Below are 288,358 nucleotides of genomic sequence, written 5' to 3'. Positions count from 1 at the left end.
CTAAAGATGGATGGATGGAAAGGATGTCTCTGATGGACGGGAGTATCTAGTAGATACAACTCAGTGGAGAGAAAACTGGGGAGTACAGCCTATGCTATCTACTATTTTATGCATATGAAAATAAACAGGGGTCATCAATAACTTGGTGTATTTGTCACCCCAACATAAATTTCAGAAATGTTTCTTGGATTTCTAGGCACAAGCATTTAGCACCAGTGTGTTAGGCACTAATAAAAATGCCATGATTTGAGGTATTTTAAGGAATTTTTTTCTACTTCCACTAATATATCCCTCTTCATGAAAGATGTAAGATAAGGGAAAATTAAAATATAAATGGGAATTTCTTGAACTGTTGTTAAAATTGTGTTACATGTGTGAATTTGAGGAGTTCATTTATGTGGATTCCAGAGGCCAAAACAATCTGGAGGCGGGAACCAGCTGGTACCATGGTGGTAAACTGGCCCTGCTGGGGTATATCGTGGCTATGAGGACACTCAGTGCCCAAGGGAACAGCAAGCCAAGACAGAGGCACAAGTCCCTTTTCCTCAAATCTTGCTTCCGAATTTCCCTCTATTTTCTCCTGCTGGAATCTAATGGGAAGCCCCTGACAAAGTAAGGGAAATGCAGGTTGTAGTATCCTAGCTTGAGTAGATCCTGACAGATTTCAAAAGAATTTCTGCAGCCAAGGGGTGAGAGTTAAATAAATAGCACATTCAGCACCCATAAGTATCTGTTAAATGTATTGATATTTTTTACAAAAGTACCATGCTTTTTTCAATAAGATCCAAATATTCCTCACATAAGCAAAGGCACTTTCATCCTTAAGGACTAAAATATAGAGTCAACCACACACAAATTATTATCTGGAAAAAATAAATGGAAAGAGGGAGGGAAGTGGAAAAGTAGAAATTAGCTAATATCAATTACTAGGAATAAAACAGGCAAGGAAGAAAGTGGACAGTTAATACAATCCTCATTTTTATATATGGGTTCAATAGTTGATATTTCTTTGACAGCTATTTTATATTCTTTTTGCCACCACATTACCTGGTCAGTGTTTCATAACATGAAAGGATGATGCAAACTTTCATTCTTGAAGGGACTGAATCCTCAAGGGTCCTACCTATTATGTCCTATAGTAGTTCATTAACATTTAAAAGTGATCTCACAAAAAATCCAAGGTCCCCAAAATATTCTCCTCCTTCTCTCAAGTAATAGTAACAATCCCTCTGATAACTGGAATCAATAACTTTAAGTATTACTGTTATCTTCTTCTTTGCCTATGGGTTCATGGAAATGAGAAGAACAAAACACCCAGGTATTTCATGTAACAATCATTCAATTACACCACTTGGTCCTTAAGTCCAAGCATTCTTTTTGCACCATAAAATACTAGAAACATCCATCCAGTATACAGTGCTTCCACCTTTCAGGAGAACATTCGACCTTACTATTAGATTAGTTGCCTCTAGATGAGCTATGAGGTGAGATCGGTGTGATCCATGGGTATGAACTCATTGCTGCACATCCTTTGTTGTGAAATACATTCCTTCAAGAGCAATATTGAGTTGTGTAACATGACTCTGGATAAGGCATTCTGCAAGTCTATAGATGATGATGTTAACAGAACCCATATCCAGAATAAGGGTCCATTACAGTGAGGGCAGGGGATTGCCTACTCACAAAAGGGCTCCAATATCATTTTCTGCTATAAGGAGACTGGTTGCAATCTCTAGAGCAAAGAGACTACATCAGGTACTCAAGAAGGGGCCTCAGTTTTGGTAGGTTTGTTCATCAGCAATTGCAATAGTCAGATCATGCTTAGCAAGGAAAAGTTCACATTGCTGAGCTCATGCCTAGCTTACAAGGGTCTAGTGTCATGTCCACGTTGTACATGGGCACATTGTCCATACAGAAAATCAAAGCGAAGGACTAGTTTCCATAGGTCATATGATCTTGTCCATCTGATTATTAAGAGCTGACTCAGCAGAAGACAGATACCTTCACACTTTCTCCACCTTTTGAGAAGTCCATCCACATACCACTTTTCTGGATCTCAAAGTCAATAATCTTCCAAAATCAGTCTTTCTAAAATCTTAACCATCTGGCCAAAGTTTTGAGTACTGGCCTTACATCACTGTGATTTTTGTGGTATTTTCAGTTAAAACAGAGACAGTCAGACAGCGTAGTCAAAGTTCTGCGTAACCAGAATTTTTTCTCACTGCTGTTTTAACAGGAATAATTTCAGTTAGAAAGAATGTTAATCCTGCACCACATGTTAATCAAAACAATCTGTAACTAAACAATTTGTTTTCTTACTATATCCAATGGTTTTGAGAAATTGTTTATGGACCCACTGCTGTAGAAAGAGTTAAAGAAGATATGTAGCAAGATCAGGTGCACTGGGAACTTGAGCCATATGCATTTGGAATTTATTTTTATCATCAAGTCCTATTGCGAATCTGGTCATGTACATGCTATATTAATAATCGAGGATGGGTACGCTTGTGCATGAATGGTTTTATAACCCACTGGGTCAGATAGAATCCAAATTATAATGAAAAGTTTTTTTGGTTCTGTGATCAATATTCACTTTCCACTGGATTCCAACAATAAGGACCTGTTCCTAAAAACTGAAGGAAAAGAGCATGGCCTTTCTCCAAAACGCTGGAAATCTATTCAGTGATTTTTTTTTTAGGAAGGTTTTACAATGGCTCTATACAACATTCTATTTGTAAAGGATATATAGGTTATATTTGAATATGTTTCATCATGAAGCAAAAATAGCAGAAGAGCTCTCATCGCAGCCTTAAATTGCTGCAGAGCTCTTTCTTGTTCTGAGCCTGACTCAAAATGGCAGCTATATTATCTCATTCACAAACCATAGAAACACACTCATATATGATTTTCATTGCCTTTAAAATTGAAAAAGCCTCATTAAGAATTGTCTCTCTCTTTTAAATGTATTATATATATATATAAAACACAAACTGTCTTTTATTTTAGAGGATCTATCCTGTCCAAGTCAAGACCTCTGGATAGAAATTATAGCAATGTTGTAGATCCATGACCTATATTACCCATTGGTTTTTTTCTCCCATTATCTGAGATGCATATGATTGGTGAGGCACATGCATCTTATGATTTGTTAGTTTATTTTTCTTTTAGAGTAAGTTCAACCAGCATGATATCATAAATTTAATTGACCACTGTGATTGTCCACAAGTTATAATTAAGATCTTAATGAACTTGATCAATGGTTCTGAAAATAAGATCCAAGGTCTAGTGTTGATTTGAAAACTGTTAGTGGCCCACAAGATAAATACATAAATTGAAATGAAATTTTTACTTCTGTTATTACAGACCTAAATCCACAGATTAGACACCAAATAGCATGAGAGAGATTATGGATGAGAATTGGGGAGCTGGCATGGCCCTGAGGCAAGACCATGAAATTGTACTGTCATCCTAGCCAGATGATAACGAATAACTTAATGGTGATACATGTAAATTAGCCTAGAGGATAGGAGGCATTTGCCAGATCAATAGCTGCAAACCAAGTGCTGGGTAAAATTTGTTCCAGGTGATGTAACATATCTGGAAAAGCATTTGCAATTGGATCTGCCATCTGATTAAGATTATTATAATCCACAATTCATTGTTAGCATTCATTCACCTTTTACAAAAGCAATACAAAAGTAAATGGGGTGTGTAGGAATCTTCATTTCTCCATCCTCTAAGTCTTTAATCATGGCACCAATTTCTTCAATTCCCTAAAATATATTGCTATTCAGTTGGTTCATTATCCTTATGAGTAATTGATAGTACTGTTCATACTACAATAGCTAGAAATAATATTTTAATTCATTGTACATACCTGGACACTTTTAAGTGAGAGGTAAGCAATAATTATATCTGGACAAAAAGTATAAACTGAGTTTGGCCATAGTGTATGGTAAACAAAAGTGCTTGTCAATCCATGGGAAGCTAATGCTAGCATTCTGGATTATGCCTATTATGATAATGCAAAAGAAAATAGAAGACATCTGCCAGAATTGAAGTCATGTCTTGAGCCCCTTATATAGCATAGACTATGCTTTTTCCAAATGTGCATTTAAGAATTGATAAAATAATTACAGGTGGGTCCACAAGCCCACCATCCCACTGTGAAATAGCCTTGTGACAAAACCCCTTTTATCTCCTGCCTACCATTGGCAGAGGCTTGTTTCTGTCCTCAGAAAATTGCATTACACTAAAGTTAATATCCATATATCCTCAAAAGTTCAAATAATTACTGTTTTCTAGTTTCTGTCACCTTTAAAAATGATCTTCATTCTTTTAGAGATAACCTTGGAATCATAACTGCAGTTGTATTTGTCAATGTTGTATGGTCTTTCTATAAAGAAATACAGCTTCTCACTGAATCAACGAGGTACAGAAATTAAATAAAATCTAGAAATTTCTTAAGAGTTTATTGCTTCCCACTGTGACAAAACAAATATCTCCATGTCAAGCTTTATATGTGTGTATATATATACATTTATGTATGTATGTACATATATATATGTAATATTTTAAGCATATTGACCTCATATTTTATTACTAGTAATCCATTGCTAATTTGCCACTACAAAGATAATTTTAAATTATTTTGACTATTTAATTCTTGCTGCCTGTTGCAGTATTTATGCTCACTTTGTCTCTGATTATTAAGTACTATTATTTGGTGTCTGTTGCTCTGGATGCCATTATGCTCACGGCAATCATTTATCCATTTCATTGATGCCATTTCTTGTCATCACTTACAGTCTACTTACAAGCTACAAGAGTTTATGAGGATAATGTTGCAGCCTTCATTAATGCATCTTACACTTCAACTTAGTGAATATACTCTTGACCTGCTTCAGGATGTATCAGTCACTGGGGGTTACCAGTAACACATGATGATTACACTCCAGTATTCCTATCTCCCTAAACCTTTGGTATTTTTCTCTTTGTTTTCCTAGGACATTTTTAGTATCCCAACTTTTGAGGATATATGGATATTAACTTTAGTGTAATGCAATTTTCTGAGGACAGAAACAAGCCTCTGCCAATGGTAGGCAGGAGATAAAAGGGGTTTTGTCACAAGGCTATTTCACAGTGGGATGGTGGACTTGTGGACCCACCTGTAATTATTTTATCAATTCTTAAAGGCAACACAATTTCAGACCAAGTTTCTGTAAATGTTTCAAATTGAGTAATGTCCAGCTATGCAAACTAGCCTTTTTGTATCCAAATCAATAAATTCAAACTATCCTATCCTAATATTATATAACATTATACTTGGACTGACATTCTCAGAATTCAATCATGAAATATTCACCAGGTTTCTGCTGATATAAATTAACTAAATGTTCTAATTATTTGCAGCTTAAGCCCTGAGCTCCCTCCACTGGTTCATAAATTGGAGCTTGTTTCCCTGGACCACACTGACACTCACATCTAGTTTGATGTCTAGTGGCAACAAGAGGACGTGGATGTGTGTCTTACAAAAACAGGCATCCCTTCTTTAAAAAAAAAAAAATTCAAATTTGGGACGTTTTCAGCCATTATGTTCAGTTATTCTTTTGCTCTTCTCTCTTCTCTCTTTCTACTTCTTCCACAGGTCTCTGAGGCAATGTTCATTTTTTTCATCCTCTTTTTCTCTCTGTCCTGCAGATCGGATATTTCTATTACTACACAATCAAGTCAACAGATTATTTCTTCTGTAATTTCAAATCTTCTGTTGAGCTCCTTTAGTGATTTTTTTCATCTCTGTTACTGTAATTTCAATACCATAATTTCTATTTGGCGCTTTTTAAAACTTCTATCTCCGTATTGATATTCTATAGTTGTTGAGTCTCTGCTGTTATTTAAATTTCATTTCCTAAGCATGGTTTTGTTGAGCTCAATGAACATACTTGTTATAGCTTCTTTGAAGTCTTTACTTGCTAAGTTCAACCCCTGGGCTTCCACAGTGGGAGTTTTTCTGTTGCTGTTATCCCCTCTCTGGGGGTCATTTTCCGGCCTGTTTGCCAGTCTTATGGTTCTGCTGTTGGTGATAGTGATGAAAACTGGATACGATGGGTAGTATGTTTAAATGGTTCTGAATAGTGATGCCACTAGGGGGTGCTGGTGGTGGTATTTATCTGTGTTAATTTGTTCCGTGACTTGTGTGACAAATTCAATAACATCTTTCTCCCACCGTGTGAGGACAAGGATGTTGCTGCTCCTTCTTTTTTGTTTTTAATTATTGTTTTTCTTTTTAAGTCCCCCCTGGGGCAGCCTAACTTAGTGACCGGCAAATGACTGGTCAAAGATTATGCTAAGGTCACTGGGCCAGTAAGACTTCCATCCTTTGGGACAGCCCTGTGCATGGTCTGAGAAACACATTTAGAGTTCAGGCAGTTTAGAGGTCTGCCCACCCTTTCACTTCCGGCTCTTGCAAGGCTTCAGGTTCATCCACTGCTTTACAGGTAGTTGGTGCCCTTCCCAGTCTCTTCTGAGCAGGAGAGGGATGTGCACATCCGAGGCAGCGTCCCAGGGCACTAGGGACGTCGTGAAGCTTATCAAGTCCACTGCATCTGTCTGATAATCCAGATTTCCTAGTACAGGTTTGTCTTGTCTAAGTGTGTGCTTTTCCATTTATAAATTCTTGACCTAATTTGTATCCCAATTTCAGACAGCTGGAGTGTTGGCATTCCCTGGCTGTTTGCACTGGGATTGCCACTGTTTTTCACAGTTGACCCAGGCGTGGTGATTTTCCTGTTTTTCTCTCAATGGGACCAGCCTCTCAAGCAGCAGAACTGCAGGTGCTCACGGCCTGCACAGCTCTGGTGTCTTTACTGTGCCATATGCTCTGTGGGTGGATGGCCGCAGACCTGACTGACATATCATGGAATCCCATTGTCCTCACCGGGGTTGAGTAAGATTCCTTTTCCCACCACCTTTCCCAAAACATGAGGGGATTTTTCTCTGATATTCTGTGGGACCTTGGCCATGCTCCTGGAGGTATATCTCATAATATTGTGAGGGAGGGACTAGGTGCCTCTGGAGATTTTACCTCTCAGGCTTGTCCAGGCTGAGCCTCGAGCAATTTCTGAGTTACAGTTCGATTTCCCTACCCAGCACTTGTTCCCGAGGTAATCTCATCTCTGAAGAGCCATGACTCCCTGTATTCGCCTACCTCTCCATCTTAGTGGCAGCAGTTTGCCCTGAAGCCTCCTCTCCCTTATGGATCCAAGACAAGTTGGTGATTTTTCAGTCTGTTTTGCTTTTTACTTGTTAGGATAGAGTGATGACTTCTGAGATCCTTACATATGAAACAGGAAGCTGGAAGCTTCCGGTAATCCTTGAATATCTACCTTTCAGTGTATTGTATGTTGCATGATTTTGTTTAATTTCTAGGTTCCAGGAAATGTTGTTTTGAAAATTTTCTCCAGTGTGCTGTTTTGTTTTGTTTTGGAAAAGATATGCTAACATTCTGGAAGTCCCACTCATCTAGTGAATGTTCTACTTTAATTTACATGTGAATTTAAACACATTTGTCAACTTAAACACCCTAGAAAAATCCTTGGCCTCATGACAACTCTGCTTTCTGTTATCCATTTTTCCCCTTTTTCAGTAAGCTTCATGTAGGTGGAATCTATAATTTGCCTTCAAATTTCTTGCTTATCAGTTATTTCTCATCATATTGCAGTCTAGTTTCTATGTCCACGACTTCGCTGAAACTAGTCTTGACATAATTACCAAAGAACTTAAAAATTCTAACCCAATGGATAACTTGCATCCCTTTTCTTATTTTATTGTCTGTGTTGATATTGCTGATACACACAATATTCTTTCTCTTTGGAGCACTTGTGTTGATTTTCTTTTTTTAGTCTTAACCTCCCTTCTCTGAGCATCATTCCTAGGTAACAGTCATATGCATTTCTTCAGTTACACTCTGTAGGTTGATTTTTCTCATATCTTTACCTGTAGTCAATACTTACTTTCCTTACCCTAAAACAATACATTAATCTGTCTACTCAAGGAATTCATCTGGGAAGTTCCTGAGAAACTCCAACTTAACAAGCCCGAAACTGATCTTATCCTCTCTCCATATCTTTTTATTTTCATGTGTATCGTTGCTCAGAGAATGCCTGCTCCATCCACGGTTACACAGAGTGGAAACTTAAGCCATTCACAACTCCATCATAACATAGATAGCCCACTGATTATCGAATCCCATTGATTCAGTCTCCTAATTATTGGTGAAATGCATTCACTTTTCTACATAGAACTTGCCAGTGATGCCCATTGTCCTTTTCTCTTGGATTCCTACAACCATTTCAAACTCTTCTTACTGCTGCTTTTCTTTTGTTCCACAATATATACACTGCTTAGTGAAGACATAAAAATGATTCTAAAATGCAAATATCTCCATTCCACTTGTCTACCTAATAGTATTTAAGAGCTACCATTACCGTCAGGAAAAGGCCCAAACATTTTAGTGTGCCATAGATATATAAGCATTCCTTTATAAACTCACCTCTGTTTATCTTTCTAGTCATTTATAGACCCCTATTACTTTGTGTTAAATTTATACTGACTTTCTTACTACTCTCCAAATGTGTCATTATTTATCTTCCTGTCTGGTGACTACATATGCTACTGTTGCTACCAGTAATTCTCCTTCACTCTTCTATTTCTAGCCCAAATTCCTCTCACCCTCACGAGCCTCCAACATACCAATGCACAGGTTGTGCCGACTCTTCCTCCTGTTTCCCCGTATCCCCGAGAGCACGCCTGCTACAGCACGTTTTACATGATGATACTGTTGCATTGTACTCTAATTGTAAATTTTTTGAAAACAGGGAATATTAATATCATTCTAACAACAATAGCTTGCATAAAGCTAAACCCATAGTGAACCTGAGTTAAATGCCTTTTATAAAGACAAGATGAAGAAAGGAAAGTTCTTCAGCAAAATATGATCTCCAATGAATACTTAAGTGGCTCTATAACATCCACTGTGCATACAGCTAACTAGAAAATGTTTAGCTAGGGTACCTAAGTAAGGATCAATATGGGTCAAACCTAGAACACTTTAAGCCTCCTTTATCTTTTGGCGTGTTTTTCTTGCCAAAAATGACATCAGCTTATGTGAGGTACTTATAAGACATCAACCATATTCCCCAAGAAACTATATTTATAAGTACATTTTTTAGGTTGGTGTGTCATCATCAGTATAAAGATGAATACACTTTTAGATGAACCAGAGCTTTATAAAAATACCTAAACTGTATGATCCTTTTTAGACATATCTTCAATTAAAATACAAAATAATCTACATTGACAATAACTTCATGATGAAGCAAACTTAAGTGTTTGTCAATATTACACTTAGGTATTTCTCTAGAAGCTCCAACTTAGCTTTCTAAAATTAAATTAGGCTTCTCCTTAACTTCATTTTCTAATCCTTTTTTCTTCCTGGGTTTACTATTTCAGTGAAACCATCTACAATTTATACAAACCAGAAACCTAACCTTCAGAGACAATTCCTACTTTTTACCTTTACATTGTCAACTTCATAATTAGCAAGACATTTTGTTTCTATTTCCTGAATATCTCCTTAATGGATCTACAATATGGAATGTTCTTTGACATTACTCTATCACTACCTACCTTGTATATCTTACTTGCATGTATTTTAAAATAAGTGTGATAGACCCCCTTAAGGCCTGTTTCAGGTATGACGTCAAAGGATAAAGCATAATACAGAAGTTTGGAGTATGTTCCACTAGGCCAGTAGCATGTAAACTGCTTGATGTGGACCCTCCAGAGGTCTGCTGGTGACAGTGTAGTCTGCCAGTTCATATGAACTTCTCTGTGCATTTCTCCATACATTCACCTGAACGGACCAAAAAACTTTGAGGCCTTTCTTTCTGAGCAGCTAAGTGGTATTAAAGAGCTGTACCCACTCACCTGTATGTAAATCTGGTATTTGTGTTGCTTGTTTGCTGTTCAGTGGGACATTTAGGGGAATTAGTCTCCACTCTAGTCGCTGTTTTGTCCAACCTTACATATGGATGATGGGTGATGCCTTTGTAGACTTTCCAGTTCACCAAGTCAGTACTGGAATACAAAAATCCAAATTATCACTTAAAGCTCTGAATTGACTCCTTCTATTACACCTACATCATTCCTATACATTCAGCAAAAATTGGATTGGGGGGTTCTTAAAATAATAGTCTAGAATTTGGATTAAAAAAATATTCATTTTGGGGAAAGCATAACTAGGAAATGGAGCTCTGGGGCACAGGGCGTGGTGTGTTCAATCTTGGTAAGTAATACCACAGCATTAGGTAAGGAGGTGTACGCTCACATCCACGGTCTACAGAGTCGTTGTTGCTTCCTTCTAACTATGCTTGATGCCGTTTTTTTTTAATTTTATTTTGGTATTATTAATCTACAGTTATATAAAGGACATTAAGTTTACTAGGCACCCCCCTTCACCAAGTCCCACCCACATCCCTGTTCACAGTCACTGTCCATCAACATAGTAAGATGCTGTAAAATCACTACTTGTCTTCTCTGTGTTGCACAGCCCTCCCCATGCCCCCGCCCACACTATACATGCTAATCATAATCCCCCTTTCTTTTTTGCCCACCCTTATCCCTCTCTTCCCACCCATCCTCCCCAGTCCCTTTCCCTTTGGTAACTATTAGTCCATTCTTAGGTTCTGTGCTTCTGCTGCTGTTTTGTTCCTTCAGTTTTCTTTTGTTCTTATACTCCACATATGAGTGAAATCATTTGGTACTTGTCTTTCTCCACCTGGCTTATTTCACTGAGCATAATACCCTCTAGCTCCATCCATGTTGTTGCGAATGGTAGGATTTGTTTTTTTCTTATGGCTGAGTAATATTCCACTGTGTATATGTACCACATCTTCTTTATCCATTCATCTACTGATGGACATTTAGGTTGCTTCCATATCTTGGCTATTGTAAATAGTGCACCAATAAACATAGGGGTGCATCTGTCTTTTTCAAACTGGGCTGCTGCATTCTTAGGGTAAATTCCTTGAGGTGGAATTCCTGGGTGAAATGGTATTTCTATTTTGAGCATTTTGAGGAACCTCCATACTGCTTTCCACAATGGTTGAACTAATTTACATTCCCACCAGCAGTATAGGAGGGTTCCCCTTTCTCCACAACCTTGCCAACATTTGTTGTTGTTTGTCTTTTGGATGGTGACCATCCTTACTGGTGTGAGATGATATCTCATTGTGGTTTTAATTTGCATTTCTCTGATGACAAGCGATGTGGAGCATCTTTTCATGGGTCTGTTGGCCATCTGAATTTCTTCTTTAGAGAACTGTCTATTCAGCTCCTCAGCCCATTTTTTTTAACATGTATATTCATATTTTATTAGAATAGAATGTGGACTGAGGATTAGAAAAAAACTGACACTTCAAAGGTGTTCATATTCACATAGTCATATAGTAATAAGTTCTACATTCATGTTAAATACAAAAACCAGTTGCTAGATATTTTCTTTTTTTAGAGGGCATCTCTCATATTTATTTATCAAATGGTTGTTAACAACAGTAAAATTCTGTGTAGGGGAGTCAATGCTCAATGCACAATCATTAATCCACCCCAAGACTAATTCTAGTCAGTCTCCAATCTTCTGAAGCATAACGAACAAGTACTTACATGGAGAACAAATTCTTACAATGTGAATAAGTTACATGGTGAACAGTACAAGGGCAGTCATCACAGAAACTTTTGGTTTTGATCATGCATTATAACTATAAACAATCAGTTCAAATATGAATATTTGTTTGATTTTTATACTTGATTTATATGTGGATACCACATTTCTCTCTTTATTATTATTATTTTTAATAAAATGCTGAAGTGGTAGGTAGGTGCAAGATAAAGGTAGAAAACATAATTTAGTGTTGTAAGAGAGCAAATGTAGATGATCAGGTGTGTGCCTGTAGACTATGTGTTAATCCAAGCTAGACAAGGGCAATAAAACATCCACAAATGCAGAAGATTTCTCACAGAACAGGGGGCGTGAGGTTCTAAGCCTCACCTCTGTTGATCCCCAATTTCTCACATGATGCCCCCCTGTGAATGTGCCTGTCTTAGGTTGTTCCTCCCTTGACGAATCTTACCCGTCTCTGGCTAACCAGTCATCTTCCAGGGCCATACAGGAAAATGTAAAGTTGGTAAGTGAGAGAGAAGCCTTATTGTTTGAAAAGGTTAGTTTTTTACCTCTTTGCATATTTATGCCCTGTGGCTTCTATGCCCAGCATTTGTCTTGAGGTATCTTTTCCACTTGGAAGAATTGTGATACACGGTAAATTCAATATGAGGCACGAATTCTATTTAGGGGTTGTAATTAGGAAGGAAGAAGAAAAGCTATAGAAGTAGCAGGCGGAAGAAAACATGGAAAGATTGATTATTTCTTTGACATATCTTCTTGTAGAGTAACTTCAGCATGTATGGTTTTAAACTACTAATTAAACTGCACACACACATTAACATAATAGGAGTACAGTTACATACCAAAGCAGACCTATAATTACCAGCCATCTCCAGTGAAACCAAGAAAACCAGTTAGGCACCTTAGGCATTTGTGAAAACTTATCTATGATATGGTGGATATTGTCCAACTGAACTTGAACAGTCTGAGAGAAATCAGACAAGTTAAAACAACCCATTCCTGGGAACTGTTCACATCCCATCTGTTCTTTTAACAGTAGGTAGTCTGTAGTTGTAAGATTTTGGAGCGCTACAACTTGCACTTCTCCTAATTCTTGGTTGAGTTCCAACAGTATAGATCCAGTCAAATTTGTTGTTTTACTGTATGCACAGGCCAGCTAGATATCTCCTTCTTCATTCCCATGGGAAGTCCAGGAACCGGTCGGATGAATGCAGCTACAGCTGTAGCAGCGCCTGGATCTTTGTTGAGGTTTTTTGATGATCATCTTCTGGCATGAGTCTTCCAGAGAGTGCTGATGTTGGACGTTCTTTTTCACATCGTATGTTAGTTCATTTTCGGGGTAGCCAAATTAAGCTTTGATCCTCCGTATAAGCACAAACAAACCCTTTGCCTACAGTTTTTATTTTATTTTATTTTTTTTTTTGAGAGGGCATCTCTCATATTTATTGATCAAATGGTTGTTAACAACAATAAAATTCAGTATAGGGGGGTCAACGCTCAATGTACAATCATTAATCCATCTCAAGCCTAATTCTCATCAGTCTCCAATCTTCTGAAGCATAACGAACAAGTTCTTACATGGTGAACGAATTCTTACATAGTGAATAAATTCTTACATGGTGAACAGTACAACGGCATTCATCACAGAAACTTTCAGTTTTGATCATGCATTATGACCTATAAACAAACAGGTCAAATATGAATATTCGTTTGATTTTTGTACTTGATTTATATGTTGATCCCACATTTCTCCTATTATTATTATTATTTTTATTTTTAATAAAATGCTGAAGTGGTAGGTAGATGCAAGATAAAGGTAGAAAACATAGTTTAGTGCTGTAAGAGGGCAAATGTAGATGATCAGATGATCAGGTGTGTGCCTATGGACTAAGTATTAATCCAGGCTAGACAAGGGCAGCAAGACATCCACGGATACAGAGGATTTCTCTCAAAGCAGGGGGGGTGAGGTTCTGAGCCTCACCTCTGTTGATCCCCAAATTCTCACCTGATGGCCCCCCTGCGACTGTGCCTGTCTTAGGTTGTTCCTCCCTTGAGGAATCTTACCCGTCTCTGGCTAACCAGTCATCTTCCGGGACCATACAGGGAAATGTAAAGTTGGTAAGTGAGAGAGAAGCCATATTGTTTGCAAAGGTTAGCTTTTTACTTCTTTGCAGATTTATGCCCTGTGGCTTCTATGCCCAGCACTTGTCTCGAGGTATCTTTACCACCTGGAGGAATTATGATACTCGGTAAATTCGATATGAGGCACGAATTCTATTTAAGGGTTATAATTAGGAAGGAAGAAGAAAAGCTATAGATGTAGCATATGGAAGAAAACATGGGAGGATTGATTATTTCTTTGACATATCTTCTTGTATAGTACCAGTGAAGCCAAGAAAACCATTTAGGCACCCTAGGCATTTGTGAAAATTTATCTATGATATAATGGATATTGTCCAATTGTACTTGAACAGTCTGAGAAAAATCAGACAAATTAAAGCAGCCCATTTCTGGGATCTGTTCACATCCCTTATGTTCTTTTAACCGTAGATAGTCTATAGTCATGAGGTTTTGGAGTGCTACAACTTGCACCCCTCCCAACCCCTGGTTGAGTTCCAACAGTACAGATCCGGTCAAATTCGTTGTCTCACTGTATGCACATGCCAGCCTAGACATCTCCCTCCTCATTCCTATGGCAAGTCCAGGAGATGGTGGGCTGGATGCAGCCACACCCACGGCATCATCCGGATCCCTGTGGAGGCTTTTTGATGATCATCCCCCAGCACAAGTCCTCCAGAGAGTGCTGATGCCGGAAGCTCCTCCTCATATCGTATCTTAGTTCATTTTCTGGGTATCCAAGCTAGGCCTTGATCTTCTGCATAGAAACAAACAGACCCTTTGCCCACACTTTGACATGCCCTCTATACCACTGTGCAGAACTCATTGGAGGTCAGCACACAGTAACTGCTTTTTTTTTTTTTTTTAATTAAGAGAAAGGAATATTATCAGAAAAGAGTACCTCCATAGCTGATCATCTGACACCCTTTAAGTGATCAACATTAAGGATATTTAAAGCATGCGTTGATCTTTGATTTACCAATAGTTTTATCCTGTCAAGGAGTAATCCCCCTTTTCTTTCTTTCTTTCTTTTTTTTTTTAATTTTTAATCTACACTTACATGAAGAATACTATGTTTACTATGCTCTCCCCTATATCAGGTCCCCCCTAACAACCACATTACAGTTACTGTCCATCAGCTTAGCAAAATGTTGTAGAGTCACTACTTGTCCTCTCTGTGTTGTGCATCCCACCCTCCCCTTTCTCCCTACCCCCCATGCATGCTAATCTTAATACTCCCCTTCTTCTCCTCCCCCCTATCCCTCCCTGCCCACCCGTCCTCCCCAGTTCCTTTCCCTTTGGTACCTGTTAGTCCATTTTTGGGTTCTGTAATTCTGCTGCTGTTTTGTTCCTTCAGTTTTTCCTTTGTTCCTATACTCCTCAGATGAGTGAAATCATTTGGTCTTTCTCTTTCTCCGCTTGGCTTATTTCACTGAGCATAATACTCTCCAGCTCCATCCATGTTGCTTCAAATGGTTGGATTTTTCCCTTCTTATGGCTGAGTAGTATTCCATTGTGTATATGTACCACATCTTCTTTATCCATTCATCTGCCGATGAACATTTAGGTTGCTTCCAATTCTTGGCTATTGTAAATAGTGCTGCGATAAACTTAGGGGTGCATCTGTCTTTCTCAAACTTGATTGCTGCATTCTTAGGGTAAATTCCTAGGAGTGGAATTCCTGGGTCACATGGTAAGTCTGTTTTGAGCATTTTGATATACCTCCATACTGCTTTCCACAATGGTTGAACTAATTTACATTCCCACCGGCAGTGTAGGAGGGTTCCCCTTTCTCCACAGCCTCGCCAACATTGTTGTTGTTTGTCTTTTGGTTGGCAGCCATCCTTACTGGTGTGAGGTGATACCTCATTGTAGTTTTAATTTGCATTTCTCTGATAATTAGCGATGTGGAGCATCTTTTCATGTGTCTCTTGGCCATCTGTATTTCTTTTTTGGAGAACTGTCTGTTCAGTGCCTCTGCCCATTTTTTAATTGGATTATTTGATTTTTGTTTGTTGAGGTGTGTGAGCTCTTTATATATTTTGGATGTCAAGCCTTTATCGGATCTGTCATTTACAAATATATTCTCCCATACTGTAGGGTTCCTTTTTGTTCTATTGATGGTGTCTTTTGCTGGACAGAAGCTTTTCAGCTTAATACAGTCCCACTTGTTCATTTTTGCTGTTGTTTTCCTTGCCCAGGGAGATATGTTCAAGAAGAGGTCACTCATGTTTATGTCTAAGAGGTTTTTGCCTATGTTTTTTTCCAGGAGTTTAATGGTTTCATGACTTGAATTCAGGTCTTTTATCCATTTTGAGTTTACTTCTGTATATGGGGTTAGACAATGGTCCAGTTTCATTCTCCTACATGTAGCTGTCCAGTTTTGCCAGCACCATCTGTTAAAGAGACTGTCATTTTGCCATTGTATGTCCATGGCTCCTTTATCAAATATTAATTGACCATATATGTTTGGGTTAATTTCTGGGGTCTCTAATCAGTTCCACTGGTCTGTGGCTCTGTTCTTGTGCCAGTACCAAATTGTCTTGATTACTATGGCTTTGTAGTAGAGCTTGAAGTTGGGGAGTGAGATCCCCCCCACTTTATTCTTCTTTCTCAGCATTGCTTTGGCTATTTGGTATCTTTGGTGTTTCCATATGAATTTTTGAATTATTTGTTCCAGTTCATTGAAGAATGTTGCTGGTAGTTTCATAGGGATTGCATAAAATCTGTATATTGCTTTAGGCAGGATGGCCATTTTGACGATATTAATTCTTTCTAGCCACGAGCATGGGATGAGTTTCCATTTGTTATTGTCCCCTTTAATTTCTCTTAAGAGTGACTTGTAGTTTTCAGAGTATAAGTCTTTCACTTCTTTGGTTAGGTTTATTCCTAGGTATATTATTTTTCTTGATGCAATTGTGAATGGAGTTGTTTTCCTGATTTCTCTTTCTGTTGGTTCATTATTAGTGTATAGAAAAGCCACAGATTTCTGTGTGTTAATTTTGTATCCTGCAACTTTGCTGTATTCCGGTATCAGTTCTAGTAGTTTTAGGGTAGAGTCTTTAGGGTTTTTTATGTACAATATCATGTCATCTGCACATAGTGACAGTTTAACTTCTTCTTTACCAATCTGGATTCGTTGTATTTTTTTATTTTGTCTGATTTCTGTAGCTAGGACCTCCAGTACTATGTTAAATAACAGTGGGGAGAGTGGGCATCCCTGTCTAGTTACCGATCTCAGAGGAAAAGCTTTCCACTTCTCTCTGTTCAATACAATGTTGGCTGTGGGTTTATCATAAATGGCCTCCCAGAATGAATGCATTGTATTCTATTTCCTCCTTTAGTTCTGTTAGTATTTGTCTCACATATGTTGGTGCTCCTGTATTGGATGCATATATATTTATAATGGTTATATCCTCTTGTTGGACTGAGCCCTTTGTCATTATGTAATGTCCTTCTTTATCTTTTGTTACTTTCTCTATTTTGAATTCTGTTTTGTCTGATACCAGATTTGCAACACCTGCTTTCTTCTCTCTGTTGTTGCATGAAATATCTTTTTCCATCCCTTGACTTTAAGTCTGTGCATGTCTTTGGGTTTGAGGTGAGTCTCTTGTAAGCACCATATGGATGGGTCTTGCTTATTTATCCATTCTATTACTCTGTGTCTTTTTATTGGTGCATTCAGTCCATTTACATTTAGGGTGATTATTGAAAGGAATGTACTTATTGTCATTGCATTCTTTAAGTTTGTGGTTACCAAAGGTTCAAGGTTAGCTTCTTTACTATCTTACTGTCTAACTTAACTCGCTTATTGCACTATAAACACGATCTGATGATTCTTTATTTCTCTATCTTCTTATTCCTCTCCCTCTCTTCTTCATATGTTGGGTGTTCTGTTCTGTGCTCTTTCTAGGAGTGCTCCCATCTAGAGCAGTCCCTGTGGGATGCCCTGTAGAGGTGGTTTGTGGGAGGCAAATTCCCTCAACTTTTGTTTGTCTTGGAATTGTTTAATCCCTCCTTCATATTTAAATGATAATCGTGCTGTATACAGTATTCTTGGTTCAGGGCCCTTCTGTTTCATTGCATTAAGTATATCATGCCATTCTCTTCTGGCCTGTAAGGTTTCTGTTGAGAAGTCTGATGATTACCTGATGGGTTTTCCTTTGTAGGTGACCTTTTTTTTCTCACTGGCTGCCTTTAATACTTTGTCCTTGTCTTTGATCTTTGCCATTTTAATTATTATGTGTCTTGGTGTTGCCCTCCTTGGATCCTTTGTCATGGGAGTTCTGTGTACCTCTGTGGTCTAAGAGGCCATTTCCTGCCCTAGTTTGGGGAAGTTTTCAGCAATTATTTCTTTAAAGACTCTTTCTATCCCTTTTTCTCCCTCTTCTTCTTCTGGTACCCCTATAATGCTGATATTGTTCTGTTTCGATTGGTCACTCAGCTCTCTTAGAATTCTCTCATTCCTGGAGATCCTTTTATCTCTCTCTGCATCAGCTTCTTTGCATTCCTGTTCTCTGTTTTCTAGTCCATTAATGGTCTCTTGCATCTTGTCCATTCTGTTTTGAAGTCCTTCCGGAGCTTTTTATTTCTGTATTATCCCTCCTTAGTTCTTGCATATTTCTCTGCAAGTCCATCAGCATGGTTATGACTTTTGTTTTGAATTCTTTTTCAGGAGGACTGGTTAAATCTATCTCCCCAGGTTTCTTCTCAGGGGAAGATGTTGAAGATGTCGAAGCTGTCTGCGTTAGTCTTATCTGGATCCAATTTTTTTGCCTTTTCGTATTGATAGGTGCAGTGGAGTGCTATTGACACGTCTATCATCTGGGAGAGTCAAGACTCTTTCCACTTGGCTCCTGTCCTTTCTTTACTGGGACAACTGCGACCCCTAGTGGCTTGTGTTGGGCAATTGCTTGTAGACTGGGTCTCTGTATCTTGCCCCGCTGGTATGGAGGAAGCTCCCTTGCTGTGGGCATTGCCAGCCTCAGGCTGCTGCTCTGCCATGGAGGTCCCTGTCCCTTTAAGACTTTCAAAAAGCACTTGCTTTTCTTTGTCACAAGGGTGCCGGCTTCGGGACCCGCTCAAATATCTTGCTGCCCTTTTTCCCTCGTTTCCAGCACCCCATGTATGCACTGTGTCTGTGCTCCAGTGTGGATGGCTAGGGCTGGGTGATTAGCAGTCCTGGGCTCCCTCTCTCTCCCTGCTCTGGGTCCTCTCCCTCTGCCAAGAGGTGAGGGGCCTCGGGTCCTGCCGGACTGCAGCTTGTATCTTACCCCTTTCACCAGGTGCTGGGTTCTCGCAGGTGTGGATATAGTCTGGCTGCTGTCCTGTGTCTTCTGGTCTCTCTTTTAGGATTAGTTATATTTGTTGTATTTTCAAAAATATATATGTTTTTGGGAGGAGATTCCCACTGCTACTCATGCCGCCATCTTGGCTCCACCCTCCTATGCTTGATGATTTTAATCTTTTGAATTTTAACCATCTGCTGAGCATGTAGTGGTATCAGTTGTAAGTTTAAATATATTTCCCTGATTATTAATTGAATTGATCATACTTTCATATGCCTATTAGTTATTTGCATAACCTCTTTTGTCAGTACTATACAAGTCTAAATTATCTATGAATGTTCTGTATTTTCTGTACTGAGTTTTAGGAGATCTTTATGTATTAACTTTTGGTTAGTCATATACATTATATACATTTTCCCCCTAAATCCCTGACAGTCACTGATTCTTTTTGCCATCACCATGGTTTTGCTTTTCTAAATGCCATATAATTACAATCATACAATATGCATTCTTTTCAGACTGACATTTTTCATTATTATGCATTTAAGATTCATCCATGTCTTTTCATAATTGACAGCTTCTTTTTATCTCACTGAGTAACAGTCCATAATATGAATCTTCCACCTATTGAAGGGCATCTTGGTTGCTTCCGGTTTTTGGTGATTATAAATGAAACTGTTATTACCATTCACATGCAAGTTTTCTGAAGGCATAATTTATTAAGTGATTTGGGCAAATATCAAGTAGTGTGATTACTGAGTTGTACTGTAAGACTATGTTTACATTGTAGTAATAGTATAATGATCTTGATTCATTGTTGTGCAAAGATCTATCCTTTACAAACTTAAAAATTTTTTAATTATTTTTATTATTTTTTATTTTGTTATCATTAATCTACATGAAGAACATTATGTTTACTAGGTTCTCCCCCTTCACCAAGTCCCCCCCACACACCCCATTACAGTCACTGTAAGTCTTGTAAGAAACTGCCTTTTCTTCCAAAGTGTTTTTAAATGAAAAAAATATATATTAATTTATTAAGGTCATAGAATTTAAAACTCTATGAAATTAAGCTTTCTATTTTTTCTAATATTTTCACATTTTACATGATATTAAATAATGGAGTTTCTAATATCTTATTTCTTTTCTGGTAATATCACCTGTCTAGCTTTTAAATACATTTCATTATTAAACACAAGTATATGTGAATATAAATTATGATTACATTTGATAGTAAAATTTAATTTTACCATATTAACACTTATTACTGAAATCATTTGTTAGCACATTTTGGCTTCTTCCAATACAGTTGTCAACACTACTTCCCTTTTTAACATAATTTGAAATGATTAAAAATGTAACTTTAGAAAAAGTAGTAATAGTATAATGATCTTGATTTCATTGTTGTGCAAAGATCTATCCTTTACAAATTTTTTAAATTTTTAATTATTTTTATTATTTTTAGTTTGTTAACCTTAATCTACAATTACATGAAGAACATTATGTTTATTAGGCTCCCCCCTACCCCAAGTCCCCCCCCACAGCCCATTACAGTCACTGTCCATCGGCGTAGTAAGATGCTGTAGAATCACTACTTGTCTTCTCTGTGTTGCACAGCCCTCCCCGTGCCCCCCCCGACACTATACGTGATAATTGTAATTCCCCCTTTCTTTTTCCCCCTCCTTATCCCTCCCTTCCCACCCATCCTCCCCAATCCCTTTCCCTTTGGTAACTGTTAGTCCATTCTTGGGTTCTGTGATTCTGCTGGTGTTTTGCTCCTTGAGTTTTTCTATGTTCTTATACTCCAAATATGAGTGAAATGATTTGATACTTGTTTTTCTCTGCCTGGATTATTTCACTGAGCATAATAACCTCTAGCTCCATCCATGTTGTTGCAAATAGTATCCTTTACTAATTTTATATGTAGCATATAAAGTCGTATTTGTGCAACACATAAAATAGATTTTGCATTTAGAGATCTTGAACTAAGTAAGTTAACAGGCACTCTAAACTCATTCACAGCAAATCTAAAACCAATAAAATAGATCTGCATCCCATTCCAGGTAAAGTCCTGTTGGCAGCCACTTATTGACTTGTGAATAAAGCTGAACAAATATCTCTCATTAAAGACCTATGTAAGCAGTGACTTAAACAATCCTATGACATGTAAACCCCTACTGAAGGACATGAAAGAGTTGGACGTACTGAATGTTAGTTGACTAGGGATTAGGTATGTTCTTAAGGACTTAGGCCTTTAAGTCTCCAGTTGCAGAGTTACCCAAGTCCATGTATGCTGTTTTCTATTTTACTAAAGAATTGATCTTTCACAATTTCTGTTCCTTCAGGGACAAAAATTATATATTTTTGATAACATTTTGATTATCTTCTAATCATTTTGTGTTACTTTCCTACAGATGCAAATATACCTGTTTTGACTGACTTCTGTCAGTGCTCTATAGTCAGAAAAATAACTTTACAACATTTAAGATAATTGTGCCAGTCATAATATAACAATGTGATTTAGTTTCAAGAAATATATTTTAAATATCCATGATGTAATTATTTTCTTCTTATGTATAATTTTAATACAAATAATTATATTAAGAAATAAATAAATGCAATGGTCTATTGTGTAGACATCAGTAGAATGAGAATAAACCAATTGCCCAGAAAGAGCAGTCACAGTACTATAAATGCTAAGAGCTTTGATTTCCAATTCCTGGGAAGTGGCATGTGATACTGGTCCAAGTTTCGTTTTAGGTATCCTGAATTGCAACATCTTCAAATGGTGATAAGCAGATGTATGCCTATTAGAATACACAAAAATTGAATTATCCTTGTTCCTAAAAAAAGGCATTATTGTTCTAAAGAGAAATATTTTAATCCCTATTCCTGTGCTGTTGTTAACAAAAAGACTCATAATTTTTACTCAGTTTCAGAGTTAAGAATACTTCTCAGTTCTTGGTATAGTGTCTCTGGCAGGCTATCACATATTTTACTTAGTTCTTTGATGGTGACACCCAGGTTGGGTAAACTTCTCCCCTCATTAAGAACAAATACAACATAATGAACATCTTTGAATATGTAATCCTACAACTACCTGTGGAAAATTTCTTTGAGATGCATACTTAGAACTGAGCCGCTTTATTTATGGGTCCTACACATATTTATTTCCACTAAATCCTGCCTTTTGTTCAGAAAATACATAGTTCACACTACTACCTACAGTGCACACAAATTCTTATTTTCTCAAACTCTTAATAAAAGTTTTTAATATATAATTTTTCTAGTTATTTTGTGGGCATAATTCTATTCTAAAATTTTTTAGTATCTAGCAGGCACATTTGCCACCTGCACATTTCAGAGATTAATTTGTGTGTGTGTTTGTGTGTGTATATATATATATATATATGTATACATATATATATATATACATATATATATATATATGCAGTCCAATGTGAATTTTAGAGTGAATTTGAAGAATTCCTTAAAAAATAAAACAAACTGAGAATTTTGATTAGGATTTTATTGAATTGGTAGATATTGGGGTAGAATTTAAATCTTTTTTATGTTATATCTATTAAATAATTATTTTTTCCATGTGTCTCATATTTAAATTACAATTTAAATATAAATATGCTATTTTAAGATTATATATTAATAAACAGGTATCTCGCTCTTCAAATCTTATTTATGTCAGTATATGCATTGTGAATTTTTCTACATAAAAACTGGATACATTGTTTTAGTTTCTTGTATATTTTATAGTTTAATCCACTGCATTGAATAGTTTAGTCTAAGTTTGCTTAGGTATTTTTAAATGTATTTTTGTAAGGGGATCATCATGTTGAATTAATTTTTGACTCTTATTCTTTCAGTTCCTTCATCTTTTAGTTACCTTAAGGAATTACCTGGGGTGTGCAATCATATTCCCCAGGTCTGTTCTCTTAGAATGATAAGTTTTTGCAGAGAAAGAGTATGCAGTCCCCTGCCTAGAAAAGCAAACACACAAACATGCACACACTAGCTGGCATTATCAATTTTCAGTATATGCAATTTCAGATAATTCCTTTAGTTTCACTAAGTGATTGCACCTCATTCATTATTGTTTATCTTTCTCTGTCTGCCTACCATTCCCACTTCAGAGGTATCTGTTATCATTCAATCTCTGTGACATTTTGAGGTTCTTCCAAATGGATCAATTTACTCCTGGGCTTTCCCCATCGATAGTTAAGATTTTAGATCTAATTGAAACACTTAGATATTTTCCACTTTCCTTTCTGCTTGTAACATCAAAATAAATTTATTATCTTCTATCTTATTATTTTTGACTTTGAAGATAAAAACAAATAAGGGATTTGATTGTCATTTAATGATTCATAATAGAATAGATGTAACTTTTCAATCCACCATTTAGAATAGAAATATGTTAGACTTCTTGACCTGAGTTTTCTCTTACATGACCAACATCATTAATAAAGCAAGGAAATGATTACAGAGACCCCACATATCACCTATCAAAATCATGAGATGGTGCTTAAAATGGGAATTACATTCAATACAGGGTAGTTATTTTAAATATATATAAAAAAACATGTCAGGAAGGGGTTCATACAATTGCTTTACTCCTGAACTAATCAAACTTCTATACTTCTAGCCTAGAACTTTAGAGAGAAGTTCAGAATATCCCCCAATTTATAATTAAGATGTTCAGAAATTATTAATTTTGTAAAGAAAGTCAGATGTAGGAAAATAACCTTACTAACCATAGTACCTCAGACTCTGATAGTTGATGCACTAAAATGTGATACTTGATAGAGTGTGTACTCTTGAAACTTGAATATTTTATGATGCATGATCAAAAGTGAAAGCTTCTGTGATATGACTGCCCTTGCACTGTTCACCGTGTAAGAACTTATTCACTATGTAAGAACTTATTCACCATGTAAGAACTTGTTTGTTATACTTCAGAAGATTGGAGACTGTTGAGAGTTAGGCTTGGGGTTGATTAATGATTGTGCATTGAGTCCCCTATACAGAATTTTATTGTTGTAAACAACCATTTGATCAATAAATATGAAAGGTGCCATCTCAAAAAAAAATGTAACATGTTGACACTTTAACAAATCAAGAAATATAGAAATGTACGTTAAAAAAATTCATCATTTGTCACCCACTCCTGATTATCTGATGGTTAGAATTTTCTGTGCACTTTCCACACCCTTACATATGCAAATATATGCAAATATATGAGAAATACATAAATATAAAGAAGCATATAAAATATAATGCAAACATATAGTTCTTCATACATGCTAGATATGTGTGCATGTGTGTACTTTACTTACAAACACATTTAAAAATAAATGAGAAGGATGCCTGATCATGTGATAAAGCTTGGATCAAAGAGAAACATATAATTTAGGTGGTCCGTTTGTTTTATCTAATAGTATATGATATTATTTGATATATAAATGCCTTTCTTCATGCCTTTAAAATAACCAGTGCTTCAATTCTGAGTTTAATTTAATGTGATATTCTTATGCAATAAATACATTCTCTTATAGACCACTATTTTGAAAAAGACTAGGAACTGAATACATTTCATAAGCTTCTCTAAATTTTCATTTCTTTGATAACTCTTTAAATCTTAATCCCCCACCTAGTATGTCCAAACTGAGATATCATTTTATTGCCTTTTGTTTTCATCTAGTAGTGCCTCTCTACCACATCTTGCAATTCAGTAATTCATTGTTTAGCTCATATATTTGGGATTGAATCATGTGCTATAGTTGCATATTAGAAATGCCAGTCTCGCCTGAAATTTATTTCAATTGGAATTATCTAATCTTTGGTGGAATAGCCATGGTGTTTAGTAGTTCCTGTTCTGTTTGGAAAATTTGATTTATGTCTTTTTTCCCTGTGACTTTCCTGGAAAAATATATACTTTACTGGAAAAAAAATGCACAAAAAGAGAAGGAGGAAGTTCTCTGTGATTTACTTAGACTCTGAAGCAATTTATAATACTAATACCAGTAATATGAACATTAAAAAAAAGTAGCAGTCCTATTGCATATTTTGAAAACAGCATGCAGCTCTTTAACATGGAGCACATAACTCTTTTATCCTCCAGAAAAAATACGGTATGTTTTTTAGCTAAGGGAACATAATATATCACTGGCCATGCCTGGCATTAGTAGGTATATTGGTCTCTGAAGCAAACAATTCAGCTTTTGTATTGTCGTCAATGTAGAGCATCATAGTTAAGTGCTATCATTAATAGGAATTTGGACATTAAAAGTATCTATCATAAAGAACAGCTCTCTCAATTATATTTCTATTATGTTTCTAATGGAAATCTACTTCCTAAAATGGAAGTAGGTACCTAGATTTATTTAATTCATTTTCTACATACAACAAGATAGTTCTCTTACAAAATCAGATTAAAATTTGTTCCCAGAACGCAGCTGTCATGGTTAAGATTTATTGTTAAAGCGACTGAATCAAAGTTGACTTTATAAGGAAACTATAATGATTTTATTCTTTTGGAAGCAAACTTAGTGTTTGGATGTCACTAATACTTCCTGTAATATACTAAGTTATATTATAGAATAAAATGCTTACATGAAGTAATTTCTACATGGGAGGCTTTTGGAAAAGCTGTCTTCCCTCTTAAAACTTAATAGTAAAAATTAACAGTAATAAAAATGATACAGAACAATATATTCACTAGAAAAACAAAAGGAATTTGCTATTTCTGTTCTATATCCTGCTTTTTTTTATTTGTACTGTTTTAGAGACATACTTTGCCTATAGTACAATAAAAATTTATTAATAATGTAAGAATACTTTATTTTGATTCAATAGTAAAATTTTCTGATGTGCTCAGATACATCTTAAGGCATTTTACAACAGTCCACCTATCCAGAACTAATGGGTACATTTCTACAAAATAAATGATCCTAGCAATTTATTTATGAGAGCAGGTATAAGTAATAATGAACATTATTTTCTTCTTTAAACCTTCCCAAGGTAGGGAATGTTGATGAGAATGCATGCAAGCAGAAATAATTATAAGCTTATCTATCTACATAGAGATGGTTAGAAAAATGTGATTAAGGCAATATGTAAACAAATGCTCAAGAATACAGGACCCACTTAACTCATGATAAAATTACTTTCCTTTTAGACTAACTGCGTTTGGTCACACTTCTAGCCATTCAGTTCTTCATGCCAACATTTGTTGAGTCTCGTTAGTTGAGTACTGACATCTTCTGTAATTCCTCAAATTCAAGACACAGGATACCCCATGGAATCCAAAACTAAAGAAAAATACTTGGTAGTATCTACTGAAGCAACATTTGGTTGCTAAAAAGTCTCTTCATCTGAGGAGTTGCAAGGCTTGCATCATTATGACTATCTAACATTACACCCTCACAGTACACAACACAATACACTTAAAATTGCTGCTCAAAAGATGTCAAAAGTTCCTCTCTGATTCTATTCAGTCCTTCCCAAGCTTGTCATTTGACATTTGAACATTCTGCTATAATGTTAACAAACTTAACTACATACACATTTGCATTCACATATTAACTGAAACTCTTTTCTACTCTTGAGAGGCCACTTCCTCTGAAGTCTTAGTGTTTAAAATTTTTTATATTGATGGTTTAATTTTGGGATGGGCTCGTCCCACTGCACTTCTAAACCACTACTCTTTCACATTCATATGAAAAACCATTATTCTTTTGGGTCACATGTAATTCCACTTTATCACCCTCTGAACATGTTATATTTAAAAACCACTTCCATCAAAATCTTGAGTAACCAACCAAAAGGTGTCATTTTCTAATTCAAAATCATGTTTTTAACATAAAAAATTTGACATCAAAGATGATATAGCCGAAGACTTCAACCTTTAATCTCTTAATTACTTAGCAGTAAGATCATTTTCTACATTATTTCATGAACCACTCCAGAGTCTTATTAGCAGCAAGCAACTGTTGTGTTTCTGAGATCACTTAGTCATCCTGCTCTTTGACCACAGCTTTCTATATACTTCAGCTCATTCCAAGTTCTCTCAAAAACCATGCACAACACACATATACTGTTTTCTTAAGTCCTCGCCACTGTTGGAAGAGCTTTACAGTACTATTCTCAAAACCATCATGACGTAGGTACTATTACCATGGCCATTTTAAACTTGAGAAAACTGAGGCACAGAAAAATCAATCATTTGTCCAAGGCTACTTACTATATGTAAGGCACAGAGCTGAATTTCAAACCAATGCCACAGGATTTAGTGTCTGTGACTTCAAAAGAGCAATTACTCTTATATATCAAAAATTCAAGTCTTGAAGTCTTTTTATATTTTTGGTCATCATCCCCCTCAATTCTCTGTCTAATATCTTTACACTTGTACCAATATGTTTCTATCACAAAGCCTAGCAAAACTTGAACCTAAATTTTGACTCTGCTTTCATTTCTGGATTTATTAATAATGTAGTTTAAATCTTCTGATAAATAATACCATTGTCTTCATTGTTTTTTTAACAATATTAGTAGCATATCTTTCACTTAGCTACTTAAAAGCACTTGTTCTATACATTTTTGTTAGCAGCTTCCCCAGTTTAGCTAATACTGAGTAGATTTATTTTAGCTATTTTAAAATAAATTTTACCTTAGTCTTCCAGTGATTAAGGATATTTACATGAGGGAGACTAGCAAATTTGCTCACATGTATATTTTAATCATATATTTTTTTCTTGATTATAATTATTTTTATTTATCTAATAGAGTAGTGATGTCACAAGTGGTGTGATTATTCCCTACCATTGTTGTATAATCTTCTGTGGACAAATTTCTAGCCTGGTAGTTGGTTTTCTTCTTGAACTGAATTTCTCTGCTTGTGATGAAGTTGAAAGTGAAAATGTATAAGATAGGTTATTAATCACTATCTGTCTGTCTACCTGTCATCTGTCTATCTAGTACTCCACTTTACAAACATACAGAATTTTCACCAGAATCTTAGCTTTTCTTTCTTTCTGAACTGCTTCATGGAAATCTGACACTGATTTTGACTTTGTGTAATAACTTGCCTGTGCAGTCAAGTTCCTGCTCAATTACAAACTAGACTGCACCTTCCACTTGGTATAGCTGTGCAGCTAAAACACCAGGGAGCATCATCCTTAAAATCAGAGAGTTGACTTCTTGTTACTTGTAATATCCGTTCATACAAGTAATTATTTGTTCCACTGGGGCTAAGGCAAAACATTGCAAAAATGAAGCTTGCAGCTGACCCTAAACCTAACTTTAGGAAATAGAGCTTTTCCTCTGTCAAAACTCTATTCAACATTAAAGCAAAATTCCCTGGTTTCAGAAGTCATTTTCTCCTTCAATGTGAAAATACTAATGAAGATGAAGTGTTTTAATAATAAATAAATGATTGTACCACCAAAAAAGACACAAACACAGAGTTTTCTGCCTCTGGGAAGAAAAATAATGAAGCAGAGTATTTGAATAACTATTTCTCTTTAGTATATGTATATACTGCAAAGTACTTTCCCAATAAGAATTTGGAGAAAAATCCTGTGATACTTTAACTGCCACTTCTTTCTTGATACTGGCCTTAGAACAAATATAAATATATTAGGGACCGAACATATCAACTATTTTGTGACACTAAGCTACATTGTGAAAGATGTTTATAATTAAAGGCACCAAGTAGAACTATAAAATAGGTTACTTAAATTTTGTTTATAAAATAATAGTTGTTTCATGTGTCATGATTCAAACTAATAATTACCCAGATTAAGTCCAGATTTATGCTGATTAAGTCTACTGAAATGGAAATTCTACAAGGAACCCTATTGTGGGATTTTCATTGTTTGATTTTCAAAAAGTGGCATTAGTCACTCAGGAAGGCTAGGTTTTTATCAAAATGTATATGTTTGGGGAAATCATACTTTATTTTAAAACATACTTAGAATAATCATGCTAATAATAGAAGTAAAATTGACAGTCCAGTATACAACATGAATTATTGTAAATGTGTCACTGTAGTGAGGAGCTATTGTAAGTCCATTTCACCTGAGGAAACTGGAAGATGGGACATCTAAGTGATAATGCTGTTAACCTGGCATTGCCACATTTAAACCCACATTTTACTAATTTAAGAACCTGGAAACACAAACATTGATTAGCAGCACATATTAATATTCTACAAAAAGTAACTAACATTGTTGAACATATTTACCATTTTAAAATATTTGATTTATTTTAATCAAACTATTTTAGAGTTTGAATTCATTTAGCTTGAAATTCATTCTTTTGTAAAAAAAACACAATAAACTTTATGTATGTATATATGTACTAGTAAATGCAAATTTTAATTAAGACCCTTGTTATAAAACTTTGAAATACCTTGTTTATGCATCATATCAGATATTTAACCTAAAATACCTCTGGAACAAGGGAAGTTTAAAAGAACAAGTTTTTATTATGCCTTCCTCTAAGAACTTGAAAGAAAATTATTTTGCAAAATGTTTAAAGTCTATTGATGAAACAAATATGTCTGTAGGTAAACAAAATAGTAGAAAGTATTTTCTAGATTTTCTTAAGATGTAATTTTTTTTAGTAGCAGCTAGATTGAAGTGTAATTCACATGTGCAATTCACCCATTTAAAGTATACAATACAAGCCTTTTTGTATATTACAGATTTGTACAGCCATCATCACAATCAATTTCCATTACCTCAAAAAGAAACCCTTGACTCTATCACCTCCTAACTGAAATCCCCCATCCCCGCGCTAAGACATCAGTAGCCAACTTTGTCTCTATACGTTTGCCTATTTCATACCTTTCATGTAAGTGGGATTATGTAATGTCTGGTCTTTTGCGACTGTTCTCTTTCACTTAGAATAATGTTACCACGATTTATACATTTTTCAGTATATATCCATACTTCATTTTTATGGATGAATAATATTCCATTGTATAGATTCCAGTGTATCTTCCATCATATAATATATACTATACGTTGTTTATCAGTGTATCAGTTGACAGGCATTGGTTTTTTCTTTTCAAATTGTTGGCTATCATGAATTATGCAGCTATATGATCATTTGTGTACAAGTTTTTGTGTGGAAATGCTTTCATTTCTTTTGAGTATATCTTGAGTACAGGAGTAGAACTGCTGAGTCAAAAGTTAATTACATGTTTAACATTTTGAGGACCTGCCAGACTGTATTTAAAAGTTGCTGTTCCATTTTACATTCATTCCCACCGTGTGTACGAAGCTTCTGATTTCCCCACATCGTAACCACCACTATCTTCTATATGATGGCCGTTCTACTAGGTGTGAAGTAGTATCCCGTTGTGGTTTTCAGTTGTGTTACTCTGATGACTAATGATGTTGAACATCTTTTCATGAGCTTGTTAGCCATTTTTATATCTTCTTTAAAGAAAAGTCTATTCATACATTTGGATTATTTGTCATTTTAAGATTCAGTTGTAAGAGTTCTTTATACATTGTAGATGCAATTCCCTTGTCAGATACATGTTAGGCAAGTATTTTATCTCATTCTGTAGGTTGTTTACTTTCTTGATAGAGCCTTTGAAAGACAAAGTTTTGATTTTGATGAAAGACCACTTTATCTGTCTTTTCATCAATACATAAAGATAAAATTTATTTCTGTATAGTAGACACAAACTGCTGAAAACTGAAATATTAAACATACCATTTAAATAGGATCAAAATATGAAATATTTAGGAATACATGTGGCAAAATATGCACAATACCTGTACAAATCTATACAACATTGTCGTTAAAAGTTTTAAAGGACCAAATAAATGAATTTTCCTCTTCATGGATTGAAAAAATCCATGCTGTTAAAATGACAATTCTCTTCGATATTCTTTTAGAGAGTCAGAGATATAACTGGCAAAATTTTCACAGGGTTTGTGTAGAAACTGACAAAATTTCTAAAACTTTGGGACAATTCAAAGAAACAAGCATAGCCAAAGCATCATTAAGAAAAGGACATAAAGTGACTTACCTTCAAGACATAACACAAAACTACAGTAATCAATAAAGAGTACTGATGTAAATTATGGTTAATAGATCAATGGAACAGAAGAAGGATTAACTGATTTTCAATGAATGAAAGGAATTTAATGGAGAAAGATTAAGCTTTCATTATTGTGCTGGAATCATTGACTAGCCAAATGCAAAGAAGTAAACCTTGATTCATACTATGAGCTATACACAAAATTAAATCAAATACACCATGGATATAAGTGTTAAACTTGAAATTTCTTCAAGAAAACATAGGATGCAATTTCATGTTTTAGGATTAGGCAAAGATTCTCTTCCAAATATGGCAGCAGAGTGATTATGTTGGATCATATAGTATGTACATGTGTGTGTGGGTGTGTGTATTTATCTTTATTAGGAAGTTTCACCTTCAGCAGATTTTAGTTGTGTTATAGATCCTAAAAAACCAGTTTTACAACATGAGTCTTTCCAGCAAAAAATTTAGTTAAAAAATCCATGCTATGTTTGTCTCATGGTTACACCTTTGAAAGGGCTTTTCCCTCATTTGAGTTCCCTATTCAAAGTCAAGCAATTGTTGCTACTCTGGGTTCCGGAGCCCAAGTTTAACACAAGTGTAGCCTTTATATTTTGAGCATGGCTGGACAGCCCTTCTAAGTAGACTCTTAGCTTATCTTTCTGTCTATTGATGCTAGGAGACCACATAAGTGCAACATCACCAAGGTAACCAAACATTCTCAAGCAAAAGTAACTTTATTACTCATTTTATCAATATATGTTCACATCTTCAGTAAGGATTTGTTCACCAAAGTTTTCAGGCTTTTAGAAATATATTTTTTCATATTTCCCCAGCAATTTTGTATGCTCCCCCGACAGATACTTAGCATGTCATATTGCAAGAAGTGGTGAACACATGTGTATTTTATCATTCCTTCTTTGGGGGGCTAATTCACTTTGGCAGGTACTTTATGAATATATGTAACTTTTAGTCTTATTTTACATGGTTATGTTATTTAGTCTAACTTTTTTCAAATATACATGCCAAGCTAATACTTGGGTTGCAGTGATCTTAATATTAAAGCATATCCAAAATTATGATAAGATTGGGAGAAATATTTAAGAGAAAATTTCTGATTTACCTATTCCAAAGCAATGGTAATGCTCACTTTCCAAGAAGAAATAAATTATTTCACACTTGAACAGCTAACCTATGATCTGCCTATGTAGGTTGCAATATTTCTTTTTTGCATTAATTTTTGTGTTTATAAATGTGGCCCTTAGTTTCCAGAATTCTAGAATTAAAAAAAGAATTCCCATCCCCTCAAAAAAATATTCAATTTCAAAGTTTATGGTAGGCAGACAGGATTTGCAGGAAACATCAGAAAGTCAAATAGTTTTGAAAGCTTATTGGCAGGGGCTGGAGACAAATTAAATTTTCAAGTGACTTGTGGGAAAACAAATGATGGAAAAAGAAAATTGTTACCTTCCGAGTGCTACTGTGTTTACTAGAATATTAATCCCATGTTTTATTCTTTTATTCTTTTTGAGCACATACTTTTTTTTTTGTATCTAGTTAGCCTATAAAATAAGAAAGGTAGAGTCAAAGTAAAAATGGTTTAAAGAATAGATGAAGCGTTATCACTTTTTTTATTTCAGATCTTAAACAGGGCAGACTCAGAGGATATATCTTTGCTTATAATAAAGAGAAGTAGCTACTATATCTTAATTGACTTGCCCTTCTCACCAGCAGCCTTAATTAGCACACTGCTAATTAATGTAGTATTCTTCCAGAGAGCTAAATAGAATTAACTTCTTTGAATTTGAACTGAAAGAGTATGCAATGAACTCTACACTTCTGAGAACTTAAGAGGTTCAGATTTTAAAATTCAACATCTCTTACACATTCTGAAAAAAATATAAATGCAAATTGCCCAGTTTACAAAACAGGGGGCTTTTCCTTACTAACTGTCTTCTTCTTTAATAAATAAAATATATTCTCATTAATTGTAACTTTTTTTACTGTTTAGTATATGTAAATATATTGAAATAAACTAATATAGATTGTAACATGTTTGCTTTTAATTTTACAAATCTTAAATAAACAAATTCCCATATATCAAGTTAAATCCTACCTAAAATTAAAGAGAGAAAATTCTAAGTTACTTAAATACTTAAATAATACTTAAAATTTTAAGTATTATTTCTTAAGTAGAAACCACATTTTGATATACTATAATTAAACATCAAGGGAAATGAAATAATTTAAGATCTATTACATCAACTATGCATCAGATATTACAATTCCTGACATCCCTTTTCCTGTCTTATTACATGTGGTGGTTGTAGTTAGCAGAAGAAGATAAACTTTACACGTTCATAGGTGATATCTAGTCTTAATCAGCCATGTATGTTTTAAAAATTATTCAAGGCTATAAAATACCTGACACACAGGACTAATCTCATTCATGTATTTTTGAATTAATAAATATCATAAATACCTTTCAAAGTAGCCCCCCTAGGAATATGTTCATATATATATATATATATATATATATATATATATGTGTGTGTGTGTGTGTGTGTGTGTGTGTGTGTGTGTGTGTGTGATCATATATATATATATTATATATGACTGCGTTCCTAATGAAGCCATATTGCCTCACCATCATTTTCTGTTGGTATTTCTTTATGTCTGAACCCATTTGAAAGCCAAAGAGCAAGGCAGGCATTTTATGTAATCCCTACAGGTCTTGAAGAAAGGTGTATAGTGGAGAAGGATAGAGTAGAGAGAGAATCTGGGGCAAATGGAGATCGGTCCAATACAACCTGGCATAACTTGATTATTTTCAAAATGTTTACATTTTTTCTCTTTTCAAATCTAAAAATCAAACATAGGTATAAATTAGTCATTATGCTATGGCTCTTGCTGTTTCACACAAGATAGAGATCCACTTTTACACACGTCTACTCTACCTTTATGTCACCTAGACTTGTACTGTCTACTATGATTCCCATTCATTATTTTCAAGAAATTCAATTGATAAGACTCTTTGGAAAAAAAAAACTTGGACTTTCTGGTTCTATCTCTATGATTGCTTAGGACAAATTACAGAAGGACATTTCCAAAAGAGTAAATGCCAGATTTAGAAAACAAGAAAAAATAAATAAAAACAAATCAAATGATTTACAACTTTGTTGGGTATAAGAATACAATATGATGATATATGACAAGCTTGAAAAATATTTCCCACTATTGACTGAAAAGTTGTACTTCAGAGGAATCCTGATTGAATTTGGCAAAATAATTTCTGCTTCTTATGCCTTTCTATCTTCAGCTAAGAATGATGAAAAACAATTAATAAATAAAAGATTTTACATTGTGCTCAGAGACATCTCACATTGCACAGCATATAATTCAAATAGTTTTCATTCCATAAAATCTTAGCTACAGTAATTTTTACAAAAAAAAATAAAAGAAAGGTATAATTCATGACATTCTTCTAATCAATCTAACAGAGAAGTCTGGAATCATAGCAGCTCATGAGCAAATTCTTGAATCCCAATCAATACAGAGTGGCAACACGGTAAAGAGAAAAAGTAATTTGCATCATCTTTGCAGTAAGATGGTTGCCTGTATATTTGGACCAATAAGCTGGTCAGTATATGATCGGTAGCTCTTCTTAAACAAAAGAAGGGGATGCTTATAACAGAGGACACAGCAGATCTGAGGGAAAATATTCTCATCATTAGATCTGATGAGAAAGCAGCACAGACCAGAAACTATAGCTTGTCCAGCTTTCCGCTGTAGCTGCAGACCCCTCTCTACGAGGCAACACTGCTTAGAGCTGTATCATTCAAAAACAAGTAAGTCAAAAAAAGGACTAATACAGGAATCATATTTCAATGAAGAAAAAGCACAAAAGAAAATTTAGTTCTGGTTATATGAGAGAAGAACATTGCCAAAATATACAAAATTCCAATAAACATTTCTCATGTGTTCAACTCATGCAAGAACCATGTGCTTTCCTTCAAATGAAAACTCAAAGCTCAAGTACAACTAGGATAACATTTGAGGAAATGTATGAGCTGGTAGAGTTCAGGGGAAAATAAGAAACATAAAACATTAGAGAAGCAATATACTTAAGATGTGGACTTACTGGATTGTATGGTAGTTCTACTTTTAGTTTTTTGAGGAACCACCGAACTTTTCAACAGTGGCTGCACCAGCTTACATCCCCACTGGTAGCGCCCAAGGGCTCCCTTGTTTCCACAGCCTTGCCAACTTTTATTATTTCTCATCTTTTTGATAATAGCCATCTAACAGGTATGAGGTAAAAATTTCATTATGGTTTTAATTTGCATAACCCTAATGATTAATTATGTTGAGCATCGTTTCATGTGTCTATTGGCCATCTGTAAGTCTTCTTTGGAAAAATGTTTATTCAGAACCTGTACCCATTTATAAATCATCTTGTTTTTGTTTTTGCTGTTGAGTTGTATGAACTCTTTATAAATTTGGGATATTAATCAAATATATGACTTGCAAATATTTTCTCTCATTCAGTGGGTTGACTTTATTTTGTTGGTGGTTTCCTCTGCTGTGAAGAAGTGTTTTAGTTTGATGTGGGCCCACTTGTTTATTTTTGCTTTTTCACTTTTACTTTTCATGTCAGATTCAAAAAAGGATTGCCAAAACCTACATCACAGAGCTTACTACCTATTTTATTCTAGGAGTTTTATGGTTTCAACTCTTACATTCAAATCCATTCTGAGTTAAATTTTGTGCATGGTGTAAGACAGTGATCCAGTTTTATTATTTAGCACATGGCTGTCCAGTTTTCCAACAGTATTTGTTGAAGAAACTCTTTCCCTATTGTATATTCTCAGCTCCTTTGTTGTAAATTATTGACCATATACTCATAGATTTATTTCTGGGTTCTCTACTCTGTTTTATTGGTCTATGTGTCTGTTGTATGTTTATACCATACAATTTTAATTACTATGCTTTGTAATTGCATTTAAAATCAGGGAGCATGATACCTTCAGCTTTGTTTTCTTTCTCTAAATTGCTTTACTATGTGGGGTCGTGCATGGTTCATACAAATTTTAGGATTGTTTGTTCTATTTCTGTGAAAAATTCCACTGGAATTTTTATATGGATTGCCTTGAGTCTGTAGATTGCTTTGTGTATTACGGACATTTTAAAAGTAATAGCTATTCCAAACCATAAGCATGGACTACTTTTCCACTTATTTGTGTCTTTAATTTCTTCCCCTAAAGTCTTATAGTTTTTCACTTCCCTGTTTAAGTTTATTCCTAGGTATTTTATTCTTTTTAAAGCAATTATAAATGAGATTGTTTTCTTAATTTATCTTTGTGGTAGTTTGTTATTAGTGTATGGAAACACAGCCAACTTGTATGTATTGATTTTACATCCTGAGTATTACTGAATTTGTTTACTACTTCTCAGTTTTATGATGGGGTTTTTAGGGTTTTCTGTATGTAGTATTATGTTTTCTCCAAATAGTGACAGTTTTACTTCTTCCTTTCCAATTTTGGTGTTCTTAATTTCTTTTTCTTGCTTAATTGCTCTGTCTAGGACTTCCGATACTAAGTTGAGTAAAAAATGGTGTCTTGTTTCTGATCTTAGAGAGATTTCAGCTTTTCACCAATGAGTATGATATTAGCTATGGGCTTATCATATATAGCCTTTATTATGTTGAGGTGTGTTCCCTCTATACCCATTTCTAAAAAATTTTTATCATAAGTGGATGTTGAACTTTGTCAGATACTTTTACTGCATCTGTAGAGATGATCATATGATTTTTATACTTCATTTTGTTAATATGGTGTATCACATTGATTTGTGTATGTTGAACCATCTTTGCATCCCTGGAATAAATCTCACTTGATCATGTTGTATGTTCCTTTTAATGTATTATTGAATTTGGTTTGCTAATATTTTGTTGAGGATTTTTGCATCTATGTTTATTCGGGATATTGGTCATAATTTTCTTTTCTTGTGGCATCCTTGTCTGTTTTTGTTAACAGGTAACACTGGCTTCATAAAATCCCTCTTCTATTTTTTTTTTGGAAAAGTTTGAGAAGGATTGGTATTAATTTTAATGTTGGATATAATTTACCAGTGAAGCCATCCAATCGTAGAATTTTATTTATTGAAAAGTTTTTGATTACTAATTCAATCTTTTTACCAGTTAATCTGTTCAGATTTTCTGTTTCTTCATAATTCAGTTTTAGTAGATTGTATGTTTCTAGGAATCTATTCATTTCTTCCAGGTTGTCAATTTTGTTGGCACATAATTATTCATAATATCTCTTGTCTTTTTAATGCATATTAAAGCAGTAATCAGACACAATTATTATCCTATAATATATCCCAAAATATACAGTAATACATATGTTATTTTAAGGCTGAGACAAATAGACACTGTGGATGAATGTGAATTGGCAGAGCTTTTTTTGAAGAATTTTCCCAACATTTGTCAAAATTTTCAATTCTCTTTAAATAATGGCTGAAATTCAAGTTGAAGCCAAAATAAGTTACAGTTTGATTCCTTTTGTATTTCCAAAAATAATAAAATCTAACATGATCAAATTATTGCACATACATGACACAATAGGACTGTTTTTATATTGCTATGAAAGTGTAAAGGGTATAATCAATCATTTTGGCTAACAGTTTGTCATTGTATAATGTATTTAAGATACTAATATGCTAAGCCCAAGAACCTCTACTTTGTAGGCTATATCTTAAATTATGCACTAGGATGTATCTAAGAATGTTTAGAGCAACATTATTTAGAAAAGACTAAAGGATTGTCTTTAAAACTGATTTGTGGTAGCACCATGCAATGAATTACTACAAAGTAATGGAAATAAATTAACTATAATCAAACACAATCAGATACCTAATTCTTAGAAATAAAATCTTGAGTTAAAGATGTGTGGTACAATTTGATTCTATGAATGTAAATTTTAGAAACTGGCCAAAGTGAACAATATTAATATATTGATCAGGCATGTATATATTGAGTGGTAAGCTCTAAAAAAAAAGAGTGGAGGTATAATTCCCATTAACATTAGTATGGTGGTAAACTGGGGAGGAGAAAAGTATATCCTGACAGAAAGGTTACATAGAGTTTCTATGAGGTACTTTTTAGAAAAGGCACTCATTTTATACCCTCTTAAATGTGATCAAGGTATTACTTGAAAATAAGATTAAAAGTTGAAAAAAATGTGGGAAAAGTGTTATTGTCAAGTAGAAGAAGATAGGGATTTATTTTATACTGCTCCAGGTGGCGGATATGATCATTGGGTGAAATCCATAGTCAGTTTTCTTTCTTACAAGTAAGGATGTTGTAGCAATCAGGTGTCTTTGTTTGCTGAGAGCATTTTACAGTAGCTTCATGGTATTGCTTTCTTAAAAAAATTGGAATTTACAAACTCATTCATACATACCATGGTTTCTGACATGCACTATTTCAAAAGCCTTCAAACTGATTCCTCTGCCCTTCTCCTTGTACTTCTGATAGTCTTTTAGTTACTTTTCTGTTTGAAGTATCTTTGAAATAATACATTAGGTCCTATAACCACTGCTAGCAAATGGTACCTATTGCCAAAATAATTTTTGAAAATTCTCAACTATTACCTAAAAAGATCACACATGAGGTCTTGCTCCTCTGACAAGGGGACTGGGAGAGGCAAGAGGGAGAAAGAGAAAAAGGAAGGAAGGAAGAAGAAAACAAGAATAAGAGGGAAAGTGGAAAGAACAGGAAGGCTTGGGAAGAAGGGAGGACTCAGAAGATGAATATTTTTATAAGATTTTTCACACATTGTTCTGAATCTTACGTTTATAAACAGAGAAATAGGGTGCCATTTAAACAAACAAAAACAGCTTGTGATTCATGGGAATTTGACGAAGCAATCTGAATGGAGAAAAACAGGAGTATTTTGTAAACATTCTTAACTTTGATTTATACATAAATGTCTATTTTTTAGATAAACTGAAAATACCCCTTTTTCTGTGAGAAGCCACACAGTGAGCATGGTTTAGTCTCCCCATGCTGGCGATATAGTCTTTGTCTCATCATAAATGCTGGTATCTCAACAATGGAGCATGCTGTCCAGTTGCTGTTAGAATGAACAGCTTAGTAACAACTAATTCAAAATCAGAAGTGTTGATATTGGCAGTCTTTTTTGCATCCAGATGGGTAATACTAAACCAATCTATCTGTCAGATTGATTCATTTCGTGATTTGAGGCAACATTTTATAATTTTTCTTATCCTGACAAACACATTATAATGTAATTTGAAAAATAAATAATTTTCAAAAGTCATTCTTCATTTATTGTGTATTTTTATATGTTTTTGTTCTTAGGTTTACTAATGCCTGATTTCTGCTACCTTTAGGCCTTTTCATTGGAATGTGATTTTCATAGATTATGATGCTGGATTCTGAAGTTTGGATTCGGAACTGGTGTCAACATTTTAGCAGCAAGCCAGAATATTCCTGGCCTTGCCTGGCTTCATGTGGCATCTGCAGATTAATTCTGCACACAGGGATGATCTAAGCCTCGGTTTCTATTTTACCTGACTGTGTATTATTATAACATATTTTGCCTGGAGACTGTGTATTATTATAACATATTTTGCCTGGATAATAACATTTCCAACATCCATAATTTATCACTCAACTTTTATTCCTATTTCTCTAATAATTATATTGTATCTGTATTTATTATTAGAAATTCACTAAAACTTATTTGGATGTGGCTTGGCATTTATTGATGTTCACATTTCAAATAATCTCATAAACGAAGGGCACAGATAAGTAGTAGTAGAAACCTGGGATGCAAAGAAACGTATGGGGCATTTTTCCCTGAGAAATGAAACTGTTATTAGTATATAACAGTTTGTCAACATGAAGAGTTAAATAGATTTGCTACAGAACAATCTTAGGTAAGCTAAATCAACCAACATGTTCAGCCCACTATGGGTACACTAACTGAAATACTGACACATTAGCAAATGTACCAAAAATTTCAAAATAACTTGACTAAATTTTTTTTCCATTGTCCAAGCCATTTGTATGGGAATATTTGTTCTCAGAGCATATTATAACCTTCTTTAAGGTGGAAGCACATTCTAATTCATCTCCTTATCTATTCTAACCTAGCACATTAACCTATATACCACTTAAATCATTACTCTAAAAACTATCATTATTAGCAGTAATGCAAATGAATGAGATTTATTTAGCTCTACAATGTGCCAGACACATATTTTTTATACTTTACTTAATTTAAAATTCATAGCAACTATTAAGTGGGGGATACTGTTATCAATCTTATGCTAACAATGTTATATAACATGCTGATGTCATACAGTTAACAAAATCTCCGTAAATTGCATGCTTATGCATTAAAATGTAAAAGGAAAAAAGAGAACTCTTTGTAATATGAATTTCCAAAAGAGAGTTACAGGCATTTTTGAACAACACTGAGTTGACTGGGCAAGAAACGGGAAAGGATGAGCTCCTCATTATCCCTTCATCAGACTAGGTCTGTGGGACCTCGGCCAAAGTCAGCATAATGAGGTAGTAATAAAAAAGGTAGACCTTTTTCCTGGTTGTACTTTATTCTGAAAATTTGATATTATCCTTCCTTGTACAAATCTGTTTATAATCAGATAGTATTTTTTTTCAAAGCCAATGCAAGTCATTCTTTTTTGTTGTTTCTGCATGTCTGATGAAATATAATTTTACCCATCTTAAATGGTTAGGTGCTTCATCAGGTGTTTCAATTTCTTCAGTGTATAAAGAAACACAGAAAATGATGAGATTTCCAAGGAAGGATGCCAGTTTCAAAATGAGATACCGTTAATGCTCAGCCAGAAACTCTCTACTATCTTGAAAAGATTAGGAATTAAGGTACAATTTTGAATATTGTCAATGCTGAAAAAAAGGAGATATTGTCTTTAACATTATTTCATATGTTGGCTACCATCAATAGTTTAGGTAAATGCTAAAATGTATATTAATTACCTGAATTTCCTATTTGGTAATGGATGACATAATCTAAAACAGGTGTATTTTTTTCATGTTTTTGTATCATGTTTTTGTTCTTATATAATTGAAGAGAAATATATTTATTCTTAGCTATTATATCAATTATGCATTTTTATTCAGCTTTTTACAAATGACCACTTAACAAAACTTATCCCAAATCACCCTTATTCAGGAATGATAGCCTACTGAGCTAGAAAGCACATAATACCTGCTAATATTTACTGAGATGCTAGACCATATTTGTTGGTAATCATTTGCTCTTTGCTAAGTTATATACCATATTTGAATCCTGCTTTCTTCACACATACAATTCAGGGATAAGATTGAATAAAATGTTTATCACTCCCACAAATTATTGAAAGTACCTATTTTTCCTCTGAATTAGCATTCACACATACCATGAGCATCTTCCCCTAGGTAGATCATGATTTCATAATGCACTGAAGATAGACAGCTCTGATATTATTGACAAAGGCCTTAATAAGTCTTGTGATTTTATTATGTTCTCAAGTAGCCTCCGTTATGTTATGCCATTGTTTGATTTTTAAGGTGCAGATCCATTTTTCAGCTGTTTGATCAGACCAGGTTGATTATAGGATTGTTTTCTTTGTAAACAATCAGACAACTATTCAAGTGACCAATATTTGCTCCTATCCCTTTAATTAAATATTGACATTTGTTGAACTTGTTCTGAGTTAAGTGTCATTATTAATATACTTTGATACTTACGTGTGAGGTAAGGCCTCTCCAGCTCTACAATTCCAATACAAATTAGCATTTAGCGATTCCTCTGAGAACTCTACGAAATTTGAAATGAGTTTGAGCCTTTAACTCAAATACATTACTGACAGTTTTTTTAGTTTTTTAAATTCTTACTCTTGCCTGAAATGTCCACACATGATTTCTTACTCCACTGAGAGGTGGGCAGGGAGGAGAAAGGGAGAAAGAGAGAGAAAGGAAACAGAAAAAATTTACATGCAAATCCCTGTAATTTTATCTTTGTTATTTATTTATTTTGGATATAACCATATATACAGACATTACTAAGTATCATTCTTTTATTAAGGTATTATTGATATACACTCTTATGAAGGTTTCACATGAAAAAACAATGTGGTTACTACATATACCCATATTATCAAGTCCCCACCCACACCTCATCACAGTCACTGTCTATCAGTGTAGTAAGATGCCACTATGTGTCTTCTCTGTGCTACACTGTTTTTCCCGTGATCCCCCACACCTGTGTACTAAACATAATACCCCTCAGTCCCTTCTCCCTCCCTCCTCACCCGCCCTCCCACACCCCTCCCCTTTGGTAACCACTAGTTCCTTCTTGGAGTCTCTGAGTCTGCTGCTATTTTGTTCCTTCAGTTTTGCTTAATTGTTAGACTCCACAAATGAGGGAAATCATTTGGCACTCATCTTTCTCTGCCTGGCTTATTTCACCAAGCATAATATCCTCCACCTCCATCCATGTTGTTGCAAATGGTAAGATTTGTTTCTTATGGCTGAATAGTATTCCCTTGTGTATATGGAATATACACAATATTCCATTGTGCATATGGAGTATACCTTTTCTTTATCCATTCATCTACTGATGGACATTTAGGTTGCTTCCATATCTTGGCTATTGTAAATAGTGCTGTGATAAACATAGGGGTGCATATGTCTTTTTGAATCTGAGAAGTTGTATTCTTTGGATAAATTCCAAAGAGTGGGATTCCCGGGTCAAATGGTATTTCTATTTTTAGTTTTTTGAGGAACCTGCATATTGCTTTCCACAATGGTTGAACTAGCTTACATTCCCACCAGCAGTGTAGGAGGGTTCCCCATTGCTCTGCATTCTCACCAGCATTTGTTGTTCTTAGCCTTTGGATGCTGGCCATCCTTACTGGTGTGAGGTGATATCTCATTGTGGTTTTAATTTGCATTTCCCTGATAATTAGTGATGTGGAGCATCTTTTCATGTGTCTGTTGACCATCTGAATTTCTTCTTTGGAGAACTGTCTCTTCATATCCTCTGCCCCTTTGTTAATTGGGTTATTTGCTTTTGGTGTTGAGGTGTGTAAGGTCTTTATATATTTTGGAGGTCAACCCCTTGTTGGATCTGTCATTTACAAATATATTCTCCCATACTGTAGGATGCCTTTTTGTTCTTTTGATGGTGTCTTTTGCTGTACAGAAACTTTTTAGTTTGATGTAGTCCCATGAGTCCATCTTTGCTTTTGTTTCCCTTGCTCTAGGAGATGCGTTCAGAAAGAAGTTGCTCATGCTTATATTCAGGAGATGTTTGTCTATGTTGTCTTCTAAGAGTTTTATGGTTTCATGACTTACACTCAGGTCTTTGATCCATTTCGAGTTTTCTTTTGTCTGTGTATAGGGTTAAACAGTAATCCTACTAAGTATCATTTAATGGTCAGCCTGCTTCTTAACAGTTTTCTTGACATCCTGGCGATTTGAAGTTCCATGCAGTTTTGAATCAATTCTGTAGGTCTCACTCTGTAACAGTTGTGTGAATATAACTGTTAGAAATATAAAAGGAAGAAACACACTGCATAAAACCATCACAAGTGGACGTCTGTCAAAGTTCTGATAATCAAATGAAAATTTCAAGGGTTCAAATTAGTTTACAGGTCAACCGTCATCATGCTTTCTGATATACTTTCTAAATATAAGAAAAACATGTAAATGTGAACTGTTATTGTTGATATCTCTGCCTAACATTGCTTCATTTTAGTCCCTTTTGAACAGAGGGACTACAGTGTTCTTTAGTCATCCTAAGTGTTCTTATATTAAGACTTTAATCCAAATCCTGTTTCTCTTCTATATTAAATCCCACCGGCCCCTCCCATGTCGTTTCTTTTCATGAAGGTCTATAAGGTGTTACATAATTTGGCTTCCCACACCTCCTTGAACCCACTTACTATTTTGTTCCAGCCACTCTTTGTACCTTATAATTTCCCATTAAAAATGCCTAGCAAACTCCCCACTTGGGACATTTGCACATTTTCTTCTCTCTGTCTGGAATACTCTTCCCTTAAACTTCTTCCTGGTTCACTCCTTCGTGGACTTCCAGTTTTTGCTCCAGCATCAGCTTCTCAGTGATCATTTCCTGCAATATTAAGTGATTTCCTAATGATACTCAAACACCTCCTATCCTCTTTCCTACCTTATTTTCACCATAGAAATTACCATCTTCTAAAGTACCATACATCAGGTTTTGGGGAGACAACTCTTCTGGGGTTTGTTAGTTTGTTCCTTGATTTCTAATTATGGAAACTTATTTTGGGATCTGAAAAACATAAAGCAAAATCAAACCACTTTACTTATCACCAGTTACAGAAACCAAGATATGTGAAAATAAGTTTTCATTTTTTGTTATAGATTTGGATGGGACAGTCTTTCATAGGACACAGATTTTTTTCCTTGAACATTCATTCATTCATTCTTTCTTTGGAGTCATGAGCACAAATTTGACCATGTTAGAGCATCCCTTCTAAATATTTCTCAAATGGAGAAAATGTTAGTATTCATTGAGACAAAACGATCATGTAAATATTTTTTCAGTGTTTACTGGGCCAGGTTGCTTTATTATTTTAAAATGAGATAGAGTGACTGAATAAGATATTGAAAATATTTCCACTTTTAAGAACCGTTATTATTGAGAATTTTGCTAAAAACCTAGAGGTCTTTAGTAGAACATTTAATTCAACTAAAAAAAAGATATGTCTGAAAGGACCTATATATTTTCCATAAAAGCAAGAAGGCCATACTCATTTTTCATATCAATAATTATTTCAACTCAGAATTACATTCTGATCCTGGGCAGAAAATTGTGAGAAGGCATGGGTATTTTCATATGAAAAACTGGCTTCAAAGCACTCCTTCTGCACACTAGGGAAACTTTCAAATTTAATTAAAGAGCTGAGTATCCCCTTGGGTATCCTTAATGGTTCAAAACAATGGAGGGAGAAAATACACACTTTGCTTTCAGTGGGCCCTCTAACTAAAAATTAATACAGCTGTGTTTTTCACAGTTTTGTCATTGTGCTGATTATAATTAAGTTGCATACTTAAGCAATTATTAAACAATATCTTTAAAAACTTTCCTAAATTTTTCAAGAACTTACTTTATTGAATAGATATTGAAAATCAGTGTGCCAAATTTTGTCACCTAATTTATTAAATAAAACTAATTACTCATTTAAAAAAATAAGTTATAACAATAAAAGGTTATTTAAAAATAAGAAATACTATAGTTAGACAGTATCTATGTGTATACATATGTATATAGTTTATTTTTATTTATGCAACTAATATATATGTAAATGATTACATTTTCTTGCCTTACAGACAAATCATAAGCTTCAAAGCTCAGATAATTAAAAAATATGTATTGTTATAGAATTGTAATTTGATGAGTTCCAGTCAGCTCTTACATGAAAAAAATCAGCAATTTTTTTCCATTTAATTTAAATGAAGACCATTATCCTGCTATCATTAAACCATAATTAAATTATAATTATAAATTATAATTGAAGTGATTAAATGAGGCCAATTTTAATTTTTCACTGCTTTGTTTCAAGTTATTTCTCTTTGTAACTGAATTGCCTTCTCAATTACTTTTAAATTTCCATCAAGTGAAAAATTAAGAAGTGAATTCACTGTGGTATTTGGTCTGATGAAACATACATTTTACAGACTTGTCACATGAGTAAGTTTTGAGCTTGGTTAATTATACTATAATATTGATTTGTTTTTTAAAAATAAATACTGGGGTATGGCATTGATGACAATAAGTCAGGATTTTCCAAAAATATCGAGAACCTAAAAAAAGTAACATCTAGATTAGTGTCCTCATTGATTTTCTTTTTATATGTGTGTGTGTGTGCACATGGATCACTGTGGTCCTGGCATTCTGCTGTACACAAAAATGAAAGTAGAGCCCATGATTCCAAGGACCCACAGTAAGTGGCAGATAGAAAAAATATTCTCCATTACACTCTTGTGTGATTACATTGTAATGCTCTGTGGTAAAATATGGAATGAAAGAGCACAGAAACCAGACTGCACTGAAAATATAAGGGAGATAAGTGGGAGAAACCTGAAGAAGTATATTGCATCTTAACAGGAGGAGATAAACTGTCCACTTACTTGCTGTACTGTCTCTAGAGGATTGGGAAAAGTTGTGTGCTAAGAGCTAAGTAAAGCTAAAATCCTGAACTATCTTTAAAATCATGAAAGATGTATAAAATGCTTAAGTCAACTGGGTAATGATGGCAAATGCATTTGCATTTTAGGAAATTGATGAAAAATTGAAAGGAGTTTTATAGGGAGAGAAAGGGGAGTTAGTGATATTAAATTAATTGAGAATATCTATTTTTTTTCCTATCTAAGTACCCAGTCCCACGAGGTTACTTAAATCCTTTACTCCCTTTCACTTACACTACATCAGGATATCAGTTTAATTTTTTTTTTTTTTAGTTAGAATAAGTCATATAAGGTACCTGCACTTGCTTAAACCTTATAAGCATTTAGACATGGTTTAAGGTGGCCCAGTGCTGAGAGACTCAAAGATCCATCCATAGTTGCCACAGAGATGAACTCTATGCCCATGCAGATCCCACTCGAATAATAATCATTCTGTATTTTGCCTCATTTCCATATGAGACCTTACCAGTTTGATTCCCTGTCTTGCAGGGTCCATGGTATAGGTATGAATACAATCATTCATGTATTTAAAAGAAAAATTATAGTGTAACATATGCCAGACTACATGGTAGCTGTAAGGATGCAAGTATTTGCTGTACATTGGCAGATTCTAGGAATGCTAGTGATACACAGATAGCTCCCAAATATTCCAGCTCCACTCAAATCAACTATCTTGCAAAGGCTAATTACTTAGATGTAATACTAACAACTATTTTTGAAATTCACACTATGTTACCCCTTCAAAAGAGCACTTTTACAAACATCTTATTTGCACTTGAATCAGATAGTAAGGACAAAACTTCTTTTCAGCTGTATTCTGCCTGTCCTCAGTCTCTTTTCTTTGATGGTCCAAAAGAGTTCCAAAGAACTCTCACAAGAAAGTGTGGAAATTCTGGTTTACATTAAGTTCTTATTGACTATACATGCCACTTTTATTATACTTGTGAGTAAAGTTAAAGTTGCACAAGTTCGAGTTGTGTAAATTTGGGAAAAAAACAAGTTAACCAGATAGAAAAAGCATAGCTTGTTCAAGGTTAAAATGAGACAATAAAGATAAAGAGATTGAAAACTAAAATGTATTGTACATATAATAGGTTATGAGCACCTAGATGTGAATTCATTGTGAAGGAAGATAAAAATCATCCATTCATTCAATAAATATTTATCACATACTCACCGTGTGCTAGGTATTCATTTTGGGCCTGAGATACATTATTGAAAATATAAAGACCAAAAATAGTGACTCACGCACATGCAAAGCATGGCAAGCAAAAAAGATAAACAGGGAACATTAACCTCTGGAAATAAGGGAATTATGTAGTATGTGAGGAAGTGATTAGTTCTATGGAAAAGCAGCACAACAGTAGATAGGGTAAATATGGTCAGAAGCATTAAAATGTAGGGGAGGGAAATGGCATGAGTTGCCTTATTGAATTGTGTTCAGTCTTCATTGAAAAGATGAGATTTGAGCATATTCCTGAAGAAGGTGAAGGATTTAGCCAAGCATATATCTAGGAAAAGAACCTTGCAATAAGATCAGAACCCACAGTGAGAGTATGCTTGAATTCAGGATCAACAACATAAGAAGAGCCAAGGAAGCAAAATAAAAACAGCAAGAGAGGATACAAAAATGTTAGCAGTTAATCATACAGGGTTTTATAGGCCATTGTAAAGACATGGGGAGGAATTGTAAAGTGAAATTGGGAAGTATTAGAGTGTTTGGGATAAAGGACTTGTGTGATTTGACATATTTTAAAATAGCAATTTATGACAGAGAATCTAGGAGTACTGTTGGAGATGAGTGTAGGCAAGAGAGGATACAAGCTGGCCCACCCTGATAGCAGGGGAGCCGCAGTGGACTTCTAGAATCCTCACGTTTTGAGTGAACAGACAATGGGACATGCTCATAGCTGGAATATGAGAAGTGAGCAAAACCAGGAGTCAAGGAAGAGCCCTCGCTTTGCGGCCTTAGCAGCAGGAGGAGCCATCCACTAAGTGAAGCCTGCTGATGAAGCACATTTGGTGAAACTGAAGATTCGCAGAATAAATTTAACTCCTTGTCTTAACACTACCAATCTTTCAACATCTGACCTTGGCTTCAGTGAGGCTCTTGATCCTCCCCTCACTTTAAAAAAAGGTATTCCATATCTTAATTTTGCTGAGAAGATTAAAATAACTTGCAATATAATGGCATCAAAGACTATAAAAAATGCAATATGCCACTTCACACATGGATCGTGATTTTTTAACAAATTTTTTTTTTTAGATATTCATATTTTTCACATTGCTATCAAAGATAGCCTTTGTCCACAATAAACACCTTTGTTCACAAATATTTAAATCATCTTATTTCAAACTGTTAAGATCCAGTTTTAAGTACTGGTCAAAAGCGTTTACTATCTTAAAGAATTTTAATATATATTTCCAAAACTTTCTACAGAGAAGATTTAAAATATAATGTACCTAATAACATTGAATATGAAAGTATATATTTCCAAAGCCATTTACAAACATTGGTACTTCTTTATCAATATAGATAGTGGACTGAATCTCACTATTTTGTTTTACTTGCTTTTATTAAGAATCAGACTGACACTGTATAATATTTTATAAAGCAAACTGTATTTATTATTTGAAGAATTGCCTCTGATATTTTATAATCTTATATTTTAGTGTTAATTTTTTCTTCTTTTATTAGGCATATTTATATAGTTGATGGTATTAAAGTTTGGAAGGATGGGAGATTTCACATTTTCTTTTTTTATGATCTATGGCATTTTAAATTATGCATTTTAAACAAAATTTTTTTATTCAAGTAGCCCATTCCCTTATATTAAACACACTCGTCTTATGATTGGGAGAAAGGCAAGGATGTCTATCTTTAATAATTTTACTGATCATTATTCTGAGCAATAAGAATAATGAAGGTTCATTTAAAGCATATTTAGAAAGAAAGAATAAAAACTATCTCAACTTGAAGATGGCATAATTAAATAGAATATCCTGAAAATCAACAAACTATGAAAATGAAGAGTTTAGCAAGTCTTGGGATACATCAGTAGACAAAAATAAAATATATATCTCTATAAAAAACAACTAATTGAAATACATGAAATTCCATTTTCAATATGGTGTCAAAGTATATAAAATACCTAGGGGTAATTTGAACCAAATATATGTGAGACCTGTACTTTAAAAACTATAAAACAATTCTGAGAGAAACTAAGCAAAATTTAGATAAATGGAGAGGTACACTCTGTTCCTGGCTTGGCAGATTCCATCATTTTAAGTTATTACTTCTCACATCAATTCATTAATTCAACATACTATTAATTATAATCAAAGGAGACTTTTTGCTAGCAATTAACATACACTTTTATCATTTCAATGGAAATACAAAGGACTCAGTAGTCAAAACAATCTTCCAAGTAAAGTGAATACTTGAAAGACACACTAACTGATGCTGACATTTACCTTAACAGTATAGTAGTAAAGGCAATGTGGTAATGACAAATGGATAAATCTGGGTGAAACAAAATGGAGAATAAAGAAACACATCAACCCTTATATGATAATTGATTGGAGGCAAAGGCAAAAAATAAATTCAATGGCAAAAAGAAAATTTTTTAAACAAATGATATTAGAACAACAGGATACTTGTTCATTTCCTTTTCTTTTTGTTTCATCTTTGCCTTATCTCTCTAGATGCTTTCTGTGCCTTTTAACTTTTACTGATTTATGTCTTCTTTCCCCACAGTTTGTCACATTCACATCAGTACTTAACAATTTTGTTATTCTTGGTAACCACAAGTGATATAAAATCCAAACAAAATAACAAATGAACATAGCATAATGTTTAATAACAATGGAATTATTTCAGAGAGTATGGTTGGGATTAAAAGGTCTACAAAAAAGCAAGACTTTTAAATGCAGTCACGCAGTGTGAATGACAAGAGGGAAACTTGGAAACACTTGAAAAAAATACACGGTTAATTATTTTCGTTTCTAATGTCATTGCTCTTATTTTGTTTTGCTTTGGGACCTATTGTTTTCTGAAATTTTAAATACAAAACATAACAACGAGGTGTTCAATGTCGAGGAGCTAGTGAGCAGAGAGCCACAGAGGCTGCTCAGTGGCCCTCTGAAACACATCCTGAGAATAACACCTCCTTTCGTTTATACCCTCAGGCAGTGCAAGGCAAAGTCCAAGGCAGCAGGCAGAAATAAGAAGCTTCTCTATCTTCTAGGAAGTCACCCCGTAGAGGTATACTCAGGAAAGTAAGCCCACACTTTGACTCTTCTCATTGAGAGGAATGGTATGATTGATGAGGGCTCAGACACTGGCAGCCCACAGAACCAGTAAGTCCTGGGAGGCCAGGAAGTGACTTGTAAGAAACATTACCCACGATGCTAAAAGGCCTGGAGTAAAAGTAAGGCTTCTAAATGTAAGTGCCCCTGATCTGATCCTTTGAGAAAAGTGGCCTGTGGCAGGGTTGACAGGATTAAGGAGTGCCACTGTTTTTTAGGCGGTGGGCAGGTTTATATATATGTATATTGTATATTATTCTTTAACCTTTGGAGCAAATGTGAGCGTTATCAGCTGAAGCCTAGAGAGGTTAATTTGCCCGTGATGTATCCATAACAGAAGAGGGATTTAGTCCAGTTTTAACTTATACCAAGTGCTGACTTCTTTCCACTATACCAGTGATTCTTAACTGGATGATTTTGTCACCCAGCGTGCACTCAGCCTTATCTGGAGGTCACGACTGGGTGGGGTGTGGGAGGCCGCTACTGGTATCGAGGGAAGAGAGGCTAGGAATGCTACTAAAATAAACATTCCACAAGGTATATACCAGCAAATAGACCGCACAACAAAGATTGTCCACCCCAAAATGCCGAAGTTGAGAAACTTAGCATAATACCATGACTATTAGAACCCAAAGCACTTGCTTCAGGCAGAGGGGTGGTATTTCTAACGAGATGCGAGAGAACATTCGTTGGAATAGATGCAGTTGAGCATCACGATAAAGAACCTGAAATGCCTGCTAAACCAATATGCTGCTGGAGAAAATGCCAACAAAACATGGTATTTTTGTTCTAAACTTTGTTCTACAAACCGAAAAGGTATGTCCATACTATACTGCTGCTGTTCAGTTGTTCTTGTGTTCTTTTCAAGGAAAAAATCAGAAATCACATGTACACATAGAGAGGCACACGTGTATCTCACCAACATAAAAATAAATGTCAGAATAATCCAGAACTGCATTTTGATCCTGAGATTGTATATAATCCCCAACAATTAATAGTGTTACATATGTTTTGTAAAAATTTTTTAAATAGTTGGTATTATTCATTCTCAGAACACACTATGTCAAGTCCTGTTGATCTAATGCAAAATCCTGGAAGCAGTTCCATTTAGAGAAAATGTTCTGGGTCTCCATACCAGGTAGAATTTACAGAAGGAGCAGTGATGTGTGAAAAAAAAGCTTACCAATTCATTTCATTTCATCAGTACACACACAGGAGATGGGGAAAAGGGAAAAAAAGAAACAAGAAACAAGGAAAATGAAGATGGTAAAAAGCTCTTTATTGACTGACTCTAGAAAGCCAGCCAAATAGGTAGCTTTCATTGCACATAGACTGACCTCTAAAAGGCCACATGTAGAAAGCTTAAAGTTTGGGTTTTTGTGAGCAAAAAAAAGTGGGTAAATGTGACACATTCTTATAATTAGCAGTTGTCATTTTCCAAAGACAACTATTAATGGCCCCACTAAGAATATTACCCTTCTGATTCTTATATTACTCTTCTTGATTCTTATATCATGTGATAACAATGGATAGTATGATGTTATATAGGTATCCATGTAATCGTCCTTCCTAATATTTCCCTGAAGAATATGGTGCTTGACTTAAAGCAAACATTTGAAATACCAAAGTTTCCAATCTTTAGAGATCTTAAGTTAAAAATGGGTTGCTCAGGTATCCAGCTCATTAAATTAATTTCTTCTCTCTTTACCATTCCTTTTTGTCTTCATCAGTATAGATAAACACAAGTTTGGAAATTGAGATATTATCCATTAACAATTTCATTCATTATAATTATGACATATATGTTCATATGTCAGGAAAAATGGTTATCTTTATTTCTATTTAGGATTTTAACTAATCCATCTCAAAAAAAGTATAAATTCTTCAGCGTAGTTGACTTTTATTCAGTCTGGGAAAAGTTAATCTAAGAAATTTTTAAATGAGAAAAATTATATCTATATACTCTGCAATTTTTCCCAGTGTGGATATTTCCTTTAGTCAACTATGTCATGTATGTAAGTTAAGCACTTTTCTATTCATTTTTTATCTTTGTCTATTTAAGGATCTCAGTAAACTCTGACCTATAGAGACAAAAATTATTAGATCATTATTTTTTAGAATAGATTGTCTCTCAGGAAAATAACATTAATAATCACATAGAAAACAATTAGGGATTTTTCATCCTAACAATAGCCTTATGATTCTTTATCATACTACATTCTAATTTCAAAAATAATAAAATGCATCTAAAACATTAATACAATATAAAATGCATCTAAAACATTAATACAAAACTCTGAAATAACAAAATCCTCTAAAACAGTAACAAAAGCCTGAATTTAAACTAGGTGTAAATGTGTGTTTTTAACCTTAACATTATAATAAAATGCAACTTCAGGACTAAATAGAAAGATAAGGAGTGTTGTAACCAACTTTAATGTTTATGTGGACATACGAGAGAAAGAAAAGTGTTTAAAATATTCATTTACTTTGTGCATTAATAGGATGAGATTTTTTAACACTTGTGAAAACACATTACAGCTGGAAAAGGGAGCTGGAGAAAACAAATTTCTGTTCCTGAAGAGAGGGCAGGCCACCTTCAGAGCCCAGAATGACAACTGGGGGAAATGTAGGAGCATGAGAAGACCACCCCCACCAAAATCCAGGGATAAGCGTGAACCTAAGAAAGAGGCTTAGTCAGAGGGTGAGCTCTACCAGCACCCATCATAAAGGAAACCATTGTGAGCGATACAAAAGCATAGGAGACTCACTGAGACAGGTAAGGGAAGGCCAAAGGAGAGCAGACAGTGAGGAAACCAGCCCTACTCTAAACACCAGGTAACGTAGAGGAATTTGATGCTGCTTGTGCACTGAGGGCAAAATATAGCAAAAGGAAATGCTACACAGAGTTTAAAGATATAAACTATAAACGGTATATCTGTGATTTTTTTTTGTAGCAATCTGATTAATTCCTTGGAACGCATCACATATTTAGTTTCTTTTTCCTTACCAAATCCCAAACTACCTTAGCTTTCTTTGTGGTAAAGTCCTACAGTTGACAACCTGTTAGACATCAGTGCATATGCATGAGAAGCCTTTTCAATTCAAACTTAATCATCAGAAGAATGCTTGGCTGTCTTCATTTTTCTTCTTTTTCCCTCCTTGCCTCAATGTGTACCGGTAGCACAGAGAGGAACTGATATTCTTGGATCACTCACTGCTCCTGTAAATTACACCTGGGGTGAAAGTTCAGGAATTTTTTTGTACATGGGGTACAATTACTGCCAGGATTTTGTAGTCATAGCAAAATGGAGTTTGTCCAAATTAAATACTCTTTCTTTAAAAAAACATTAAGTGAATATAAAGAAATGTAAAAAACTCAGAGAATGTATTTGAAAATAACATATATGAAAAAGTCTTATGTCCACAATGCATTTTTATTTTGTTCTTATTTTTCTAGGTTTTTGAGGTAGAAATTTAGATTATTAACTTGAGGCTTTTTCTTAATGCATGCATTCAGTGTTGCAAATTTCTCCTTCAGTTCTGCATTAGCTATGTCCCACAAATTTCTAAATGTTATATGCTGTTTACTTTCAGTTCAGTGTATTTGTTTTTAAATTTCTCTTAAAACTTCTTCTTTTTTACCTCGATTAGAAATGTGTTGTTCCAAGTATCTGGAGATTTTCCTGTTATCTTATTATTTATTTCTAGTTTGATTCCTTGGAGAACACATTTTGTATAATTTCAATTCTTGTAAATGTATAGATATTTTATTTATGGCCCAGTATTTGGTCTGTTCTGGTAAAAGTTCCTTGAACATCATAAAATACAAAGCTTATTCTGCTCTTATTACATAGAATATTCTATAAATGTCAACTAAATTGTGCTGGTTAATATTGTTAACTTTTTCTACATTATTTCTAATATTCTTGGTAGTTATTCCAACAATTGTTGAGGAAGAGTAGTTGAAGTCTTCAACTATAATTGTGGATTTGTCTGTTTCTCTTTTGTTCTATGGTTTTTCTTTCACATAATTTGAAGTTCTGTTTTTTGGTGCATGTATATTTAGAATTGCTCTCCTTGTCATGGATTGATCTCATATGACAGAAAAGTTAAGAGAGCTCTCTGGGGTCTCTATCATAAGGCACTAATCCTATTAAAGGATCTACCCTTATGACCTAATTAGCTATCAAAATCCACACCTCCTAAAACCATCACACTGGGAATCAGGTTTCAACATATGAGATTTTGAGGGACAAAAACTTTTCAGTCTGTTGCACAGCCCCATTCTTCAAATTGCAATAGAAACTTCACTTCTTCACAGGAGACTCACAAAGGATGTTTCTGACCTATATAGAAAATACTCTCCATTATTTTCCCTTACAAATGATTGTTCATTTCCTTCATAGGCTTTGTCCTAATCTGTAGTCATTTACACGTGTCTGTTAAGGATGTATTGTTTCTCTTTTCCATTTTAAAGTAAACTCCATGTGGTCAGGAACCGTGCTTGTGTTCTTTGTGTCTGTAATCTCAGCACTGAGCACAATGCCTGGTACCCAACAAATATCCAGTGACTAAATTAACATTTACTTCCAAAAGAGCATTAAGGTATATACACAGTTTGCCTTGTAAGAGATAGTTTCTTTGATACCCTATAAACTTTTAAAAGTAAAACTTAATTAAAAAATCATGCAAGTGTTGGATATGAAAGGCAGAGTTTGTTGATTTTGCGTGCACGTGCCAGTAACAGGATCATTTAGTCACACACAGATTCTCAAACAATGTTTATAATTTATTAACATGGATACCATTGCAAGATGCTCCTGTGAACTTATGTTAATCAGTTAATAAAGTACAATACCACTTATTTGCTAGTACCAAATGAATCACAATCCATTTAGGGAATCATAGTATTAAGCTAATTGTCAAGAAGATAACAGCATTTATTCTATGTAATATTAAACACATTCTGTCTTTCTGGTGTGCTAGAAAGAAACAAATGTAATATAAACCTATTTCATTTTTAACTCTTAGTTTTGTTGGTCTCCCATTGTGAGCACATTTATGGACTATATAGTAACAACACTAGCAATGGACTAAAGGAGAAAGGAGGATGAAGAGGATATGAAAGTGGGGAGGAAGGGGTGTCTTGTAAAGGTCTCTAAAGACCAGTTGACCTTCCTAGCTTAGATCCTGCAGAACCAGTGTTGTTAAATATTTGTTATATTTGACTGAGGTCACAAAAATTAAGAAGGGAAGGATACAGAAAATGTGGTATGAGAGAGGACATTGGTGAGGTAGATGCAGGAGCAATGAAAAATGAAAATAGTTATGAATGGAAGAAAGAATGGAAAATACAATAACTTAATGGAGGAGTGTATTAGATTTATTCTTTACATTGTAAATTTATCACAGAAATCCATATTATTTCCAGTTTATATTAGCACAATAAATGTACATTCTAAGAACAATTTACTCAATGTCTTCAAGCAACAATGTTTCCATAATTTTTAATTAATATATGAGGTAGCTATAGGAAGTACCTTCCTTCATTCCTTTATTAGAATGGGAGGTGCATAATTTATCAGTCATCACACCTTTTTATAATTTTGCTATCAATTACTGTAAAACACCTTAAACACTGTTTACCATTATCCTACAGAGTTTATTTTCAGTAAGTGCAATAAGTGTTTTAAACCTACATTAGCTGAAAGATTTCTGAGTTTGAACATATCTTTCATCTTCCCTTTCTTGTAAGGATGAATCAATAAAATAGCTTTTGTCTCTGCACAAGTTGGAATGATTACAGAAAAAGGGATTCCCTGCCTCCCCCCACCCCTCACTCCCCACATAGTTCCTGCTGTCACTCTGATAGAAACTACTGGTAACAGTGGATAGACCACATTTTCAGAAAGGTGACAAGTAGAGAAACCATATTTTCAGCATCTCACGATGAAGCTGTGAGAGAAAAATGTATCAAGATCCCTTCTCTGTCACAACTCCAAACAAACAGGTGCAACAGTTATTCCTTCTTATAAATAAAGATGCTAGCAGCCCTCCCACTATGAATGCAATTATAAAATTCATTCCTTTCCAAAATGCCTAAATTTACTTGAATCCCTGTGGAGCCTCCCAGAGGGACTTGGGAGAACCATTTGAAGTGGTTTATTATTTGTTTAAACACTTCTGCTTTAATGCTAGTATTTCTTACATCTGCAGTTATAAAATTCTGCATGTACACACAAACACACACACAGTGATCTTTTCTAAACTTCGCTCAACTTAGAAATTAGCTTAAATATAATTAGCAGTAGCCTTAAGATAAATTAATAGGGAAGTCTGTATCTTTAAACGATATACCAGTAACAGCACAGTTTGAACTTGTCACTGGCTTTAAGGATTTTACAGGTAAAGCATCTTCCCAAATCAAAAGAAATGATTGGAAATTACTCTACCAGTAATTAGAGATGACTTAAGAACTTAATTCAGACATGAAATATTGAATATGTATAGATAGGCATAGAGAAGTATTATGCAGAGTCAGAAGAGAATAGAATTGTGAACATTCATTGTGTTATATAATATCTATTATCATAGATATCAAGACTGAAATCTGGTTTCTTCATATAAATTAATATATTATAAAATTGCATTATATAATGTACCTGAAACCATCCATACCTCATGGAAAAAGTTCATAAACCTTGAAAAATGTCTGAAATTTTGTGCAAACCCTGTTCTGAGGGAAATATGTGTAATAGAGCATTTATAATCTTACTTTCTCCCAGTGTCCCAAAAGCCCCCAATTCCATTGTTAAAGAACCCCAGGACTAATATTTAAGATTCAGAAACACCATCCTTAATGAAAAATTAAAGGGAAGAGACTGTAGATTAACAAGAAGTTTAGTAAATTAAAATCGTGACTACCCAAAAGGAAGACAGCATTTATAAACTGGAATGTCACTCAGTTAACCAATGCACAAGGAAAAGGGAAAAACAAAGCCTAACAAAACTGACTAAACCTTAGCTATTCATTAGCAATTGCTCCTTTTGTTCAACTGTTTGAAATTCCTAACATTATAAAGCCATGTGATAAATACATTTATAAACAAATCTTGACGTAATTATGAGAAGAGACTTACGAAGCCTAGATTTTCCTCAGTGAGCATGACTGCCCACTGCGTAGTCTGTACTTGAAGAGTTAGAGTTTGTGCAGCATCCCCCAGCATAGACATGCTCATGACGCACTCATATAAACGCTCTCACGTCTACATTATGCACCTGCGCATATGCACATTTGGCATTCAACAGGTCACATATTAGTCATTCATTAAATTCTGATGAATTCAATTCATAAGTTAAACTCTGTGTGTAGTTCACAGACACATATGGTTATCCCAGACACAGACAGACATTGATCCCTTGGAAATGTTACCACAAATAGGACACTCCAGACTCCTGTTGAAGTTTAGAGTGGTTGCTTCTAGTAGCAATAATGCTGTGAGTGTCTTTCAAACAGATGCATAAAATACATCTGATTATATCTTCAGATGCATTTTCTATGAAGAAAAGCATGCTGAAGTATTTTATGGAGCAGTAATCTCTCTGTTTTTGTTTATAAATTAAATGGTACTGCTCTCCAAGTGCCACAACATTTGCCAACACTGAAGCTTTCTGAACCTCTTGCTTTTGGGATTTTTATGAGGCTTCCTCACATAGCATGATCAATCATCAACCCATTTTCAGCTCTTCTCCCTTCTCAAGAGAGCGGGGGCAACGCTGAAAATTCCAAGCTTCTAATCGAGGCCTGCTCTTTCTGGTGCCCATTGCCCACCCATGGCCGCCTGATTAGAACAAAAGAAACTCCTATGGCCCAGGAAATTACAAGGGTTTCAGCAGCTCCCTGCCAGGATCCGGGGGCAGAGACCAGTATATATATCTTCTATTATCTCACAAATACTCACTGTTCTTTTAACTAAAATAAAAAATGTTCTCTTAAAGGGAATTCAGGAGGAAAATAGTTCATGACTCAGTAGAAGAAATTGCAGGCCCTCGGTAATTAATTCATTTTTATCTCATATACACTGTAATTTCTGTAAACTATTTTGGATTTTGTTTTAACTATTTCATTCTTTTTGATGACTAATAAAAAATTTAAAAAATAAAATAAACGAACAAAGGAAGCCTCAGGGCCAAAAATGTGGCTGTTTCCCATCAGTAGTCCAATATCTCAACATAAATATTTGTAGCAATAGCAACTTAGGCTTTATTGTGTGTGTGTGTGTGTGATCTTTGTATTTTTTCCAGGTGATTTGATAATAATGTATTCTGAAATATTCTAGTATGCATATTTGTAAGTAGCTGAAAATACTTTTCAGAAATGAAGTGTTTTTAGGGGGAAAGAAAAGGTAAAATTCACTTCCACATTTAGTGAATTAGAATATCTGTCTTATGTGGTATAGACATACAATATGTGTATAATATATACACTAGCTAAAATAGTTCACATATGGGAAAGTTTTTAAAATATCAGGAGGTGTCATTCATTTTTTTCTATTGCACTTATTTTCATTTCCTTTGTAGCAGAGACAATGAAATGACTTTAAAATAATTAAGCAGTAATATTTAAGTTATTAACTTCTCAGTGTTTTCTTACCAAATGAAAGCTTGTATACATATTATTCTAAGTACTTGCAAGTATTGGAAATGCTTCTTACTTACAGGTACAGAGAGCTAACCTTGCTGACTTTTCTGAAGTAAACATTCATTGTTACTGTTTGGTTCTATTTCATTTTTTTATGCTTATAAATATGCAGTTATGATCATTTCCCTCTAAAATATGGTTTCTAAATATTGTTTCTCTCTAGTTACAATGTTCTTTATTGGCTAGGATTTACGAGTGTAGAAGTGACTGGGTATTTTAATGTATGAAAAAATAACTAGTCATACATGTTCTGGCAAGACATCCGTTAGTTAGTATTTGTCACTTCCTTTTGCTGATACTGCAGAAGTTCATTGTTTGAACCTGTGTTCCCATCAAGCATGAAAGCATTTGATCTCCTTGTTTGCAATTACACATTACACTTGATTATATTTGATGTATGGAAAATAAGTTATTTTTGCAGTCTTATGTTTATGTAAGTTTCAGGTCAACTTTCCTAAAGTTAAGTAAGTGAAAATGAAAAATATCTTTTTTTTTCTGTTTTTATAAACACAGAGATAAGATAGAAATCTAATGGTAGGTATAGATATATCAGAATTTAAATGTCAATTTAAATAATTTTCCCAGTGGCAGCATAAGCTAAGGAGCTAGGACTTAAACAGGACATTTGATTCATTTGTTTATGAAACCCATATTACTTATAAGTTTGGCACTGTGCTAAGTGGTACAGATAGTGAATAAAACAAATATATTGGCTGGATTTATTATAGTTTGCTATTGCATATTCCTTGTGCTTTTGATGGCAACATGTAGCTTCTAAACACAGAGAAATTTAAAACTGTAAGATAATATAGTCATATATACAATGCTATGCCATGCCAGAAGACATAGCTTAGCAGAGTTAGCAGAGAGCAAGACACAATACAAAGTATTGGGAAACTGCCAGTAATTCTATATGGCTAGAGTAAGAAACAAGTTACATCCCCCTATCTAGAAGTTAATACAGGTAAAATCATGACATGAATTTTGGGCTACAGGGAAGTTTGGACATGATTCTCTATACAGTTTATTGCTACCAAATAATTTTTAAAGGCACAGTATACAAATAATTGTATTTCAGAATAAAAAAGAGAAAGAGCTGTTTGAGAGAGTTTGGTACCAGCCAGAGAAATATTTAAGACAGTATTGCCATCGTAGGAGTAAGAACAGTAGAGTCTGGTGTGTTGAATCTAGAGAAAAATATATGGTTACTGTTGGCTGAGGAGAATAGGACTGTGGGAGAAATGGTATCTGGCTTTAGAGACTGGGAGGATGGCCTAATTATAACTACTCTATAACTTAATGAGACACGGTAGCTTTGAGCATGGAGATGAAGAATTTAATGTTGAGTTGTATTTTCATAGTGTGTGGTTCCATGAATGTACAGGTAGTCAGCTCAGCTAGCTAGTTTGGAAATACAGATTTGGATTATGTCTTTATATAGAGAGAAATATACTCCATGTAAATGGATTGGCACATCGACTATGAGTAGTCTGAGAAGTACAGGGGGTCAGGGAGAACCAGCTTTTAGGCCATAAACAGTAGAAGTGGAAGAAAAGACAGCAAATGACAAGTCAATCCCACCCAGGGCCTCAGCAGGGAATTGCAATAAGGGATGAGGAACTTTTGACCATGAGTACCAGGTAACAAGATTAGAAAGGGAAGGTGGCACTGAAATATCCCACTGCAATTATCAATTAGATTATTGGTGACCAAACTGGAGAAGTTTTGGTATAGTTAATAATGGCAATCTTAATGAAGGAGATCGAGGAGCGATTAGGTAGCCTTAAGTATGTGGAGATTGATTTCGCAACTTACTCTTGAGGATCTTGATTATAAGGACACTTTTATTGGAGAGAAGAAAGCTAGTGTCAGTGAGCGACCAAGAGGAAAGCGAAGGGAGTCAGAGATGGAGAGTAGAGGCGCTGGAGAGAGGGAGACTGGAACCAGATGAGAGGGCTTGGGTGTGAGTGCGTGAGTGTGTGAGAGAGCAGAGGGAGTGAGCCGTGGTGCATAAACACGGATGCCTGCATCCCCACGACTGTGCAAGGTGTGTGAGGTCTGAGAGGTCCTGTGTTTGAACACAGGGTGACTGATAGAGCGTCAGGGTCTGAGGGATTGTGAATTTCTGTAAGTCAGTGTGTGCCTGCAGTGAGGGAGTGACTGAGCGGAAGGCAGAGCTTTAGAGGTAGCGGCCAGCCAGGGGGCTTCCCTAATGACTGTATCCAGGATTACAATGAAATACTCTGTCAGATTATAGCTCCATTTAGAGATTAAAATAAAGTATTTTCTAGTTATGAATTTTGAAATGACTTCTCTGAAATAGTTTGAGAAAAGAGGAAAAATGAATGTGAAATATTTTTTAAAAAAGGATACCTATACACAGAAATCACCCATGTGGACATTATCTTCCTCTTTTCTATTCTTCTTAAAGCAGAGAAACTCAATAACTATTACTGGAGGCTTACTCAGTGTTGAGGAACTAGGTTGACATGATGCCTGCCCTCATGAAGTGTATATTCTACTTGGGGAGAAATAAATAAATAGAACATACAAATAAGCTCTTCTGATTTTTGAGAAGGTTAATGAAAAAGATGTTAAAAAAGTATAGGGAACAGAAAACAAGGATCTATTTGCCTCTTGGACCTAGAAAGCCTCTTTGAGCTGGCAGTACTTAGGCTGAGACCAAAAAGACCTGTGTTTCTTTATTGTCATCTGATGATTTTTTCATAGTGCCTTGCCTCCTGGAGTTGCTCAGAAAATACATTACTTATTTTAAACAAACATATTCTTGCTGTTCCTTATTTTACAGCAAAAACCTTAAATTTGCCCATATGAAAGTTCTCCAAATCATTACAAACTCCTTACTTTCAGGCATCTCCTTTATTCAAGGTTGTACTGAAGAGTATGATTCCCCTTCCACTGGGACTTTGTTAAAAACGGAGGCTCTCAAGCCCTTCCCTAGACCTATGGAATCAAGAAACTGCACTTTAACAAAGTTCACTCTGAGATTTGCAAGCCCATTGAAGTTTGAGAAGTACCGTTAGGGAACATGGGAGACATCACAATTTGCTTCTTGCTTCTAAAACCATTTAATACACTTAGAATAATGGTGTTCAATAGAAATGCAATTTGAGACATACATAAATTTATATTGTCTGGCAGTGACATTAAACAAATGGTAAAACTGTAAAATTTGTGTTAATAGTATATTGTATTTAACCCATTTAAAAATTATTATATTAACATATCAATATAAAAATTAACTAATAAAATGTTTTACATTCTGTGCATTGTCTTTGAAGTCCAATGTGTATTTTATACTTATAGAATATCTCAAATTGAGGGCTCAATTTTCATGGACAATACTTGATCTGTAATTTATATTGCTTCAGTTTTCTTAATTTAAAATATTTACTATTAAAGAAAATGAAAAACATAGTTCCTGTTTCATTGGCACCATTTCAAGTCCTCAGTTGCCACATGTGGCTGGTGTCCATATGGAATGACAAAGTCCTAGAATATTTCTCTACAAGCCTCTTAGAGCATTCTGCTTGGTCGGTCCACAAGATAACTTCTTTTTATTTCTTTCAATTATGACCCAAAGTGTGAGTTTTATATATGTCCTGTATTAGTTGTATTTTAAGGTATTGAAATATACTTTTCAAAATTATTTTAAAATATCTCTGGCTATTTATATGAGGTAGACTGACAAACTGACAGAAACTTCATATGGATTTTTTCAGAAACAGGTATTTCCACTGTGTGAAATGCAGTTTAGAAAGTATGTTAAAATTATTATATTTCAGTAAAGTTCAGGCAACAAAAACAGTTTTTGTCAGTTAATATGAAATTAATTTAAAAGAGTGAAAGGACCCATTTATTTAAACATATGTACATATACACAGAGTGTGTGTGTGCATTAGTATGTGCCTTGTCTTATTAAACATTTACGCTCTCTGTAAAGTCTCTTCACTAGTGTTTCGTACAGCCATTTTGATTCAGTTATGCTACCTTTCCTTGAGTTTCCTTGTCATTGCAAATATTTAACCTTATAAAGTAACTGATGATCAATTAAGTATTAGTTCTCAACCAATCTTGATGGATAAATTGTGTCCTCACATCCTCACTTGCATTTTCATTGTATCTACCACGTTCAATAGCAGTTATGATCTTATGTGGTAGGAAAATAAACTATGATCTAATAAGAGAGATAACCTCAGTCTCAAAACATCTATGACATTCAAAGACAACAAGTTAAATACACATTAGTGTTAGTTCTACAGAGGAAGATATGTGGGCATACATGAAACAGTCAAACTTTTATAAGGTCTATATTGTTTGTTGTGCAAATACATTGTTTTAAAACTTCCATACTAGGAATGAAAGTGCCACCATTTCTACTACCACTTTAAATAGTAAAAGTTAGCTAAAGTGTAATTGAGAAACACATGAAGACAAAAATTATCTGCTGTTTTGTTCATTTAATTTAGTGAAAATATAATTTAGACTCAGTATGCAGGAACATTTATTTCAATTTTTTAAAATATTTATTCTGGCAGGAAGAAATATTGTAGCTTGATTTATACATTCTTACAAATTATTTGTACTCTGGTCTCAATAAAATAATTTATATTGTGCCAGAATTACATTTGCTAATTTCAGAAAGGGAAGTTTTGGTTAAGCATGGCAGTATAAAAATAAAAAGAATCATAAAAATTTCAGTTGTTGAACTTTTCCAGATAAATTTGTGAAACCATTTCTAAGAATGAAAAATAAAGAAATTTTTAAGGGAGAATAGTCTTTACCATTGAATTAGAACAGTTTCCAGGAATATAAACTAGAAGTGCTTTTCTTTTTTCTTCCATCTAATAAAAAAATTAAAACCTCTTGACATTATATATGAAATAAACAGTAAAAAATACTAAAAATAAAATAAAATACTCTTTGAAGGTTGAAGAGCAAAAACCTTACGAGCTAGGGACTTCATCAGCAAGAGACCTCGGGATCCCCACAACTGACTGGGTGGTGAGTTTCCCCCGTTTGCTTCTGCCTTGTTTATCAGGGGTTGAAGCTGAAGAAACCAGCAGTTGGAAACGAAAATGGGTGCAGACTAATGTCACCCAAGCTAGTCAGAAAAGCAACCTGACCTAACCTAGGGGTAACCTAACAAGACAGAAAAACTTTAGACAACAAGTGCTCTACTCCAAACAGTCATTAAAAAACTGTAACTGTACCACCTGTCCCACGAACAAGAGTGGAGTGGATAGACTGAATCGCAACTACAGGCAGAGCTACACGCCTTCAGCAGACTGGTTGATTTCTGCTCCTTCTGAACATGGTGGCGGCCTTATCAGGAATGATCGTCTGCACTGGAATCTACCACCAGGCAGGATGCCCTTTCTTCTTCAAAAATGATAATCTTATTAAAGTTGGATTACCATTTATTTTCTCTCTATAATTAGATGTGTGGTAATGCCTTGGTTTATTTTCTCTCTTTGAAGATATGTATGTTCTTCAGTGAATTTAAATGTAATTTATTTGTCTTTAGGAGTTTATATATAGACATAAAAATCTTTCATAGAATTTGAGAAAGTGTAAGCAAATTTAGCCATTCATCTGTCCTTTCAGCTATTCCTTCAAAAATATTTTTATTATATGTCAGTCCCTGTTGTAGGCTCTTGGACTTGAGCACAAAAGGCAAGAAATATCTGCTTTTCTGGCATCAAGAATAAAAATTATTGTAAATAAATTACACAGGCTAATAGACAGTGATAAATGCTACATGAAAAATAACAGCCTTGTGTAAGGGTATGGAGGGTAATTTTAAAAAGAGAAGTCAAAGTAAATCTCATTGAGTATATGCCATTTGAGCAAAGATATTCAAGTTATGTGAGAAATCATGAAATGCAGAAAACTTACGAGTAGAATTTCTGATGCAAATTGACACTACTTTGTAGAAACATCTTATCACCAAACATGTAAATTAAACCTTGGAGTTGTATAAGTATTATTTTTCTCAAGAAGTAGAAAAGTTACCTTGTCTACATACATACACACACAGTATATACTCTTTATATACATACATATATATGTACTATGTATTTTTATTTTTTGGATATACTTCAAATAGATTTTAAGGGGGAAATTTTAGCAAATTACTAACACAGTGATCATAAGTGTGTAGATGCAGTTTGAATTCACCTAACTTGTACTGGTGTTGAATATTCATCTTGGGATTTATGATGTACAAATTACAACTGCCAAATGGAAACCAAAGCACACAGACAAAGCCTTGCAACTCTAAGATCTTTGTAGTGACTGATATGTTAATTAATGTGATGTAGATTTTTAAATTCTCCACTTTAAAAAATTAATATTAAAGTATCTAAAGAATTAAGGAAAACATGTCATAGTTAAACAATCTCTTCCATTATTTTATGAAATATTAAGGAATTCAAATTTTAAAGAGGTAATGGACTTGGAAAGCTGGTCAACTAGAGAGAACATTTTATACCAATTTGGAAAAGATATAAAAGATTTTAAGATATAAAAGATTTTCTTTAAATCAAAAATACGAAAAATTTTAAGCAAACTTAAAAGAAAAAGTGTGATGTTTTTAATAGAATTTTTTGTCAGACGAATAATAACTTGAAGCCATGAGTTGCAGGCTGAATCTCACAAACACACAAACTAATTTTCAATTGCAATTCTGATCATACTGTTTCTAGCATATTATATTATCGATATAACAACACCCATTCATGAAACCCGTTATATACAAAGGGTATAGTAAAACATACTAAGTAGATTTAAGATTAAAAAAAAAAAGAACTAGCTATTCATTCGTTATTAAGCCCCACAGACTAACTGCATTTTGCAGAGCCATTTCACTCTTTTTGGCTCAGGGCTTCAGGTGCACCTCGCCAAGCTGACAGAGCAGCATCAGCTCCCTTCGTATAGCCAAGCCAGGGAAACGTCCACATTCTTACTCTCACTCTTTCAGCACTTAGCTATTGTTTAATTCAGTTTAATCTCTGGGGATCTCATTCATTCAAATATAACACTTGTTTGTATATCTTCCAAATTTTATCAGCAATCTGATGATTCTTTTGATTGTTAGAATCCACAGACTACTGGGCATTTCTACTTTGCCCTCCTGCAATCTTCTCAAATGGGATTTGGTAAAACAGAACAATCAGATTGCTATTAACCCTTATTTGCAAGACCCAAGCTACCAACCCCCCTCAAATGGCAATGTCTTACTTATTTTCATGGCCACCGCACCTTGTCTGTACATACTCCTTATTTTTGCTTCAACACGGGAAAGATAACAGCGTTGCCGAATTTGAATTTTGCATTTTTAAAGAATCCTTAGTTTCCTTTTACATTTAGTTGTTCCCCAATCTAAATAACTCACCATTCTGCAGTGACCAATCTTTATCCTTCTGCAGCATAATTTTCCAGTATTGCCTTTGCTTTGCCTTCACCAAACCCCTTGCATCTGCTATGACTTATGTGCTCCTTTTTTTCCTATTTTACAAATGATCTTATTTAAGACTCACTTTAAATTAAACTTTATATTATACTTTTTTATTGACCCCCAAATGTGAAAGCAATTTCCTTTACTCCAGAATCATACAGAATGAAAAATAGATAGTTCATTTTATTCGCACCTTTTGCAACATTGAAATTGGCAAGATTTAAACAGAACATATGGAACAAAGACTGCTCATCACTGTTCAATCTACTCTCTTGTCATGGAATATGAAAAATCTGGTATATTTTGTATGTCTCTGAATTTTAAAAGAATCTGCATGTCCAGTTACAGAGTGAATTAGACTTGGCCATATAGACCCCTGGGGAGACTAAAAGATGGCAAACAGTTAAACTGATAGTCCTCCAATAATTATTTTAATGAGGGCAGTGAAAAATGGTTTTCAATTAATAAGGTTTCTTTTTTTTCCCTGTTATCTCTAAATGAGCCATTTTTAGACATGTTGATTATGTGATTCTCCAAAGCAGGCATTTTGTTGGATGAAAGGCATAATAAGCAATTCTAACCTTTATATAATAAATTTAAAAAAACTCTGCATGTGAATAGAATACTAATTTGTAATATTTATATTCAGAAATTCAACTTTGGATTGTGACTGGGGTGTGATAGGATTTTTTTGTTAATAGACTATTTGGGGAGGGGGGTAGTTTTAGGTTTAGAGAAAAGTTGAGCAGAAAGTACAGTTTCCACATACCTCCTCTCCCGCCTCAGTTTCCCATATTAACATCCTGCATTATTAGTGTGGTATCAATCATGGGTTTGACAAATGAATTATGTCATGAATGCACCTTTACAGTATCATACAGAATATTCTGAAAAACCCTCTGTGCTCCATCTTTTATTCCCTCCCTCCCTCACCTTGAGTCCCTGGCCACCACTAATATTGTTACTCTCTCTATAGTTTTGCCTTTCCCAGAATGTCTACAGTTAGAATCATATAATACATAGACTTTTCAGACTGACTTCCTTAGTTAAGAATCCATTCAAGATTCCTACATGTCCTTTCCTAGGTTGATAACTCCTTTCTTGTTATAGATAACTCATTGTGTGGGATGTACCACAATTTGACCATTCACTTACTGAAGAAACACTTAGTTGCTTCCAGCGTGTGGTAATTATGAATAAAGCTTCTGTAAACATTCATGTTCAAACCTTTTAGTATACAGAAATTTTCAACTCATTTAGATAGATAGCTAGGAGCACAATTTCTGAATCCTATTGTATGACAATGTTTATTTTATTTTTAGCTTTGTAAGAAGCTGCCAAACTGCATATAAAAGTGGCTCTATCATTTTGCATTCCCACCACCCATGAATCAGCGTCCCTGCAGCTCCACAACCTCACTAGCATTTGGTGGTGTCTCTGGTTTGGATTTTTGCCAGTCTACTAGTGTGAGGTAGTACCTTATTTTAGTGCCATTCCCTGATTGCATATGTTTTGAGACCCTTTTTATGTGCTATTTTCCATCTGTATATCTTCTTTGGTGAGATACCTCTTCAGATCTTTTTTTGTTCTGGTTTGGTTTCATATTATTGACTTTAAGGAATATTTACTTTGGATACAACTCCTTTATCTGGTAAGTGTTTTGTAAATATTTTTTCCTTCTAATGTCTCACATTTAAATGTAATGTGAGTTGTAGGGTTTTTGTAGACATTCTTAAAATGGGGGAATGTCCCTCTATTCCCAGTTTGCTGAGAGTTTTTATCGTAAATGCATGTAGGGTTTTGTAAAAAAACTTTTTTGCATCAACTAACATGATCATATGACTTCTCTAGCCTGCTGATGGGAAGGATTATATTAATTGATTTTGAATGTCGAATGAATTTGCCTACCTAGAATAAATCTCGTGTGGTTGTGGCATATAATTCTTTTTATATGTTGTTGGTTCAGCTTGTAAACATTTTGTTGAGAATTATTGCATGTGTATTCATGATAGATACTGTTCTGTAATTTTCTTCCTTGTGACGTCTTTCCTGATTCTGATTTATCGTATTGGCAGTCTCATAGAACTAGCTAAGAAGTGTTCCTTCTGCTTCTATGTTCTGGACAATAGTGCCAAGAAGTAGTATCATTTCATTATTAAACATTTCATAGAATTTACCAGTGAAACCTGGTTTTCCTTATTTCTGTTTAGGAAAGTTATTAATTATTGACTAACTGTCTTTACTAGATATAGGCCTATTTACATAATCTATTTCCTCTTGTGTGAGCTTGGTAGAATGTGTTTTTCAAGAAGTTGGCACCTTCATCTAGGTGATCAAGTTTGTAGAGTTTTTCATAATCCTATATTGTTTTTTGAAGTCCTTGAGATCAGTAGTGATGTTGCATCATTCATGTCTGGTACTAGCAAGTTGAGTCTTCTCTCTTTATTTTACTTAGTTTGCCCACAGGTTTATCAATTGTATTGATCTTTCCAAAGAATTAGATTTTAGTTTATTTGTTTTCTTTATTGTTTTTTGTTTCATTTCTTTTAAATTTAGTTGAATCACACTTTGTAATTTCTTCTTTTCTTTAGATTACTTTGGATTTAAATTGTAACTGTTTTCCTACTGTCCTCAGGTGAAAGCTTAGATTGTTGACTTTAGAGTTTTCTTTTTGTATACTCTGTATATGCCCTCAAAGCACATTTTTGTAAGTTGTATTTCCATTTTCATTCATTTCAAAATACTTGAAAGATTTCTCTTGAGCCTTAGATTTCTCTAGCAAAGTAATTAATTACTTTGCTAAATTTTTTTTTGATGATTGCCCTATAGTTTGTTCTATTCATTTATTACTAAACTGTGTCCACTTTCAAATAATTTCATGTGTAGTACTGGCATCTTATAACAGAGTACCTTAATTCAAATGGAATGAAGATTGTAATCAGCTGACTGTTAGTGAGAAAATCATCCTTGATTGTCCAGGTTAGCCCAGTGTAATCACCCAGGTCCTAATAATTTAAAAAGTAAGACAGGAAAGAGAAAAACAGTGAGATGGCAATGTGGGAAAGACTTAACTAATCATTTTTTTGGCTATGATCAAGAGATAGCACAAGAAATGTGGGCAGCATCTAGAAGCTGGAAAAGCCAGGAAAACAGATTCCCTAGAACTTCCAGGAAAGAATACAAATGTTCTAGATACCTTGAGTTCAGTCCAGAGAGACCCCTCTTGAACATCTGACTACCCAACTACAAGATAATAAATGTATGTTACCTTAAGATATTGTTTGTTATAATTTTTCATTCAACAGCAATAAGAAACTAGTAAGTGCGCATATCATTTATTTGGCAGTTTCTCCTCTTATTTTGTGGACTTCCACATATATGACAATATTTTATACATTTAAGCAGAATTATTCATGACTAGTTTAAACTTTTGGTGTATTTAACATTTTCAAGAGCAAATATTACTCTTTCTTACTGATTTTGCCCTTAGGTTGTTTGGTATTAATTATATTAACATTACTAATATTGTTATAGTACCTTAGTTTTGTGGATTTCAGCATATATATGTCTTATTTATAATTATATGTCATTCTTTTTCTAATCTGTAGGTGATTTATTTTAACATTACCTTTTTCACATCACGTAACTTCTAATAATGTGAACATTCAGCTCACATATTTTTGTTATGGTAAATATATTTGTTTTTATTTCTTGACAGCTCATTTTACATATGTATCAAAATTTTCTATTTTGTATAAATGTGTCACTCATGTGGATGTTAACATAACTTATTGGGTCTTTGAAGTGAAAATTAAATATTATATTCTAGAGTCCATGTTGATTAGTACTTAAATTAGATATTTTGAAAATATTAACACCAAATATGAAACAAAAAATAGGGAAGACCCTCTGCAAGTATATTTTCTGCCCTATTAATCTCCATTTGGCAATAGCATTTAAAACATTTATTCAATCCCCTGAGCTACAGCATAAGCAACCTGAGAGTAGAGATGCAGAAGGGACTATCAAGCAATCACCCTTTTTACAAACCTTGTACTTAGGACAACAATAAACCAGACCTTTCCCTGGGTCAATTAAATGTAGAGTAATTTACTTAAAAGTTGTACACAGTGTCCTTTTCACATTTATTTTATTTACTATTTCTTCAGAATAGGAACACTTTTTCTTCTTGTCCCTTTCACTTGATTTAACTGTCATATATGATAGCCTACTTTTGGCCAAAATGACATGAAAATATGCATAAGGAATTTTAGATTAGTGTACTGGAAAACTCATAATAATCTGACAGAAGTTTATGTCCATTGCATCTAATAATACATTTCTAAATGTATTTTGATTCATATATCACTCTTATTTTTATTTTATTTTTAGGAAAATTCATTTTTATGATTGTAGGCATGTATTGACTTTGGAAAACAAGGACATGTTATTTTACAGATAGTTTAAAAAGCAATGTTCTGGACTTACGTAACTGAAAACATGTTTCTGGGTCTCATACATATTTACCCAATCCACAAATATTTATAATCATTTTCTATCTTATATACAGCCCTACCCTATATACAGTTTTCATATGAAAACCACAACACTAAGCTAGAAAAATTCATATTTGCATCTTTACAGCAAATATTAACTTGGGTTACTTTTAGCCATGCAGTGTTATGAAAAGCCAGAAAAATTAAGTGAGCATAGTTCTTACATCATTCTGCCTTTATCTGAAAGCTGTTCTTGTGTGAATGTGGACATTAAGGCAATAGTAGGAGATGGCAGAAAGCATATATGATGCATATACAGTACAAAGGTGACAGTAGTAGCCAAGAGGAAAAAAAAGGCAAAATGAACAAACAACAATATAGTTTTGGCCTTTAGGACACACCAGTTCACCCTCATTTGCTGGTTATTCTCTCTCTAGCCACAAAAGCCATCTCTGAGTGTCTCTGAATCACACTCACTGGCATGTGGAAACTCTCCCTTTTTGATTTCTGATGCATTGTTTAATTATTTTTATAAGGCTACATTTTTGGCTACAATGAATCCCTGGAGTTTTCGGATATTTTGTTTTCTCTGTATAGTCTATTTGGTATATAAGTATGCATATAACATGAAAATTTGCCACAATAGGCCAGGCTCTTAGCTCTTAGCATCCATGGATTACTTCAAACCAATGATCTACAGCAGCATCTGGCCAAGACTCAGCTGTCATTCAAAAGATACCATGTTCTAATAAGGGATTCATGACCTGTTTTGCATCCTAAGGACACACTTACTGGTTAAAGTTGTAGTTTCTTCATAAAACTGAAATCAAATGGACTATTTCATTTATTACCATTTCAATACATTCATAATTTAGACTATTTCTTATACGAGTCAGTCATGTATGAGCTTTTGATTCACTACCACAATGAAATCTTTTTTGCTTTTTTTCTCAAAAAAAGCATTTGAAAAAGTCATTTGAGTTCTTTCTTAAAACACTTTGTACTAATAAATGCTCAAGTTATATCTTTCTTATTTATTTCTCTATCCTCCTCTAGCCTCATGAACAGGGCCTACATCTTATCTTTAAAGAAGTTTCAAGATACATTTTACAAATCGGTTGTTTATACAAACTTAGGTGAAATCTTGAAGGTAATATCTCTTGATCCATGGTTGTTTATGTAAATGGCTATAAAAAACAGTCTATATACTTCTAAAAATTAACCTTGACATACTTTTTTCTTACAAAATGCTGAGTATTAGAATCAATTTTGCAGAAGAAGAACCACTCAGCTTTTAGCTATTTAGAGTGAACCAATCACACAGAAATGCAATGGAAACATGATTTCATAGTATAAAAAAAAAAGTATCCTGCTATAGGCATCTATTTATGACAATTGCTCTGCATATGATCCATAGATGCTGTTTTTCTTGTCCTTGTATGTATATTTGAAAAGCTTTTATTGGATGATGAAAAATACACTCTAAAATTTCAGGTTAAGAGGAAAAAATACTTTACTTCTGGAAAGGCAAACTTATTTTTAAATGAACATGAGTAAATAATATTGAAAACACAATTATATTAAAGTTAATGTTTATTTGTGAGTATATTCATCATATGTTAATGGAGTATCAAGTCTAAGCTAGGGTTAAAAGTGTAGGTCTGAAAATGAAAAAGATGTGTATGTGCTGTTAGCCACAAATTCACAGAATCTAGTGGTGGAGATATAAAAAAAATACCATGTAATTTAAAAAATGTGTGGAAAATGTAAGTATAGATCATTTTATTATCCCCTACGGTTTCTGTGGATCAGGAAATCATGAAGGACTTAGCAGGGCCAATCTAGCTCAGGGTCTCTTAACAGAAAGAACTTCAGACAATGGCTATTGCTGAAGCAGTTCAGGGCAGGCCATGGCCTCTTTCTTCACACAGCCTCAGGGATTCCCATGTGCTCTCTCTGCCTGGGCTAGGTTAGACTTCCTTAGTGCATCATGGCTTCAGGGCAGTAGACTTAATGTCAGTCCAAGATTCCAAATGAACGTGTTCCATTTTCTCTGATTTAACCTTGTACATATACACATATGTGTGTATTTGTATGTATGTAAACATGTGTCTGTGTATATACATACACACAAAGAGAGAAAACATTGAGCATTCACACAGGGAACCTAATTTATTCAGTTGAGGGAAAACATTTCAAGAAATAAAGCCTAGTCAAATCTTAAAGAATTATTGTATTCATTTTCTTTTTGAAGTTTATTTTGATTTTTAAAAGATGATTATAAATTCACATGCAGTTGTAAGAAACAATAGTGATCCTATGTACCTTTTACCTGGCTATTCCCAATGGTAACTTCTTGAAGAACTTTAGCACACTATCACATCCATGATACTTGCACTAGTCTAGTCACGACAGAGCATTTCCATAGTACGAGGATTCCTCAGGACACCTTGATAGTCACCATTGTTCCTGCCCTCAACCCCTTCCAAACTCCTCGAAACCACTAAGCAGTTCTCCATTTCTGTAACTGTTATTTGAAAAATGCCCAGGTAACGGAATCATATGTTTTGTACTTAGTACTGGATTTTTTTACTTAGAATAATTCCCTGGCAATTTGTCCGTGTTGTTACATGTATCACTAATTTATTTATTTTAAATGCTAAGTAATATCCTTGGTATAGATGTACTACAATTTGTTTAACCATTCAGTCATTAAAAGTAATTTGGGTTGTTCCTAGTTTTTGCATATAACAAATAAAGCTGCTCTAAACATTCAGTAGAGGTTTTGTGTAAAAATGTCTTAATTTCTATGGGATTAATGCCCAGGACTACATTTCCTGTCCATGTTTTATTAGATTTACACCTAGCATTTTATCTGCTTTAATTGATTGAAAATTGTAGTGTATTTGTAATTTCATTGTCCAAATATTCCTTGCTAGTATATAGAAATACAAGTGATTTTGTATATTATCTTGCAAATTCCTACATTATAAAACTCACTTACTAGTTTTAAAAGTTGTTTTTGTGGAGTCCTTGGTGTTTTCCATGTAGATAAACATTTCATCTGACTTTCTCTCCCTCTCTGACATCTACACATTTCATTTTTTATCTTGCTGTGTTTCACTAGCTAGAACTCCTAGCACTGTGTTAAGCATGAATAGTGAGGTCGAATAATTTTGCTTTGTTCTTGAACTTAGCAGGCATATATACAGTTTATTATCATTAAATATTATATAAGCTAAGGGTTTTTCAAAGATGCCTTTTATGAAGATGAAGATATTCCCATTTTCTATTTTTTAAGAGATTTTTTATCTCTTTAAATTTTTTGTCATTAATTGATAATTGAGTTTTAACTATTATTTTTTCAGCATCAAATGATATGAAAATGTGAATTTTCTTCTGTATTTAGCCTGTTAGTAAGGTGGATTACATTGACTGATTTTAGACTATTGAACACACTCTTTATCCCCTACATAAACCTCTCTGGTCATGATGGATGTTTTTATATTTATACTGCGATTATATATATTGCTCCCAGTTTTTAACAAAGCAATACTTTGGTTTAGAGCAGTGATATTCTGAGTATGGGGGCAGTTTCTTTAGATTCGAAAGAGTTACCACATTTAGCTAGAAATCATGTGTTTTACATGTGGTACAGCATGTCCCAAAAAAGAAAGCCAAAAATGTAATAGGCTCCATACATTCTTGAAAGTCTGAGCTGGTTTGCTTAGCTAGGGACTATTTTTATTTAATTTATTTAAATTCAAAGATGGTTTTCAAACTTGCAAAAATGGCCCACTCTCATGATCTGACACTATTATCCACATTAAACATCTTTTCCCATTTCTGCAATGATGACATTTCCTTAAAATCATTAGAAAAGAATAAAGCTATTTAGAAAAGAGCTCCAAATTTGCTGGTTCCTCAGTTTACTTCATTTAAAAAAGCATGAGTGATCAGACTCAAATTTGTTATTCCTTGTAGGTACTATGCAATTTTCATTTCCCTACAAATCCATAATTTTAGTGCAATAAAATCAATGGCAGAATTTAACAGTGTGATTTTGGTAAGGTCATCCTTGGAATTTTTAAATAAATTATGCTGGTTAATTAGTGTGCAATTTTTATTTATTCACCAGATATTGATTAATCATCTCCACTTTGCTATGTTCTTTTTATGGATTTTACTAGTGATATATTTTTAATATGTATGTTCAATTTTTAAAATAACCAATACATTTAATGTTTAATTTAAAGCTATTAAATAAGTTATAGTTAACTCTCCCACATTTACCCAGGTAGACTTCTATATTGGGCACTAAGCAATAGGTTAATGTGTTCACACATTCATGTATACACAGAAAACAGATAAAATTACTAACTGTGCTTTTATAATAATATACTACCACAAAGGGAAGGATAATGTTATGAGGATCTCAAAATTAATTACTTATATACAATTTTATCAATTTGATAATTGTCAGTGGCCCTAGATCAATCTCTTTTCCACAGACTTTTTTATATATCCCAAAATATCAGTGAAATTGTACACATTTTGTTTTGAATTTTCAGTTTTGATTCCAAAAAAATATGACAATGTTTAAAATGGAAAGAAATGAGATGTTTAAAACATTCAGATTTCATGCATCTTCTGTTTGCCAAAAGAAAGGCTGCAAATCACTGGGATATGAGAAACCCATTTAAATAAACTAAATGCCAAAAATGTGTGGAACAAAATTGTTCCCATTGGACTTTCTACACAGAGGAACATTTTAGCTGCCATATCTGAGTTCTGCTCATACCCCACCTAGAAAAATCCTACAAGGATCAAAACACCATAGTCACATATTCTTTCCAAATACAATGTATACCACAGAAATCCCAGGAAATAAGAAAGAGAGCAGTTTGAAACAAGATGAAAGTTATAAATTCTATAAATGCCTTAACCTGTTTCTGTGTGATTTCTTTTCTCCCTCTAAATTTGCTACCCATAATTGATGATAACAAAGTCTTCCTATGCTTTGCTGCTTAATACATATGCACCCTAAATCATCTGTTTCTCATTTGGAACATAGCATTTTCAATTTAAGTTTGAAATGTAATTCTAAGCTTCTTATTTAATTGCCCTGGTAAAAAGTAATAATAAAAGCGATGTGTGAGGGAAAACACCTAACACCATTTTATTTCAATATTTATAATGTATTACCTGGGTTTTTATTGTTTGTTTTGTTTTTGATGTGCTAACTCCAATTTTTAAAATATTTCCTCTATTAAGTTGTATGATATTTAAGTATATTTATGACAAAGGTGATGGGGCTTGATTTTTTTCTTTTTACATTTTTGGCATTTTCCCTAAAAATTGCCAGCTTAATAGAATGTGCTAATCCACTAATTAGTCTTCCTCCCTCATACAGTGATGCTAAATTGATGACTGAAGTAATTTGAGCTTCTTATAATAATGATTTTGAGGCTTTTTGAAACATCTTCTTTTGTATATGAAATACATCTTATTTTATATGGATAAATTCAAAGACAATGTAATTAATGTGGTTAAACTTTGTTTCTAATATCTTCTGGAATGGAAAATAAAAATACCATGTAATTTTTACTCATAAATTATCAATCATTGCATTAGCCTACTAGTATTACAGTTAGCATGAGCAATGGCCTATGTTATTTTTAAATTTCCCACTTATCCTATCTTCTCCATGGCAGTTCTATAGCAGCGTCTTCAGAGCATGGCACTAAGCAGGTGTTCCTTTTGTGTTTGTGTATGTGTATGTGTTTGATGGAAATGAACTCTGAGATGCACAAGTGATGTTTGTTGAAGGTTTGGGGGAAGATATTATGAAGTCCCTGCAATTTATAGCTATACAAATTACATTAATTCATTCAATAAATATTTACTTCACACAGTGCCAGACATAAGTGTTCCATGTTATATAGTAATGGTGACCAAAATTGTGTAATCTACTAGAACTGACAAAATATTATTCAGATAATTCAGTAAATAAAGTAAATTTGGAGGTAATGATAAGCTGTCCATAGAACACAGCACTCTACCAGCAAATACCACTTGAAATTTGAAGTATAAAATGTTTGTAGGTAAACAGGTAGTGTGATTCAGGTAGTGTCCGTAGAATGTGCAAAGTCCTTGCTGTTGGAAAGAAAAGTGCATTCAAATTGCTGAAAGGTTGTGTTACTGGAGCCTCGCAAGTGAAGGTGAAGGTGATGGAGGTTTGAGATGAAGATGTGCAGAAGTCAGGGGTTATGTCACAATGGTCTCTAATAGTCACAATGGTCTCTAAACTTAGAGAAAATGATAGGTAACATTAAGAGATTTTTACTTGAAAATAAATTACCCTTATTGACCAAAAAGGATTAGGATGGATGTTAAGAACCCAGTCAAGAGCTACTGAAGTAGTCCTGACATTGGTGGTATTATACAGGACAAGATAAATGGGCAGTGGAAATGGAGAAACCGCAGGGGTAGACATGGACCGGACTTCACGTAAGCAGGGAGTGGTGAGGGAGAGGAAGCAGAGAGGGTGGCTGCTGTTTCTCTGACTTGCTCACTTGCATGAATGGTGTTGCATTGAATTGGAAGACTTCCAACTAGATAAAGTAGGAGGAACTGGGAGACCATAATTTTGTTCTTGATGCATTTTGTTTAAGGCACCTTCAGTGTAAAGAGAAGAGTGTCCAAATAGATTTTTGTTGTATGAATCTGGAGAATACAGCCAAAGTCTGAGCAGCAGATACAAGATCAAGAATCTCTGTAAGTAAATAACATTCAGTGACATATTTATGGATGAGATTCCTTAGGGGAAAATACTGAAGGTAAAGTAGTAAGTGGGTACAAATGTAGGCTTAAAGAAATTCAAAATTCATGAAAGAAAAAAAAGGCCAATGAGCCTGAGAAAGAGTAAAGGACATCCAGTGAGAAAGGAAGAAAACCTGGGGAGTGGGGTTCACCGAAATCAGTGTATGAAAGTATTTCAAGAGAATAGTTGGCAACAGTGATGGAAGCTGTTGGAGGGTAACATGAATAAGAAAGTAATAAATGCCTTTGAATTTTGTCACATGGAGGTCATAGGTGATACTAGGAAAGCATGTACATTGGAGGGTTGAATTCAAGTTACTTTTTTCTTAGAACTCATGTAATTCAGCAAAACTTTCTGTTAACCCTACTTTCAAAATTCATCTAAAATCTGACCACATCTCATTTCTCTTTTGCTGCTATCCACTGCTATTCCCCATCATCTGCGGCCTGGACAACTCCTTTCTCCACATCTTCTCCTACAGCCTGTCCCTGATACAGTAGTATAAATAGTTCTTCAAAAATATAAATGAGAATATGTTGCTCTTCTCTTCAAAATGACTTCCCATTTCAGTCTAAGTAAAAGGCAAATGATTACAATTTACAAAGCTCTGCCTGAATTGGCCTTTGTTAACGGCTAGTACAGCCTCCTTGTCCTCCTGCTTCCGTTATCTCCACTCCTGCCCCTCTGGCCTGCTATTCCTTGCTTGTGTAACATGGTCACGGGGGTTCCGCTGGCTCTTAATTGATGGGCCCAGCCTGGTAGAGCAGCTCCTCCCTGGAACCTTGCTGGAGTTAAGGAAGTTGGAAGCAAATAATGCCCAATCAGACTATCATATGACCAATGAAAATAACAGAAGACCAGGGGACAGGACCATCTTCACAGACAGGGACATCTAATGTGGTGAAAATGATAACCTGGTGTCTTAATATGTCAATATTCTCCTAGCAATTCTGATTATAAAACACTTAAACATATTTATTGCTATTTAAATGATGTTCAGGTTTTTTACATTACATGCTTTTTATTTTTAATTCATTAGCTATTTTCCTGAATATTTTTCCCTTTTACATTTCTAGGAAGAGATTCTTAAATAATAAAAAAAAAATTGGCTTTTCCTACACTCATCAGTGTCATTTGTATTTGTACATTCTTATGCCAAGACCAGAGTTTAATTTTTAAAATCCCATAAATATTCCTGTTTTTGCTTTAGATAGCAAAACATCAGTGGATAAAATGATGCAAATTCATAAACTTCAACTTGTTAACAAAAACTGTAGTCTTATCAGTGATACTGAGCTCTCCTTTCTGGAATGGCAGAGAGCTGGGGTAAGATTCAAGTCCTCTTTAAGGCCCAAAGAGCCCATCCCGAGCAGGCTGAAGAAAGGAGGTGACATGTTAGCTGTCCAAAAAACTTCTCCCTATAGAAAGTAGAAGAAATAGAAAAATAATTCTCTCAAAAATAGAAAAAATATATATACATTAATTTGTCAAGTTAGCAGTAGTTCATGCTTAAAGTCTTACTTATTTTTGAACTCCCAGGAGTAAAGGATACATTTTATGAAAACTGAGAAACAAAAGGCATAGTTGGTATTTAATACAAGAGGAATGTTTCTACAAGCCAGAAATGGAACAGAAATGCTTAACAATAAGCTGGACTGAAGCCACGAGCTTTCTGTTTCCCAAGTTCACAGCAACCAATAAGAGTTGGGAGTATGTTTCCTGAGGTATGAAATGAATGAAAGAAAAGTTTTTACTTCAAGCCTTCAGAATGGCCATCATCAAAAAGACAAGAGATAAATGTTGCCGTGGATGTGGAGAAAAGGGAACCTTTGCACACTGTTGATACTGATGTAAATTGGTGCAGCCACTATGGAGAACACATTAGAGGATCCACAAAAAATTAAAAATAGAACTACCAGACAATCCAACAATTCTACTTCTGGGAATATATCTAAAGATGACAAAAACACTAGCTTGAAAAGACATCTGCTCCCCATGCTCATAGCAGCATTACTTGAAAGAGCCAAGACTTGGAAACAACCTAAGTGTCCATCAGTGGATGAATAATGAAGTTCTGTGTGTGTATATATATATATATATATATATATATGTACAGATAGATATATACTCATATATATGGAGATACAGTGATAGATACATATTACTGTATTTTCCATAAAAATCAAGAAAATCTACCATTTTTAACAACATGGATAGACCTCAAAGGCATTATGCCAAGTGAAAAAAGTCAGAGAAAGACAAACAGTGTAAGATCTCTCTTATGTGTGGAATAAAACAAAGCAACACCAACATACAAAACTCATAACAAACAAAACAAATATAACTCATAGAAAAAGAGATCAGACTTGTAGTTACTAGATATGTTGGGTTGGGGAGGGGAATTGGAAGAACATGGTCAAAAGATACAAACTTCCACTGATAAGATTAACAAGCATGTACAACACAATAACTAGCTAACATGGCAATCTGATTTATAGGACAGTTGTTAGGAGTGTAAATCCTAGGAGTTCTTGTCACAAGGAGAATTTTTTTCCCTTTATTCTTTTCTTCTTTCTTTTCTTTTTATTATATCTATATGAGAAGATGGATGTTAGCTGAACTATTATATAATCATTTCACAGTATATGTGAACATGCATCATGCCTTGAAGTTACACAGTGATGTATACCAGGTATTTCTCAGTAAAACTGGAAAAAATTAAATAAAAGTAAAATGGAAATGGTAAGTTTTTAACACAGATGGTTACATGGTGTCAGGTAAACTAATTTAAGGTAAACATCTGGAAAGCTTGTGAAAAGAGATACAAGAAAATATATCTATCTGTGCACATCCCAAATGGGAGCTGGCTCTATCTAAAGTTTAGTCAAAGGATAGCAGGAGATGAAATGCAATATGGCTTCCAGGAACTAGTCACAAACCCACTGAATCATAATGAGATCTGACACATCCTATTTGATTCCTTTTTAAAATATTTTATCCTTTCTTATTATCACTTAACTGTATCATCGACTGAGAATTCTCTCCCTAATCCAGATGCATATTTGCAGTGTCCTACACAACACGTTCATGTGGATTCTAACTCATTAAATTTGCCCAAACTTGAATGCATGATCTCACCTGCCTATTCTTTTTCCTGTGTACTCTTTGCATCTCAGTTAATGGTAACTCCATCTTGCCAGTAACTCAGGCCAAAGCTTGACTTTACATTTTCTGACACACTCTACTTGCAATATCTCAGACCCCATCTTTGAGCTTAACTTTTCAAATGCATATATAGAATCTGGCCATATTTTGCCACCTGCATTGCCACCTTTTTGTTCTATTTTTTAATCTGGGTTACTGCAGCAGCCTCCTAAATGGTCTCCTAATTTCAGTTTTGCTGTCCATTAAATTTTATTTTGAGTCAAACAAACAGAATGATCCTTGAAGAAAATAAATCAGATTGGTAGCCTATCTGTTGGTGACTATTCAGCTACTCCCCATTTGAAAATGATTGTCAAATTAACCCCGAACTCTGCATGATCTGAATCCTACTTCCTCCCTGATATTGATCTCATCTCATTCTACTCTTTGAACACGTCCCGCCCCTCCCCCTCTCTCTCCCTCATGTTTCTGAGGCAATGCATGTATATGCAGAGCTTCTTTGTGGCTCCACCCTCAGGATACTCTTCTCCAAATAACCACTTGACTTATTCTCTGACAACCTCTAAATCTGTTAAAATATATTTGCAGAGTGGGGACTATCTTGACCACTCTAATGAACCTCATACTCCTCTGTCAAACACAACTCCCTCATTCCCCATTACCCTGCTTTACGTATTTTTTCATGTCACTTACCATGCACTAGTGTTCTAAAAAGGAATTCTAGTTTAGCATGCTTATTATTTCACTTTTATCTCTAAAATATGGGTTACTGAAGTGCATGGTTAATTTGTTTTGGCTCACATATGGCATTATAAATTTTAGAACCAAGTGTACTGTATAGGAATAGTACCTATAAATATTAATAAATACCAAGCAAGAACAATTAATGAGTTGTTATATTAATAATGAATTAAAATGTTGATAATAATAAGAAATATTGATTTACTAAATTGAATCTATATATGAAACCAGAAAGATTATGTGATTTACCCAATGATGGGTAAATGGTAGCATATGAACTTGGATCTGAATCTTCCCTATTTCCAGATTAACTCTGGTCAGTGAACTTTAGGATGTATAAGCATCATTTAGGTACCATTTAAATGGAAATCCACAGACACAATTCTCAGAGATAATGATTTTGTATATCAAATTTTGTCTTGGCTATCTGCACTCACACTCCCTATGTACTTTTAATGCAGCTAAATTCTATTTTGAAAAACACTGTATTTGTGGAATTGCAACAATGCCTAATCTACCATTCTTCCTTCCATACTCCACTTTTTGTGTAAGTTTTGGTGCTCTAGAACTGTATTTCTCAATCACGCTTGCATATTGAAATGCAAAGAATACCACTTGGGGTTATGGTTATGGCTAAGATGGAGTAAGTGAACTCCACCCTACCTCACCTACAAAATGCAGCTATTAAATCTCAACATAGTAATTTTTGAAGCTACTGGAAATGTCTGAAAAATGAACAGTAACAAGCTGATTAGGGAAGGAAGCCAGACTGTGAAAATGAGAATAAGTTTACCATGTTTTTCTTTTATCTTATGACAGAAGTTTACTTCATAGGTCACATACTGCCTGATTCCATTTATGCGGCATTCTTGAGAAGACAGAACTGTAGTGAGAAAGAACAGACCAGTGGTTGCCAGGAATTAAGGGCGGGAAGGATGTTACTAGAGGGATAGCACCATGTAGTAGGTTTGGGGGATGACTGAACTGTTTTTTACGCTGACTTTGTTATGGTTTTACAATTATATGCATATGTTACAAGTCAGAAATGTACACATAAAAAGTTATTTTCACTATATTAAGTAACAATTAATATAAAACAAAATAATACTGATGTTCCATCTACAGCCCAAAACAATGTATATTAGATTTGATGTAGACATCAGTTAATTTTTGAAAGTGCCACATGCAATTTCAGTTCAGAGCCAAGGAAGGAAACCACTTTAGACCCTATTGTAATCACTAGAGGTATCTCCCTATATTTTTTTTTTTTCTGTTAATTTTACATTCGTCAGTCCTTTCTTTAAAAGGAGGCTGAACATTTCAGGAAAGCAGGTACCTCTTCAGTCTTTATTTAATCTAGAGAGCTACATGCTACAGTACAAATTTGAAGATTTGTTCAGTTGAAAATAACTCAAAGGCTAAAATGTAATAAGGCTTTTCCTGTTCTCCCAACTTGACCCCCGTATCCTTGTCATTTTACTGACTGCCATGCTTATTACTCATGGCAAGAATTACAGACCTCAATTCAGCCCTCAGACTCCCTGCCATAAAATGCCTAGTTCACGCAATTAGAACACCCTGCATTTGTGTTTCCCCCTTTGTTACTTTGATATACTTTTCACTTTGTGATACTTACACTTTTTACTTTGTTAAACCTGAGCTAAGTATAAACCTCAGTGTAAATAGTTAAGTGTAAGCCTTTTCTTTTTATAAGGAAAAGTGCAACAATTCATTCTCGATTTTCCAGAATAAATAACACAAGGTCAAGGTCATTGAGAAATGTTAATAGGAAGTCCAAATAAGATCATTGCAACAAATACATTTTTAATGAGCCTCCACTTCGAAAGTCCCAAATATATTTTTCCTTGTCAATCCTTTCTCTACAAGTAGCCTAAACTTTTCTGGAAGTCAACTGGAGAGCTTTTTAAAATTGTAGATTTCAGGATTATGCACTTAAATTCTCTTGAGTTGGGACATAAAAATCTTCATTTTTTGAAAACCTACAGGAATGTTTATTGATGCCAATTTGGGGGATTAATAGTCCCCACATCTCCATCCAAATCCTGTGAGAGCTGTTAACGTTATCATTTTAAGACATTCACTCACAAAATTAGATGTTTTTATCAACTGTTCTGTTTGGTGGTGCTGTTTGTAGCTACCTGTTATTAATTATATTTTATGTGCCAGGCACTAGGCATAAACAACAAATTATACAAATTATTTCATATATTACTACATTATCATTATATAAGTGTTGATTGACATCAAGTCTTTAAAAATCTTGATGAAACTAGAGGTGAAAGGTTTTGTGTGATTTACTCAAGATCTCAGAGCTAATAATCAGCCTGTCTTGACTAAAGCTTATGGCATAACCCACAATAATCTATGTTTCCTTTGGGTCAATATCCAACATCATCACAAAATGGGTTTATTTAAAAACTTGGCAGTATCTCCTGCCCATAGTTCATTAAATAGAAGTATTGCCTGTATGTATAACAGGCCATTTGATAGTGTAAAACACATTGCATCTTTCTCTTGTAAACATCTGGCTAGAAGCTTTCCTAGGAAATTATTAAGAAGGTATATTTAGGATTAATGAATCACTGATATTTTTATCAACATATAATTAATTCTAGTGCATTAACTTCATGAACATACTGCATATGTTTCAAAATTACAACATGACAAATATTTAAATCCTGACAAATATTGTTAGTATAAATTATGGTGAATCTAATAATAATTTAAAATTAAATATAACAAATTAAATTTATGGCCACAAGATAACAGACAAATATTCCCAAATGTTTCTCATCATGGAATTAGTATCTTTCTAATGTGATAGATGATAAATATAATTGTATAAGATCAATGAGGCTGATAGATTTTAAATCTTGATTTGAGGTTTCCTTTTTAATATTGAGAATTATATTAAGAGAATTTAGCTATATGGAGTAAATAAACCAAAACAAAAACAAAAGTGAGCATATTATGACATATTTGAGGATTGAGTAAATTCTATAAACTCCTTTTCTTAAGATAGTCATTGAAAAATATATTTAAAAAATACTATTAAAGATAGCATGAAAATTGTCTCAAATTCACTGTACAACTCCAAAGTTTTTTCACCTTTAAATTAATTTAATAAGTTATGTTCCTTTCAATAATGGATGGGCAAGAGTCTCTAAATATAAAGCTAAAAATCCTACAAAAATGATACTTAAAAAATGATTTTTCAAGCTATTTTGCCCTTGTAACAGAAATACTGAACCTAAGCAGCAAGATATTTGAAGTTGAAAATTTTCCCATATAACATCAGATTCTATTACTCTGCTCGATATATACAATTGTGAGGAAGGGAAAATAAAAATCTTGTTCCAACAAATCCTCGTATGTGCCAAAGGAATTTAAATCTCAGAAATTTTATCCCAACATGAATGTTGCTTTTATTGCAATAATAACTAACACTGTTCCCAGGCCTTGAAGCATAAACATATATTCCAAAATATCATAAATTGAATTAGACCAGTATATGTTCCATAACAAAAGAATTCTCTAGAGCACTTGAGACCCTATTAATCCAACAATAAAACCACCTGTATTTTAAGTATTTCACTGGCACATCTTGAAATTAAATTAGTTGAGGAATAATTTGTTGCAATTGCAAATGCAAAACAATTTGCCATCTAACCATAGTCTCTTGCTTTACTTTCTTTTTCCCCCCCCTTTGTATTAGCTTGTTAAAGGGTAATCAGTGACTTGCTATCATTGTATTTATTGGCAAATGACTTGATGTTATTTCCAGTACATGTAAGTGATTTATTCTAAATATTTTGAAGGTTAGAAAAATCATTAGGCTTTTCCTTTTTCCTTTGGTATCAATACATCTTTGGGGAACAAAGAAATTTGATGTCAATTGTTCAATAATTTTTTATTCAATTCTAGGTGACAAAAAGATCCTTGGTGTCCTAGTGCCATCTTTTTTCACAAAACATAGATATCTAATCCACCATTTAAGGTTTTAATGGGTGTCCTATGCTCACTGCTGTCCTTTTTTAATCAGTTACCTTCCATTTTTGAAAGTATGGATTTTTATATAAGAAAATAAAGTTTATTACTTTAACCAATAGCAAGATAAGTGGAAAAATTGTTTTGTAATAGATATTAAAATGAAGATCTGCCTTACAATAAAAATAACTTTTATTCTGAAGTGAAATCATTCTTCTAGTGTCAGGATATATATATATATATATATATATATATATATATATATATATATATATATATATATCACCTTTTATTTAGTGATTTCTCAACCATCGAAAACAAGTTAAATATGACCCTACATATAAATGTTATTATATGTATATGTATATATATGTGTGTGTGTGTATATATATATATATATATATATATATATATATGTATATATATATATAGGAGTTCCAGATATATGCATACATAATTTAGTGCCTCCTAAATTAAAAAGAGAACTGCCAGATGATCCAGCAATCCCGGTTCTGGATGTGTATCTGAAGAAAATGAAAACAGGATATCGAAGAGAGATATACACTCCTATATTTATTTCAGCATAATTCACAATAACCATGGCAAGGAAACAACCTAAATGTCTGCCAGTGAATGAATGAAGAATACATGGCATAGATATATAAAATGGATTATTATTCAGCTATAGGAAATAAGGAAATCCTGTCATTTACAGCATGGGTGGAACTTGAAATCATTTTACTGAGTTAAATCAGAGAAAGACAAATACTGTTTGATGATGTCACTTAAATGTGAAATCCCAAAAAAAAAGCCAAACTCACAAAAACAAGACTAGAATGGTGATTATAAGGGTCTGAGGGTTGTGAAAAAAGAGGAGTGTGTTGGTCAAAGGGTACACACTTCCAGTTACAAGAAGAGTAAGTTAAGGAGACCTAACGTACTGTATGATAATTAGAGATTATAATACTGTATTATATACCTAAAAGTTGCTTAAAGACTGTTTCTTAAATGTTTTTACCACACAAAAGAAATGGTAATTATGTGATATGATGGCGGTACTAGCTGGCTATGGTGGTAATCATTTTACAAATATGTAATTGTGTCAAATCGATGTTTTTTATTAACGTATTCTTGATATATGCTCTTATGAAGGTTTCACATGAAAAACAATGTGGCTGCTACATTCACCTGTATTATCGAGTCCCCCCTCATACCCCATTGCAGTCACTGGCCATCAGTGTAGTAGGATGCCAGAGTCACCACTTCTCTTCTCTGTGCTACCCTGTCTTCCCCATGATCCCCCCCACACCATGTGTGCCAATCATAATACCCCTTCATCCCCTTCTCCCTCCCTCCCAACTGCCCTCCCCCACCCCTCCCCTTTGGTAACCACTACTCCCTTCTTGGAGTCTGTGAGTCTGCTGCTGTTTTGTTCCTTCAGTTTTGCTTCGTTTTTATACTCCACAAATGAGGGAAATCATTTGGTCCTTGTCCTTCTCTGCCTGGCTTATTTCACCAAGCATAATATCTTCCACCTCCATCCATGTTGTTGCAAATGGTAGGATTTGTTTCTTACGGCTGGGAGTAGGCGGGAGGGCGGCAGTGGGAGAGGTCTCTGTTGGCTTTTCTGATGTCTGGGGAGGATCAAGGCCATCGTGTAGTGCCTGCTAAATTAGAAGCCTCTCCCTTAGGCAGCAGATAATCGTCTTCAAGGGAAAGACTGGGAGGTGGGGGAAGGTGCCAGCTCCATCTTTACTGAGCCCTGGGGGAATCGCCACAGCAAGTGCTCTCAGGCTTGCAAGGAATTATCTCTGCTACAGTCTTGTGGGTCTTGTGGACACAAACCCCATTGGCTGCAAAAGTAGATGTTTGGGGAGCAACCCATCTCTCTGGCGGGAGTCTTAAAAGTTGGGGTGCTATATGTGAGGTCCAAACTCTTTGCTCCTCCAGGAGAAGCCGGGAGGTGCAGGTTGCCCTGCGATGGTGTGGTGCTCTGTGGGGCTGAGTTTATGGCGAGAATGTGTCTCAGCCTTTTCCCTACCGTTTCATTGCGGGTAGTGCCTCATTCATAAACACAGAGGAGTCGCTCGGGAATTGCATCATGTGTAACTGCATTTGGTGTGTCCCCCGGAGGAGGGGAGCTCAGGAGCTTCCTGTATTGCCCTTTGGTTGACTCTCACAGACACTCATTTTTATCGTTTAGGTCATTTTTTTTCTTTGTGCTTCCTGCCAACCTCAGTCTTTTGAATTATGTATTTAAAGTAATCACTTGCATCTTTGAGTTTAAGTTTGGCATTTATATTATTATTCGTCTTTTGGATCCCTCTATGTCTTGTTTCTTTTTTTTTCTCCTTTTTCTTGCCTTTTTTGGGCTGCTCGAACCTGTTTCAGAATTCCATTTTGATGTGTCCATAGTGTTTTTGGGTATATGTTTTTGCATGTTTTTATTCTTTCTGTGGTTGCTCTAGATATTAAAATATACTTCTATAAGAGGCTTCCCTTATGTTCAGTGAATGCATTCCAGGACCCCCATAGAATTCCTGAAACCACAAGCAGTACCAAACCCTGTATACACTTTGTTTTTTTCCTCTACATATGTACTTATGATAAGATTTAAGTTATAAACTAGGTGAAGTATAAGAGAGTAAAAATAATAACTAATAATATAATCGAACAATCATAATAGTATTATAAAAGTTATGTGAAAGTGGTCTTTCTCTCTCACCCTTTTTCTTCTTGTGATTATGTGAGATGATAAAATGACTACGGGATGAGATGAAGTGAGATGAATGACTGTGGGTAACCGAAACTGAGGAAAGCAAAACCGAAGATAAGGGGGGAAACTACTATAGATTTTATACAATGAAAATACCTTCATTTCTCCTTTCCATCCTTCCCTTTCTTGATTGAGAGATATCTATAGATTTGGACATAGAATTCCAGGTTGGTAGACATACATTTTATATCATAAACTCTTGGGACTTTTTATTTCCTCTTTCTTTTATTCAGAATGGATAATTTTTATTGATCTGTTTTGGGCTTACTGATTCTTTTCTATGTTGTTTCCAACAACTCTGTACAGTGAGTTTTAAATTTTGGCTATTGTGTGTTTTTACTTCTATAGTTTGACTTTTATTTTCATAACTTCTATTTTTTGCTGAGCTTTTTTATGTTTTAATGACTTTCAAGAGTGTAATTGCATGATGAAGCATAAATGATATGGCTTGTTTGAGATTACCATTCTGAATCCATACATCTATTCATTAAAATATATTTACTTAAAAATTCTTTTTTGTTTTTAGTTTTGAGAATTACTAGAGTCCAGTAGTGAAATAACAACTATAGTTTTCTACATAGTTATTTTAGTCATAATTATGTTGTAAAGCTTTGCACATATACTATATAGTAAAATTCTAGTATACAAATTATCTTTATTCTATAATCAACAACTTACTTGCTCTTCCCTAAATCATATAATAGGATGCACAAATTTTTTTCAGAGATTTCATTAATAATTGTAGGGAATATATTATTAATGCTTATGCAGCAGGTGAAATGTGTTTTAAGTACAAACCTCATAATGATGTAAATAATTATGCTTATTTTAAAATTTATGCTTCTAATAATAAATGTTCTCTATCAATTCTTACTTTGTAAATGCTCTCTTCATTTCTTATTTCTCTTCCTTCTCCTTTTCTTCTGACTCTTCATCTGACTTCTTTGCTTTGTGATCTGTAATTAGTCTACAGAAGAACATGTTACACTTTGTTTATTTGGCAAAATGTGGAGGATTACTGATTTTCCCAATAATGAAAGCATACCTCTACTGAATAGAGAACAATGCATTGTTGTTTATCAAGTAACACCAATAAACATTCTTTCTGGTCCAGTAGCTGAAGATTTGGCTTTAAAAATAGTTTTTACTATTAACATGCTATATTGGTGATTTTGTAAAACTTGAAGAAATTCATCCCTAATGAAATATTTATACATTGTTTTCTGATTAATAAACAATTATACTCATGTGGAAGTATTTTCCTTAAAATTTCACATATATTTCATAGGAGAACAATTATAATAATCTGTATGTATTAAAGATCATTCCTGTTGATGCTTTTAAATCTCTCCTCTCTTTTTTCATTATTGAAATAGTATTTATGGTGATATTTTATGCAAAGAGAAGGTGCACCTGTTCTTGTAAGTAGACAAACTTCCTGAATATTCAGAAACTAAATATTCTGTTCAAGAACTATCTTTGCAAGATTTTTCTTTATTTGATTGTGGCTGCCAAGCAGTTGGGTAGATATGTAAGTAAAAAATAATAATAATAATGATAATGCAGATTAAAAGGCTAGGTGTTAATTTTATTGAGTTTCACTAATTAATAGTGGCTTGCTTCCAGCTAGAATTAGCCATTAAGCTTAAATTAAAGAGGACAAAGCTGGCAAGTATTTTGCTTAGAGCATGTTAGGTTCAAAAATAAAATGGCCATTAGTTCACTGCTGATGACAAGATATTTCACTATAGCTATTAGGCATGCTAAAGCTTTTACACATTCTTGAATGTATTCCATTGCTACTTTGGGATGAAATACTTTGGTAAAGAGCTCATAATATCTATTCTATTATTAGTTCCAATTCAGTCAGTGTAGCTGGGTGTTATGATCATTAATTTTTTTCTAAATGTATCTATTAAATCACATAGCTATGGCAAAGTGTACACAGTTGTTCCATCTTTGATATAATACAATTTTTGACATATATGCAAACCAATATCTGTGTCATAAGAACTTTGTACATTTTAAGGTGCTAATAACAATTTTGTATAGTGCCATTATTTCCTGTCTTTCCAATTGGCCTTCAAGATACATCTTCCATAAACTCCTTCCCATATTAGAACTTTTGTTTAAGGAGACAGACAAATCCATCGTCTGACAGTTTCTCTCTCTTCCTTTCTCTCTCTCTCTTGCTTTCTTTCTTACTCAGTATAGCTGCATCATCAATATACTTTTCTCTGAGTATCTCCTAGTCTTTAAGTTCATTGCTTTATCCTTCTTTTTTTTTATACTAAGTCAAAACTTATTTCCAGAACTTTAGTAATAAGTTCACCCTAATCTTGAAAATAAATCAATTTATACTGATGCATTAAAATTTTCAGTAGGAACTTCTATATGACTTTGCAGTCATAAAGTCAGTGATGTTTGTGACAAATAGAATTAGTCTGTAAGATATATTAGTTCACATGGTAATTAATACTCAAGGATAAACCCTTTCAAGTAAGAAGTTTTCCTAGTCTCCTGTTTTCATTATATGCCGCATTGCTTTTAATAGAAATGAGTACTGTGCTAAAATATTGCAAATGTATCCAAGAACTTGTTTGTAGAATCATAGCTAGTAAACTGTTTGAAGTAAACTAAAATTTACTGAAATGTATCAGTGTCCTTTCTAAAAACTCAAATTGGGATATTGTGCATATGGGGTTGAAGAAGAAAAATTGTATTACTACTTTTAAATTTCCAATAAGGTGCCATCAGAGTAATTTCAAAAATTTTATTTTTCCATTTTATGTACTTGAAATTCAATTTATTATCATTATGCTCTCTTTTAAATAATTGAACTTAATGTGTTATTTATAGTGATATGAAGTCTGTACAACTAAATGTACATTTCTCTCAGTAATATATCCTTTCTCATCGTTAATTTGGAGTTTGGTGAGGAATGTATTTACTTCAATAATGTACTCCATCTTTGGTTCACTGCTCCAGTTTGTATAATACACTCAAAGGAAATTAAATCATAAAAATATATAGTGTGTGCCACATAAAAGATGTGATTCAAAGACCCAGAGCAACTTCCAAGGAAAAAAAAATATGCAAACATTAAAAATAAAACAAAATATATGCAAACATTTGGAGAGTTGCCACCAGGGTTTCATGGTCTGACATGCAGAGATCTCTGCATTCTCAGGAGGTGTGGCTGGCTTACAAAACTTCCATGTAGGCAATGGAATATGGTTGGAATGAAATGATCAATTCTGGTTTGATTTTATTTCCTCCTTCTTCTGGATGCCTTTTGCTTATTATCCAAAAATCTAAAAGGTTTCAGATGTGCTTCTTTTTGTTTTTCATTTTTTTTTCCATGGAATATATTTATGTAAGTCACATAGAAATAGACCCATGACCAGCAAGTCCAGAAAAGCCAACTTCACATACATTGGTTGGAGCCCTGCTTCAACCCACATTTTGACTGTTCAACTGATAAAATTCCACTATTTATGCACCATCTGATAAATTTTTGCCCTAAAGTTGCTAGTTTGCCAGAGGATATGATACGATTTTGAGAAAATTGTTTGCTACTCCTTTGCCTACTTCCAGAGGAATTAATAAGTCAGATAATTAATTCTTACCTTTGGAAAGGCCCTGTTCTGATTGCTCATGAAATTTAATAAGCATTAATAAGAAAAAACAAAATTCCCAGGGACATTAAATCTCTAATGTTGGTTAGTAAATTGCCCTTTAAGAGTAACTTATAAAAATGCCAGCTCAAGAAAAAAAAAGCAAGAATGAAAAGAAAAAAGTAGCACAGCTCTGTCAGTGATTAGAAGATAAGAAACAAAGAAGCTGTCACATTTATAGGCACACATCATTATGAAAGAAAGTTTATAAATAATAAAGAATGGAAATGAAATGTTCTTCAAATATGAAATCTGCCTTTATGCAGAGTACATTTGTATATGTAAATTGTTCATACATATGAATGAATTATATGTTACATCAAATTATATATTACATATATATAAAAGCAGAATACATTTCTACTTGGGGGGCAGCAGTGCCTGATCACTTCGTGAGATCTTATAAACTATTTTTGTTTTTGTGCTGATTCTGCTATACTCTCAATCATTCTAGTAAGTATTTCCTACTTTTAAACTATGATAATTTCTTAGATGATGTTTTAATTTAAATATGGTCATGGTAGATTCAATTGTGATCCTATAGTTGCACATCATCTTTGCACATCAATTAATTATTATTAAACTTGATATAGAAAACAGGACCCAGTAAAACACTTCAATATTGTCTTCTCTAAATGGGGTTTTAATGTAGACACCAAATTCAGCATAATATAAATATCAAGATGTCTTAGACCCAAATTGTTTTTGTAATTCCCCAGATAGTTGTGAGTAAAAACAAATATTTGCTCACAAACATTGTAACCCACTTTAACATGATAGTCATTAGTAATGGGGAATGGAAAATAGTTTTACATCAAATATATATACTTACAAATATATATATTTGATGTGCTGATAGACCAGTATGCTCCATACACACACACACACACACACACACACATATATATATATACACTTGATGTGCTCCTTATTTTTAGACAGACCAATGTTACTGGTGATAATTGTGCAGTTTATTAAGCCCATAATATGTAAAATAAAAATTTCATATCAAAAAGATGTAATTATATTCAGGTAAAATTGTATCAAATGAATATATTTAGTCATTATATAATTTTCAAGATGGACAGCCACATATTCCTGTTAAGGTAAAAAGATAACACAATAACATTAAACAAATTAAGTTCTAAAAAATCTCATTTGGGGAGTTTAAAGTACTTTTATAAGTAGGTGGCAGTCTTAACACACACTTTACAACATAGCCCCATAAAGTTGCAAATGTCTTTACTTTATAATATGTTCTTATTCTTAAGGAAATAATTCACTAATCAGGATTCATTTAGTCATGTAACAGATGGTTTCTGTTCTTCCCTCATGCTTTCCAACCTCTCATATAAAGTAAAAGCAGGATATGAAGTTCTCTAAATGAAAACCAAAGGCACTTCCAGATCTCCACAGTGTAGGGCTTCACCAAGGACGTGTACGTGTTGACATTTCTCAATACAGACTTCTCAGTGTGAATAAACATGTCACCATGAGATTAAACCTGAGTATTCCAGGGGAATTCATAGGATCTTGGGTACAATTTTGGTCCAGAAGTTGACTTCATTAAAGCAGATTGTTGATCTAAGATCCAGAAGAACAGAATCTAATTATGTAGGAATGAATGTAGTTAATGAGGGAAATCTAATTGCTTATATAATATCAATTATTGTTTTTGGATTAGTACTATTGTAGTTTTTAGTTCTATATTTTATGATTGGCAAATGAGAAAACAAACGGTCTTCCTTTTTGAGCTCTCTCTTTAACCTTCCGCAGGATATAATGAACTTCTACATTTTGGAATGAAACAGTTTTTGAATGGTGTTTTGTTTGAACTCATCAGTTAAAATATAGGAAAATAGCTATAAGAAATCCTAGTATTATAGGCTAATTAGTTATAAGAGGAATAGAAGGATCATCTTTCTCTAGATAAATGATATATATTCATTAGCTTTTTTTGAAAATACCCCATAACATTGGTCAAATAAAGAAGGTCACTTTACTGGGTCTCTTAACTCTCTCTTTTCTACATGTGTCTGTCAGGCAGAAAAACAGATATGAGTGGGATGGAGAGAGAATTAAGGTTTTGGCAGTAACTAAAGATGCCAGGGTAAAAATGAGGTGGGATAGAGACATGGGACAAGCTTCATGATTAACTTTTCCCACCTAACAGGTCTATAATACAAGGAAACTGAGAAACTATTTGTGGGTAAAATTGAAACATTTCCAGAATTTCTTGCCTGGCTTTGGTGCATCTGCATATCAACAGGCGTTCAGAGGTATAAACAAGTAGGCTTTAGTGCATTTGCATCTTTCTTCAGGGGTGGAGAGAAGTTCATCTCCACATCAATGGGTGATTACCTGGGCAACAGAGGGCTTATCTGTACCTGAGAGGTGAGGGGAGGGCTGGTGTTGTGGCTGCTGGAGCAGGAGAGAGAGATGGGCCAGACTGCAGTTTTGTAAGCAATAAATGGGTTTTAAACTTTCTTTCTCCCTTTAACTGATTTTGGTTTTTAGGGGTATTTTGACCCTGGATTTCCTTTTCCCAGACTTATAATTGGCACAGTCGGCAGGATTCCTGTGAACCAGAAATCTGTCATAATGGGTGTGATCTTTGGTAGGGCTGTCCCTAGAAATGATGATGAGAAGTGGCGCTCGCGCCGAGGGACTTGTGTCTACACTCATGTGGTTATGGAGGCGCCACCACCGCTGCTGGCCATGCTGACCCCGGCCCGTGGCCCGAGCCTAAGGCTACTGCTCTGCCACTGCTGCTGCTCTTGCTGCCTGCCGGAGCCTGGCCACAACCATGGGAAAGAGCAGAGGACTGGGTCACCTTGATAGAGAAGCAACTGGCTGCTGTGTACCATGCCTTCCTGGCTACAGAGCCCATCGTCAGAACAGCTCCAGCAAAGGTCATAACCTCCTATGCCATCACAGGGTGGGTGCGAGTCTGGACCCAAAGGCCACAGAGTGGCATGGCACAGTCACCTCAAAAGACAATGTGCACCCATCAGTGTGCCTTGTCTTTCACCTTTGAAGAAGTTAGCTGAGCCCGGAAGGAGTGCCCTGCACATTGTGCATATCAGCAAACCACCAAGAGTGTCCTAGAGCATCTCTCTGCAGCCTATGGTCAGTCACAGGTTATTGAGAGCGATCGAGGTACCCACTTTATTGGACATGTGTTACAAGGATGGGTGCAGCAATTAGGAGTAAAGTGGACATGGCCCTGGACATTTCAACACATGGATTGGTGATGGTTGGCTCTTCTGGCACCTTGGGGAAAAGGCCTGGAAGCTGGCCTTCTGTGTATTCCTCTAATAACAGCAAATTGGCCCCCAACAATCACGGTTATTTGCTTCTACAGTCTTTGTGTCCTGGATGCGTCCCCTGGCTGCAGCTGCCATTTGATGGCTGGAATGGATGAGCTTTGGACTTAATCTGCATGGGACTTTGAACCTCGCTGAATCCTTTGGCTTGAGAATTGATTATGTTGCTGTTGTCAAAAAATAATGTTTAAAGAGAGGCTTGACTTTGTCTAATGTTTGGTAAAAGTTTTGTGAACAATCTAGCATGATTGTTAGGAATGAGTAAACAAGTGTAGAAACGTATTTTTGTGCTTAGTGAGAGTTTGTGCTGTGAAGGAACCTAGCTGAATCCTCTGGCTTGAGAATTATGACAGTGTTGCTGTTGCCAAGAAAATAATGTTTAAAGAGAGGCTTAACTTTGTCTAATGTTTGGTAAAAGTTTTGTGAGCAATCTAGCATGATTGTTAGGAATGAGTAAACAAGTGTAGAAATGTATTTTGTGTTTAGTGAGAGATTGTGCTGTGAAGTACATTTGCGTAATCTACATAGGCTGAATCCTCTGATTTGAGGATTATCAAGATTTTATTGCTGTTGCTATTGTATGTTACTAGATTGGTTGGAAGAGGGGGATCGAGTAAATTGTAAGGCGAGATTTCTGGAGGGGTGGATTGTGGGTAAAATTGAAACATTCCCAAAATTTCTCACCTGGCTTTGGTTCATCTGCATATCAACAGGCATTCAGAGGTGTAAACAAGTAGGCTTTAGTGCATTTGCATCTTTCCTCAGGGGTGGAGAAGTTCATTTCCATATCAATGGGTGATTACCTGGGCAACAGGGGGCTTATCTGTACCTGAGAGGTGAGGGGGAGGGCCGGTGTTATGGCTGCTTAGCAGGAGAGAGAGATGGGCCAGATTGCAGTTTTGTAAGCAATAAATGGGTTTTAAACTTTCTTTCTCCCTTTGACTGATTTTGGTTTTTAGGGGTATTTTGCCCTGGAATTTCCTTTTCCCAAACTTATCTGGAATGGATTTGTATTATTCAATTAGTCTATTTGACATGAAAAGTAAGACATTAATAAAGGGGGAGAGTGAAAAGGGGCTTGCTAATAACACTAGATGCATCTTTGTCTGGTAGAACTCCAGTTTGACTTTCTAGCTGGAAATGTATACCATCCCTCTGTGGCCCTTAGAGAAACACTATGAGCCAGGCTTCATTGATCAGCAGAGTTTATATAAACTTAACAACTTAATGGACCAGCAATCAGCCTGGGTCAGCAAGTAGCATGCATTGAACAACATTACAGCTGGCTAATTTAGCAGTGATGATAAAAGATTTTGAAAAACAAAACAAAACAATGAAATCCCACATACCTTTATTTTTCATGTAAAACACTGTAGATTTTGTTATTTGTCTTGATTGTGCTTTTATTTGAAGAGACAGTTTTCATGTAGAGGTGCTTCTCTCTCATATATAAATTACCTCTTAGTTCCTCTTTGACTGTGACATGAAACCTGTTATATGCCTAACATGTCGCACACCATACTAGATATTTGATAAATATTATTTCAAGATACATACAAGCTTTTCAAAGGTAGGCATTATCATTAATTTAAAAACAAAAGGGTTCAGAGAGTAACTTGTCCATGTTTACATATCTGGTAACTTGTGGTATGAAGTATATATTATATAGTATAAATTATATATATACATATATGTGTACACACACACACTCACACACACACATATGCATACACACACACATAAAAGCAGAATATATAATCTACCTGGTGGCAGCTGTTCCTCTTCACTTACTGAGAACTTATAAACTATTTGTGCTATTTCATTCATTTACCATCATCTCTCAATTTTCCTTTCCTTCAGCACTGTTTCTGTTCTCTTTCAGAGAAGCACTAAACATGAGTGGCCACCCATATCATATGATGTAGAAACCTAGTAAAAGTGCTCTGTATGACAAGTAATAAAATGTATTGTGAAACCAAAGTAGCAGGCTTGGAATTCCATCTCTACCATTTACAACCTCTTCAGTCTTGATCTTGGTTAAGTTATTTAACTTCCAGAGCCTCCAGTTTCTCAGCTGCAGAACAGAGATGGTAATAATCTATCCTCATAGCATTGTTATGAGGATAAATTGAAAATATGTCACACACTTAGAACTCTGCCTTACATGTAGGAAGCACTATAGGATTGTTGCTTTTTGTTGTAGTTCCTGTTGCAACCATCAGTAGTGATCTATATGGTACATCTGCCTAAGAATGCATTTGTATGTTCTTAAAGTATGAAAAGGAGATCCTGCTGGGACATATTCTGCCGGAGACTTTCAACTCCAGTATTTGTTTCAGCAAAGTCCAAAGAATAGCTTGTTTAACAACACGAGAAAATTTAAATAACCTTCTAATTTATTATCAATGAACTAAAAAGACATCCAAAAACACTCCTTTTTGATGTAAATATTTCCTCTGACAAATGTGCATCAGCAAATTTGGGATTTGAAAGGAGAGTATCTAAGATAAGAATCTCAAAATAATTTAAAATACCTTTGAGTAAACAGAATTGTATATAAGCTTCCTTTCCACAAAAGCATTCTTTAGTTTCTCATTGTCCTTATTCAAAAAAAAAATTCTAATACTTGCTCCAAATTCCAAATACAACCTGCCACCCAGCCTCTCCATTCAGTGCTCTTTTCCCATAGTGCTTAAAACATTCGTTAAACCAACTCTGCCCATAATTTGCCAACAGATGTAGATTAGCACGTACAATTTGTTTGATTCATTTTGTATGGTCATGGCTATGGCTCCAAGGAAGGAAAATTTTTCTGTAGAGTGTACAGCATGAGTATTGTATAAGGTACAGTCAGCAGTCAGTGAGTGTCCCAGTCCAATACAAAGAAATATCATGTTTTTAGTAACCTAAAACACAATTACCTCAATAAATGCAAAAGAAGCTTCTGGCAACATACAGCATTCTCTCCTGACAGCAGAAAAAGCCAATTAAGAAGGAGCACATACTGTTTTGCTCTGTATATATTTATAGGAAAAGCAAAGAAATATATTGCAACCAAAAGCAGGAGTGGTTGTCTATGAATAAGGCGATGGGACGGGCATGAAGGAGCAATTCAAAGAAACACAAGGAAACTTTTGGTGTGATGAACATATTTACTGTCCTATTTATGTAATAATTTCATGGATGTATGTAGATGTTGAAAGGAGGCAGGATATACCGCCCCAAAATATGTCACTTTGGCATATTGATTATGATGTAGTTACTTACCTGGAATTTCTATTTATCACGCATTTTCTTACCTTATAGTTTTATCACATTTGTAAGAATGCCTAAATATTATAGTGTGCAGTATGACATATTTTTTAAATTAAATGAATATATACTACATGAATTAATTAGCAAATTGCTTTGCACTCTCAGTAGTTATTTTTAACTTTAATTAATGTCACTAAGTGCAGCTAAATTGTGTCCAAAGATATTTGAACATTTTTTTAGGTTTTTTGCTATTACAGTTCTTATTGTTACTGCTTTGGCTGTTGTCATTTTCATCCTTGCACCTGTCTTTTAATTAACATGTTTAGGAAGCATATTTGGAATAGAATTGCTGAATCCTGATTTAGAAGCAGACTGACAAATGCTAGTAAATTAAATCATCTTCCAATATATTGTATCCATTGATGTTTCATCTGCAACTTATGAATTAGCATTTGCTAAATAACCTAAGGGAATTTGTAATTGATCGGTTCATAAAATCTTACCAACACAGCGACTCTGAAATAGCTGTGGAATGTTTTAAATTTCTATGTCATTGATTATTTAGAAGTTGAGCAGATTTTTATATGTATTCTAGTCACTTATCTCTTTAGTGAAATACCTGCTGATACAGTTTGCCCATCTTATCTAATAGTGGTTTTCATTTTCATTGATTTTTTTTGAGCACTGCCCCCCAAATTGACTATTTTATAAATGTCTTCTAAGGTTTTTGATTTGTTTTTTGAATTTATGCTGTATTTTTATTTTAAAAAATTATTAGTTTGAATGAGTTTAATATGAACGATATTTTCTATAATGGTTTGTGCTGCCTGCAGCAAAACTCAACTAAACTACAATGGCAAACCCAGAAAATGCAGGACCGAAAGAAAGCTGTTTTCAAATAAATGAAACCTGAGATTATTTACTAGCAACAGAACTTCATTAAAGGGTTTGGTAGTAATTGCACTAAAGTGAGAAAAACAGTGAAGCAACAAAGTAGGAACCACAGGATAAATCCAAACAATTAGTGACTTTATGGGGTTCTGAAAACAATCTCTATATATTTTGGTGGAAAAATTATAAATCGAGATGTATAGATGTTTGCTTGTTACATAAATGGAGAGGGAGATGATCTGAGGGAAAGCAACCTCAGTTTATAGCATTGTCTAAGAGGAGATTAAAGATCACAATATATCTTATATTTTAATACTTTAAATATGGAAGCTATGATTTATAGGGTAATCACTAAAATATAAAAATATCCCAAATCTGTAGAGGAAAAAAAACAAAGAATAATTAGGAAAATTTCCCTGCTATAAGAAAAACACAGGAAGAGATAGAAAGGCACTATACATAGCACTAATAAGTAATGCAAAAGTAGTTAGCATAAATAAATCCAAGTAACTTTTTATATATAAAGGTCTTTATTTGAATTTTATGACTTAAATATTAATCTTTCAGTTACTCATTTTTGACAGTTAAGCTCTAAGAAGTCACTGGGACCAATGCAGTGGCAAGTCATTGGATAATTCTGAGCATTGTCACAAACCACCGTATCACAGTGTTTTCAGTGATTACTTCACATCCTCCGCAGAGCAATCGAGGGCTGAGCGAGGGTTAAAACTGAGTAACACAGCTCCTCCTAAAACTGGTCCCTCAGGTTTAGGGTTGACTGAGTTTTAAACTGTCTGCATTCTATTGACTGTTCAATTTTCTCAGTCAGTTGATGAACAAAATACTTTAGTGATCAGAATTAATCCACTTACATGACACTTGCTTTTCTTGAAACATTCGATTAGCTCTTTTCTTTTATTTCCCTGAATTTAAGATTCAGGTCAAGTTAAAGCAGGTCTATGTCATTACACATGGCCAGGCATGACTTCCCCTAGGACATGTGAGGAATTTGGGGGAATAAATTTTTCCTAATATCAGTAGAGAACAATGTAATGTATTTTGACATATTGAAATGGTTATTTTTCCTCTGTGGAAAATAATTATATCAAAATATTTAAAAAGTTGCTGTTTCATAAATATCAGTAATCAGTTGAATTTAACATGACTATTTCTAGTGACTAAAAATGTGTGTATCTACATCATATTTACATTAAATATCAGTGACTTCATTACTGTACATATATATGCATATGTATTTTTTGTTTATATTTTTTCCATTTACCCCAGTAATTCAACCCCCAATAATTTAATTTAGAAGAACATAAAAATCATCCTGTTTGATAACTTCCATTAGCCATCATTTTAAAGCAGTTAAGTGATAAATTCTCTTAATTTTCCTTCGTCAGTGTATGTGTTGATTTCTGCTTGATTCCTGAAGGACGTTTTCATTCAATATCAATAGGATTCTGGGTTAATAAGGGTTTTTTTTTGTTTGTTTGTTTGTTTTTCTCCTCCAGCACTTGAAAATTGTTCTTCCACTTCTTTGTCACCTCCAGATGGGTTTCTTATAAAAAAATCATTGTTAGTTCATTTTGTTTCCCTTAGAGGTACAATGTCTTTTTGCTTACCAAATATTTTCTTTGTCTTTAGTTTTCAGAAGTTTTACTATAATGTGTCTTGGTGCGTATTTCTATAAGTTCATGCTGCTGGGGGTTCACTGAAATTCTTGAACTATCACTTGCCATTATGTTTTTTTTCCCCAAAGTTGGAGAGTTTTTTTCTAATGCTTTAAGCCATCCTTACTACTCCTTTTCAACTCTGATGACAGATATTTTATGGTAGTCTCACTATTCCTTCTGTTTTCTTCATTTTTAATTCTATTTTTTCTTTGTTCAGATGAAATAAATTCTGTTTTTCTATTTTTAATTTCACGGGTTTTTTATCCTTCCATTCTACTGCTGTGCTCATCCCTTGAGATATAATTTTTTTAATTTTGGTCATTACATTTTCCAGTTCTAAAATTTCCATTGGTTTCTTTATATTTTCTGTTTCTTTGAGGAGAGTATTTTTTCATTTATTTCAAGCATGAGCATTGAAGCATTTTATGATGACTGCTCTAAAATATGTCAGGTAATTCTGACATTTCTGTCATCTTTCTGTTGGCATCTCTTGATTGTCTTTTCTATTCAGTTTGAGATCTTCCAGCTGAATGGATAGAGGGGGGACTACAGCTTTATTCTTTGGGGTTTGGCTGTTATTTTCTGAAAGTTTTCTGTCTTGCTAGACTGCCCCCTCCTGGATTTTTTTGGCCATATAAGACAGACTATTTGTGAGTCTGCACCTATTCACATTTCCAGAGTGCTAGATTCTCCAGCATCCATTCTGCAATATAAGAGGTAATAGAACCCCGGAAATTGCTACCATGTTGCTCAGATCCCATGAGCCATAGCTGATCCACCCCGTTTTCTCCAATTTCCAGGGTCCCCTTATTTTATCTTTATATGGAATGTCCACAGTTTGTTGTATGTAGGGGAGATATAGAAAAAAGTATAAATACTCCATTTTTCCTGGAAGTGGTAACTCTTTTCTTTCTGTTTTCTAACTTCTTTTCTTTCGGTGCAATTTTCTCTTTTCTCATTAGTTTCAAGAAAATGTGCAAGTAATTGCTGAAGTATTTTTATGGTGGCTGATTTCAAATCCTTATCAGATGATACTCTTACATTCTTCTTGGTGGTGGCATCTATGTGTTGTCTTTCTCATTCAAATTGAGGTTTTCCTGGCTTTCATATGGCAAGTGACTTTTCAACTATACTTTGCACATTTTGGTTATTATTTTACGAGAATCTTGATGTTATCTGAATCATCTATTTTAGCAAGCAGATGCTCTGTTTAGGTTCAGGATGTAGTTTCTGGCTACAGTTCCAAAGACTCTTTAGTTTCCTCCCCTGGAAGTGATACGCTGCTCAGCCTCATTGATCTAGTGTTCAAGGGACCCCTGGTGGGTGTCCCAATCCCAGCCGTGCCATCTGCAGAGACAAAAGGAACTTCTGTGAGCCTCCTGCCATCACTGGGCAGCAATTGGAGGAAGGTCTACAGAGCCACTGCGCCTGTGTGTCTTTGTGCCACTGTGTAGAGGGCAGGGAGAGGCAGAGCTCTGCCATGGCCACCGCTGTCAGCAACCTGGACTGCCTGCTGGTAGCCCAGTGGTTGAGCCCAGTCTGGGATAGCCTCCTAGGACTTTGTTGCCACTGGGGCTGAAGGATTGATTCACCCACTGGGTCAGGGTAACAAGGTTCCGTCTGGGGTGGCCTAGGCTTCACCCTGACCTCTGCTGCAGGGGGCTCAGATTGCCCAATGGAGCTTGAATTCTAAGCAGGGCTGGAATGGATTCAGTTCTTTGTATTTCCGCTGCTGTCAAGGGATCAGATTGTCAGCAGCAGCCAAGTGGTGATTCGGAATTGGTTCTCCACTAGGGCTGTGGTGGACCTCTGCTTTCTGGGTCCTTTAACCAGGGAGGACAAGCTGTTGCGTTTGTTTGCTTGTTTCATTGTTGTTGTCCCATACCTACTGGTGGTTTGGTGTTACAGGCCTCTCTACCACCTGGACCAGAAATGTATCAGAGGTAAAAAGAAAACCTAAGTAACTCACCACATTGTAGTTTCTCAGGTCCTAAATTCCAAGCCAGTCTGCTAGCTTTCAGAATCCTTTTATCATCAGTTTAATACTTTTAGAGGCATTTAGTTGTATTAAGAGAGGGAAAAACATCTGTACCATCTTGTTCAGCTCCTGAAATAGACCAAATCGTGTACTGATACATCACTGTGGGCAGTATGTTCCATTCTTGTCAAATGTTTGCTTTGATCTTCTGGCAGCACTATTTTCCTCAGGCTCACTATCTATTCCACATCTCTTGTTTTTTTCCCCCTTTCCTTGTTTCACATAGATTTAATCCTTAGTATTTGAGGTTGATTGTTTGATGTGGGTGATAAAGGATTTCATCCATCCATTAGTTTGCCTGGTTGCTTGCTCTCAGTAGCTATCTATTTATTTATTTAGCTTGTTTTGTTAATTAAACTCCTGTACTTGAGGCCAGCTCCCTTGGGTTGGAATTATGTCCTACACTAGGATAAAGGACTCCCAAGTTTGGGAGATAGGATGGTCCCTTTGGTAAGAAGACAAGTAAGTATGAGGAAAAATTATAATTTACTTACAGAGATTACAATATGCTTTTCTCTATTCAAGCTTCTCCTTTCAAGCCCATTGAAAACTCTCAGTATTTCAGCTTCACTGTTTAGAAAATGATATCAGGGAGAGAGAAAATAAAGGATTCTTTGAAAGGGAGTTAATAGTTGACTCAGTGTTACCTTTGCATCTGCAGGAAAAGCCTCCAGTTCAACATAAGTCTGTTGTCGCTTTAAGTCCTCTGTTATTTTTCCCTTTTAAACTAGGCAACAGAAGGGAGGCCCTTTGGAATTTCCTCCGTTTAGCCCTGAAATACTGCACTCCTTTCACAAACTGGAAACTATTTTTTAAAAAGCTTTTCTTATTATCGTTTTGTTTTATTCTTTGGTAAGTGTAAGTTCTCTTCTCTTATTTAGGGTATCTACAGTGTTTATTTAAGCCTTTTCCCTTTACTATAGATACTGATATCCATCTGATATGTTACGTGTCGAGATGAGCATCTTGTGGCCACGGTGCCGTGTTGTATTTAACACTCATTCTCAGCAAGTTATTTATTGAGCACCTTTGTGTTCATCACTAATGGACAGTATTGGGGTGGTAAAAATAAAACACTTTTTTGAGAGAGACCTATAATAACTAAGCAATTAATATGTGTAGTAGAATTATCGGTACTCTTAAATACTATTTAGGCCAGGATGATCAATGATAATGGAGTAAAATACCTGCTTTGATGAGAATGATCTGAAAAAAATCTCTGGGAAGATGATGCCTATGTAGAAAGTATGTACAATGTGAAGACTTGGGTAGGAAGATCCCAGGTAATGGAGACAATATGTGTAAAGTCTCTGTGTTAGCAGAGAACGTGGGTGGTCCAGGATCCACATGAGGTTCAGTAGGGGGCAGACAGTGGAGCAGGCAGGGGAATAGAGTTTTAAACATGGTCAAAGACAGAGCGCACAGGGCCCCCTTAGCCCATGATGAAGACTTGAGATTTATTTAATCAGAATTCCTACTATGCTTATTGCTGTGTATTTTTATCTTGTACTTAATGTATTATATAGGTCGCATTAGCATGTTTCCTGAAAGAAAGTAGTATTTTAAAAACTGCTTAATGTATTATCTAAGTTGCTATCTAAAATGTATGTTTTGTGATTTTTATTTTATTATTTATTATTATTGCCTGCACATAGGTGTGTTTTTCTCACTAGATTGACATTTCCATGAAGAGAGTTATATCATATATCATATTCTACAGACTAGTACATTGTACTAGTATGTATACTGATATACTAATATGTATGCTGACATAATAGTATGATATGTATATATATATGCATATATATATATACATACTAGTGTGACTGGTACATACTAAAATTAAAGCTTTAAATACCAATAAAACATTAGCAAAAATTATATTTTGTGTCATTAGTCAGATGCAATGGTAAATGAAACAGATAAAAGATGTAACATATTCTGCACAAAATCTGTATGATAGACATAAAATTTCTATTTCTAGCACTATTGTTCAAATTGCTGTTGAAAAAAAATATAAATGCAAAATGAAATATTAAGAAATAACTTTTTAAATGCATCTGTGAACTGTCAAAGAATGTAAGGGATATCAAGGCCAAGATTTAAATGAAAACTACAACTCAGACATATAAAATAAGCTATGAAGTTGATATTCACCTTGAAGGCATTTGTCAAATTTAGTGAACTCATGAACAGTGTTTCACAATGTCTCAGGCCTTGGGGGCTAACAGACAAAGCTCAGGACCCATGCACTGTTTTTTTCCCTCTAAGGGAAAACAAGAAACCCAGAGATTCTGGGACTGCAGACCGCTTCCTCAGTAAATTTGAATTAACTCCTTATGCAAACCCCTTGTCTCCACTCCTTCAACTATCAATGAATCAGTAGGATTGTACCTTTGGCAACAACTGTGAAATGAAAAAAAAAAGAAAAAGAAAAAATCTCTCATAAGAAATGTTCAACACAAACCACCTATAACCTATGTTGTTGCTGCACTAAATTAATGTAATTTATGTGGTTGAAAAAATAATCCTAATATATTTTTTAATATAACCCCACACTGTTGACCCTAAGTTCTTAACAGAAGTAAATACAAATCAGTTTTGGAGGAAACCATCCTCAAAAAAAAAAAAGACATACAAACTACAATAAATAATTTTTGTATGAATAGTAATTCAATTCATAAGGGAAAAAAATATAAAAGCATAGTCCTTTGTTTTGTTTTAAGGTATACAATGTGATAATTTCATATACATATAGCTTGTGAAATAATTGCCACAATCAGGGTAATTAACCATCCATCAGTTCACATATTTATCTTTTTGTGCATGTGTGTGATGAGAACTCATATGACCTACAAATTTCAAGTATGCAATACAATATTATTAACTATAGTCACCATGCTGTACATTAGATTCCAGAATCTTATGCCTTAAAAAATAAGATCTTGACATTTGCAGCAATAAGGATCAAGTTGGAGGACATTATGCTAAGTAAAATAAGCCAGTCACAGAAAGACAAATATTACATGAGATTGCTGATATGTGGAATCTACAAAAACGTTTATCTCATAGGAACAGAGAGAAGATGGGTGGTTTCCAGGGTCAAAAGGTGGGAAAAATAGGAGGATGTTGGTCGAAAGGTACAAACTTTCACTTACAAGTTGAATAAGTTCTAGAGGTATACTAAGTTCTAGAAATCTGTATGGTAGCTATAGTTAGTAGCAATAAATTGTACACCTGTAAAAAATAAAAGCTTAGTATTATTTTATACATGAAGTCATAAACAAATTCATCATCAAAATGAGAATTCTTTAATTAAAAATAACAGACATACAGTGAATTTGAAGAATAGAATTAACATTTTGATCTCAGTATATGTAAAATTCTAAAACCAATAATTACAGAACACATGGAACATTAAGGAAAATTATCTGAGGTATGTTTAGGATTTTTATGTTACAGAACATACTCCATTACCAGAATGCAATTAAATTATATGTTAAAAAATTTAATAAGAAATGTGTGCATAGTATGGAATATCCCTTTTTATAACCCGTGAGTCAAATAGAAAATCATAAGAGATTAGAAAATGTTTAAAACTAAAATGTCATGAAAATGTTACATTACTGTAACTCTTGAAAAACAGCAAAATGAGCTAGTATCTGTGGCCTTAAATGCTTATATTAACAAGAGAAAAAGAAAGGCTGAAAATTAGTCAACAAAGCATCCATCTCAAGAAGTCAGTGAATGAAACAGTAAAATAAATTTCATACACAATAAAATACAGTTATATGGCATTTGGTTCTGGGTAGGTGTTCCTGGGTGGCAGGAGTTCTATTGCTAGATGGTGGCTCCAGAGTTTCCTTAGTCCAGTAGTCACTTGTGTAATCATAATCTCTGTTAGTAACACTGCTTCATTTATCACAGTTATGTAAAATGCACATATGAAAAAAAAACAAACATGTTTGTGTTTCTTAACATGAACTTGGGTACTTCCCATTCCAGTGCTAAATAAATATCTACTTATCTTTGACTGCATGTGTAAATACACCTATACAAATGTATATTTGTATATCCATGTTGCCTCTCAAAGTACTGTAACATTAAATTACTCATATTTCCCTTAATCTTGCTTTTTTTGATGAGCCATATATATAACTCTGCTGCACTCTGTCACACCCAACTATTCTTTTTTTTTTTTTGAGAGGGCACCTCTCATATTTATTGATCAAGTGGTTGTTAACAACAATAAAATTCTGTATAGGGGAGTCAATGCTCAATGCACAATCATTAATCCACCCCCAGCCTAATTCTCATCAGTCTCCAATCTTCTAAAGCCTAGCAAACAAGTTCTTACATGGTTAACAGATTCTTACATAGTGAATAAGTTCTTACATGGTGAACAGTACAAGGGCAGTCATCACAAAAACTTTCAGTTTTGATCACTCATTATGAAATATAAACAATCAGGTCAAATATGAATATTCATTCGATTTTTATACTTGATTTATATGTGAATCCCACATTTCTCCCTTTATTATTATTATTATTATTATTATTGTTTTTAATAAAATGCTGAAGTGGTAGGTAGATGCAAGATGAAGGTAGAAAACATAGTTTAGTGTTGTAAGAGAGCAAATGTAGATGATCAGGTGTGTGCCTGTAGACTATGTGTTAATCCAAGCTAGACAAGGGCAATAAAACATCCACAGATGCAGAAGATTTCTCTCAAAACAGGGGGTGTGAGGTTCTAAGCCTCACCTCTGTTGATCCCCAGTTTCTCACCTGATGGCCCCCCTGTGACTGTGCCTGTCTTAGGTTGCTCCTCCCTTGAGGAATCTTACCCGTCTCTGGCTAACCAGTCATCTTCCGGGGCCATACAGGGAAATGTAAAGTCGGTAAGTGAGAGAGAAGCCATATTGTTTGAAAAGGTTAGCTTTTTACTTCTTTGCAGATTTACGCCTTGTGGCTTCTATGCCCAGCATTTGTCTTTAGGTATCTTTACCACTTGGAGGAATTATGATACTCGGTGAATTCGATATGAGGCATGGATTCTATTTAAGGGTTGTAATTAGGAAGGAAGAAGAGAAGCTATAGAAGTAGCAGATGGAAGAAAACATGGGAAGATTGATTATTTCTTTGACATATCTTCTTGTAGAGTAACTTAATCATGTATAGGTTTTAAACTATTAATTAAATTGTGCACACACATTAACATAATAGGAATACAGTTACATAACCAAAGCAGATCTATAATTACCAGCCATCTCCAGTGAAGCCAAGAAAACCAGTTAGGCACCCTAGGCATTCGTGAAAATTTGTCTATGATATAATGGATATTGTCCAATTGTACTTGAACAGTCTGAGAGAAATCAGACAAATTAAAACAACCCATTCCTGTTCACATCCCGTATGTTCTTTTAACAGTAGATAGTCTGTAGTTGTAAGATTTTGGAGCGCTACAACTTGCACTTTTCCTAATTCTTGGTTTAGTTCCAACAGTATAGATCCAGTCAAATTTCTTGTTTTACTGTATGCACAGGCCAGCTTAGATATCTCCTTCTTCATTCCCATGGCAAGTCCAGGAACCGGTGGGATGGATGCAGCTACAACTGCCGCATTGCCTGGATCTTTGTTGAGGTTTTCTGATGATCATCTTCTGGTATGACTCTTCCAGAGAGTGCTGATGTTGGAAGTTCTTATTCATGTCATATCTTAGTTCATTTTCTGGGTAGCCAAATTAGGCTTTGATCCTCTGTATAAACACAAACAGACTCTTTGCCCACACTTTGATATGCCCTTTATACCATTGTGTAGAACTCATTGGAGGTCACCACACAGGAACTGCTTTTTTTTTTTAAGAGAAAGGAATATTATCAGAAAAGTGTACCTCCATAGCCAATCATCTGACACCCTTTAAGTGATCAAAATTAAGGATATTTAAAGCATGCATTAATCATTGATGTACAGTTAGTTTTATCCTATCATGGAGTAATCCCTGTTCTCTTTCATTCTTTTTTTTTGTTGTTCTATTTAATCTACACTTACATGAAGAATATTATGTTTCTTAGGCTCTCCCCTATACCAGCTCCCCCCATAAACCCCCCTACAGTCACTGTCCATCAGCATAGCAAAATGCCGTAGAATCACTACTTGTCTTCTCTGTCTTGTACAGCCCTCTCCTTTCTCCCACCCCCCCTATGCATGCTAATCTTAATACCCCTCTTCTCCTCCCCCACCTTATCCCTCCCTACTCACCCATCCTCCCCAGTCCCTTTCCTTTTGGTACCTGTTAGTCCATTCTTGGGTTCTGTGAGTCTGCTGCTGTTTTGTCCCTTCAGTTTTTCCTTTGTTCTTATACTCCACAGATGAGTGAAATCATTTGGTATTTCTCTTTCTCTGCTTGGCTTATTTCACTGAGCATAATACCCTCCAGCTCCATCCATGTTGCTGCAAATACACCCAACTATTCTTGATGGAAATTTCCAAGATATCATTAACACTCTCACACTTATAATAAGTTCTTAAATTATATCTTGGTAATTTAAAAAAATCAGTCATTTCCCATTTATCTTCACTATGCTAAACTCACTTCCTCTTGTATGAAACAGTTCTTTGTGTTTACAAGTCCTTTTGATTTCATCATAAATCATGCATATTTATATCCAAATAATCTCCTTGGAAAAATGAGTTGCCACTTGCACATACACCTTTCTATTTCATATAATTTCTTCCCAGTCATGCTTCCAATGATTATTGAATTTTTCATTATGTATCATATTTCTTTATGAATGGAAATATCGCAATGTAGAACAGTAGTTTGCTATGGGAAATGTACTACACCCTACAAGGTGGTTTGGGGCACATTTAGGTTGTGTAAGTTGCTAGGTGTCGTGCATGTGACAGAACTACACATGGTGTAGAGACATATGGAAGATTGAGAGAAATTTCCACTAATTAGAATAAAAATTCTGAAAGATAAAGGAGAATACTATAAACTAGTCAAGAAAAAGGGTAGTTATTAATATCAGGGAAAACAAAAAGATGTATGTGAAATGAAATGTTATAATAGTATAATACATGGCTTAGATATCAGTAACATTTGCATATTTACATAAATATACTCAGAATTTTTATTTAACTGAAAATTAAATCACTAATATTTTGGTAGGATAAAATGAGGGAATTTTGCAATCTCCTTATAGTCAGTAATGAGAAATCAAGAAGTAATGTCTACAACTGAAAACATAAGTAGCTGTATAATATTGTTACTCAGAAATATGGTAGTAAATACTCAAAGTAGTAAGAAAAAAAGAACATTTTGAACATTTTGGAAGTGAGTCTTTCTGGTAATGACTAAGGTGATGGTAGAGTATAAGCTTAAGTTGAGTATCTCTTTGTATGAAACTTTAATAAAAAATATTTAAATTTAACCTGCACATAATTTAAAAGAAATAATTTGCCTTTTAAATTTATGTTTTATTGAAAATAAAATTAAAGAACATTAATATTTCTTGTACATCTTTAAAGTACATCATTAAAAATAAGTTTTAAAAAATTCATGTATTGTCTGAGATGGTATATATACATTATTTTTGTTGCAATTATGGTATAAATTTCAAACAATTTGATCATTGTGACCTAGCCATGGTAAAAATTATGGCTAAGTTCTTACACTGTACTTGCCAATAATACTTAAGAAATCCTTTGAAAAATGTATGTTATACAGAAGAGATTTGGAGAAGAAAATGTATTAGGTAAAGGAAAAGTGTGTTTCTATAGACAGGAATTAGAGAATATTTGCATTGCTATTATCAAAAAATAAAACCAATATAAACCTACATTTAAAATTCTATTTTCCTAAAAGTTGCTTCTCCTTGTTCATTAAAAAGAGAAAAGATTGAAATCTGCAATTTTTGGAAGTATGCTTTTTCTTCTCTTATCATTTATGATGGTTGTAGTAAAATGGTCCCTCTGAGAATAACTAGAAATGCTGAACTATATCAGATATATCATTATATATATCATATATATCATAAATGGTATGATAATTTTATAAATGAAAGAAATACAAAACCTCAGAAATCTTATAGTACAAATTTCTACAAAAAATTCCTCTTCTGATTTGTTTGTAATCACATTAAATCTTAAGATCCATTTTGTAAGAATTATTATCTATTTTTAGCTCCTGCTTATATTTATTTAGGTCTCCTAAAAAAATTGGATTTCTTTAATCAGTGTTTAATTTTTCATCATTCAAATCTCAAACATAATTTGGTCAGATTTATACCTCATCATTTAATGTTAGGCAGGGCTATTTCTAAGTGTAATTTACCTAATGAAAATTCTAATTGTTGGTATGTACAGTATAATTTATTTTTGTATAATGACCTTGTATATTGTAAAGTTGAAAAAAGTCACACATTAGGTCTAATAGCTTTTGTAGATGCTTTTAAATGTCTCCACAGTAAATCATGCTATCTATGAATAAAGATAGTTTTATTTATTGTTTTGTGTATATTTAAAATATATATATATATCTTGCCTTATTGGACTGCCTACAAATACAATATTGAATGGGAGTGATGAGAATTGACATCTTTTGTTCCTCAGTTAGAAGGGGGCCTCCAATCTGTCAACATTAAGTTGAATGTTAGCCAATTTTTATGGAAGTGTGCTTTATCAGAGTTTTGAGAACATTCCCTTCCATTTGCTGAAAGTTCTTACCATAAATTGATGTCACATTTCTCAAATGTTTTTTTTTTGCATCTATTCAGAATATAATACTTAAGATATATTTCATTGGATTCAATTTGCTAATATCAAAATAACCACATATGTTAATATCACATGTGATTTCATTAGTGGAATTATGAATTTTAACTATTAAGGAGCTCTTGTACCCCTTGAGGCTAAGACTGATTTAGCCCCACTACTTAGGTAATGCCTTTCTGAGGACCTTATCCAACATGTCATGTATCATGAGATTTTTCCTTCTCTGGTTATTTGCAGACCTCTATTATTTCTATTCCTTTCTAAACTTCAGAAGCATACTGCTATATGGTGGTTACTTCCCTGCCACTGGGTAATTAAGTTTGTTTTTCCAGGTATATTGAGATGTAATTGACATATAATATTGTGTAAGTTTAAGGCATACCACATGCTGATTGTATATGGTTACCACCATAGTCTTAGCTGACATCTTCATCATGTCACATAATTACCATTTCTTTTTTTGTGGTGACATTTAAGGTCTATTTTCTCAGCATCTATCAAGTATATAACAGAGTATTATTAACTATAACCACTATGCTGTATACTAGATTCCCAAATTTTATTCACCTGGAAGTTTGTGCTCTTTGACCCAAATCTCATTACCTCCATCCCCAGCACCTGGCAGCCACCATTCTACTTTCTTGTTTTATGTGAAGATCAGTATCTTCCCAACACCTAGAAACCCTCTTCTCTCTTTCTGCATAGTTCTCACTTCTCTGGTCTTGTGCCCTGTGCATTCTAACTTCCTAGACATCTATTATCCCTCAGCTACATCTCTTCAATGCAGGAAGGCACTTGGATTCTTGTTTCCACTCCCTTTAGCCCTCCTTGGAAATTAGTTACAGGTACTAAGCTAAAGCAAACTCCTTTCATTCATTCCCCTGCCTCAGGGTTCATAAGCATGTGCTCCCTACTGTCCACTGTCTGAAAATCATTAACATATTTTATATGATTTTCTAGTTGTTTAAGACAGGAGGATTAAAGTTTTCTCTATTATTCCATCGTGGCTGATAGCAGGCACCAAAGATAAAATTTCTTTTAGAATTTCAGTAATGAATTTATTTTTAGAGGCCAATTTCCATGTAACATTTCAACTACAAGCATTCAATTATTTGATTTCTTTTTCTTTTTTTTCACTATGAAGAAAAACATGTAACCTTTGTATAAAGGCAATGATGACCACCATTTTTGGAATTTAAAAAGCATTTTTGGCATCATACAATATTCCATTTCTTAGAGAGTTTTGTTTTTATGAATATGTAAATCTTATACCCATAATGTAGTATTAGTTTTTGGAACATGTCTAGTAATTATAGTTTTTTTGACAAGATGGATGAGCACACTTAATAATGTACTTAGTAGTGGCACAAAGAACAAAATATCTGAATTTATTTCTGAAGATGTCATATATATATTTGTCTTCCTGAATTCAGTCTCCTCAGAAAAAGACACACAAACGATACACTCAAGTAGGCCTTCAGAGTGGCCTCTCCCATACTTTAAATGTAAATACTTATTGAGGTACTTCACAGCTTTTCCTGAGAGAGCAATTGTATGCTTTTAGAGCAATTTTGCTTAAATATCTGTATTTCTTTATAATAAAAGGAAACATTTACATTTAAACATTCCAAATGGCTTTTTATGACACATTTCATCATACATTATTGCTATTTAAAGTGGAAACCAATAACATACGTGTTCTTAAAGTCAAATTTGCCAGGTAAAACTTACATGAAAAACAAAAAATATAATAAAAAAAAAAACTTACATAACAGGCATAAAAGTAACCATGTTTTTAATCTGTCCTGATGGGCTTGAAAAATAAGCCTGAAGTCAGAAGTTTAGTGAATTTTGAATATAATCAAATTAAAGAAAAGTGAATTAAAATTATTAAATTGCATTGATATCATTGCTTATGTAGTAATAATCACATTTATATAGAACAGAATAACCTGTTTACCTGAGAAAAAGATTGTGGGTAAAACTGCAGTATTTCCAGAATCTTTCACCTGGCCTCAGCCAACTCCACATCAGTCGGTGTTTCCAAGGAGTGAAGAGAAGTAGTCCATCTCCATATCAATAGGTGATTACAAGGGAGGTGGAGAGCAAGTGCACACCTGGACTGAAGAGATTTGGTGGGGTATTTTTGCAACCGGGTGGAGAAACACGGCTGAGCAGGAGTGGACGACTGCTTGTAAGCAATACCAGATTTCTCCCACTTTATTTCTCCCTTTGACTGATTTAGGCTTCACAGATTTATTTGCCCCTGCCTGGGAACCTATCTTCCCCCAAGAGTTACAGAGACACTTGGAAAAATTAAGTTTTAGCTTGCCAATCATCATTTTAGGAGATATCGTAAGAGACCTCATAGTCTACAAATAACATTTTCTCAGGTCACTGAGGATTTATAAGTAATTCCTTCCATCTTTTGGTCAAAATATGTAAGTTTGAGGATTTTTTTTCTAAATGCAATATTCCTTAGGAGTTGTATATATGTGTGTGTGTGTGTGGTGGACTTATAAAGTGAATACTAGATTATACATCCAGTTTTGTGTGGGTTATTTTTAGTTGGCTTCAAAGAATTAGTCAAATTTGATTATTTTTTGGTGAAATATAATTGATACACAGTATTTTTTGGTTTGGGGAATGTAAATCGGGATTTGACAATTATATATGATAGGGAAATATTTGCAAGGTCAGCAGTCTAGCCCAGGTGGCTCCCTTCTGCTTCTCTTCTTTAGCACAGACGGCAGAAACTCCCGTTTCCCCCTCCCCCTCACTCCCCGCTCCACCAGGCATTCACTCCCAAAACTCACTCCCCCTTGCTTGCTGTGCATGTAGAAATGTTGCAGATATGGAAGCAGAAAGATATATAATGCTCCCATTGCCTTTGTTAGGGGCTCAGACGTTGGGAGATTATTCCCTCCAAGCCCGGCAATGTGAAATAAACCTCAACACTCCAAGACCTCCAAGCGCCACTTGGTTCTTCCATCAGCGATCCAGTCTGGGTTTTTTAGGTTTTTCTGTAACATAGACATTACTAAATGGTAACTGCAGTAAGTGTAATTACCATCTGTCAACATATGAGGATATTTCAATATTGCAGACTCCCCTATGCTGTACTTGCATCCCAGTGATTATTTTATAATTGAAAGTTTGGAAGGTAAAGATATGGATGAAATAGGTGAAGAGGATAAAGAAGTACAAACTTCAAATTTGATTACGTTACTTAACCATTGCCTGCTCATTTCTGCTTTTCTCCTGTGTTACCCAGTTTGCCCTCTTATATTGCTCATTTGCCACTTAGAGCGCTATCAGCATGTTCATTTTCCTCTAAAATGATACTTCTATAATACATTCCTAAAGCATTTATTGATTATAGACTAAATGGTTTCAGGGTTGTCTTTGTCCCCAACCCACTGGCATAATTTTGCATTTCAGCTTGTGGTAGTTTGAAAATAGAGAAAATGCCATGGTATTCACTGTTGTTTGGGAAAATCCAACTGGCTTAAATGGCGACACATTTAAGTCACTGTAGCTATGGAATGTTGCCCAGGCCAGGAAACCTCACAACCTCAGGGCCTGCTTATAATGCCATCTGTCCTTCGAGATGTTTAATGAATCCATTTGGTAATCTGTTCCACTGGTCTGTGGCTCTGTTCTTGTGCCAGTACCAAATTGTCTTGATTACTATGGCTTTGTAGTAGAGCTTGAAGTTGGGGAGTGAGATCCCCCCTAATCAGGATTGCTTTGGCTATTCGGGGTCTTTGGTGTTTCCATATGAATTTTTGAATTATTTGTTCCAATTCATTGAAGAATGTTGCTGGTAATTTGAGAGGGATTGCATCAAATTTGTATATTGCTTTCGGCAGGATGGCCATTTTGACGATATTAATTCTTCCTAGCCATGAGCATGGGATGAGTTTCCATTTATTAGTGTCCCCTTTAATTTCTCTTAAGAGTGACTTGTAGTTTTCAGAGTATAAGTCTTTCACTTCCTTGGTTAGGTTTATTCCTAGGTATTTTATTCTTTTTGATGCAATGGTGAATGGAATTGTTTTCCTGATTTCTCTTTCTATTGATTCGTTGTTAGTGTATAGGAAAGCTACAGATTTCTGTATGTTGATTTTGTATCCTGCAACTTTGCTGTATTCCGATATCAGTTCTAGTAGTTTTTGGAGTCTTTAGGGTTTTTTATGTACAGTATCATATCATCTGCAAATAGTGACAGTTTAACTTCTTCTTTACCAATCTGGATTCCTTGTATTTCTTTGATTTGTCTGATTGCCGTGGCTAGGACCTCCAGTACTATGTTAAATAACAGTGGGGAGAGTGGGCATCCCTGTCTGGTTCCCGATCTCAGTGGAAAAGCTTCTCGCTGTTCAGTATAATGCTGGCTGTGGGTTTATCATATATGGCCTTTATTATGTTGAGGTACTTGCCCTCTATTCCCATTTTGCTGAGAGTTTTTATCATGAATGGATGTTGAATTTTGTCAAATGCTTTTTCAGCATCTATGGAGATGATCATGTGGTTTTTGTCTCTTTCTTTTTGTTGATGTGGTGGATGATGTTAATGGATTTTCGAATGTTGTACCATCCTTGCATCCCTGGGATGAACCCCACTTGGTCATGGTGTATGATCCTTTTGATATACTGTTGAATTCTGTTTGCTAATATTTTATTGAGTATTTTTGCATCTACATTCATCAGGGATATTGGTCTGTAATTTTCTTTTTTGGTGGGTTCTTTGCCTGGTTTTGGTATTAGGGTGATGTTGGCCTCATAGAATGAGTTTGGGAGTATTCCCTCTTCTTCTATTTTGTGGAACACTTTAAGGAGAATGGGTATTATGTCTTCTCTGTGTGTCTGATAAAATTCGAGGTAAATCCATCCGGCCCCGGGGTTTTGTTCTTGGGTAGTTTTTTGATTACTGTTTCAATTTCTTTGCTTGTAATTGGTTTGTTTAACTTTTGTGTTTCTTCCTTGGTCAGTCTTGGGAGGTTGTATTTTTCTAGGAAGTTGTCCATTTCTTCTAGGTTTTCCAGCTTGTTGGCAGGTTTTCATAGTAGTCTTTAATAATTCTTTGTAAGTCTGTCGTGATTTTTCCATTCTCATTTCTGATTATGTTGATTTGTGTTGACTCTCTTTTTCTCTTAATAAGTTGGGCTAGAGGCTTATCTATTTTGTTTATTTTCTCAAAGAACCAGCTCTTGGTTTCATTTTTGCTATTGTTTTATTCTTCTCAATTTTGTTTATTTCTTCTCTGATCTTTATTATGTCCCTCCTTCTGCTGACTTTAGGCCTCATTTGTTCTTCTTTTTCCAGTTTTAATAATTGTGATGGCATTTGGGATTGTTCTTCCTTCTTCAAGTGTGCCTGGATTGCTATATACTTTCCTCTTAAGACTGCTTTCGCTGCATCCCACAGAAGTTGGGGCTTAGTGTTGTTGTTGTCACATTCCTAAAGCATTTATTGATTATAGACTAAATGGTTTCAGGGTTGTCTTTGTCCCCAACCCACTGGCATAATTTTGCATTTCAGCTTGTGGTAGTTTGAAAATAGAGAAAATGCCATGGTATTCACTGTTGTTTGGGAAAATCCAACTGGCTTAAATGGCGACACATTTAAGTCACTGTAGCTATGGAATGTTGCCCAGGCCAGGAAACCTCACAACCTCTTGGAATAGAAATTTTTAAAAATAAAGATCTCTGATATTTATTAACAATAATACATGAGCAAATAAATAAATGGGAAATGGGAGTTATTTACTTATAATATCCTCTTCAATCTCAAATCTCCTGATTTAGCAGCTAAACAAATCAGCAGAGTTCTGATTGCCCCAACCCATATTCTTGATTCAGTCCCCAAAACGAATGTGAGATGCCTATGTGAGAGATGCCTTCCGTACTGCATCAAGTAAGTCCTCCTACCCCTGAACCAGATTGGGAGGCCAGAGAAGAGTGTCCTCAATACATTCTGTGTGCAGCTCCCTAGGCCTTGCAGCGCCTTCTTGCTCAGGACATGAAGGGGGTGTACCAAGTGCTTCCAAGCCTGGCTCTCTTACATATACTGTGCCCTACATTACCATTTCCTTCCTCTCTAAACACATAAATGAGAAAATAAATAAGTCAAAGTCCTCCCTCTTTGTGTGTGGATAAATCATGGTAAATTAAGGGGAATTTAAGAAAAATTTTAAAGAAATAATTTTAGGCAATTGTAAAGAAGACAACAATCAAGCATGCCAAGCTATGTGATGACTCTGCTGGCCCCAAGGTGAGAGATTGGCACCCTGGTTTATCAAAAATTCTTTGCCAAACATATTACATAGCTGCAGATACTGTTTGCTATTGCCTTGAATCCTGGGCAGCAGTTTTGTCCCTAGGACTCATTATGCTGCGAAGCCACATAGCCATATCAAGGAATGCTTAAGTATGGAAGCTGAGAGAATGAAGGCACAATAGTTCTGAGATTTACCAGCAGCACTGGAAACATCATAACAAACACAAACTTCCTGGTCCTGAGAAGTGTTGCTGTGAACAGCACACTCTGATCTTGTGCTTTGGCCAGTGGCACATCACTCACTATATGTAGAACGATTCTGACACATCAGTGGATGCATTGCTCATACGTTTATATTTGAAGTAAATCTGGGAAGAATAAATAAATTCCAAAAAGAAATAAAGAAATGTTTAGGGAATACTAATCTTTATATAAGATATATGTGGAGTTTTAAAATGAGCAGTGTTCTCTAAATAATCCAAGTTTAATTGGATTGTAAATATACACTCATACAACTAACAAAGCTAATTATGTCTTCAATTATTTACCAAACAAAGTTTTAGTTAGGGTTGTATTGATTGGTTGTATATTCAGTGGTCATCTCAGTCACACTATTTTAACTGTAGAGGTCTTTAATATTTGTTCAGTTTAAGTAGGGATTTTTAAAAAATTGCTGAACCAAACCAGTGAATGAGCAATACTTGTTAGGGCAGGTAGTAATTGTCATGTCATTGAATCAAATGTCAGTTTTTTTTATCACAGTTCTACCTACATCAGTATCTATGGATGCCCTTATTTTCTTCTATTGTAAAAATGTGGGTATCAGCTGAACATGTTCATTGAGACATCACACTAAAAATATTTTTGGAAGAAACTCACAAACAGAAATGCAGCCAATTTTTTTTTTTTAATCCAGTGCTTGAATTGGATGAAAGGCAACTTGGAAAGCTGCATTAAGTGTTTTAGGTTATTTGGGACCCACACTAATGCTGTAAATGTGCCAAATAGCACTTCAGTGACCTGGAATAATTGGTCTGACTGCCCAAATTGGAATAGATTTCTCACGGGCCTGGCAGAAGTTGTTTTCTTAATGAGTTTTTTGAACTTTATGAAAATTTTCTGCATAGTTTCCTATTTTGGTTAGAGACAGATGTGAAGAGAATTTAGTAGTAATAGCAATAGTAGTAGTAGTTGGTAGGAAAAGAGTTTTATTTTTCTTACAAAATTAGTACATGTTTAATATAGCAATATGTTTTTTGCTTTTGTTATAGATACTACTTATAAGTGAAATTATTGTACATATTGTTTATTCTTCGTATTTTTTCCTGGAAATCAGTAATACATTCAGGAAATCTGAAAATTCTTATGCTGATTCATGTTGATTCTACATAACATATACTCATCTGTTTTATGCACAATAATATTACATATGTATACTCAGGTTTGAGACTCAAACATAATGATTAAGATATACTATATTTTTAAATTTTAACTTGATATGTATATTTACATCTATAATTATATAGTTAACTAAATGGTTATATACTCTGGGTAATTAAAATTTTAGTTTGTTACATTTCTACTGTTTGAGGAACCTACTATTTCTCTAGTTGATTTGAAATGATAACCCCTTATTCAATAAGTTGACATCATTTTTGTGCATAGTAGTAAATTGAATAAATGCTAAATGGGTAGGTAACACATAATTTTAATAGTCTACTATATGTTTCAGATATACCCACTTCTGGATATTTTTGTAATTTCTTTACCACCAAACATCATCATCAATATCTTAAATTGAAGACATTCTAGATAATATCATATAGAAATTAGTTTTGCATATAGGTCAGATTATTGAAAATTATTATTTTTCTGCAAATCATCCTTGAACATTTCCAATTTCTAAAAACCTTATTATAAGGGCTTTAGTATCCACAAAAGGTGATATTATATTATTGTTAAGATATTTTAATAAATTAATAATATTACCATTAAACAGGAAGGTATATTACTGGTAAATAGAAAGTAAGAGATATCCCTGGTAAGTGAAACCTGATGGGATTGTTTAAACAGAATTTACAGAATGTACAGCCCAAGCAATTCACAGAGAAAACTGTGGAAGTACGGTGCTTCTAGAAGGTTCCAGTGCAAGCAGCTTCCAGCGAACCTTTTCTACCAACATGCTACCCAAGTTATTGAAAGCCATCACTCAGCCTTCTCAAGAAACTACTTGTTGCATCTGCAGTCATTAGAATAAACACACCGAGCTAATTATATGAATGAATTTAGTTTTTCATTCAGACTGAAGGAATGCAAAACTAAATAAAAGTCAACATCACAGTACCACCTTGAAAGGACAGTAATTAATGTTTAGTTTTACATTCATGTAGATTCAAAGCCTCTAGAGCATTGCCTAGTTAATATTTGCTGCATAAATTAACCAACAGCGTAACTGAGAATTAAACCAAACTGGAGAGCTAACATTGGAAATGTAGTAATAATTCAGAAATTATAAGAGAACATTTAAATATATTTAGTTGATTCAACATTAAGAAAATGCACACAAATTTTTAAACAATCTTTGAATTTAAAAATATCATGGCTATAAGAAAAATGGAAGTGTTGAGCTAGAGATTTTAAATGTCTACAAATCTAAATAATCAGTAAGATAAGGTTTTTCTATATATATCTCCTATATATAGAAAAAGTACTTTAAAAATAGATAAGAATAGTCTGCTACTGTTTTGTTCCTTCAGTTTTGCTTTGTTCTTATACTCCACAAATAAGGGAAATCATTTGATACTTATCCTTCTCCTCCTGGCTTATTTCACTGAGCAAAATATCCTCCAGCTCCATTCATGTGGTTGCAAATGGTAGGATTTGTTTCTTTCTTATGGCTGAATATGAATTCCATTGTGTATATGTACCACATCTTCTTTATCCATTTATCTACTGATGGACACTTAGAAGGAACTAGTGATGACCAAAGGGAAGGGGTGGCGGGGTAGGTGTGGGAAGAGGAAGAAGGGGATTGAGGGATATCATGATTGGCACAAATTGTGTGGGGGGATCATGGGGAAGACAGTGTAGCACCGAGAAGGCAAATATTGACTCTGTGGCATCTTACTACACTGATGGACAGTAACTGCAATGGAGTATGGGAGGAACTCGATAATATGGGTGAATGTAGTAACCACATTGTTTTTCATGTGAAACCTTCATAAGATTGTATATCAATAATACCTTAATAAAATACATTCCATCTAAAAAAAGATATCTAAGAATAAAGTTAAAGCTGAAAAATATCCAACTTCAGTGTGCAAAAGGTCACCTAAAGCCCACTTACCACCAACAAGAACTTCATGTCCAGGAGAACATTGGTAGTTGTATCTCCTCATTCCCATTTTAGGGTCTTGCATGAAAACTGTTGGTTTCTTGGGAAGATAATTGTATGGAGAAAATATATATTGGGCATACTCTCAAAAGATACAGGAGTAAGAATGTGGGAAGGCAAGAATGGGCTGCTGGAGAATCTGACCTGAAACTTGGTAGCAAATCAGCCCTTGGCTGAGCCAATGAGAGGCTGTAGAACTAACAGTTGTTCAGAGTTGTACCAAAATGCAGTAGCATTTCCTTACCTTATGCAAGGCTTATGCCCGATAATGTGCTGTTAAACCATACTTTTAGAAGGAAGGAGAAAAAAATCAAAAAAGCTCTGATTTGTACGGCTGATTTAAAGCTACCATATGTTTAACATCAAGGTTGCAAGATTCCTCAGTGTTTACCCATTTGGTCTTAGTCCATAGGAGTTGGCTCTGCATAGCACTGGGGTTAACCTTCAGTGAGGTAGAAGCTTGAACCAGGGCAGGTTCCAGTGGGGCTGCGACCCACAGCCATCTGCCCATAATCTAATCTTCCCAAGGGCTGGAGGGTGGGTGTGTCAGCACTGAAAAGGGGATCAGATTGTGTCACTACAGCCCCTGCTACACCATTTATTACTTATTTATCTAAGAACTTTGTCTATGAAGTCTTATAATATTCCCATTGATCCTGTAAGCTTTATTATCTCCATCTTATTGAAAGAGAAACCACATGAAGATTTCACACTAGGTAGAGTTCTATATAAAAATTGTGGGCAATAAAATAAGCATAGTAAGTCTTTGGTGACCAGTTTTATAATCCATCAGACGACAAATTGAAAATTACATGCTTAGTGCAGTAGTATATGATTCTCATTACTGGAGGTTTTCAAGGAGTGACTGGCTGACAACTTTATGGAACATTGTAATGGATATTTGTGGGTGGAGTAGATAATCTCTAAAGTCACTGTCATGAAACAAACACTAGAATATCATGCAAAATGTTTTCTATGCTGCTACATTCCTCCTTGTGTCAATCATTCAGCCAAAAAAAGAAATGACCATAATTTATGTTTACATAAACTGATGGGAGGGGTGGAATGAATGTCAACACCTCTTTTGAAATAACTAAGCCAAACCCTGCAAAGCCACTAGGTAATATGTAGATCTTTATATGAAAATCAAATTCCTTTGTCCCTAATGCTTTCTGAGAGTAGTAATCCTTTTCATTACATTTTGGGTTTCTGAAATTTTATAGTCAATTTACATGAGTAAATATTTACTAGGCTTTAATTTACTTAGAGGAAATTCAAGTTAATTTAACCTATTAACCAAAGTCATCAAAATCTTTCAGATCTTATTAATAAATAATGAATGTGAAAAGTCTTTAAATATTCAGTTATTTATGATAAAAGTGTTATCAGAAGTATTATGAACCAGTTTCTAAGGTAAATATTTCAAATGCAGTTTTATTCTATAAAATGTCAACAAAAGTATGACTTGCATGTTATTTATCAAATATAAATTTAATATGAAACAATTGTAATGATAGGGTAATAAATATGAACTGAAATGCCTAAAGCAATAATTATATATGTAAATATTAACCTTGTATTAAAAAATTTGAAAATCAGAATAATCTGTGGGATGTACAGCTATGCTAGTTATATGCTACTAAATGTCTCATAATTTATAACAGACATATAAAAACAGAGCATTACAAGTTAAGGTAAAAACAAAGCAACTGGAAAAATAAATATGCCCAGTAATCAGTATGCCCACTTATAAAGCCAATAAAGTGTTTTAAGATTCCACACATTAAGCACAAAATACAAATAAGTTGCTTGAAAAGTAAACAAGTGGTTCAGAGAAGAAATTGTTAAAAATGGTCAAAAAAACTAACCATGCTTAAATATATCAATAATAAGTGAAAAAGTAACAAAAATTAACAAATTAGCAAAGCATTATCTGTGTTATGTGTGTATTTTATTTACAAGTAAAATATGAATTAACTAATCTATGATACTTTGAAGTGCACATAAAAATTAAAAAAATTAAAATTGTTATACTGCAATCATTATTCAGTATCAGGTATTTTGTAATAGTTTTTTTTATAGTTTCCAATAATAAGATATTCATAGAAAGTAAAAAATAACACACATTAAATGATAAAATTGCATAAAATCATCTACTTAAATGTAATGAATATTAAGAGTAACAGTATGTTTAGTTAAACTTTTTATTTCAGGAAGTATCTCCAGTGCAGCTAATACTCACTTATGATAAATATCCTTAGATTGTGAACAGGATCTAGCTACCTCTCAGACTATTTTATACAATTATTCATTAGTTCTGAGGAATATATTTCTGTGACTTATGTGTTTACCTTTTGTAACTCTGGGGGGGAATCCCAGGGCAAAATATGTTTGAAACTGAAATTAGTCAAAGGGAGAAATAAAGTGGGAAAAACCCATTTATTTCTTACAAGCAGTCATCCACTTCTGCTCTCCCATGTCTCTTGCAACCTGGCTGCAGAAGAAGGGTCCCCATCCAACCTCTCTGGTCCAGATAAGCCATCACTCCGTATCTACTGATATGGAGATGGAATACTTCTTTCCACCCCTTAGAAACACCTATTAATATGGAGATGCACTAATGCTGGGTGAGATTCTAGAAATAATGCTATTTTACCCACACCTTCTATTTCTATACTTCTTGTAGTGTTGACATAACACATTAATGAGAAATGAAGATCTTTAAATTTTTCTAAGTTTTAGAGGAATTTCCTGTTTCTTTTCTTTTTTTTCCCATAAACATTTCCTTTAAATCAAGAGGGGTGAAAATGAAGCTTCTATGCATTGTTTTCCTAATGTGTTTAAATAAACAAGCACAAATTTTGCCTGGATTCATATTTTTATTTTGAAATTGAATTAAGGTATGGGTAACATCAAGTTGAAACCAAGTCTTATTTATTATTTGGAATATCACAAGACCTTTAAGAATTATGCTAATTCTACTCTATGCTTGATACATGGAACAACAAAACCGGATGACAGCACATCTGTTTATAACATTGTTTGCTGAATATATGAAGCCACTGTTGAGACCTGTTCAGAGAAAAAAGTCCCTTTCATAATGTTACTGCTCATTGAAAATGCACCTGGTCACCAAACAGCTCTGATGAGAAATACGCAACAAAATTCATATTTTTATGTCTACTAACACAACATCCATTCTGTAGCCCATGGTAACACTTTCAAGTGTTACGATTTAAGCAAAGTATTTCATAAGGCTATAGTTGCCATAGTGCCCTCTGGCGGATCTGGCCAAATTGAAAATTTTCTGGAAAGGATTCCCCATTCTGGGTGCCATTAAGAACGTTCATGATTCTTGAGAAGTCAAAATATCAACATTCACAGGGATTTGGAAGAAGTTAATCCCAACCATCATGGCTGATTTTGAGGGGGTTTAAGACACACATTTTGTGTGAAGGAAGTAACTGCAAATGTGGTAGAAATGGCAAGATGATTAACATTGAAAGTGGAGCCTGAAGATATGACTGAAATGCTTCAATCTCATGATAAAACTTGAATGGATGAGGAGTTGCTTCTTGTAGATAAGCAATGAAAGGGGTTTCTTGAAGTGAAATCTACTTCTGGTGAAGATGTTTTAAAGATTGTTGAAATGACAGCAAAGGCTTTAGAATATTACATACACTTAATTGACAAAGCAGTGACAGGGATTGAAAGAATTGCCTCCAATTTTGAAAGAAGTTCTCCTGTGGGTAAAATTCTATCAAACAGTATCACATGCTACAGAGAATTTGTGAAAGGAGGAGTTTTCTGTGGCAAACTCCATTGTTGTTTTATCTTAGGAAGTCTCCGCAGCCACCCCAGCCTTCAGCAGCCACCACCCTGATGAGTCAGCAGCCGTCAATGTCAAAGCAAGACCCTCTACTGCAAAAAAATTATGACTGAAAGCTCAGATGGTGATAGCACTTTTTGGCAGTAAATGAAGTATTCTTTTTAAACTTTAAAGGGATGTGCATTTTATAGATATAATGCAATGTCAAACAGACTACATTATAGTGTAAACGTAACTTTTACATGCATGGGGAAAACAAAAAATTCACTTGACTCTCTTTATGTGATACTTTATTGTGAATCTGCAACATCTCCCAGATTTGCCTGTATGTTTTGAGTCACTAATCTATATTAAGAAAATCAGATAAATTTTATATGAAAAGAGAACAATAGGCACATGAGTACACTCTGGTTTTCTGTTTCTTTTAATTGGAATCTATGATAATTTTAGAAAAGAAAGTGGCTCTATATTTGTGTTTGTGTATTTTCTAATTTATAAATCTTCGTCTATGGAAATATGAATTTTCATGTGCAGTACAGTGAAAGTCAGATGAGAAGAAACATTAGTGAGACTAGGAATAACTATTTTATTATGGTTTATTTTGAGATTACTAAATTTCACTTTAAAAGAATATGTATCAAGTACTTTAGAAGATCAGTGGCAATTTACTGACAATAAAAATTAACTATGATTGGTTTAAGTAGTTCAAAAACCCTCTGTTGTCTTAATACTACATACTTTTACATCTCACCCGAGTATTTTATATGAGTTTCCAATTATTTTTAGTAATTGAAGCAAATATGCTCATTCTAAACAATTTCAATCTTACTCTTTCTGAATTGCTGTCCAAAGGGGTTAAAACTATTAACTAGTGCATAAATTCTACTTCACAGCCCATTTTCTCTTTTCTTCTATCCTCATACCAGAATTTACATTGGAAGTACCAGAATTTAGATTGTATATGATATTTCTGTCTATGAAACATGTATGTTTTCATAGACAGAATTATATGTATGTTGGATAGCAATTCAGAAAGAGTAGAGAGGTTGGATAGCATTTCAGAAAGAGTAAAATTGATATTGTATATATTTTGTGATCCACATATTCTGCTTGGAACATAAGCTAGAGAAAGTTATTCCACGTATGCTATAGATGCATGCTTAAGAAAATTCACTGTAGATCATTTGTAATAATAACTGCTATGGTCTGAATATTTGAGAGATAACAACCTTCTCATTCAAAACTAAAACTGTGAGAATTAATTCCCAACATAACTACTCTGTAAAAAGTATTAAAGTGTTCTAGGGCAGAAATGCCATATCATAATTTGGAAATATAAAATGAAATGAATAGTACTGGTGAAAAAAAAAAAGGTGATGGTACAGTTAAATTCATTATTGTTTCTCATTTTCAACAAAAATACTAAAAAAAATGGTAGTATTGTGTGTTTATGCCATATTTCAGAGACAGTATTATAATAGCACAAAGGATAAGAGGAAGGAATTGGAAATATACAGTTGTAAAATGCTTACACTACATGTAATGTAGTGTTATTTGACAGTGGACTGATTAATTAAAAATATTTATTGTCAACCCTAGGACACCATAACAGAATTAACAATGAGATGTATATCTAATAAGTTAATAGAGGAAATAAGGTGGAATCCTAAAAAAAAAGTCAATTAACATAAAGAAGGCAAAAAAGAGGAAATAAAAGAGAAACTGAGACAAATAGAAACGAGTTAGAAAGAGTAGATTTTAATTAATCCATACCATTGTTCATATTGAATGTGAATGGTTTAAGGTCACTGGTTACAGGACAGATACAATTACTTGATAAAAAGAGACAATTATAGGCTAACAAGAATTTAGCTCTTGAACTATAAAATAAAAACTCTTACCGTTTCAATGCATATGATTATTAGATAATACACATATGTACAGGTAAGACCAATTTTTTTCAGTCTTCATTTTGGACATAGAAAGGTGATTTATTTTTTTTTGTATTAACATATGTATTCACTCAATAGCACTTTTTTGGGTTGTGAAAAATTAGCATGCAAAATAAAATATAATTTTAAATTTTCAAATAAAAACTACTTTGTATAGTATGTATATGTATACAGGAAGCAGGGTATTTATCTATACACAGATAATCTGGAAAAATAAGCAGATGGTGAAATGTGCTATTTGGGAAAAGTCAGGTGAATTCAATAAAGCAATTTGTGACTTAAATGTACTTCATACATTTTTAATACTTTGTATTTAAATAGTAAAAATATTACTTTATATTTTATAAAATTCAGGTATTTCTGAACAAAACCAGAACAGCAACGGTTGTATATGGATCAAACTTAAATGTACAGGAGAAAAGTATTTAATTCCATGAGAGTAAAAAATATGTAAAAAGTAGGAGAACTGCTCTAAAACAGAGCCTGGGTAACTATGAGCTGCTGTTTTTTGATTCCCAAATAAAAGCCCCTGCAGCTTCTCTTCAAAATGCCCAAAGTTCAATATGAGCAGTTAGCATACGTGTACACAAACACATGATCACACTTGAATGTCTTATTCATCATGAGATCACTTTACTATAGAATACTCTGAATTGCAGTCCTGGTGTTCCCTTCAGAAATACCCTATTCAGGACTATTCTCTTACATTAATGGGCTTTTCATTAATAGACCATTGTCTGGGAGCCCCCTGGAACCAGCCCATACTGTTTTTGTAGTTCATTGAATCCTAAAATTATGTAAGAACTATTTTCACACAAAATGTTAACTATTTTCTAAAGTTAGTCTTTTAACGATCTTTGTTGAAAAGTCTACTGAAAATTAAATAAGCTGTCTTGATGCCAGAATCCCACTGTTTGGTTCATGTCATTTATATTGTTTCACTGTAGGAGAAAAGTTAGATTTACTAGCTGGGCATCAAGTAAAAGCAATATTAAAGCTAAAAATAGTTCTCTGTTGAAAACTCATCAAATATTTACAAGGTCTCTAAAGAAGAAAAAAACATAAATAATTGAGTAATAATAATCACAAAAATAATTGAAGCGAAGTACACAATAAATATGTAGGACATTTTCTATTAGTGGATATTTTACAGTATGGTTTTATAAATTTTAAATTTTTCCCTTTTATACTCATATTCCATTATAAAGGGTATGATGTTAAAAGCATGTATTCTTAAATCTTGATGAGTATATCCTCCCTTATCTAAATTTATAGTTTTTAATTGTGTTACTAATCATCCAGGAAAGGATTATAGATTGAATATGGCAGAGGAAGGAAAACAAGCTGTCTTTAGGGAGATTAAACATAGTATAAAATTCATGGCATTCTAGAATGAAAACTGAGATGTAGAAAGGCAGAGGAAATGTACAGGAGAAAAGTATTTAATTCCATGAGAGTAAAAAATATGTAAAAAGTAGAGAACTGCTCTAAAACAGGGCCTGAGTAACTATTAGCTGCTGTTTTTTGATTTCCAAATAAAAGCCCTTGCAGCTTCTCTTCAAAATGCTCAAAGGAAATCCTGAAGAAATATGTGCATGTTCAGAAAATTAAGAAAATTAAAGTTATTACTTGGTGAATAATTTTCAGGAAATGATGTCTGTATGTCTTTATTCACTGTCTTTTAATAACAAACACCATAATCCCATGCTTGAACTCTTGCAGTCGATACCAAAATACTTTTTCTAGTTCCTTTCTTGCTCCTTAAATTTTACTTTCCACACAGCAGCTAGACCTTTTACTCCCTTGTTGATCTCCCCTCTGCCCAGCACACACACAGGCATGCATCCCAGGCAAAATTAATAAGAGCCCACCTATGGCTTTTCATTACTATCTCCCTGAATGAATCTCTGGCATCATCTCCTAAATTCTTCTTGTTCATTTTGGCCCAGCTTCCCTGGCCTCCCTAGACCCCTAAGTACAGTTCTGCCCTGCAGCCCTTGACATTGCTCTTGCCTCTATCAGGAGTACTTTTGGCCATATACTTCACTAACTCTTTATTTCTTTTAAGTCAGTGCTGAATGACTACTCTCCAGACAGGTATTTCCAGTTCTTCTTACCTAAATTAACAGCACCCTGTAACTCTCTAACCACCCTATTTTAGTTTTCTTCACAGCTTTATTGTCTAATTTTATGTTAAGCATCTATGCATTTATCTTATACCTTGTCAAATAGAATATAGACTGTGAATACAGAGTTTATCCACTTTGTTCACTGCAGTGTCCAAATAGTAACATGCCTAATAACTGCTCCATAATTTTTTAATATATAGATGAGTGAATTAAAAATTACTGAAAAGTACCACAAACCAAACTCATAGCCATTTTCATCATTATTCTGGGTAATCCTCAGTAGCCAGGCTGTTGTATAATACCTTTCCCTGGAATGTGGGTGAGATCTGTAACTTCCTCATAGGTAGGATACAGTGATAGAATATGGCAAGGGGAATGAGATATCAATCCTAAGATTATGCCTACTAAATTAAGATTTCCAGTCATTTGCTTTAAATGAATCAGTAAGTAGGCTATTCTTGGTGTGCCTGGCATAATCAAGTGGTGCCTTTGAAAGAGAATCTGAAGATTGGATACTATCTCTCCTGCTGATACTGAAAAAGACACCACTATGGGTTCTACAGATAAATGGAAATTAATTCTACCAATAGCCTCATGAACTTGCAAGAGGATCCTTGAGTCTCAAATGAGACTACAGCTCTAGCAACGCAGTGATTGTAGCTTTGGGAAACCCTAAACAAAGGACCCAGCTTAGCTATGTCCTGGCACCTGACCCAAAGACTAGAAGATTGTATGTATATGTTATTTTAAGTCACTAAATGTGTAGTGATTTTTTATGGAGAAATAGAAAACTAACACATTGATATCTAGATGTAAATCAAAATGTCTAATTTGCCTTTTATACCTTATTAATTTGGTCAATACTCCCCCCTAAAAATAATGTCAAAATAAAACAAAGAAAGTTATTTGATACAGTTTACTACAAAGTTAGTTTAAGGTATGGGATCATAAAGAAAGCTAAATTTATATAAAAAATATTTTCCCTAGATTCATTTCCTTTGTAGGTACTTTTAGGACAAAATTTATAAAATGTTTCCAAATAGCTCTAAAGGGGAAGTCTTACTCATTTATTACCTTATTATTAAGTATTGAAAAAAATATATGTTACTAATAAGCAAACTAATAAATAACATATTTTATTTATGGATGACAAGTATTCCATTTTTATAAGAAATACTGCATGTTACCTATTTAATATGCACACTAATTAGCTATTAGATGTAGTAGATAATGTGTTATCTAGGTAACAGGATATAGTAAAGTACATTAGCGGTTACATAGAAATGTATCTTTAAAACCTGTCAAAATTAGTTCATCCCCCAAATTTGGTAAGGAATGCAGCTATGAGATGCTCAGAAGTTTTCTTTATTAGTCTGAATACAGTTATCAATTATAATGCCACAGTACACTGAGTGAAATGGAAAATTGCCAGTTGCAGTGTTTGAAGTCCCCCAGCTATTATGTTTATTAATGCAACACCTGAAAGAAAAGGCTATTTTTTTGCAATGGGAAAACTAGGAGGAAAAGAAGTAATAGTATCTAACAAGACTGCATTGGATATAACAAAGAAAAAAATATATTGAGATATCAGGAAATAATGTTATTTATTCTGTGAACTGTAGCTAGCAAATGTATTCTAGTCATCATACAATGGTTTTTACAACAATCAAATGAGTATAGGGAATAAAATAGGATGTTAAATGTAGTGAAATCTATGAATAACCAAAAATAACCCTTCCTCCAAAAAGTAATAATAAAAGTAAACTTAAAATCAGCTGATAAAAATTAGAAAGTCAGCAATACCTTACCTAAATCCTGAAAGAAAAAGTTATATTAAATATTAATTTCCATTTGAGATAAAAAGTAATTGACTATACACATACATAGACGTTTCCCTTGCCATCTGAAAGCACCCTGTTACTATGAAACTTTGTATAGCCTGAAATAATGTGGTGAAGACTCAATTACCATTAGTTCATGTGGAAAAATATTTGAACACTCTCAGATCCCCAAAAATACCTCCTTTGGGCTTTTCTAAGAACTGGCTCTGGGAAAACTGGACAGATAAATGCAAGAGAATGAAACTGGATTACTATTTAACTCCACACACAAAAGAAAACACAAAATGGATGAGAGACTTAAATATAAGACATGTAAAAGTATCTTTATCCATTCATCTATTGGTGGGCACTTTGATTACTTCTGTATCTTAGCTGTTGTGAATAATGTGACAATAAACATAGGGGTACATATATCTTTTTTATTTTGTTTTCTTTTTAAATCCCTAGAAATGTGATTGCTGGGTCCTATGGAATTTCATCTTTAGTTTTGGGGGGAACCTCCATACTGCTTTCCACAGTGGCTACATCAATTTATATTCCCACCAACAGATAGGAAGGTTCCCATCTCTCCACATCCTGACCCACACTCATTATTACTTGTCTTTTAGATAGTGCCCATTCTAACTGATATGAGGTGATATTTCATGGTGGGTTTGATTTATATTTCCCTGACGATTAGCAATGTGGAACATCTTTCAAGGTGCCAATTGGCCATCTGTATTTCTTCTTTGAAAATGTCTCTTCATGTCCTCAAGTTATTTTTTAATTGGGTTGTTTGTATTTTTGGTGTTGAGGTGTATGAGTTCTTTACATATTTTGGATGTTAACCCCTTATCTAATAAATCGTTTGCAAATATATTCTCCCATAGTCTAGGTTGCCTTTTTGTTCTGTGGATGGTGTTCTTTGCTGTACGGAAGCTTATAGTTTGATGTGATCCCACTTGTTCATTTTCAATTTTATTTCCCTTGCCCAGTGAGATGTGTCCAAATAAAAATTGCTCGTGCTTATATTCAAGAGATTTATGTAGTTTTTTTCTAAGAGTTTTACAGTTTCATTGTAATATGAAAGACTTACATTTAAGTCTTTCATACATTTTGAGTTTACTTTTGTATACAGAGTTAGACAGTAATCCAGTTTCATTCTCTGCATATCTCTGTCCAGTTTTCCCAACACCAGTTGTTGAAGAGGCTGTCTTTTCCCCATTGTATATTCACGGCTCCTTTAATGTATATTAATTGACCATGTATGTGTGGGTTTATATATGGGCTCTCTATTCTGTTCCATTGATCTATGGATCTGTTCTGTGCTAGTACCATACTGTTTTGATTACTGTAGCTTTGTAGTATAACTTGAAGTCAGGGAGCATAATGTCCCAGATGTGTTCTTCTATGCCAGAATCACTTTGGCTATTCAGGGTCTTTAGTGATTCCATATGAATTTTAGGATTATTTGGTCTAGTTCATTGAAAAACACCATTGGTATTTTGATAGGGATTGCATTGAATCTTTAATTTGCTTTGGCAGGATGCCATTTTAATAATATTAATTCTTCCTATCCATGGAAATGGGAAATGTTTCCATTTACTGTGTCTTCTTTAATTTCTCTCATCAGTGTCTTACAGTTTTCAGAGAACAGATCTTTCACCTCCTTGGTTAGATTTAGTCCTAGGTATTTTATTCTTTTGGATGCAATTGTAAATGGAGTTTTTTACCTGATTTCTCTTTATGCTAGTTTAATGTTAGTATATAGGAATGCAAAAGATTTCTGTATTTTAACTTTGTATTTTCAACTTTGCTGAATCCAGTTATTAGTTCTAATAGTTCTTTGGTGGAGTCATTAGGGTTTTCTATATGTAGTATCATGTCATCTGCAAATAGTAACAGTTTTTCTTCTTTCTTACCAATTTGGATGCTTATTTCTTTATCTTATCTGATTGTTATGGCTAGGGCATCCATTTATTTATGATGTTAAATAAAAGTGGTGAGAGTGGGCATCCTTGTCTTGTTCTTGATCTTAGAGGAAAAGCTTTTAGCTTTTCAACATTAACTATGATGTTAGCTGTGATTTCTACGATAGGGCCTTTATTATGTTGAGGTACATTCTTTTTTACCCATTTTGTTGAGAGTTTTTATCATGAATGGATGTTGAATTTTGTCAAATGCTTTTCAGCATCTATTGAGATGATCTTGTGGTTTTTGTCCTTCATTTTTGTCAGTGTGTTATATGATATTTATTGATACACAAATATTGTACCATTCTTGCATACAAATCCTACTTGGCCATTATGGATGATCCTTTTGACACTTTTTAAAATTTAGTTTTGTAATATTTTTTTGAGGATTTTTGCATCTCCACTCATCAGGGATATTGGTCTATAATTTTATTGTTTTTGTTATGTGTTTGGTTTTGTTATTACAATGGTGTGGATTTTACAGAATGAGTTTGGAAGTATTCCCTCCTTTTCTAATTTTTTGAATACTTTAAGAAGGATGGGTAGTATCTCTTCTTTAAATGTTTGATAGAATTCAGCTGTGAAGCCATCTCATTCTTGAGTTTTATTTCTTGGGAGTTTTTTGACTACCAATTCAATTTCTTTACTGGTATTTGAATTGTTCAGATTTTCTGTTTCTTCCTGTTTCTTTCTGTTTCTTACAGTCTTGGAAAGTTGTACTTCTCTAGGAATTTGTCAATTTCTTCTAGGTTGCCCAATTTACTGGCACATAGTGTTTCATAGAATTCTCTACTATGTATTTATGTGGTATCAGTTGTGACTATTTCTTTTTCATTTTTGATTTCGTTTGTGTCTTCTCTCTTTTTTTCTTGATATGTCTGGCTAGAGGTTTGTCTATTTTATTTATTTTCTCAAAAAGACAGCTCTTGGTTTCAATTATTTTTTGCATTGTTTTATTCTTCTCTGTTTTATTTATTTCTGATCTGGTGTTTATTATGTCCTCCTTCTACTAACTTTGGGTTTCATTTGTTTTTATTCTAGTTTCTTTAGCTGTGAGTTTAGACTGTTTATTTGGGATTGTTCTTGCTTCTTGAGGTAGGCCTATAATGCTATGTACTTCCCTCTTACAACCACTTTTGTGGCATCCCAACAGTTTGAGCTGTTGTATTTTTGTTTTCATTTGTCTCTATCTATTGCTTGATTTCTACTTTGATTTTTTCAATGATTCATTGATTATTTAGAATCCTGTTGTTTAGCCTTGTTTTTGTCAGTTTTGCTTTTTTCCTTCATCTAATTTATTTCTCATTTAATATCACTGTCATCTGAGAAGTTGCTTGATACATTTTCATCTTTTTGAAATAATTGAGGCTCTTTTGTGGCTTAGTATGTGATCTATTCTGGAGAACATTCCATGTGCACTTGAGAAAAATGTGTATCCTGCTGCTTTTGGGTGGAATGTTCTGTGGCTATCCAGTAAGTCCATATTATCTAATGACCTGTTCAATGCCTCTGTTTCTTTTTTCTGTCTCACTGATCTGTCCATTGATGTAAGTGGTTGTTAAAGCCTCTAAAATGAATGAGTTGAAATCTGTTTCCCCGTTTTAATTCTGTTATTTATTTTACGTATTTAGATGTTCCTATGTTAAGTGCACAGATATGGTTGTATCCTCTTGTGGGACTGACCCCTTTATCATTATGTAATGTCCTTCTTTGTCTCTTATTATTTCCTTTGTTTTGAAATCTATTTTGTCTGTTGTAAGTACTGCTATTTCTGATTTTTTTCTCCCTATTGTTTGAATGAAATATCTTCTTCTATCCCTTCACTTTCAGTCTGTGTAGTCTTCAGACCTGAAATGAGTTTCTTGTAGGTGGCATATAGGTGGATCTTGTTCTTTTTCCATTCCACCATTGTATGTCTTTGGATTGGTGCATTCAGTCCATTTACATTTAAAGTAATTATTGATAGGTACATACTTACTGCCATTTTTTAAATTGTTTTCTGTTTGTTTTTGTAGCTCCTCTCTGTTCCTTTCTTCCTCTCTTATACTCCTGCTATTGGATGGTTTTCTTAAGTTTTATGATTGGGTTTCTCTTTTTTAATATTTTGTATATCTATTACAGGCTTTAGGTTTGTGTTTGCTATAAAGTTCATCACTAGTTTCCTAAATATGCAACAGTCTATATTAAGCTGATGGTCACTCTATTTCAAACACAGTCTAGAAGTACTTTTTTATTATTCTTCCTTCTCCACACTTTATGTGTTAAGATGTCAAAATCTGCATTTTTTGTGAATCCCTTTACTTATTTTGTTTATAGTTGGTTTTACTACTTTTCTTTTTAACTGCATACTTGTTTGTTAGGTTTTTGGCCTACTACCTTTGCTGTTGGTTTATTTTCACTCATAAACAATATTTGGACTTAAGAACATTTCCATCTACAGAAGTCCCTTCAACATACACTGTAAGGTCAGTTTATTGGTGATGAGTTCATTCAGCCTTCATTTAGCTGAGAAACTTTTAATCTTTCATTCAATCTCGAATGATAACCTTATTGAATAAAAGATTCTTGGTTAAAGGTCTTTTGTTTCAATACCTTAAATATTGCATATCACTCCCTTCTGGCCTGTGAAGTTTCTTCTGAGAAGTCTGCTGGTTGCCTAATTGTGTTTTCCATATAAGAAGTTTTGCCTTTCTCTATCTGTTTTTAATACCACCCTTTATACTTAATTTTTGTCTGTGTATCTATTTAATTATTGTATGGCTTGGTGTTTTCATTTTGGGGTTCCTTTTGTTAGGGGCTCCCTGTATTTCCAGGACCTTGGTCTCTATTTTCTTCCCCAGACTGCGGAAGTTTTCAACAATTATTTCTTCAAAGATACTTTCTACTCCTTTTTCCCTCTCTTCTCCTTCTAGGAAATACAGTAATTTTAAACTGGTGAAACCTGGCAGAACATCACCTAAACTAACTTACCTCATATATAACTACACCATATTAGGGGAACATAACATATATTTTTCTTGTTGCTGCTGAAGATTCACTTTGATCATTTAGTTTAGCTGCTCAGTCAATTCCTCAAGCCAGGAATTAGGGCCTTATCTTGAGTTAGGAAGTGTTCTTGTTTCTTTTGACTTTTACATGCAATAGTTTTCCCTTTACATCCAAATTTATTTAAGTAATTCTCATTAATCTTTTAGAACTTGGTCTAATATAATTTCTTCAATGTACTTGTCATTTGCTACAACTCCCTAATTTATTAAGCCATACCCTTCCCCAACACAAGGTACTATAATGCCATACACCTTTCTGTGATGACATTTAACAGGCTTATAATTACTTATTTTAAATTCAGTTTTGCTTTCTTCAGTGTATACCTTAAAGATAGACATTTTATTCGATTTATCCATGATTGTATTTTAATTCATTGCATAATGTAAATGCTTTCTATTTTCTTCTTTAACTGGTACATGAACAAAAATTAAGTGAATCTAGTTAGAAAACCAAAGTATATATTTTTATTCTTTGTACAAACCTTAAGTTATTTATGTGTATAGTTGTAGAACTGAATAATTTTTTCCAGGAATTATCAGTTTTTTCTAAAATAACTTTTAGTGGTTCACTTAGTTTTTAAATATAAGCATATCTTCATACTTGTCCAAGGGAAAGAGTTTAAACAACACCTATGTACTCTGCATGTGTCTCTTTGCCCCTAGGTGAGACAATGAGATATATATGTGGTTTGGGGTGTGTGTGATAGAGTAACAGAGTGACAGACAAGAGACAGAAATAAATATATGTGTGGTTTTTGCTTATGTGTGATGAGGTGACAGATAAACAGGGGACAGATTGTGTGTGTGTGTGTGTGTGTGTGTGTGTGTGTGTGTGTGTGTGTGTGTGTGTGTGTGTTTTGACTAAGAAAAATCCAGATGTAAATTTTAGGCTAGTGAAGTGATTGATATATTATGTCCAAGTATACCTAGAGTTTTCTGGGAGAGGATGGACTAAAAATATACTCATTTTTCATGATGTTACTTAAAATTGAGGAAATCTGGTCCAAGACGAAGTGATCTTAGTCTGATGGCAAGAAATGATGCCAGTGCTTCAAATGGGATCTCATCATCAGAAACACCTGGCCTTTAATGTGTGTTTAATAACATAGCACTTATTTTGTGTGAAATACCTAATTCCTGCAAAATGTTTTGTTTAAATTAGGCACATCTGGACTCAATTGGCATACTATGGTGTGTGTGTGTGTGAATGATTAAGCAAGGTGGCTATAAATTACCAAAAAAAACCAAAAATGCAATCTGGGAGATCAACCCAAGAAACTATGATGGCTTTGGCCAAAGCATGACTTAGACAAAAACAGTCTTCATCTGTGACCCGTTATGACATCAAATTTATCTTTAGTGCTAATAGATTAATCTTATATCCTAGATGTTTTTTCTATTTTACAGAAAGAGGAATTGGCTCTTTACAGGGGAACAAGTTTTCTTAGAAATCTGGGGAGACGAAGAAGAAATACTTATTTTCCTGATAATAACAGGAAAAATTTGAAAGACTAAGTCATAAACAATATATAAAATTACACTTAAATGTAATATGGCAAAATATCAAATGCTTTATCAATTTGTTTGATAAAAGCTAAGCTATTATTGATTTTCTATTGCTACATAGCAAATTATGATAATCTCAGTGGCTTAACAACATTCATGTATTAGCTCGTAGTATGTAGATCAGAAGCTTAGAATGGTGTGTCTGGGTTCTCTGCTCAGGCTATATTAAGGCAGGAAATAGTTGCCTGTTCTGCAGTTCAGGATCTTCTTTCAAGCTCATTCCTATTATTGGAAGGATTCATTTCCTTCAAGTTGAGGAGCTAATTCCTCTTTTCGTCCAGGTTTTCAGCTGATGACTGCTCGCAGTATCTAAAGGCCACTCATGTCCTATAGCTTTCTCCATCTCATCAAGAGAAAAACTTCATCATTTAAAATTCCTCTCATTGTTTGAATCTTTCAGGCATTCTCTGATGCAACCAGCTAAATAAAACTCTGCTTTGAAAGGGCACATATGATTGAGTTATGCCTACCCAGATAATATCTCTGTCTTAAAGTCAACTAAATAGTAACTTGAAACACATCCATAAAATTTCTATTGTAATATATTCATAATCATGGTAGTAGCAATAGCAGGCAGCAGTCATAAGGATCACCTTAGAGTTCTGCCTATCACAGAAGGCAAACTACCTAAAAGGAAAAGCATAATGTTTTAACCCTATTCAGTCTATTAGAGTGATTTCTGAGTACTGATCAGGAATATTGTACTTAAGAAGAACAGCAGTGTGTGTTTGAATATGGGACAATAAATTACAATTAGCAAAGACCTCAAAATCATCAAAAAACAGTAAAATAATGTAAAAGTAGTTATGTCGATTTTTAGTCTATCTACTAATCTCAATATATCTTACCTAGAATTCAAGTAATGAAAATTCATACAGAGTGGCGGGTTAATCGAGTGTTCTGTACATCAGACAGGTACACTTACACCACATTAGTCAACTTGCATGCAGCAACAGATGGAGAAACACAAATCATAAAAAGCTCATGTGACTTAATTTCTTACTCAGCCACAATATTCATATTTGTGGATGGTAGCATTTACAATTTAAGAAAAGAGAAATTGGGAAATAAATCCATTTGTGTATTTCAAAGTAAAATGTATTATTAATTTCATTTCATAAGTAGATCAATTTGCTTGGAGGACAAATTTCTTCTCTTTGGAGTTACATTTTTTAAATTTACCCTTAAGAGAAAAACATTAAGAACAATTATACTTGTAAATATACATTAAAACTTAATCAGAACAGATTGAGTGTAGAAGTTAAGTAAGCTTCACATTTACTTAGGAAAAGGAAAACTATTTTATTAAATAGGAAATTTTTTCTGACAAACAAATAATAAATATGTTGATACTGGGTTTGTTTGAACTAGTTTCTTTTTCTGTTTATAAATGCCTTTACTGAGAAATAATTTCTCCACTGAAACACACTCTTATTAATATTCCATTTTCTTTCTTAGGATTAACTTGGAGCTTTGTCATATATTCTATGAATATGTTTGATTTTTTTCCATTTCTTCTCATTCTTTTTAAAGAACGATTAGTGTCACTTGCCTATACATTATGGAGTATATCTTCTTTTAATGGAAATATAGATACAATAAATGAGTAAATTCAATATAAAAAGGCAAGTATATCATATTTTTCATTATAAATTACATAGGTGCAATTAATAGTAATGTTATTTATTTTTGCATGACCACTGAAAATGTAAACTGTAATAAAAGTATAACAGTCATCCAAGTTCACTCACATCTATCTATATGTATTTATACTAAATATATAAAATTATACTTAAATAGCCCAGTTATTCAAATTACATGATTTGTTTACCAAATTTAAAATTATCATTTTATAAGCATTTTAGAAAATACTTATAGATTTGTACAAACTTTCATAGCAGGACCATCTCATGTCTCATTTTTCTAGTAAGTGTAATATTTTATTTGGATTAAAAGTAATCATGTTGCAGCTTAAATATATATATAAAAATCATATATATATATAAATATATATATGCTTATATATGACTTCTGACAAGATTCCCAAGAGAAATTAAGACTTGTATTTTTATTAGTTAGGAGACTTTCAGTCTCTGCTGCATGAAATCCACTCAGTTGCCATTGTAAATCCCACCACCACTTCTTCCTCAGAAATCACTCCTTTCATCTTAAATATCTATTTTATAAAACAATCCTAATATTTTGAGGCCTAAGATTTGTTATTATGGTTTATTTTTCCAAAGTCAAAAAGCTGTTCTTGAAGATAAAATGAAGGCTTGCTGGACTGACATTAGCAAAATGGTAGAATAGGGAGCTCTAAACTCACGCCTCTATAGACACAATGAAAAAAAAAAAGGGACCGTCAGAACCAACACTGACAGAACTATGGAAAGTAGTAAAACATTTATAGCAACTAAGAAAATGCCAAATCAAGAGAAGGGCAACTTGGAAATAATAGAAAGTATTTTTGCTATTTGTAATTGATCTTGATTTACTCTTTCGCGATTGCAGTGGCAATCTTGAAGTGCCGGGAAGCCTGTGTTCCCAGTGTAGGACTCTGATTCCTGGTTTTGGAGATACCAGAACATACTCACTTGCAAATTAGTACATAAGTCTGTTCTAACTACTCTGGAGGACCCCTGCTGAACTAAGACAAGGCCCTCATTTCTGATTCCCTCGCTCAGGCTGGAAAAGTAGCAGACATTGCTCATAAATGCCTCAGGTGCACTAACAACCCATAGATGTCTGAGAGAAAAGATTATGGTCAGGCATAAACTACCAGTGGTCAAGGAAGAAAAGCAGGAGGAAATTCTTTGGAAAATTAGGACATTCAAAAGTACCTATGCATACAGAGGAATTTATAAAGATGTGTTCATGCCCAGGACAAGACACCTGCCCAGAAAAGCTCTCATAGGAACTTTAACGGACACTTTATCTTGCCTCTTGTGTTCTTTGCAAGCCTAGAGAACCTCAGCACTGACCCAATCTGCAAACAAGCAGAGGCATTTGGTTTTGTTGTTTTCTTTTTACATGTTTGTTTGTTTATTTCTTTAGTTTCTTGCATCCAAGGAAAATTGTCAAAACATGAGCTTAAGGAACAGAGACTTCATTGATACACAGACAAAAAAAAAATACAGTCTCTACAAAAATAGCTAGAAAAGGTCACTAAACCTTCAATATTCAATAGCAGCAAACTTAGGGGAAGAGAAGATTATTACTACATTACATTAAAATGTGCATCTTTCATCAATAACAACCAAAAAGTCATGGACATAAAAAGTAACAGGAAAGTTGAATCATTCAAAGGAAAATAAAATGATAGAAACCATTCCTGAGGAAGACCAGACATCCAACTTATCAGACAGAAAGTTTAAAGCAACTGTCTTGAAAATATTCAGAGTAATAAAGAAAAATATGGAACTGGAGCAAAAGGAAATCAGCAAAATGATATATGAGCAAAATTAGAATATCAATAAAAATAAATTATTAAAATCAACCAAAAAGAAATTCTGGACCTGAAAAATACAATAACTGAATAGAAAAAAAATGACTAGAACATTTTAGCATCAGATTTAAACAGGCAAATAAAAAAACAGAAATATTTAAGACAAGATAATTGAAAGTATTATGTCTGAAGAGCAGAAAGTAAAAAGAATGAAGGGACAAAAGAACTAAAAGACCTGTGGAACACCCATCAAGTTTACCAATATATGTATTATTTGAATCCCAGAAAAAGGTGAGAGCATGAGACAGAGAGAGAGAGAGGGAGAAATGAAGATTTGAATGAATAATGGCCAAATCTTTACAAATTAGATAAATGACACAAATCTACAAACCTAAGAGGCTCAAAAAAACCCTGTATTGGATAAACTTGAACTCACTCAAAGAGACATTATAATCAAACTACTGAAAGTGAAAAAATGGAGAATTTTGAAATCAGCAAAAGTGACTCATCACTTACAAGGGAGCCACAGTAAGATTAACAGTGGATTTCTCATCTGAAATTATGAAGGCCAGAAAACAGTGGGAAACATATATAAAAAGCTAAGAGAAAAAAAAAAACCTTTCAACCAAGAATTCTGTAGGACAAACTGTCCTTCATAAATAAGGGAAAAAGTTAAGACATGCAGATAACATAAGCTGAGGGAGTTCATTATCACTACACTTGCCCAAAAGAAATGCAAAATGGAGTTCTTCAGGTTGAAACGAAAGAACCCTAAATAGTAAATCAAAGTCCTGAAGAAATAAAAGCATCCTGTAAGGTAACTGCATGGTCAAATATAAAAGCCTGCATTATTGCAACTTTGGTTTGTAACTTCATGACTTTTTTCCTACCTGATTTAGACAGGTACATGAGAATAATTATAAATCTATGTTTTGGGGCACACAGTGCATAAAGATGTGATTTGTGAAACCAATAATATAGGAACATATATTTTTGTAAGATTAGAGCCTTTTTATGCTATTGAAGTGAGGTTTATATCAATTCAAATTAAATTCTTAGAAATTTAGGACGTTAAATATAACCTAATTGGTAAGAACAAAGAAAATATCTAAAGAATGGACTCAAAATGGAATGAGGAAGAATTCAAAATATCCCAATACATATAAAACACAAATCAAGACACAAATGTAGCATGTGAGGGACAAAAAAGCCATACCACACCAAACACAAATTCAGAAGTAAGTGCTTCCTTATAAGTATTATTTTTTATGTAAATAGATTCAACTCTCCAATCAGAAGCCAGCAATTGCTAAATGCATTACATAAAACAATAGCAAATAGGATCCAATAACTCATATTATATATGAGATTCACTTTAGATCCAAAGACACAAATAGATTGATAGTGAAGGTATGGAAAAATAATTCCATTCAAATAGTAACCAAAGAGAGTAGGATTATTGTACTAATATCAGATGAAATAGACTTTAAGTAAAAAACTATTGCAAGAGACCAAGAAGTACATTAGTTATTGGTAAAAGGGTCAATTCATTAAAAAGCTGTAACAATTATAAACATATATGCATCAACAACACAGTCCCAGAATTTATAAAATAAACACTGCAAAATATAAGAAGCAAATATTTATGAGAATTGAAGGAAGAAATAAACCATTTTACTATTATAGTTGGAGATTTTAGTCTCCTACGTTCAATAAATACTAGAACCTCTAAACAAGATATGACTCATTTTTATTGCTTATTATTCATAAAATGTTTTATCAATAATGCAAACTAAAGTGATGCATATGATAGACTGCAGATTGTTTGAAGTTTCTACAGTCCCTAAATTTCTGCTGATCTATACCCATGTTTTTCTTTGTCTTTCTTGATTCTTTATTTGATCCTTTCAAGATGTTTATTATCATTTGCAAAACCTTGTCAGCCATTATGACTCAAAGTATACATGACAACATAAAAACAATGGAAGAAATAGAGGCCAAATAAATAACAAATAAGACACTTATTTTTATTTTAATCATTGCCTAAATTATTAAGAAAACTAGGATTTCAGCTTCTAAATTTGTATTTTTTGTGTTTTATGGTATACCTACAATTTATACCTTCAGTGATCATTTATATTTATTATTTATGATTTTTTTCAATACTTTGCATATTTGTGATATTTTAGAATTTATATTTAATTGCAACAATTTATATTGAATAAACAGAAGTGTTTATTTAGAAGGAGAATAATTCTATAATATTTACTGCTTATGTGTTAATTTTAGTAATTGTGCTGCTTTTGGGAGATACAGACTGAATAAATCATAGGACTTTTGCTAAAGATTCTGAAAGTATACTAAGGAAGCTAGAGAAAAAAGTAATGAAATCACAGTTACTGTATAAGCACATTAACACAGAGATAGTTCTTAAAAGATTGACAGTAATGAGAGTAGAGAAAAGTCACAACTTTAAGAAGACATGAGGTAAAAAAAAGGCTTATTTTTTCCTTCATTTTGATTATTTTACTTAATGTTTAAGGTACTTAAGACATATTTCAAAGTAATAGGGTTGGAACATTTGAAGATGGTTGGAAGAAAGGAAATTGAACAAGCGTTCAGAGAAGTGCTAATGTTTCTATAGTTTTAACAGAGTCATTAGTGTGTTGGAGAAAAAAAAAGGAAGTTTAAGATGAAAATTTTCTCCTGAGTTAAAAAAAAGTCTGTGTCACATTCTTTTTGTAAGTTTCTGTATTCATTATTTTCAAATTAATGTGTGGTTGAACTTTTGGTTTTCAGTGCCATTTATGTACAACCGAGGCATATTCTTATTTTCTTCAGACCAAATAACCCCCAGCATATCAGTTTATCCTTAAGAGTGTTCACAACCCAGAATATTAAAAGACATAGTGTAGAACATGTATTTTTAAGAATGGTTGAGGAAATTCTTTCATTCAGGGTTGTGTTGGAGTAGAGATATCTGTGGGATATAAAAGTGACAAGTTCCACCAAGAGCAATGCCATCCTATGCTTCTACCTAAACTTTGTATGCCTGAGTCAGTAGTTGATACGGAACCTTTCTCGGAGCAAACATTACTCTATTATGTATTGTTTTGTATTATTCACAGCACATTTTTAATTCCAAACAAATTTCTTTCCCACCTAAGTATACTTTTGTTCTGACTCATTTCACCTTCAGTGTGAATGTCAAGGGAATGCAAACTAATTTAAATATCGTCCTAAGCAAATTGTCTTAGAATGATAATTCTGCTATAGAATGCAATTTATGTAATAAATGATAAAATCAAATATAAATGATTTATGGATTACCTACTGTTTGTGATTATTTCTGCCACTTTTCTAGTAACATGGATAAAGCCAGTTTTATTTAGAATTTTTAGCAGTAATCTCAAATAAGAAATTACATTGAATTTGTGATACATGCAAATTATAAATTCCCCTAATAGTGTAATGCCATGTCCACAGAGGACAGACTACTAAAAGTGTTACAAATTTTGGGTGACCAAGAGAGAATATTAGAAGAGAAGTTGTAAAATTTTAGGTAGAATGTCATTCTATAGATATTCTAGTCTGGGTCCATTTAAGACAACAGGTAAATTAATGTCCAAAAAAGATAAAACAATATTCCTATTTAATATATTTGTATTTCTGCTGGTGGCTTTAGAGATACTTGTTTTACTCACCTCTCCATGCTGCCTTTTTTTCTAATTTGAAGCAATTCTATATGACATATAAGAATTTTTACAACTCATACTAAAAGAAAAGCTGAGAAATAGTTATTGTTTTATGCCCAATTAGTTTATTTCCTGTCTTTATTTTTTAAACATTGGTTTATATTATTTAGATTTTGTGTATTGGATTTTCTGTAAGTCATCTTGCAAAACAATACACAGAATAAATAATTCTGACAAAAAAAGATTATAATAAAAAATAATAAAGCTACATTAATACAAACCAGGACCTAAGAATGTATACAAATACATATGTATTTGAAGCTCTAATAGCAACAATAAGAATTTATAAAGCTTACTGTATGAGTATTAAAGGAACACAAATGTGAGAAATTATATTCCCTGTTCAATATCTGTTAACATAGTTTCCCTAGTAGACAAGCAGTAATTACTGAGAGAGACATAATTCTATCATCCTCTCAATCTTCTAGTATCAAATCACAAAATGAAAGTACAACAAATATCCCTTTTAACTTTAAAAATATTTCTATATCACTTTTAGTAGACATATAAGACATCCTTTCAGGGTGTGGTAATCATATATATAACTTCTTAATGTACATTATAACCAAATATAACCATAGCTAATTATTCAATAAATAGTTAATATATATTAAGAGCTCCACATCATATGTAAAGATAATCTGAAGGATACTTGGTCAAATTGCACTACAATTTATTATGAAAGCAAGTCCACATTTTTGCTAATTAAATTTTGGTAAATCCCCATGTTTGTAATGCAGCATTTTATCTTTTGAGTAACTTGTTTTATTCATTTTAGAACACAAATAACAGGAAAGTATTTTCAAAAATATATAAATGATATAAATGATAAGCTCTATTTATAAAAAAAGTTTTGGTTTAGAAAATAATCTTGATAACTTGTTTTTCTTAATTATGTCTTACATGGTGGTATATAGAAAAACTAAACTGAAAAATACATAGAAAAGGGTGGGACTACAAATGAATCAAGTTTTTCAGTTCTTCAGTTTCTTTATCCTTTATAGTATTTCTCTCCTGTGAAAAATGGAAATAGGAACTACAATAGGCTAACTTCTCTCAGTCTCAAGAGACCTCAGTAGTAAAATAGGGTTATTTCTGAAGGCCAGGGAGAAAAGTTAGAAAACATTACTAAATATCATTTGTTTTAATAACTATTTCATGGATTTTTGGTTCAAACTAAACATAGTTGAAGTCTTTGTACTTTCATTATGAGCTTTGTAATCTAGGCAATTGGCCTAAACTGGCAAAGGTTCTGTTTACTCATCAGAGTATTAGAAGAAAGATATTCTCTTCATATGATCATTAGCAACAACCAATTCAATTATAAATTTCAAGCACTTGGCTTGTGCATGGCACATACCAAATGCCAAATTTAAAAATAATAAAATTGATATGTTTTCAGTTCTTCTACTAGTAGCATATATATGAGTATGGAATGCAGGAAGGAAAGCAGAAAATGACAATCATGATAGAAAGTCAGGCCAACTTAGCAGTGACTACAATATAACAAAGACAGCTATGTAATGCAATACTATACCCTTTAACTAACCCCTCATTTCCCCTAACCCTAGCCCCTGGCAATGGCAGTTTGAATCTCTGCCTTTATAAGTTTGACATTTTAGAATCCACATAGAAGTAAGATAATACAGTATTTGTCTTTCTCTGTATGATTTATTTTGCTTAACATAACAGCCTCAGGATCCATCTGTGTTGTGACAAATGGGAAGGTTTCCTTCCTTTATTATGACTAAATAATATTCCATTATATATATAGCTATATCTACACATTTCTTTATCCATTCATCCTTTGATGGACACTTAGGTTGTTTCCAAATTTTGGCTACTGTGAAAAATCCTTCATTGAACATGAGAGTGCAGGTAACTCTTTGAGATAGTGATTTCATTTCCTTTGGATCTATACCCCTTTCTCTTTTTCCTGGTAAGTCTTGCTAAAAGTTTGTCAATTCTGTCTACCTTTTCAAGAAACTAACTCCTGGTGTTGATCTTTTCTAGAGCGGAGGGGCTAACCCAAGTGTACAAACAGTGGCTGCGGTCAGCCCCAGGGTCTATGTTAGTGTCTTGCACTCATGCAGCTGCAGAGGTGGGGCTGGCTGCCAGTATAGATCCTGGTTCTAGTCCAGGGCAGTGTGGCTGGGGGGTTGGGGAAGGAGCAGGGAGGGACTCAGGTAGCCAGGGTCTGTGAACAGGCGAAGCACTGTCTTTGGCGGGGGCACACCTCAACAGTGGAATCAGGATGGGGTTCACAACAGTTGTACTAGTGCTTATTTTGTTCAATAGTAGAAGCTGCTGGGATCCTGGAGGGTGGGCTCCTGGGAACTGCAGTCACACCCTCTGTGCGGCTTCACAGGCGGTCCCTGCTCTTCTTCCTTGCTCCTAGCTGTCTCTATTTGTCTTAGCTTTGTCAGTCTCTGGACAGGACAAGACCAAAGTGGGTCCTTTGCACCGCACCTTGAAAAGCTAGGGAAGCTGATGCCCTGCTTCGCTCTCTCTCTTTCCTAGCAAGGGGAACTCTCTCCAGCCAGTAATGTCCTCTTAGTGCTGCACAGTGTCAGCCTGGGAGATGGGAAGATGAAGCAAAGTGAAGCTGTTCTTCCTTTTTTGCAATTATTAAAAAAAATTTTGTTCTATTCTTTTGCTTAAGTTTCTAAAGTGGATTCCTGAGCTCTCCCAGAGCTATTTTTGTTCTTGGGTAGCTGCCTAATTATTGATTTTTGTTGGGGGAAAAGAGGCCACTAATCTGCCATGATAGTGATGTCCTCTATATCACACTTGTAATTTTTTTGAAACTGTAAGTGTGAAATAGTAATCCATTGTGGGGTTGTAGAATTGACATTTTCCCAGAAGCATTATGTACTTATGGAAAGCACAAAAATCAAAAGCATACACCTAAATAATTCTAATAAAGTGAACACACACAGATCAGCAACAATGTTAATAAATAGAACAATAACAGATTTCCAAAAGTTCTCTTATACCTGCTTTATCTTAGAAGATTTCAGCCAAGAATAACATCTTCTAACACAGTAATGTTGCTAGTGTATTCTAACTTTATATAAATAGGATGATAAAGTTTGTACTCTTTTGTGTCTGCCTTATTTCATTCAATATTATGCTTGTGATGAATATAAATCAATTAACTTCTCTCTGATTTTCTTCTTTTGTTCTTTCTCTCTCTCTCTCTTTTTTTTTCTTTTCTCCGTTGCTCCAGAGGGCTTCAGCAGCCTTGGTGGTTTTTTAAATCCCCATATATAAAATAGGTTACATTTTTAATACCAGCTAGTCACTGAATCCCCAATTTTCACATGGTTCTTTTTAACTTTTTACAAACTTATTCAACAAGGATCTAATTTTTAATTTTCTCCCATCTCCTCTTTATTTTCCCTTGAATTACTTAGGTGGGACAAGCCATTACTTATATAAGGTATCTGTACTACGTAAGGTAGATGTAGGTTTTTTCCAAAATATGATCCCTTCTTGTTAATTCTACATGCTTCATCTAGAAACACCTCTTGACCACCTTACAGACCTCTAACCTGCCTCATGAATTCATTGCTCTAAATGGTTTATGCATGCTGCTTTCTACCGATTTTCAATTACTACGCTGTTACCTCTAAATTTAAAATGTTATGTTTTTGTTTGTTGTTCATTTGGCAGTCTCTCAGATGAATGTTAGATTATCTTGATTCTACTGTATCAGTTTTTTCTGCAATGCCTATAATAAATTTCTGACAAGGTAAAGGGTCTTGTGCCTCTGAGTAGGTACTTAAACAACTTCAGATGCATCAGTTGCTGACTGATTTAATGGTCTCTTAAATTATAATTGTATACTTCCTTGGAGACAAGTGCTAACCTATTTCTCATATACTATATTAGAATTACTGTTCTTCCTTTAATGATGCTGTGAAGGGGATGCTTTCTGATCACACTTACACATTGGTCCCTATAGTATCTATATGGCATTGACCTGAGACAGTGCGGTGCTTGGCACATGTGGCAGTCTATGGTCCTGCTTCTTACCATCTCACATCTAGGTTCCAATAATTCCACTAGGCCTGGTTACACAAACTAAATCCCATGGTGGTCCAGAAGTAAAGAAACACCTGTATCTGCAGTATCAATAACAACTTTAAGACCAAAACCCAGATAAGGTCAGAATGTCTACAATGCACAATGAGGAAATAAGTCAGAAAATGCTAAGAAGCTGTTATGGGGAATGTATGGCACTTAGGTTTATTTAGTCAAGAAAGATGTCAGTGACTGATTGCCTTCATGGTCCCAGTCCCCGTCTCTCCTTAGCTGTATCATTTGCCCTGGGACTTTGTAGGCCATCTCACTAAAGAGAAACAGTCTCTTTTTTTGCCTTTTGAATCTGGAGAATCTGAATTCAGACTTGTGACTTGCTTTGGCCAGTGTTATAAAAGTCAGTTTCCTGTGAGTAGAGGTTTTTGCTTCTATTGAAGCTATGTCATTGCCAGATTACATGCTTGGACCCACTGCTGGAGGAGACACACAAGGCGATATCATCCAGTCACCCAGCCTGACAGCAAACTGGCTGGCTGATGTATGTGGGAGGGAGCCAAGCCCTGAATAAGAAATACACACCCAAACACAGGAAAAGTTTCTGTCCTGCACACTTGAGCATGAGATAGATTCTTATTCTTTTAAGCCACTGATTTTGAGGTCGTTTGTTATGCAGTGTTGTAGTGCTAATAGATATCTGATATGGAAATCAGTGGAGTGCTGCCATATTAAAAATAAAATATATAAAAATATATTATGTTGCTGAGCAGAGGCTTACAAAATGATCAAGATACTCTATGGATCCAGGAAAACAAATGATCCACTGTGGTATTAGGATATAATAGGAAATATTTATGTGGTCTTCATCCTTGTTTCTGGAACAACAATGTCTAAAAGCCTTGGAATTTCCTAAGTGATAGGTGTGAGAGATATGTGTTTGTTATATATAATAATCCCCTTTTAACCGTATCTGAGTTTATGCCACTGAGGTGACACTTGGTGACCCCTAGGCAGCTCCAGGATGGGGGTTGGTTGCCAGAGGACCGATCATGTGATTATAGGGTTGGGACTTGCAGCCCCACATCCCAAAATAAGGGGTGAGGGAAGCCTAGAGACTGAGCTAATCATCAGTGACCAGTGATTTAATTAGTCATGCTAAGTAACTGAACTTCGGTGAGAACCCTGAATGATGGGGTTGGAGAGCTTCAGGTTGGTGTTCACATCCAGGAGCAGGGGGTGTGACATGTCTGCAGAGGGCATGAATGCTCTGCACCTCTTTCCACCTGCCTTTCCCTGTGCGTCTCTTCTATTTGACTTTCCTGAGTTGTATCATTTATAATGAACCAATGTGAGTAAAATGTTTTTCTGAGTTCTGTGGGCAGTTCCAGAAAATTATCAACCTGAAGATAGAGTTATGGGAAACTCCCGTCTTATATAGTCACATGGTCAGAATTATGTGTAGCGGAGACTTGAGATTGTTGTCTGAAGTGGAAGCAGTCTTGCCAGGCTGAGCCCTTAACCTGTGGGGTCTGCACTAATGCCAGATAGTGAGATAGCTTGTAGGACACCCAGTTGGTGTCTGCAGAGTGGAGCAATTGGTTGGTGTGGGATAAAATTCACATTTGGGGTCAGAAGTTTGGTGTTGTAAAAGCACAGATAGTAGAATACATACTAGACGGACTATTTCCTAAAATTACATCCTCCTATACTCAGCAAATGAAAAATCTATATAATAAACTTTTGGATTTGGACAAAAAACTCCCCAGGCTAACTATTGAAAAAAGGCAGCTGATTTCTTTAAGCTGAATATTTAAGATAATACAAGGAAGATATGTGCTCAAAAGAAAAAAAAATTGGTGTGCAGTTTGCAAGAAGGGCAGAACTTGCTAGGTTAGAAAAACAACATTGTTTCTTACCCTGAGCTAGTACAGTATTCTCAAATAAGATATGGCCTCAGAGTACAGGTCTTACAGCCATAGAGTTGTGAAACTTTTGTCATGACCTTTTCAAAAATGAAGGCAGTGCCTCCTAGACACTTTCAACTCTTTCAAAAGAACTTCTAGGAAGCTTTAGTTCATAGTACACAGAGGCCTAACCTCAAAAGAGTGGAAAATAAATCCAGAAATGGCAGCATAGCAGGAAAGTAATTATGAGTATGGCTTTTGTTGTGTGTGTTAGATTATAATCAGTGGGTAATAAAAGTCACCAAGTTTTTCAGGAAATAATAATGAAAAAGGCTCCTACAGGCTGAGATAAAAGGGACTGAGTCTGCCTAAATTATTACAAAACAAATCTCTGAACCTCCAAATTTTTACTAGGAAACAGGCTGAAAAAATTTGGCACTATTTTCTACTGCCTTTTATAGGTGTGCCTAAGGAATTTACTGGAAGATAAATAAAGTCCAAGGAAGTGAAGTCAAGAGAAAGAGAGGAAAATGGACTGAGGAGCCACTCTTATGAAATAGAATCAATGTCTAGTGAATGGATACTTCCCACTCCCAGGGGAAGCATCTCAGACAACACTATCCCAGACTTTAAAAATAGTTAGGGACAAGCTACTGTTCTGTTCCTTCAACTATTCTTCTCTATTTAGAATGCAAGCATTCACTGCAGTTTTTCCACTTGTCTCTCACCATTGCATCCTTAGGGTTTATGGGGTGTCTTTACAGTTTATAATTTCCCAGATTAAGGTGAGACTCATTTGAACTTGGCATTGGTCATGAGGTCCTATACTTTGAGCTGGATCTGATTAAATGGAATTTTGTTGGTCTTGGCAGGGAATTAGGGCTTTTTGCAAGTAAAAGGGATGTGAATAATTGTGATCAAAGGGCAGACCGTGGCACATTAATTTAATTGATGGTTGCAATTCTTCATTTCTCCTTTTGTCCATGTCCTTTGAATGTTATGTCACAGGTCATCTCACTGGAGTGGTAGAATCTAATTTTTTCCACTGTTTGATTCTGAGCTTGGCCCTTTGAACTGCTTTAGCTAACGGAATCTCTGTGCATGTGACACATGTAAAAGCTTTCATTTATGTCTCTGAACCTCGGCTCTCACCATGAGAGTATCCTTAGACTAGCATGCCAAGAAGATGAAAGACACATGGCCCGGTTCCCCCACAGGTCCAGCTGGAAGTGAGGTTATCAACGACTATGAGACTGAACCCAACCAAGAAGTGAAGAACCACCCACATAAGTCCAGCAGAATTCTGTGATCTATATATAGACTCATGAGCTAAATAAATACTTTTTAAGCCACTGAGTACTGGATGATTTATTCCACAGCACCTTGAATAGATAACTGATATATAAGGCTTATAACAAGATAAGACATTTTGAGCAGAAACCTGAACAATTGTAAGGGGACAACCAGACAGAGCATTGTGGTAAATAAACACAGTGTTATACGCAGAGAGTGTGATCATTCTGAGATGAAAGACTGTTGATGTATCTGGGGCAGAGTGATTAAAGACAAGTGGTAAAGCAATAGATTGGTAAACCTGACACGAGCCATATCATGTTGGGTATTTGCAAATGGGGGCAACATGTTTCTATTTTCTTCCAAGTGTAATGGTATATTTTTGGAACATTTTAAGCAGAGTTTGATATAGTTTAAATAAAAAAAATAAGTTCTCTCTGCTTTCCTATGGAGAATGGATTTTATCGGAACAAGAATAAAAATAGGGAAAATACAGAAATTATGACACCAGTAACCAGACATTTTAACTTGAACTCTTTAGGTTGTCCAATTTGTGGGCATGGCTTCAGAAAAGTAGGAGAAGAAAAAAATATCTCAAAAGATAAAACCTAATAATGTCTCTGGAACATATTAGCTATTGTTTTATATTTTATTTATATCCTCCATCTAAGGAATAGTTAATTGAAAGAATAAATAATTGTATATTGTTTTGATTTTCTGCATGTTAACTAGATCCAGACTCGTGTCACAGACATAATTTCTGGAATCATTACATTTATTTATTTATTACTGCTTATAAATATTTAATAACATTCCTTGCTTACATATCTCTTTTCTATCTATTCTATCTCTTTGTTCCCAAGACAAACTTGAATAGAGTCCACAATATTGCTAATTTTATGATTGAACATTGGGTGTTCTGTAATTTTCCCACTGAGTACTTTCAAACTGATTTGGATCCTCCTTCATGCCATTAAATACAGTCAATAAATTCTGAGTCACTGATTACATATGACTTTATTAAATTAATATTAATATTAAGTTAGAATAGAAACATCATGACACAACTCAAGGACATTTTCTTCATGGTCTCTTTTGGAGTAGTTACTGATCCTGGCAGCAAAATCTAACTGGAGGCTATTTGTAGGAACTTATAAGGCTGCTGAAATGGATGGACTTTGCACATAATAGATTGTTCTGTCTATATGTCAATATTACCAATAATTAAAATTGTGTGACTGGACAATACTTTAAAAGTTAATTAGTTCGTTCTTTCCTTCAGAGTGATCTTGTCAAACCATGTATCACATATAACTTCTCACTTTTATGGACTTGTTTTGCATTTAGAAAAAAAAAATCTAAACTGCCCTTCTTGACCTTGAAAGCCTGCTTCCTCTAACTCCTGTCTATCTCTTTAATATTTTCCCCACTCCCTCTATGAGCCAGGAAGGTATTTGCACATGCTATTCCCTCTATTCAAAATACCCTTATGTCTGACACTTTCTGAATGTGCCATTCCTTCTGTTTCTTTTTAACTGTCACCACCTTAGGAATTGAATTATCCTGTGTGTTCAGGTTTTCTAAGAAGCAGAGGCCAATTACAGGATTACCTATTCGAGAATTTATTAGGAAGCCACCAGTGAGGGAATAGTGGGAAGGAGACAGAAGGGTTGGGAGAGTAGCCCGACCCCAGTGGGAGCTTGTAGGTGATACAATGCCATTTTCATGATTTTTTTTCATTTGTTACAGGTTTTCCAGAAACATATGTATCATCTTTTGATGTGTCCATCATGGTTTCTATTATGTGGTAAGTCCCATTTTTATTTCTTAATTCTCATTCAACTAGAATTAGTTGCTCACCAGTTTTTATATAACCCTAAAACCTCTGAATGTTGATAGTACAAAGAAAATATTCACTTTTTTAAATGCTGTTTTTGGCAATACCTCTGTCACACGTATTTCCTAACCTAGAGAAACTGTAAGACAGTCAGTTCATGGTAACATTCTGTCTTACCCACAATTCTCTCTGCCCATGCTATTCCAGTCATTTTGTCTGTAGTTTTAACACTTTAAGCCCATTTCTACTTCAGCCATTTGCTTTACTCTTTTCTTTGTTTGGATTTTTTTCCTTAACTATATGAAGGCTCATTGCCTCAGTAAGGCTTCATGACCACCCTTTAGAAAATAACAGACTTCTTAATTTCAGTAATCTATTTTTGGTGCCGTGCCTTATTTTTACCCATAAAACACATCACTTTCTTGCATTCCATATGTTTTCTAGTTGTTTTGAATGTTAGCTTCATCAATATAGCATGAATTATATATATATATATATATATATATATATATATATATATATATATATATATATATTGGTGTTTATGGATAAAATAAAAAGCAATGCATTAATTGTGTCATCCAATGTGTCATTGTCTTTCCTAAACCTTCTTCATAACTTCTCTACCATAGCATATTTCAGTCATTATTTACAGTCCAACCATCTGACTCAGCCAGAAATCTGGGAGCACGTTCTTCACTCTTACATCTTTCACTTTCTGCATCTGTTCATCACTAGGCTCTGCTTATTCTACTGCCAGAACATTTCTTAAGTCCAGACCTCCATTTCTGCTCCACTAGACAAGTGAAACAGCCTCTTAACTGGCATCTGTACTTAAGATTATTATTCCTTTTCAAGATGCTCTTTAATTTTTAAGTGCAATGATATCTTTGTGTGTGTGTGTGTGTGTGTGTGTGTGTGTGTGTAAAATGAATGGCTGCTTTATGCATTCCTTATAATGAAATGTACATAAAATATGTATTTGCATATGTATATATATGTATATATATATATATACATACAGTGAATAGATGTTTAGTGAAATAGTGCTAACATAGAAAATTTTATTTTAAATAAGTAAAAAGAGTGTTGTCCAGAAAAAATAAATTCACTTTATATGAGTTATGTTTATATAATCATTTTGGAGCTTGAATGTTTTCTGTGGTTCAATGATTATTATTATATAGATCATTATGACTTGTTATTGTAGAACTCATTGGTTATAAACATGTGAAATAGAGATCTTGGATTTTTCCAATAACTATTAAATCCAAATTTGTATATGAAATTCATTTTATCTGTTTATTTTTATCTGCTACTTGAAACCATGTTTTCTATCTGAATAAATGTTTACTCTCATATAAACATTTGTTTTGAATATGAACAATTAGAAGAATGATCATAATTAAATTTATTTTAGGGTTCATTATAGTTTGTAAACAGACTCCTCTAAGTACTGTAACATTTACTACATGCATTCTGAAAGAATATGTTTATGCAATTATCTTTATTATTTCATTGAATATCATGGTTTCTCACACTATAGTATACAGCATGCATTAACTTACTGTATTATATGTTAGAGTTATAGGAATTTTATTCACTATGACAAGAAAGTGCATGGTTTTCACTTTCTTTGAATTTTTCTTGAATATTTAAAGCTATTTTCTTTAAAGCTATATCTTTTCTTGAACTTTTAAAGCTATATTCTTTAAGCATAATGCTAGAGAATACTAAGTATCTTATAAATTACCTCATTTACACTCACCTGAAGCTGTCAAAGGCAATCTGTCTCTTTATATAAAAAAAGGAGTGATAAAATTCAAGGGAGGTTTATTTGAAGCTACATAGGACATTGGAAGTTCATAAAATCCCTAAGACAACGTTTAAAAAAACCTACCTGTTGGACAATAGTAATTATGAAGTTAGACAGTTTCAAAAATAGTTAGGTGCTTATTTAAGTTATTAATAAGTTAGATATCACCTATAATACAATCACAATTACAATTGTGTATAAAGTGTCAAAGTGTATAAAGCCTTTAATCACTAGAATTACAATTTATTTATTTTTAAGCCTTTCAAATAGCCTTTTCGAACCTTGCTAATTTATGACTATATGGTTCATATTTTCCTGCCCTGCTAGGTGTCAAGACCTCACTCCCTTTATTAGATTCTCCAGTACAGATAGATCACAAGGTAATTCTGAGTGTTCTGTCCTTCTTTCTAAAAGAAAGATATGAGGATGAGTTAAGAAAAAAGCATATTGGTCTACATCCTCTGGCTGTTTTTATGTGAAAAAAAAATTAAATAGATGGTAAAAGCTTGCTTTGTGTTATTCAACTATAACTTGCATATAAAAAGTTCACTAAAATTAAGTGTGTAATTTGATAAGCTTGACAATTCCATGAAAATCATATAAAATATTTCCATCATCCCCCAAATTTCCTCATGCTTACAGTCAATTTCCAAAACCATGGCCCATGGCAAACTCTATTCTGCAATCTCCCACTCTACTTTTACACTTTATACCATTTCATGTAAGTTGCATGATGTAGTATATAGTCTCCCTTCACTCAGTACAACTCTTTGGAAATTCATTCATTTGTTGGTTTATCATTAGCGCATTCTCTTTTTTTGCTAACTAGCACTGTATGCATATATTACAATCTGAACATTATGAATGTTCTAGTATAAGTCTTTGTGTGGGCATATGTTTTTATTTCTTTTGAGTAAACACTTAGAAGTGAAATTGCTCATTCATGTGATAAGTGCAGTATTTCCCTTATAATAAACTGCTAAATTGTCTTTAAAGTAGTTGTAACATTTTTGCATTTCACTAGTAAATGTAATTGAGTCCTAAATGTTCCACACCTTCACAACGCTCAGTGTTTTCATTTGCAATTTAAATATCTTACTATAAGTGGAATGGTATTTCATTGTGGTTTTAAACTGCATTTTCTGAATAATTAATAATGTGGAGCATCCTTATAATCTTGTGCCCATCTGTATCTTCTTTGGTAAAATGTCTGTTTAAATCTTTTGCTCACTAACAGGTGGGTTGTTTGTTTTCTTATTATTGAGTTGTAAGAATTCTTTATATATTCTAGACCCAAGGCTTTTGTTGATTATAAATTGAGAGTATTTTCTCCCAGATTTTGGTTTACCTTTTCTGTTTTCTTAATTTACCTTGAAAAGCAAAAGTTTTCATTTTAAAAGTATAATTCATCCATTGATTCTTTTTATTTTTCATCCTCCATCTCCCCCTTTCACTCTCCTTCACCCTCTCTTCTTTTTCAGTGTGTGTATATCCTGTTTAAAATTAAGTTTCTTTATAACTCAAGGTCAACAAGGATTTTCTATTACATTTCCTTATAGAAGCTTGATACTTTTAGCTCCTGCAATTCAGTCTAGTATCCATTTCTACTTAACTTTGTTAATTGTGTGAGATGAGGGTTGTGATTCAGTTCCTTTGTGATGTGCCAGTACAATTTATTGGAAACATGAGGTTTGAACTATTTTCATAAATTGTCATGGCTTAGTCTAAATGATGAACCACTTGTTTTAATTGTCCCCAAATTTATGTATACTTTACTGAAATGATATTTATTATTTCCAAGCAAGATTTTTTATTTTGGGTATTTACGTTTCATCACAGCTTAGTCTTATTTTGTGGTTTTAATAATTTCTTAAGTGTCTATGAAAATCTTAATTATCATTTCAATAATTTAATTTCCTATGTGATTTCTGTTTATTCAGAATCAATCTCTCTCTTCATCATGGTGCACTTCTCTTTTGCTATTAACTTTCCAGAAATATTTTGGTTTTTTTTTGTTCTTTTCTATTAAAGAATTATTGATTAGTTTTTTTTTAATATAGTAAACTAACTTGAGCTTCCTCGGCTGTTGTATAAGCGTCACTCACATAGGTCTCTCATTTTAAAAAGAGTGCTAAAAATAGGCCCAGGGTGTCATTTTTGTCAACTTACACACTTTGCCTTTATACACTTAGCCAGATGGTGGTAATAGGATTCAGGTATCTTCAGATGCCAGAATGAAAGGGGGTTTTGCTGGGTCATGGACATTCAAGAAAAAAAAATAATCCTTGATTTTCCTGAGAAGCTTTGCCTGCCTATGTGTAAATTCTCAGATGCAAGTTCCTCTGCCATCTCCAATTAAATTTCTGATATGTTCCTCAGTTCTGCTCTAATACCTGTCTTTTCTTATGGTAGGACTTCTTATGTCCATATCTTCTCCCTGGCAGCCTCCTTCTGTGAATATCCTGGTCAATAGGCCTCGTCTGTTCCCAACCACTCTGAAACACTTTAATGACACTGAGTTGTGGATGGCCACCTGTCCACATCCCCAACACACAGACACTGACTCATGGATCCTGGTATAGGTGTCTAAACCAGTTAATTGGGCTTTTTAGTACTTATATCTAAATATGACTTTATCGTTCATTCCCAAAGCCAACTGGAATAGGGCATATACTCTAAAAACAGAGCTGTCTTACTAATAGTAGAAAATTTTATTATATAAAGATAGTAATGATGTGGAAGAAAGGAAGATGATGATAATGATATGAATGATGATATTTTGGAAATTAATTTCCAAGAAGTACTGAACTTATGAAAACAAAGTCTTCCAAATAGAAAGCAAGTGCTTATGAACTCCTAGCCACCCATTATCTCCGATTTTTGCCTCTTTTAAAGATTCATATTAATTAGTAAAGACTATGTCCTCTGTTAACAATGGTTTTATGGATTTGAATTTCTGGGAATTTTTCTGTTTGTTTATTTCCAAAGGAATAACAGTGGATACCAACAAACTTCTAAAAAACATTCTTGATACATTATTTCACTACATCTTTATAACAATAATTTATGACATGAACTTACATTGTAACTTCATGTTTCCTTGCACAGGCAAGGAAAACTGAGTTTTAACGGAGGGACAAGGGGACAGGCAATGTTGTAGATATTTCCAAAGCAAAAATCTTACTAGCCTAAATTCAACAGGTAAGGAAGACTTCATTCAAGGCTTTTGCAATTAAGGGAAAGAGATTAAAACTCAGTTGGAACTCTACTCCATTGAAACAAAGGGCTGGAGGGATTTTAAAAGCTAGGATGAGGACAAGGAATTAGAAACCATTTGAGTTTTCTAATTGGCTTTATCCAGTGAGAATGTGAGCTTCCTTTTTACCTTTACAACATGTAGTAGTTTACAACTTAGAGCAAGGGTCCCTCTGAATTTAGGCTCCTGTCTTAGCACAGACACTGGAATTAGGGGTTCTATCTTTCTTGCTGATAATATTATAAATGGATGACTGCCAGGTTCTTGAGAAATGTAGGTATCAAATGATCAAGAGGCTTTTTAAAAGATTTACATTTCAAAGGGGAGATAAAGAATTTACAACTTTAAGTGTCTAAAGTAAATACTCTACAAAAATGGATGGAGGAACATCTGGTAGCTAGGTTTTCTGCATTCTGTAAGAACCAGGATGAGAGGGAGGTCAGGGGTCACAAGTCAAGAAGAAACAATGTTGTACTGTGCTATTACAGTAATTGAATCAAAATAAAACTGGCCATGATTAGGAAAATAGGTTTATGTAACTGAATAAAGATTAATGGGAAAAAAAAGAAGCAGCTGTCTGAAGTTTAGTCAAGCTGAAGGAAACATTAAGGGCAATATACATTATCTGGCACAATGTTCCCAACAAGCTTAGAGATAGACATTTCATTTTCTTTCCAATTCTTAGATGTGTCTCAGTGATTTTAGGAAATCTGGCAAAATTTATAAGGCTATTCATGGTGAACCCAAGATTCAAGCTTAGTCTATTAGCTGCAAATTATTTTTTCCTAACCTGAAAATTTTGATTAATATAAAACATGCTGTCTGAATTTTTATTCTTCAATTTTGTACTTTATATGCCATCTAAAGCTAAATGAAGAAAGAATCCAGGAAAAAAAATGAGACATTAATAGACTCTAAAAAACAGCAGAAGTTCTAAGAGAGATTTGAAAGGTTAGGGATCAGAGGCCTCATGTTTTCAAATTGCACATTATCTATGCCGAATCATTATACTAATAAGTTCCCATTTCAGAGTTCACATTTATAAAAAAGAATTTTCATATTACAAGTATAGAGTCAGATTTTCCTAATGCATTTCCTTTTTTGCTTTGGAAATGGTCTTAACTCATTAAGTCCATAAGGACATTGTTTCCTTAAGTTGTCTCTCTTTAAATTGATAACTTCATAAAATAATGTCTGCCAGGAAAGTTTACTCCAATGTGATTCCTAAACACATACTTCCACTGTCATATTATATTACCATACAACATGTGTTCCACTTGCAGTCTAGCTTGTGCCTTCTCCATCACTAGATGAATGGATAAAGAAGATGTGATACATATACGCAATGAAATACTATTCAGCCATAAGAAAGACACAAATCCTACCATTTGCAACAACATGGATGGAGCTAGAGGGTGTTATGCTTAGTGAAATAAGCCAGGCAGAGAAAGACAAATACCAAATGATTTCCCTCATTTGTGGAGTATAACAATGAAGCAAAACTGAAGGAACAAAACAGCAGCAGACTCACAGACTCCAAGAAGGGACTAGCGGTTACCAAAGGGGAGGGGTGGGGAAGGGCGAGTGGGGAGGGAGGGGGAAGAAGGGGGTTGTGGGGTATCATGATTGGTGCCTTCCCATGTATATTATACTGAGGTAGCTGTGGCCTCTCCAGGAATTAAATGTTCCTTTTTTGCTCACCCATATAAGATGATAGTTCTGTTTTACCCAGTGAGACTCAATGGTTTACAGCTGTTATTAATGGCTTAGCTTTACTTTGGAGCACTGTTATGTGTAAAGCTAATATGCAAGGCAAACTGAAACTTAATGTCTATGTTTGGAGAAGGATTTGGACTCAGAAATTCTCATGTCTATGACCACCATCTTTCAGCAACCTCTGAAGCACTTTTGCCAGGTTTTAAGTCCATGTAAATCAATTAAAAAATCAGCTATCTGGTGTATCTCCACATATTTAGATTAGTAAACTGGAGAAGAAAATATAATAATCCACGTCTTGCATTTTACAAATAGTACAAAATAAAGCTTTAACCTGGTTAGTCCTGGTCCTGTGTGATTTCCAGGTTTACTACTTCTCAAATAATTAGAAATCCTCGCAGAGGTAAAAGCCAACTTCTAATTTGAAATGTTCAAGTACAAAAACATGTATTCCTAGACTGAATTCAATAAAGAGATCATTTATTTGAATTTCATATGCCATTGTTTAAAATCGCATTCATTAAAAAATGGAAATATATGACATAAATTAATTAAATTAGTATGTTTTGCCCTTATTTCTGGTGCACCAAATTCCCAACTTTTGGTTTTCTTATTAGTTAGCATTGATAATTTATCTTTTGGGATTTGATGATGTCAAAAATAAAGGCCTTTATTTAGAAATCTACAATATTAAGCTATTAGAAAAATTAGTCTCAAAAATAATCATTCCACTTATTTCTTCTACCAATGAAATTAAAAAATTACTTAGATACCTATTCCTATAACAGCTTATTTCTGCCACACACTCTGACCCAGTTAATTTATAAGATTATTACACCATTCATTCACCATTAGCTCTTTGCCATACAATATTGCAGGCATTAAGATTAATAAAATAAACTTATGGATCACATATACAGCCTTCTAAAATGAGCTTCTATCTATTTGCAATCTCCACTGGTAAGGTCTCTTGTCCTGTGTTTCTCTTCTATTCCCCAGTTCCCATCTGTACTTTCATATTCCTCATTCAGTCTTTTATGGGTGAATAATATTATCCAGTTTGTGATAGAAACTCCTTTAATTTTAATGTCTACTTTCTGAGGGACAGTCTTTGTCCATCTGAAAAATCTAAAATGCAGTTCTTTTACATCTGTATTTTAAGATTTTCTCAATAATCATATTCAAAAACATTCCACCAAGAGAAGTACAAGGAATATTAAAAGGACTTGCTAAACATTTTTCTCAGCTATTTCAGGTTAAGTTCTTTTTTTTGTGCTTTTATATCTCATAGCACATTTTTAGGTTCTACAGCAGAATAGGCCAATGATAGGTAGGTTAATTAATAACATTATACAACATACTTGATTTTCACATCTATGCAAGTCTTGCTGAATATATTGTGACAGAAAAGCAACTATAAGTTTGGCAGAAAAATTTACCAGGATATCCTCATGGTTAAAATCCTAAACATTTAATAACACCATATGCTGATGAGGATGTGAAACAACAGGAGCTAATTTCTCACTAGTAGCAATGAGTAGTTGGAGCACAGTGGGGGTTAGAGCGGTGAAAGTATTCAATTTGACACAGTAATGTTGGATATATGATCTACATTTATCAAATCCATAGAACTATACAGCACAAAGACTGATCCCTAATGCAAATTATTGACTTTAGTTAACAATCATGTATACATATCTGTTTATCCATTGTACCAATGTACCACACTAATGCAAGATGTTAATAATAAGGGAAGCCATGAGCCTTGGAGAGGAGTAAATAAGAACTCTTCATTCAGTTTACCTAGAAACCTTTAAACATAAAACTACTCTAAATTATAAAGCCCAGTGATTTTTAAAAATTAAATTTACAATTATCAACCTAAAAAAATGTATAGGACTTACATGATGAAAACTAGACAATGCTGATATTAACAAATGGAGATATATATTCTGTTTATTGATTAGATGTCTCAGTATCACAGAGGTATCATTTATTCCAGATAGATGCACACATGTAATGTCATTCCTATCAAAATACCAGCAAGGTTTTTTTTTAGATACAAACACGGTATTCTAAAATGTATATGGAAAAATAAAAAGGTAATATCTAGAATATATAAAGAACTCTCTAAACAGTAAAAAGAAAATGGGCAAAAGGTGTTATTTAACATTCCATCAGAGAGAATATACAAATGACAAATACAAGATAAATCAATTAAACATCATTAGTTATTAGAAAAATGTAAATTAAAATGTCAGGGAGATATCTGTCTGCACTTACCAGCATGATCAATATAAAAATAAAGACATCAGCAAGTGCTGTCGATGATTCGGCAAAACCAGGGCACATTTCTGGTTGGAAACAAAATGGTTTAGGTGCTCTGAAAAAAACTGATTGGCCGTTTCCTAAAAACTAAATATGCAACTACCATGTGATGCAGCAAGTACGCTTCCAGAAACATATCAAAGAGAACTCAAATTCACACAAAAGATCTGTAATTTAAAGTTTACAGTAACTTTATTCATAATAGCCAAAAACTGGGAGGAAAATAAACATGTTAAATAAACTGTAGTACATTACTATCACAGAAAACTCTTGAACAATCAAAAGGAATTAACTACTGACACCCATAAAAATCTGTATGAATATCCAGAAAATTACGCCGAGTGTAAAAGTTATTCCATAAAATCATAGTTGTATACTGTATGATTCCCCTTTATACTTTTTGAAATAAAAAAGTATAGAAATGGGTAGCACAATAGGAATTGCCAGGGGTTAAGGAAGAAGAAGGTGTTGGGGAGAAGTGAACGCGGCCGTAAACGTGAAGCAGGGGGAATCCTGTGTTGGAAGAAATATCCTGTATCTTGACATCCTAACGGCAATATCCTGGTTGTGATATTATCCTATAGTTTTGCAAGACTTCTCCTTAAGGAAAACTTGGAGATGGACCACATATGATCTTTCTGTTATTCTTATGACTACATGAAAATCTCTAATTTTCTTAACATAAGGAGTTTAATTAAAAAGGGGAAAAAATATAAATACCCACAACCTTCAACATTGATTATGAAAATCAAAAAAATTATGTATTAGACATTTCAGTGAACTGACAGTCATCAGAGAAAGTCATGAGCAATATACCAAGTTGATTGATGTATCATTTTAATATCTTTAAGTAGTGATTTCCTGAAAATATGAAAAAGTGAGGCTTCTTTCAAGCTTAAATTGCTTCAGTGTTAGGAACAAATGCATTCACATGTATTAGGAACAAAAGAGACTCCAATCAAGTTATCAGGACTTGTATATATAGCCCATGTGTAATAGTTGAATAGGAATATAAACTACCTGGTGTAAAGGATTAAAAGATCAATACCTGAAGACTGTTAATATAATCTGATATATCAGTATCATCTGTAAGAATCTATCAGTACAATGGCTAAAAATTCTATATGACACATTCAACTAGTATTTCAAGCATAATGAATTCTTTGAGATATTTAGACATTTATAGAAATTTTATATACATATATACATGAAGGGAGGGTTGGGAAGATTTAGAAATTTCAAATATGTATTTTTTGAGAGACTAAAAACTAAATTAAAATTTTATATTAGGGAATATGTTCATTTTGTTATTCTAAATATATATGTAATATTTACACTAATTTTATATATTAGAAAATGTGTAAGAATTATTTCAATTCTAAATATACACTCTAATTTTATGATAATAGCTGGTCTAACTTCTACAAAATATAGAAATATAACAACTAACAGTTTTTAATGTATAAGTTTAATTTATTAGACTTACAAATGTTATTTGACTACTTAGAAATGTTTTATTTCTATGTTAATTAAAATATGGTATGGAAATAAAAAAAGAAATTTAATATATTAAAACTGAAAATGCAGTTTAAAATATTCAAAGAAGTTCAATTAACTAAGTTTGTAAATGGACTTTATGTTATCTAAAGTACTCTTTAATATAATTTTTAATGCTTGCTTGATAATAAATAGAGTAGTACAAATTACTTCTTTAAAAGCTGAATGGATAAATAATTTTACTTGTAATTCTAATTAATTGAATATTGGTCTTTAAAATTCTAATAAATTTCTGAGGAGTCATTTTTCAATACACACACACACACACACACACACACAGCACTTAAGTAACCAAGTCAAGTAAAATTTAATACTGCCAAATGGAACATCAGAGAAAGCTCCATGGAGGAAAATGAAGTTAAAGATAAAAAAACCTATTCTAACATTACAAGGGGTAAAAATAACATAGAGCATATAGCATACTGAGGTGGGAAAATTTAAAACAAAAATCTGATGAGGCAAAAGTGAACTTGAAGAGTTAGACCATAGGTCAAGGGAACAGAATTAAAGGATACATGATATATGTATTATAAACAAAGTAGACATGGTGGTAATTAAATTGATATTGGAAAAAAGACTAAGATAATTATACTGAATCCCAAGAAAAAGGAGATATTAAAACTATTAAATAGATAACTTAATGCATATGTAGAACAGACAAAAAATATAAAACATTTGAATATATGAGGTTTCTAAAGTAGAGAACTCCACTAATGGGAAATGAAAATTTTCAGCATATGAAGGAATGTTTTCTTAAGATGAGTTAACAAATGAATTCATACCTTGAAAGTAAAAGTACAGTGATTTAGAACCTAGCCTGGCTTAAATCTTTAAATTTCAAGCATAAAGAATGGAGTCTAGAGATAAACAGGGAGAAAAGAAGTTCACTTAAAATAGGAAAAATTCAGTCTGGATTCTGAATTATGTGTAGCATTTTTCAAAGCCAGACGGGAAATTTAGTGAAAGAAAAATAGTGTTTCCTAAGAGAGTTATTCTCAGCCCAATAGTCTTAAAACTATACAGGCAACAGAAAATTTCAAATATACAAGGATCCAAGAAATATAATGCCCATGAGCTTATGTTGGAAAGGAAAAATAGAACATAATGACAAAATCTAGGCAACCAATAAATGAAGAAATAATAGGCAAAGCATCTGGTGGCAAACTTTGGATAAATGTCATCTGAAACTAAAACTGAGGAAGAAAATTACAGAAAGGTTTTAGTATACTGTTTATTCATTTTTATAAATAAAGATAAAAATATACCTACTTATGGAGATTGGAGGATAAGAGTATATTAATTGCCTCGTTTGAATGGGAGTTAATAAACAATATCTTTATTGACAGTCCAAAAAATGAGAGTATGTTTATTTTATTTATTTAGAGAAGAACTACGAAAATAACAAAAACAAAACAAAAGCGTAGTTTAAAAAAAAACATAGCAGGTTTCTACACTGGAAACACCATCCATTAAAAAAGCTGCATGCGCTTACACTAACAGAAGAGGGCACTCTTGCGCTAAAAATCTTATAAACTACCCCCAAGTGCCAAGTCTAAAATGTAGTGGTTTACATCTATACCAGAAGTTGGCATTTTCCCTACCTGACTAGATAATAAACATATTCAGCTTTGTGAGACATACAATTTATGTCACATCTACTCAACTGTGCTGTTGTAGTACGAATAGCCATAGCTAATGCGTCAGTAACTAGACATGACTTTATTTCAGTAACTTTGTTAACCAACATAGGTACTAAACCTTGGACTGTAGTTTGCTGACCCCTAGTCAACGAAAACCTCCTCCCAAAATGACACTAATCAGAAGGAAAGTAAACACAACACTACAAAAATGAAGTATTCTTCAACAAGTATTCAAAAATCACCATGAATTCTAAATTCAAAAACTGTTAAAGAAATGGACAGAAGAGTAAGGAAATAAAAGATCAAAACCAGGGGAAAAGAAGGAGTGAAGAATGAAATCTAAATTAAAAGGTGCTCAGTGAAGAATAAATTCCAATGAAAATTTAATAAAGTGCATTGAACAAAGTAAGAATAATAAGAATATAAGCATAAAAATAAAGTAAAATGTGTCAAATAGAAATTAGTTGAAATAGGAGGTAGATGAAGGTAATCAATTATAATGAAATTATTTCAGTGGAAAAAAAGTTGAACAACGGAAGGAAAATAACATTTACTCGTGTAATATAAGAAAATTTTCAGGAAATACAACAAAAATTGATAGGGATCACCAGGTAAATAGGACAATTTTACCTGTAACGAAAAACACTGAGACAATTGCTATTGACAAGATTCAACTTAAATAATCAAAGAAATTAAAATGTTGATCTCCTGTTTGGACAAAAAAAAGTACAAGATAAGCCTAGAAAAATCTTGTACCACAAAGTAAGAATATGCTGAAAAAAGATGGGAACTGTCAAGTGGTAAAGGAGATAGATTAAGGTGGCATTAAATTAAAATAAGTACAATTAAAGATTTAGAACCCATAGAATAAAATAATCCATGAGTCCACACTGACATAGTGAATACACAACTAAGGTAGATAAAAAGCTCTTCAAAACAGTATAATTTTTAAAATATGCATAAATGATGGAGTTGAAAAGACATTATTTAAAGGCCATCCTTTTAATAATTATTTCATGAAAAAATATTCAATGGATGGCAAAACTAATGAATAAAATTTTGTTAAGGTATAGGATATTCACATAGTCTCAAAATATCTATCCATAAATTACTTATTAATAATAGGTGAAAATAGTTATTTTGCAGGGTAAAATCTGACAGACACTACCTTAAATGATCAAACTAAGTATCAACAGAAAAAGGACAAATAAATGTTGCATATCATTTCTTAGGATGTAAAGAGAAGAACACAGATTCATTTTTGTTTTTTGTTTTGTTTTGTTTCTCCAAAAAGAGTAGATTAAAATTTAGCACTGGTAAATATCAACTCAGATTGATGGCTATTCCAATAATATAACTGATGGTATAAAATGGCATCTCATTGTGGTTTTAACTTGTATTTTTTTCCATTACTTATGAAGTAGACTGTAATTTTTTTATGTCTGTTTATGTTTCTTCAACAAAAAAACCTATTTCAGTATTTCTGTTTTTTGGATTTTTTTTGGTTTTTAGGATGTATCTTAAAATTATTTGTGGCTAAATGCACTGAACATGTTTGCTTTGAATTTTTTAAATTTGTTTTTTATTGAAGTATCATCAATACACAATCTTAACTGGTTTCAGATATACAATGCAGTGGTTCAACAGTTAGTCATATTATTATATCCTCAGCCCCACTAGTGCAGTTACAATCTGCCAACACACGTAAATGTTACCGAATCATTGACTGTATTCTCCAAGCCATACTCATATCTCAGTAACCAACTTATATTGTGATTGAGAACTTTTGTGCCTCTTTATCCTCTCACCCTCCCCACCCATGGTAACCCAACCCCTCTCCCAGAGTTACCACTAGTTAATTCTCAGTGTCTGTGAATCTACTGTTATTTTGATCATTCTGTTTTGCTTTGTTTTTATATTCACAAGTAAGTGAAATCATATGGTACTTGTCTTTCTCTGCCTGGCTTATTTCACTGAGCATAATACCCTAAAACTATTTTTTAATAAAATTTTATTTATCCATATTATTATCAAGCACAAATTTCAAATCTTGCTTAAAATAACCCTCCCTACTCCAAAATGACAAATATGTCATTCTTTTCTTAATGTTTTAAATCGTAACTCTTCATAGCTAAGCTTTTAATCTTCTTCCTGAACTTATTTTTCTATGTGAAGGAGAAAAAAAAATGCAATAGAAAATTAATTTTCCCAGTGAAAAATTATTTGGGGTATTCTCTGAAGATAATTGTATCATCAATGAAATGTGACATTTTTTATTCTTTCTTTCCAACCTGTTGGGTTTTTACTACATTTCTCTGTCTTACTGGATTGTCTAGAATCTCTATTCAATAAAAATGAAACAGGAGAAAGTTGGTATGTTCTAGTGCTCTTGATTTAAAAAGAATACTTATGACATTTCAACATTAAATATGATAATTACACTAGATTTGAAGTAGGTATCCATTATTCAGTGTAGAGAAGTTTTCTGCTACTCTTGGCTTATTAAGAGCTTTTATGATTAATCAGCATTGCACTTTCCTGAATGTACTTTCTGCTTCTAATTGAAAGATTAAATGGTATTTTGGTTTAATCTTTTAATACAGTGTAATTCCATAATAGATTTGCTAGCAGTAAACCAAACTTGTATGCACAGGCTAAAATCAGTTTGTCAATATGTACCATATTTTGTAATAGTTGTATTAAACTTGGCAGTACTAAGCATTTCTGCACCCATTTTCATGTGTTGATTTGAACTATAATTTTCCCTTCTTATACAGTCCTTGTCTAGTATTCCATGGTGCAGACAGCAAATACTAATGAGACAACAGCATGCTTAAAAATGAGGCTCAAACATTGAGAAAAACTCTCTGGCAAACTCATGAAATGTACATGGCAGCTTCAGATGAATTTGAAACCTGCAGTACACTGATAGCAACTACAGCAACTGTAACAGCAACTAAAATCCACATTTAACTCCATCCTGAACTCAGTTTCCCACACTAATTGACTGAAATGACATGTTTACCTTTACATTTATAGGTGTAAACAATATTTATCTTAGTTTCTCCTGATCTATATGAATGCCTGTTATACAATAAGTTAATCAGACATATAAAAATGCAAGACAACTCAGTCATCAAAAGACAATGTAGTTGACAGAACAAAAATCAGAGATTATTTAGATTCTAGAACTTTTGGACACATAATGAAATGGTTATGATTACTTAGTTAACAGACTGGGAAAATGGATTACTTAAATGAACAGATGGGGAATTTCAACAGAGTGTTAAAAGGGATGAATGAAAATACTAGAAAAAATTTATCAAGTATATCAGTAGATGTGACACATGTGAGGAAAGAATTAGTAACCACAAATTTAGGTCAATAGAAATTATCCAGTATGAAATAAAGAAAGAAAAAAAAGAGAAAAGAAAAAGTTGTGTGACAATATTGAACTCTCTAACATATACATGAGTAGAATCCTAAAAAAGGAAGTAACAAGGATAAAGCAGAACAATAGTTGAAGAGGTAACAGCGGTCTTTTTTCTGTCGAAAAATAATTAAATGTATTAAATGATATATCTAAGAAACACAGCCTTAAAATTTCAAGTAGAATATAGTACACACACACATACACATACGTCAGAATCAAACATATCATGTTGTACTTACAGCAACTAAAAGAGAAATTTTTGAGGGCACCTTTGGAAAACTGGGTGTGACATAAAGAGGATAATGAAAAGAAGCACAGACTTTCTGTCAGAAATAATCCTCACCCCCCAAAAAGTGAATTTATTAATGTATGAAATACATATACATATCAGGTTAGAATTCTTTACCCACCAACATATCTTTCAAAATTGTAAACAAAATAGGGAATTTTTCAGACAAAAACAAAAAAACAGAGAGAATTTATTGCCAGAACTCTGTGCTAAAGAATTTCTTTAGGCAGAAAAATAGTGGATTTACACAAAGAAATGAAGAGCCTTAGAAATGGAAAAAATAAAGGTAAAGATTAAAAAGTGTGGTCTTTTAATCATTGTAAAAAATTTGTAAAATAAAAAAGTAATATTATATAATATACTTCATAACATATGTAAAACAAAATATATGACAATAACATCTCCAATTATATAAAGGAGGGGTTGGGAGTATTCTAATTTAAGTTTCTGACCCAATACATGAGTGGTATAATATTCTATTGTAAGTAAGTTACAGATGTGTATATAGCAGATTTAAATCCTTATGTGGCAGTTGTCATGTGACTATAGGCATTTGTAAACCACACAGAACTGCATGCTAAAAGGGATAAATTTTCTTATATCTAAGTTATATTTTAGTACAGAATTATTAAAAGAAGAATAAACCTGAAACAGAGAAAGAGAAAGAGACTATAGTTTGTTGAGTAAGAAATGGAGGTTCTGATATCTGCTGTTTTAGGTTTCAGTGGTGATCAGTCAGTGGTCTAAAAATAGTGGGGCATAAGGGCATTTTGGAGAAGGAGATAAATTAGAGATTACAAGATTAATCCTCATCTATCTTAAAAATAAGTCAGTTGATAATTGACATCTTAAGAAAAAGCAGTGAATGAAATATACTTTGAAGAATCAGTATAAATACACTTAGGAGGTAATCAGCAAAATAAAAATAGAAAATTGTAAAGCAGTTTAACCATGGCAAAAGATTCTCAGGCATAACAAAGTTGCTTTTCCTTTTAAGATTTTTTGAAATCAAATGCAATTTTTATATCCTAGGATGAATAATAAGATAAGAAAATATGAAGCTGAAAAATTAAAATTTTAAAAATATCTTAAGAGAAGAAATTTCAGCATCAGATATTTTCATCATCTTCTTTCCCCCAGTTTTATTGAGGAATAATTGACATACACTACCGAGTACATTTAAGGTGTATAGCCCAATGGTTTGATGTACATATATGATGAGATACTTACCACAACGGGCTCAACTAACTTACATCTTCTCATATAGATACAATGAAAATAAAAGAAGAAAAGGAAAGAAAAGAAAAGAAAAAAGAATTCTTTGTAGTGAGAACTTGAATTTACTCTCTTAACAACTTTGCTATTTATCATGCAGCAGTGCTAGCTCTACTCATCACATTGTACATTACATGCCAAGTATCTACTTTTGGGCCTCCTTCCTGCATTTCCTACTTCTCCCACTCTCCATAGTCTGATTTTTCTATGAGTTTGTGTTTTGTTTGTTTCAGGTATAAGTGAGACCCTATAGTATTTCTTTTTCTCCTTCCGACTTATTTCACTTAACATAATGCCTTGAAGTTCCATCCATGTTGTTGCAAATTGTAGCATTTCCTTACTTTTTATGGCTACATACTCTTAAGTTACTTTGTTTTATGCATGACCTGCTTGTAGCACTTGGGAAAAAAATGATACAAATTGTTTTATGAGGAAAAAAATGTGTATATTGTGACTTCCAGCTCAAAAAGACAAATAGTTAAATAAAAACCCAATAGTTCTTAGCAAGAATCATAAAAATTCTCAATAAACCCAAAAAAAGGCAGATGAGGAAAATGTATGACAATGAAATAAACAAATTTGAAACCATTAACCATAAAAACAATTACATAAGTGTAAGTTTTTAAAATAACCAGTCAAAAGATGGATATTACGAAACTGAAAAGAAAAGAAAGACCTAAATATATGCTCTGTATAAGAAACCCACTTTAAATATAAATATACACATAGATTAAAATTAAAATATTGTAAATGCTATGTGTGTGTTGATATCCCACCAAGCTTCTGTGTGTCTGAAAAAAATCTTTATTTTCCCTTCATTTTTTTATGACAGTTTTACTGGGTATAGATTTCTGGGCTGACCATTTTTGAATTTCTCTCTCTCTCTCTCTCTCTCTCTCTCTCTCTCTCTCTCTCTCTCTCTTTCTCTCTCTTACTCTGTGTTGCTCCACTGACTTCTCACTTGTATTATTTTTGGTAAGAAATCTGCCCTCATTCTTATATTCTTTGGACATATCATATTTTACTCTCAGGCTTCTTTAAAGTTTCTATTTGTCACTGGTTTTGTGAAATGTGATTATGATGAGCATGTGGTATTCCTTGTGCTTTGACTTTGTTGAGCTTCTTAGATCTGTGGGCAATAATAACAATCAGTTTGGACATTTGTGAACATTGTTTTTAAAAATATTGTTGCTCTTTCATACTTCTTTCCTTTGGGAACTCCAAGTATACAGACACTAGGCCACTTAAATTTGCTACAGTTCATTGATGCTGTCTTGATTTGGTAATTCTTTTTTCTCTCTTGTGTTTTGATCATTTTTAAAACTTTTTTTTTAAGTTCAGTACTCTTTTCTTCTACATTATCTAATCTGTTAATGCACTTCAGCATATTCTTCATCTCTGTCATTGTAATTTTAATCTGTTGACATTCAACTTGGATTACATTAATAACTTTATCATGTTTACATAACTTTTTGAACATAGGCAATATAGTTACAATACCATTTGTTTTCCTTCTTTGATTATTTTAGTGTGTCATTTTGATGATTAATTCTCATTAAGGATTATATTCTCTTGATTCTTAGCCTTCATAATATTTGCTTGGATGTAAGACCTTGTGGGTTTGTTGGGTGCAAGATATATTTGTATTCCTATAAATATTCTTGAATTTTGTTCTGGAGTTCAGTCACATTACCTGAGTCTATTTGATCTTTTCAGGTCATGCCTTAAATATTTTTTAGGTGAGAGCAGTACAGTATTTAGTGTGGATCTAAATAGACCTCATTGTTAAGGCAAGACCCTTCTGAGTAATCTACCCAATTCTCAATGAATTAGAAAGTTTCCTGTTGATGGGAATATTGATTAAATATTGTTCATTCTTTCTCAGCCACAAGTATTTTCCTCACACCCATGTACTGGTCAGTACCCTGATGAACATTCTATAGGGCCACCTCTGCATACCTCTGGGTTTTTCCCTATGTTCAACAATCTTCCTTTGTCTCCTACCCTCTTAATTCTGTCTCCACAAATCAGGAAATCTTTTGGGACCCATCTTAGTTCTCCTTTCATTTAAGGAATTTTGTTGAGTCAGTAACGTGGGACAACTGAAGGCTTACTTCATTTAGTTAGTGATTATTTCCTTATAGCTTATATTGGAAAAACATTGTTTCATATATATTTGTCCAGTTTTTAAGGGTTATTTTATGTGAAAGAAAAATTTAATCCCTGGTGTATTTGAAATATGTGAGGAAACTATTCATATGGATATTTTAAGGAAGAGTTTCAGGCAGACAAACTAACTTTTGAAACAACTTTAAGGAAGTCAGTGAGACGAGTACAGTGAACAAAATCTTCTATTATATTTTGTGAAGAATTATTTCTGAGAAAGGAAAATGTTTATATTTAACTCATGCTCTAAACCAATCTCATGGTTGGAACTTTCAAAAATGATCTTCCTCAATTTATGATGGGGTTATTGCTCAATAAATCCATAATTACTTGAAAATATCATAACTTGAAATGTATTTAATACACCTAACCTACTGGACATCATAGTTTAACTAAGCCTATCTGAAAATGTTCTCAGAATACTTGAATTAGTCTACAGTTAGGTAAAACCATCTAAAAAAGCCTATTTTATAATACTGAATATCTCATAACTGAATACAGTACAGAATAAAAAACAGAATGGTTTATGAGTACAAAATGGTTATGAATGTATTAGCAGTTTTATCTTGGCTAGGAGGTACGGATCTCTGTCATAAGTATCACAGGAAAGCATCACTAGCCCAGGTAAAGATCAAAATTCAAAATTTGAAGTAGTTTCTACTGGCTTTGTATTGCTTTTGCATCATCTTAATGCTGAAAAATTATAAGTTGAATCATTGTAAATTGGGGACTATCTTTCACGACTATCTGTAGTGATGTCTAACACAGATTATGGCATGACGAAACAGAAGTAGGACTCTTTATCTACAATTATGTCTTGGGGAACAAAAAAGTTTGTTAGAATTATTATTTGACAATGAACAAAGAGACATTCTTCTAGCGAATATCCCATTCTCATTTTCATGAATCTGTCTTAACTGGATATCCTTATTAACATATTGAAAGTTCAACACATTCCAATGCATTTAAGATGTTAAAAGTCCGTTCATTTGCATAAGCAACTATTAAAATAGAAGTGATAGTGTACAGATAGCATATTTAGGAGCTGAACTATATCCAATATATACCCGAACTTCTGATTCATAAAAAATCACCTTGTAAATTTCATAAAATGTGTGATAAAATTGGGATGTCCAGGCTTTGAGATTCCGATCTTCATTTACATAGCTAGATTCTTAACTTTTAACCCCCAAAGGTAGTCTTACAATTAAAATAATCATTATGACTATTTCTAAATTGAGGAAGACTTAAATATTCTTTTTAATTTTTGACTGATAACTTGTTCTGAGAAATCTATAATAGCGCACTCTTAATGAGATTTATATCAACTATAAAGAAATCCAAAGTGAAGAAGCTTAGTACAAAAGTGAGAAAATGTCCTTTGCCCCAAAACCTCCACCTCATGATCTACCACTGACAGTAAATGCTGCTTCTGAAAAATCATAAAATTAAGTTTTTCACATTCTTTTACTTATGGTGTATGAGACTATTATTAAACATTATGATACAATAAAAATATCTGCAATCTTTGTTCTTCTTGGAACAGATACCATTCTTATAGGAAAACATATGATTTACATAATAAAATTTATTCAAAGTGTATATTGAAATTGTAAATATAGTAACTATAGCTACAACAAAGATTAAAAGCAGCCTAAGTGTTAGCCAAGTTAACATACTTCACTAAAGACTATTTATTTCAGTTCCCATTACCTGATACACCATGTGCCTAGCTTTTAAAAGAAGTAAAAAGCATGCTAAAAGATTTTAATTTTTTAAATCTGAAGACACTAAGCAACATAAGAGACCAGAAGTCAGATATGACACAGAAACTGCAGATAGGAAAATCAAAATCACTCTGATTAATATATTAAGAGCTCTAGTGAACAAAGAGGACAACATTCAAAAAGAGAGGAGTAATAAAAGCATTACAAGAGATGGAAACACATTCTCTGTCCCCCCAAAAAAGAAATACTAGAAATAAAATATTACTGAGATATAAATGAATAATACTGAGATCCTCAAGAGACTTGACACAGCTGAAGAAAGAATTGATGAAGATATGTCAAGAGAAATGTCTACCTAAAATTGAAAAAGAATGAAATCAAAGCCAAAACCAGAACAATTTATGTATCATGGGGAAATTTCAGAAGTTATGTGTAATGGAAATACCAGAAGCAGAGAAAAGAGAAAAAGGTAAACAAGAAATATTCGAAGTAATATTAACTGAGAGCTTTCCAAAACTAATTGCAGACACCAAATCATGGAACCAGCAAGCTCAGAGAATACCAAGCAGTATAAATAATAAAAAATCAAATTGTGGAAAATCAAATGCAAAGAGAAAGACTTGAAGGTGGCCAGAAATAAAAGAAAAAACAATAACAGATAAACAAAAGCTTTTGCTATAAAGGAACAAGAATAAGAATTACAGCAGATTTCTCATCAGCAACCATGCAACAAACAAGACTGGTATGATATATTAACATGTTGAAAGAAAAAGCACCAAATTAGAATTCTCTAACCAGTAAAATTATCCTTCCAAAGTGGAGGAGAAATAAATATTTTTCTCAGAAAATAACTGGGACTTCATTATCAACAGATTTGTCCTGCAAGACATGTTAAAAGTAATTCTTTGGTGTGAAGGAAAGTGATAGAGGTCAGTAACTCAGATCTACATAAAGAAAGGAACAACTTAATATTGCAGCATTATTTATAGTAGGAAAGATATGGGAGCAACGTAAGAGTCCATTGACACATGAATGGATAAGAAACAGTGTAACAATGAAATATAACCCAGTCATAAAAATGAAGGATATCTTGCTATTTGTGAACACATGGATGTACCTAAAGGTATTATGCTAAGTGAAATAAGTCAGACAGAAAAGGATAAATACCATATGATCTCATTTACATGTGAAATCTACAAACAAAACAAATGAGCAGACAAGCAAAAACCAGAAGTAGACTCATAAATACAGGGAACAAGCTGATGGTTGCCTGAGGAGAGAGGGAGGAAGATGGAAAAAATAGGTGAAGGGGATCAAGAAGTACCTACTTCCAGTTATAAAAGAAACCACAGGGATAAAATGTGCAGCATAGGGAATATAGTCAATCATATTTTAATAATTTTATATGTTGTCAGATGTTAACTATACCCATCAGTGTGAGCATTTCACAATGTAGATGATAGTCGAATCACTATGTTGTACACCTGAAACTAATATACTCTCGTTGGTCAGCTATATTCCAATTTAAAAAAAGAAAGGAACATGAAAGTATAAAGTATAAATCTATTATCTTATTTGTAATTCAGCTCAAAGATGTAAGTGCTGGACAGAGTATTTTAAGATACATAATACAAATATAAAAAGAGTAAATTGTGGATGTTAAGTATAGTTCAAAAATATTTCCCTAATATCTAATACATTCCAGTTTGAGGCTACAGACATGAAAAAGACATAGTTTTTGAAGGACTCACAGTTTAACAGACTGTAAAGGAAATGAATACTGACTCATAAGAATAAAACAAAAAATAAATGAAGATATATGTGAATTTGCCAGAACGGGCAACAAGGGCACTGTAGTTTTTTGGCAGATTTGTTGTGTAACTAGCATTCAGTCAGGCATTTCACAAATATTCTTCATTGCCATCTTTGGACTATCTCTAGTAAACCTTGTGAATTCTTCATTTTATAGTAGAAGAATTTTGTGTTTCAGAATTATCAAATAAATTGCATAGTTGGTCCAAGTTCAAAAGCAAGTGTTTGTTAATGGCATCAGAATTTAGATATGTTTAACTTAAAACTTCCTGTTCTGAAGAGATTGTCAAATAACATTACTAACTAATTGACTTCAGCAAGTCAAGTGAAACTGATATTTTGATGGAGAAGTAAATGAATTGGGAATTTGATACCCTAAATCCAATGTATGATCTATCACTTCAGTTTTTATTTTATTTATTGTACCAGGAAATAAATTTAATGAGGGGAAGATAAATGGACACTAAAATGATAAACATTCTACTTATCAATGTCAGAAAATCTAATACATTTTACTTACTGTTTTTTAATAGAGCATATTTATTTTGAAGTAGACTTCAGTCAGTCTTTAATATATGTTAAAAACTACTACTGTAACTTTTAATACACTGTTTCTATTTGACCAGAGCCTTTAAGATTATGTATATTTCTTTATAATACATATTATGTAGTTCAATATAATGCCCAATTAAAATACTGTTACTTTGAAAAAATAAAATGTCATATTATTTCAAGTCCTGTCATAATACTTCTGAATATTTTGTTGTGGCATAAAGTAGGAATTCATCATATTTCATCTCAGGGTGCAAGGCCACAGCATGTGGCCAGGACAGCTGTGCAGCACATTATGTCAGGGACTGCTGGTCATATAGACTATGCTATGTGAGACACAGCTTGCAGCTGCACAGTGCAACAGCCCTGTTTTTACTATAAATATAAGCAGGAAATCACACATAGCTAATAAGTGCTCTAGAGGCCTTATATTTATGTAATTAAATGGTAGAAAATAATAATATCTGACTATGAAATACAAATTTCTGAGAAAGCTTATTTTGTTTTTTCCTTATATTAATTATTTCATTCATTTTGACATATAACTCCAGAAATAAGATCTCATTTCTTATATGTGCTTTAGTTATAACTCACCAAGTAATAAAAGTAGACCCCTAAGGTTGGCATTTCTAGCATAACAAACTGTTTTCTAGTGCAAACAGCCCTACAAACCTACCTCTGTTTGGTAGTTTTAAGTTTGGTGGGTTGCCATTAGAGGCTCCAATATCTTAATAGACAACTACAGTGAATTTAATAGAAATTTTAATTCCCTTGATTACAATTGCTTAAGAAAGCTAGTGGAAAATACTGCCTTGTTTTGGGTTAAAATGTACTATGATTTTAAATGTGATTAGCATATGCTAATATATGAGTAAGTAAGAAGTTACTCTTTTGATCCAATTTTTGGGATTTTGAAATCAAGTGGTTTGTTTGTAGTAAATTTGTTGTGTAGCTAATGTCACACAGTTTGCTGGAATGAAGATTATTCTTTGGGCCCATTGTTTTTTACTTATTAGTTTGAATAAGTTTTCAGTATCCCTATTGTGGACCTAGCATAATCTCTACACAGTTCCATTCTCATTTTTCAATGAATGAGTACACGCATGGTTAATTTCATGTGTGAATTTCAGTACTGCTAAGGAGAGTTCGGAACAGAGGTCTCATTGGCTGTATTTTCCAGCACTGATTAGTAAAACATTTCATTTGTTCTTCAAATTCAATCCCCTGAGCTTTTTTCTACTTTTCTACATATGGTACTTTTCTACTTCAAAAACACGGTTAAATAAATCAGTATAGTTTATAGCAGTATATTTTATCTGCACTATGGTTGATCAAGAAAGTTTAAAAACAGTGAATACGTGGTATAATATTTTTGAAATTTTTATATGCAAATCAAAAATAAAAGCTACAAAACAAACATTATTCTTAATTTTCAATCTAGGTATTTTTTTCTAGAACATACTTATTAATTCTAAAAGATAAATATGAGTGTTATCTTTCATTTTGTTTAGCTTGTGCTCATTGGAGAGCTCTGCCTGGAAGCATGATCATTTAAAATGTGTTTCACTGAGCCATTCTTAATAAAGAAATGTTGATGGTTGTGTATATCCCGTTAGTGAGAGCGCAGCACAAGTTCTGGACACAGTCTTCCTGCTTTATTGCAGAGGTCGGTTAGTCATTGCAAAGCTCAGTCGCCTCCATTTGGCTCATACTAAAATGAAAACCAGTCATCTGTGGCACCTGACTACACTGATGGACAGTGACTACAATGGGGTGTCGGGGGGACTTGATAATATGGGTGACTATAGTAACCACAGTGTTTTATGTGTGAAATCTTTATGAGTGTATATCAATGATACTTTAATAATAATAATAAAAAAAGAAAACCAGTCAAGATAAGACAGATGTTTGTGACCCTGAGCTTTTTGTGCATACTTCTCCTAAAGTAGGAAGATAAGCTTAACTATATTTTCAAAAATTTTAAAAATAACTGCCTGATATCTTCTTGCAATGTGCACACAAGCACACACACACAGTTACTCAGTTAAATAGATGGATAGATTGAGGATAAACACACTATTTTCCATCAATCCATTCTCTTAATGAATATACTATGCATAAAATGAAATAAAGTGAGTAAAATGAGTTATTTTGGACTCTCTTGGATATGAGACATTTCCTTTCCTGTCCTTATTAATTTTCTATTTATTTTAATTTTATTTGACTCATGTTTAGTTCAATTCTATTTGGATCAATTTTCTATACCTTTATTTTCATCACATCCTTTGGTTCTGTTCCTTCATATTGCTATATTTCATTTTACTTATTATTTTAATTTTATTTTCTACATTTTTACCAAAATCTGATAGGATTTGTTACCTTTGTTCTAATTTGGTCAATATTAGTATATTTTTACCCAGTATTTGCATTGTTATTTAAAGCTCCTGTTTTATAATGGTACTTCATTAAGTTTTTTTGTAAATTATTGGTTCATAATTTTTATTTCTTCTTTGTTGAGTTCTCTTGTTATCAGTTCCTTCCTTTTATTTTGCTTTCTATTATGATTGCATATTTTATTATGGTTTTCTTTTTGGTTTTATTATAATTTTCATCAACTTTGAATTATACCAATTTTCTCTGGACCAGATATTTTTTTATAGAGATGAGGTACAGCTTTGCTTCAGACTGGCCCACATTCTCTATCCTTCCCAGCAGGTTTCCTTTGATACATGTTTGTATATCAGATTGTTGTTTCTCCTTATTATTTCCCCTGTTGGTAGATATCAGCAGCTTCTGGGACACTCATGATACATTTTATCATCTCTTATCCTTCTTATAACAAATGCTAATAGTAACATTTTACTTATTTACTCTGCCACGAAATACTTCAACTTTTAAACTGCATTATCTCTAAATTTGTTTAGAGCTTTCTATATATAATAATCAAAGCCATTGACAAAATGAAAATTTAAATAAATGCAATAAAAGTATTTTCTCTTTGATGAAAAGATACAATTTTGAATATATTAGTTTTAATAATTGGCAGTGTTAGATGCAATATTTCAGCATATATGTATCAACATAAAAAAATTATTTTGGAATGTAACACACAGACTTAAACCAAGATTCACTTTAACTCAAATAATTTTATTTTGTACAAGTATAATTGGTTTTAAAAGCATAGATGTGGAGTAAGATTTCTTGGGATATACAGAACCTAAACAAACTGTGTCTTTTTCTCTATGTCCTAAATTTGAGGTATTATAATAATAGTGTCAACCTCTTAGTATTACTACAAAAATAAATATGTGTACAATGATCATAGGCTTCTCTTTCTTATTGTAAAATAGTAGATAACTATTAGCTACTATCATTAGTTTTGTTCAAATACTTTGCCATTAAAGTACTGCAATAAATAAGTTCTTATTTCCTTGTCCCTTTTTATCTTCAGGTAATACTTTGGCTTCTTTTGGGAGGAAGATTTACAATCACTGCCAAAAGAAATCTTAAAGGAAATATTTCAGGGATCAAATAATTTTGTTTTGTTGCTTTTGTTTGTTTATCTTTTTTTCATTATGTAATTTTGAGCATATATTTGAACAAGAAATTTCTCTCCTTTGGTATAACATAATTAGGTCTCTTATTCCTTATAGTTTTTTTCTTTTCAACTGTCTAATTTGTAATGTCAAGTCAAAATTAACTATCATTTGATGAGTAAAATACTCATCATTTTATCATTTCCAAAGACAATAATATTTTATGCAATTAATTATGGTCAGTTTGAATCCTGAAGAGAAAAACATCTCTTTTTAAGGCAATAGGTAAAAAGGATAGAGACAAAATACGTTTTTTGATAGTTCAAATATAACTAAGCTATTCTTTGTATTGAAATTAATTATTGTGATTTAATTTTGATTTGATATTTTTTCTCTGATTATTCTTTAGAGGATGACTTTTCAAATCTATTTTTCTAGAATGTCAACAAGATGAACCTAAAGCATAATTAATAAGATTCATGTTTATATTACTGGAATAATGTTCCATATCTATTCACTTGAAGTGATAAATAAAACTGCCTTGTATTTATAGGAAGAAAAACTGCCAGCAAATTAAGGAAGAGTTGGTTGACCTTTTACAAATCTTAGTCTGAAATCAGTTATTTCTTTCAAAAGACAGTCAAATCCAATTTAAAGAGAACACATGGATAAAACTAAAATAAAAATAAATATGCAAATAAGCATCAACTAGTTTTGTTGTTAATAAAAATAGTTAAATAAAATAGTATATATTTTCCTTCAATAATTCAATAAAGTCCCTGTTAGCAGGAAAATTTCTACCAGATATGATTTTAACCTTTTTTCCTGTAATTGACATAATTACAGAATTATATATGTATTACATATTACAGAATATGACAGAATTTCAATTATATAATTCTACATATTTCACACTTTTTTTAATTCATAATTACAAATGTATATTGACAAACTCTTAACTAAAGTAGGGCTCAGAAGGCCAAACCAAACCAAAAAACATTGAAAATTTGTTGAATACAGGAGAATCTTAACTATATTTGATCCGAGTTTTCTGTCAAATCCTTAAGATTACTTATGAGAATAGAGAACTTTGAGAATGAGCTTAGGCCAAAATCATCACATGTAAATAATCAAATTATATGGAAGCATTGAGAAAAAATAAAAGCTCATTGGCTGACTTTTTTCTAAGATTCTTTATGGTATATCAAGTTAAATTTCATGTGTTCTATATTTATACAAAAACTCTGTTTCCCATATTTTTCCTGAATGGATATTTGCTTCTATGATTGCTATTGAATAATTTTCCAAATTGAGTTTAGGTCACAATTTAAATAGTATATTTTCTATTTCATTTCTTGAGAAAATAGATATTTTTTAACAAATGACTTCTCAGAATATCTCTAGATGATTTTATGAATATCTTTTAGTATTAACATTTTGTATTGTAGTATTTTATTTTATCTCACACAAAAATGGTTGCCAGCAAAGGACATTTTAATATCTCATGGTGTTATATTTATTCCTTTATTAGGGTCACAAGTTCTTTTGTCATATAACTCAGGTGTCTTTAGAAAAAGTAATTTATTTCATCTATAATGGTTTTCTTATCACCTGATCTTCCATCTATTTTCTCAGATACTGAATAATGTAGAAAATATATACTTTTTTAAAATTTTACTTTTTTAAAGGAAATGTCTCAGCTGTTTACTTAATTACTTACTTAAAAACTTAATTACTGAGTTTTATGAAGAAGTTTCCATAAACAACTGTTTTCTGTGTAGAATCATATTTGTGAAGCCACAGTCTAATATCCTTGGTGGGCCTGATGACACTTTTGGTCAGCAGGGCTAGACTGGGAAAGAGAGCTGGACAGAGAATGGAAAAAGCACAAAAATAAACTGGCTTCTCTGTCTATCCATGATCGTGTTGTATGGCACAGACTTTTAAGGAGTCATCAGTGTGCCTTCATTCCCACTTTTAAAATATCAAGCAAGTTCCTCTTGTGGCCAATTCTAAGCAAGAACCATTTTGGGAAATGTATTTCCCACCTTAACCATGTCTTGATTACTATGGCTTTGTAGTAAAGCTTGAAGTTGGGGAGTGAGATCCCCCTACTTTATTCTTCTTTCTCAGGACTGCTTTGGCTATTCGGGGTCTTTGGTGTTTCCATGTGAATTTTTTAATTATTTGTTCCAGTTCATTGAAGAATGTTGCTGGTAATTTGATAGATATTCCATCAAATCTGTATATTGCTTTGGGCAGGATGGCCATTTTGACGATATTAATTCTTCCTAGCCACGAGCATAGGGTAAGTTTCCATTTGTTAGTGTCCCCTTTAATTTCTCTTAAGAGTGACTTGTAGTTTTCAGGGTATAGGTCTTTCACTTCTTTGGTTAGGTTTATTCCTAAGTATTTTATTCTTTTTGATGCAATTGTGAATGGAATTGTTTTCCTGATTTCTCTTTCTATTGGTTCATTGTTAGTGCATAGGAAAGCTACAGATTTCTGTGAGTTAATTTTGTATCCTGCAACTTTGCTATATTCCGATATCAGTTCTAGTAGTTTTGGAGTGGAGTCTTTAGGGTTTTTTATGTACAATATCATGTCATCTGCAAATAGTTACAGTTTAACTTCTTCTTTACAAATCTGGATTCCTTGTATTTCTTTGTTTTGTCTGATTGCCGTGCCTAGGACCTCCAGTACTAAGTTAAATAACAGTGGGGAGAGTGGGCATCCCTGTCTGGTTCCCAATCTCAGAGGAAAAGCTTTCAGCTTCTCACTGTTCAGTATAATGTTGGCTGTGGGTTTATCATATATGGCCTTAATTATGTTGAGGTACTTGCCCTCTATTCCCATTTTGCTGAGTGTTTTTTATCATGAATGGATGTTGAATTTTGTCAAATGCTTTTTCAGCATCTATGGAGATGATCATGTGGTTTTTGTCTTTCTTTTTGTTGATGTGGTGAATGATGTTGATGGATTTTCGAATGTTGTACCATCCTTGCATCCCTGGGATGAATCCCACTTGGTCATGGTGTATGATCCTTTTGATATACTTTTGAATTCTGTTTGCTAATATTTTATTGAGTATTTTTGCATCTACATTCATCAGGGATATTGGTCTGTGATTTTCTTTTTTGGTGGGGTCTTTGTCTGGTTTTGATATTAGGGTGATGTTGGCTTCATAGAATGAGGTTGGGAGTATTCCCTCCTCTTCTATTTTTTGGAACACTTTAAGGAGAATGTGTATTATGTCTTCTCTGTGTGTCTGATAAAATTCCGAGGTAAATCCGTCTGACCCGGGGGTTTTGTTCTTGGGTAGTTTTTTGATTACTGTTTCAATTTCGTAATTGGTTTGTTTAACTTTTGTGTTGGTTCCTTGGTCAGTCTTGGAAGGTTGTATTTTTCTAGGAAGTTGTCCATTTCTTCTAGGTTTCCCAGCTTGTTGGCATATAGGTTTTCATAGTAGTCTTTAATAATTCTTTGTATTTCTGTGGAGTCTGTCGTGATTTTTTCATTCTCATTTCTGATTCTGTTGATTTGTGTTGATTCTCTTTTTCTCTTAATAAGTTTGGCTAGAGGCTTATCTATTTTGTTTATTTTCTCAAAGAACCAGCTCTTGGTTTCATTGATTTTTGCTATTGTTTTATTCTTCTCAATTTTGTTTATTTCTTCTCTGATCTTTAGTATGTCCCTCCTCCTGCTGACTTTAGACCTCATTTGTTCTTCTTTTTCCAATTTCAATAATTGTGGTGTTAGACTATTTATTTGGGACTGTTCTTTTTTCTTCAAGTGTGCCTGGATCGCTATATACTTTCCTCTTAAGACTGCTTTCGCTGTGTCCCACAGAAGTTGGGGCTTTGTGTTGTTGTTGTCATTTGTTTCTATATATTCCTTGATCTCTATTTTGATTTGTTCATTGATCCATTGATTATTTAGGAGCATGTTGTTAAACCCCCATGTGTTTGTGAGCCTTTTTGTTTTCTTTGTAGAATTTATTTCTTGTTTTATACCTTTGTGGTCTGAAAAATTGGTTGGTAGAATTTCAATATTTTGGAATTTACTGAAGCTCTTTTTGTGGGCTAGTATGTGGTCTATTCTTGAGAATGTTCCATGTGCCCTTGAGAAGAATGTATATCCTTTTGATTTTGGATGTAGAGTTCTATAGATGTCTATTAGGTCTATCTGTTCTACTGTGTTGTTCAGTGCCTCCGTGTCCTTACTTATTTTCTGCCCAGTGGATCTATCCTTTGGGGTGAATGGTGTGTTGAAGTCTCCTAAAATGAATGCATTGCAGTCTATTTCCTCCTTTAGTTCTGTTAGTATTTGTTTCACATATGCTGGTGCTCCTGTGTTGGGTGCATATATATTTAGAATGGTTATATCCTCTTGTTGGACTGAGCCCTTTATCATCATGTAGTGTCCTTATTTATCTCATTACTTTCTTTGTTTTGAAGTCTATTTTGTCTGATATTAGTACTGCAACCCCTGCTTTCTTCTCGCTGTTGTTTGCCTGAAATATGTTTTTCCATCCCTTGACTTTTAGTCTGTGTATGTCTTTGGGTTTGAGGTGAGTTTCTTGTAAGCAGCATATAGATGGGTCTTGCTTTTTTATCCATTCTATTACTCTGTGTCTTTTGATTGGTGCATTAAGTCCATTTATATTTAGGGTGACTGTTGAGAGATATGTACTTATTGCCATTGCAGGCTTTAGATTCGTGATTACCGAAGGTTCAAGGTTAGCCTCTTTAGTATCTTGCTGCCTAACTTAGCTCACTTATTGAGCTGTTATATACACTGTCTGGAGATTCTTTTCTTCTCTCTCTTCTTATTCCTCCTCCTCCATTCTTCATATGTTGGATGTTTTGTTCTGTGCTCTTTCTAGGAGTGCTCCCATCTTGAGCAGTCTCTGTAAGATGCCCTGTAGAAGTGGTTTGTGGGAAGCAAATTCCCTCAGCTTTTGCTTGTCTGAGAATTGTTTAATCCCACCATCATATTTAAATGATAGTCGTGCTGGATACAGTATCCTTGGTTCAAGGCTCTTCTGTTTCATTGCATTACATATATCATGCCATTCTCTTCTGGCCTGTAGGGTTTCTGTCGAGAGGTCTGATGTTAGCCTGATGGGTTTTCCTTTATAGGTGACCTTTTTCTCTCTAGCTGCCTTTAAAACTCTTTCCTTGTCCTTGATCCTTGCCATTTTAATTATTATGTGTCTTGGTGTTGTCCTCCTTGGATCCTTTCTGTTGGGGCTTCTGTGTATTTCCATGGTCTGTTCGATTATTTCCTCCCCCAGTTTTGGGAAGTTTTCAGCAATTATTTCTTCAAAGACACTTTCTATCCCTTTTCCTCTCTCTTCTTCTTCTGTTCACCTATAATACAAATATTGTTCCTTTTGGATTGGTCACACAGTTCTCTTAATATTGTTTCATTCCTGGAGACCCTTTTATCTCTCTCTCTCTGTCAGCTTCTATGAGTTCCTGTTCTCTGGTTTCTATTCCATCAATGGACTCTTGCATCTTATCCATTCTGCTTATAAATCCTTCCAGAGTTTGTTTGGAGTTTTTTTTAGAATATCTAATAGAGAAAATGATATGGAAATTTCTATAGTTTAACATTTCAAATTTTGTATATAAATGTAGACATTTGTTTAACTTCATTTTTATCTTTCTTTTCTTGTAATGAATTAATTTCCATTTAAAGTATTTGATATTTCATTACCTCATAATTGTCATGTCCTGCATAAGTAAAGAAAAAAACTTCTTCATATTTTTAATCTCTCATTGATGAAGGTGATATTCATTATGTAGCCTCCAATGAACACAAATATAAATAATTAGGGGAACTTAATCCATTTAAACTGGTATATAATAATTCAGAATGTACAGAAAGCTCTAAGAAAACTGCCTTGTTCTTACTCTAACTGATTTTCATGGAACAAATCCTTGAACAGATTGCAGGGTATCAAGCACGAAAATGTAATCTCATGGCTTTATCAGACACAGTTCTTCTGAGGACCCCAATAATTATCTTATTCATGAGGTATCTCTTTAAAATCAGACTTTTATACCTATATACTTGCTTTTCATTTCCTTTGATCATCCACAGGAATCATAACAAATGTTTAATAAACAGCGTCATCATCATGCTCCTTAAAATGGGCTGCGCTTTATTTCCTCTTTCACTGAATGCATCACTAATTTTCTATTATACCTGCTAAAATTCAATACATTAACACAAAATTTGATTCTATTTTTAATGTTTTTTGATACCTCTATTTATTATAGTATTATATACAATTTTTTGAAATCCCATGGTTCTTGTTTTCATATGCAAACTTGCCATCCTTGTCCTCATATCTCTTACTTGAGAGTACCCTATATAAAATGTAAATATGAACATCAGGCCCCTCTTTAAAACCATTCAAAATAATCTTCTAATGGGATTTTCTCCCTCTAGTAATATCCACCTATAACCCATTACTTAGGTTGCAATTAAATATATATTTGCATTCTGCAAATCTGATATTATAATTTCCTTGCTTCTAATAAAATATTTTATTTTAATTGTAATTCTTCTGGGCTACTGAAATATCTGATAGAGACATTTTTTCCTTGTAATACCACCACTTAATGATAGCAATATGTTACAAAAGCTGTTCAAGAAATATTTGTTACAGTAAATTGAACTAAACTACTTGACATAAAAAAAAAACATTGATGACTTTCATCATTTTATTTATTAAGGCTACCATTGTTTATAAGTAGATGACAGATTATCTTTCATATGATTGTTAGTGATTAGAACCTCAGTTCTTTATTTTGGCTTGCAGTCATGTTTAATGATATATGTACATGGATATTTTTACATTTAGAAAATTGAAATACTTTCTCTGGATATAGTTAACCACTCTAAGCCTCAGTAACCATCTTTTTTATAACCATTTGTAAATTTGTTCAGGCCAGATTCAGAAATCTAGAAGTACTCAGTCATTTCCATATAGATGATCTCTAGACGGCTAAAGTCGTATTGTTCCAAACTGATCTCGTCATCTTTCTACAGAAATCTTCGCTTCCTGCTGAGCTTTTAATTTATAAACTAGATTACTGAAACAACCTCTAACTGGATTTTCTTCTTTTAGTCATATCCTCCTAAAATTCATTATCCACATTACAACTTAATTGACTTTTGTATTTTAAATATGATAATATAATTTCCTTGCTTACAATAAAACAGTCATTGGTCATCAGGTGCATACATAATAGTCTAATTGTTGGGACCTATGTTATTTTGTAGAATCAGACTGATTTATAGTCAAGCTCTAAGTCTTGAATTTATGTGATTTTGGAAAAAATGCATTGTCACAGTTTGCTTATCTCTGAAATGGGATGACAATACAATAACATTAAAATATAAAGTACTTAGCACAGTGGATCATATGAATCAATGTTAGGGAAAAGTTAGTGGTCCATATATAGTGGCCTATATTATACAGTATATTTAAAAATGGATCAGGTTAGCAACTTTCCTTTTCCACCATCATTGTCTGATAGATTGCTTACCTATCTGCCTTTAATGAGCTTGGAACCATAACTGCTTTTATATCCATTGTCATTTTCTATAGTTGTGTTGTAAGGCACTGCTCAAAAAGCTTACTGAGAAATAAAAGGAGATAATGTATGTGAAATTCTTGCATAAACAGTAAGGTAGCTTAATGCTGTGTTGTAAATATGAGCTTTGAAGCCAGACCTTGGTTTTAATTATTGCTAGTCCTGTGAATTTGGGCAATATCTAATCTTTTTTAATTCTAACATAGTCATCAGTAAAATGGGAATAGTAATGTTTTCCATTTAATGAGACAATATTTGTATAATATATCAATTAACAGGGTTAATGTTAATCTAAAATCTATACTTTAATATTGAAAAAAAAGACACTAGAATAATCCAAAAATTTTTGCTTGATATTCACACTAGAGAGTCTCAGGTATCCAGTGAAACAAATAAAATATTTTTTCTTAGGCAACAATGTTTGTTGTAAATGAAATTTATATACTCAAGACAGGAAGGAAAATAATGATTTGTTTAAAGTTCAGAATTAAACTATACTTAGAAAATTAAGGCCAATTAAAAAAGCTTTATTGAAAAGACAAGTGCATGTAAATATTCTTTAACCATTATATTCTGGCTTTTATGAATTTTAGTTTGCTTGGATAAAAGCCTTTATGGCTATAACAAGCAATTAAGCATATTTTTCCCTTGGTTCTATATATTAATTGTACAATAATGAAAGCATTTTTCTTCCCATCACATAAAGATCACTGTAAATTATCTTTTCAAAGCTCAATGTCTTGGAAAGTACTTCTCACCAAAATAAAATAAAATAAAATAAATTGGGCAGTAATCTATTACTTTCAGGCTTTTTTTCTTTCTCAAGGACAAAAGCAATGGGAGAGCTTTACTACTTTCTTCAAAAATGAAATTGCTTGCTAAATTGCTTTCTAGGCACTAAGTCAAAATTCTTTTAGATATGAATTATGTGAAAAACATAACTTTCTTGAAAATTATATGAGTATTGTAAGCATTTTTATAAAATAGAACTTATGATTAATACAAGAAAGTTAATTCTCCTTGACAAGTTAATGGTCTTGATGGTCCAACGAGTGTTATATGTCTCAAACATATTTGAATTATGAATTATTCAGGTAGTTCAAGAAATTGAGATTCTTGGATGATCTTCAGTAGCATTTGTATTCATAAATAATTAAATAATTTTACAAATCTTGACTTGATGAAATAATCACAAATCAGTAAGCTGCTTTGAATCTTCATGCACACTTGCTTGAGCAAATCTGTATCATGTTTGTGCGTTGGTTAGGCTCAATTAATTCTGTATATGAATACTGGGCATATTCTCAGTTTGGGAAATACCAAAGCATTGAATGATAATCTTAAAGTTTTCTTAGATATGAATTTCTCTCAAAAAAGAATGCTCCAAATAATTGAATATTGAACCAGAATGCACAGAAATGTATTTTAAGAATGAAGCTATTTTGGGGCCGAATAGGATCATCAGGTGAAAACATCCAGAAATTCCGAACACTCCACACATTTCCCTATTTAGCATGAATAAACAGAAGCCATGAATAGAGATGAAAATAAAAATGAAAGCTGAGAGAGAAAGATAAGAATACAAATGGAATGTATTGGAATAATTTATCTCTGAATGCACTACTAAATTTGTTAGTAAAGCACTTTGCAAATTTTATATGGGCTTACAAATAATCTGGAGATCTTTTAAAATGCATATTCTGATTCAGTAGGTCGGGACATCACTTGAGCTTCTATATTTATGATAAGGTTTAAAATATCACTAATGTACCTGGTCCCTGTTCCATACTTACTTATGCTGGTATTAGTTGCCCTTCCCTGTGGCAACACTGATTGGTGCCACAAAAATATGACCGAAGTCAGACGAACTGGAGATCTTTTCTGGGTTTTACATACTGAGAATGGAAGAACAGTTCTTTCTATCCTTTTGCCTTGCTAGGCAGGTCTGGGGTAAGCCACACTCACTTATACGAACACCCCCAACTCTGTGAAGGAAGCCATTAGAGAAACAGGAAGATGTATCAAGGCTACTAACACGTAAGAAAGAGATCCGACTTGGAGAAGAGTCTTTCTGGTCTAGTACCTGGCTTTGATGCCAGTTTCATCCTTAGTACTAGTTTTTTTTTTCTTTCTCTATTTTACTTATTTTTTAGATGCAACCAATTCATAATCCATTACCCCTTATTTTGATTAGAATGAAATTGAGCAACTAGGGATATCACCCCTTTAAAACAGTTAATCAATGATGACTATTTTTGAAACTAAGAGAAGATTTTACAGTCATTTTCCTCTAACTTTGTTAGATGTTAAAGGCTTTTACATACATACCTCCCACAAACATGTAAAAAATCATAAATGTAAACATTCCATGCATATGACTTAATAGTCTCATTTTCTCTTTATTCCATTTCTTCATCTATTCCTTCCTGCTTCATCTCACTATGTGCAGTTGCTTTCTCTGCCTCCTCACTGTTTTTAAGCATGTTCATGTAATCAGATAAATACACATATAGACACTTATTTATAAACATATTTACATATATTTTACATGGATCATTTTTATAAAGCTGAATATTTACCTTTTATATATTAGTGAAAAATAATTCTTGAATTTCCTTCTTATTCATAGTAGAATTCTACTAATTTGCTTTAAAAGTCTCCTGTGATGTTGGTTATTTATGCATATTTCCCACTGTTGATGTTTCTTTTGCCTTTTTTCCAGTCAGTTTAAAATTTTTGCTAGTAGGAACCATATTGTAACAAAAATATTGTATGTTTGCATCATTACTTACTATTTCTATGAAATAAATGCCCAAGAGTTGTGATAAACAACAAGTTAACTTGGAGGAATTATTACTTTAATTTTACTACACTGTATTCAAGAACATAAGATATTGGAAACTTTCCTTGTAGATAAACATGGGATTGATTTAAATGTTTAGTTGACATATACATATATTTTCAATGATAAGCTTTTAAGTAACTGTATGTGATATTATATGTATATATGTATCTCATATTGATCTTTATATTACCAAAATCTGTCTTTTATCTGACTTTTCCCATTCTACTTCATAACAGCTCAGACCTCCCAGAGGCTTAAATTAGAAGACTAGGGGTCTTCTTGACTCCCCTCTTCCTCTAGATGTCACACTCAATCCATTAGCATTATATATCCATAGCAATCCATAGCAATATCTTATTGGCTGTTCTTCTAAAATATATTCTGAATCAAGAATTTTCTCCAGCCTTCTCAGCTTCCCTCAGGTGAGCATCATCTGTAACCATCGTATTTCAAATAATCTCCTATTGTTTCTCCACTTCAAGCTGTGTTGCATTTTCAATCAGCCAATGGCTGCCAGAATGATTCTCTTAAAATATGTGTTAGACAGTTTCACACAACTGCTCAAAATCCTGCAGTGGTTCCCCAAACTCCTGAGTAAGAGCCGAAGTCCTTAGAACGGCTTAACGTCTCACAGCCTGTGGCCTCAAATGACCTTTCGGACCTCACCTCTTCTACTTTCCCTTTTGCTCTCACCATCACCTCCTCTCTGCACTCTGATGTCTCTTGAACAAGCATACCCATTCCCACCTAAGGGCCTTTGTACTGCCGTCTCTTAGATGAGGAACATTATTTTTGACTCTTTGGGTCAATGGGAATTTATGTATAGGGAATGTCACGGCTGTAGACAGGAGCCCTGCACCTGTATTGGGAATTTTCCCCAGCCTGCCCAAACTTTTCTGCTGTATTTTTCTTAATAAATTTCATCTTCTATTTTTTTTTGTAATGTACTTTTTTTTGCATGTTTAGTTTTTGGTTCTCACAATAGAATGTAAGTTCTAAAAGAAAAGGGAATTTTCTTTTCTTTAATTTTTTTTTCATTACTATATCCCCAGTGCCTAGAGTCCTTGGCAAATAATAGATATTCAATAGATATCTCTGAATGTATGCATCAATGGATGAATTGATTCATTTCATTTTGAATAGTAAATTTCCATTCACTGTTTCTAAGATTCCTGTAAGAAGATAATAATACCTGATAGATTTTATTTTTCCTTTCTAAGAAACTTTGTGATGTTGGTTTGTAGGATTTTTCTTTATGATTCCTTCAATCTCAGTTTAACACTGAATTTGATAACTTATTTCAACATTTTAGAAATAGATTTTTAGTTACAGTGGAGAATTATTCTCTAAGGTTTCTTTTTCTGTTTTGTTTTTTCACTTAAAACATTACCTTCATCTATTCCAGAACCTTCAGCTCAGAACTTTCCAAAAACTTCTTATTTTTCACAGGTTAGTTCTCTTATCTCTAATTATGTTACTACTAGTGTTTATTAGCATTGTATTTATGTCTTTTTTGGACTTGTGGATCAATAGTAATCTGGCAGTTATATGAGGCTGATTTTGATCTTTCCCTCAATTATTTCACACATACTTACTGGGTAAACTGGATTCAATACCAGCATTTTCAAGTGTCTTTTTGGAAATTCTACAGTGGGTGAAGCTCCATGACATTTTGAGCCTGATCCCCACAGAGCCTCAAGTTCTCACATGCATTCAGCTGCCCATCGTCTCAACAATACTTGAGCTCCGCAAAGTCAGATAAATGGAGTTGAGAGTGGACAACAAAAGCCATATTTAGGCCTCTTTTTCCCAGAGGTGATCACTTCATGAATGTTCTTGACAGAAAACTTCATGCCTAAATAACTTCTCTTCAGCATTAAGTAAAATAAGATATTTCAAACTTGGTCTAACTTACAGGTTCTGATTCATCCTTTGTTTTCATACATTTCACTAGCCATGACTCTCATTTTCTCAGTCATTGCCTCAACATGAATGCCAGTCATTTCTTTCTTGCAAAGTATTGATATATAATATACAAACAGTTTTGAGTTATTTTGCATCATCTTGTCTAATGAGATTATCCTGCCTGCCATTTGCACTGTGAAGCATGCATGGTAACAGTATCTGCTCTGAAGGACAATGTGGTACCCAGGATACATTTGCTACCATAATTAGTGTCGTGTTGATATCACTTGAGGACTTTAGCCCTAAATCTTGTTGCCCTTTTCTAGAATTTATACCAATGGCCTTAGAGAAAATATTTACTATTCTGCTGTAATTGTTACGTTGAGTGAATATTATGGTTGGAAATGTGGAGCAGAGTATAGGAATTGGCCAATAACTAATCAACTGAAATTGAAAGCAAAGAAAGCTTCAAGATGACTGTAGCCCCAGTCAACACCTAGGCTGAAATGTGGTGAAGGATCCTGAGTTAGAACCACACAGCAAAGCTACTCCTGGATTCTGGATTCCTCAGAAATTTTGTGATATAAGTGTCTCCTGCTTTAATGCTAAATTTTGGCATAATGTGGTATATAGCAGCAGATAACTAATATACTGCCACATAAAAATTTGAAAATGTGCAAAACAATGATATTCTTTGTATATCCATACGTAAGTATTCAATGATTTTAAAAATTCATATGTTATAGATGCTATGTTGAAAGTAAAGGTAATTCCAGGGATAACACAATACTGAATAATTTTTTAGAGTGTTGAGTTAATGCTAAGAAATAGAAGACATGGTAGGCACTAAGAGGTTTGTTTTCTTCCATTCATTATTCTTTCACAATGAGAAAATAACTGAGATTCAGAATATTCTCCCTGTACCTTAAAAATACCATTGCATATGTATGTTTTTTCCTGATATCTTTTTCATTATGCTTATATATCAAATCTCAAAGTATAATAAAATAATTACAGATGCTCTTATAAGATAAGCAGGGAATATTTAGGGGTATTTAATAGTATCCATACCTTGGAAACATAACAAAAATTTGGAATGTCTTTTAATTTAGCTGGTATATTGATATAAATTGGTTTATATTTATATATATTTATATGTATGTATATAAAAATCACAACAGTACTTTGAGGTGGACATTTGAAGTATCATGTGCCCCTTTCCACCTGCCATCTTGAATGTTTTCCAGATTGAATTCAAAAGTGTTCGACTGTCATTCACACTGACCACAAAATTGCTTGAAATCATTTATATTTCTTCACTAGCTTCTTGTTAGTGTTATTATTGTTATTGTTATTCATGAGGCATGGTAATACTGATCACTTTTTTTGGAAATGTCAGACTTGGAAAAACAATTTTTCAATAGCCTTTTCAAAAATATAACAACCATGAAGGATGATTTCCACTTAATTAAAGACTTATAAATGCAGGCAGATAAAATGCTTCATAAATCAGTACATTCACATTTTGCTTTTAAAAATAACAGTAAGCTACTGAAGTTAAAAATGAAAGTATCCCATGCATTAAGTAAAGAAAAACTCATTTAAATATTTCTAACAATTATACATGGTATTTTTTCTTCTTTCTTTGCAAGTTTTGAAATGAACATACACAGCTTTTTCTCTGTAAAACCTCGTTGAAATTTGTAGGGAACAATAATATCTCTTTGAAAGCCTCATTAGATAGGTGAACAATTTTGTTTTCTGAAAGTAAAGTGAATTATTTTGGTAGTTTGTATAATCTAAGTACATAATGGTGTCTTTTGCATTCACTGGTGTTGGGAGATGAATCAGGAAATAACTAAGCAAATAGCTCACTTTGTTAAACACAATCTCTCTCTCTCATGCACACATACATATGCAGACACATAAACAATCTCTCTCTTACATGCACACACACCTATACTTGATCTCTCTTCCTCTCACACATACACACACATATGCATATTCATACTTGTGTTTTGCAGTAAAATCATTGTCTAAATGGTCCAGATATGAGTGAATATTAGTTGATATTCCTGCAGGTAAACATAAACCATTATTTCCAGAGGTGAAAGGAGATTGTTCTTAAAATTCTAAAGGGGATAAAAAAACAAAGCAAAATATTATATTGACTCATTACCTTGACTAAGAAAGTATTCATACAGGTGAGGTTGTTAGAGGAAGAATTAGGGAAAATCTTACATCACTTTTTATTTATGGGAACCTACTTGGCATAATTGCTAAGACTCAAGCTTTCTACTCTATCCCTTTATGACCTTATCACATGTTTTGTAGTCATCCTATACACGCCTATTTAATTCTCAAGAGATACAATGTGCTCTCCACCCTGTCCTCTGCTAATGCAAGTCTTTGCATCTGTCATATGTCTCTTTTCTTTCCCTTTCCAAAGTCAAGACCTTGAATTTCATTTACAACCATTACCTCAGCTACAATTAACTACTCTTCAGATGGTGTTTCTGTAGCACTTTGCTTATTGTAAACACTTATTTTAGTAATGTTTCTTTTTCATTTTTTTAAACCACTACTTAGCTGTAAGAGCCTAGAAGGTAGGAACTTTATTCCATTTATCCTTTTAACCTTAACACCTGAAGGAAGTGTTGCATGAAAACATCCCCAGTGTTGAACCACTTGTAAAGAAGGAGGATATATGCCAGACACTGCATGAGATACATAGTGTCAACTTATCTAGAATAATAAAAAAGGTTCAGATATTTAGAGGCCCAATGATCAAAATTTCATTATAAGGTATGAGTTTAGTCAACAAGAACAGCTAAAAACCTCGTCGATTGAAAAAATGTAACGGCTTCTTCAACAAAGCTCCATGCCACTGATTAACTTGGATAGAACTGTGGTATCCTGTTACCAGACTTAAATTTTTCTACTTTGCCAGAATAAATGTCACTTTGCCAGAAAAACATCACTTTTAAACTCAACTGTTTAGTTCTTGTGGTAGGCAGAATTCTAAAATGATCCCAAATGCTCCACAGCCCTGTAAAATTCCCACCCTGCAAATGGAAGCAGGGACTGTGAATATTATGGGTATCACTCCCATGACTATGTTATGTTATATAACCAAAGGGACTTTAAAGCTGTCACTATGATCCCTAATGAGGGGACTTGGAGTTATCAAAATGGAGAATATCCCGGGGGGCCTGACCTAATCACATTAAAAGAGACAAGAAGCAGCGGCAGACGCTCTCCTGTTAGCCCTGAAAGCTCAAGCTGCGGTGGTGTGAGAGACGGCGGCTGAGGCGAGGACCTAAGGGTGCTCTTTAGGAGCTGATAGCCGTGCTCAGCTGCCACCTAGCCAGAAAACATGAGTCTCATTCGTATTGCTACAAGGAACTGAACAGCCACCTACTGACGACGGGGAAGGATCTGAGGCACTCAGCTGACGTCCCACAAACAGCTGAAGCCTGACAGCAGTTACATGAGCTTGGAAGCAAATCCTTCCCCATTCAAACCTCAGAGGCCCCCCAAGCCCTGGCTGACACCTCGATTGCAGCTTTACGAGAACGCTGAATTTGTGATCCACATCCCAACTCCTGACCACCGAAACAGTGATAAAAACGTGTTCCTAATCTTCTGTGTTTTTGGTAATTTGTTATACAGCAATAGATAACACATATTTTGGTACCAGGAATGGGAGCCACTGCAGCAAATACCTAAAAATTTGTACTTTGTCTTAGAACTGAGCAGCGGACAGTGATTATCACAATATTGTAACTTCCATTTTGCTGGCAGAGATGATTTTTTGCTATTTCCCTTGCAAGAGACACACAGTCAAGAAAGTAAGGGTGGCATCTGGCTGGAAGATGGCAAGGAACTGCTTTCAATCTGGCAGCCCACAAATACCTGAAATTGGGAAGGAATCTTACCTGGTTGAACATTAATAGAAGCTCAGTCCTGGGCAGCTCAGCAATAGCAGCATTGGGAGACACCTTTTGTGTGAGGCTAAACTGCGGTGGATTTCTGTCCCACCGAAGTACCGACATAAATGTATGTTGTCACATATTGTCATTACTCTGTGATGGTTGATTTTATGTGTCGACTGCCCCTTGGGGCATCCAGATTAAACATTCTTTCTGGGTGTGTCTGTGAGGGTGTTTCCAAATGAGGCTGCTTTTGAATTGATTAGACCGTAGTTCCTCCCCAGGGTGAAAGGGTGCCATCCAGTCTCTGAGGACCTAAATAGAACAAAACATGGAGGAAGAAGGATTCACCCCTTTCTTCTTCCTGCCTTCCTGCCTTTTGAGTTAAGGACATTAGTTTTCTCCTGCCCTTTGAACTGGGATTTATACCATCAACAGCCCTGGTTTTCAGGTATTCTTACTCAGACTACCATTGCACCATTAACTTAGGTTTCCCGCTTGCAAACAACAGATATTCTTAACCTTCATAATTGCGTGAGCCAATTCCTCATCATAAATTTCTCTCTCTGTTCTTCAAGTAAATACATGTAATTAGATATAGAAAGCATATTGTAGATAACATTAATCATAATTAATTATATGATAAGTATATGATATATATAATTTATATATGTATACGTATTCTGTTGGTCCTTTTTTTTCTGGTGAACCCTAATACAAAACCGCTGAGTTTACAGCAATTTGTTACACTGCAATAGCAACTAATACAATGTCCAAAAGAGATTTCCTGATTTCCACTGTGCCCATGCTTGCTTTGTCCTAAGCATTCTACCTCTCATTAATTGGCAACTTATTAGTTGCTCGATAGAAGTATTTGGAGTAATTCTTGAATCCTCTATTTGACATATGGCAAAATGCTAGCAATTCCTGTCAGGTTTAGGCAGTAAATATTTCTCACCACTGCCACGGGTGTGCTAGTCCAATGTGACAGCATCTGTCTTCTAGATCACTGCAATGGCTTTATAAGAATACAAAGAATTTTTAGTGTATTGTTCATCTCTTGGGTTTTTCCTCCTCTCCTAACACTGATTCTCTGTTATGTCTTCAAAGTGATACTTTTATAATGTAAGTCAGATGATAGCTCAACACCTCACAACTCTTTCATATAGAAAACAAAGTTCCTCATGCGCCATAAGCGGACGAGGCTGTGGCAGGACTCTTCAACCAATGACTGTCTGCAACTGACTCCTACAGCCCTTGTATGAGCACATTCTCTAACATGATTTCTTCATTTATTTCCAGAGTCTTCCAGGAGCATTTGAGCTTAGATATCCACAGAGGCACCTTGTTTAATAATGTATCTTTTATTGACTGCCTTTCTTTTTCTGTTCTCTCTCTCCATACTCTCAATGATATTTTCTGGGATCAATACCGAGATATATTATATACACTCAAATCATTGACTCAAGTTGGCTTCTGGAAGATCCCTAATAAAGAGAGAAAATTCATATACATTAAATTATATATTACTAAATTATTATGTATATATAAAATTTTTATATATCCATGGGTGTGTATGTATATGTATGTATATATACACACACACACACACATATATATGTGTGTGTGTGTGTGTGTGTGTAAAACAAATATATAAACTGCTCTAAATGAGGATATGAACAGACACTTCTCCAAAGAAGTAATTCAGATGGCCAAGATGCTCACATGAAAAGATGCTCCACATTGCTAATTATCAGGGAAATGCAAATTAAAACCACAATGAGATATCACTTCACACCAGTTAGGATGGCCAACATAGAAAAGACTAGGAACAGCAAATGCTGGAGAGGATGTGAAGAAAAAGGAACCCTTCTGCACTGCTGGTGGAATGTAAACTAGTTCAACTATTGTGGAAAGCAGTATTGGAGGTTCCTTAAAAAACTCAAAATAGAAATACCATTTGACCCAGGAATTCCATTCCTAGGAATTTACCCTAAGAATATAGGATCCCAGTTTCAAAAAGACATATGCACCCGATGTTTATTGCAGCACTATTTACAATAGCCAAGATATGTAAGCCAAGATTCAGTAGATGAATGGATAAAGAAATGTGGTACACATACACAATGGAATATTATTCAGCCATAAGAAGAAAATAAATTCTACCATTTTCAACAACATGAATGGAGTAGAGGGTATTATGCTCAGTGAAATAAGCCAGGCGGAGAAAGACAAGTACCAAATGATTTCACTCATCTGTGGAGCATAAGAACAAAGCAAAAACTGAAGGAACAAAACAGCAGCAGAGTAACAGAACCCAAGAATGGACTAACAGTTGCCAAAGGGAAAGAGACTGGGGGTGGTGGGTGGGAACAGAGGGAGAAGGGGAATAAGGAGCATTATGATTAGCACACATAATGTGGTAGGTGCATGGGGAAGGCAGTATAGCACAGAGAAGACAAGTAGTGACTCTGTAGCATCTTACTACACTGATGGACAGTGACTGTAATGGGGTGTGTGGTGGGGACTTGATAATGGCGGCAATCTAGTAACCACAATGTTGCTCATGTGATTATATATTAATGATACCAAAAAAAAACTGCTCTAAATATTATGTAGTGTATAAGGGTATATAAATGCTCATGTGGAAGCTGAGTAGCTGCAAGATTAGATCGTCTCAACTGTCAATTAATTGCCTTCCTATTCCAAAGTCACCCTATATAACCTTCTTTGTGACACTGGAGCTCTCCCTGATAAATATTTTTTCCTCTGACAGATGGAAATGTAGTAGAGCTTGTCAGGAGAGAGGGTCAGAGAGATCTCTGTAAGAAGGACCCGCTTTTTTCCTGGCTTTGAAGACTTTCCACTCTTCCTTATGGGATGAAAGTGCCAGTAGTAAGTTTTCTTGCTAGTGAGAGGATGGATCCCTTGTCAGTTGTTTGCAGGCCACCCAGTGATGAACAACCACCATCAAGTTTATATAACACCTTTTGGGGAAGCTTTTCAGTGAATTTTGCTGTAGCCTGATGAGTGGCTTCTTAGCAAGTTTGCTGGTACCCTCTGGACAGTTTCTTGCTGAGTCTCATAGTTACCGCAGCAGGAGATTGTCTTCCTGCTAGCCCCAGTGTGCAACACCTCAGCAAACTGCCCTGCCATTCAGTGGGCAAAACTTCACTCTCTTGAATGGGATCTAAGCCTCAGTCTTAAGGGTTGGGAGGTGCGGAACCTGCTCTAAATGGCAGTCCATTGCACGTGCTTTTCTTTTACTCTTCAGCTTTCTCTTCACTCATACTATTAGTCTATTTCTGATTTTACTAATGAATAATTTTATGTTAAAATTTTCCCTACTCAAATAAGTGGTGTGATTTCTGTTCCTTAATGTTATCTTTACTAATACACCTGGTAAATATGGGTTCTTCAAATACTGGTCATGTAGTTTTAAATGAATTTTTCTTTGAGAAGAGAAGGAATGGTTTTCTTTAAGTTTCAAAAGCACTTTTAATCCAAAAAAAAGTTTTAAAATCACCAGTGATCCATAGGCAAAAAACAATATGCAGAAAACCACAGAAGAATGAGAGCAGATTGAAATAGAGATAAAATCTCCCTCTGGATCTGAGAGATGACAAAAATAAGTTTCCTTCACATTGAAACAGTAAAAGATGGACACTGAGAAGACATCTGTGACACTGACAGTTTGATCTAGATAGAGTTCTTTTAAATTGTAATCCCTTTGTCATCCATATTCTATAGATAGGTCTGTTGTTAAGAACAACATAGGCATAATATGATACTTCTCTATTTGTCCCTTTTCTAAATTATATGTATTATATTTTTTTAAATTGAAAGGCACATAAATGTAATGTCACATACTAAGCATTCAAATTATGATAATAGTACATCATACATTCATGACACAGGAAAACTAGTTCAACTTCAAAACAATTCAGTCCTTACACCATTGGCAAAATATTTTCTTGTGTACTAAGGTATTTTGTGCATAACAAATCCCTCAGTTGTCAACTTTGTTGTAATTGAAATGACTCTAATGACCCTATTTATAAGAATTCTTCAGTGAAGCATAATGAATTTCATTTCCTAATATGTTTTTTTTCCTGGAAGGTTTCGCAATATTATTTGGCTGAAGTGCCAACTCTTGCCTAGAGGTGTTATTATGTGAAAAAGACGTTACAGATGTCATTATGATGTATAAATTTGTGAATGAAATACTGAATACTGCAAACTAATCTGTGACTAAAATTTAGTTTGATCATGATTAATATTGAGTTTGGTATTATAATATAAATCCTAGTAATTGTATTATGAAGATAATTTTACAATTTTCTTTAAAACTGATTATTCTGAAGTTAATTCTAAAGCTGTTAGAGAAGGTAAAATAAATTTTCTACTATAAACATGGCCCCAAATGGTAGATGAATATGCAGAGATAACACACTGGTCAAAAGTAGCAGGAAAAATCAGGGTAGATAATTCATACGCTGTCTAATGAGGAAAAATAGTTCTAACCTATATTTGTATCTTAGTATTGTATATTATCAGCACAGATGATTTTCATACTCAGACCAAAAAATAAAGTAAATATCTGAAAGAGCTACTTGGGGAGAAATGCCGATTTTTCATTTGGGCAGAGGGGTAGAGGGTAGTGGTGGCTTAAACACAAGAAATTTATTTTTTCACAGCTCTGGAGACTGGAAATGGGAGATCAGGGTGCTGGCATGGGTGGGTTCTTGTGCCCTTTTCTGACATACAGCAGTTTCTCTCTGTATTCTCATAGCCTTGATGTCTGTGTCCTCTCATCATGAGAGGAGGATGCTGTGGTGTCCTTTTTCTATAAGGGCACTAATTCCATTATGGGGGCTCCACCCTCATGACCTCATCTAATCCTGATTATCTCCCATGGCTCAACCTCCTCATACCGTCACACTGCAGATAAGGTCTTCAATCTGTGAACTGCAGGAGGACAAATTCAGTTCTAATAGGGGAAAAGGAGGCCAAGGTTAGAAATCAAGAACTGAGCTCGAGTAATCTTAAGTTTGAGAAGGCTACTATTAAAAATGCAAGTGGATATATCTTTTAATTTAATCTAATTATTATAATATTTATTTTTAATTGAAGTGTAATTGATGTACAAAGTCCTGTTAGTTTCAGGTGTCCACCATAGTGAGTCAATATTTTTATACATTATAAAATGATCCCCACAGTAAGTATAGTTACCATGTCACCATACAAAGATTATTATGATATTATTGACTATTTTCTCTATACTGTATATTCTGAATTTTATAACTGCAAGTACCTTTTAATCCCTTTCTCCTATTGCACCCCACCCACTGCCAACCCCTACTCATTCTGGCAACCAACAGTCTATTTCCTGTGTGTATGAGTCTGTTCCTGTTTTTTTTCTTTATTTATTGTATATTCTTAGATTCTACATATAAGTGAAATCATATGGTATCTGTCCTTCTCTGTATGACTTATTTTACTTAGCAGGATAACCTGTAGGCCTGTCCATGTTGTTGCAAATGACAAAATTTCATTCTTTTATGGCTGAGCAATAATCCATTGTATATATACATCATTCATCAGTTGATGGACACTTAGGTTGTATCCATGTCTTGACTACTGTAAATAATGCAGCAATGAACATAGGGGTGCATACATCTCTTCAAATTGGTGTTTTCATTTTCTTTGGACAAATACCCAGTGCAATTGCTGGATCATGTGGTAATTCTATTATTAATTTTTTGAGCAGCCTCTATATAGTTTTCCACAGTGGTTGCACCAATTTACATTCCCACCACCAGTGTCCTGGGTTTCCTTTTTTTCCACATCCTCACCAGCTCTTGCTGTGTTTTGGTCTTTTTGATAATGTGACTCTGTGAAGTGGTATCTCATTGTGGTTTTGATTTGCATATTCTTCATGATTAGTGACACTGAGCATCTTTTCATGTGCCATCTTGTATCTTATTTGGAAAAATGTCTATTCAAATTCTCTGTCCACTTTTTAATCAAATTGTTTCTTGGAAATTAAGTTGTGGAAGTTCTTTATATATTTTGGCTATTAACCCCTTGTAAGGTGCATAATTTTCAAATAACTTCTCCCACTCAGTAGTTTGCCTTTTCATTTTGTTGATGATTTCCTTCAGTGTTTGTAATGCTTTTAAGTTTGTAGTCACATTTTTTTTTTAGTTTTAGCTCTTTTTATTCTAAAATAAATATAGCTAAGATTGATGACAAACAGTTTAGTGCTTATGTTTTCTTCTAAAAGTTTTATTGTTTCAGGTCTTATATTCATGTCTTTAATACATTTTGAACTCATATATGGTGAAGACAGTGGTACAATTTCATTCTTTTGCATAATAGCAAAAGACTGGATCTTCCTCATGGTATATTCTCTACTCTGTTTTCTTGATCTGTGTGTCATTTTCATGCCATTGTCATACTGTTTTCATTATTATAAACTTTGTATATAGTTTGCAATCAGGGAGCAAGCACTACCATTTTTGTTCTTTCTCACAATTGCTTTGACTAAGTGGGGTCTTTTGTAGTTCTATACAAATTTTAGGATTCTTTTTTCTTGTTCGTTCTCTGTGGATTTCTTTATGTAGGTGATTATGTATTATTTGAAAGCTGTCTTCACTTTGTCTCAGAAACTAGGGAAAAGAGATCAATTTTGGGCTACTCCTCCATACATGCATGTTAGAGTAAAAGCAAATACCAGCTTCAGTTACAAGCATAGGACTGTGTTCAGAGATGCCTTCTTAAGACAGATTTGTTTACAGATATCTCTCCAGAGGTGAATGATGAAAGTGAAACTTAGAACAATAATTTACATTAATCAGCTGTCTTATTCATTCATATATACCAGGGATTGTGAACTTTAACTCACAGGTCAAATCCAGTCCTCCACCACTTTTTGTATAGCTGATGAACTAAGAATGGTTTTCAAGTGTGAAATGGTTGAAAAGAATCAAAAGGAAAATACTTATTTTATGAGATGTAAAAATATCATGAAACTCTAATTTCTATGTCCATAAGGTCATGTGTGAATCATAGACACTCAATCATGTATATGGATATTTATTTTGGAACATAGACACACTTACTTGCTCAAATGTATGGATATTTTCATGCCATAACAGCAGAAATGAGTAGTGAAACCAGAGATAATATAGCCACAAACAGAAATAGTTTTTTAATCCCTGTTATCTACCTATATCTTTATCTATATCTATATCTATATCTATATCTATATCTATATCTATATCTATATCTATATCTATATCTATATATCTATATATCTATATCTATATCTATATCTATATCTATATCTATATCTATATCTATCTATATATCTATATCTATATCTATCTATATCTATATATCTATATATATCTATATCTATATCTGTATCTATCTATATCTATCTATATCTATATCTATATATCTATATATCTATATCTATATCTATATCTATATCTGTATCTATCTATATCTATCTATATCTATATCTATATCATCTATATCTATATCTTTATCTATCTACAAGATCTCTATATATATCTTCACACAGGAAATAAGAAAGTTGCCAGAAACAAAAACAGAATGACCAAAAATAAACAAAATAATCATACCCAATAAAGATAATTGAAAAAGTAAGAAAATCTTTTCGTAAGTCTCAAATTAAATCTCAAATAAATTTTAGAAGATAGCATACTCAATAATCATGAAGAAGAACACTGCAAAAGATCGAGAAACAGTAAAAGTTCATAAAAATTTAACAAAATTCTGGAAATTATAAAATAATAAAAAAAATAATGGCAAATAAATTCAGGAAAACAATTTAGAGTAAAACATTTAAAAAAGATGGAAAACAGAATAAATTAAAAACACATATATAGAAAGAGGTTAATCCAGTAGTCAATATCACTTATCTAATGAAAGGTTTTCAATGAGCAGAGAAAGAGAACAGAAAAACATCAAATAAATACAGGAGAAAATACTCTACAGGGTAAATGTGAAATGCAAAGTGCACAAGAAGATGTAACTTTGCTAAAAAAGAAACAATCCCAAAAGTTTCTATGATATGTAATGCATAGTGGCTTTTAAAATTTTAATCATTGATTTCAGGCTTATGAGCAATATTGAAGAATAAAATAAAATGTAGCAAAGCCTTTGGAGACTTGAAGGCAAATGATTTGTGCTTAGATTCATTCCCAATAACATGAAATTTTTAAATTAATGGACAACATAAAAAGATTTTTAAAATAATCAAGGACTTAGAAAGTTTATTTGCATTTATCATTTGTGTAAATACAAACAACTTAAAGATTCTTAAAAAGAAAAAAGAGAACAAAAATAGGTTCTAACTGAAATTCAATGAAAGGAATGTAAGGTTGATGTCTGTGCAGCAACTGATCTGTATGATAACAGGAATCCACAGGGCTTTGAAAATGTTTTTGCAAAAGACAGTGGACTTATCTTTTAAAATAGTATGATTAGGAGAGCAAAAATTGTATTTTTTGAGAAAGTAAGTATATATTTTCTCTAGTAGGGAAAAATACAGGTGTTGAAAATCATGAAACACAAACACACCAAACAAAATTTGTCCTATAGGAGCACATCTCAAATACAAAAGCAAATTTAAACAAAATATTAAAGGAATTGATATGACTTATGAAAAGAAAGTTGAATTGAAATTGTTTTCTAGAGCAATTTCCATAGAGGAACAGGGGTCCAAAGTGACACATGATTTATTTTCTTTTTCTGTGGGCCTAACATGTAAGTGATAAACATAAATTATTTAATGAATTTTGTGGAATGATCAGGAAACGCAGGCATGCTGTGTGAATTAATCAAAAAAACATGTGCCCTGCATTCAGGGACCTAGAGATCTTAAAATTTAAGCTTTTTATTTTAAAGGCTAAAAACCTGATGCTGCAGGCCTCTAATTTATGACTGCAGATCAAAGTAGTGACATAAGAAAATCACATCAAATATATTATTAACAACACTCAATTTTTTAGCCAACCTATAGAAAAACACAGAAGAAAAATATAATGAAAAGTGTCTAAAAACCAGTAACATTGACAATGTTAATGTAGCCATATAGGAAATATAAAGATGAAAGGGAAACCAATGGAAGTTTATGTAATAAAAGTTTTAATTTCCTCGTCTCATGGGACATAGAAGAGTAACTCATTTTAAAATTGATGAGAAAAAATACTGTTTTAAGTTTACTATTTTAAGATTTAAGGTTCACAGTAGAAGGGTCAGCTACCATAAATGGTTGGTTGATTGTGTGCATATTCAAATCCCTTCTCTGTTATAAAAAGAGAAATTCTGGATTAAAGTGTGGTTGATTAGTACCGCTGTACTAGTTATCTGGACAAATCCATTAGGAGAAGACAACTAAAAATGTGAGAATGTATGGTATAAAGAAATGGTATTTTTAATGAAGTATGATTAAAAATATCAGTAAACTCACTAAAATTTAAGGAGTTCTCACACTAATTCTAATAGAAAGTGGGAACTAAGCAAAGTAAACAGAGCCATTGAAGAGGGTTTTGGTCATAAGCACATGGCTAAATCATTTCAAAAAAACAAACCAATACTGGGTTTCAGTTTCCACCAGTTCTTGAAGTTTACAACTCAAAATAAAATCCCAGTCCAGCCATGTATGAGTTTAATAAAATAATTTACCCTGCACAACTATTCATAGAATAAAGGTACACAGAAAGTAATGCTCCAATGACCTTTGGAACTTAAGGAAAATTACCTTAGGCTTGATAAGAAAGTAGAGGGAAAAAACAAAACCTCATTCCTGAGAAATTTAAGCATAAAATAGTCTTCACTTCGCTATGCAGGAGTCCAAAATTATGGAATGAAGAGTGAGATTATATTTATTCTTAGGAGAGAAATTAGTTAATTACTGTATATAATGTTCAGTTCTTTATGGGGGGCCCTTTCATTGTGTCAGGTTCAAATTACTTTCACAAATAAATTTTCAATTAAAATTACCAACTCACAGTAAAATGTTATTAAGCATACAAGGAAAGAAGCCTCCATAAATAAAAACCAGCAGAATGAGTTCTGCAGACTTTGGATACTGGGATTTGAAGATAGAAAATTAAAAATAAGTAAAAGTATTTTTTTGGAGATAAAAATTACGTATTTTACAATATGTGAGAGAAGCAGATACTATATTGAATGACTAGCCAAGCATGGAAAATGAGCTATTAGAACTTATAAAAATAAAATATTGAATAACTTATATTACAAATCAATACACAGGCTTAATGTCAGTATAACTGTAGCTAATGAGAGAATTAGTCAACTTGGAAATATATTTGAAGAAATGTTTAAACAACTTAACACAGATATTCAAAGAGATGGGAAATATGGAACAGAAGCTAGAGATAGAGAAGGTTAGTTTAATATGTGTAATATCTGTCTAATCAGAAGTCCCTCAAGAAAGGAAGTAAAACATGGACACAGTCTATATTAGAAAATTAGTATTGGGAGTATAGCAGAAAAGATGAAAGAAACCAGTCAAAACATTCAAGTAGCCCTCCAAAACATAAGAACAAGAGAAATCCACACCTAGAGTTGTTCTTAATATCTATGTTTATTAACAGTAGGTTAAATCTGTATGTATTCTGACCATAAGCCACCTGTTTTTTCACTTGGAGGGAATGCGTAGGTGTGTTCCTCAGAGTTCTGCACTGGGACAGTTTTCCTCACTTCTCTGTTTCATTTTATTTCAGCCTCACAATACTCCTGAGCAGGTCTGTAGTGCAATATAATTGCAGATTAGATACAAACCAGGCTGACCCATCAGAGAATCATGTTCCTTCTCTACAAGCTCATTAGCAGGCCACCCTGCTCGGAGAAGATGGGGAGACATCAGTTAACCATGTTCGGATGACGAGTTCTTGGGACACTGGTCTTTGATGCTTACTTTGCCTTTTGGACCTGCTCATGTCCAATGCACTTCACTGTTACAGTGGGCTCCTGTTGGCCCTCACCACCGTCGCGGCACTGTGGGTGAGAGAATCTGCTTTGTGATTACCATTCTGGCTGTTTGCCCACTTGTTTCATGATCTTGATCACGTGCCCAATATTTCCAAGGCTGACTAACACTCTAGACTTCCTCTTTCCACGAGCATTAGTCCAGAACCATGCAATGTGAACGTTAGGATTACCCATAACAATCACAGATAGCATTTTGTCCCACCACAGAGGGCACAAGGGAAGGGTTGCTTGCATTGCAGCCTTGATGTATTACAGTGGCCTTTACTATTGTCCTGGGCTTCTCATAGGATTTTTCTCCCATTTTTCTGGAGACTGTGTGCCCTAGTCAAGCCTTCAATGTACTTTCTGTTTCTTGCACATATGTTCTGATTGACATGATGCCATTGATACAATGGCTCAGTGTGATAGTCCAAGGGCATGAAGTTGTTTGTTGTTTTGTTTTCTTTCAGAAGTTCAGTGAAGATGCATTTGTAACTTGCACATGTCACTGCCTTATACCCCAGATCCTCCTTCAGTTTCTCTGACTGCTGGGTCAGGTGTGTGTTTAGTTCTGTGATGAAGGATGACAGCCTCTTCTACAGGAAACTCACATCCCAAGAGAAGAGGTAGAGATAACTGGCATGAGTTCTAGTCTACTAATTATTCTCCCTGTGGACATCAAGCTCCATGTCCAATAGAAGCACAACTTTCAGAGACGTGAGTGAAAGATCAAAAATCTCTTGCACATTCCTTACCTATAACTTGTAGCTGTTCTTGCCCGATCAAATCCTGACTGATAAAGTGCTCAGCAGGACATCATCCCATTCCAGTTTACCAAAATACCACTTAATAAACTGTCGTTAATACAAAATGCCACAGGCTACTAGTGATGAGGCCCTGCTTTTTATTCCATTAGTAGGAGAGACTCAGTCCCTAAATCTCATTGTGGTAGCTGCTCCATTATATATATAACTCATGGCACCCACTGTCTCAAGTCAGGTTTCCTAAGTACCGACTCTGAGGGAGACAATTCCTTGTAGGGATTTTATTGAAGAGTGCTTTCAGGAAAATCACTGCAGGGGAACTGGAGAAGCAGGACAGGGCACAAGAAAAAGTGTTTCTCAATGGCAGCAGAGGCATTAGCTCATGCCACAGGAGATCTGAAAGTGAGATGGTTCCTCCAGCATGGTGAAGAGTCAAAGATCTTACCCTACTTTCAAGCTAACAAGTTATGCTTGCACAGTTTTATGGATGCTGACAGAAGGCATGAGACTCCTGGGCGAGAGAGCAGCATGAGCGTCAGCGTGTTTGTGTCACTTCCCTTCCTACCATATCTCCCAGGAGCATTGCAATGGGTAAAGGTGAATGGTTACATATGCAGTGGGCTGAGGTACAGAAGAGAAACCCTGAACTTAAGAAAGTCATATCTTTACAGTAGCAATACATGCCTATAGTAGTTACTGAAGGAGACACTATCTCTACCTTCCAAGAAATTAAGCAAACATTTCCTTTTCTGAGAGAGATGCCCTATCTCTATTTTCCAAGTGAGTTTATTAAGCACACAAGTAGTCAGGGTCTATGCTTGAAAAATGTGCAAAAATGAGGGAGAGATCTATGGAGGATTTTCTTGCAACATAGAGTTATTGTGGATATATACAAGAGGGGCTGGCCTTTGAGCCAGCTCATCCCTGGATACAAATTGAAGCAATGTCCAGAAAGAGATTTGGCTGAGAGTCATTGGCAGCCAACAGTTCTACTGCCTAGGGGAACAGTGGTTCGGTCTGGCGGCTGGGAGTTCTAACCCAGCATGAACTACGTGCATCACAGCATGGCCTACACAATGAGAATGTGTTCCTCTGCAAACCACTGTCATTCTCTTTTTTCCTGTCAGTTCTTTAACCAAGGTTGACACAAATATGTGTCACCTGATGTTTCCTTCAAACTTAACCTCTCACCTGTATCCCCCCCATCTTCGTTTTATACCCACTCACAGTGTGAATCCACATCATTTCATTTGTAGATATTTACATAGTCTTTCCTGTTCTGCCTTTTTATTATGGTAGAATGTAAGTTGCTAGAATAAACATTCTCTTCCTTTCTACATCAAATAAACAGATGGCTGTTTTAACACTGTGAAATATGAGAGTAATTTAATGAATTCAGAGATAATCATGCAGATACTTTTATCTTCTAGGATAAAATAACTTTATCTCTGCCTACAAATATATTTGATTTTTAAAATGATGACATTATATATTTATTATCACTTGTCAAATAGCTTAATCTAAACTGGACAGAATTTTACTCTGTTACAGAATTTTCTTAGTGTGGTTAGGAGCCAAAAATTCTTGAGGACCCAAAATAAGTGTTTTTTAAAAACATGGGAACATGCTGTTCATGATTCTCATCAACACTCTGAGAGCAGGATTTTCATGCATACAAATACTTATTACCAAATCTGGTTGAACATTTAAATCATCATGGAGATTTTGAAGAAAATAGATTCTTAAATCAATACTAATTGAACTCCAGATATTAAAAAAAAAGAATCTCTCTGATCAGGCCTAAGAATTGGTTTTGAGAAAGTTCTTCAGATAATTCTGATTACTAGCCAAGCTTTGGAATTATCAGACTATATCAACCAATCAAACTCTTATGTTACATCAACTACTAATGCACGTAGGAGAGTATTAAGCCCCTATTTCCCAAAGGAGCTCATACACACAAATCACAGTGTCTGCAGAGATTTTCCCTCTGTTTTTAGTTAAGAAATGGTCTAAACAATCATAAAACTTCTTGCTAAATTTTATCTAGGCAAATATCAATATGGTCCAATGGAAGACACATCCTAGCCATTCTCAAAAGGATTGAACAGGTAGAAGGGAGGAAAAAAAACAAAAAAACTTTTATTTTTGTTAAATAGAGAAATGTGGATAGCTGTGAAATGGTAATATTTAAAATACTGATCATTTTTCTGTTTATTAGCTGTTGACAATATATGTAATGTTCAAATTGCGCATTTGCTTTACTCTTCCATATATTTTTTTTGAATATGTCTTACAACACATAATTTACATTAATATAATTTGAAATATAACCAAATGCAAAAACATACCAATGTAAGTATGTTTATTGTGCATCTACTGCTTTTAATTACTATCAATAGCATCTGAAACATGGTTAATTCAAAAGAGTCTCTTCGTCCATGAGGTTCCAAAGAAAAGAAGATTTTTTTTTTTAATGTTCAGGAACTACCCTGCTTTAGCATCTATTTCATCCCTTTATTTAATTAATACTTAGATACTCTAACTGGCACCCACTGTCTCAGGTCCGGTTTCCTAGGATGCAGACTCTGAGAAAGAGAACTGCTTGTAGGAATTTTATTGAAAAGCATTTAAAGGGACATCACAGTGAAAGTGAGGGAACCAGTTTTATTTTGTTCTGTTTCTCACTAGAATAGATAATAGTGAAATAAATTAACTCAGCCTAGATTGTACAGGTATAATAGGTATAATCCTACCTGACATAGGAAGGTCAGGTCCTTTGATTTCTGTCATACATATAATTATATATTTTAATTTATTTTTATTAAATTTAAAAACTGTCTCCCTAGAAAGTATTAGTGTGCAATTTTCTTAAAAGATTAGTCTGAAAACTAAAATGAATTCACATATAAATGAATAGAACAATTGTATGAATTCATTACAGATTTTGTATAAAATAGACTTTTTTACTATTTGAGATATAAGCTATTAGTTTTGCCCATTTACCAAAGGAATATTTTATTGATTAAGCACATTCAAATACCTGTTTTTTTTTTTGCCATAATATATACATAGTATACCAGAGACTTTTTTAAAGAATGCAAAAATTTTTCAAGTCAGAATTTTTGTTTTGATAATATTTTGTGTAATAAAATATAAAACAATCTTATAAAAAATAATTTAAACAATTTGAACAAAACAAGACATTATAGAACTATATTACCTAAGATCATACATCCTAAGCCAAAATCAGTTTTAGATTTAGTGTAGCTTACGCATTGGGTTTGAGAAATTATAAGAATTAAATTATGAGGAATTTGTATTCATATTTCCCTGAGCTAATGATCATGTAGGTTCAGATACAAGAAGAACATATGCTTTAATTAGAGAACCTCAGTTCAGTATTTAAAGCCATTGACACTCAAACATTTTTGAATCAACTAAATAAAGCCTATTCATAAAATAGTTACTCTATAAAAAAGCCTCCTGCTTGGGTCAGAACTGAGGTAATGTACAGGCTGTGGTGTTAGATAACACTGCCCCCTAGAGGTTTTTGCAATATTCCCAGTAGACAAGGTTCCCGCCTCTCAAGAAATTTAACTGCTTAGCAATGTTAAGGAATATAGTAAATGGATATGTAGCTCCTTCATTTCAAGTGATATGTATGATATATGAGAAACCTATGTAAAAAAAATGGAAATCTGTCGACAACAATGTGACAAGTATGTGGTTCCTAAGAACAGCTCTGTGAAAGTGGGTCTAGGTTTGAGTGTCAGAGGAAGGAGAAGTTTCTGCATCATGTGGAATTAGCTTGGTCATTGTTCACCTCAGCACTTCCTGTAAAGACTGCACTCAACAAGGACAAAGTCTGCTCCATGAAGGAGAAAGTTGCCCAGCCTTCAGAGCTTGCAGCCTGGATGTTGCAGTTCTATCTGAAGTGGCAGATTATCAGAATGTGGGAGGTGATTTACCGGTAATCATGGGTGTAGAGTATCAGAGATCCGTGATAGAAGAAGGTTGGTTGTCATTCTGGAAGGGATGTGTGTAGCTAGAAGAACAAAGGTGCATAGTGGAAATGGCTTGTACAATTGAATCAATGACTATTTCTCTCAAGACAATCTCCACCCTAAATTAAGAGAAATCATTTTAACTGGGTTTTGTAAATGGATGGTGATTTCCCAGGAATTCTGTTTGGTTAGGCTAGCCCAGGAGAATATGGACTTGTGCTACATAAAATAGAAGAGGCTCAAAATGCTGACATTCAAGAGAACACATAAAGTAATAGGAAAAGTCTGTACTGCTAATCAATGGAGAAGAGGGAAGAATTTTCTACCCCTGAAGGAATATTGCCAGAGTTATTTATTATATATCCTCTAGAACCCTATTGCACAGTAAGAAATGCCTATGTTCTTTTCCATTATTTTAATATATACCTCCTAAGTGTCTCCTACATGTGAGGGCTCAAAAGGCAAGCAGACAGATTATTTGTGCTTATATCACAGAAGAGATAATAAATGAAGTACGTAAATATGTTAACTTGCCAAATATTGTTAGTATTTGAAGTAAATGAACATGGTACTGTGATGTTTCATTACTATGAGAAGTTATATTTTATTTCGAGACCTAAAGAACATGAAGGCTGAGCCAGGCAAAGGAGACATAAAAACAATGGCCTAATGTCAGGAAACAATAAAGAGTTTTCTAGGAAATGGAGGAGAACAAGTGAGATTGGAATACAATAAAGAGGGCACTTTGTCCAGCTTTGCTGAAGCAACAACTCCGAACTCAACATGGGGGTCAGGAAGCAATTTTATTTAAAAAGAAAGGGGGGAGCAATAGCTTGAAACAGAGATTCTGTCCACCAAAGATGGAGAATATGGCATATGATTATTCAAAAAAGGAGGCAAATAATAATTCTTTGAAAGCTTTGAAGCCTTGGGATGATACTACACTTGATAGCCAATGAAGGATATTAAAGAAGACATTATATAACATATTGAAAACCCAAAATAATAATACAGGTTGTAATCTGGGGAATATATTACAGTGAGGCGAGGAGGACAGTGAACTTACTGGTTGGATTATTTGAGGCAGCTTGAACTACGTAAGTGGGGTTAGAACAAGTAGCTGGACCCAATGTATATATCAATATACATTTACTCTATTATAATAGATTTTATAAGAATATATTGAAATATTGTATATATGTATGTGTGAGAGAGATAGACTATGGGATGGAGGGCTTAGCTCATGATTCAGAAGATCTGAGCTCTAGATACTGTTACCTTCTGACATAGTCACAGACTTCATCCATAAAAATAAAGGAATAAAGAGAACAAAATTAATAAAACAAGTAATGAATGAATTAAATTATTACTAGGAAATACACAGCTAGCTTATTTATGACCAGTATTTCCACTGTTTTGTCATTCAATAATAACAATAGTCATAATGTAAAATTGATTTTTAATTAAAGTAAGGATGAAAAATAAACCTAGGAAATAAATCTGTGATGTATTTGAAGTGTAGGTAATTTTTCAACTAAATGGTGACAACTTGACATTGTGTGTCAGCATTTATGGCCATTTACCACACTTTCTATTTAAAATTAGTACTTGATTTATCAATATCTCCAGCCATGCAGTTTTATTTTTTGTAAAAGTCAAACACTGTCTTAGTAATTACCTCACCTACATGATTGAGTTTAACATCAATAGTGGTGTCATGTTGATAATATGTGCCCTGTGACAAGATGTAATAGAAAAATTATGTAAAAATCAAAATAATAGAACAGAATAGGAGGCCATTGAATTAGGGAAGTGGTCACTGTTAACTAATGGTAAATACCAGAGAGGAAAAGTAATATAAATCAAGAATCAATATAGGTTTCATTATAGCAAACTATCTTAATTGGGAAATTATAAGTCAGACATAAGACAATGTGAACATTTAAATTAATATTCAATTTCAGGCTTACTTAAATTTATCAGGTTTTTGAAAAATTCAATTTTGGAATCGAATACTTTTGAAATTATTCCTCATTTTGAAAGACCCGTGAGAAAACACCAATTTAAGAAGAAAGCAGTGAGTGTGTTGTGTAAACTTCCCTGCCATCCTGAATTATGAATACTTCATTGTCCCAATATAGGATTCCCTAGTTTAGAGGTGTGCTTGGTTGCCTACTATCTTTGAAAACAACACAGGTTCTGCAACGCTTTGAATGCTTTGGTTTTTGTTGCAGAAAGGACGGGGACCATTTTGGTTAGTATTTAGGAGAAAGTCTTTCATTAACAATGTGAAACTTTGAATCTGTTTTATTTGTTTAAATGTGATTGGTTAAATAATTGTTTATTTTTCCTCCTTTACCAAACCACCTAAAGTGACAGTAAAGTGATGAAAAAGACATAAACAAGGAATGGGAGTGGAGAGAGAAAGAAAGGGAGGAAGACGCCGAAAGAGAGGGAGAGACAGAAAGAATAAGCAAAGAAGAGGTGTCAGCGGGTTGCTAAGGCAGAAATAAAGGAGTGGCTGAGGTAACAGGAGGAAACGACGCTGAAATTCAAATGCCTGCAGAAAAGTGGAAAGCGGAAAGATACCAGACCCACTGCTATGACAAAATCCTAGAAAAACTGAAGGAATTAAAGTCATCAAGACCTTCTTAATCTGGGGTTCATTTTGTCACTGAAAACAAGAGAACTTGTTGATAGTTTTTTATAAGAAAACTTTAAATTCCTTTACTCTGTTGTCTAACCCCTGAGTGAATGCAGGGCTGCAGGAAATTAGAGAGAATTCACTATATAGACACTTACTTTTGCGATTTCCAGTAGTGCATCTACCTCAAAGGATTTCCAGATATGGCCGAGGTTGAGATAAAGATATATTTCACATGAAAACTTAGAAGTAAGTGACAGTCTGTTTAAAAAGGATTAAATTCCCAAATCCCTTCCAATATTTTATTCCTTGTTCATGATGGTAGCCAAGTTTCTATATCATGTATGAGATTAGAAAATTCCTTGCTTTGGAACTCTGCACAACCCAAAGAAAGAGATAGTTAAAGGAATACTGACAGTTGGGACTCAAAATAGTGACAGTTGGCAGTCACAGAAACTGAAATGCCTGGGCCTCCTCCCAAAAGCACTACAGAAATTCCTGCCAGTTGAAACAAACTCTAGACCAGTGTACAAGGATTGTTTGTTTTCTTTGTTTCTTTGTTTTTGTAATTTGGAACAAAATATTTTAATTTGCCTATGGGTCAGAAAGTTGTGCAGGGAAATGCTATGAATTAGGTCCTTCCTTTACAAATCCTAATATTGCATCTTAGCCAATCCCTTGACACTCATTTTCTCTTTGGTGATCAATAAATGGCATAGTGACAATTAGCAAATTGTCCTGGTGACACTTCACATTTTTGTGATATAATTAATGAAAATCCAGCCACTTATTGTTGGAACAATAAGGTACAAAATTCAACTATACAGAGTTGTTGTATTAGTGATATCCCAGGAGATTGTAAAATGAGTGAAACTATCACCTTAATTGACTTTATAATAGTCAAAAAAGTCACCCATGGTCTCCAACCAAAATTACTAGAGTTGTATTTTAACCAGAAAAGAGCATAACCAAAATCATTATTTTACATGCCCAATTTAAAATATTTGCCTCTCTTCCAAGTATTTTGGTAATATAAACTTAATTCGAAAACATCCCTCAATCCTATTCTGAAATTAAATTTCAGGAAAAATAGCACTGGGCAAAGTAAGAAGAACTACGATGCAAGCCCAGTGTAGCCTCCGCTATTCTAGCATGCAGTTCTAGAATCACTACAGACATTGCAGTTACTCCATGTGGGGTCCAAATCGCTCCACTGATACCCCATCTCACTCAAAGAGGCTCTGCACTTGAACCACTAAGGACCTGAGTGCTGGAGGCTGGCTGCCTGCTGGATGCAGTCCTCCAATATCTTGTGGGAGATACTGGGCAGAAATGCTCAGTCTATTACTATTCCTCCCTTTTGTCACCTGTTTATACTTTATCATATATGCTGGATTTATTGGATGATCCTCCACGACTCCCTGCGACTCTCTTCCTGAAAGCAAACTTAGAAGTGGGAGACTAATGGGACCAAACAAGCTTCTTGCCACTAAACTTGATCTCAAAGACAATGGATATTCGTTCCCTTTCCCACTCTCTACTCCAGATCCTCCTTGCTTCTGCTTGTGCTGGTGACTTACCTAGTGGGATGACCCAAACTTTTATTCATAAATAGCCTGAACCTCTGATAACTACACTCTCCTCAGGCCGGGCTTGCTGCCCCTGTCCATTTACCGTAACCATTAGTCAAGCAAGGGTTCTACATCGCTTGGGTTCCACATGCATTCCTTCTCGTTCCCGGTATGTAATAGCAGCCATGCCGTCTACTGACAGTCAGAACAAATCACTCCTTCCAATGCACTAGTACCTTTCCCTTCCTGCAGGTTCTGGGAAGCAAAGACCCAAGTGCTCAGGAATCAGCTTGGCTTAGAGTTCAGTGGGACTCTTGAAGTCTCTTTACTGGTCCTACGACTTGTAACTGTACATCCCAACATTGTGCACAGGAAAAGCAAAAAGCCCTTCAGTTTATACTGAAAATAGTTGTAAGTCAAGTTACCATTCCTGCTTCTGCCTTTTGGCTCCCAGAACCATGTACACTTCCTATCTGGGACACAGCATCCTATAGCAGTCTTTGACTTAATACATGAACTGGGTCCCGGAAAATAGGAGCATATCCTGAGTATTGGCTCTGAGCTGGAATTTTTATGTGCCTGCAGCAAATTGATTCAACCCTCTACAAGCCCCTCAGCTCCTAGTTAGTGTGGATGTGGTTCATTCAGTAGGTCTCATCCATGAGTCACCTCATATCTGGTCACTCTAAAGTGGGTCTACTGATCTGAATATGTGGGACACTGTGCTAGTGGGTTAAATAAGCACTAATCCCAAATAAAGTCATGTTGGCTGAGGTCCTGTGGTCAGGGAAGGCAAACTGACAACCATAATACGTATCTATTTCTGTGAGAACAAATTTCTGGCCCTTTCAGAGTGCAAGGTGACCAAGCTAGTCCACTTGCACTCAAGTGGCTATTGATCTCTTTAAACCTGTGTCCCTGTGTCCTGGGCTCAGCACTGTTCTTTGATGCTGATAGGCTAAATAACCAGCACAATCAGTAGGCACATAGGGGAGTCCATGATGTTCCGCCAATGAGCAGTTTCATCTTTGTCACCATGACTCCACGTGCTCATTATGTCAGCACTGAGGTCACCCACAACAGAGGCTGACTGATGTCAACTGACTGGGTTACTTGGTCTGTTTAGCTTCAGAGTGTTTCTTCCTCTGTATTCTCTCTGGTGGGTGTTAACAAGTAGTGCAGATGTCTTCACACATCTCCCATATGTCCATCTAAATCCTCTACCCAAGACTTCTTTGTCCAATACTCTAGTCATTCATCTTTCAGAACACGGAGCAAGTGGACAGACCATTCTCCACTGGCCATCAGTCTATATGCATCCTAGTCTGAGGTCAGTTCTCTTTCCATAGAAAATGGACGAATAGGTACCTTGACAGAAACTTAGTCCATGGGTAGGCTTTGTACTCATCACTGTCGTTCAAGGCCACTCCATTTATTTTTGCCTTATACCCGCATACTGTGATGATCCATGGGTAACTCAGGGTTTTCCCTGGTCCCTCTGCTAGGTGTATCGGCTGTCCCATACAGGAATGGTCATGAGTTGAAGGAGAGACACTACTGAAACAGTCACGGGTGCAATGGGGGTCTGAACTACATGCTAACGAATGATGATTGCGACGATTCTCGTCCTTCTCATGCAGATCCTGAATGTTCCACTTCCACATGAAATTGATTATTTTCTGTGCCAGCCTACCCCTGTGATTACTATAAAGTCAACTAAGGTAACAGTTTCATTCACTTTAGAATCTTCTGGGACATATTAATAAAACAACTCTATATAGTTGAATTTTCCTTATTGCTCCTAAATAAATGGAGATGAGTTAGGAAAACATAAATAATCCATTAGGTTAAAAACTAGGAGGAGCAAGTGGCAGAGGAATTTCACCCTGCAGAAGGAGGAAACCCTACAACCATGGGCTCTAGCATTCTAAAAAAATACCTTAACTTAAAAAAATACATTTATAAATAAGTTTATTTATTTTTAATAAATAAAACATTTCAAATAAGTAAAAGAGGGGTGAAATGGGTTTCCAGTGACGTAGCTAGGATAGGTTATTGGGAAGGAGGTTATGGTGGAGGGCATACACACACACATACACCCCAGAGGAAATGTTCTCTCCATCAATAGTCTTTTTCTTATATTATCTCACCTTGCTTTTCTTCTTGATGAAAGAATTAACATTAAGAAAGCAGAGATTATGATATGGACACAGAGGAGAGCCTTTAAATAGACCACTTGCTCTTCTTTGCATACTTTGTGCCAGTTGTGTACTGATAAAGAGGGCTTTATGGCTGTCGTGTTCCAGCCAAACCCAGGCCTTATGGCATGGACCGTACTCTTTGCATACGAACATCAACAGTCTTAACTAGGCCCTGGGATCCTAGCTTGCTAATCAAATATCTGTTTTATATCTCATCTGTCTTAAAGTCTGTATGGGAATTTTATTTTACATGAGGGAGTGCTTATTATTATTATATTCTTCCTTCTGTTTGTGAGGCAGGAAATGCTAGATTACAAAAATCTACCACTATATAAAGGGTAAAATATAGACATTAGTTTTTTGCTTTTTTGTGGGAAAATACAGAAATAGGGAATGTAAATATTTGCCTGGCTTTCTAATTGTTCTTTCCAGGCTGATAAAATAAATTTAATATTTTCAATTAAAAATAAACTGAACACTATACTTCTCTAATAAGTTAAATTTTCCAAAAAGCTGTTCAAACAATAGGGGAACATAACATACACAATATATTCCGCATGATTCTAGTACACTTATGTTGTTAATAATTGCACTGAGTTCAAATTTGAATAAATACATAGTAATTTTATTCATTCTTATTACCAAACCAAACAAACCTGGGTCTGCTTGCCTGACATGCAGCAAAGCCAAACACTGACATCAGGATGTGGTGAAAGAAAGCAGGCATTTATTGCAGGGCACCGTGCATGGAGGTATCTAAGGTTTAAGGTCCCAATCTCCCCACAGGGTTACAGGCAAAGGTTTTAAGGGCAAAATTTGCAAAAGTCTTGCAGGGTATGGAATGAGCTCATGCACATCCTTCTAATCAGTGTTGAAGTGTTAAAGGATTATTTTATAATTTTAGCTTTCAGCCTTCTAGCTTCGCCCAGTCTGGGGGTCTATGTGCTTGTTGTCAAGAAATGACTCATCTGATGGGGGTCTAAATTCTTGCAGAACTTCTCAAGGATCCATGAGTCAAGAGTTTGTCTGTGGCCTTGAGGGGTTACTAAGTGTCCTGTGTCTGTTAAGCTTGTTTCCCTTCTTTTGCAAACTCTCATTTTCTTTTATCTCTAATAACTCCATCTACTTCCCACATTCTACGTTATAATTGAGGCACCTGGGCTTCTCTTATTTAATGAGAACTCTGAGGGGCTTTATCAAAAGGGGGTTACCTATGCAGTTACATTATAATGTATAAATCTACTTTTATTCATTAAAAGAAGGAACTCCTTTGATTCAGTGTTTTTATATTTGCTGCTTAGAAGATACTTAAATCATCTCTTTTTTAACTTCTTTAGAATGAAATAAAAGTCAAAGTTAAAATAACACATGTTAAAAAAAACTTTGTATGTAGGCACGTTTATAACGAGTTACTTCTCAAATTCATAATTTTTATTAGTTTTAAAACTTAAGATGAATTTGTTGAACAAAAGGAAAAAATAATTGATGAGATCTATATGACTATGTCTATCCGTAGTTTCCAAAACACAATCCTTTATAGAAACTGCCTCAATATTTAAAGATAATTCGTCAGTTAGCCAGTATAGTCAGTTTTCTTTTCCAAACCAGTAAGGCAGGGAATAAAAGTTTATATCATAGTTGTATAAGTAAGGGAGGGTATAAAAGTTAGTATCTGTCATGTTTGTATAAACATATATGAATTCAATTTCCATTGAAAGATCAAAATCTTTATGTAGGCTTTCCATTGATTTCAAATTAAAGTGAACAGTGCAGCTAATGATATCCATTAATATTTTTAATGGAAGAAGATAAGTTCACCCAAAATACTGAGAATTACTGAAAAAAATCACCTCTTTCATTAGTTATAAAAGGACTGTATTAATTCTCATAGAATATTTTTGTATAAAGTCAGTAATTCCTCATTCTGACTTCAATTTCCAAATACTTGGGTAATATGGCAAAGAGTCTACAGAAAAAAAAAATCTGAATACCCATATTGCAAGAAATAAAACTTTACAAATATAGTTAAATACATCTGTTTATAGTTCATCTTTTTTCCCATGTCCTCCTTCCTTTCCCAAAAATTAATAGTTTTTGATTTGCCATTCCCAAGCCTGTCTTTTTATAGTTAGTACATATTCGTATTTATCTAAAAATGTATATAAAACATGTTTTTCCATATGAAATTGTGTTACTGGAAAAAATCCAAGGAAATAAACTGAAAAGAAAAAAAAAATCAACACAGATGATAAAATTCCGTATCACACAACCTATAAAAATTGCAACAAAAATTACTGTCTGACATAATATACAAAAAATCTTTTAAAGAATAAAATTTTAAAAGATTTATTTTCTTTAGCAGTAAGGAACATCAAATATCCATGAGTAAATTATGTAAGAATAGGCAGTAGCCATATGAAGCAAATTTTCAATCACTCTTCAGAAGTGAATACCCAAACAAGACTTGAACAAGTGCAAAGACAAATGGTCAGAAAGACTCAAAACCATAAGATATCAAGTTATCTGAAGTTTAGTTTTAAATTTTATATGACTATGGTCATTATATAATTATGTTAATTTCTCCAAAACTAGAAATAAGAATCTAAAATTTGTATGATCAAGTAAAAAATATATGTATATATTCCCGGAAAGTAACCACAAAATAGAGAAGGGACATGGTCTTCCAGATATTGAAAATTAAAACACCATTATTAAAATACATCACTCTAGTCCATGAATGCACTATTTAGCAACAGGACAGGTAGAATATCCAAAAATACATGGAAAGATATGATGAAATTAGTACATGAAATTGGTGGTATCACAGATCATAAATAGAATAGACAGAAAATTATTTTTGGACAACAAAGAGGCCATGTGAAATTAAGTCAAGTTCAAAAAAAGCACTGCATACTTTATAGCAGGATTAATTCTAAATATATCAAATGCCTAGCCATAAAAAAATGTGAACAAGGGATGTGAAAATCTGTATTACTCATTCTGAGTTGTCCTGTCCCTTAATCCTTGCAGCATGCAAGATGTTGAAGGAAAAGTGCACCTGCTGGAGTTAAACAGGAACAAACAAAAGAAACATGTTGTACAACCTAAAATATGCAATTTTTATTTGGCGATCATACTTAAGTAAAGCTGTGGACAAAAATGACTATTCCAATCGAGGAGTGAGATTGAACTCAAGTCCAGGTAAAAAGGCAAGAGAGTTTTAAAGTGCTGAGGTGAGCTCATGGAGGCTGTACCCTTGAGATCACTAAAGGGGAGGTTGGTCAATGTGATTAGACCATCTATTTTTGCTAATTGGTGCTTAATGAAGCTAGGCTACCCTTCCACAGAGACTGGGAGGTAAACGTGCTATCTTTCTTGATTGCATTTCAAAGGGATGGCTCCTAGGTCATTGCAGAAGAGGCAGGGAGAAGATTTCATCTCAAAGGGTCAGAGAAAGAATTTGCAATTGCAAGTTTTCTAATTCCAAATGCCCTAAGGGAGGTCAGTGGCCTATAGTCAGAGAGATATATGTCTAAAGTTTAGTGAGGCTGAGGGGAAAGTTAAGGCTACCTTGGTCGGTGGTCAGTCAGCCAGCCTCTGAATATGTTAAGCTTTTTATGCTTCTCATGTTACTGCTGTGAGGTGTTACACAGAAAGCCTCTTAACTGTGATTCATAAGAAAAATCACAGATTCCAACTTCTCCTGTGTTACCAAGATCTCTTCTATTATGCTTAGAATTTATAATTCATAATGTTTAGGATTATAATTTTCTGTCACTCTTTTTAAGCCTTCCAGCCAATGTTGTATGCCATATTAAGAAAAGTAAAAGAAAAGTCTATCTTGATGGATATTTTGGAACTCGATTGTATTATCTTTTTCCAAACATATTCTTATGTAGTTAGCTCCCCACATAGCAAACCATTATTTTAAACTGTAAACATCCTTCCATATTAAAAAATAAACTATATTATTTTTATTTGCCAGACATTAGCTTGTATAGGTTTAACTCAATGTATTAAGTGAATTCTTTTTTTTGGAGATTTTTGTCAAACAAGGCCCAATATAAATGATGTTTATATGCATTATTTCTCTTGCTTGGAATGATCTTCTATATATTTCTGCCTTTGAAATGCCATCATCATTTAAACTAGCATTTTTTTCATTCCTTTTTTATGATTCTGAGTGTACTGTATTATAGTGTATTCATTGAGCTCTCTATATCTCTTTTCTCTAACTCTACATGTTTGTATCACTACTATGTATTTTTTTCATTTTACTTTCCAAATACAGTGCTTAGAGTATTCTGCTACACATATTCAATGATTACATAGTGTATTATGTTTAACAAACATCTTAATAATTTTCTACTTGTCCTCATTATTTTACATTTGTAAACTTCTGCAAGCCTATACTCACTTATTCATCTGAAACTGTTTAACCTGAGCTTCTCAGTGCTTGAACAGATGCAAATCTGTAAAGGGAGGAAAACGAAACGAAATAAACAAATAACAGAAACAACATGTCAAAAATGTGGGAATTGGACCAAGTGTGAATGTCAACATTTTCTATGTGAAGAGATGAAGCAGTGTAGGGTTTCTAGCAAATAGGAGCAATCAGACATGTTGATGCTCATTTTACCAGATGAATTTTGTTGTTACTTATATAAAAATGTTCTGTGACTTCTGTTTTCAATATGTGATTTCTGTAGCATCTTGGGTCATTTTAGTACCTGTTTCCCAGTTCAACCCATAGGAAAAGATAACATTTATATGATTAAATAGTAAATAATACATAAAATATTGCATCAAAAGATCTTTTGAACAGTTTTTATGTACAATTCCTTTATTAGGGTTTATATAATCCAGTTGCAGGATGCACAAATGATTCCTGAACTGTGGAAAATCATTTTGGACCTTAAAGGCAGCAATAATGTTGAATGTTGCAAAACTCAAGAGAAAAGTTGATTGGCATTGGAGGAAAATCACCTATCAGGTCTGCTCACACAAGCATTATTTTATAAAGATAAACTGCCCTTATCTTTTCAGTCATGCACATTTTTATTGATTTGTGGGTGAGCAGTAGATATTAATTTATTGCTTTTCATAGAACTGTCTAGTGAGAGAGATGTTTATAGTTTTTGTAGCACAGTGAATTCCAGATGCATGGACCAAATCTACATGCACATAAACATTTATCCTTATTTTCACATTATATTAGTAATGTCCTTATATTATGGTGTCTATAATTGATTTGCAAACTAACAGGATTTCAAATATGCAAGATGCAAGTCAAATGAAAATAAGTACTAAGTAAAAATAAAATATTTTAGTAGTTTTCTTCCTCAAATGTACATTTTATACACAGTCTCTTTATAATTATAGAATTTCCAAGTGTGTGTATATGTGTGTATATAGGCAGGTGGGCTTAGAATATCTATTATCTATAAATTTTATATTTAAGTTTTTCCATTTTAATTCATAAGTTTTTAGAAAATTTTACATATTATATAAAAAGGTTTCCTCTCATTTTGGTGACTAATTATTCAATCTTTAATTATTCTTCTGTGTGCTGAGTTCATTCTTAGGTCTTCATTACCATGTATTTAGAGGCCTAGCTCATGTTCTTGTCATGTGATTTCTCCAACCATTCCTTATTTCAATTTCTTAAGGCACATGCGACCCAAGACATGTTTCTACCACTGTGAGTTTTTAAGAAAAGTGAAAGTATAAACTTAGACTTATTTTGAAATGCTCTTCTCAGTAAGATGATTTTTGGGGAGCTCAGTGACATCCTCTGTTGAATATGTATATTTTATCAGAAAATGTTTTTCATATTCTTGAAGAATTTTATGAGAATAATCATACTGTCATTTATTAAACTACACACACGTTATACAAGATGCTAGCAATGGGTCAGGGACTCACGCCACTAGCGCAATATAGTGCACATATTGGGAAAATAATTATGATCAAGAGTTGAAGAACAAAGAGCATCCCAACTCCCATTATGCCACCGGACAGGGTGAGCCTGAAGGGTCTGTGTCACCATGTTCAAGGTTCCAGAAGCGGCCCCTCTGCAGCTGGCGGGCTGCCTTGCTGCCAGAACACAGAGAGTGAAGCCCAACCCTATACCACACCACACATATATGTACATATGTTAATCCGCAAGGGGTGAAAGCACACTCGGAGTGCACACGGTTTCTCCAAGTCCTGAGTGTGCACGGTGAGGGCCTTGCGGGCAACTGTGCTCGCCAGGAGATGCTGACATCTCTGCACACCGGCTCAGTCTCTGTTAAGCCGCCAAAAGGGGGAAGGGGATGAGCTTCCAGAGCATCCATATTTGATTTCATCAAATTGATTCTCTGTTATAGATAAGGTGTGTTCTACTTTAATGCCTTTATATGGGAAATGAAAATGCAGATATCCTAACACATAATCTTTGCCACAGGATTAAGCTTTAATAGACCTTTGTCACTCAGTTTTTTTGTTTGTTTTTGTTTTTTATTTTGATCTTATTCTCCCCCATACCTTATGATCTAGGAGCATTTTTCAACCCTGTAAGCTCTTCAAATTCCAGACTTAATCTCTTTTCTTATGATTTCTGATTGAAGCCAGTTAATGCTTGCTCCTTAATACCTTGATAAGAACAGCTATTTGTAGCCAAAAAAAGGCTTGTTTTTCCAACCTTAAGCTCAGTGTATATTTGGACTGTATTCAGACTGATCATTGGTGATATGATAACACATATATCATATAAATGACCTATCACTATATAACTGGACTCAGAAGCTTTTTCTTTTAATTCCTTTTGTTGCACTATACAGATAACTAAGGACAAATATTTAAAGGGTTTTGTTTATTTGCTTGTGTGTTTTTTGTTTCTGTTACAATGGCAATCTACATCAAAGCTCCACTCAAGAACATGCTAAATGGGCCCCCATAAAATATCAGCATAGTAACTGAGATGAGAATTATTCATGAGTTTAACAAACTTTCAAAGGCTGATCTGGCTGCCATGGTCACTGAGTATAACATCGCCAACAATAAAAGGCGGTCCCAGGAAGAGGGATGATCACAGATTTCGTAAATCATGACAAAGGCAGTGCTTTTCCTAAACACTTATTTTGGAAATGGATTTCCCTTCATTGCACACAGTGCTTCAGCCAGCATCACATTGACAGAATAACTGAACATCATGTACATTATTAGCTGTCTCAAAACATACTTCTGGCCATAGGGCCCTTTTAAAAGAAAAAAAAATGATGAGGAAATGGTTTGACATCTGTGGGATTCATAGTCTTAGCCATATATGTTTAACCCAACGGTTCATACAGAACTGTGAAATATCCTATTGAAGAAATATGATACTACTGGCTAGGAGAATATATCCTGTAAGGCTGGTGCATGTTTTATTACAAGATGCAGTGTATGCTTTGAACTAGAGAACAATGTAGTTTACATTTCTTACTCTAGGGAACAAGAGGAGAATTGCAGTAAAGGGAAAAGGGATATTTTCCTATTAAATTTAATAAGACACTTTCTAAATTTTATTTTGTCTCTTTTCCTTGAAATTTTGGACAACCCTGATTTAGAGGTACTAGTTCTTAAAGAAGAATGATTTTGCTAAAAAATAACAATGATTCCGTTTACCTGGATGTGAAGAACTGCTCTCTGGCCCATTCTAGCTGCTTGTGCCACTTAACAGGCAAAGGAGAATGCTTTATAACCAGGGTGGCTTATTCTCATCAGCCAGGACGAATAGGACTGATGTTGCACAAGGACATGAGCTACAGGGTCTAGAGTCCAACTGATATCTGTGAAATCTTTTAGTACTTCTATGTCTAATATAAAAAGTTAACTAGTGCAACAAATACCAGCAGGAGTATTAATGATTCACACCTTTCAAGAATGAAAGTTTGGGTGTCCTCACCTGGTAAGATACCGTGGGAATCAATGGTGCTGGCTGAGTGCCAAGGGCATGTCTCATGGGAAGGAGGAGAAAGAGGAGATAAAAAAGAACAATGTCTACAAACTGTTGTACAATTCACATGCATATTTCTTTGTTGTTCTGTGTGTATTTGTATATATAAGCTTCCTTATGTTTCCTTGTTACCTTCTCCTACTGTTTCTTGAGTACTTTGCATTAAATTACAGAATATCAAGTGAGAAGATACATAAGGTATTGATCATTAAGTTAATAAAATAGTATTCAGTATGTACTGGAGGAGAAAGAAACATTTCTGCAAGGTGCACAAACAGATGATGGGAACTGGATCTTTGTCATGGGAAATGGGAGAGTGCATCATTTTTATTCAATGGATTGTTGGATTCTTTTAGTCAGAGAAGCTGCTATTGTAGTTGCTCTTGCTGGAAGTTTAGTATGGATCCTGAGTCCCCAGAGGGGCTGACAGAATCGGAAGGTCTTTAGTGTGTCATGTAATCCCTCCTGTCTGTGTTTTTTAATGTATAGAAAGCACTGAAAAAAACCACAGACACTAAGATTATTAGGAACACTGCTCTCAGGTTTCTGAATTAAATTCACCAGTAAGAAGTACTCATAGAATGTCGTGAAGAGAAAGAAACAAAGCTTCTATCATTCACGAAGAGATGGTAAACAGGCTTACAGGATTCACAGGTGACAGACGGGGTTTTCCCAGAGGTTTCTGAGATTGCCCACTACAAGTCACACTGTATGGTACTACACAGTGCTGAAATCTACTCTCAAAAGAATTTTATTTTTACCTTTGCTCACTCTGCTCTTCCAATGAGTTAGTAAGCCTTTTAGCCTCTGATTTAAACCCCATCTTTCTGTAATACTTAGAGTGGTTTCTGTTTTCTCTAACAATTTGACATACACATGCATGCATGCATTTTCTGAATGTCCAGGTGAGGCATAAACATTTTTGTCTTTGATCTGACCAAAAAAATATCATTTTGGCAGACTTTCAAGGTATACTAGTCCAAGTAAAGAGAGGTGTACTGTTTTTGACAATATGTCACAAAAATAAATTTAAATATTTGCTATGTCTTTAATAAGATGTTGTTTTTCCATGCAATACACACAAATGTGATGACATTCTGACATGATCTTTTTGCTATCTAAGTTTAAGTTTTGCCATTCCCTATTATGCCCCATGTACCCCATTTTCCAGGGACACTTATGAACTATTACTTTCCAGTTTTTGTCCTGTCCTGATAAAACTACTGCACTACTTAGTCATCTTTACTTTACCTAAATGTTTAGATAAATATGTTACAGCAATGAAGTCTTTATTGTCTACTACATTATTTTGTGGGGTTTTGGCCATTTCCATGTGAATATGTGCATAACTGTGATGGTGAGATCCGATGTTACAAAAATTGAAAGAGAGGAGAGGTCCACTCAACTTGAATGATTCATAACACCTGTGTTCACAGAGCAGAATTTCCATTTATCTCAAACAAACCCTTTAAAACAAAATTGAAGCCAATACCTTAGCTTGGTTAAGGATAGAAAAGCTTTAGTTTGATAATGGTTTCCAGGAAGATATAAAAGTCTTGTCAACTTAACTTGAAATGTTACATGGCTAATGACACTTAGGATTTAAATCAGACCTTAAAATCATGAAGACATAGTTTCACAAGTATAACTTAACTGTAAATTTTAATATTTATAATTATAAGACATATAAAAGTGAAGACAAATTGGTATTACCTTTACTTTTCACAGTGAACTATCCCTAACGATTAAAAATAAGCTGCTTTTATTGGTAATTGAAAATAATTTTTAAAATATGTAATTCTTTTGTCTTAGCTTTGTAATTCTCTACATAAATGGTATTATCTACATAACTATTATTAAAAAGTCATGGGGTTATTCCCTATAATAACAGACATTAAAAACACAGATGCATTAAAATTGTCTCCTATGTCCTTCCAATTTCCTGAGATATCCACTATGTACTGCCTGCATTATCTAAATCATTGGTATTAGTTGGATATTACAAAAAAGGATATGCCTTAAAAGAGGTAGCACAATAACTTGGAATTAATAAATATCTGCAAATATTTGAAGTCTAAAATAAAGGCAGTGTATTTAGTGGGAAAATATCAATTTTAGATTTAGACAGATCTTAATTAAAAAATGTATGTCCAACAATTGTAGAAAAGTTAATTATTTTTGAGATTTAGTTTCTTTATCCTTAAAATAGGTAAAGATTTTTTTCACAAAATATTATAGTATGTATTTAATAAAATCTTACAAAGATGCCTTAGTTAATACAGATTCTCATTAAAATTATTTACTGTTATCACAATGCTAATGATAATAAAAACAGTCATTTGATCCATTTATTTCTACAGTTACATTTTTATGGCATGACCAAATTTTGTTACTCAACACTAGCTTGCTTCCAATCCTGGCTTAGTTGTATTCATCCTGGTGTAAATTTCCAAAGTAGCCTTTATGTAACTGCAAGAAACATATTGAGAGGTCTTCATGGTTACACTTCACATTAATTGCCAAATTATTATCTTGCTATTCACATCTATAATCTGGCTTATTTCTTTTCACTTCTCTAAACTTTCTCTCACCAAACTAACAGTGGTTTTCTAGTTATATATTTCAAAAGGACATTTTAAAATTCTCAACTCCTTGACTTCTCGGCAGTATAAAACAATGCCAACTATTTCTTTCTTCTTTATTTTTATTTTGGTGTAAACAGTTAATGTGAGATCCACCCTCTTAACGAATTTTAAATGTGCAATGCAGTATTGTTAGCTATAGGCACAAATGTGGTGCAACAGACATGAACTCATTCACCTTACATAATTGAAATTGTACACCCATTGATAAATTAGCCACTCTCCATTTTTCCTTCTCTCCAGCCCCTGGCAACCTCCATCTATTCTCTGCTTTCATAACTATTTTATATACTTCATGTAAGTGGAATAATGCAGTATTTGTACTTCTGTGACTGGCTTGTTTCACATAGCGTAATATTCTCAAGGTTCATTCATATTGTCACACATTGCAGGATTTCCTTCTTTTTAAAGCTGAATAATATTCTATTGTTTGTGTATACCACATTTTCCTTATCCATTCATCTGTCAGTAGATATTTAGGTTGTATCTACAACTTGGCTATTGTAAATCATGCTTCAATGAATGTGGGAGTGTTAATATCTCTTTAAGACCCTGATTTCAATTCTTTTGGATATATACCCAGAAGTATTACTGACAGATCTTTTGGTAGTCCTATTATATAATTTTCTGAGGAATCTGCATGCTTTTTTTCTTATAGTGAGATTCCACCAATACTATACAATAGTTCCAATTTATCCACATACTTGCCAACATTTGTCTTGTTTTTGTTAATAACCAGCCTAACAGGTATGTGGTGATACCTCATTGTCATTTTGTCTTGCATTTCCCTGATGAAAAGTGATACTGAACACCTTTTCATATACCTATTGAAAAACAGGGAAAAGGTTTCTTGGCATTGATCTTGGCAAAGATTCCTCGGATATGTCACTAAAGCACAGGCAACAAAAACACAAATAGACAAGCAGGACTATATCAATCTGAAAAGATTCTTTACAGCAAAGGAAACAACAGAATAAAAAGACAGACAACTGAATGGGAGGAAGTACTTGCAAATATGCAGTAGTTCCCCTTATTCACCAGGAATATATTCCAAGACCCCCAGTGGATGCCTCAAACTGCAAATAGTTCCGAGCTTTAAGTATACTGTTTTTTCCTGTACATACACACCTATGATAAAGCTTAATTTATAAGTCAGACCCATGAAAGAGGGTAACAATAGCAGCAGAGCAACTATGCCAAAGTACTATAATAAAAGTTATGTGAATGTGCATTCTTTCTCAAAATATCTTATTGTATTGTACTCACCCTTCTTCTGATGAGGACGCGACATGATAAATTGCCTACGTGATGAGATGAAGTGAGGTGGATGACATAACTGATGGTTAATCAGTTGGAAACTGAAAGAAACTGAAGCCTTGGAAACCCTAGATAAGGAAGGACTATTGGACCTGCTGAAGTGTTATCCAAATGTAGAAGGAGCTCCGGCAACTCTTCTCTAACTCAGTACACTTTCCGGATATTTCTCATACCTCTCTGGCTACATTCCTCAATTTCCTGTTTATAGGCTTGTTCTTCTACAGGAAGGCTTCAGGTATTGTGGTTCTACTGTTTGAGATCGTGCACCCTCCCGACTCCACACGCTCACTCTCCCCTGACCGTGGCCAATGAATCGTATGTTTCTGCAGCCCTGCTTTCATCCCGACGCTCCACCTGTGAGCACAACTGCTACAGTGTAGATGGCTACCGGTGATCCGAAACTATGGGGGCTCCGTGAGCAGGAAAATTAGGTAGCTTTCAGTTTTTAGATAGACCTCCACATAGAGTGTTATAGAAATTATAATTTCTATAATTTCTAAAAACCGGTATATGGAGCAACCCCAAATTTGCAAATGTTTACATTAAGTGAGCTTAATTTAAAAAACAAAAACACTTCAGCTTCATTTCAGTTTACATTGCTTTATTGCCAAATTAGTTGCTCCAAATTTATGAGGATGAATCATTTGATTTTTCAGAGACCTTTACACTTCAAATAGGGATTGGGTACCCACAGCTCTACTTGAATATCTCTCTCTCTCTCTCACACACACACACACACACACAAAATACAAACTAAGAATTTCTAAAGATAAGTTCATGATCATCCTTCTCTGAACTGATCTTCTTTCTGCACCTCAGTTACCAGCACCTAAACATTGTTAAGCAAACCATAAAACTACTAATTAAATTTAAATTTTCCTTCTCTGTCACTTTTCCTCTCTAACTGAGCATTGTCCAGTGCTACTTTAATACATATATTCATGCAAGCAGACACAGGTGCACACACACACACACACACACACACACACACACACACGACTCACTCATACACAGACACCCACATGACCCATTCCATTTCTTTTAGATTCCTCCGTCCTCACCACCACTTCTCATACTCAAGCTATTACCATTGTCTGATTAATAACAAAACGCTTAAAATTGGTCTCCCAACATTTATTTTTCATCTCTTCTAAGTGATTCTTCACCTTTAAAGATATGATCATGCACATGCAAAAACATCTATACACACTAATATGATATCATGTTGTTTTCTCTACCTGGAAATAATAGCCTTCTTGCCTTAAAAATCTACTTAAAATTGGAGAGAGTAGATCAACAAGATGCTATAAGGTGTCCTGGAGTTTGATTATCTGGGTTTAAATCCATAATCTAAATCAAATTAATATGTGATATTTAACTTTCTTTTTTTTTCTCTAAGTACTTATTACAATTAGGATTGTATACTTTTATTTGACTTAATAAAATATTGTTTCATATTAATCTCTACCACTGAACTGAAAACTTCAAGACAAACACCATTTTAATTTATTCATTTAATTCATAACAAATCATCCCACATAAGATATCTTAAATAATGTACAATTAAATGGACAAAATGAGTTCTACAAATGATTAAATAATCATTAAACTAGCAGAAGATCCTTGGTCCCAGTGATTTGTATAGGCAATTTCATACATGTTAAGCAATAAAGTAGAAATCCTATATATAACTGAACTAGGGTGTTTCAAATATATGGTGGATAATGGGATTCATTTTCAATGGAATTTTTGAAATTGTCAGTTATGAACTGGAACTCTAAGAAAAAAATAACTTTCTAAAAATGTCCTTGAATAAGGTGTAGTTTAAACCCATAAATTCATAGTATTTCTGTTTAGTCCAACATTCCTTTTAAATGTCAGACTGGCAGGCTCCTTTCCTGAAGAAGTTCAATGCCTATAATAGAATAAAAATGCTTATAAATATTTTTAAATTGCCTTAAATATAATTTTACATAAATGGAAGAATTAATTTGGGAAATCAAAAATTGTTTAAAATTAAATTACAAGTCATATTATATTGAATATATTTTATGTTTTGGTCTATAATAGGAAAGATACAGGTTGCTGTACATCACATAGTCAAAAAAATCAATATAAATTAAATTGAAGCTTGAGAAGGTAGCTCTGTTCAAAATCAGTGGTTTTAAAAATCAATGTAAATTTAAATAAACATGTTTTATCAATGTAATAGGCAAAACAGTAGGAAAATGTAAAAAACACACACACAAAAAAGTTTTTGAATGCCTGTGTGTGCTACTAACCCAACATGCCTACACATAGGTGAAGAGATATGCACATAGACACAGGTTAGTCTGACCACAATTCCTGTGATTCAGACACGCTTGTCTCAGAAAGATTCTTCTACAACTATATTCATGCTAGGAAATATTAATTTGAAATATTTCTTATTCTATAAATATAATTCAATTGCCACTCATTGTATAACATTATAATTTTCATTATTGTCTGTGATATTATGTATCCTCAGCCAAATGAGAATTTATAAGTTGGAAAAAGGAAAGATTTCCTCTGATTATTATATAAACTTTGTGCACTGTTTGGAAGTTACATTGTCTATCGAGCTTTTTATCAATTACTCTTGGTTCCAAGACATTTAAAGCAAACATTCTTTGCAAATTAGATACAAATGTATCAGTAGTGTATATATGCAGTGTAAATTATTTCCTATTTATAATTAGGTCGTTAAGGCCTGGCAATATTTCTATTGAAAAAAGTGTTGCTTACCATAACTACTTCTACTTACCTTCAAAATTTAAGTAATGTCTTGTTATTCTAATGTATGCGGGTGTGAATGTATTTTTTTCATATGTTCAAGGAAGTCACTTCAATTGCTAGTATGTCATATTCTCGTCAAATATGCTGAGGAGTCTCAGAGTTTACCTGTAGCTCCTGGGGGAAGGGTGTTCCCTGCCCGGGGTGAGTCCCCTATGAAACCGATGAAACCAAAATAAGTCAAAGGGAAAGTAGATTTGGAGAAACCATTTTTTTAATTACTCACAGCTTGCTTGGATCTGCTTGCCCCAGTCGTCTCCTCTTGCTGCCGCTTATGCTCAGCCTTCACCTCAGTTCTCCTACTTCCCATCCACCCCTTCTGGGGGGAACTCCGTTGGAAGGTCCTTGGTGACTGGCAGATGCCAGACTAATTATGTATCAGGAATGGACGGGAGGAGGGAATGGCTGTTATCTCTCCACCCCTTGCCCCAGAGGCTTCAGGAGGCTGCAGTGGTAAACACCTATGAATATGTAAATTGACTAAGGCCAGGCAGGAGATTCTGGAAATTCTAGAATTTACCCTACATTACTCTACCTGCAAACTAATATATTAGACACATAAAGAAAAAACACTCCTTATGTGTCTTCTGGAGACTCAATACTCTACTACAACACCACTTCACTTCTGAATTTCTGGTCACCAAATGTGTAGGGATTCCTCACATCAAACAATTCTGTGACACCAGGTGGCGCCTACAATTAAACTCAATTCTGACATTATCTACCTGGAGTTAGCATCAGGACCTAAAGGTTGAGTCACACAGACTGCCCTTCACCACCCTTGCCAATTCAGATGCCAGTCATCAATTCAGGTTGTCACCTGTGCTCCTGACTTATTAGTAGTTTATAAATCAGAGTTGCCCAAGACCTCCCCTTGGGTTAATATAATCGGCCAGAGTAGCTCACAAAACTCAGAAAAAGTTTACTTAGTAGATTAGTGGTTATTATAAAATGATATAACTCAGGAACAGCTAGATGGGAGGGATGCATAGGGCAAGAACTGAGGGAAAAAGTGAAGAGCTTCCATACTCTTTGAGCTTGTCACCCTCCCAACATCCGCACATGTTCACTAACCTGGAATCTCACCAAACTCCATCTGTTGGGTTTTCAGGAGGCTTTATTATGTAGGCATGATTGGTTAAATCTTGACCACTGGTGACTGAACATCCAGTACCTCTCCCTTCCCTCCATCTCAGGAGAAAGAAGTGGGGAGCACTGAAAGTTCCAACCCTCTACTCACATAGTAGGTTTCCCCTGGCAACAGCCTTAGGGCTTTACAAAAGCCACCTTATTAACATAAACTGAGGTGTGGTTGAAAGGGGCTTGTTCTAAATAACAAAAGACATTTTAATTGCTCTCATTACTTAGGAAATGTCAAGGGCTTTAGGAAATCTGTGCTAATAGTGAGGAAAAAGATCAAATATGTATTTCTTATAAATTATAGTATCATAGGCTGCCACAGTTCCATAAATGCTAGCAGAGGACAGTAGACTCCTGGGGCAGAGACTGGGGACTGGATTACATATATCCCAGCAGGCAGCATGAACTTTCTGTTCACATTGGTTCTCCTTGTCCTCTAAATCCCATGGGGATGATGGAATTGGTTCAGGTAAATGTTATGTGATAAAACCCCTAAGGATATCATACAGTTTGAGCATTGAGCAATGCCAATATTTAGTTACCAGTTTTAGTCTGCAAGAGAAATTAAAAAAATATTGCCAGAGAGTTTGAAATGTAGGTTGGTGGTGTTTATAAAAATCAAAGTATTCAGTTCTGTTGAAGGGTCTGATAAGGTGAGTTCCTTTAAAATGTTCTTTGAATATAGCATAGAGGAGTACGTTGGTGAATTTAGAAGATTTTTGGTGGAGTGATGGGAATACAGACTATATGAGAATATACAGTTTAGAAATGGGATGTGAAAAGTACATAACATGATTTTATTGTTTTTATTTTGAATGTATAAAATAATAATCCACTTGACAAGTAAAGATGAATATATAACAGAAATGGACTGCAGATTGTACTGAGAATAAGTAAAAGATCCACTGCATTAACGTTTTAAATGAGATTAAAGGTCTTTCAAAATAGGATTTTTCATACAATCTGTAAGCAGAGGATGTGTATGTAATAATTCTGGACATAGAGCAAATACAGTTGGTAATAAGGCCCAAGAAATCATGGGAATGGGTGACTTATGTAAATGGAAAAACAGTTTATTAGAAATGCAAACCAGGAATTCAATGTGTAGAAAATTGAGAGGATCATGTATCTGCACATTAAAATTATTCAAGATTGTGACAGCATGTGGAATAGAAAAGAAGAGTTAGCTAAGGGTCAAGTTTGCTAACAAATGAGCTAGAGCAAACTGCATTTTGCTAGAAAATAGAAACAAGATGAAGAAGGGTAGTATAGTAAAATGGCAAGAATCAATAATTAGTCATTTTTATCATGAAATACATGTTTGCAGTTGTAAGTATATACACATATATATACTCAATATACATCAAAATTGAGTTATAATATTGGATATCTTAATATATACTGTATACAATGGCAAATTTGCTAATAGTATCCTTACATAATAGTAATTTATAATTTTCACATTTTAGTAACTTACTAGAGAATATTCATCATAAAATATGAAAGTCAGTCTCTATTAATTTTCTAAATAATATTATCTGCTGTGGATATAGAAACATTTTTTTATCAGTTTTACCTCTATGTTTGTAGGGTAAATAGAAGTTTTCACCCAGAATTTCCAGAATATTTTACCTGGCCTTAGTCCATTTACATATCAATGGATGTTTATCACAGGAGAGCCTCCAGTGGATCTGGGCAAGAGGTGGAGATAAAACAGCCATTCTCTCCTCCCCTCAGTTCCTGGTACCTAATTGGTCTAGTGTTTGCAAGTCACTAGGGACCTGCCATAGAGTTCCTCCCAAAAGGGGTGGGCGGGGAGGGAGAACAGGAGCCTTGGCCTGAGGGGATGGGCAGTAGGGAGCCTAGCTAGCAAATCTGAGCAAGCTGTAAGAAATAAAATCCTTTAACTCAACCCACCATTCCCTTGTCTTACTTCAGTTTCCCCAGATTCATAGGGGACTTGGCACAGGAAGGGAACCCCTTACTCCAGGAGAGACAATGTTAAATACTAAATCTACTATTAAATACAAACACACTAAAAGGGAATCCATGGCTTTCTGTTTTTGAAAATATAATATAATAACATATTTCTATATCTAGTTTCTTATTTTGCCTGACATATGTTTAATCCAAAATTTATAATTCAAACATGATAGGAAGTGCACTCTTCTTTTTTTCATGCTAATTAATTCCTTCTTTTATGAGATTTTTATTGCTCAAAAAGTAATCTGTCAAGGACTCTTACTATTTTTAGGAATATTTTCAATATATTCAGACTAAAGATATTTTTTACTGCATCTGCATATTTTTCCTTCGTTATTTTTCCCTAACATCCCTTTGGCTTCTTATTGCAAGTCAGGCACTACCTAGAAGACTCAATGAACTGAAACCTGTTAGATTTTTCTTGCTCAATCTTCCCCAAAATTATTTCTAATAAGTATATGTAGGAAATAAGATCCCATCATTCTCACACTTAAATGATCAGAAATTCAACTATAGATTCTCAACACAGAATGTAGTGTTTAAAATGTTTTGTTGTTAAATAGCATGATTCTATGCAATGAACCATTCAGCCAATGATTCATATCTTAAAATACTTTTTAAAGCACTCAGCTTAAAACTGGACAGGAAGAGCACCTTTTGAATGTGTTGTTACATGTATAGAGAACTTCCAAGAGAATTTTTGATATTTCAGGCTATTCCAATTTTATGTAATTTTCAAGTTGTACTAAACTTGCAATATAAGCATTCAGCATTGAGGAAATCTGTTATATTATTGATTAGAAAATACATTATTACCCAGACTTTACAAACTGTGCATATAAGGATTAGAAAGTTTACGTTAATTGTTCAGGTATATGCTACTAGTAAATCACAAAGTCAAAAAAATAACATTTATCTGATAGTCATTCCTATTATCTTAAATACTAAAAATAAATATATTTGCCCACTTTTATGTGCCAAGCATAGTCTTATGCACTTCCCATGTTTATCTCCCTGTTTATTGTAAAACAACAAAAAGTCAGAAAAAGTAGTTACTGTTGTTATTCCAGTTAAGATTAGAAAAGAGGATAAAAGTGATTGGCTCAAGGTCACATGGCCAGTAAGGATTTGAGCTCACAAAGCCTGTTTTTGAGCACTTACTCTTAATTAATCATGCTGTTCTGCTTCCTCGTACCTGTGAGCACTGCCTTTCCTCTGCCGTCCCAGCTCCTTAGTGTACGGCAGTTGCCAATCTTCCTATTTCTCTCGTGTCTTCCAAAAGGTTTCTGTGAGCCCTGCAATTTCTTGGAAACTCCATCAAAATCTATGTTTGCTGAACCCCTTGACCTCTTTTCTTTAGGCTTAGCCTAGTGTTAGAACATTTTCATAGTAAGACAAAAGACACTAGAACATTTATTCCAGCTGAAGGTTTTTCTACAGGTCCTTTACTCTGTAATGTAACAACATTAGACAATTAGTTTATTCCAACTTATTTCACTTCTCCCACATTTTATATCTTTTAGAGGAAGACACAGGTGCAGAGGCACTAATGAGGTGATCCATTTTATAACTGCTTTTGGTCAGAAATCATTGGCAGTGCAGAAAGCCAAATGTATCTCTCTGTGTTACTGTGTAATATTATAATTAATAAAATTTTGTACAGAATTTTTCAACACCGATTGTTGTCTCTCCTTTTCTCTTCTTTTTATTTCCATCCTTCCATAGCCTGGGTCAATTTGAGATTCTTGAGATTCTGCTTCAGCCTTTTCTTGTTTGTTTTTTTATATACCTGCAGGGAAGCAGCCTAAGAATATTATCATGGGAGGATAGCAAGACCCAGAGACTCAGAAAGTTGCTAAAATCTGCTGTAGTAATTGGAAAGTTCCATGTATTATTCACTCCTGAGAAGATGTTTTTTGTATATGTTGGGAATCAACTAGATCTCCCATCCTGCCTCTCAAATGCTCTTAATGTGTTTGCTGTCAGAGAAAAAAACACAGGCTCTCTCTGCCTTTTCATGCCTAGATAACTTCTGCCATTCTTTCTCTTTTTAACTTGGGCTAAGGAATGCATCATTCTAGATACTCTCTTTGTCTCTCCCTTTATGTCTTTCTCTTCCTCTGTTTCTCCCTGCCTCTGTTCTGAAAGTGTCTCTGTCTTCCAGTCACACACACACACACACACACACACACACACACACACACACACACACACACGTCAGAGGTTGTCCTGGATTTGAGGCCTTCCTTTCAAGGGCCTGCCCTGATACCTAAGAACCTTGTCTTGTCCTCAGTTCCCTCTTCTCCAGCCTACTTTTTCTGCATTTGGAAACACCACTCTAGCCTCTGAAATCCAGACAGATTTCTTCACACAATGGTCCTTTCTTATAAATAGCTCAACAATATGAAAATTAAAATCTAATAATTGCCAATCATTTTTCTTGGCTTCCACTAATGACACTTCCCTAAAGATAATGTCAGAACTCGTGACTTGGAGCTCAGATGAAGAAAATCAGTAGATTTATGTAAAGTTCTGAAAAATGGACACTGTAGTTAATACGTATCATATGCCACATTCTCATTCCTTTTGAGAAAACTATACCATGGCACTCTATCATTATAAAAGTTCAATGTCAAATACCACCTATGCGATTAGTATAAACAGAGAACCATAGAAGGTAAGCCTAGCTAAGAAGTTAAAGAATTTAAAATCTTAAAATAGTTTAAATATCTTACAGTTTAAAACTGTAACAACACATGAGCAATAGGTGAATGTGAATATGTGTGCAAGCATCAATCAGAGAGCAACTAGTTGTATCTAATTGGTACAGTGTTGCAGGGTCAAAGTCAAGTGGCCCCAAGTCAAATGGCCAAAAAGAGAATGTCCGCCGAGCCACATGTAAATGCACTTGAGAAGTATGTAGCTCTGAGACCCCAAAGGAACATACAAATGCTTACAAATTTGAAAATAGATATGTTAAACTTCTCTTACAAGTGAGATAATTCACCCTGAAACATTGCAGCTTATAGAATGATTTTTCTATAATCATTTTCAATATTTAATGAGTCCTTAAAAAGATGGTGAGTTCCAAAATATTCATGAGGTATACGGAATGATTTTCTGGATATGATTTTCAGAATGAGTAAACTCAGCAAGTACATGGGACATAGATATTTCCATTGCATTTGTTAGAAGACACTACTCCAACCCACTGGCTAAAAGAATAAAGGGAAGTTATTTGCTCACATAATTGAAAATTTCAGAAGTAGAGAAGGATACAGACAAGGCCTTATCCAGCCATTCGGTGATATCACCCATTTTCATAAGGCAGGGAGAGAGAGACTTTCTTTCATTAAACATTTAATAAATAGGTTACTCTTCACATACATAATCCTGAAACTTTCTCTGTGGGTTGGGGAGATTCTTGCACTGAAGATTTTAAGATATATGATCCAGAGCTGAGCCAATCACTGTGAAAATAGGTAGAGATGTCATAAATTTTATAGCCAAAGGCCACCCTTAAAGTTGAGGACATTGACATCTCTGCCTATGTTTTCAGCATAATTAATCAGGGGAGGAATGAATTTCGGAGAGTGAAAATACTCATTGAAGATGTAAAAATAAAAAATCCTAGAAAGTCCTTCTAATTAAAAAATGAATAACTTAGGGGAATGTGTAAACATAATTCTGATAGTAAGATTGTTTCTTGTTAGGTTAATTTTAACAATTTTTGAGTTAGTCTTTGTCCTTCCCAATTTTATTCTTGCATAGGTAGCATTTGGTCATTTGGTAGAAGAAATAGGTTACTGAATAACTATAGAACCTTTGCTAAGCAGGTCTATGAGTGCCAGATATTGATCTAGCAGTGTACTGGCTCAAATCCATTTTAATTTGCTTTACCGTTTTTATTTTCCTATGGGGGGCTACATTTCTGCCTACTATGCTAGAAAATAAACTCACGTTAATTATAGTGCTTTTATTTTACCGTATAGCCAGCAAGGGCAGCACTGACATTGGATTTTACTGTATAAAATAATGTTAATATAGAAAATTAATATGATTAGATTTTTTAAACATGAGCCATACACTTGTCATTTATGTCACCTCAGGGGAGATTAAAATAGCTATATTCTATAGTCTAGAACACAGCAATTCAATATGGTCCTGGGTAGCTATTTTGTATTATAACACACCCAGTGTTACATAGGCACACTGCATCTGTTAAGTTTGGGAGTAAGGAAATATAATTGTGGCACATGAATCTGTACCACTTAAAATTTGAAAAATCTTTGCAATAAGCAAAATTCAGAAGATTTTTTTCTAAATTTCAAAGGTAATATTAAGCTATAAATAAAACTAACCTAAGCTATAAATAAATATAACCCCAGTTGAGAGTCATTAACAATTTGAAATTCATCTAATTTTAAGAGTTGCTTCTGGATACTCCTATTGTATATTGAACAGATATTGGCATTTTAATGTTATTTGAGGGAAAATATAAAGTCCTACTGGATTTGACTTATACCCGGTTTGTATTAGCTTAGCCATGTGTTTGTAACCTCTTAGAAACTGCAGATAATATACAGCTGAAAGTCCTTAACAATAAACTTTAAGCAGCTAGCAGATTGTCTCCAGTGTCAGGAGACAAAAACAAAATAGACTTAATTTTAATTTCTGCCAGGAGTATAATAGTGATTACCTTTACAAAAAAAAAGTCAGATCAGTCTATTTATTAATATACTACAAAATTATTATATTCAGTAATGTTTCAGAATGCACAGTGTTATGCTGAATTTAGGAAATCATGTTACTTTTGAACATGATGAATTACTTAGGCTTTATAATACTAAAACATCATGAGACATATTGAGATAGGGCAGAGACAGGAGAAAAACATCACAGGTAACTTTTCCTGCTGATGATGAAAAATACTAAGATATAAACAGTATAGTACAAATGGGAAGGATTCCATCTGAAAGCTAAGATTCCGTTTTAAAAACCAGGAAGCTAGGAAGAAAGATTCCTAACATATTCTTTAGCAAACAGACAATACTTCACGCACTTTGGGGTCAGGGTAAGTAGTCTTGATTGGTATGTTCCCAGAGGGAAGCTACTATCCTGGCGAGGAACTGGCCAATTTCTTGTGTTAAATTAATTTTGCAGAATTATCTGGAGGACAGATAATAGAAGAGACTTAATGTGTCTCACCAGAGATAAGCATTTTGAGACCACTTTACAGGTCTATATCCCCTCGCCCTTTGAAAAATCCTTAAAAGAGGGAACCCCCCGGCCTTTTTGCATGCCTCCTTTCTGAGGACGTCCACACTTTTTCTCTCTTTAAGTGCATAACTCTAAATAAAGCTTTCTCACTCCTCCATTTCATTACATTTTGTCTCTGCTTTTCTAGGGGTAAGCATCCTTGTTTCTTTGCTATTTCATTCTATTTCTAAGTCTTCACTTGGCCTCCACTTTATTCCTGATAATTAGCAAGGGGCTGCTGAGAGCTCAGATTTGGACCTGCAAACTCCTGTGGCCTGGGTGACCCGGATGGAGCTGCAGCTGCAGGAGCCTGCCTGAAAATCTCCCTTCTTTGGGAGGTTCTCAGAATATAATCTCACTCCATCCCGTGCTCCGTGACTCCCCGAATCCCAGGGTGGTAGGGGTTACTCCCAATGCCATACATATTTAAGCAGACACAGGATGCCAAGTGACCCTGGCTTTAAGAGAGGGCAAGGGAATCTGCCTTACATGAAGAAAATGTTCAGCAAATATTCTTTCCCTCTGCACCTCTGCATTTTACTGTCCTCAGATGCCTGCAAGGCCGCTGCCATTTATTTCTACTCTCGCTCTTATGAATTCCTTCCTTACCTACACTTGTCCAACCTGCTTGAGAATTCTTTCTCCTTCAGAGCCAAGAACCGTCTCCTGTCCAGGCTGACGTTTCACCTGGAGTACAGGGAGAGACCTTCCCAGACGCAGCTGCCCAGCAACAATACTTACATTGATTAATTAAGTTATTTGCTGTCAAATAACATATTTTGTAAAATGTAATCAAATTCAAAGTAATTTTAATATATGAAGGTAGGTGATTTTGTTGAATCAAATAATTTTAAGTGGGATGATATTCATGCATTACCTATTGTGTGATGTCTAAAAAGCACTGTTTAATTTTTTTGTGTGTAGTTTTTGGCTGCTTAAGGAGGGAAAGTAAAGTTGATCTAGATTATTACATCATACCCTCTTTCATTAACTTTACAGAATGTGTATGAGGTTTACTCACAAAAGCTCTCAATGAGCTATTAATCAGACCAACAATCTAAAAACATCTTATTAAAAAGAACACTACAGAACTCCTGGATTTGTTGTTTTTTTTCCCATTCTTTCCATGAAGTTAAATAAATTATAAAATAAATCTGCTGTAGCCAATTCAAACCAGAAGACAATATAAAGTACTTCCTTCAGCATTGCTAACTTGTAAAAGATCTATTTCATTAGAGAAGTGGGCTAAAAGGCTAGCTTCTAAGAGTATAAGAGGTGAGTAAACAAGTAAACTCTGAAAATATTTTTAAAACATTTTAGATGTGTTAACAGTTCAGTATGTATTTATGTACGTATATGTTCATATGTAGCTCCGGCCAAAGGGGATTTTGGCTCCAGAAAAGTTCACTCTAGATTTAATGAGAATGAAAAATGTTAATTGAACATTATGGGTAAAAAGGGGGCTCATACCAAGCCTTATCCTCATGGTGCAAAAGGGGACATTAGTAACACTGCATAGGTCAGGTGTTAGGATCCCGTCTGCACCTGGCAGTCTCCAAGCAGCAAGCCTCTGTCTCTTCCTCCTGACTCAGCCTCTGCCCCAGGGGCTGCCTCTGCCCCAGGCTCTGTCTCTGCGTCCAGCCTTTGCCCTCCTGCTTTCTGGCTCTCTTGCTCTTCTCTGCTCTCTTCCGCCCTTAGCACGCGGCAGAGCTCTTTTTATAGCAACACAGGCAGTAATGGCTTATTGACAACGGGTATGCAAGCATGTGCCTGAGCAGTGGGCTAAGTATTATTACATCATCCCACATATACAATGGGTGAGTAGGTGAAGATCATGTGAGGATCCTGGCTATGGAACATCCATTTTCCCTACAGCATATAATTAGTATTTTTAATATTGGCATAGTATTCTGTTTTTGGATATGAAACAACCTACTTAATTGATACCATGTGGATACATGTGTTTTTGTCATATTCATAAAAGCAAATGCCATAAACATCCTATAATATATGTATTTGTGAAAGTTTATTTGCAGGATAAATTCCTAAAAGTTTAATTATTCAATGTGTTAGGCACATCCATGTTATCACACTTGTCAAATCTACCAAAAAGACATTCCAGTTTCTAATCCCCTTAACAATTACATAGAAATACCAATTTATCTTACAATTTTATTTGTTTTTTAGGAATTTGAAAAAATATTAGCATAACTTTTAAAAATGTTAAAATAACTTCTCCTATCTTTAAATGATATGAAACTTGAAATTAAATTCCTAAATGTATAAAGTTAACATAAAGCATGTAGCAAATATATTGTTTTATCTACTTGTTTAACTTTGAAAAGCCTATGAAATTATATTTAAGAACACTTTGCTCCAACAAATTCTTTGGAAAACTATACAGCTTCTTTTGGATTCAAGTGTAATGAAAAAAACATTGTAATAAGTTATTGATCTGAAAATGTTACTAATGTCCCTTTTGCATTTATTTAAAATAGATACTATAAATCCCTACTTTAATGTTAGATTTCTCTACTTTAGCTGCTTGAAGAAAGCAATCTCATGTATTAAATATTCTGTGTATGCCTAAAAGGTAGGACAGCTCTCCCTTTTCTGGTCAATGCAGTCTAAGTCTGAGGTCCAAGCATCCAGTGTATTGCTCTGCAAAATGTAGAATGTTCTGCTTGATATCACTAATTATAGAGCTGAAGCTATAGAGTTCTAAACTGATAAGGAGACGAACTGCTATATGCACTGTGTGTGTATTGGGGTCCTGGTACATTATTTTCCTTCCATATGCTTAAATAAAAACACTGCCAATTTCTTCTTGTGTTTATAAGACCTTCTGGTATACACAGCTTCAGTAACAAATATGAACAAATTAAGTTGAAATGATGTCTTTCCCTGCTCCCTTACCCATAAACACGCACACACATAAAGTAGAGGGAGAGAAAGAGAATCACTTTATTTTATTCTTTATTACTGTATTACCCTGATGAGTCTGATCATACTTTCCCTAATAGAATTTATATTCTTTAAAACAAGAGTAACATATTCTTGCATCTACCAGAGTCCAAGAAACAGATGCCTTTACCCAGTTGTTTTTCAAATATATGTGTTCAGTCTATGAGGGTATTGGTGGATGTCTGCAAACCCCCTTTGCCCTCACTTCAACCAAAGTTGGCTTTGAATTCATGAGGCTCCCTGCTGCTTCAGAGGAACTGGAACCCCACATTACCTGCAGCATTACTTCTTTGCTGGTGCACTTAAATTTTACTATTGTAGGATCAAGATCGTCTTGCCTATCCTGTTTTGTGTTAGGGTAATTTCAACTAACCAAAAGGTTTTTTGGTCCCTTGTTCAAATTGAACTGAGGTGAATTCACCACATTTTTCAACAGATTTGCCCAATCATTTAATGTCAGTTTAAGAACTAATATAATTCTTATTGCTTATGGTTAAGCAAAACAGTCACACTTGTATATTAAAAAGGTAGAAATATTTATGTGGATGCTACCTTAATTAACATTCAGTGTTACATGAAGCTTCAGGTTTCTGTGTGACACATACAGGTATACTGGATACTGTTTTCACTCATTTTCTATTATGTAACCTAAACATACCTGTACCTGTTATCCAGATAAGAATAAATAATTCATTAAGCCCAAAAACTTTTACTTAAAGAGATTTATATAGCTACTCCTATGGATACAGGTATAAGTAAAGGTTTTTAAATGCTTTATTTAAAAATAATAGTATATTTTCTGGTTTACATTGATATTAATGCTCAATTCAAGAAGTGATGGCATAGCCTGAAGGACATTGACAATGATATAATGCATGGGACAGTACTACCAGTGACTCAACTTGAGATAGTGATGAGAAGAAAATATATTTACTATGGAGAGTTTTGTGGACAGCATTCACCTCTTGTTTCCTGATGTTATTTCTGTAAATTATTAGTCCTCTGCACTGGAAGCACACTCACACAGGAAATAGGGTCTCAACTTCTTTAGACTAGTTACTAGGCTCAGGTTGTGATGACTAACCCTTTTACTCTTAGGTGTCCTACAGAGAAGTTCTCTGGTTGATTTCCAATATTATTTTTTTCACAGAAAGAATGCTGGTAGAATAGTAGGGAAGAATATAATGAAATAAATTCTGTTCTGTTTTCTACCTCTCTAGTATTTTGCACCTGTGGCAGGTTTTGTTGTGGTTGCTGATAAAAGTAAGCTAAATCTCTCTGTCCTCATCCAGTAAGGATCAGGACATTAAATGGAGACATAATAGAAGTTTTGGGTCCCATACCACCATGTCAGTAAGACCTGGCTTCACCCACTCACCACGACCACCATTCACGTTACAATTTAAACAGTTTCTTCAGAACTTTGGGTCCCTTTTTCCATAGAAATTTTGATATGCTATCATACTAAGTAATCTATTATATTATTTGCTTATTTGTCAGTCTCTCTTCTGCATTATTACCTAATGAAGGACATAGGGTTTTTGTTTTGTTAACTCATGTATTCCCCAAACCTACAACACTGCCTGGCACATAGTAGGCACTTAATCAGTGTTTGTCAAATGAAATAAACCATTTTGTAGACATATAACACCAATTTGGCTAGAAAAGGCCTTGGTGTCTCTTTTCACATTCTTCAAAGAAAGGACAGAGGCAGGCACTCTCATGTCACTGAACTGTAAGACAGGGGGAATGATGAGAGGCAATAGTTTGGGTGGTTGGAAGTACAATCTCTAAAGCCACTCATATTTTTTTTTATTAAGGTATCACTGATATACAACCTTATGAAGGTTTCACATGAGCAACATTGTGGGTACTACTTTCACCCATATTGTCAAGTGCCACCCCAACCCATCACAGTCACTGTCCATCAGCATAGTAAGATGCTATAGAGTCACTACTTGTCTTCTCCATGCTATACTTCCTTTCCTGTGACCCCCGCCTACACTATGTGTGCTAATGATGTTGCCCTTTAATCCCTTTCTCCTTCCCTCCCCACCCACCCTCTCAGACTCCTACCCTTTGGTAACCACTAGTCCCTTCTTGGAGTCTATGGGTCTGCCTCTATTTTATTCCTTCAGTTTTGCTTTGTTGTTATACTCCACAAATGAGGGAAATCATTTGGCACTTGTCTCTCTCTGTCTGGCTTATTTCACTGAGCATATACCATCTACCTCCATCCATGTTGTTGCAAATGGAAAGATTTGTTTCCTTCTTATGGCTGAATAATATTCCATTGTGTATATGTACCATATCTTCTTTATCCATTCATCTACTGATGGACACTTAGGTTGCTTCTATATCTTGGCTATTGCAAATTAAGCTGCAGTGAACATAGGGATGCATATGTCTTTTTAAATCTGGAACCTTGATTTCTTTGGGTAAATTCCTAGGAGTGGAATTCCTGGGTCACATGATATTTCTAGAATTTGTTTTTTTCTTGATGCAACATAGGATGCAAGTTCATTTTGACAGTGACTAGTTACAAGACAAAAACCTCCTCAAACATTTTCATCTTATCTTTCAGAGTTTAGCTTACCAAAATGATGGAGCTTACACTCTCATTCCTATTTTGTAGCAGTAAAAGCAATATTTCATAGAACTACAGATGATAGCCAGCATCTTTGGGCCTTATATCCCATGGCCATAGGTGATATGAATTGGAAGGTGAATATAGAATTTAACAGGGATCTTTGAAAATAAAAATAGAGAGATAGAGAGAGAACTCAAGTCCCTGAAAATAATACCAAACAATTAGAATTTTACAAATGGCAAAGCCAATTTGGATCAGGGAGTAAAGAAAGAATACATAACATGGCTTAATCTTTAAATAATGTAAGTTGGAAAGACCTGTGAGTATTCAGCATGGAGCTTCAATATCTACTTTCTGTCTTATAAATGGACTTCTGGGGACAAATGATAACATAAGAAAGATGCGTTATCCTAGGGACAAGTGTCACATAATGAATTCTGGCTACTTAAAACAAGAGAAAGAAATTAGACCTGGTACACTTTAAAGAACATAACAAATAATCCTGAAATATCTTTCTATTAGATATCAATTTATTTACTTAACTTTGAACCTACCTACTGAATGGCCATGTCAAAGTATCATTTTTCAGTGGCACAGATGCTGAAAAACATAAGTTTTCTTGGAAAAAAAATTCACGAATTTTCTTATTGTTACTAATTTTATTCTTACATGGTATTTAAAAATGCTGTTCATTCATTTTTGCTAGCCTATATTAAAATAGTACCCAACTGAAGTTTTGTAGATATCATTTATTTTAGTAGGATACTTTTAACTTCCAATACAGTGGATATTTGTGACAGTGCTACCAAATTCATAGCAAAATAGTTGTAGCTGAAATTGGAATCCTATTATAAAATCCTATTTCTTGTTTATGTTTGGAACATTGTTTTCTCTCCCCACACCTCCTTCTTTCATTCATGACTGAACAAGGATTTCCCTGACCATCAGCCCTTTCCTCCCAGCCAGACTCTCATTTATCTTCATTAACATTCAACAGCCCTCAGGCCACACATCCCCCAGGGGTATTAAAGAAGTCATTTAATCCATAAAACACTCATGGATATCAGTAGTGTTAGTAAGAAAATATGTCCTTCTTTCAACAGCCATTAAGTCTACAAAGGCTTCAATAGAATATAAAATATCTGCCTTCTTTAAGTCCTACATAAGGTAACCCAGTTGCCTGCACTTCTGACCAGATCATGTGGTTACCAGTTTCTTCATTCACCCTCATGGGTTTTAGCGCCTGAGTCCATATTTTCTATTATGGTTCTACCAGTGATGCTGGGGTTCTTGTTCATGGAGTCAAAGAATGAACTTAGCAAACACTCAAGGTAGGAGAGCAAGAGAGAGGCTTTTATTTAGAGATAAAGTGAGAGGACAGAGCTATTGGCTCACACCAGGAGGGGACACGAGAGCCTGTAGTTGTGTGTTGTCTAGGGGATTTACAGGCAGTTGAGGATTTTTAGGAATGTGATTAAGGGCTAGGGTTGTGAACCTAAGCAGTATGAGAATGTTCATTCTTGATGAGACATTAAGTCTCTGTTCTCATCAGTCATCTAGGTAATGCTGAAAAATTAACATAAAAAATTTACCATAGATTCTTTCCCAGAATAGCAGCTTCTTGGTCTGGGAGCATATCAATCAAGATTACCTGCCCTGCCCTAAAGGCGGGCTGAGTTATTGTCTGCTTGCTAAAGAGTTTGTTAAGAATCATTTTCTTAACTTTCTGGGTTTTAAAAGGTAATCTTATTTTTAAGATGAAATTCTTCTTGCTTTTACTATGTTGTTTATGGCTGGGTTTGCTTGCCATATTAATTGCCCCAGTTGCAAATTACTTGATTAGGTCTGAAGGAGGAAAAACATATAAGCCTGGACCTTTTAGCATGCTAAAGTGAAAATCCCACAGTGGCATGATTAACACAATAAAAAACATGAGCTATTCTATAATATTTTCCTTTATCAGGGAAATATTAACTTATCTAACTGAAGAGTGACTCTAGAGCTTAATATTTAACACGGAGTTTTGGTAGGGGGTTTCCTTGCATGTTGTTACACTGTTCTGACTGTAATTATCCTGCGTTGCCTTTTCCAGAGGCCCTCACCTTACTCTGTCTAAGCCCACAGTCCCTGTCTCACCAGCTTCTTATTCTTAGGGACCAGGATTTGTATACATCTTACTAGATGAATTAACTTCCCCCAAAATTCACGCATTATTCACAAGGCAAAAAGTAATAGAAATTTGCTATGTCCCAGGCATTTATCTAGGCATTTGGAAATGCTATTGGGGAAAAATACACACAAACAAACAAAAAAAAACAGACAGAGATCTTCTGATGTGGGAATATCACAGACAACATACAGGAAAGATGACACGTGATTTAATTATATGTAAAATAATCAAGTGGTTAAAAGATGGAAAGTGAAAAACAAGTGACTGTCTGCATGTGATTTGCATGTTTGTATTAAAGTAGACACATATTAAGCATGTTTTTGGAAACTGCCTCTTCACTGCCATTGTATACTATAGGCAGATGTGTGTTAGGTGATAAAAGTCCTCATACCTGGTCTCATATTTCTTTTATGTGATTTTTTTTAACCCTTCTAGATGATCATCCTTAAATCACATGATGCATATCAGTCAACAATGGTCATAGCCTATGCTTTCCCAGTGAAACTCTGTGTACATTTAATCCTGGATTTTTCATATTTATTAACATCTTTGTTAATGCTCTACAGAAAGGTTAATACTCGCTAATCTTTGTCTTGAGGGATGAGGATGAATTTGAATATGTTTACTGTTGAAAACGTGACATGTCTTACTAAAAGGAGTGTAACTCCCGGGGGAAAATCGCAGGGCAAAATACCTCTGAAACAGAAATCAGTCAAAGGGAGAAATAAAGTTAAGAAACCCATTTCTTTCTTTTCTTTTTCTTATTTTGGTACCATTAATATACAATTACATGAGCAGCACTGTGGTTACTACATTTCCCACTTTATCAAGTCCCCACCACATACCCCATTATAGTCACTGTCCATCAGCATAGTAAGATGCTATAGAATCACTACTTGTCTTCTCTGTGCTATACTGCCTTCCCCATGTCCCCCCCACTACATTATGTGTGCTAATCATAATGCGCCTTATTCCCCTTCTCCATCCATTCCCACCCACTACCCCCAGTCCCTTTCCCTTTGGAAACTGTTAGTCCATTCTTGGATTCTGTGAGTCTGCTGCTGTTTTGTTACTCCAGTTTTTGCTTTGTTCTTATGCTCCACAAATAAGTGAAATCATTTGGTACTTGTCTTTCTCCGCCTGGCTTACTTCACTGAGCCTAATTCCCTCTAGCTCCATCCATGTTGTTGCAAATGGTAGGATTTGTTTTCTTCTTATGGCTGAATAATACTCCATTGTGTATATGTACCACCTCTTCTTTATCCATTCATCTACTGATGGACACTTGGTTGTTTCCATATCTTGGCTATTGTAAATAGTGCTGCACTAAACATAGGGGTGCATATGTCTTTTTGAAACTGGGAAACTGCATTCTTAGGGTAAATTCCTAGGAGTGTAATTCCTGGATCAAATAGTATTCCTATTTTTAGTTTTTTGAAGAACCTCCATACTGCTTCCCACAATGGTTGAACTAGTTTACATTCCCACCAGCAGTGTAGGAGGATTCCCCTTTCTCTGCATCCTTGCCAGTATTTGTTTTCCTATTATTTTCTATGTTGGCCATCCTAACTGGCATGAGGTGATATCTCATTGTGGTTTTGATTTGCATTTCCCTGATAATTAGCAATGTGGAGCATTTTTTCATGTGCCTGTTGGCCATCTGGATTTCTTCTTTGGAGAATTGTCTGTTCATATACTCTGCCCATTTTTTTATAGGGTTATTGCTCTTTGGGTGTTGAGGCATATGAGTTCTTAGATATTTTGGATGTTAGCCCCTTGTCAGAAACGTCATTTCAAATATATTCTCCCATACTGTAGGATACCTTTTTGTTCTTCTGATAGTGTCCTTTGCTGTATAGAAGCTTTTGAGCATGATGTAGTCCCATTTGTTCATTTTTTATTTTGTTTCCCTTGCCCGAGGATATGAGTTCAGGAAAAAGTTGCTCATGTTTATATTCAAGATATTTTGGCCTGTGTTTTCTTCTAAGAGTTTTATTGTTTCATGACTTACATTTGGGTCTTTGACCCATTTTGAGTTTACTTTTGTGTATGGGGTTAGACAATAATCTAGTTTCATTTTCTTGCATATTTAGCTGTCTAGTTTTGCCAACACTAGCTGTTGAAGAGGCTATCATTTCCCCATTGCATATCCATGGCTCCATTATAATATATTAATTGACCATATATGCTTGGATTTATATCTGGGCTCTCTAGTCTGTTCCATTGGTCTGTGGCTCTGTTCTTGTGCCAGTACCAAATCGTCTTGAGTATTGTGGCTTTGTAGTAGAGCTTGAAGTGAGGGAGTGTAATTTCCCCCACTTTATTCTTCCTTCTGAGGATTACTTTGGCTTTTCGGGGTCTTTTGTGGTTCTATATGAACTTTAGACTATTTCTTCCAGTTTGTTGAAGAATGCTGTTGGTATTTTGATAGGGATTGCATTGAATCTGTACATTGCTTTAGGCAGGATGGCCATTTTGACAATATTAATTCTTTCTAGTCATGAGCATGGGATGTGTTTCCATTTATTGGTATCTTCTTTAATTTCTCTCATGAGTGTCTTGTAGTTTTCAGGGTATAGGTCTTTCACTTCCTTGGTTAGGTTTATTCCTAGGTATTTTATTCTTTTTGATGCAATTGTGAATGGAATTGTTTTCCTGATTTCTCTTGCTGCTAGTTCATCATTAGTGTATAGGGATGCAACAGATTTCTGTGCATTAATTTTGTATCCTGCAACATTGCTGCATTGAGATATTAGATCTAGTAGTTTTGGAGTGGATTCTTTAAGGTTTTTTTATGTACAATATCATGTCATCTGCAAATAGGAACAGTTTAAATTCTTTCTTGCCAATCTGGATGTCTCTTATTTCTTTGTGTTGTGTAATTTCTGTGGCTAGGACCTCCAAAACTATTGAATAGAAGTGGGGAGAATGGGCATCCTTGTCTTGTTCACAATGTTAAAGGAAAAACTTTCACCTTCTCACTGTTAAGTATAATGTTGGCTGTGGGTTTGTCATATATGGCCTTTATTATGTTGAGGTACTTGTCCTCTATACCCATTTTGCTGAGAGTTTTTATCATGAATTGATGTTGAATTTTGTTGAATGCTTTTTCAGTGTCTCTGGAGATATCATGTGGTTTTTGTCCTTCTTTTTGTTGATGCAGTGGATGATGTTGATGAATTTTTTTAATATTGTACCATCTTTGCATCCCTGGAATAAATCCTACTTGAGCATGATGGATGATCTTTTTGATATATTTTTGAATTCAGTTTGATAATATTTTGTTGAGTATTTTTGCACCCATGTTCATCAGGGATATTGGTCTGTAATTTTCTTTTTTTGTGGTGTCTTTGCCTGGTTTTGTTATTAGAGTGACATTGGCCTCGTAGAATGAGTTTTTGCCGTATTCCCTCTTCTACTTTTTTGAAAAACTTTAAGGAGGATGGGTATTAGTTCTTCACTAAATGTTGGATAAAATTCATCAGTGAAACCATCTGGTACACTAGTTTTGTTCTTAGATAGTTTTTTGATTACCAATTCAATATCCTTACTGGTAATTGGTCTATTCAGATTTTCTGTTTCTTCCTGGGACTGCCTTGGAAGGTTATATTTTTCTAGAAAGTTGTCCATTTCTTCTAGGTTATCCAATTTGTTAGCATATAATTTTTCATAGTATTCTCTCATAATTGTTTGTATTCCTGTGGCGTCCGTAATGATTTTTCTTTTCTCATTTCTGATTCTGTTTATGTGTGTAGAGTCTTTTTTTCTTGATAAGTCTGGCTAGGGGTTTATCTATTTTGTTTATTTTCTCAAAGAACCAGCTCCTGCTTTCATTAATTCTTTCTATTGTTATAGTCTTCTCAATTTTTAAATTTTTGCTCTAATCTTTATTATATCCCTCCTTCTACTGACTTTGGGCCTCATTTGTTCTTCTTTTTCCAGTTTAGTTAATTGTGTGTTTAGACTATTCATATGGGATTGCTCTTCTTTCCTGAGGTAGGCCTGTATTGCAATATACTTCCCTTGTAGCACCTCCTTCACTGTGTCCCACAGATTTTGTGGTGTTGAATTATTGTCATTTATCTCCATATATTGCTTGATCTCTTCTTTATTTGGTCATTGATCCATTGTTTATGTAGGAACATATTATTAAGCCTCTATGTGTTTGTGGACATTTTTTTCTTTGTATAATTTATTTCTATTTTCATAACTTTGTGGTCTGAGAAGCTGGTTGGTACAATTTAAATCTTTTGGAATTTACTGAGGCTCTTTTTTGTGGCCTACTATATGATCTACTCTTGAAAATGTTCCATGTACACTTGAGAAGAATGTGTATCCTGTTGCTTTTGGATGGAGTGTTCTGTAGATGTCTGTTAGGTTCATCTGTTTTAATACATTGCTCAGTGCCTCTGACTCTACTTATTTTCTGTCTGGTTAATCTGTCCTTTGGAGTGAGTAGAGTGTTGAAGTCTCCTAAAATGAATTCATTGCATTCTATTTCTCCCTTTAATTCTGCTAGTATTTGTTTCACATATATAGGTGACATTGTGTTGGATGCACAGATATTTATAATAGTTATATCCTCTTGTTGGACTGACCCCTTTATCATTATGTAATGTCCTTCTTTGTCTCTTGTGACTTTCTTTGTTTGAAGTCTATTTTGTCTGATACAAGTATACAACTCCTGCTTTTTTCTCCCTATTAGTTGCATGAAATATCTTTTTCCATCCCTTTACTTTTAGTCTGTGTATGTCTTTGGTTTTGAAGTGAGTCTCTTGTAGGCAGCATATAGATGGGTCTTTTTTTTTGTCCATTCAGTCACTCTATGTCTTTTGATTGGTGCATTCAGACCATTTACATTTAGGGTGATTATCAATAGATATGTACTTATTGCCATTGCAGGCTTTAGATTCGTGTTTACCAAAGGTTCAAGGTTAATTTCCTTACTATCTAACAGTCTAATTTAACTCACTTAGTATGCTATTACAAACACAACCTAAAGGTTCTTTTTTTTCCCCCCATTTTTCTTCCTCCTCCATTGTTTATATGTTTGGTATCATATTCTGTACTCTTTTTCTATCCCTTGATTGACTTTGGGAGTAGGTGATTTGATTTTGCATCTGCTTAGTAATTAATTATTCTACTTTGCTGTGGTTTTATGTCCCCTCATGACAGCTATTTAACCTGTCATCTATACTTCCGTCTATAGCAGTCCTTCCAAAATGCACTGTAGAGGTGGTTTGTGGAAGGTAAATTCTCTCAGCTTTTGCTTTTCTGAAAATTGTTTAATCCCTCCTTCAAATTTAAATGATAATCTTGCTGGGTAGAGTATTCTTGATACCAAGGCCTTATTTATCATGCTACTCCCTTCTGGACTGTAAGATTTCTTTTGAGAAATCTGATGATTGTCTGGTGGGTTTTTCTCTGTTTGTGACTTTTTTTCTCTCTCTAACTGCTTTTGAAAATCTGTCCTTATCCTTGATCATTACCATTTTAATTATTATATGTCTTGGTGTTGTCTTCCTTGGGTCCCTTCTTTTGGGCAATCTGTGCACCTCCACTGCCTGAGAGACTATCTCCTTCCCCAGATTTGGGAAGTTTTCAGCAATTATCTCCTCAATGACACTTTCTATCCCTTTTTCTCTCTTTTCTTCTTCTGGTACCCCTATTGTGTGAATATTGTTCTGTTTGTGTTGGTCACACAGTTCTCTCAATATTCTTTCATTCTTAGAGATTCTTTTTTCTCTCTGTGCCTCAGCTTCTTTGTATTCCTCTTCTCTAATTTCTATTCCATTTACCATCTATTCTACTACATCTAATCTGCTTTTAAATCCCTCCACTGTATGTTTCATTTCAGATATGGAATTTCTTAATGATTGAATCTCTGTCTTAAATTCATTCCTGAGTTCTTGAATATTTTTATGTACCTCTGTGAGCATGTTTATGATTTTTATTTTGCACTCTCAGAAAGTTTGGTGAGTTCAGTTTCATTTGGCCCTTTTTCTGGGGTTTGTGAGATTTTGGTCTAAACCAGGTTCCTTTGACTCATGTTTCTATGTGGCGCCCTCTAGTGCCCAGGAACTCTAGTCTCTGGAGCTGATTTGCCGCTGGAGTGAGGTTGGGGACCACAGGGGAGTGGTGCTCATACCTGGTGGGAGGAAAGAGCTGTTTCCTGCTTCCTGGCTGCACTGCCTGTCTTCAGTGTCAGAGCTAGTGGGCCAAGTACACAGGTGGAAGCCTCTGTTCTTCGCGTCTCTTGCTGTTGTAGGCAGAGCCTCCCTCTGGCTGGCCTGATGCCAGCGCAGTGACTGCTGGTTTGCAAGCCAGTGCCGGTAGGCCAGGAGGAAGATGCAGCAGGCTGCCTGTCACATTGGGGAGGGCCTCGGAGCTGAGTAGCCAGCCATGGCGATGGAGCATCTGAAACTCCTCAAAGTTCCCTACCTGCTGGGCAAAGCACACCCAAACAACCTTGTCCACCTATTCCTTCTCTGCATCTGTGCGCAGCAAGCTCTGTGAAAATCCCGCGCCTTCAGCAGCCCTCTCCCTGGTAGGAAGCCTTTCAGACTGTCTGCCTTTCCTTTGTCCCAGAGCAGCCAGATGTGGATTCCCATCCTCCACAAATGCCCAGAATCTCAGTCTCTTAAGCACTCCACCTGTCCCAGCTCCCCAACCCCACCAACCTCCAGAGCACCACACAATGTAGGTTTGTGCTCCAAAGCAGATTTCTGGGGTTGGGTGTTCAGCAGTCCTAGGCTTCCACACCCTCCCTGCTCCATTTCTCTTCCTCCCGCCATTGAGCTGGTGTGGTGGAAGGGCTTGGGTTCTGCGGGATCAAGGCTTTGGTATATTACCCTGTTCTGTGAGGTCTGCTCTGTTCTCCAGGTGTATGCAGTCTGGTGCAGTGTTCTTTCCTGTTGCTGTTTTAGGATTAGTTGTATTAACTATATTTTCATACTATATGTGGTTTTTCGGAGGAGTTCTCTGTCTCACCTCTCATGCCACCATCTTGAATCCTTCTCCTGAAACATGTTTGTTTCTTACAAGTAGTTGTCTCATCTCTCTCTTGACCAGGCTGCAGCAAAAGAGAATAAAGTGCTCCACCCAACCTCTCAGGTCCAGATAAACCCTAGCACACCCCTGTAGTTACCTATTGATATGTAGATGTACTAATTTTTTCCACCCCTGGGAAACACCTATTGATCACCTATTGATATGCACATGCACTAAAGCCAGGTGAAAGATTCTGGAAATACTGCAATTTTACCCATAAGAGAAAACAAGGAAAAAGCCCCACTGTGTATAGAATACAGGGAGTTCAGTAGTACTGAATTGTAAAGAATGAAACTGAGTGGAGAGAGTGAAGGTAGAAGTAGGGGGTGTTAGATCCCTCAAATTTGACATTTCTGAAAATCAAACCATAAAGGAAAACTTTCCTGACCAGGGTTAGACAGAAATTAATAATATTAGTTATAAAAGTAACTCATATACATCAATGGCTAAGCACCAATAACCAAAACAGAAATGTGAAAGTCATGGTTCACATAGTTGGAAGGCCTCAATTAGTTAAAACATGTTCAAATTTCAGGAAATGAAGACATTCAATTCACCACAAAAAAAGGGAAAAACAATAACATTGTCACCTATACACAAGAATTGAGATTGTATAGTATTTGTATTGTTTGTAATAATAAAATATTAAATAAAATAAAATAAATACAAATTCCAATATCTATAGCAAATACTTGTTTTAATTTTCAATGATAATTACATTTCATTTAGAAAGCATTCTAAAACTATATACCTGAAAACAAAAATCTACGTCATAGAAATTTCACTTAAAATATGGCTAATTTCATATAAAAGTAGTTTTGGAATAGTGAATAGGTGATTTTTTATATTATAACATATTATGAATCCATAAGATAATGACTATGGAATATGTATGTATTAGCTAATGACCAAATTGAGAATCATAACTGTGTATACATCATAAGAGCAATTGCATTCAATTTTGAAGGATAAAAATGTATGTCTAATGCATATGATGGATGTATTAAACAGTAATTCTTATTATTTAATTAGCCCAAAATTGTATCTTGAAAACAGGCATTTTAACCAAAAACTAGAAAGCAAAATTGGTTAAAATAACTTGTTAATACCACTTCACATTTCGTTCGCACTCTTGAATTCAAATTTCTCTCAAAATATTTTTATATGATCTTTTTCAATTTATTTTTGTGTAAAGGAATTTAAAAGATCTATGGTGAAATCAAAATGGTGTATGCCTTAATATTGCTGTCAGATTCTTCAAACTGAATGAGTAAAAAAATCTCATGCATAAAACTGTGACATGATTTTCTGAGATATAAAAGGAACGACCCTCCTCTAATAGCCCAGAGATTTTTAATGCCCTTTAAAATTATTATAACCTTTATTTTACTATACAGTATTTTAGAAAATTTTCCCTTCACTTGTCATTCAATTTTGTATAGAAGTGATATTTCATGACATTTAGTCATATTTTTGAATCTATTAAGTTTGTAAATATGCTTAATTAGATCCAGGGAGTTGTTTCAGGAAGTACTTGAGTTAAAGTTTGCCCTCCCTAAAACTATTCTTGTTTATCTAGTCTGTGTCAGATACTTTTTCTCCTTTTTTAAAAACATCTATTTTTAATAATTTTACCCTGTCATTCAAGAAACACTGGTTTAATAATAGGTAATTAACAAAGATGAGCCCAGAATTCTCCATAAGAAGGGATTTTGGGAGAAATCTGGTTAGAATCAAGGATATACAATTATGAGGCTTGTCATGAAATGCACTCATGCAGCTTGTAAGCCTTACCCACTCACCCTGGTGTTTGTGTGTGAGCCCTTAACTGGATATCATGCTACGTCTTTGAATCATCCCTCTTAAATACATACTTCTCAAAAACATTAAATCTTCTTTTAAGCAACTGATATTACAGTTATTAAGATAATATTTCTTAACATTCATTCTTAACATATGCCAAACATTGTTCTCAGCATGATCATTTATTGAATCAGTATTTATTGAGAGATTCCTAGTATGTATGGCTCCATTCTAGGCATTGGACAGGGTAAAATACACAAAAAAAATTCTGTCTTCTAGGCACTTTACCTTATACCTTTTAAATCATTATATCCTTGTGAATTATAATGTAAATAACTGCTGTATGTATTTTCAACATGTGAAAACTGAAGGAGACAGAGGTAATATCTTTCTTAAGATCACAGAGCTAGTAATTGGCAAGATTTAGAAAAGTTCCCTTACTCCTTACATGTATCCCCTACACATCACAGAGTATTAAGACAATGACATGAATACTAGAAGAGTATTATAATAGTAAAGTAATGTGATCAACATACAAGTGAGTGTGACTCTGAGCGGAATATATTTTCCCAGCAAAATACCTTTGAACTGAAATTAGTCAAAGAGAGAAATAAAGTGGGAGAAACCTGTTTATTGCTTACAAGGAGTTGTCTACTTCACCTGTGCCTCTTGCGACCTGGCTACAGGAAAAGGGACCCTGCCCAACCTCTCCCATCCAGGTATGCCCTTGCTCCCCATGTAATTACCTACTGATATGGAGATAGACTACTTCTCTCCACCCCTTGGAAACACCTATTGATATGGAGATGAACTGTGGAAATAATGCAATTTTGCCCTGAGCAAGAAGACTGCAAAGAGAAGCAGCAAAGAATTCTTGCAAAATAGGTAAGACATTAAGACAGCAAAGAGGAACAGGTGCCACTTGTCTGGAAATAATGAGTATACAGAATTAGAAATGGGACAATGCATAAGGTATTTAAGTGGTGACACATTAGAACAGTCTAAAATATAGTATGTTTTCAATATGAAGGGAGTTACGGATAAAATTTAAAAATTTTGTTATACCTACTGGAAATATTATTGAAACATTACACATTTGAGGCAGGCTACAATAATATAAATGATATCAGAGAGCATCTATTTTATGAAAATAATTTAAAGATGTAATAAGGATACTGAGAAGATATTGAGTGAATGAATTGGTACTTTTAAATGGAAAAATAAAATTTAATTCATTTTCATTTATTTGTTTTTTAATGCATTCATACATACAAAGTCAGAGAAGGTGGTAGACATTCTGAATACAGAGATATGTAAGATTTGCAAATGCATTCAAGAGATGACAGTTTAATGTTTTAGAAACACTACATATAATATGAGGCTGGTATCAATGGCTTGGAGAACTGGAAATAAATAAGTGAGGCTGAAAAGTTAGGTAGAAAGTCACAGAGGAAGATATTAAATTTACACCACACAGGATTATTGAAATTTTTCTGGACATGGAATCTAAAAGCTAGGCATTAAATCATAGCAAGGGTTCAGAGAATATCTTACTTTTTTCTCATTTAAATTTTGAAGAACTACTTTACAAGGGAAAATAACTTGGTGATAATGTCGTACTATCAGCATAATATCTTCAGTATATTGGTATAAGACTTGCAAGAAGAAGAATTTATGTTTTGTGTCCCAGACAAACCCAATCACAGAATGAACTAGACTTGAAAAACAGGAATTTATTCTTGGATGATTCTAGTAAAAATTCAGGGACACCTGGGAATTTGGCTCTAATTCACTCAGGGTTGTTTGTACATATTAATTACCGTATCACCAGATTCCCAGAAGATTGCTAGATGTCAGAGGTTTTTATATGATAAGCAAGGTGAGCACTGAATTGGCAAAAGTGTGTTTCACATGGTCTGAGTAAACCTCATTGTAACTGTCAGCAACAGCTGTCCAAAGCAGCAAGGGATTTGGGAAAGCTAAGCCCTGCCCCTACATTCGAGCATATGTTGTTTTATTGTGTCACAAATGGTGTAGCTATCACATTCACTACTTCCAATAATATGTACAAATACAAATATGCTCTATTTTCTGATTTATACTGAATCTAAGGGATTCCAAATAGAAAGGAGCTAAATACCTCTTAAGAACAATTGTTATGTATTACTTATTTTTTAACACAAATTGAAGATTTCTGATTGCATGACTACTGGTTTTCTGAACGTCCTCTTTGAGAGGTGTTTGTGTAAGGTGGCTTGAAGAAGTAGCTGGAGAAAGGATAGTCTGTCTCTAGAAACTGCATTCTTAGACTTCAGAGAAAGGAGATATTTCTGGAAACTGTAAGACTGCCTTTCACATACATGAACCACATTTGATATGATTACATTTCTTCACTTCAGTAGGTATTTTTATACATACTACTAATTTGTTAAAAGTACTAACATAGTACATATATGAATGTAAATATTCTAATAGTATTCAAAAACTTTTGGTCAAGTATTATTCTATGTTTCACGTTTTTACATCTGTGACATTGTCAACTAAACAATTTTTTCTGCACAATAATAAATATTAGTTTGTGACATTGACTTTGATGATAATCTCTAAGTTAATTCTCTTTCAAAACTAATGTCCTGTGAAATAGTTCATGAAGTATTTAAGCAGTAACTAATCAGGCCATAACATAACTCTAAATCTGACCTCTAACAGTCTGAATGTGCTGCACATTTTTTCTCTCTCTCTCTCTCTCTCTCTAAATGGATGCTGAAGCATTATTTTCCATTAAAAAAAGCCATTCCTAAAGTTGATATATATATTAATGCAATAATATATACATATGAATACTCACACATTCATATATAAATACTGTTTGGCATATTTATAATGTAGTCTTCATTTGTTCACTCAGTTATGATCACTTATAAGTTAACTAGAAAACTTATTTATGGCTCTCAGGTGAATGAAATTAAACCTTTAGTCCAAGTTCATGCTGAAGACTTTCTGTTCTTGATTTCTAAACATTTAAAAAAATTTTTATGTGGACTCTAGAGCTTATTTATGGTTTTTATGTGAATGTAGTTAATATCACTTAAAATTAACTCTCGGGAATTTCTAAATATTAATATATTAATGCAATTTTTATTTCAGTTTTATTATATTAGCTATTAGTGTCAAGATTAATTGATTTGATACAGTGCCTCTCACATCCTAGGATATGCTCTGCTCCTCTGTTTTGCAGAGATATTTTCACAAAATAATAGCACAATCATTATGTCTGTATTTGCCAGCAATAGTTAATAATCTGAACACTCCAATCTTTAGCATTACTCATTCAATCTCATGTAACATTTAGTTATTTAGTTATTAAGATCCACTGCACATAATGTATCAGCAAAGAGCTCTTAGATATTCTCTCAAAAGTAAATCACTGTTTCCTATCCCTTACTTAATCTTCTGTTTTGCATTAGAAAACTTAAAGTATGTAAGGAGGTGTTAGAATAACAAGTTGTTCTTTTGGTCTGGATAATACATGATTCTCTGGGTAGCTAATTTATGCTGCCTACCTGATCTATAGCTACTTGAATTCCTGTGGTTAATAAGCCCTGTGGTTAATAACAGCATATATTTCATGATTTCCCAGTAGCCTAACATCCAAAGTCTATAACCACATATCCTGAGATTCACTGCATGTACCTGTCCTCGCGTTACAGAAAACTTTTCAATCCCCGAATCCCAGTACATTTTGTCTATGTTTTGATAGTTACAAATCTCAGCAGCACAGATGTCTGCAGCTTTGATAGCGTAACTATGTATTATTATTGCCCTGCAAGATTTGCTAGTTACTCAGTCACAACAGAATTTGGGAATGGCTTTGGAACCAAAAAATAGTTGCATCCTGAAGCTTAAGAACTAGGACTGGATATTGTAGGCAAGTTATAACTCTGAAGCCTTAGCAGAAAGCATCCCAAAGTCTTTCTATCCCCTTGTGCTCGGGGATAAACACTGGAGCCCTAGGTAAGGGTATGATGAAACTAATGAACTTGAATTTAGAACATTGGTCCAAATATAGTAGGGAAAACCCTTGACTGAGCACAGCACAGTACTGGAGAGGATATTTGGAGTGGGAGAATAAAATCATATCCAATTTTAGTGAAGAGTATATGTGAGGTAGGTATCCTAGAGATGGGCTGGATTCTGTGAATAAAACATTTCCACATGGCTAAGAAAAAGTCTATATAGCTTGTTCTATAGCAATAGTAAAAAGTAGGCAAAAACAAGTTTTAAATGTGTAATTAAATTGATTAATGACAACTAACTTCAGCTTGATTTGTTTATCCCCAGAAGAAGTAGCCAGCAACACAATGTAATGGACATGAAAGTGGTGAATCCTATCAGGATTTGGCTATTTTTCCATGTCAAGAGTTTAACACCTTTTTCTTCAGTCCAGACATAGACCTTGGTTAATGTCTTTTTAACACATATTTTCCAGATACTTTTTCGTTGTTTCTCTTACAAATATTTCTGTAATAATTTACACGAAACACACCCAAAGCCAACAAAGGCCCAACTGGTCACCAGGATTTGAGCCATTCAAAGGAGAAAAGGGAATTCCTGTACACAGTATGTTAATTACAACCATATCCCTTTACAGGTCTTTTGAAATACTTTTATCATGTCAGTTGCTCTTTTCCTCCATCTTTCACTGTTATTTTAACTATTATATATGTGTTAATAAACATAAATGAGTGTGTAACTTTTCTAAGACTAAACACACTTTTCTGTCCAGTTGGTTTCCACACATATTTCCTGAAATCTGTCTTCATTGCAGCTTCTAGAATTCTTTCCTATCCTGGGGAATCATGAATCATTATTATATAATATTCATTTTTACTTAGTTATAACAACTTGCAACACTTTCTTCATATAGCTGTGTCAGAGAGATTAAATTTATGTTTCACACCTTATAAATCAGTTACAATTACAGTTTCACTTTCCATTCTATTCCAACAGAAATAAACTTTTCCCCTGTGCTGCCAATTCCAAATTACCAGGGCTGTGACTAAAGGCCATTACTCAGCCATTTCCACATTTTGTCTAGTTTGTAAACATAATCATATTCTGGATACATAGTGCAAATTATTATATCCACAGCTTCTAAGTGTCATTATTTAACACTGCCAGTCTACCCTCCTCCCAATTATGGATGACACAGTGATGTTTCTATATTTGTTCAACCTCAACCCTTTGCACAACGAGAATAAATTCTCACTTTTACCTATAATAACTAGGCTATTAAAGAACAACAATAAAATATGGATTCCCAATAAAATGCTAATTATTTACCTTAGTTTTCCACAAACTCAGTTCTGTGGCTTTGTTCTCTACCACATGCAGTTGTTGATCTTTAATGACATGAGATTCTAAACTGATTTCAGTATTCAATAGTCATTCTTGAATGAGGATATAAGTCTACTCTCAACATTGTTCATGGTATGGTGCTGTTTTAGAGTCAATATCCAGTTAGTTATTCAATTAGAGCTGTGTTTTCTCTACATGCTTGTTATTTCCAGGCACAGGCTGTACCCTTTGTGGGAGCTTCCTTTTTTTTTTCTTTTTTGTTTATTGGGTCTTTTTTTTTTTTTTAAATCATGATGTCAAGTCTCTAGGTCCATTATTTTGCCTGACTCAGTACTCCAAGATCAGTTTCTACCGTCTCATAAAACCATTTGGCAATTTGAAGCTAGTGCTATCTAGCCACCATATATGTCATTGACATTGAATGCTAATGAAAGCCATGCCATTGGGGAAATGTACTGTACCCAGAAATATGTGTTCCATAAGACTGTCAGTTTAATATATTCTACCCTTAAATGCACTTTTGTCTTCTTGGGCCGTGGAATTTACATTAATGTCTTTTGTGTCCTTCCAGAATTGAGTAATCTGCAATATTCCGTCTGCAGAGTTGCACTCAAATCTGCTCAAGGATGACTGGCTTCTGTATCTCATTTCCTTAAATGAATTCCTTTCACATTCACATTTCACAAAGGAGTGTATAAAACTGTGATATGAATGAATGGATAGCCATGATCTGTTTTATATCACACACACTATGCTATCTTAGCAGTATTTCATCTCTATTTATGTCCACAAAGAGTACAGAACCTTGTCATTTAGCCTTTTTACACCTTATCCTATTAATTGGTAATAATTCTCTCTGGGTATGTGAAAAATAAACAGAATGGAAAACAACTTATAAACTGCATTCTAAATGATAGCTGTAGTTGACTATCTATAAATTTAGTCATCTGAAAATGATTTTTCATTTATTCCACCAGATTATCCACAAGGAGTCCTGAGATGGAAAGAGTTTACAGATCAGTAGGAATAAAATTCTCTTTCCTCAGACACAAGTCAAGATGTCTCTCAATACTGGCCATTAGTCAGCACTTGACCTGAAAGCATTAGCTTAGAGTTTTACTCTCTTGCTCTAAATCACTTCTGTGAAAATAATTAGGTCCCACTTTGAAACTCAAATTCACTTTAGATAGTGTAATTTAAGTGTAGGTTAATAAAAAATGTATAGAACTTACACTTTGAACAAATGTGTGCTTGCTATGTGACTATTTTAGAATAGGAAATATGTTTCACACTCATGTCATGCATGAGACAGTAGTTTGATAGCAAAGCTTAAAGAAGAGATTGTAATATTTGAGTATTATCAATAGACTAAATTCTATGCCTCCGAAACAAAGAAAAAGTTACACTGTAAAATATAGCTATAATTCATATCACAGATATCTTTTGCAGCAACAATGTTACACAGTAGAGATAAGAGACAAAATACATCAGTAAGCAAACTGAAATTGGGTAGATTCCTAAAATGAAGACCTCTGAGTCACTGGTACATGACATGCATAAAAACAAAACCGGACATGATGTAATTTTCTGTATAAAGAATCACTAAAAATGTTGTATGTTTGGGCAATGTTTGGGGAAACAAACATACCTCTTTTGTTCATTGAATTGTAAATTGTTAAGATTTTACTCTGACTCTCAAGGAATGAACCCAACTCTGCCTCTCCCCTATTTGCCTCTAATTTAAATACATGTTTGTTTTTTCTCTTATTATAATATCACTAAGAAGGGGAGTCTTGCATAAACACAGTAGCTATGGACTAAACATGTGTAGTTTGTTTATTGCTGGAACTTCTTCCCCACTTGACCCATCTCTACAGTCATTGGCTAGATTTTTCTCTCACTCCTTGCCTTTATGTAAGTGTTCTGCATAATCCTCTCCCCCAACTTGCTGACTTGCAAGTATAGTACTTATATCTGTAAGATTACCTGCCCTCCTTAAGACTTTGTAACAAATATTTAATGGTCATATATGTCAGTCTTTTACTGCTTAATGCCAATAGTCTCATTCTCATATATTCCATTATTGTCTTCAATTTATCAGATACTTTCACCATAGAATTCTCTCTACTCGCATGATTTTACTTTAAATTTGTCTGCTGGTCTTCATCTTTCCAGACGTAAAAGGCTAAATGTAGTCAGATAGTAAAACCCTAGTGAGAACTCCAATGCTATTATTTTACTTTTTAATGTGGCCACTGAATTCAGTGTTTCCCATTCACAACACGTTTGTGATTTTGATTTTTTTTTCAAGGACATGTCTTTTTTAGACAGACCCATTTCACAAATACATTAATTCCTGAGTGGAGTGTAAATGGGCAATACTTCTAATTGATCCAATAGAAAACTTGACTGCTAATATCATAAAGACTTGAAGAATGAATTTGTCCCTATCACATAGTACATCCATCCTATAATCAATAACCCTTGAATGAGAAAAATAAATAAATCAGAAAATTATTTCCTGAGTAAAAGCATCAGACTTTTATTTCATTGTATTGAGATTTAGCAAAACAGTGAGGTCAATGCAAAACAAATTATGTTTTGCCTTCTAAAAGCTTTGGGAACTTCTGGGTTAGTTCTGATGAAAAATTAAAGCAAAGCAGAAAAACAATCTCAACTCAGATAGTACAGAGAAGACTGTTTGTTGAAGAAAATATTTAAATGTTAAGTAACAAGCAATGATAAAAGGCTGAATTAATGCAATGCGAAAACAAAGGGCAGAGAAGATCCAAGTTGGCAAATGAAAAAATCTTTGTGTGGTGACAGATGGTAACTATGCTATCGTGGCTCCCATTTTGTAATGTATATAATTGCTAAATCACTATAAAGACAATATAACATTGTATATCAACTATACTTCAATAAAATGAAACAAAACACTATGCTAGGTTTCAGGACATTTTAAAAGTAAACAAAACCTCCCTTAAGGTCTTCATGAAGAATGGCCATATATGCCAGCTTAAAATAGTATTATGCATTTAAATGACTTGTTACCTGCAAGCTTATTGATCTGGATTGGAATTTAAACTGTCTAATGTACTGGACTCAACACTAATTCACTTGGATACATATACATGATACATATGTGTCTGCATATGTGTATATATAATGTATATTATTATTATTATATATAATACATAAAATTATAGCATATATTATTAATATATAAATTTTAACAAATATTGATATACTAATTATTAACATTATTATATATGTACATAATATTTTCATAATATATATTACTAATATAATAATAATTGACAATATATTATATAATATTAAAGTATGTTAATACTTAGTATTAAAATCACTTCTGTGAAAATAATTAGGCCCTACTTTGAAACTTCAAATTCACTTAGCAGTGTAGTATAAATGCAGGTTAGTCAAAACTTATAGAACTTACACTTTGAATAAGATATGTGTTTGCCATGTGATAATTTTATATTAGGAAATATGTTTCACAATAGGTCATGAATGAGACAGTATTTTTGACACCAAAGCTTAAAGATAGTAACTTAAATTATATATGAATAAATACATACTTTGTAAAAACTTTGTGAAATAACTCATGTGCTGAAATTACCCTTTTAAAGCATACAGTTCAGTAGTTTCAGTATATTAACAGAATTGTACAACCATTAGCATGATCTAATTTTAGAAAAATTTCATTATTACCCCCAAAAACCTCTGTATCTTTGAACACTTACTCCAGAACTGGTATCTCATTGTGGTTTTGATTTGCACTTTTCTGATAGCTAATGATGTTAAACAATTTTGCATGTGCTTATTTTCTATTTGGATATTTTCTTCGGAGAAATGTCTATTCAGATCCTTTGCGTTTCGTTTAATTGGATTATTTGTCTTTGTTGTTGCTATTTAATTATAAGTCCTTTATAGATTCTAGATTCAAGTCCCTTATCAGATATATTATTTATAAGTATTTCATTCTGCAATTTGAAATTTCACTTCCTTTATGGTGTACTTTGAGGCAAAATTTGTGAGATATAATAAAATCCAATTTTTAGTTTTTCCTTTTGTCACTTGTGATCTTGTGTCTTATCTAAGCAAGCCTTGTCTAGTTCAAAGTCATTAAGATTTACTTTTATGTTTTATTAAAAGGTTTCTATATCATTAGTTCCTACCTATAGTTCTATTATCCATTTTGAGTTAATGTCTGTGCATAGTGGGAAGAAGATGTCTGTCTTCACTCTTCTGTATTTAGATATGCATTTGTCACACTATCATTTGCTGAAAAACAATTTTTTAAAGCTCCTTTACCATTGAATTGCCATGTGATCTCCTCTGTAATAAAGAATTTGTCTGGATTCTAAAACAGTTTTGAAATCCTTGGAACTTCCCAAGTGGTGATTGTCTTTGTTATTCATAGGGAGCCCTACTAATTTTGACTTACAAGCAACTCAGGATGAGGATTGGCCACACCAGAAAGTCCAACAAGGCAATGGAAGATTGATGATTATAGTCATGTGATCTTAGGCAAAACTTCCGGGCAGGTGTGCAGCTTGAGATGAGTTTGATCAGGTGGCCAGTGATTCTATCGCTCATACTTTTGTATTGAAACCCAATAAAAACTGTGGACACCGTGCTTGGAAAAGCTTCCCTGATTGGCAGTACTCTGTGCATAATGTTATATATCAATGCCCTGGAAGGGCGATGCATCCTGGCTTCACGGGGAGCGGACACCAGCAGCTTCACGTCTGGGATCCTTCCAGACCTCATCCAAAATGTCTCTCACTTTGGTTGGTTCTATTTTTATCCTTTTACTGTAATAGAGCTATAACCTTAATTATAGCAGTTTCCTGAGTTCTGTGAGCTATTCTAGAAAATTATTGGATTTGAAGTATTCCTGTTAGTATTTCTCACAGGTCAGTCTGCTAGTAATGATTTATCTCAGTTTTTTAACTGGTATCTGGTTTTTTATCTGTTTATCTGGCAATGTGTTCATTTCTCTCTCATTGTTGAAAAATAATTTTGTTGGATATAAAATTCCTTTTTTAATAGTCTCTTTTTTGCTTCCTTTTTTTTCCAGTTCTGGCCTCCATGGTTTCTGATGAGATATTACCTGTTAATCTTACTGAGCATTAACTGTAAGTAATCATTTTTTTCCTTATTGTTTTCAAGATTCTCTTTGTTTTAAGCATTTGAAAGTTTAAACAAGAATTGATCTAGACAGGGATAACTTTAAGTTTATCCTTCTTGGAGTCCTTTGAGACCCATGGATATGCAGATTTATGCTTTTCATCAAATTTGAGAGTGTTTTGGTCAACATTACTTCAAACACTCTGTCCCTTTCTCACTCTCCTCTCTTGCTGGGGGTCTTTTATGCCCATGTTGGCATGCTGTTGGTATGGTGGTATTTTCTTGATTTTTTTTTCCTAGTACTTAGACTGGTTAATCTCAATAGACCTGTTGTTAAGTATGCTGTGTGTTTCTTCTGCTTACTCAAATTGTTGTTACATCCCTTTAATAGTTATTGTATTTTTCACCTCCAGAATATTTACCTGGTTCTTTTTACCATTTCGTATCTCTTTATTATTACCACCTATTTAGTGAGATCATATAATTCCCATCCATCCCTTTATCTCTGTAGGTGGGGTTTCCTTTAGTTCTTTAAAAATATTTATAATATTTAAAGTTTTTTCTCAGCAGTACAACTTTTGGGCTCCCTTGAAGAAAGCTCCTATTGACTATGTTTTCCCCTCTGTGTATGGGCTATTCTTTCTTCACGTGTCTCATAAGTTTTAGTTGAAAGTTGAATGTTTTGTATAATAAAATATGACAAGTCTGGAAACCTAACCTCATCACACTAAAATCTGTTGCTGGTGTAGCTGTTCAGAGTTTCCTGGACCAGATCTCTAAACTGTATATTGTTTGTTGTGTGAAGCATCTGCTCCATTAGGATAGTGGTCATCTAATGGTTAGACAGAGAATTCTCTGAAGGTCTTGAGCCAGTAAGTCTCCCACCCTTTGCTGTGTAGTTTTGTGTGTGTCTTGGGGGCATGTTTTCAGTGCTCCGGGACTTCACGCCTTAGGCTTCACTTCCTGCTTATGTAGAACCTCAAGGTCAGCCAAGGGTATAAAATTAGGACCTCTGGGTCCCCCTTGGGTATTTATGCACTCTTGCATATGGACATGGCCTTCTCGATCCCAAGGAGCATGTCTGGTTGTATTGTTTCCCAGACTTTCTTTTTAAGGTTTTGTCTAGCTTCCTGTTTGGTCCAACTGTTTAACTATGATGTGAAACAATAGCTGCCAGTTTCTTTGACAAATGACTGGGAGATAGGATTTTTCTCACTGAACAGCTCTGTTTCAGGCCAAATAACACCAATCCCTGTAAAAGGAACTTTCCTGGACAGCAGTCATACAGATCAAACACTGACGTTACTCTGGTAACAGGGCTTTTGTGAAGCCTCCAGACCTGCTCTGCACCTGCCTCCTCTAGTGGGTTCTAGGCTGCTGGTTTTCACAGCTTTTATTACTGTGTTGATTGTTAAGGATACCTTGGAACTGGAAAGAGGAGGATGGGCATGGATAGTTAAAAACCCACAAAGCTCACTCTTCATTACAGAATTCAGCTGTTTTTTCTGGCATAAGCCTTTCTCAAATTGTTACAAGATTTTGGTTAATTACAGAGTTATGAAAAGGATGACTTAGAATATGCCTGTGTTATCATTGCTTATACAGATAAATAGATTTTAGGAGGTTTTTATTTCACCATTCCAGAAGTGTTTGCCCCCTTACATGATAATTTTCTCACTTGTGAACTTCATTTCAATTTGATACTGAGCCTGAGCAAGTTCCACATAGCTCCTAAAACAATAGGCTGGACTACAGTCCCCCAAATCATGTTCTCAAGTAGATGCTGTTCTTTCATTGTAATGGTAAGATCACAGGTTGAGTAGCTTCCCATGTATCTCATAGAAAGAAATTACAGAACCAGAAATTGAATCTGGGTGGATAATCTGGAGATTTTGTTAATGCCTCATTTGAATATTGTCATTACAAAAATTAAATCCCTTTTTTTATTATCAATGTTATTATAGTCATCAGAACATGCCCTTCTATGGTCATCTAATTTAGAAAGTCTGTTTTGTGCTTTTCATTATGGAAGAATTGCTATAAATCTCAGCATGTTACCTGGTGATATATTTATGAAAAAATAAATTTTTTAAGCAGAAATTTTAGAAGGATATTCAACTGAAGTTTTATCTTTTTTAAAAATTGTTTTTCAGTTTTATATAAGATGTGCCATTTAATTTAATATTAATGTAAGAGGTATTTATATCAACCCTGTATAATTAGGATGGGTATTTTCAATATATTTTCCAGACATCTCCTTCCCATTGTTATTTTCATACCAGATTTAATCTGCCTCTACAAAGGGATATTCTTCTAAAAATATTTTGCTTTTATACATCACTTGCCTTTCCCCATTTGAATAAGAATCTCTGTGGTGATCCTGAACATTCTGATATTATGTAGCTTTAGGCAAATACACACACAAAAATGTAACTATTTTTAAGACATGTTGCCTCAAAAATATAGCCATATTATGTGTCAATTATGGAAAAGGCTTATGTATTCTTTGAGTTTATCTTCTGTCTAATATTGATAAGGAGTGCTTTACTGCACAGTTGAGTTTGCAGATTGTTTCCCTCCAGCTACTTCTCTATGATCACAAAATTAATTATATATGTACCAGTGGGTGCCAACAATATGCAACTGAGGAACATAGTAATAAATCTAAACTTGTCTACTGAATAGAGTTGTCTTAAATATCATCTCCTGTGTGCTCTTCCTTCCTAAAGTAGTTAACAGGTGTAATCGCATACACACAATGCTGGTTTATAAACCTACTAACTTAAATAATGGGGAACATTAAGTCTCTTGATTTAATGTTGTAGTTAATTTTAACTGTGATTACTCTAGAGATAAACAGGCCAACCAATCAAGAAGCTTCTTAAATCAATAATTAAAGAACAGAAGGCTTTTGCACTTTATGTATTCATGTACAAGGGCTCCGGATACATTTTCAGAGTAGAAACAGATACGCAATTGCAGAAAATGAACACACACACACACACACACGCACACACACACATACGATAAAATGTGAAGTTCTCACCATCCAAAGACAAACAACAACAAATGTTGGTGAGGTTGTGGAGAAAGGGGAACCCTCCTACACTGTTGGTGGGAATGTAAATTAGTTCAACCATTGTGGAAAGAAGTATGGAGGTTCCTCAAAAAGCTTAAAATAGAAATACCATTTGACCCAGGAATTCTACTTCTAGGAATTTACCCTAAGAATGCAGCAGCCCAGTTTGAAAAAGACAGATGCACCCCTATGTTTATCGCAGCACTATTTACAATAGCCAAGAAATGGAAGCAACCTAAGTGTCCATCAGTAGATGAATGGATAAAGAAGATGTGGTACATATACACAATGGAATATTATTCAGCCATAAGAAGAAAACAAATCCTACTGTTTGCAACAAATGGAGGATGGAGCTAGAGGGTATTATGCTCAGTGAAATAAGCCAGGTGGAGAAAGACAAGTATCAAATGATTTCACTCATATGTGGAGTATAAAAACAAAGCAAAAAGAAAAGGAACAAAACAGCAGCAGACTCACAGAACCCAAGAATGGACTAACAGTTATCAAAGGGAAAGGGACTGAGGAAGATGGGTGGGAAAGGAGGGATAATAGGGGGGGAGAGAAAGGGGGCATTACGATTAGGATGTATAATGTCGGGGGGGGGCACGGGGAGGGCTGTGCAACACAGAGAAGACAGTAGTGATTCTACAGCATTTTACTACACTGATGGACAGTGACTGTAATGGGGTTTGTGGGGGGGACTTGGTGATGCGGGGAGTCTAGTAAACATCATATTCCTCATGTAATTGTAGATTAATGATACCAAAATAAAAATTTTTTAAAAAAGTGAACTTCTCATTCATGTTATCAGGCCATTAAATATATATATATCATTTTAGAATTGCACAAAAGTAACTACTTTGGAAAGAACTTACTACCATAATTTTAAGCTGAGATTTCACTAATAAGGTTTACTCTAAAATGTAAGAGCTACACATTTGGTTATATTTCATTATGATCATGTTTCTTTAAAGGATTTTAAAATTACATACAGTCATAAACATTCATACAAATGTGTCTGTTCCATTATTCCTAAATTATTTCAAACTTTTACCATAGATATCTTTCTCTTCTTTCACAATACACTCAACACACATATACACACAGAACAATCCACATTACTTCTAACATTTTGGCCTCCTAACTTAAAGAAATCACTTGGGGATATTAGTAGTGGTCTTCTTCAACTTCAGATGACCATATAATTAATTTTCCAAACATAGATTCTTTTGAAAGTGAAAAGAGGCATGATTAATAATTGCATTAGAAAAATAGAGTGAAACTGGGACATAGAGTCACTCTTCAAACCCTACAAATGTGTATGTGCCTAAATCCACTTTCTTCATTATGTTTATGGATGACTCAGCTGGGTGTCATTTCTTCTGTCACACATTAATTGCTCTAGCATAGACATTAGATTTCATAGTTTCTTCCACTCACAACTCTTTCCTATGATTAATTACCTGCTTGACATATTTAACCATTCACATGGTTTTTCTTTTTCTCCCACTTAAAGAATATATTCATTCATGAGTCAAATTCTTTCAAAATGTGCATCAGATTGCCTCTCCACTTCGGTCAAGAATTTCCTTGTTTTCACATTTCAATTTCAGTAAAAATCTACGTTTATTTGCATGTCCTATAAAACTGAATGAATTTCCTCCTTGCCACCTCTCCATCCCATTTCCTAGGCCTCTTTTCCACTCCTGCTGCAGCCACTGACAGCCTCTTTGCTTTTCCTGAAACCCACAGGGCACCTCATTGTCTTGTACTTGCTGTTTTCTACTTACATTCTGTCCCCCAGGCAATCACATGGCATGTTTTCTTTCAGTCATTACTGTTTGAATGTCATGTCCACTGAGAGGCCATGTTTGACTGTCACATATAAAATACAAATGTTATCTATGTCTTCTTAACTGAGGCTTATTTTTCTTCATAACACTTATCACAAGCTCAGTACTATTTTCATGGCATATCTCCTACCCTTAGAATGTAGGCTACATGACATCTATTTTTTTTTTTACTTCTTTCTCCTCACAGCTTAGTCCATAATATATTTATTGAATGGCTGAGTGAACAACTTGAAAAAATAGGACCAGTTATATAGGATCTGATACATCTTTTCTAGCACTTACATGTCACAACCTGTATTTAATCATATTCTCTGATTTGCCGAGTTTGCACTGCACCCCTGTACTTTGGTAGGCTTATTTTTCTTGTAATCCAGATACTTTCCTGTCCTTCCACTGCTTTTCACTTCTTCAATTATCCTCTTCTCTGTATCATCTCTTTCTTTCTGGATCAATTTTATCAGTATAAAATCACAGTCTAACATTTTCCATTTAAAAAAGGAAAAAAAAAATTCCTCTACCCCATGGTGAAGTCAAGGTAACATACAATTCTTTTTACTAATATTCACAACAAGACTTTGCTGTTTTTCTGTATCAAATTGAACTTCTCATTCCTGTAATTACACCAACAACTGTATTTTTTACCAGGTTCACCAAGATAACCAAATTTTCAGTTTGAGTGTTAATATTCAATCTTGTGTGGCATTATAGCAGAATTTGACACAGTTGTGTATTTTTTCCCCGAGGATTATCCTCTCTTCCAAGACATAATACTATCGTGTCCTTCCTCTTCCCTTACTAGCCACTCCTTTCGATCTCTTTTTCTGAGTTTTCTCCAGTCAATCGTTGAGTGAGTCAGGTTTAATCATGAACCTTAATATTTTCTCAATTTAAACCTCTTTCCAGTGTTTTCAATTCCTCTCCTTGTCTTTAAAAAAAATCTCTGTCCCCAAACCTCTCATCCAACTGCCTACTTAATATATCCATTTGTATAGGCATCCTAAATATAAAAAATCCAGACCAAATATACTGAATCTCTGCAATACTTTGTCCCTTCAAATTATTCCTGCCTTGGTGTCCTGGGTGTTCATGATTCCAGCCTGGTTGCTCAAGCCAAAAATATAGAAGTAAATTTGATCCTTCATCTTATTTTGCCCGCCATATTGATTATATCAACAGGTTCTTAGGCACTATAGCTATTTACTTTTTTCTGTGACTCTACTTTTCCAAATAATCATATTTAATTCCTCACAGTGTTACAAGTCTAATTTCAAATATCATTACGTTAGTGAGTTCCCTATTGACTATCAGGAAAATATTTTCTTCCATAAGTCTCCACTGTACTAAATTACATTTCCCCAATTGGAGTTATCAATATCTAAATATATCATCTTTAATTATTTGTTTATTCTATATTCTGTTTTATTCTCACCAAAGTATAAATTTCATGAAAGGAAGAACACGTCCAATTATTCATTTCTGTATCTCAACATTAATGACAGTCTGTCAAATTGTAGGTTGCTGAATAAATGAATAAAACTATCAAAATATCTTTCTTCTAGAAATATATTTCTCATAATAAACAAAATGCCTATTTTAATTTAATTTGTTTATCATATTTTTTTGGCATGGTGGTCTGTGGCAATAGCATTTGTCTGGGAGTTGAAACTGATGGTATAGCTTAGCGATGTGACTTTAAACAAGTTATATAACTTTACTAAGACTTTCATTTATCATCTTTCAAAATATGACATTTGCTATGTATAATCACTCTAATAAACTTAAGTGAAAATATTATGTAGTGTCAGCTTCTTTTTCACTTTTTTAAAAAGTTCTTTTATTTAAAACAGATACAGGAGAGGGCTTGTACTTCTACTTTAATGAGTGATAATCCCATGAGAAAGTGGAAGGAGAAAAAATACATGGACAATATGAAAAAACTCATTTTACTGGCTTTTTGTCATACAATAAAACATAAGGATGAATCCATACCCATATTGCAAGTGAGAGCTAAGGACAAAACTATTAGATCTGTGATTGCCTTTTATGACTAAAAGAACAGTCTGTTTTTTTCCATCTAAATCATTATCTGGTCTTCTTAATAAAAATGGTCATTTCAAATTATTCTAGCTATTCACATTGAAGAATGGCAGAAGTAAATACAAAAGAAACTACTTTTGGTTTGCTATTGTGATTATTTTTCCCCTTGTATTTGGATTTGGAAGGAAAGCTTTTTAAGTCCAAGTTTTATTTCTGTAGTTGAAAAACTAAATTAGAGTAGGAAATTGAATAAAGAATAATAATGAAAATTTGTTAATGGGTTGAAGCAGTGATTATATTTTTAAATTACTTTTCCACTATACAATGTTATAATAATTTAATGCCAATGTCTAATAAATATGACTCACTACACTAGCTTTATAATAAAGTATTTGTGCCTTAGCTAACTCTCATGACCTCATTAATTTACTGAAAACACTTCAAGTGTACTTTTCCTTTGTGAAGACTACATAATCTAAAGAGGCTGGTTAGTAGGAAAAACATTTATTTACATAGAGAACAACAACAAAGTCAGTACAAAATAATGTAAGAAGCCAGTGGACATGAATCACACATTTGCTGTTGCTTTTATTGTTGGCTAATTTGCTGATTTATTAGCTTGTCATATTTCTTAAATTTTATTCCTCTTTAGTTTTATCAAGGATGGTAAAATTTTGGTTTTAATTTGTTGTCTATCACAAGTTAAGAAACTGAAAGTACTTTTGTGTCATAATATTATTGTTCTAGCTTTCCTAGAATGAGGCATTTAATTGTATGCATTATTTTAATGTTTTATTTTTAATATTTGCTATGCAGTATATAGATGCAAAATAATATTTAAAATATCCAATATAAATAAGAATATCAAAATGCCATCATGAATACATAGAATGTGGTCACTAGTTAGCATGTATTTTCAGAATAACCCTTACCAAAACTTTGAGTTGAAGATAATGAAACTAATAATGAAATTGCTTAAATCAGTTTCCTAAGGTCACAGAGCACATACAATAATATGAAACAAATAAGACTTAATCCTCTTGTGTAGAATTACCTTGGAGATACAGCATTGTGATGTAATGGGGGACTTAGATGGTCTTACCAATCTATTATCAATGAGAGTATTTTTCATCTATATAACCTATTATTTAATTCCATACCCTGACATGTGCAATACCTATTTCATGAATGTTAGCTGAGTTTTAAAAAAATCTTAGTGCAATGACAAATTATGGTTACATGGATAACTATCCAAAGAAATTAACAAAGCAAAGATGTCAAGTAAAGATCTGGTGTTTATGGAGGATTTACATAGCTACATTACAGAAAAGCACAATAACAGACTACTGACAGGGAAAAGACCTTGGAGGCCTTTGGAGTTAAATCTGTAAATCACAGGGCTCAACATAAATCTATTTATGGAGATGAGGGAATGTCAGTTATTACATCCAATATGAGGAAAACTTAGGAAAGAAGCTATTATAAAATGGCCATATTTAGAATTGACATATTTTTTACTCTGTTTCTTTGCAAGCAACAGAGTAAAACCAGTAAGATGGTTTTAAACAGCAACATGTTCTATTAACATTAAAGCAATAATGTATGATATTCTAATATAGTCATGTACCACATTTATTTAAACATTCTTTCATTGCTATATTCTCCCCCTCCCCATTTTCTGGCTTGTGTGAATAATGCTGCTATGAACACTTGTGTACAAATTTGTGTGTGGACATATGCTGTTATTTCTCTACAATATGTAGCTAGAAGTAGAATTGCTGGGTTAGTCAGTAACTCCATGTTTAACCTTTTGGAGAAATGCCAGACTGTTTTCCAAAGTGACTGTATGCTTTTACATTCCCACTTTCAGTGTATGAGGGTGCAAATTTCTTCACATCCTCACCAACACATCTGTATTTTTTATTGTAGCTATCCTAATGGTACAAAGTAATATTTCATTTTGGTTTTATTTATGTTCCCCAGATGGCTAATATTATTGAGCATATTCTCAAGTGCTTTTTGGCTAATTATGTGTCTTCTTTTGAATAATGTTTATTCAGATCCTTTGACATTTCTTTTAATTGAGTTATTTGTCTTTTTACTATTGACTTGTTCAATTTGTGTTACATATTTAAGATAAGAGTTCTGTGTTAGGTACATGATTTACAAAATTATATCCCTAGTATGTGGGTTGTTTCATTTTTGTTTTTTGGTACTATATTTTGAAACACAAACCTTTTTAATTTTGGTGATGTCTATTTATCAATTTTTTATTTTGTTGCTTATGCTTTTGGTGTCAGAAGTATTTTTCTAGACTCTAGGCATCTTGAAGAGAATAACTTATGTCAATAGTGTCAAATAGATAATCTAAAATAAATTTATTTATAAGGAGATTAAATTTAAGTTAGATAACTGAGTAAATTATTCAAAAAATTCACAAAATTATTTAGGGAACTTGCCTACAGAAGCCACAATTCTATTTAATAATAGAACCAGATGTTAAAGATGGTGAAAATGAAGCCAGATATTCTTAGTTTGAATGCAGTTTGTTTTAGCTGCATAACATAATATATATGCATCTCAGTCTTCTTAATCTCTAAGGCAGTTAGCGTAACAATCCTTTCTTCAAAGTTTCTTGTTACAACAAAAGAAATTAATATATAAAACACACACACCAAAGAGTCTCAGACCTACTATGTTTTCATATGAAATGATATGTTAGTTATCAACACTCTAATCTCTATATTTATTTAGATAAAATTAATACAAGCATAAATTTGTCAATAGATTTAAGTTAGATCAACTAAAAAAATAGTACATATTACACTGAAGTGAATAGAAATAAAAACAACATTGATATCACAGTGAGACAAAGGTAAATACTTACTTTTTAATTAAAGGTCAGCTTTATCATTCCTTGTTACTAGTATATTAGATTTACATAATTTATAATATTACATTTCCAAGTACTAGATCAAATGTTCAGAGTATTTTCAAACTGTTTAGATGTTGGAAAAAAGAATGTACCTAGAGTGTATGATATCTTGATGGTAAGATATTTTAAAAGTAAGATATATTGCAACTCAGACATACTGCAATCAAAAGGAACACAATTACGTGTTTGAGTTTTCTTCTAAAGGAATCTCTTCTAAGTGTAACAGATATTTACCCTTCTTGTATATTGGTCAGTTAGACAGGTCCTGGGAAAAAGCCACCTGAACTCAAATGAATGGCATTAACTGGTTTTAACAAATAATATACAGTATAACCTCCTCACTTGTAAAAACTATGTGGCCACTTTTTTCTTTGACATAGTGGTTCAATATGGAAACTTAAATTTTCTGGGTTTTTTGTTTGTTTGACATAGTGTGCTATGTGTATATAATCTGTGGCCAAGATTTGATTGCATCAAAAATATTAATTGCCTTCAGCACTGCATCAAGATGAGGCATGCAGTTGATCACCAGTTGTTCAATGGGAGATCAGCAGATCTCCATTCCATTCTAGTTTCTGTTTGCATAGAAATGTTTCACCTTGCCTCACACAGCTGATGCTCTGTCAGCACCAGTCATGAAGAATTTCTTTGGGAAAGCTGACCTACAGCTCAAAATAATTCCTAACACAGTAAAAAGTATTTCTTCTAGGATGGGTTACAATGATAAAATCTTTGTAGTTTTATTAATAAATGACATACACACATACCATGAGCTAATTCATATTCTGCACATCAGTAGATTTATTAAACTCTAAAGTAAAATACGTGCCACCATGTCCAAATGACTGCAGGTGCTCTTCACATGGTGTCATTTATAATATAAACTGTGAAATTGTATCATTTGAGAAAGAAATCTTGGCAAAGATACATTGTTCTTTATCTCAGAGCACACGGTTTGGCTTTAATGTTGTGTTGAAGAATATGTGTTAGGCATAATATTCTGTTGGATAAATGTCTAGGCAAAAATATTACTTGTACTTCTTTTCCATATAAGGTCATCACCTTTGAAGACTGCCTTTTCGTTTTTTGTTTTTGTTTTTAATTTTCTGTCCTTATCTCCTTTTGCTTTATACTGAAAAATCCTAATATATTCAGGGGAATATTTTTAAATTATATATGTATATTTTATGTATAAATATATATAATTACATTAATTATTACATTGATTTGTCAAAAATCTCATAACAGAAGTCACAGAGGAAATCAGGGACAAATAAGTTCCTAATCAAATGAAATCCAACTTAAACATTTTTCCAGATCTCTGTGTAGAAAAGTCATACTTGCTGATTTATATGTCCCTGTACAGGTCAAAAAACTTTTATATATCATCTATAATATAATGTTATTCTATAGTAGCACTATAGAATGTATCATCATCATCTTTGGACTATTAATCCATTTTAAATGAAGGATATAACATCCAAAACCTAAAACAAAATTTGTTTAATAAGCACCAACCATAGTACATAATAGGTGGGTAAAGGCAGAATCACTTTAACCTGTAAATAAATGTATTCAAGACAAAGTGATGAATTTCTCCATTGTGTTTTCTTAAAGCTTAACAATGGCTTTTACTGTTATATAGATATAAAATATGAGTTAATATATGGCTTTTACCTTTATATATAAGATATAAATTACATAATATATAAATATTCAATGGCTTTTAGTAATATACAAGCAATAAAAATATTTTTGCAATAGTATTATATTAATATGTAAGTAATATAGTAATACATGTGTATTATTATAGGAGGTTCACTTAATGAACTAATAAGCTAATCCAATTTGGGAAGGCATAAGGAAAATGGTAAAGCCAAATATTTAAAGCAGAAAACTAATGTTGCTTAAAACCTAAGGTGTTTTTTTGTATCTGTCCTTCTTACGTCTTTCTTTTTTAAAGCAGAAAACTATTGTTGCTTAAAACCTAAGGTATTTTTTTGTATCTGTCTTTCTTACGTCTTTCTTTTCCTGAGTGGAGGATATTTGGGATTACAGATTAAAATTGTAAAATATTTAAAACAAATACATAAATAAATGAACTGGCACTTGAAAAATTTATGGCTGAACCTAAATAGAATCACCCCAGAAATGTCAGCTTAAAGTATAAAATTATAAAACCCAACAGATAGCTGAAAGGACAAATAAAAACAGAGAATCATTAAAATGGTGCAGCAAACTGTTAGTAGAAATATGCCATAATGCCATCTTCTAGTGTGTGTTTCATTTGTGGGGGCTTTAAAAATTGATCTACTTACGTGATATTCCCAGACAAAAAGAGAACCTCCTTAAACTATTGGCTGCAAACCACAGAATGCCTCTAAGTAATTTTAAGCAAAAAGATTTAGTGGGAAAATAGTGGAGCTTCCCAGAATGGTCAGGATGATGGAAGATTGGGCAGTGGCAGCTCGCCCAGGAACTCTGGAGGATTAGGCAGCAGAAACTACAGCAAAGGGCACCCGGATAAACAAACCGGGCCCCACATTGCAGCTGTCACTCTAATGAGGGAATTCCCGGGCCCTGGTCTTTGTTTCAGTCCCCTAAGTCCCGAGGTATGGACATTATTGGCTAAGCCTCCATCATTTCTCCATCCACTGGCTGTACTCTTTGAAGTACCCACTAAATCCCACGGAGAAGACACATTTGGGGAGAATTTTACTGAAGTGGGATTAAAGAGAAATTACAATTAGGAAGAACAATCAAATTATCAGAAGAAAAATGGTTCACATTTTGATATCATGTTAATATATAAAGGTAAAGTCATAGAACTGATATCTGCAAGGCTTGGTGGGGATATAGCTCTAAACATCCCACCCCAAAGCAACCACTGGCAGACAAGGACACATCTAGGCGAACACCCAGTCTTTGGGTAAGCCTGTGTTGTGTGGGGTTCATGCAATAAACATTTTGATTAATTATTTAAAAACAGTTATTATAAATACAATTCATTTTATCACTATAAAATTATGATAAATGTGTTTAATAAAATTATTAATGTCATATTAAATAATTTAAGATTTTATGTTGTTGATATTTCAATTTTATATTGATATTTCAAAGGAATGATATAAAATGAAATCAAGAGATATAATTATTTCATATTTCTCCCAATGTTCTATTGCAATACATTAAAGGTTCTCTATGTTTTTTTTGAATATTTTTATTACCTGTTGGATTTCATTACTTTACACATTTTAGAAGTTTAGAAGAGGGAATGAAAAACATAAATTCTCTCTCATTAACTGAAATTTAAGATAGAATTGTTTTAAAGGCCAGATGGTTGTATAATGACTAGATTTTAGTCTTTTATTTCTAATTGTTTTAGCTAAATTATCTTCTTATCAATATCTAGAGACCTCCTTGTTTGAGGTCCTGAAATCAAGACTATTTTGAATACTTAAACATGTTTTAGTTTTGCTCACAGAATCAAAGACTGTAACTGTATTAATGTATAGTTACCACTGTTCAATATATATTTTTAATAAATATTCCCAAAGGTAAGGGCAAAATTCAAAATAACAAGCAAATTTATTTGTATCCCTTGGCGAGTGTTTTTGTTTTTGTTTTTGTTCTGTTGGCTTTTATTTTTCTCTTAAGATGGCAGGAAGTCCTGCCCTGTATCTCATGTCCTTTGATTGACAGGTTGATTGACAGTTCTAGGTTATATAACTTTTATATATTATAACAGTTCACAGGCACCTTACCCATAAGTACCTAAGCGAAGCCCATAGGGAGGCCAAAACCACAATGCTAATTAGATTTAGATGTTATTTTTAAGAGGTGGGGTTACTTTCAGTCAAGTTCTTCTGACCTTGTTCATGCCCTGTAATGAGGGACGCCCCTGTGGTCCTGGGCCTCTCGATAGTCTAGGTGTCCTGGAGTGTGGAACTGGGAACTAAGGAGGGCTTACGGGGTGCTCAGGGCGGAGTCTTCCTTGGTATTAGGCTGGTGCCTTTCTCCTGCTTATGTCTAACTCACTGCCTAGCACTTCACTGGTGATGTAACGCTGCTCACCTAGTCAAGGTGCTGCCTGATTTCTGTATAATTAGTGTGTGTGTGTTTACCTTATTTATCATAAGTAAAAGAGACACTTTTACAACCAGACAAGTTTCCTTCTCCTCTACAAAATCTCCCCCTAACTTAGCATCCACTGATGATTCTTTCCTGAGCTGATATTTAGTGTAATGTTTGCAAAATGCTAACTTGGAAGCACTCCTTCCACATTTGTCTTCATTCTCAAAATTCTCTCATAACCAAGAGACCTTCTTTTTTTGCCCTAACTGGTTAATTATTGGTTTGGAACCATGAATTCCTAATTTCTCCAAAGGATTATAAATAATTCCTGAAATTAAAAATGTTGGTGTTCAAAATTGCCCATGGCTTGGCCCCTCCAGGCTGGTTCCTATGTGACATATCTCCATAATATTGCTCTTTTCTTGAGCATTTCTTACTTTCTGTTATAATTAAGCTAAGAAATATACACAGGAATGTGAACATATGTATGCATGTATAAACAAATACACATACACATGCATGCCCATGTGGAGATATACATGCACAATCACATTCTTATTTTACAAATCACAAGTTCATGCAGGAGCTCAAATTTAATCCATCCACAAAGCTTATTCTTACCATCTCCTATTCCAAAATAGTATCTTCCACAGTGAGACCACTGGCTCTTGACATCAACATAATTAATTATTCATTTCACTGATTCTATAACTCTAATTGATTCAATTTTATATTCTGAATATGTAATATATTAACATGCTTCCACATATCAAAAATCAATACATAAAACAATATCATTCCCTCCTATATGTATTTTTATCCCACTACTCTCCATTCCTTGTATGTAATGAATTTCAATATTTTTTGTTATACTTTCTATTTTTTCCTTCTTAAATGTAAGCAAATCCATTTTCTCACTTTTCCTTATATAATATATTAGATATATATTATGCATATTTCTTTTTTACGTAATAGCATCTTCTTCTAATAGAGACATTGTCAGACTATTTTGTTTACCAATTTAATGGGTGAGAATTTGTATCCCACTTTTAATTTTGTATCTGTTTTAAATTACATTTCTCTTATGAGTTCACATATATAAAGGCCTTTTATGTCTCCTGCAAATTTTTTCATGACTTTTGCCCATTTTCCCATATAATTTTTGCTTGCTTTTGGTCAACTTTGAAAAATTTTGTATAAACTTGGAACCTTTATCTGTAATATATGTTAATAGCTTCTCACAGTGTGTCCATTTTTTTTGTCTTTGTTTATGGTATTCTTTTTTCCTCATGCAATGTATTTCTTTTAATATTAGTCAGATTTACAACTCTTTTCCTCTATTTCTTCTTCTAAAAACTTTACACTCAGGCCATAGAGGAAGTCACCCCAAAACATCTTCTTTTGAGGTTAGTTGCCTAAGCCCACAGACGAGGAGCAAACAAGCTAAAACTTCAAATGTGAATGGCTACCAGACAGTGTGCGCACACACTGCTAGTGGTACTTCCTCTCCAAGAGGATGATGCCTAGGAGATGAGTAGACAATACCAAAGAGGGGACATGAAGTGTTAGGGAACACACAATATAAACATGCATTTTAAAACGTATGTGGAATTCTACTTTTGTCAGCATTAAAACCTGGTGATGCTAAATCACTTTTGCAGGGCACCAAAGGTATAGAAGACAGGAGGAAACACTAGAATCCATACCCCGTGACAGGTGATCCTCTGACTAATATTGAAGCCCTCAGGTAACAGTGCCCTCCCTGTAATGGTAAATGAGTTGATGGGGGAAGCAAAACACTGGCCCCCTGGGAAGAATGGCAGAGGAAGCTGCTTACTTTGCCTTATTTTTGGAAAGAAAGAGAAAAATAACAGAACAAGTGTAACTGCTTTTCATATGTATTTTTGGCAAAAATTCACATGTGAAAAATGTAGAAAGCCAATAAGTATACCCAATTCTTCATTGGGAAATGGTTTGGGATTGCATTTAATTGTTTTTCAACAAAATTAACTTTTTAAAATCTGCATATGCCTGTCAGACCAGTTCTATTCTGGGCTGATGAGGGTGCAGAGATGCTTGGGGATCTTAAGCTGCCCCTTGGAAACATTTCTGGGGCTTCATATTTGCTGCACAATAATATGGGTAGGTGTATTATTCCTCTCTCTGTGCTATACTAAGTAACAGGTAGGGTTAAAATATAACAGTGGATCATATCCCTCAGCCTGTCATGATAAAATGATAATTATACCAATCTTGGGTCTTCCTTCCTGTTTCCATTTATTTCTCAGGCTTTTACAACTTACAGGCTGCTTCAGAATTACTTGTTCTGCTTAATAATGGGAAAATGGGAGTGTGAGAAGAGAATATTAAGATAACTTTTGTAATCATGTTAATACTTCTTTTCAGTATATTTCTTAATATAATAATTTCATGAATAGGAAAAAATAAAGCCATCAGAACATCCTCGGGAAGAAGTAGAATTTATATTATTCTAGGCTTATTGCTGGGAAATTGTTTTAAAAAAGCCAGAATCCTCTGTGTGTCCCTCTGGGAACTTCTGTATCTCAGTTATGGTAGGATATAGAACAGAGCTTTTTCACTGAACCATTAGGGAAAAGACTAGTGTTCTCATTGCATTACTAATAAAGCAAAAATCAGTGTATAAAAATAAAAAGTGTAAAGTATAATTTATGCATTAAATGCATACCTTCCTGATTGAAGGAGTGCTTAATAAACTATTTTGATGAAACTATCATGACTTTTAATAAAATAATTTATAAATTAAATGCTCATAGCAACATAAGAATAAATGTATCTATATGATTAAAACAAACTGTGTCAGAGTGTTAAGCTCTGGAAATTTGGAAAATTCAGTCAAAGTCATTTCAGTGTCACAAGAATAGTTCTGACAAAGGGAAATATAGATACTCAGCATTATATATGACATATTATGTGTTAACCTACTGTGATGCCTGACATCAACAAACATGGCTTTTCTTCCTTTTAACACTGAAATGTATAATTCAGCAAGATATTTCCACATACCAGCTCATTATATATCCTGCACAGTGATTAAGGGGAGGACAATAATACTAATTCTAACTATAAATTAGTTAGAATTTTCTTACTTAAAATCAGGGGCTGCAAACTGCTTCGTGGCAAAAAGAATGCACATTCTAGCCCAATTTCCTTCTGCTTCAGAAAGGAAATATAAAATATTTGGTATTTGTGAAATGTTTCTTGGGATACAAGAGAGCTGACACAGGTGAAAGGAAGCTAAGTCCATACATCTACATCTCATGCAGGTCTGTAATATGACTGCATGCAGTACAATTCTTCCCCCAGTGCTAAAGCCTACAAAATTTCCTTGCCTACATGGAGAACAAACCACAGTAAAGGCCGGCCATACAGCCGCTGTTCATTTAATGAAATATTTTTATACCACTGGACAGTGTTACCTCCTTCAGAAATAAAAACTAACCATGTGTATAGTCCTTCAAATTTATAAGAGTAGTTAATAATCTTGCTATATAAACTTTTCCAGACTAATAATCTCTTTAATTGATGTTGGCTGACTTTCTTTACATGAAGTCCAAGAAGAGGAAAAGTTATTCTATGGTATATAA

At 34.1% G+C, this 288,358-nt stretch overlaps 1 long non-coding RNA gene across 2 annotated transcripts; it reads left to right on the top strand.

Annotated features, from left to right (window-relative positions):
* Positions 1-53,596: 53,596 nt before the first annotated feature.
* Positions 53,597-216,752, top strand: LOC140843497 (uncharacterized). Of its 2 annotated transcripts, none has more exons than XR_012121325.1 (5): positions 53,597-53,651; positions 78,168-78,270; positions 154,826-154,883; positions 157,057-157,109; positions 216,484-216,752. It is a non-coding gene; the product is annotated as an uncharacterized lncRNA (long non-coding RNA). The 2 variants fall into 2 exon arrangements; XR_012121324.1 differs by lacking the exon at positions 53,597-53,651 and adding an exon at positions 77,862-78,003.
* The last annotated feature ends 71,606 nt before the right edge of the window (positions 216,753-288,358 follow it).

This window comes from Manis javanica, chromosome 9 (assembly GCF_040802235.1).
Source record: "Manis javanica isolate MJ-LG chromosome 9, MJ_LKY, whole genome shotgun sequence".
Classification (NCBI taxonomy): domain Eukaryota; kingdom Metazoa; phylum Chordata; class Mammalia; order Pholidota; family Manidae; genus Manis; species Manis javanica.
This window is presented reverse-complemented; position numbering and strand designations above follow the sequence as displayed.